This window comes from Rhinichthys klamathensis, unplaced genomic scaffold, assembly GCF_029890125.1.
Source record: "Rhinichthys klamathensis goyatoka isolate OS25496 unplaced genomic scaffold, OSU_Roscu_1.1 h1tg000050l_1, whole genome shotgun sequence".
Classification (NCBI taxonomy): domain Eukaryota; kingdom Metazoa; phylum Chordata; class Actinopteri; order Cypriniformes; family Leuciscidae; genus Rhinichthys; species Rhinichthys klamathensis.
The window spans coordinates 5,556,897-5,776,498 of NW_026606596.1; the positions used below are offsets into that span (position 1 = coordinate 5,556,897).

Here is a 219,602-nt window from a genome sequence, read left to right on the forward strand (position 1 = left end):
TTCTGTTGAAATCAATTTTCATATGACAGAATTTCAAATAGTTAACAAAGATAACTTGGAGGATATTATACAACATCTGAACACTTCGTCCTGTTGTCTTGATATCCTGCCGACAGACTTTTTTAAAAATGTTTCAAACTGTTTGGTCTTAGACCTTCTACAGATTGTAAACATGTCTCTTCAAACAGGTATCTTTCCTCAGGCCCTAAAAACCGCAGTAATCAAGCCACTTTTAAAAAAGAATAATCTAGATAAGTCAAAAATGGATAACTATAGACCGATATCAAATCTTCCATGTTTAAGTAAAATAATTGAAAAAGTGGTCTTTCAACAACTAAACCTTTTTTTGTCAACACACAATATTTTTGATGTCTTCCAGTCGGGTTTTCAACCACATTACAGCACTGAGACGCTTCTTGTTAAGGTCTTTAATGACATCCACCTAAACACAGACTATGGCAAAACTACAGTATAAGTATTGCTAGATCTCAGTGCTGCTTTTGATACGGTCGACCACGACATACTTTTAAACCGATTGGAAAACTGGATAGGCCTCTCTGGTTCAGTTTTAAAGTGGTTTGAATCCTACTTAAAAAACAGAAACTACTACGTGTCCATAGGTAATTTTACATCTGAGTATTTATGACGTGTGGAGTTCCCCAAGGCTCTATCTTGGGACCTCTGCTGTTCAATATTTACATGCTTTCTCTAGCTAAAATTATGGAGAGCAATAATATTAGCTATCACAGTTATGCGGATGACACGAAAATCTACATAACTTTGTCACGCGGAGAATATAGGCCAATACAGGAATTGGCTAGGTGCATAGAAGAAATTAATCATTGGATGTGCCAGAATTTTTTTTAATTAAATGAGGATAAAACTGAGGTGATTGTTTTTGGAGCAAAAGACGAACGCCTAAGAGTCAGCACTTATCTCCAAACAACAACAATGCTAAAAACAACTGACAAAGCGAGAAATCTTGGCGTAATTATGGATCCAGACCTGAACTTTAACAATCATGTTAAGGCTGTAACCAAGTCTGCCTACTACCATCTTAAAAATATAGCAAGGGTTAAAGGTTTTATGCGCCAACAGGATTTAGAAAAACTTGTCCATGCTTTTATTTTTAGTAGACTGGACTATTGTAATAGTGTTTTCACAGGCCTCCCGAAAAAATGTATTAGACAGTTGCAGCTGGTTCAAAATGCTGCTGCTCGGGTCCTCACAGGGACCAGGAGAATGGATCATATTAGTCCGGTTTTGAAATCCTTACACTGGCTTCCTGTGTCACAAAGAATTGATTTTAAAGTACTCCTACTGGTTTATAAATCATTAAATGGTTCAGGACCTAGTTATATTTCAGACTTGCTTGTAAGCTATGAACCATCTAGACCTTTCAGATCATCTGAGACAGGTCTGCTTGTTGTCCCCAGAATTAGATCTAAAAAGGGGGAAGCAGCGTTCAGATTTTATGTGCCACATATCTGGAATAAACTTCCTAAAAACTGTAAGTTCGCAACAACTTGCAGTTCTTTTAAATCAAGGTTGAAGACCTATTTATTTAATGTTGCTTATTTTTAACCTATTCATTTATTTACTGTACTGTATTGTAAATCTTATTTTTGATGTTGCTTTTAAATTTTATGTTTTGCACTTTGTAAAGCACCTTGAATTGCATCACTGCTGAAACGTGCTATATAAATAAAAATTGCCTTGCCTTGCGTTCTAAATAATACGGCCTTAAGTTATAAATAGAACTTTATTAGCAGGGAGGGATGGTGTTCGCGAATATGGGAGAACATGTTCGACGTATTTCCTCCTTTTGCAGCCACTCTTCGTCCACATTTCTGAACACAACTGGATTTCCATCTTCAAGGAAAACCCCGCATTTATGGGGACACCCAAACAATTCCCTCACTGCAGATTTTCGGCGGGGGATAGAGATTAGAATTCGCAGCCTCAGTCTCCGACATTTTCTCCACTGCACGCATGGGTGGAGTCTAAGCAGTCAAGTGGAAAGAAGTTGCATATGCGCAGGTGAGTTCTGGTTTAATTTTTTTTTTCAAAAACCGTGGATAAGCAAATGTTCACGATATGATAATCGTGCATGTCAATATCGTGATAAACCGTCATACCGGTATACCGTTACAATCCTACACACGTGTACCTATAGGAATATGACGCCTATTGTATTTATACACAAGTTCCTTCAGTATTATCAACAGCTATCGCGTTTCTCAGGAGCTAATTACCCTCCTCCATCCCCAGCTCCTCCTCTCGCCCAGTCAGGACTTGGCCTTCTGATTCCCCTTTGAATCAGACTAAATTCTCGAATTATGTTGTACATTAAAATCTTGAATTAATGATATCTGCAATACATTCATGTTGGTTCTGTTTACCCTAAGGGGGTTATTGCTGCTCTCCCTGCTCTTATCCATGCTAGGCTGCATGGATGCGCAGGGAGTTCTCGCCCAGAACAGAACCATACCGCCAATCCAAACTTAATGCTAATTGTCAATCGTATTTGGCGATAGTGAGTCATGAGCGACTGAGCAGCGAGCGCACACACAGAGATGAACACTAAACAGAGTTAATTTTGAGAACATCTTGAGCAGTTGTGCATCTTCGGAAGTGGAGCCAAGTAACAAAACATGCTGCGCCAGAGTGAAACCTGATCGCTGAACACGGAGGAGTGGCCGGCCTATTTTCAGCTTATCTTTTCAGCCTTTTTTCTCTTTCGGACAAAAACCGAATATGCCATTTCCGGTCGGTAATTTTCAGCGGCCAAAATTTCAGTGCATCCCTAATGCTACGTTTTGTTTCATAAATCAATTCCTGTAACGTATAGTGGCATTTACCATACCTACACTCATAAATAATCAGAGGTCATTGTTAATGCATAATTCAGGTAAGATCAATGCAGCGGTTAATGGTCAGAGCTATAAATTATTTATTTTTGTCATGGTTCATTAGCAGGCCATGTTCAACAATGTTCTACCACCAGTTAATAGTCTTATTCTCATCGAATAAAATAATTCCAAAAAAAAAAAAAAAAAGATCATTATCATTGTTAAAGTGCTAATTAACAATTTCAGCTCAGGCAAGTACATCTGATTGTTAGAAACCCTTTTGTAAAGAAATATATTAAAGGTGATTTTAATCATTAAAATGTTATGATTCTTAAGATTTAATAAGCAGATACAACCACAATAAACAGTTCACATGTTGATTCCCCTGAAATCTGTAAACACGCTTGCTTTTGTTTAACATCCCGAGATGGCCAAAATGGCTCAACCACTAGCACGAATTTAGGGCGGGGCTATCTGTTTGGCCAACCAATGGCAGACAAGGAGAGGAAACCTGTTTGTAAGCAGTCACTATTTCTAAATTCCATTTTAAAGATTTGCATGTGAGTGCATGAGAGTGGAAACACAACCACATACAAAGACATTTGGTGAGCCTAGTTTGAACAACTGAGGATCTTAACAATGTACTGACCTCTTGGAGCTAAACAAATAATTCAACCTTCAAGGATGCATTATTTGCAATGTTGCAGGTATAGGTGGAGGAGATATAGGCCTATTAAAAGGGAGCCTGTCATCATTTCCTCACTATTATTTCGTTCCAAACCCTTATTACTTTCTTCTGCAGAACAGAAAAGGCAACATTTTTGGGGGGAAAAGGTCAGTGTTTGACCCATTGACTTGCATTGTATGGACAAACACCACTGACAGACAAATTTTCAAAATGTGTGTGTGTGTGTGACAACTATGCCTTTTAGATTTGGATTATTTAATTTTGCAGTCATTTAGAATTTATTAAAAAGAGAACCCCTACAGAAACACATCTTGTCCTGTTGCCATATTCTTTGTGATGTAATTTCACATGCTCAAAGCCACATTTAACTTCACCTGGCAGGTAGAATATAAAAAAGGAAGAAAAAGGTTTTGTTGAAATTAAATACTTTTGGGAGGTGACATTTCCTGGTTTCGAATAAACCTTTCTTTAATTTACTCTACTTTTTTAATATACTTGGACACACTGTGCAGTGAGTGCTTTAATTTCATGACATCAATATTAGCTTTTTATCTTTTATTCCAATTTTCCCGGCATGAACTTCAAGCACATTTCGTATACATATGAGCCGGTTTCACATCCGATTTGCCCAAACGCATAATCTCAGTGTGTGGAAATTTCTCCAGTTTATTTGGGATTTTTAGTCATTTATTTACATGGAAAGACTTTCACAGTGGGGTAAAATTCAACACAGAGACAAAGACGTCTGGTCACAATGTGTTGATTTTCAACACGAGTCCCCTTTCCAAACGCAGAGTCTCCATGAAACATTGATGTTCCCTAATTCCTTGGCAGAAAGCTTTGAGTGGTAATAACGTGTTTCTTTCTGCTCTGCCGTGCCTGACCAGCGACAGGAAGACTGCAGGCCATAATTATCCTGTTTGTTCACAGGCCGACGCTTTTTATTATTTAAATCTCTTTGGGCGAGAAAGGGAGCTGGGAGGCGCGAGTCTCTACCATTTTCTTGTCATGTTGTGTTCGTCAGCGTTAATGTCACTTTCTGTAATTTGTCGGCGTTTTGTCCTCTTTATGCTTCTGAATGAAGGAACGCAGGCATTTCCCTGAGTGAAGGAAATGACACCGTGGTGTAAAAAAGTTGAAATTTGAGCAAATTGTAGGATTTGAGAGCAATGGAAGGCCAACAATCAGGCTGGGGGATAAAATAGAGTGTGCTTCTGAAACTATTCTGGGCCTGTTTTGCCGCACATGCCTGTACCGGAAGCTCCCATGAGGAGTAATTGTGGGAAGTCAGGCCCAATGCTCATCCATGACTTGGGTTTCATTTCACCGCGGTGTTCTGATCTCGCACAGACCGTGCCTTATATATTTTGTGCGTCATTACTTTCCTCTTGAAATGGATGACATACTTCATACACTGAACCATTTCATCATTTCTACACACCTCGTGAGGCGGTCAATAACCTCGGTGGACTAACATATCCTGCTCAGCGCGGCGATGCTGAGCAGTTTTGATCATTCTTTTGCCCAGAAAGGCTTGCTATGGTTGTAAATATATATTTATGTTGACACCTGTTGGTATGAAATGTCTGCATGTGTATAATATGCATACATATACTGTATATAATAAACTGTTGAAGTGCCAGCTAGCCTCTCCCTATGGAGGATCCCTATTTCACTATACATATAAAGCGTTGTGGAAATTAGGGTTCACGTACCAACCCAGAAGTGATAAAATAAAATGTAATTCTGTATCAATAGGCAAGACAAGTAGTTTGTTTAGGCATGGTTTGTAGGGAATTACAAACCTGCGCACATATATTCAAACGCACATAACTATAGAATCAATTCTTAATGCGCATGTGAACCCCATCAGCGTTTATCACAGGTTTGCATTTAAAGTCTGTTTAGAGAGAACGGTGTCATCTTAGCGGCCCCTAATTTAATAACAAATGATCATTTCACCGGAAGTGAATCAATCAAAACTAACTTTAGCTGGAAAATAACATTATTCAAGAACCGCTATAAAACCAAACCAATCTATGTTACTTTAAATTATATTAAGTTTATCTCTGTAAAGCTGCTTTGAAACAATCTACATTGTTAAAAGTGCTATATAAATGAGGATGACTTGACTACTATATATGTTTAAAAGCAAGTAAGCTGCTTACAGATGCACATTTTAAGAAATTCTAGCCACAATTTAGGTTACACAAAAGGTTAATTATGTTTCCTTATTATAATAAGGAAGCATAATTAAATTATATGACCAATGGGTTATGACAACATATGTTATTACATCGCTTTAACTCATCAAAATAAGTTAAGCAATTTTGTTATACAAGATTCAATTTTTTATTTTTTTAAGTCAATTTAATGTAATTTAAGTTGAAATGACAAACAGTTGAAGAACAAAGTTGACAAATGACAAAGTTGATTGTACCTAATTTAAGGCAGAAAACTTTTTTACAGTGTAGGAATGCAGGATTTTTTAGATTCAAGCTTCAAATACGTTGATATTTTAATATGTGCGACTGGATTGCGTTAGATGCACAATATATTGCTATGGTTGTACTTGTATGTGGTTATTGTCCATATTAGAGTTTTTTATTATTATTTATCAAGCGATATTGGATATTTTCAGGGAGATATATTAGCTTTGCCGTCATCTAGCACTCACTTAAAAATAACCTTTAAAACCAGTTATAATTTAAGGACAGTCTTTTTGTACTGTGCAATATCGTTCAAAAGTTTGGATTGATTGTTTTTAAAGATATGAATTGTTTTTGTCAGCAAAGACATTCATTTGATCAAAAGTGACAGTAAAGACATTTATAATGTTACAAAAGTTATATTACAAATAAATACTGAACTCTATTCATCTAAACACCCTGGGAAAAAAAAATATATCAGTTTCCACAGAAATATTAAACAGTAAAACTGTTGTCAACATCTTGAGCAACAAATCAGCATATTAGAATGATTTCTGAAGGATCATGTGACACTGAATGATGCTGAAAATTCAGCTTGGCTATTTTAGGAATAAATTACATTTTAAAATATAAAACAGTTTAAATTGCAATTATATTTAACAATATTACTGTGTGATCCAATAAATTCAGCCTGGGTGAGCATAAGAGAACTAAAACATTATAATGTTGTGATACCTAAATTTACTAAGGCTAAGTCTAATAATTGTGGCCCTTAAAACTCAAAATTACACATTTAAATGTTTTTTTTCTTGGAAAAAAAAACTCTTTTCTTTGTTTCACTGCAGTTTTAAGGAGAAAATACTCAGCAATGGTGTAGACTTAGCCTATGTATTTGCACATGGTTTGTCTTAAAGCATATAAAAAACAACACATAGAAATATAAACATTCAAAGCTTAATTTTCACCACAGGGGGACTTTAAAAGCATTTCAAATGATAATTTTAGCAGAGGGCTATTTAAAAGCATTCCAGATCAATCACTTATGGGGTATCATGATGGTTAGGATCTCCCGCCTTAGAAGTCAGCTGCCTATTTACTGACTAAGAAGCTCACTAAGTTTACACAGTTACAATATTTAAATATATAGTTGAATACAGCACCACTTAAAACCATAAAATGTGTTGTCCTAAAAAGACAGAGACTCTGTATATTGTTTACAGCTTAACAGTATGAAATTGCCTCTCTTATTTGTATTCAGAATAGCAAGATGAAAGTAGGTGTCTTTTAGGCAAAGAGAGAGGGAAAATATACTCAAATATTTACTGCACTGCGGTTGCCATCAGCGCTTGTTGCTAGGGAACTATATGAGTGTATTTTATAAAAGAAACATAGCTTTAACCAAAGCTGCTAGTATGACACCTTCGATAAATAAACGCAGTGTATTTTGTCACGCTCACACAAGCAAGCCCGGCTTAAGAATATGATAAATTATTTTGTAAAACAAACTTCTACAAGACACTCCACTTCCCAATTTCATCTCTAATATGGTGTTATTAATCTTTAATGTTCTTGTTCCTATAGCCTGCCTAGAGTTCATACGGCTATAATTCCCAGTTTACCTTTTTTTTCTCAGGTATAATGAAAATCGCTGTTAAATAAGATTAAGTGGGTCTCATTCACTAATAATTGCCTGGATTATTTCGTATTTGTACACAGAACTAATCTACGCCTTATTCACACGCACGTGAACTTGTTCTTGTTCTAACGTTAGGCTGCATCCGAAATTGCATACTTCCCAACTATATAGTAGGCGAAAAAAAAGTTTGAGACAAAATAATGACAGAATTCACAGTAGGCCTACTGATAAAAGAGTAGGCAAAAAGTACCCGGATGACCTATTTCCGGTGAGATACGATGGACACTTTACCACATTACACACTCATACTACATAAAACGTGCCTACCAGGGGCGGACTGGCCATCTGTGTGATCTGGAGTATCACAGAACGGCCGGTACTCCAGGACGGCCGGCGGGCCGGCCCGCCACCCACCACACACGCAGTCATAACCTGTTTTTTCCCCCCACTAATCTGTTTCACACTCCAGTACTGTAGGTGGCAGCAATGCACCTTTAAGTTGGATGCCAGCGCGGAGCATTATCAGCTCGGCCCAAAAACACTGCGATCGCGGCCGAAGCAGCTGTGCGGACTGATCTCGATCACGCGAACATTATTACACAGAGTTGCGCGATCCACTGAGAAGCATTTCAATTCAGCGCAGAATTCTCTATCTCTATTATAAACCCACAGATGGCTGTGATTTAAGCTAGTTAAAAGCCAGATTAAACAGCGCTGATATTCTCCACATCTTGACGCAAAAAAACAGGTGAAACATTGTTCCAAGAACAAACCAGTTAGAAGACATTTCACTCCACAACTTATGAATTAACTGTAACTTAGTAAAACAAACTTTTTTGGCAGAAATGTGCCTGTATTCATATTAAAAATGCTGTTATATTAATAGTCATGTAGGCCTATAAATGTGGGCTATTAAATGTAGCCTAATGCAGTGTTTTTGTTTAGAAGTTATGGCAGTTTATTTATTTATTTTGCATTAAATATTTATACTAAATGTTTATGCTACAATAGGTTTTTAGAGAATAATATATATATATATATATATATATATATATATAAAAAATTCACCAATTGTTGAACCAGAATATCAAGATATTTTATTATTTCGCATATGATGGTGAAAAAATAAAAAAGTTAAAGTTAAAAGTAAAGGTAAAGGTAAAGGTAAGGTAAAAAAACACCACCATGTTATATGTATAATAAATATTTTTGAGTATAGCCCTTCTAGATTATTTTATCCCTTGAGGTAGCCCTCACACACAAAAAGGTTGGAGACCCCTGGTATATAGTAACTAAATGTTTTATAATTACAAGTTTGTGTAATTAGGGTTTCTGTAGCCAGTGACATTTCATTATTTGTATTTTATTTTCAATGCAGATGTAATGGCATTGTACATTTTTTTTGTTTTTATTTGAAGACTGAGGCTTCATTAATAAACAAAACCCCAATTGTCATCATTGTTTTTGAGATATTACTTGCTGTGAATACCTTGTCTGATATAGGTTACAGTATTGTGGCATAGTATCAGGACATCCTAGTGGCTAGGGGCGAATGGCTGGATGATGGGCCTATTTGGGAGAAAGTCCAGGGCTGTTTTTTAGCCCCAGTCCGTCCCTGGTGCCTACACAAGAGTGTCTGTGATTTCGGACGCATTTCAGCGGCCGCATGCACAAGGTTAGACATTTGCATAAAATATGGCTAAACCATCTCCATATAAGTCTCAAACTCGGCTCCTGCGGGCCAATATCCAGCAGAGTTTAGCTCAACTCTCCTGCCTGGAAGTTTCTAGTAATCCTGAGGACCTTGATTAGCTGGTTAAGGTGTGTTTAATTAGGGCTGGAGCTTAACTCTGCAGGACAGTGCACATCCAGGAGCTGAGTTTGAGACCAATGATATAAGGGCTTTCCGCACAATCTTTCCTCTACAGCACTCAGTCACTCTCTTCGAACATATGCAGTTTTCTGCAGATGCTTTCTCGCCAGATCCTCGAGCAATGCCAAGTGTGTCCTTCTCAAAACCAGTTTAAACTCAATAAACACCTTTTATACAGAACCAGATCACAGACTTCTCATCATTAGCCAGCTATACGCATCTGTTATTCAAATGAACCACGCAGCTGAAGCTATAACGCAGCTTCTCTTACTCTTTCACTGTATATAATGAAATCTATTTAAAGCTTCAGTCAGTAACTGTGTTCAAATTTTACAATTAATTATATAATGAGCGAGTAACATCATGAATCAATTTTCCAAACCGTGTTTTTCCTGAATCATTTTTCGAATGTTTATATTCGGACTATTTTAGATTGATTCGGGTCGGCAGTTTAAATGAAATTGTATTATTTATTAGTTTTATAATATAATATAATCATGTTAAGGTGAGATTTAATATATATACTCCTTAATGTGATTATGAGAGCAGCACAGAGAAAATGCTCTTGGTGTATGAGTCAGTTGCTCCGTAAATGTGGAATACATTTTAGAACAAATGTTTTTGGTGAATCATTATGTTCATGTAAATATGCAGATTTCACACACAAATTTGTACATAGGCTACGCATGCTTAGTGAATGAGATCCAGTGGTTTTATTAATTTTTTTTTCCCACGAAGCACTAGGCTACAAGTATAAGCAACGTAATAGACTGCAGATGTCTGAAGTCGGTGACCTATAGTAATTTATCTAATGCTGATGGCCGTGTAAATCTTTAAGGTGACAGGTGCACCTGATGCAGTCAAAATGCCCAATGCAAATGGAAATGCAACAGAACTTCTGCCATCACAGTCAAGCCCTGCTTTTACTGCCATCAAGTGTTGAGCAATGGAACTGCAGGCATGCTTATGAAGGGGCAGTTTATGTAAAATGCCATTTAACATTTTGAATCGTGTTTATTGCATCTTATAAATCTCAAAATAGTCTACAAAATAGTCAAAAAGATTTTTATTTTTATTTTTTGCTTAAAAATGCTTTTTAAGTAGCTGAGTTAACTATTCTTCAAAGTCTAAGTCTCAGCCCTGAACATGCAGAGTCAGACGGAGCATGGCTTTATGACAGACATGGATTTAATTAGGGAGGTCATGCCAGTGTATTAAAACCTTTAATGGTCCCTGTCCTCATATTCATCTGTCAAAGATCAAGGCTTTCTCATTCTCTGTCTAAATATCACAAAGGCCTCTATTGGAATAAGACAGCATGCACGCCTCCATCCTCTTGAACACTGGAAATGTCAGAATGGTGATGCTCTGGGGTATTAGAGAAAGGGGGAAAGGTCAGCTACTGTAGTCTGCAGCTGGCATATGATATTTGGAGATGAGCAAATGCAGACGGCAGACTGGCTGTGCTGAAGGGCCTAATGAGGCTTAAGTTCTGCCATGTTCTGATTATCAAAATTATCTCAAGATGGTCACAAGATCATTTTGTGGTGATCGCTAATTGGAAGAAAACGGTTGTGTTTGATATACCGTGCCTTGTGAAAGTATTTAGAGCGAAAGCCGATAGTGTGAATAAAATTCCCAAATTATTTTCTGGAATTTTAATCTCCTTTTATAAACATACCAAGTCGGCAACATGGTATCGGCGTTCAGAAGTCGTCATAGTTGGGTAAACTTCTAAAGTGGTGATCGGGATACGACAATTAACAAATATACATTTTATATTCCCATTTTCTCCAATAGCAACGATTTTCCAAGAGAGGGAAAAATATAGAGAGATAGATTGCAGCAGTCAGACGAGAGAATGTCAAATTTGTCGTCACTCCCTCAACCGTTGTATTAGATGTTTATAAAATGAGAATAAAATTCCAGAAAATAATTTGGGAATTTTATTCTCTTTGTGATGTTATATTATAGTAGCTATTTATTAACATTTTGAATTAGCGTGTGTTTTTATATTTTTAGCCTTTATTTTAATTAGAGTTTTAGTAATTTTGTTATTTGCATTAGTTTTTTTGTTGCTCTTTTTATTGAATAATTTCAGTACTTCAACTTAAACCTATTTCAGTTAGTTGCAAAGGAAATGTTATTTACATTTTTTAACTTTTTATCTAAAATGTATCTGTGATGCGGTCACTCCTACTAGCCACCTTGGTGGGTCAAAATTGACACTTAATATGTAAGGGATAATGTATAGCGAGGCGGTTGTTATAGCGAATACAACCCCGACAGGCTGATGCGGGAGCCCGACGCGAAGCGGAGGGATCTTGAATCAGCCTGAAGGGGTTGTATTCACTATAACAACAGTCTAGCTATACATTTTCCTGCTTATTACATGGCTACATACCAAATAAATCAATAATTTGACACAAAATATTGATTTAAAAAGGAATTTATTGATTTAAAAACGATTGTATTGTTTCCGCTAAAGAAAATAGTCCGTTCCGTCTCTGGTTAGAATCCTGCTACGTCCATAGCAATGCGCTGTTTTTCATGGCAACAGTCTGTTATACTTCGCAGCGGTCTGTTATCAAGAAATAACACACCGCATTCTACACTGGAATTCAGCCAAGCCATGTAATAAATATATATATTTTTGTCAAAAGTGTTTTCAAAAATATGTATTTCTCAATCCATATCGTCATATCGATACTGAAATATCTGAAACTCTTCCGATTCTCATTTTCATCAGAATAGAAACTCTCTCATCTCTCCAACTGCAAGTTAACACAAACCTGCTTCCCCTCACTCACTTGTTGGTGTTACAGGGCTTGAATTTATGCATGGGATTGCGTGTATTGCGTATTGCCTAAAGTGCGCGCACATAAAGCCACCTCTCAGTACAAAATTGAGTTCTTTTTCGTTGCGAATTGCGCTTAAACAGTCAAATACACACAAAATAATGTCAAAATGCCGGTCTTGGGGAGTATTCACGTAAACAGTCAGTAATGTTTTAGGTGAACGTAAACAGTTGAGAAAGAAAACACATGTCTAACAGTATAATGGATTCCAGTGTCACGTCTTAAAGTGACAGCAGCCTAATTTACCCGCTGCCAAATTAAGAGAAAAAATTAAAAACATATCTAAATGACAGTTTTTCCCCATGGCATCGATGTCAAAATTGTGGCCAGTGAAAATGCAGTGTGTCTAGTAACTTTGGAAAACCACTAGCCACAGTAGCTGGTGGACAAAAAACGTTTGTGTCAAGCCCTGCTTACAACTACTAAGCAACCACCCAGAACAACAGAGAGAACTCAAAGCTGCATCTTGGCAGCCATTTGCTGTACAACAAACTAGCATTGTGGCTGCAAATTTTAAAACAGGCAATCACCTCTGCGTTGTTTTTAGAAAATGTAAAAATCTGTTTTGCAGCACTGTTACTGTTATCACTGTTATCACCAAATTCACACCCCAGTCAAGTGCCCAATATTCTGTTAAGATTTGCTCAAGGTTGTTCAGGTTTGTCAGACACTGCCTTGAATTCTCAATTGGGTTGAGATCAGAGCTTTGATTGGGTCTTGTAGCACTTTCAGCTTTTTGTTCTTCGGTGTTCGTTCCACCTTGTGTTTGGGATTTGTGTCAAAGATGACCTTCCTCCCCAGCTTAAGCTGTTTAAGCCAACAGTTTTCAGTGCAGTGCTTCCCTACAGTATATATTGGCACATCCACACTTCATTTAGTAACTTCAGAGGTATCTTAGCAACTTTACAACATTACTGAACTTTCATTTTTAATAACTAAATATAGCCTACAGTCTCACACTCACAATGTTTCAAACATTATTTTTTACAGGCCAATTATATCTGCACATGTAGCCATAGTGTTCTTTGAAAGCAGAAGTTTAGTAAATTAATAAACAGTCTACATTACACTTGGGTGTGATGTGAAGAACAAGCTTAATATCTTCAATAACTTTGCTGAGTTGCTGCTTGTAATTTGCAAATGGGTACAAAAATTGCTAAGTCCCCTCTTCCTGCTAATTCAACAAACACTGGGACTTTCAAGCACTTCGATATTGCTTTGAACCTTTTCTCTTATTCATGCATTTACTGTGCCTCAGCTTCATCGGAATGCGAATTAGTCTTCATTTTCACAGCTCTCCTTAATTCGCAACATGACTAATGAACCAATAACTCTGGGATGTTTATCCAGAAAATGTGCTAGTTATTGTAGTGATTAACAACTAGAGCCCAATTTTAAGGCTATTGCGTACTTGTTAGAGCAGTTGTGTTTAATCTGTGGAAACTTTCTTTATATAACTGAATAGCTATGCAACAAATTGTGTACTTGTTAGGACGGTTGTTTTTCCATCAGTGGAGACGTATCCTATATAATTGAATAGCAAAGCAAATCATTTTTCATATATTTTTATGCATGCAAAAAGTGTTTAATGCAGGGCTCCGTAGCGCATGACTCATATGAGCTGGTTCTTTTTAATGTGTCATGAAAATATGTACAACTAAATTTGACAAGAAATCTGAGGTATATTTTTACAGACTGCCGAAAGCTACAGAAAAGAGAAGCAAATGGATCACTGCAATTCATAGAAACAACTGGACTCCAGGCAGGAAAATGGTGGATTTGCAGTTATTTTTGTGTCAATATGCTGAATTTAGGTGCAAAATCATACCCTATATATTGTATTGACAACTTATCAATTAAAGGTGCCCTAGAATGTTTTTTTTTATTATTTTATAATGTTTCCTGGGTTACCCTTATAATGTTAGTATGTTTTTTAGATAAAAAATAATCATAATTTAGAAATAAATGGCATTTTTCCTAGCCTGCTTTTAGCCTCTGATTTGAACACTCTGTTTGAAGGGGCGTGTCTGCTGTGGGATTCAGTGTAACCGGCCACTGCTGTGATTGGCTGACATGCTTGCATATGAAATAGCTACGCATTACATGTGAAACTCTCTCCCGAATACTTTTACTACTGCTATTATACGTTTTTACTATAACAGCTATCGAGATTAACGAATCGTGAGATGTTTTTAAAGTATTTAGATCTATTCCCATCACATAAAATGTTGCCGTGATGAGCATTGAGCAGATGACAGTGTGTTGATCGCGAGAATGAAGATCTTATCATTGCAAAGCAGTTTCTGCACTCTCTCTGCTTTCACCAATGCAAACACGATGATGTAAATACAGTAAGAGCTTCGTTGTGCAGTAACGTGCGTCATTGATTTCATAACGAGTTTGGCAAGTGTCCAGATAAACTCGCGCTGTGTGGAAAGATTGTTCTTTGATCGCTTTCTGTATATAATTTGTTCACAATTTAAATACGATTATTTTCATCCTACTAAAAGAAACGATGTGAAGCTGATATTTTAGTCACTGGCTTGACTTACTGATGCATAAACAGTATTGAACGATTTTGAGAGAAAGATTACCTGTCTGAACTTGAACAATTACACATCAGAAAGTGTTGCTTGGTCGCTCGATCCGAGGCCAGCTCTGTATTGGCCCAAGTTGAGGAAACAGTCGGTGAAATGTTTGGAAATTTCCAGAGAAAATAAAATTAACCCATTGTTTCTTCAGAGGCTCAGATGAAGGAACTAAAAAATACTTTTGTGTTCATGTGTACATCCACACTGAGCAACTGCCATGCTTCCGCTGCGCAGTTCCGCCTGGCATTGAGGGCTGGCATTATGCAAATATTTGGAGGCGTACATATTAATGATCCCGACTATTGCGTCACAGTCGGTATTGTGTGGAGAACCGACCGTTTTTCAGGGATGTTTTTCATAAACGTGAATTAAATGAGAACGCGAAAACAGTCCAGTTTGAGATTCACTCTATGTCATGTCCATGCACTAAACTCTTGTTATTTGACTATACCAAGGTAAATTCAATTTTGAATTATAGGTCACCTTTAAATATTTAGCATCGTATATTCTGCATAATTGGACGATTTTAAATAAACACTGACAAAAAACTACACAAGTTTTAAGGGGGGCATATAATGGTACATGCACTTTTTCAAGTTGATTGTACTGAAATGTGTGTTGGCAGTGCCTGTACACAACCATCATATAATGATAAAAATCCATCCAGTGTTTTTGTTTTAATCTCCTTATATGTTTTCCCCTGCCTCAAATTGAGCCGTTCGATTTTCTGACGTCACACGGTCGGACGCCCCTCCCGCAATTGTTGATTGACAGTGGCGTTTCAACACAGACCCGCCCTAGCTCATGAGCGAGCTGTCAATCATAGTCTGCGCGGACCGGCGCGGTCATTGTTGATATGCTGGAGCACTGTCTATGAGCAGAATGGCGTCTAAGCGATTGTGGTGTTCTGTTCTTGGGTGTAATAACGAACACAGCAGTCATTTTAATGTTCCTAAATCCGAACCGCTGAAGACGCAGTGGCTGAGTTTGTTTTCGAAGGGAATATTCCCCACAAGCAACGTCAATGCTTTCATGTTTGCGCGAATCATTTCTCAGCAGACTGCTTTATAAACGAGGGTCAGTATAAAGCTGGTTTTGCTAAGAAGCTGCTCCTGAATAAAGGATCGGTACCAGCTATTCGTGTTCCTGCTGAACCTCTAGAACAACTGAAGTGAGTGTAACGTTTTATTAAACTTTATATTAATATTTATATCTTTGCAAATCGCTTGCACGCTTCACGATGAATGAGTCTAAGGTTTACACTCAGGGTACATTACGGCATGTTTTCTATGTAAGACGTTCTCAATATAATTCATAATCCCACGTTTATAATGAACAACGCGTTATGGTTATTGAGTTACAAACGGTGTACGCACAGAGCAGAGGGGCGGAGTGAGCAAAGCTCATTATCATTTAAAGTCATATGCACTGAAACGGCGTGCGGAAAACAGAGCTGTTTTTGACCAGGTAAAATAACTGTTTTCTTACAATACTAATGAGAATTTTTAATTAAAGTATATTACAAACTTTTAATTTAGACCCTAAAGAATCATATTTGCTTGTACAAAAATGGCATTATATGACCCCTTTAAGGCTGGAACTACAACTGCGCTAAAATCAAATGAGAAAAAGATACAAAAACACTTACTTACTGTCACCTCCTGTTGCTTGAATGCTTCTGCTATTGGTCGATCTCATGTGATTGACAGGTTGCCCCGCCCTCACGCCAGTAAACACGTCCGCAGAGAAGAGATGTCACTGCATCACAGCACTGCAACTGTTTAAAGATTATGAGAGCACATGACTTTAAAAAAATATATATGCATAAATAAATCATTTATAATAAATACAATTTAATTGTCAATTTTGATTTCATGGTGACTTACTGAACCGTGAATCTGATTTTGGTTGTATCCGATTTGAGATCAGTACTACATACTATATACTTCAGCTTCATGAGACTTACACTAGTCTAATTACTAATTGGTTGTTAATATGAATAAAATATTTAAAACAGTGTTTTGCATATTAAAAGCAAATCATGTTGCTTAGTTGGGGACACTTAATATTCAACCGCATTATTGATTATTTGACTGGACTGACGCTGCTGTATGAGAACTGAACTGAGCTGGACAATGACATCATTTTTTGCAGAACTGCTTTATAGATGTAATTAACTCATTTAATAATTGATGATCTTTACAACGGAACCGAATCAACACTGAACTAACTGACTTCAGCTGAACAACAGCCTAAATGCATCATTCTTCCGGTTATCATCACAGAAAAGCTCCTTTGAAACTATATGTATTGTATAAAGCGCTATATAAATAAAGCTGGCTTGACTTGAAAATATTCTAAAGACATCAAAAATATTTAAAAAAAATATTGGTTATTGTTTAATATGAGGTCCAATTGTAAGTTTAATCTACACACATACAATCAGGATGACTAGATTGACAGCATCGACTTAGAAGTAATATAAATATAACTAAAAAATTCCCTATTTTTAGGAATAATTTAATTATTGAAAAATAATGCACACCTAAAGTGATAACGAGACCATGGCGAGAAGCAGAGTAAACGCTCATTTTTATCCAATTGTTAGTCATATTTGTTTGCTTGGTCAGTGTCTTTATGGGGTTTGTTCATTTGCTGTTTTAGGCTGTAAGGACCTGTGAAGCGATATTGAACTGTATAGTAATGCAGTCGACAGACCTACTGGACCTATGGAACTACATAGCTGTAGATTTACTAAATAATAACTGTCAGAATCAAGCATTCAACAGCCCTGTTGTATAAATTGTCATAATCTATATACCACAACGTCCCTTCATCACAGCAATTACTGTTGTTATGTAAACAAGCTGCACTCAATAAACTGAAATGCTTTTGAACCACCATCTTTATCAATTGATTTTGTAATTTAACATCTAAAAAGTCCTTTAGCTCCTAAATGCATGCTCCCTATAGTCAAGTCAATAGTATTTTGTCTGGAGTTTCGAAACAATGTCACAACAAAAGAGTTCCAGTCCTTAGATAGACAGATATAGGTATAAAACTGTCAAATATACTTACACATACCTACTGAAATAGTGCTTGCATTGTAAATTGTCTCTCGTTATCAGAGTCTCATCAAAGACCTGTCGAGCTATATTGTTTGGTCTGATGTCATCTGGGCTAAATCATTATGGGATGTGGTTTTGTGACTGACAGTGGGTCAGTGGCCCTGACTGGACTCATAAGAGATGAGCACAATGAGCGTGGCTGTCGCCTCGACACTGAGCAGTGCTGTGCATCTCCATTTGACATTTCCAGCCGTTTGTTTCATCGTCACCCTGTGGGTGTGACGTCTTCTCTCTGACCCAGTAGCTTCAGGGCTGACACAAATGTCAATGGGCTTGCTTCCAGCCTCAAGCCAAGACTGTGGCAGAGGACCAGTACATCATGCCTGCATGGTCTTCACATCGAAATCATATAGGTTCTACTAGCCAATCAGATCTTGGAGTGGTGCCCAGATGATGTAAGGGAATCATGTTAATGTTCTGAAGCTACTGTTACTCATGAACACTTTAGCTCCTGAAATAGAAACGGACTTAATTACAACTTAATGAGCAACTGTTTACCAATTTTGCAAGTGATTCTCACAACATTTAAATGTTAACCTCGCTGATTATATCAGGGTGAGATCTCTTTACCTCCGCTTCACCTTTTATAATGAGTTTTTACAACAAATTATAGTCCTTGATCAAAGGTTTCATACAAATGTTGTTCGTTTTTTCACTTGTGTCTGCTGATTTTATTTTAATGAAATACATTAGGCTACTTTTAAAGCCAGCAAAGTTAATGCTATATGTCAGATGTTGATTCCCAAATGTTGATGTTTCATCCATCTATTAATTATTTATTATTTATTAAAAAAATCATATATTTTGAGTTTATCCTATTGAATTTATTAACCCTTTATTATGTATTGCTCAAGTCCAGCAGAGGGCACTGCTGCACAGATCATTTGAAGTGTAAACATGTATTTCTTTCCTGTATGTAAAAATACACCATTTTTTATTTTTTATTAGCTAAGTATTTGTTTGACTAGATAGATAGATAGATAGATAGATAGATAGATAGATAGATAGATAGATAGATAGATAGATAGATAGATAGATAGATAGATAGATAGATAGATAGATAGATAGATAGATAGATAGATAGATAGATAGATATTTGTTGTTCTCCCAGGCCTAAATATTAAAGAATTATTTAAATGTTAAATATTATTTGAATATACTTGTAATGATATATTATTAATGTTATTAGTAGTACTACTATTATTATTATTTAGTAAAATAAAATAAAAAACAATTGGAACTATTCAAAAGAACATTATTTAATAATATACATTTTACTTGGGGGGCCTTATTATTTTTTATTGAATTAATTTGATATTTATAAACGTCTTCAGGGAACCCTTTGTCGTGGAAGGATTAATTAAGTTCAAGATATTTTAATGAAAGGTTAGTATAGTGGCTTTATCATTAGAGCTTCTGGAAAATGCAGTGCTCTATTATATCAGAGGCAAAGGCTTTCCATTTGATTTTCACCCTAAAATGAACACAGGCACACATAAAACAAGAGTGTCACTCGTTAACTAGACTATGTTCAGCACTTCAATTGAAAATCAAAGCTTTATAGCCCTTAATAAATGTCTTTTTTATATATTCTTCATTTGAAAGAGAAATTCTGGTAAACGCATGCCAATGCTTACAGGACTGTTTGAAAATCTTTTGAAAACACTGAAAGTGTTTTATTTTGACTGAATTTGTAATTAAGGTTTTCAATAAACTGGGCAAAGCTACTTGACTAGCAATAATAAAATAAACAGCAGAAGGGGAAACGAAATTTTATGTCTGTTTAAAACAAAATTGAATGAAGACACTGAGGTTCTTTTTTCAATGAAGCCCATGTGATAGATGATTGCGGTCTGCGGGAAATGTGATCACATATTTGTGTACTTTAGTGTTTGTAAGTCTCAAAAGAGTTCATTGTGTTCTAATTAAATATAAGCAAATCTGTTAAAATCTCCCCTGTTGTGTTACAGCACTTCCCTATGTGTTACCCACAGTTCTCTAGTTAGTTAATTAGTAGGCTGTGGTACAGCTTATTATTGAAATATGAAAAGCATTCTTAAAAAAAAAAAAAAAAAGTAGTAGGCTATATGCACTTAATAAATACACTCAGTAAAAGGGGTTATATCTAAGAATTTTCATGTAGCTATTAGGCTAAATTTTTTTTTTTTTTGCCGATGTATGGAGTCCCAAGGTGGCGGAAAAAAATAGGATGGGAGATTTTTATTTTATTTTATTTTTTTAATCTTTTGCGTTCCCTTGCAAAACGTTTCCGTTCCCCCAATAAACTTTGCGTAGCTCGTTGTCTTACCGTGATTGTAAATAGGTGTCGTTTGTTTTTTAACAACGTTTAGCTCAACAATATTGATCCGGGAACTTCGATAAGCACTGACTGCAATATTTGAGTCCAAGTTCAAACACTATGAAACGCTCCATTAACGTACGGAGCTCTGAAACACTGTCAGCGGGACATTAAACAGGAAGTCTGTGTCTGTCCGAGCTCACAACAGGTTTTGCGTGGGAAGCAAATATCTTTGCGAGGGAACGCAAAAGTTGCGTGGGAACGCAAAAATTGTGCGTGGGACAAATATCTTTGCGAGGGAACGCAAAAGATTTGGAAAAAAAAATTATCCCATCATTTTTTTTTCCACCACAACGTCCCTTAGGGGCTCGAGCCAACCAATGTGTGAATCGCGTGTACGAAACTTAAAAACGAGATCCTTCCCTGTCCCTGACTTCCTATGAAAATCTGTAGATTTGTAAGTGAATGACTCGGGACGTTTTTGCCGGGGATATCAAAAGGATGTGACGCTTACGTGCGCTACTGACAGACAGATCTCTTCCGTTCAACACGTAAAATTAAACAATAGTCTCACAAAGCCTTAATTACCTCATCTGTTGACATGATGCCTGTGAATTGTAGAGATGGTGCAAACCTATTCACATCGCTATGATCAGAGGCTTTCTTAACTGCGGTTTTCTTTTCTTCCAAATTAAGCCAGCTGAAAAACATGGGGTGATGTGAATTTATACACTTTTAAAGGCCCACCTATCATCCACGTTCTAATTGAGAGGATGGTGTCGAGATGTCCGTTAATTTTTACTTCTTCCAAGCAAAGAACGAAAAGGGTCAGCAGCAGTGATCGGGGCCTTGAATCACGTTCAGTCTCTTCCACGTTACGGTGTGCACGTCACGATCTCCACGAGTGCGAGCACGAGCAGTAAGTTGCTGGCTGCAGTTCACTTAACGGGCACCGGTGTCGCCGCTAATAAGGGTTCTCTTACGAGAGTATCTCTCGTACTGCGTAATAGCTTACGCTAGGGGAAAAAACTCTTTTCCACGAGATATTGAAGCCAAAAATTATCCTTAATTTTTTTATTAATGTAAAACGCTTTGCAGCAGCAAGCAGACATAGGGGAAACAGCTCGCGCGCCTATTGGTTGCTCTGCAGCAAATGCAGCAGCCTATCGAGAGAGACTCTGCGTGACGTAATGACCAATGGGGGCAATTCGCGCCCATATCGTCACGTCCCGCCAGAAGGGGCGTGGTCTCACCCTATAAATATGCTCGTTAGGCTGGTACAAGCTGATTTTTATCTCTTCAGCGACGCACACGCATCGCTGGATCCGGAGTGAGAAGCCGCGCCGTCGAAGCAAGCCTTTCAGCGGGACGAGCTCTGGAGTCGCTGGCCTCGCCGCCTTCAACTGCCGTACCTGCTGCGCTTTCCGGCGTTCTATATCCTTTTATACTCTGTGTATTTACTCTGTTGAGAGTGTTTGCTCGCTTACTTCACGCGACTCACACTTCTCTCACAAAAGAGTAGACTTGTAGTCGAGACCGCCTAAACCGAGACCAAGACACTACCAAGACCAGATGGTATCGAGACCAAGACAAGACCAAGACCAAGACCGACCAAGTCGAGACACAGACCAAGTCGAGACTAAGACCGAGACCAAGTCGAGACCGGAGGGGAAAAAAAACATTAGTGTTGAAGCTAAGCAATAACTTGTCAAATGTTGTTTTGCATTTGCCTGCCTATCTCTGCTGATTTCGAAGTCTCCAAATGAATCCATTCTGCAACTTTTAAATACATAATTATATTTTTAAAAACGAAATTATAGGCTTAGGTGCAGGATCCGAAAGTTGGTCGTTTTTGTCGCTATGGTTACACACACACACACACACACACACCGTGGGCGGTGCGCTCAAAGTCATCTGTCAGTTGTGCAGTTACCCAAAATCTCCTGAATGAAGGTAAAACCCATCATGTCACTGATATGTGTTTTACTAAATATTAATATATCAAAAACTGTACATGATAAGCTATTAGAGTAAAACATATTGCGTTAGGCTACTTCATGAGTTAATAAGAAAAAAGATTTTACAATTCCTGCAAATGCAGTGATGAAGTTCATGTTCTCATGATTTATTTTTATGAATAAAACTTTTTCAAAACATACCCCCCTCTGTTTTTTTCACAAATCGCACCCTGATGATATGTGTTTTTTAAATCAAGTGATCAAAGTGCTCGTTGCCGCTGCGATCAGTGGCGCGGATACAGTGTTTTCTCGCGTGGCTCGCGCGCACCGCACTGTCTTCACTCGGACGCGCGCTTCAATCCGTTGCGGATATCGTCGTGGATATTGTAGTATTGTATTGCTCAATCCCCTGACCACTATGTCGGTCTGAGACAGCGAGACCTAGACAAGACCGAGAGGTCCGAGACCAAGACAAGACCGAGACCAAAGACCGTCAAGGCCGTGACAAGACCGAGACCACTTTTACGTGGCCAAGACCGGTCTCGAGACATACATCACTACAAAAAAGCTGCGTCTTTTTAAAGATGCCTTCCTGTGGCTCGTGCCGCGCCCCGCTCAGTGATGGAGACCGGCACGTCATCTGTGTTTCCTGCCTGGGTGAGGATCACGGGGCTCTCGCGCTCGCTGACGGCGGATGCCCTCATTGCGAGCTTTTGCCTATGGTGACTCTGAGGACTCGCCTGGCATCATTTTCCGAGCCTTCACCACAGCCCGCCGTGGTGCCGCGCCGCAAGAAGCGCCGCGCCCAGCGCGCTCCCGAGCTTTCTCCAACCCGCCAAAGCTTGCCGGTTCGCCCGCCAGCTTCGCCGGCTTCGCTCGAGTCGCTCACTGACGGACAACGGCCGCCGCCTGCCGCCGCGTCCGTCCACGAGTTCGACGAACCCACCGAGGCGTGTTCTCTTCTGGCATCCGATAGCGAGGATTGGGCGAGCTCCGTGGACCTCCCCTCCGCTAGCGTTTCCCGCCAGACCACTGGTAAGAGAACCGGCATTGAGACTGAGCTGATGCGTCTGCTCTCTCAGGCCGTGGGAAGCATCGGCCTCGATTGGGAGGCGCCCGCGCAACCGCCGCGCAACAGGCGAGCTCTGTGGACCTCCGCCTTCTGTCCGCGAGTCGTCAAGGAAACGGGCCAGCATCAAGACCGCGAGCCCTAAAAACCGCGGCTAGCTTTCTTTACGTTATAAGAAATCTACCCCGCCCCCCATGGGCGTGCGTCACCGGCAAATGAGAAAAGAGTGTTTCAGTCCCCGCCGAGGCCGGACTAATCTCCATTTCTCAAACATTTCTCAGCTCCTAGTTTGAGCGGCTGAAAATGTCATTATTGCAGCAATGAGCCTGTTGTATAACACGCACACCTGCATACAAACGCCGACACACACAAAACTGTGATGACACTCTCTTATCTGCTTGCGCTAGTGTAGTTCTCCCTGTGGCCCAGTGGCGGAACCTGAAGCTTTCACGCGAGAGACCCGTGTTCGATCCCGGCTCTCGCAGCAGATAAAAATTTAGTCTCGCCGCGGCCAGACTTCCACCGAAACTTTTCGCTCGTTCAGTTCCAGAAAATGCGACTGTTCCAGTGTATTTTGCAGTAAACAAGCTGGTACCACGGCCCGCTTGCCTGCACATAAAGGCCGTTTCCATGGCGACCCAGAAAAATCATGTAATCATTGTATTTCTGGTTTTCCGGCCACAGCCGATGGTGTTATAAGTGTAATAAAATGCTCACAGCCCAGTGTTCATTTCTACACACAAACACAGCCCGCCACGGTACAGGGCTCGCACAAATGAAATCGACGCATGTCAATTGTGCATTAAATGTAGTGAATGTGCCCACAACCCAGTGCCCACAAACACTACCACGGTTTCTGTAAAACGAAACCAACACAAGTCTTCCTAGCCTCCTAGGAAATCAACGGTGTTTCAGTCTCGCCGTGGCCAGACTTCCACTGAAATTTTCGCTCGTTCAGTTCCAGAAAATGTGACTGTTCCAGTGTATTTTGCAGTAAGCAAGCCAGTACCATGCCCGCTTGCCTGCACACAAATGCTGTTCCCACGGCGACCCAGATAAATCACATAAATGGTGTATTTTCTGGTATTCCGGCCACAGCCGATGGTGTTATGAGTGTATTGAAAATGCCTACAACCCAGGGCTCATTTCTACACACAAACACAGCCCGCAAAAATGCAGGGCTCGCACAAACAATCCGGCCGCGGCCGATGGTGTTATGAGTGTTGTAAGAATGCCCACCCAGTGCCCATTCCCACACCCAGACACAGCCCGCCACGGTGCAGGGCTAGCACAAATAAAATCGACTCAGGTCGATTGTGCAAACAATGTAGTAAACGCGCCCATGTCACCATGCCCGCTCACACTACATGCTGCGTGTCCCTTGGTTTCTGTAAAAACGAAACCAACACACATTCAGTCGGCCATGACCGACAATGTTTTCAGTGTAATAAATGTGCCCGCAGCCCCGCGCCCACATTTTCTCACAGACACGCCGATTCCTACGGGATCTCCCCCGCTCGCTTTTTCTGCACAATCTGCCATAAAAAAGCTGAGCGCGGCCAGGCCGCCCGCTGTGATCAGCGCGCCCCCCGCCTCGAATGCTGTAAACACCGTGTTGTGTTCCCAGTATCCCCGGGCTCTCGAGCTGCCGTTTTGTCGCGGCCGGAGCCCGGATTTCATTCTACCTCTAGCTATTCACGCAGATGCGTGGTCAAAGCTTCCCGGGGTATCAGAATGGGTGCTGAACACTATAAAGAGAGGCTATTCGCTACAATTCGCTCGACGCCCGCGGCGCGCGTCGAAACTACGGTGAAAAACGAAGTGTCTCATCTACTTCGTGCCGAGATAGCGAAACTACTGAGCAAAGGGGTTATAGAACCTTTATCTCAGGCTCAGAGCGAAGGGGGCCTATACAGCAGATATTTTCTGGTACCGAAAAAGGATGGGGGTCTCAGACCCATTTTAGATCTATGACAGCTGAACAGAGTGCTTGTGAAACGCCAGTTCAGAATGCTTACGACCAGGAAAATCCTCGCGCAAGTGCGCCACGGGGACTGGTTTATGTCGATAGATCTGAAAGACGCCTATTTCCAAATACAAATAGCGTCCCATCACAGGCGATTCTTGAGATTCGCCTTCGAGGGCCAGGCATATCAATACACAGTCCTGCCGTTCGGCCTGTCCCTAGCACCTCGTACATTTACGAAGTGCATGGACGCGGCGCTCGCACCTCTGAGACTTCAGGGCATGCGAGTCCTGAACTACTTGGACGATTGGCTGATTCTAGCTCGATCACGATCGGAGCTCATAGAACACAGGGCCGCATTACTCGAGCACCTCGAGGAGCTGGGCCTCACAGTCAATTGGGCGAAGAGCTCACTGTCTCCCAGTCAGAAAATTTCCTTTCTGGGAACCGTGTTGGACTCGCTGTCCATGACAGCACGCCTGTCACCAGAGCGCGGGCTAAATATTCAGCGCGGCGCGAAATCCTTCCGCCACGGCGCGATAGTTCCGCTCAAAAGGTTTCAGAAAATGCTGGGGCTGATGGCCTCAGCAGCCTCTGTACTCCAGTTGGGCTTGCTCCGCATGCGCCCACTGCAGATGTGGCTGAAAGCGCGGGTTCCACCCAGGGCATGGACAGCGGGTCTGTTTCGCCTCAGGGTCGACCTTCAGTGTGTTTCAGCTCTGGAACCTTGGAAAATAACCGACTGGTATCAGTCAGGTGTGAGTCTGGGGACCGCTTCGAGTGTGAAGGTGGTGTCTACGGACGCCTCCACCTCGGGGTGGGGAGCGCTGCTCGAGGGCAGACCGCTAGCTGGCCTGTGGTCAGAATGGGAAAAGCTCGTTCACATAAACTGCTTGGAGATGATAGCAGTCGACAAAGCGCTACGGCGTTTTTGTCCCCAGGTAACAGGCCACCACGTCTTGGTCCGGTCGGACAACATGTCAGTGGTGGCATACATAAATCGCCAGGGCGGCGTCAGGTCACGAAACCTTCACAGGCTGACGGAACGCCTCCTGGTCTGGGCTCAGCACAACCTGCTCTCGCTGAGAGCAGCGCACGTGCCTGGTCACCTGAATGTGGGACCAGACAGACTGTCCAGGAACAATGTTCCAGCAGGGGAATTGTCGCTGCACCCGCAGACGGTCCAGCTGCTGTGGAAAACGTTCGGCAGAGCACAGGTGGACCTATTCGCGTCCCACGAAAACGCTCATTGCCCGGAGTTTTTCTCGAAAAGCAAGGACGCGCTGGCTCATGTTTGGCCCCGCTGCCCCCTATATGCTTTTCCTCCTGTCTCGCTCCTGCCTCAGGTGTTGGAACGAATCAGGGAGAAGGGATGCCCAGTGCTGCTCGTAGCTCCGCTCTGGACAAACCAGACGTGGTTCCCTGCCCTGATGCAGCTGACCAGCACTGCCCCATGGCCTGTACCATTGAGGAGAGACCTCCTCTCTCAGGCGGAGGGCTCGATTTGGCACCCTCGCCCGGAGTTGTGGTCCCTGCACGCATGGGCCATCAACGGGTACCCGCTAGCCTCCCAGAAGGAGTGTTAAACACGATCGCGCAGGCTAGAGCTCCGTCTACCAGGCGGCTCTACTCCTCGAAATGGTCTGTTTTCTCTGCATGGTGTCAAGCCCAGAGCTTTTCACCTGTGGAATGCGGGGTTTCGGAAGTGCTTTCCTTCCTTCAAGAGCTACTGGATAAGGGCAGGACCCAATCCACGCTCAAAGTATATGTGGCGGCCATAGCAACGTTTGCAAAACCGGTGTCTGGCCAGTCGCTGGGGAAGAACGACTTAGTCGTGCGTTTCCTTAGGGGAGCTCGGAGGCTGAACCCTCCCAGGCCCCCTTCAGTCCCGACGTGGGACCTTTCCACGGTCCTGGAGGCCATGAAAGGCGCCCCGTTCGAGCCAATCCAGCTGGTGGACATGAAACACCTGTCGTTCAAAACGGTGTTTCTCATGGCTCTCGCTTCAGTGAAGCGCATAGGGGACTTACAGGCGCTTTCAGTAAGCGCGTCGTGTATGGAGTTTGGGCCTAATGACTCGAAGGTCATTCTCAAACCAAAGCACGGGTATGTCCCGAAATCCCTCAATACACCGTTCAGGGCCCAGGTAATTTCCCTGTCCGCCCTTCCGGTTCTCAGTGAGGAGGAGGATGCGAGTCTCCTTTGCCCCATCAGGGCATTGAGAGCTTATGTGTCACGCTCGTCTGTTTTCAGACAGACGGAGCAGCTTTTTGTTTTGTTTGGCGGGCGTTCCAAGGGACTCACCGCCTCAAAACAGAGCCTATCCAGATGGATAGTGGATGCCATTGCGCTCGCTTACTCTGCGTAGGGCCTACAGTGCCCCTTGGGTGTCAGAGCGCACTCCACGAGAGGCGTGGCCTCTTCGTGGGCGTGGTCGAGCGGGGTTTCCCTGCAAGATATCTGTACGGCCGCGGGCTGGGCCTCGCCGTCTACATTTAAAAAATACTATAACCTGGAGGTACCCGCCTTACAAGCTAAGCTTTTGGCGGTCTAAAATTCAGTGCTATCTGCCCCGCTGTGCGGCCCAGATGCTGAGTTTACTGCAGCCCCATGAGTGTTGACACACGTATGGCCACCCAGATCAGGCTGAAAGCTTTCACCCTGGCTGCGCGTTTTATTGTCATATGATAGCCCCGCTGGGTGCTTTTTTATAGGGAATGACGCTTCCAGCCTCTCTTCCTCCACTCTATGTGAGTTTATGGTGATTATGCACTACATGAGCCCTGGGCTTTGGCCCCCGGGACTTTGGTGTTGGATCCCTGTACTCGGTTACTAACGTAACCTCGGTTCTCTCTAGAGAGGGAACGAGTACTGCGTATCTTGCCGTGCTTGGAATACGCTCTGGTTCGCTTCAGCGATAAAAACCAGCTTGTACCAGCCTAACGAGCATATTTATAGGGTGAGACCACGCCCCTTCTGGCGGGACGTGACGATATGGGCGCGAATTGCCCCCATTGGTCATTACGTCACGCAGAGTCTCTCTCGATAGGCTGCTGCATTTGCTGCAGAGCAACCAATAGGCGCGCGAGCTGTTTCGCCTATGTCTGCTTGCTGCTGCAAAGCGTTTTACATTAATAAAAAAATTAAGGATAATTTTTGGCTTCAATATCTCGTGGAAAAGAGTTTTTTCCCCTAGCGTAAGCTATTACGCAGTACTCGTTCCCTCTCTAGAGAGAACCGAGGTTACGTTAGTAACCGAGTACGTTTCTGAGTTCTAGCCCATTTAAGCTAGACTTAAATCATTATAATTTATTAATTCATATTCCTCTTTTATTCACAGATCTGAACTGATCTTAAATATGAGTCCTGAACACAGCTCAATATTCTGCATCCTGGGGCAACTTTCTGTCATATCTTTATGGATATGATATATCTGTGTGGATATTTACTAAATAAACCTGTTACCTTTTACAAATGACTTTAAATAGTCACAGTAACATAAAGCAATAAGCCCCAATGATGGTGTGGTTTACAGTGATATTAGAACAGCTAGGGCCGTTGTTAGTTTGTATGGAAAGATTCTGTAAAATAAACACAGCAGCAAAAATGGATTCATTTATTGATAACAAATAATAATTCTTCCAGCAAGCAAAGTAGTTCTTCAGCAATGTTTAGCAGAATGGTTGCCAAGCAACACCCAGACACAGGGGCAGTAATAGTGATGGAATAAGGTTACAGGTGTGTGTTTATAGGGTATTTCACAATGGCTTTGAAGGTGCCTCAGTCAATCATAATCAAGGAGCGGGAGTATGTGTTTTATAATTTGTTAAAATACAGTCCAAAAGTCAGGATTGCCAACTCTCACGTATCTGGCGTGACACTCACGCATTTTTAGCATCAATCACACGCTCTCACGCACACGCAAGAAATGTCACGCCAAAGTCCATTTTTCTCCCCTCTCTATCCGGACTTTCCCCGGTGGGCCGGTAGTGTTTCGAGGCCACAAGGGCTCAGTCTGATAATAGTTATACATTGCAAGTTCTTAGCAACACACCATCCGGCGGCCTGGTGTGCGGCTATGAAGGTATATTTGGTGCAAAACAACTGAACGCCTGTGCCAGTGAAATTTATATTTGTAGAGAATATCCACACATGTGTATCAGTAAATTTGAAGTCACAGAGAGAAATGTGTTAAAAGTTGCAACCATGTAGACTTTTTTTTCTCTTCCACAAACACAACACAACAGTTACACCTTCTCAAATTCTTCATTGCAGGTGGACAAATCCTATTCTACAAAAAATCGTATGCTCACATTTTTGCTACAGTTGCTGCAGTGTATGGTGCAAAACGCATTTACACACTCGCATCAAAAAATGTGAAGTCACGGAGAAATGTTGTATTTTCCGCAAATTCCGCAAATCAGTATGTGAATTCATCCAATGAGAGTTGCACACTTGTAGAATATTTTCTCACAAATATATTGTACTTGTATCATATCTTGTAATATCTTGTCTAGCACAAACACAATTACATAACTACAGCTGCTTGAATCTGCTGCGACGAATCTCAAACACTGTTTTTCGCTTTCAAGTGACAAGTTTTGCGCTCTCTCCCTTTTGCACCATGATATGTGGAGCAAAAGTGAGTTGTGCGTCTGTAAAGGCAGTGGGCGGAGCCTACATGAATATTAATGAGTTCCCCGGTTAGGGTTAGGTAGGAGTAGGTAGGTTAAGAAGAGTTTCTCGGTTTATACCGTGGTAAGGTCATTAATGCTGCTTCATGTGCTATTGGAAATTTCCTAATTCCCACTTCTTAAATTGTGATTAAGCTTGTCATGTGCTTCGTTGCCTGAAAGAATAATAATCATAGGGAAATCTTATTAAAGGCAAAATATATTGCAGATATTTAATTTGGAATTAAAATTTAGCTTCCCAATCGTTGAAAACCATATCAACATTCAATGTGCTTAAGATAACTTGTTTTGTTACAGGTCTGCCAGGTTCCTGCGCTACATTTCCCATCACTCTCCTCTGTTCCCACCTGCACGTCATTAATCACACACACCTGCACCTCATCATCACCACCTCTATAAAGACTCATGCTGCGTCCCAATTCGCATACTATCTGTCCTAAATAGTATTCGAAAATAGAATTAGTAGGCCTACGTCCCAAATCGTAGTATGTTGAAGTGAGTGTCCCAAAGAGACCCGGATGGTCTAATCCGGTCAGAATCCGAAGTGCAGATCGATGCGCACTCTAACGGCTGATATTGCCCACAACCCATCGCGCATTGGACGAGGATTCGGTTAGAACTACAAACACGAGTGAAAAGTGTTCAAAAACTACAGACATGGAGGACGCGCGAGTCCGACGCTTATGTAGAGAGGTTTAGACAAAGGGGTTTGAGTGATTAATTATCAGTATCTAACCTGACGAAAATGTATTTATTCAATATTGTCCACATTATATTGCATCTGCAGCAGCATTGTGAACTTTTGCAAAGATACGTTTAGTTTAGCCATTAACTTTTAAATGCATTATTATATTCAAATTCCAAACACATGAGGAGAGTCTCGGCATGAAAGACCCATGACTGGCAAATGAACGTGCGACAATTCTCTCCGAAATGGTAAGAAGTTATATTAGATTGAATGGAGGATTTTAACTGTGATGAGATGATTTACAGGGCAGTTTACGGTGACAGGATGCACGCGACAGATCTGTCCGTTAAAGATGACGAAGTAGTATGTCCCAAAGCTTGCCTACTCTTTTGCTACACACTCAAAAGTATGTACTTTTTCTTCACAAAAAGAGTAGGGCTACGTACTCAGGGTTCTCAAGTCTCACGCATTGGCCGTGAGACACACGCAATTCAACCAGTTCACACGCTCACACGCCACACCGTGTATTTCTCACGCTGAAAAGGCAATGCCAACCAAGTTGTCTTGCAAGCTTTATATATAACGTTGTATACGAGGCGCATGCACACAAAGATAAGTTTCCTGCCGCCAGCGCGTCCGCATCTCGGCCAGATTGCGTTCGTTACTAGGCAACTTATAGACGCGCGAAGTCGCGAACACACACGGAAGTTCGGCCACCGCGACATCGCGCGAACACACGTCGTGATGGAGAAAGTAAGTTGGAAGAAAGCTCGCCTAACATTTTTAGACTAGAAGTTCTAGAACATTTAATATATAGCCCATCGTATACATTATTGATGCAGTCAAAAACTCTACAACTGCTTTGCAACCAGGCCAAAAGCTTTGGCTCAGTTTGGCTAAGGAAATGTTATTACTTAGGTAAAGTTGGTTTTATATTCGCATATTCACACATTCGCGGACTTCCGCGTTCAATAACTCGTGAACTAAACGTTGTTGCTACACACAACACCCAGGGCCGGCGCTCCGCACACGCACATCACGCGCTGCGCGTAGGGCACCAAGTGCTTGGGGGGGCACCAAAAAATCTGGGTCGTGAAAAATCATCACAATAGGCTACTAGTATAAATAACAAATAAAATATGTCTAAAGCATGTTAATATACAAAAGCAATACAAAAGTAATATAGGCCTAGACCAAATTAGTCGAGAAAAAGGTGAATCTCATTTTTCGTCTCCCTCTGGTGCCCCCCCTTCCCCACCTCCCAGTGGTCTGTTCGATTATGCCTCAATCAATGTCAAATTTGGCAGACACCGACCTCAGACATGGCCTCGGAAAGGCACCAAGAGTCGGGGGCGAAAAAAGGAAAAAGAATAGACAGCGGGATGATACTCGCGCGTCGCTTTGCAGCAGGTAAGACAATGTTTTAAATAAAAATGTTAGTTTTGTAGCGCGGGCGCCCTTGCGTCGTGTATGCATGTCCAGGGGGCGTCGCTAGTAGTAGTGCAAATGATCCGGGGCTTTTTTAGCCCTGCATGTTGATCTTTTATTTTAACGGGGGTCCGGGGCTTTCTCCCCCGGAAATTTTTTAAACTTGGGCTGTTTAAGATGCAGTTAGTTTGTTTGAGAAGAAAAGGAAGACCGCTTAGATACGTTTTTTCGTTGTTGTTTTATGCGGATAATGCGTTCATTTTCAAGAGGCCAAGGCCCAAGGGCGACATCTGTTGGTGAAACTGCAATTAGAAAAAAAAAAACCCCACAATCTCAGTGTTTGTATATTTTCATATTCACAGAGTTGTCAAATTATTAGGGCTGGGAAAAGATTAATCGCATCCAAAATAAAAGTTTGTGTCTACATGATATATGTGTGTGTACTGTGTATAATTATTTTGTATATATAAATACACACACATATGCACGTATATATTTAAGAAATATTTGCATGTATATACTGTATATATTTATATATAATTTATATTATATATAAATTTAAATATTTTATATATAAATAACAAATATTTCTTAAATACATACATGCAAATGTGTATTTATATACACTACCGTTCAAAAGTTTGGGGTCAGTGAGAATTTTATTTTTATTTTTTGGAGGAAAGAAATCAATACTTTTATTTATCAAGGAATAGTTAATTTGATTGAAAGTGACAGTAAAGACATTTATAATGTTACAAAAGTCTTTTGAACTTCCTATTCATCAAAGAATCCTAAAAAAAAAAAAAAAAAAAACTGTACAACTGACAGACCAACAACTGTTTCAAAATTTGATAATAATAATTAATGTTTCTTGAGCATCAAATCCTCATATTATACTGATTTGTGAAGGATCATTTGACACTGAAGACACTGACACTGGTGATGCTGAAAATTCAGCTTTGATCACAGGAATAAATTACACTTTACTATATATTCACACAGAAAACAGCTGATTTACACTGGAATAATATTTAATACTATAACTGATTTTTGTTGTATTTTTAATCAAATAAGCGCAGCCATGGTTAGCAGAAGAGAATTCTTTTAAAAGTATTTAAAATCGTACCGACCCCAAACTTTTGAACGGTAGTGTATATACAAAATAATTATACACAGTACACACACATATATCATTCATGTAGACACAAACTTTTATTTTGGATGCGATTAATCGCGATTAATCTTTTCCCAGCCCTACAAATTATGTACAGAATTATTATATTGTGCTTCATCAGACTAAGAAATTCTGAATGGTTGTTATTCCTTGGGTGGGTGAGGGGGTGAGTGGGGTGGGGGGGCACCACCAAGCATTTGTGCTTAGGGCACCCAAATGGCTAGCGCCGGCCCTGACAACACCTATCACATATAACTACAGATAAAACACCAGAAGCTACAACATAAATTTCCTCAAAACGATCTTTCCTTCGCACTGGACAAAATACATTGATCTCTATGCGCAGGCTGCTAAGAAGGGACCATCTGCAAAGTGCAAACCCGAAGGAAAGCTCGTTTTGAGGAGATTAAAATATTAAAACAATGTTATTTGTCATGTTCCAAAGGTTGTAGTATGTTCCTACTGACCAGACTGACTTACTACAGGTGGAATTTTGACAGTACCTCCCGTTCAGTATACAAATATTAATAAAAAAAATTACAGTAATTCCCCTAAAGTATTTTTTCCTGTTCCAAAGGCTGTAGTGCTTTCCTAGTGATCAGACTGACTTACTACAGGTGAAATTTTGACAATAACTCCCTTACTGTACAATTATCAAATATATTTATGTAATAAACATTATTACATGTGTTTATTACATATGTTTATGTAATAAACTTTAATTCACCTATAGTGTTTTTTTATATTTATATTCCAAAGGCTGTAGTGCTTTCCTAGTGATCAGACTGACTTACTTCAGGTGAAATTTTGACAATAACTCCCTTACTGTACGTACAATAAACTAATAAGTTGAAGAAAAAATTACTGTAATTCCCCTAAAGTATTTTTTCTTGTTTCAAAGGCTGTAGTGCTTTCCTAGTTATCAGACTGACTTACTACAGGTGAAATTTTGACAATAACTCCCTTACTGTACGTACAATAAACTAATAAGTTCAAGAAAAAATTACAGTAATACCCCTAAAGTATTTTTTCCTGTTCCAAAGGCTGTAGTGCTTTCCTAGTGATCAGACTGACTTACTACAGGTGAAATTTTGACAATAACTCCCTTACTGTACGTACAATAAACTAATAAGTTCAAGAAAAAATTACAGTAATACCCCTAAAGTATTTTTTCCTGTTCCAAAGGCTGTAGTGCTTTCCTAGTGATCAGACTGACTAACTACAGGTGAAATTTTGACAATAACTCCCTTACTGTACGTACAATAAACTAATAAGTTGAAGAAAAAATTACTGTAATTCCCCTAAAGTATTTTTTCCTGTTTCAAAGGCTGTAGTCCTTTCCTAGTGATCAGACTGACTTACTACAGGTGAAATTGACAATAACTCCCTTACTGTACATACAATAAACTAATAAGTTGAAGAAAAAAATACTGTAATTCCCCTAAAGTATTTTTTCTTGTTTCAAAGGCTGTAGTGCTTTCCTAGTGATCAGACTGACTTACTACAGGTGAAATTTTGACAATAACTCCCTTACTGTACGTACAATAAACTAATAAGTTCAAGAAAAAAATTACAGTAATACCCCTAAAGTATTTTTTCCTGTTCCAAAGGCTGTAGTGCTTTCCTAGTGATCAGACTGACTTACTACAGGTTAAATTTTGACAATAACTCCCTTACTGTATGTACAATAAACTAATAAGTTGAAGAAAAAATTACTGTAATTCCCCTAAAGTATTTTTTCCTGTTTCAAAGGCTGTAGTCCTTTCCTAGTGATCAGACTGACTTACTACAGGTGAAATTTTGACAATAACTCCCTTACTGTACATACAATAAACTAATAAGTTAAAGAAAAAAATACTGTAATTCCCCTAAAGTATTTTTTCCTGTTCCAAAGGCTGTAGTGCTTTCCTAGTGATCAGACTGACTTACTACAGGTGAAATTTTGACAATAACTCCCTTACTGTACAATTATCAAATATATTTATGTAATAAACATTATTACATGTGTTTATTACATATGTTTATGTAATAAACTTTAATTCACCTATAGTGTTTTTTTATATTTATATTCCAAAGGCTGTAGTGCTTTCCTAGTGATCAGACTGACTTACTACAGGTGAAATTTTGACAATAACTCCCTTACTGTACATACAATAAACTAATAAGTTGAAGAAAAAAATACAGTAATTCCCCTAAAGTATTTTTTCTTGTTTCAAAGGCTGTAGTGCTTTCCTAGTTATCAGACTGACTTACTACAGGTGAAATTTTGACAATAACTCCCTTACTGTACATACAATAAACTAATAAGTTGAAGAAAAAAATACTGTAATTCCCCTAAAGTATTTTTTCTTGTTTCAAAGGCTGTAGTGCTTTCCTAGTTATCAGACTGACTTACTACAGGTGAAATTTTGACAATAACTCCCTTACTGTACGTACAATAAACTAATAAGTTCAAGAAAAAATTACAGTAATACCCCTAAAGTATTTTTTCCTGTTCCAAAGGCTGTAGTGCTTTCCTAGTGATCAGACTGACTTACTACAGGTGAAATTTTTACAATAACTCCCTTACTGTATGTACAATAAACTAATAAGTTGAAGAAAAAATTACTGTAATTCCCCTAAAGTATTTTTTCCTGTTTCAAAGGCTGTAGTCCTTTCCTAGTGATCAGACTGACTTACTACAGGTGAAATTTTGACAATAACTCCCATACTGTACGTGCTATTGTCAAATATGTTTATGAAAAATTAACTGTAAATGACTAACTATTTTTCCACGTTCCAAATGTTGTAGTACTTTCCTAATGACCAGTGTGACTTACTACAGGTGACATTTTGACAATATCTCCCTTACTGTATGTGTACTATTGTCAATTATGTTTATGAAAAAATGACTGTAAATCACTGTAAGTATTTTTTGATGTTTCAAATGGTGTAGTACTCTCCTAGTCACCAGACTGACTTAGTTCAGGTGAAATTTTGACAATAACTGCCTTACTGTATATACTTTTATCAAATAGGTTTATGAAAAATTACTGTAATTGACTAAGTATTTTTTTAGTGTTCCAAAGGGTGTAGTGCTTTCCTAGTGACCTGACTGACTTACTACAGGGGAAATTTTGACAATACGTACCATACTGTACATACAATTATCAAATGTTTATTTAAAAAAATACTCTAATTTCCCTAAATCATTATTTTCATGTTTCAAAGGGTGTAGTGCTTTCCTAGTGACCAGACTGACTTAATACACGTGAAATTTTGACAATACTTAATAATACTGTATTACATATTAATATAATACTGTAATTCACTAAAAGGGGTTTTGTTTGTTTAAGGTTGTAGTGAATGAACCTGTTCACGTTGTTGCAGCAAATCTGACAGATAATGTACAGCAAGATCAAGAAGGCATTAAAGATACTGTACAGTGCAGAATTTTATGACCAACATGTAATTTTGCTTCTTGTACAGCAGGAATAAAAGGGTCTGATTGCACAAGTCCGAGTCCGGTATATTTTTTGTATGCAAGGTTATCCAAAATAATGGTTTGTTCAGAGGATGCTGTTGGCATCATCTTTTCTGACACTGACTCTCCTGTCAATCTGTATGTAGTGTAGTTGTCCTTCATGGTCAATATTTTCACATATTAAGTCACATGTGCTGATATAGCCACCAGCCAACAAACTTTGTTCTTACATGACATTTACTTTTATGATCTTTCTCCCCCCTCCAAATTCAACTTCAAATTCAACCAAAGTAACGTAGAAAGTCACTGTTGATGTAAACACTGTTTTATTAGGGCCCAAGCCCAAAGGGCGAAGGCCCTATTGTTTTCCTTAGGATTATTTATTATTATTATTATTATTATTATTATTATTATTATTATTATTATTATTATTATTTTTCTGCTACCTTTTGGACACTTTTGGAGGCCTTAACATGCTCAAAAACTCCTGAAACTTTGCACACATGTCAGAACCCGCGGCCATCAGGGCCGGGCTGAAGATGGTACCCGGGCGTGGCAGGGGGGCTCGACAGCGCCCCCTGGAACGGGGTCCGAAAACATGGTCCATAAATCAAACACGCTTGCATGTAATAATATGAAACTCGGTACACATGTAGATCTCCTCGTTTCATATATACTTCACACTCTTACTTTTTACCCCAGCCCAACAGGAAGTCGGCTATTTAGGGTTGTTGGTAAAACACACGCAATGGAATGTAAAATACTCCTCCTAGAGAATTCAAACAAACGGCACGAAACTCGGTCAGCATGAAGTCAAGACATTGAGGATGAAAGTTTGCGAGGGGATTTTTGATATCTCGAACGGTTTGGCCGTGGCGAGGAAACGAATTTATGGCGAGAAACAACAAACAAGAAGTGCGTTATAACTTCTGCATACATTAACTGATCTTGATGAAACTTCAGCAGTGTGATCGCTGTAAGAGGCCGATCACATGGATGTGACTATTGTGAGTCAAAGTTATAGCGCCACCAACTGGCAGCAGGAAGTGTGTCACTTTCTAAATGCTTTTGACAAAAGTGGGGGGGTTAGTTTTATCTACAGTAACAAAACTCGATATGTATATTGTACTCTTCGAGCCGGACAACTTTCTAATTTACCGTAATTAGCTACGACCAACAGGAAGTCAGATATTTTGGTTTGAATGTGGATTTCAGATTCTGAGTTTTTAGCTACTCCTCCTAAGTAGTTTATTTTATTCATGCCAAACTTTTTCAACATGATGAAAATACATTGAAGATGCTAAATTGTGAACAGATATTGAATATCTCAAACGGTTTTGCTATGGTTGAGGGATTCAAGTAATGTCAAAAAAAGAATCAGGGCATGTCTCATATCTTTCTAAAATGTAATTATACACCATTTATTTTTATATAAAATTATACAAATATTAGAACTAAACCCATTTTATTCCTTTTTTTCAATTTAAGAATTATTTTTAAGTTTAAAAACAGCCAGAATGGTTGTTTAGTCAAAAATAATAATAATCCAAATCATATATAGTGCTATACTGCCCTCTTGTGTTCAAAATCAGGTAGGCCTATTGAATTTATAAATATTTATATATTAGGGATGTTACTATGGGAATATTTTCCCACCGGTTAATCAACGTGTGATTGTGTAAACCAATTGTGTAAACCTCCCGCTGGGGGGTTTAAAAACACTAACTTGAAAGCGAAAGTATAATATGGACGTCCGCACAGACATTGAAATGGTGGCGCTCGAATGAATTCCTATGGAAGTAGAAATTAACTAAACGTTCGCTCTGTTCTGCTCGCTCGTCGCCATGGACGCGCACCATTATGAATGCCAGTGCAGCCGCATACTTTTTAGTGTCACTAAAATTAGTGCAATTTCGGGGGCCGATTGCTTGAATTGTGAGTTCAATAGTCTATTATTTTTCACGGAAAACACAACAATAAAAGAGTACAATGACAGATTCGCTTAAATAGGCGTTTTTACATAAAATAGCCTATTCCATCATCATCTTTTCAGTCAGCTCTTCACTCTCGTGATTAATGAAATTTGACTCCTGTTGCTGATATTTGCTGCAACTTTCGTTCAGCTCACAATTTAGTAAGCAAACACGTTTCAAATGTGTTTTTATTTTATTTTTGTGTATGTGTGTGTATATGTATGTATATATATAAATATAGCTTATGTTTCAAATATGAGTTAATTAACAATCGTTGGAAAGAATGATACTTTTAAACATAACACTAAACCGTCATTAGGTGTCGCCAGGCGACCGTCTTAATGAGCGAGTCATTGATTCATTCGTTTGAACGACTGAGTCATTCATGAATGAGATAGATGTTTATGGATTGATTGGTCATTGAATCTTTGAGTCAACCGATTCGTTCAAAATGCTGAATCATTCAGTAATGAGAACGCGTTGCTGTGAGATGCGCGATGGTTCTGCTGTGATCTTTGTTTAACTATTTTCGCTGCTGAAACAGAAAAAAAGTCAATATTGCATGTAAAATGTAAGTGATTTGACTTGTGTGTGTGTGTGTGTATGTGTGTGTGTGTGTGTGTGATTGTGTGTGTGATTGTGTCTGTTACAGTGATAAGAGTTTAACCCTTGTTAAACTTTAGGCCTTGTCTTTTTGGATATATATCTTTTTATATTAAAAAATAGTCATACAACCCATATATTTTAAATGTATTGTTTGCTTTAAATTACATTAAGATTGTATGTTTGGTAATTGAACCTGAATGAATTTTAAATGAATGTGCTATATTTCAGATCATATATTTGTTTTCCTTAAAATTTGAACTAACACTAACTTTATTCTCATCTGAATGATAGATTATTTATTTCTGTATAAAATAAAAACACATTTGATTTTTCTTTTTTAATCAATGTAGAATGTGTAACTGAAAAAATAAACAGATTAGGGCTCTGTTTGATGACAAGAAATGAAAACCAATGCGATATGATGAATGTCCAAAAGATGGCTCCCACAGACTGTTTTTAAATAGGATTGTTTGATATTTTTTGCTTTTAAACTGTGTGTGTGTGTGTGTGTGTGTGTAAGAGATTTTGGTTGGGTGACAGTTGTAGTTTACAGTTTGACAAGAGTTTATAGCTTGACAAAAGCACAATGTTGTGTTTTATTGCAAGTGTACACAAATATAAGTAAACACTTTGCAGTTTGAATAATGTCCTGTATGAACAAAAGGACGGAGTATGTTTTTATGTCTACATTGTTCAATTACGCCACACACACACACACACACACAAACACACACACACACACACACACACACACACACACACACACACAAACACTATTTTTCTAATCAGATCAGGCAAGTAATATTCTGTCTTGTCTCTTAAAAAAACAATATATATATATTTATGTATATATATATATATATATATGTGTGTGTGTGTGTGTGTGTGTTTGTGTGTGTATATATATAAATATAGCTGCGAGCAGCGATGAAAGGGCCAAAGCCGGCGGCACCGCCACCCCGGTTATAGCGCCACCAACTGGCAGCAGGAAGTCTGTCACTTTCAAAAAGCTTTGAAATCACCTGATTGCTTCAAACTTCACTACTATGATGTAAACACACGGCAGATGTAGACCTGGATGTAGACCTGACCTTTCAGAAGGTTGCTCTCGCATACTTTGTGGTTGATATGTGCCCTCAATGCACACTTTTGCAGAGCCCACACTGATACAAGCTCTACAGCACACTTCTTTTCGACAGTCAAAGCAGGGTTACGTTTTTGCACGTCGTGCACAATAACCCTAAAGGCACCAGGGTGGCGGTGCCACCGGCTTTATATATATATATATATATATATATATATATATAAATATAGCTGCGAGCAGCGATGAAGGGCCAAAGCCGGTGGTACCGCCACCCCGGTGCCTTTAGGTAACTAAAGGCACCGGGGTTGCGGTGCCACCGGCTTGGGCCCGTAATCGCTGCTCGCAGCTATATTTTGTATTATCTTTCTAATTGTCCATGGAATACAACTGTGATTATACATAAAAGTTGTAATTAATTCCTCATGGTTAGAGTAATATTTCAATATCACCTCTTCATAATTCTGCTGTTGTTGATCCTCTCTTGGTTTAAGTTGTTCTTATATTATCATAAACCCTTTAACTGATTGTTTTGTCACGTCATTTTTACTTTACTATATTTTATTTTAGTGAAGTGACGATAAAATAAAAATTGAATAAAAATAAATGTGTGTGTTTGAATGAAAATATTGTTTTCAGCACAGTTTTCAGCAACAGTGCAAAATATTGGTACCATGCCTTGGATTATCACCAGACAAGCTACCTGGAAAGATGCCCAATGGTTGTGCTCACCTTGTTGCAATATAGATTACCACTGTATACAGTTAAAGACCCAAGGACCAGATACGATTAATTAAAACCAGGTTGTTAGTCAGTCAATTTAAGAATCATAGTCAGAATTATAATAAATTAATGAAAGATTTACTGAAGATAGTTTGTAGTTTCATCATGCAAAAGTTAGCTTCAAGACTCACAAGGAGTTCGTAGGCCGCTCTGTTACAGTTACAAAGATCAGCAATTATACCCTTCACCAAGGTCTAAGCTAAATCAACTGATATGACAAGATATGAAGTCTCAAGATCTCAGCACGTCGTTAAACAACTCATCAAACAGCACTTTAAGGCCATTGCACACTGAGTCCGAAATTCACATCTGAAATTTCCGCACGTTAAAAAATAAATACGACCTCACGTTATGTCAATCACGCTTGCACACTGCCTCCGAAACTTTCGTCCGTCATAAAAAAAATCGGATCGGGTTTGATTTTCTGCGTTTTTCGCATCTGTAGCAAGCAGTGTGAATGGTGTTTGAATGGTGTTTTGACAATTCAGAGCCACCGAATTACGAATCCGAAAAAACGCATACGACAATTTCAGACTCAGTGTGCAATGGCTAGTCTTATTAGCACTTATTAGCACGTCTACAGAAGTTCTTAAGAGAATTAACAGAGGTTCAGAATTTGATGATTTATTGTTTCGTTTAAGGTCACCATGATGGAGATCAGCGTTTGCTTTAGTTGGGTTCCTGACCCTTGACTTTTGAAGACAAGATTTTCTCTGTCTGCTGAAACTTGTGTGTTTATAAAGCACATTTGTTATGACACGAAAGTCAAGAGAAAATGTGATCAGATGTTGATGGTTAAGTGTTGATGTCAGTCATCATGTAGTGCCCTGATTTCTTGTAAAAGGATTTCTTTCAGTGTCTAATATCTGATTAAAAAGGGTGACAAATTATAGTTTTATTCAAAACTGTGATTTTACAGCAAAGGGCCAGCAGTGTTATGACATCAGATACAATTAAGGATTTTACAAGCAGTGTTCACAAAAAGTTTTCATCTATGGCTTTACTAAAACTAACATAGACATTAAGAATCAGCATATTAATCTCAACAATGGTGACCATTAAATAACGATTCATGCTGCAATGCATGCTGGGTACTAGCATAATACAAAATGTATCCATGGCTCCCAGCATGCATTGCGGCATGAATCACTTTTTAATGGTCACCATTGTTGAGATTCATATGCTGATTTTTGATGTCTGTGTTAGTCTTAATAATGCAATAGATGAAAGCTTTTTGTGCGAAAATTGTTCGTAAAATCCTTTCTTTTATCCGATTCTGAATTTAAATAAATAGGCAAACCTAATAATACATCACTTGTTTAATCAGAGATTAGATTAGATTAAAAGTTCAGTCATCATGTCATTTAATGATGATTTTCATCATCAAAGCACAACCATTGACACCTGATTTTCTTTTGACTTTTGTGCCATAACAAATGTGTTTTATATACACATGAGTTACAGCAGCCAAAGACAAACTAATTTGCAAGGGTCAAGAGTCCAACTAAAACAACCGCTAATCTCCAATATGGTGACCTTGAACGAAACTCAATAAATCATCACCTTCTAAACCTCTGTCACTTCTTCTTGTGTCACTCCATCTATGTCTGACTCTGGTTTGACAATAAAAGGCTAAATGTTTTTTGAAATTTTCAGTGCATGTTTGTTTGAGGTAAAAGGACGGAACCTCTTGAGGCTCCGCCCCCTGTGCTGGGAGCAGCAGCTCATTTGCATTTCAAGTTTTTCTTTCCTTCAGTGATTTTGCCTGTTAACAGCAGGTGTTCATCACTAATGCTCAATCATTACTTAATTAGTCACTTAAATAATTGCTTAAAATAAAAATTAAATTAAGGTAATCGGTGTCCTCAAATGTAATGAGTTAGCTTAACTTAAAGGATTTGACTTTGTGTGTGATAGTGTGAGCTAGTAGTAACTACAAGCACTTAAAAGTTCATTTAAAGTTTGTAATTTCACTGTTTTTACTCAATATAAAATATCAAATATCAAGATATTTGAATGCAGAAGTTTAATTGTGTATTGAGAAATATCCTTGTTTTAGTGGATTTGGTTAAAATAAGTTCAGAGTACTCATAACTATTGTTTTTTAAACTTAATTGAATTGAGGTAATTGGTCTCAACTGAAATGAGTTTGCATAACGTGTTGGGTTTTACAGTGCACCTCTCAGATTTTCAATACAGAGAATACATGAAATAACATTTTAGATAATCACACTGGTCATTTTAAAACAAAGTACAATCTCATAAGCCTAGAGAAGTCATTCAACTCCTTTGATATTTAGAAGGAAAATATTGATTAATACCTTGATTAAATTAGCTCATTAGATATACATTGAAGCAGCAATGGATTCCAGATTTGAATCATTACAATAAGATTGTTGCTTATTTATAACGTTAAAAATATGATTAAGCTAAAATCTTTACAGTTTTTAATCAATGAACGAAATGTGTTGTACCAGGAACAGCAGTTCTAATACCTACTTTTACCTAATACATTTATCAAAATTAATTGAGTAGAGTGATCACTAGGAACATACTATAACCTTTGGAACATGAAGAAACACTTAAGGTGAATTACAGTAATTTTTTCATAAAAAATATGTATGTACTATACTTACAGTAAGGCAGGTATTGGCAATATTTAACCTTTAGTAAGTTAGTCTGATCACTAGGAACATTCTCCAACCTTTGAAACATGAAAATAATGCTTTAGGGGAATTACAGTAATTTTTTCTTGAACTTATTAGTTTTTTGTACGTACAGTAAGGGAGTTATTGTCAAAATTTCACCTGTAGTAAGTCAGTCTGATCAGTAGGAAAGCACTACAGCCCTTGGAACGGGAAAAAATACTTTAGGGGAATTACAGTAATTGTTTCATAAACATTTTAGTTTATTGTACGTACAGTAAGGGAGTTATTGTCAAAATTTCACCTGTAGTAAGTCACTGTGGTCACTGGGAAAGGACTACAGCCCTTGAAACGGGAAAAAATACTTTAGGGGAATTACAGTAATTTTTTCTTGAACTTATTAGTTTTTTGTACGTACAGTAAGGGAGTTATTGTCAAAATTTCACCTGTAGTAAGTCAGTCTGATCAGTAGGAAAGCACTACAGCCCTTGGAACGGGAAAAAATTCTTTAGGGGAATTACAGTAATTGTTTCATAAACATATTAGTTTATTGTACGTACAGTAAGGGAGTTATTGTCACAATTTCACCTGTAGTAAGTCAGTGTGGTCACTGGGAAAGGGCTACAGCCCTTGAAACAGGAAAAAATACTTTAGGGGAATTACAGTAATTTTTTCTTGAACTTATTAGTTTTTTGTACGTACAGTAAGGGAGTTATTGTCAAAATTTCACCTGTAGTAAGTAACACTGGTCATTAGGAAAGCACTACAGCCCTTGGAACGGGAAAAAATACTTTAGGGGAATTACAGTAATTTTTTCTTCAACTTATTAGTTTATTGTACGTACAGTAAGGGAGTTATTGTCAAAAATTTCACCTGTAGTAAGTCAGTGTGGTCACTGGGAAAGGACTACAGCCCTTGAAACGGGAAAAAATACTTTAGGGGAATTACAGTAATTTTTTCTTGAACTTAGTTTATTGTACGTACAGTAAAGCAGTTATTGTCAAAATGTCACCTTTAGTAAGTCAGCGTGGTCACTAGGAAAGCACTACAGCCTTTGGAACGGGGAAAAATACTTTAGGGGAAATACAGTTAATTTTTCATAAACATATTTGACAATAGCACGTACAGTATGCGAGTTATTGTCAAAATTTGACCTGTAGTAAGTCAGTCAGGTCACTAGGAAAGCACTACACCCTTTGAAACACGAAAAGAATACTTTAGGCCAGGGGAATTACAGACATTTTTTTAATAAACATTTGATAATTGTACGTACAGTATGGGAGTTATTATGGAAATTTCAGCTGTATTAAGTCAGTGTGGTCACTAGGAAAGCACTACAGCCTTTGAAACACGAAAAGAATACTTTATTGGAAATACAGTAATTTTTTTAATACACATTTGATAATTGTACGTACAGTAAGGGAGATATTTTCAAAACTGTACTTTGTTTAATGGTTTTAATGTTCTTTTAAAGCAAATCATTCTTCTATAAATACATCCATTAAGTAAAGAAGTTACTGTTTTCAGCCATTACAGTAATAAATACATTTAGATAATGTAATATTTTTTGATGGAAGGTGTGCCATTGAAGAACCCCATAGGACTTTTGCTAGTTTTTTAAATGTTCACCTGTTAGGGGCGCACAGTCAAAGACCCAGGACCAGATATGAAGAAATGAAGAGCAGGAGTCAGAATTATAATAAAGAAAAGATTTACTGAAGATAGTTTTCAGTTTCATCAGCAGAAGTCAGCTTCAAGACTCTCACAGGAGTTCGTAGGCAGTTACAAAGATCACAGAATCACTAAATGAGCAAGCACTGTTACTGCTTTCAGATATCAAATAAAGACATTAGAAAATAAATGAAACAAACATTTCAGTAATCATACTGGTAACTTCTAGCCTATAACTAAGTAAAATCTCACATGCCTAGATAAGTCATTCCACTCATGTAATATTTAGAAAGAAAACCTTGATTATAATCACTCATTACATATACATTGAAGCAGCAGTTTATTCCAAAATCCACACCCTTCACCCCCAAAATAAACATCATGTTTGCTGTCATGCTTTCTGGGTACTTGTCAATAATCTGATGGATTCAGTACCATGGACAGTGATATTTCTGCAGGACTGTAAACATCAATCAATGCACACGAATTGTGTTTTTGTGAGAGTTTAATGTTAATTGAAGATGCTATACAACAGGAAAACATAAAATACTGTTAGGCCATTCTTTTTATTCAGCACCTGGAGAACACTGTTACACTGTAAAGTCTTTATTACACTTAAAAACAGAAAAACCGAGGTGGATAAAACAGCAAGACGTGGGCTGTAGTGTGTTCTGTAGGGTCCAGACAAGACCATCCAACTTGCTTTGGAACAGTCGGCCCATCCTTTCAAAACCTATTGAAATAAATCATATGTCATAATTAAAACCAACACAACACTGTTCTTGTTCATTTTGATTTCAAAAATAAACATAAATATAAACAGATGTAAAATGAAGCGATTAACTATGTTCAGGAGATTACACATGATTTTCCACTTTCTACAGTCTGGATTGTTACCAGATTACAGTTCATGTTGCCTACATGTTCATTCTTTATTATTTCCTAAACACCTTTTTAAACTCCATCATTATAAGGACAATCTATTGCATTAGAACACATAATGTGAGAGATATTTGCTGGTACATCTGTAGTTGGCTAAAATGTAGTTGTCTGTTTGCACACGATGAAAAACAATATAAACTTTTTAGACGGTCCCTATCTTGGATACCACACTACATTGAATATTCAACCAAGTGTGTATGCATTAAAAATATACTTACCCATTTTGATCGATTGTAGAAAATGTTGTAGTTCACAATCTTTGTTGTCAATATTAAGTAGCTGCTTCGAATCTGAAAAAAATTTGCTTCATTGACTATTTAATTGAAAAAGTTCTTTAACGCGAATGTGCGAATATAAAACCAACTTTACCTAAGTATGTTATTGGGTATGGGAAGGAATGAAGATGTATTTCTTCAGTTTATTTTAAATTCTATATTATACTGTATTAATAGTATTTCTAGTTACATTAAGGCTAAAGCAGAGTGCTCTTGGTAATATTGTATATCCTGTCAAAACATACATTAGCCTAATCATTGCCATTGCATTTGTATTTTTCAAAGATGTCAGGGAAAAATGCAAAAATTCCACACTTTTTGTTGGGACGCAGCATCACTCTTCACCACTGTTCGGACTCGTTTGTTTGATGAAGATGACTACTTGCAATGACCTACCTGACTCCTCCAGCGATCTCTCTCTCTCCAATGTCCTCCGTGTGATTCTTCCAGTGTCTCCAGCGATCCTGTATTCCATCCTTTCCACGCCTTCATCGATCCATCAACATTCCTGTAAGAAGATACAATCCATTCACTGCCAGCATCTCACTCTCCAAATCATCATTGCACTTACTAATCACCTGCTCCCAGTTCACCTGCTCAGCTGTTGTCCAAAATAAACATCCAGTTTGCTTAATCTCTGTCTTGTGAGTCTGATTCCGTAACAGTTCTAGTCATGTGGAACCACAATAACTAAGAAACCATCCTAATTTGTATAAAAGTTGATGTACATTATTTTCAGAACAATAAATATTGTTTTAAATTGATTTATGATCTTTTCTTTCTTTGTTAACATTATCCTCATTTTTTTATATATATATTTTATAATAGATTGCAGTATAGTGTCAGACTGAATGTACTGGTCTGAAACAATGGCATAGCTTTAACATTGTTCCACACCTAGGTCTTCAGCCTTGAAATAAAAAGTAAATGAAATGCATGGTAAAATATTTTTTAAATTGTAATGTGATCTTCAATAATTGAACACCCATTATTGAAAAGTTATAAACCATTTATATTATAAATTGAAGTCTTTTATGAGATGCATTTAGGTGTAGACACCTAGTCCTCTCATTTTCCTTTCAGGACTAAATTTGGGTTACTTATCACTTCACCTTCCTCTAAAGATAGTGACAGAGGAAGGCACTTAGGTCCAGTTAAGCTGTGTCTATCGATCAGACTTGAAGTAGAAATCTATTTAATGGCCTGAAATATGATCAAACATACAAAATAGCAACAAGATCTGTAAAACATTGCCAAAAGCAGCTTTAGAGAGTGAAAACTGAGGACAAAGATTTCAGCTAAAGGTGATAAATGGTGATGTTAATGGTGCAAATCTGAGGGGGCTCAAGTCGTCAACCCCATTACATTACCAGTGCAAGGCTAACACATCGTACCAGGCATACAAATTGATTGAGTAATTTTTGTCTGTGCAAGGAATTCACCTTCAAGCAAACCTCCAGTACCCAAAAATAAACTAAAAAACTCATTTATCTTCTAACTCTCTCACGCTCCGCACGTTGATTGTGGTGAGACTTAAGACCGTTGCTCCTGCAGTTACGTTAAAGAACAGGGTGGTGAACTCATCTGGAAATGATTAATTAAGCTTGTGAAGCACCGGGGGAATAGTGTAGATAAAAGCACTTTTGTACAATCAGAAACAGAATGAGTTTAATGAGGAGCCTTACACAGATTGGACCTTTCTCCTCCATTGAGTTAATTATTCAATCAAATAAAGACACCGTCTACCACTTTCTTATACTCTTTTTCACCCTTTTTTTAAATATGCATGAAAATGACTGAGAATTACTAAGCATCTGGTTGCCACTAATTTACCACTAATTTACTCTCTGAGTGTCTACTTGAAGGAGTCATGACATGAGAAATAACGTTTTATTTGTACCATTTAAACATCCTGTGTCATAGCTTGAAATTTCCTCCTGCAAAAAAAAAAAGCATTAATAATGTACCAATTTGCGTATGACCACCTCTCCAGCAAGACATTTGCTGCGTCCCAATTCGCATACTATCCGCCCTAAATAGTATTCGAAAATAGAATTAGTACGTCCCAAATCGTAGTATGTTGAAATGAGTGTCCCAAAGAGACCCGGATGGTCTACTATATCCGGTCAGAATCCGAAGTGCTGATCGATCCGCACTCTAACGGCTGATATTGCCCACAACCCATCGCGCGTTGGACGAGGATTCGGTTAGAACTACAAACACGAGTAAAAAGTGTTAAACAACTACAGACATGGAGGATGCGCGAGTCCGGCAGTTGTGTAGAGAGGTTTAGATAAAGGGGTTTAAGTGATTAATTATCAGTATCTAACCTGACGAAAATGTATCTATTCAATGTTGGTTACATTATATTGCATCTGCAGCACATTGAACTTTTGCAAAGATACGTTTAGCCATTAACTTTTAAATGCATCATTGCATTCAAATTGCAAACACAGGAGGAGAGTCTCCACATGAAAGACCCACGACTGGCAGATGAACGTGCTACAACATTTCTCTCCGAAATGGTAACAAATTATATTAGATTCAATGGAGGATTTTAACTGTGATGAGATGATTGACAGGGCAGTTTACGGTGACAGGATGCACGCGACATATCTGTCCATTAAAGATGACGAAGTAGTATGTCCCAAAGCTTGCCTACTCTTTTGATATACACTCAAAAGTATGTACTTTTTCTTCACAAAAAGAGTACATACTTTTAGGGCGTAGTATAAGTAGGTGAATTGGGACGCAGCCATTGACTAATCACTTTACATCATCACACCATTGGCCACGCCCACTGGTGTTCATACGCTTAAAGGGGCGGTTACACTGCACTTTTCATTCCTTTGACTTCCATTCATATGCATGCGAATGTGTCAAACCGGAAACGCAAGCTCATGTGAAAAGTTTAGCATTTTGGTGCATTCCAAATTTCTAATTTGGTGAACTCTAAACCTGCAAATTCGCATCACGTGAAGACGTGTGACCAGTAGAAGATCGATACGTCACAGCGTGAACTCTTGGCTGAATTAAAAGAATTATATTTTTGCTGAAGTCGAGTAGATTGTATATTTTTTACATTTTGAGTGTGTTATTATTGGTTATATGTAAATTTCATGTTTATAAAAAAAAGACACCACAGAGCTTGACATCATATCAGCGTCCGAAATTTCGCATGCTCAAAGTCTAGTGTGACCACGGCTTAAATCCCGTTCACACTACCAGGGACACGCAGCGACAAGGTGACACGATCCCATTTGTTTCAATGAAGAACTGGCGATTTCCGGTGACATGAGCAACAGTGACCATTGGCGACAGGAAGTAAGCATATCCAGCGACCCAACAAAGCTGAGATAAGTTTAACTCATGCAAATGAAGATCGACTTTCATGAGTGACAGCTAACACCGTGTCCTAACCAGACGTAGTGCGATAAGATTCCACCGACAAATAATTTGTCTGTCCACACCAAGGGGGTAAACCATCAGCCGGAAACTGAAGCTTCCCTTGGGGGCCGCCATTGTAGCAGACCATCACCTGCTGTTAGCATTCCATTGACTTTGACGAATAACTTTACATCTGAGGCGTCCAAAGACTCCATTTGTCCATTATTTATTTCTAAAGAAACACGACAATGTATAATAGGCTCCATTACTTTGTATCTTACGTTATGGCCCTGTAGAAGCCGTTTTTGTAAAAATGGACAAACGATTGCGTCTGTCGCACAGTAGAGAAATTACTGTATAGACAGTAGAAGAAGCTCGCGGGCAATCTGGGGGACATGGAGGCATAAAGTCAAGGGAGAAGCCCATAGAGTGTCATAAAGTTTCTGCTGCTGCTGCTAGCTCATGGACGGCTCCTACTCACGCTCTCCGTCTCTGCAAGATTCGGAAGGGAATTATTCAGATTCCTCTTGGCACAGCTACTAGAAGACTTACAACTGACAGGTTGCTCACCGTCACATCTACATCGTCAAGCTCAGTTTGAGCCCGCACAGTACGCTCAGCCATCAGGAAGTGAGTGCTTCTAATTGGCTTCACTTTTCTCCGATGAAATCTATGGGGTCGCTGTGTCCATTTCTTTTACTGTTTATGGTCTACACTAGACGCGATGCGACTGCGAGATGCGTAAAAATCAATCAAAACCCACAGCCAATCAGAACAGCATGTGGGCGGCCTCTCGCGGCAAGTGCACAGCACCAAAGAGTAGCCTAATCTTGATGGCATTCGCAAGAAAATGGATAAGTAGGCTACATAATCAAATTCATAAATATTACACCATTTAAACATTATTTAAATACATAGGCTACTGAGTTATTAAAACATTCTTTGTCAAGTAATACACTTGTTTGTTCACATTTTGAATGTTCTTTTTTTCTATTTGTTTAATTTCAAGATCTGAGGTGATTTATACATTGCTTTACTTACAAAGCTGGGAGAATGAATGTCAAAGTCACATTACACGCTTTTAACATTGAATAAAGCACATAAACAGTACCTGAAATCATCATTGCCACACTTTTTGTTTGTTGTTCCAGCGCGATGTCGCAGAATAGAAACCGCTTCTAAAATAGAATCGTCGCGTGTCGCCGTCTCAGCTGGTTAGGACAATAACTCTGATTAACATGAAAAAGATACCTTTTATCGCGTGTATTTAGGACACGGTGTAATAGGAGTGAAGTCACTGGAGATCCTGTAGGGGTCGGCGGCAAAAATGGAGAAGTTAATTTTGGTGATCAGAAACCTTCTCTTTTTTGTCAATATCAATATTTTATTATAAAGTTTCAGCTGTATCAGAAACATAAATCACAGATTCAATTAACTATATATATAAACAGATGCAAAGAAAATTGACCTGTCCAAAATAAAATAATTACATAAAACAAGTACACGTAAATTAGGAAGTCAGTTTTAGTTTATCTAACAACATCATGGCAGTTATTGAGCTTTGAATAGTTCTGTCCTTGGCCTCATTGAGTTTAGCAGTGGTGCCCTCTAGAAAGGCAATGTCTCTTAAGTAAGAAAGTCAGATGGAAGCAGAAGGGGTGGATGGTTCAATATAGCTTTAAGATAGTCTTTTTGTAAGATAACAAGATCCTCTTTTGATTCATCTTTAGCTGAAGTGTAGTAATCTAACAGCACGAAGAGCAAGGGTTCCTGAGGTATTTCCAGATGTAGAATATCAGAGAGGACAGGACAGTACATACAAAGGTCCATAAAGGTACCACCTAGGGCATTCCCAAAACATATGCAAATAAGAATCTATAGCATTATTACATAGGTGACAATAAGGATCAAATCTAATCTTCATTTTATACAATAAACTAATATATGCCTTATTAATAAGTTTGTAGTGGATCATCTGATGTGCCAGATTTTTAGATGCAGTTAAACATCTGGCCCATACCACATCCAGATCAGGGTTGATTGTTAATTCTTTTTCCCAGGAATACATAGCTGGTATATGTAGGAGTACTGTTGAAACAGAATAGAGTTGTAGACCTTAGAGACTCAGCCACTTGAGGGAGTGTTAAAGTCCAGCCACTTTTACAAAGGATGTGGAAATATATTAGTAGCCCATGGAACACCATAGGCCTTCAGTGCTGACCTCAGCACTGACACCGCCAGTCCGCCCCAGCTCGAGTCTGGCCGTGCTCAGGTCTCGCTCCGGCCGCCTCTTGTTCCTCCATCTCCCGCAACTGTTCATCGCTGTATTGTGGCTCGTACAGATAGACGCGAGCATCAGATTCTCGCAACAGATCTTCGAAATCCCATTCTGCCATTTCAACTTCAAAACTACCTTCCGCCAGCGTGATTAGCCTACTATACAAACTTTCTACACAGACCAAGAGGCAAGAGCCTGTTAGCTTAGCTTCTAGAGAAAGATGGCTGACACTATCTTTACATTCTGTGAGTGAGATCCCGCCCCATATGGGCGTGGTGAAAACATGCGGAACACTGGCTGTAGTCTTTAGCCTCTGGTACAAAAATCCTCCGATGACGCAAAATGATGATTTTTGCGTCATCGGAGGATTTTTTCCAGACTAAAACTAAATTTTTCTCTCATATCAGGGGGATATGAGGGGGGGAAGCACGGTAATTCGAAAATACTACTGGTTTTCTACTGATACAAAGCTTAATGCTAAATCCTGAAGTATCCCTTTAAAGAAACATTCAGGTGGTGATAACGGCAACATATAACATTGACCCTAGGAAGGACATTCATTTTGATGGTAGCTATTCTTACATGTATAGAGCTAAACATAATGGGGACCACCTATCTAAATCTTTCCTGATCTAAAAGAATTTGATAATTATATTTAGGGATAAGGTGTATAGATGGGGGTATTGTGATACCCAAATATGTAAATTGTTTGACTATGGGGATCAAGTGGTGTAAGCTAGATTACTGTCTTGCTACATCATTAAAGGTACAATATGTAAGATTTTTGTTATAAAATATCCAAAAATTACTTGCACAGTGTGATATATTTCCTGCAGTTGTGTACTTACAATATCCCAAAAGTTCCCAAAGACTTTTAATTTCAGAGAAATTCCAATTTTAAACAAACACAAGAAGACGATAAGACATGCCAACATGGCTGGAAGTGTCAGACCAACTGTAGCAAGGAGCAATTAAAGACATTTTAAGAGGATTTTGGGCAAATGGCTGAAAAATCATATATACAGTCACTTATAACATGATTTAATGGCTTATCACTTTCGACCAATAGGTGACGCAGTTACGAAATCGATGTGATGTGGTCAGAGTGAAGTGACAATGACACATACAAAGTTTGGTGTCAATATGTCAAGGCATTGCAGATATAAAGCCTGAATAGTCATTTTGGCATCACGCCTCAAATTTGCTGCTGCGGTATACGAAAACGGTTTTGTCTACCAACACAAAATCCGTAAAGTTTACTCGGCACGGTCTGGAGATGATACGATTCGATTTTGGTGAAAATCGGACGAACGGTCTAGAAAAAGATCGAAAAAATTGGTTTTAAAAGAAAATAAAGATGTCGGACAGGAAGTTTGGCTGACTATGGAAAAAATGGTATCTATGTTTTCGGCATAACCCAAGGAATCTATTAAGACCAACGTCATTACAATAGGTAAATTTATTCAAAAGTCATTAGCATTTTGTGAAATTGAATTATAACTTTTGACCAAAAGGTGGCGCTGTCTCAAAATTTTGTGTATCTTCAGGGCATGGTGTTGATGGAACATACTGAGTTTCGTAATGTTACAACAATGCATTCGTTAAGTCAATGGCAATTTCATGTATTGTTCTATTATAGCGCCAACAAGTGGCACAATCCCACTATTTTTTGATGACTCAATGTTGGACAACATGGTTAACGACTTAGGAATGGAAACGGATATGAGTATGGAGAGTAAGACTAGTTCAAGATCTGCAGTTAGTAAAGTCATTGAACTCCAAGTTTGTGTCTGTGGCTGGAGCTAGGCGACAACGGTCAGGGGTTTGAAGGTTCATCAAGGGAAAATGAAATGCTTGAGGGAGAAGGGACAAGGGCCTCGCATTGATCAGTACTTCTTACGAAGTCAGTCAAGTCAGTCGAATGAAATCCAGCGACAGGAAGCAAACTACAGCTCGCAGGATATCAGCACCCCTGTCATTGACGAAAGGAGGGCTTGCACAGTTAGTGATGAACATATTCATACTTGTGAACCCGGTCAGGCTAACCAGCATAAGAGAGAAAAGAACCTCAACGGGCATAGGCCTGGAGTTAGATGGCCAAGAGCTTGTGAGAACACGGTAAACACAGATCTATGCTTTGCATTGGAAAGATTAACTGGTACAGTTGAAAAGAAGCTGGATAAATTTGGGGATATCATTTACGCATATGGAAGTGAGAGGTTTGGTGTGGAAAAAAGGAAGGAAAAAGTACAAACTACTCCTGGAATGTCTAGATGGCAGCAGAAAATTGAAGGGTTAGTTAAAGAAAGGAGACAGCTGAGGAAGCAATGGAAAAGAGCAGAACAAAGTCAGAAGGAGGGACTCAATCTCTTACAAAGGGCCATAAAAGATAAGCTGGCAACATTACGCAGAGCTGAGCGCCTACGGAAACGCTACAAAAAGAAGGAACATGCGAGGGCTAATTTCTATAAAGACCCATTCAAATTCGTAAAGAAGTTATTCACCAGTGAGAAGAATGGCACTTTAAAAACATCTAGGATTGAGCTAGAGAGATATCTGGAGGACACGCATACAGATGCAAAAAGGCATGAGCCTATGTCAATTCCATCAGACATTCCACCTATCAACCCACCAGAATACCAAATGGAGGTCTGTGCACCTAAGTGGAAAGAGGTAGAGCAGGCTGTGAGAAAGGCAAGGGCTTCATCATCTCCAGGGCCTAATGGAGTTTCGTACAGAATGTACAAGAGTGCTCCAGGAGTTCTGTGAATTCTGTGGAAATTGATAAGTGGCATGGGAAAAACAGGTTGTACCTAGAGCATGGCGCAGAGCAGGTGGAGTCTTTATACCTAAAGAAAAAGATGCTACAAGCATCAGTCAGTTTTGTCCTATTTCACTATTAAACGTTGAGGGTAAGATTTTCTTTAGCATTATTGCCCAAAGATTGTCCACCTACCTGTTAAAGAATGGCTTCATTGACACAAATGAAGCTTTTTGAACACACTTCATCAGTTCAAAAAGCGGGCATTCCAGGGTTCTCAGGATGCTTAGAACACATCAATGTTATCTGGCAACGAATTCAGTCAGCTAAAAAGGAGAGGAAGGAGCTCCATGTGACATTCCTGGATTTGGCTAATGCATATGGTTCAGTGCCACATGAGCGTCTTTGGGCAGCATTTGATTTTTTCAGAGTACCAATGTCAATAAATTTAGTGAAAGCCTATTTTGGAGATTTGCAATTCAGTTTCTCAACTCCAAAATTCAGCACTGCATGGCAATGCCTAGAGGTTGGAATAATGGCAGGATGCACCATTTCTCCACTGGCTTTTACCATGGCAATGGAAGTAATCATTAGGGCATCAAGATGGGTAGTAGGAGGAGAGCGCTTGGCTTCTGGGATGCGACTACCACCAATCAGAGCATACATGGATGACATGACAACCATGACTACAACAGTAGCCTGCACTAATCGGTTATTGGGGAAGTTAACAGATAATATTGAATGGGCACGAATGCAATTTAAGCCCTCTAAATCAAGGAGCATCTCGATAGTTAAAGGAAAGGTAGTAGATAAAACATTCTTCATTAATGGTGAGGCAATACCAACCGTTTCTGAGAAGCCAGTGAAGAGTCTTGGGAGATGGTACGATGGGGATCTAAAGGACACAGTTCGGGTAGGAGAAGTTATACGACAAGCAGTGGAAGGGTTGAAGAGCATAAACAGCTGTGCTCTACCTGGCAAACTAAAAATCTGGTGCTTTCAGTTTGGTCTACTGCCGAGGTTGCTGTGGCCACTGACCGTGTACGACGTTTCTTTGACAACAGTGGATAAGCTGGAAGCGTTGATAAGTTCATACATCAGGAAATGGTTGGGAGTTCCACGCTGCCTCAGCAGAGTAGGACTTTATAGTAAAGGAATATTGCAGCTGCCAGTCTCTGCTTTAACCGAGGAGTTTAAGTGTGCCAAGGTCAGACTGGAAATGCCCTTAGCAGAGTCACGCGACAAATGTGTAAGGGAGGCAGCACCTGTGTTAAAAACTGGTAGAAAGTGGTCAGCAAAGAAATCTGTTGTAGAGGCAAAGGCTGCCCTTCAAATTGGGGATATCGTGGGACAGGTACAGCATGGAAGAGGGTGTTTTGGGCTCAGTTAAGCTCCTCCTAAATGGCATAAGGCAGGCCCAGCTCAAAGGAGGAAGCTGGTAGTCAACGAGGTGCGAAAGCAGGAGGAGAGGATGAGGTGTATAAAGGCCATTTCCCAGGCCAAGCAGGGAGAGTGGATGAGATGGGAGAGTGTGGAACAACGCAAGATGGGCTGGCAAGACCTTTGGTCATTGGAAGAGAGTAGGATCAGTTTCCTTATTAGGTCAACATATGATGTTCTTCCATCACCGCAGAACCTAAACCTCTGGGTAGGAGAGGATCCCTCTTGTCCTTTGTGTTCATCACCTGCCACATTAAGGCACATTTTGACAGGATGTAAGGTGGCTCTTAGCCAGGGTCGGTTTACTTGGCGCCATGACCAAATACTGCGATGTTTAGCTTTAGCATTGGAAGGCAAGCGTAGTATGACCAATAAGTTGCCGCCTGTTCTAGCAAAACATTACACGCAAAAGACAATATTCCTCCGCCCAGGCGAGCAACCACCAAGAAAAGGTGTTAACACCAATTCTCGCCCAGGACAACTGGAAGCTGCTAGGGACTGGAAGATGCTGGCTGATCTTGATCAACGGCTTATTTTTCCACCTGAGATTGCCACCACTAACCTACGACCAGATATTGTTTTGTGGTCTGGATCAGCACGCATTGTTCAACTGATAGAGTTAACAGTGCCATGGGAGGATGCGGTAGATGAGGCATATGAGAGGAAGAAACTGCGGTACGCTCACCTGGCCACTGAAGCAGAACAGCGAGGATGGAGAGTCCAGGTTTATCCAGTGGAAGTGGGTTGTCGAGGTTTTGTGGCACACTCTACAACCCGGTTCCTCAGAGACGTCGGATTGAGCGGCCAAGAGTTGTGTCGCACAGTAAATAACTTATCTGAAGCAGCAGAAAGGTGCAGCAACTGGCTGTGGTTGAGACGGAAAGATTCTAGCTGGCTGTGTACAGGCCGCCACGCTACGGTTTCGTAGAATTCTTGAAAACTTGAAGAGTCTGTTGGTTTATTTGTATATGTTCCTGTGGATATTGCGTGAATGACGGGTGGTTGGGCAGATATTGTGTTTTGCGGTAGGTGGTATGCCATACGGAACCGTTGCCACTGAAACTGCATATTAACGCACCAGTGGGGCTCGACAGCCTTAGTCAAACGGGTTGGCGCGTATGGTTGGGTTGCGGAGAGATTGTGAGATTGTGGTTAGGTCTCAGCAGCAGGAGGGATGTAGAGGTCAGTAAGCTGGGCTGAGTTGAGTGGGGGACGGAGGGGGGTGACTCTGGGACGCCAGAGTCACTGTCGAGCCCTCTTGAGGTGTCGTGGGCTAGTCGACGAAACACTGAGGACGGAAGGTGCCCACTTGAAGACCCTAGAGATGTCCCCTACTCGGCTCAATCCAGACGGTTGTCGTGCTGGTCCTGTAGTTGCAGCCGTCGCGTGTGCTGACGCGCCAAGTACACTGCAGCCGTTAACGCCGGACAGAGGGGAGTCACAGCACCATATGGAAAGAAGCGTAAATGGATGGAGAAGCATAGTTTACTGTAAAGTTACGTCTTAGTTTTGCTTATCTTGGCGAAAGCCGAGTACAAATCAGCATGAAGTTTTAACATCTACTCTCGTGTAATGGAAATCAATTTTTTTATGTGTCCTCAGAGTGAGCCCATACATGTGTGTGTCAAATTTGGTAAAAATATCTCATTTTGTTTTGAGTTATAGACATGCATAAACACATACAAAATGACCCACACCTGACTTTGTTTGAATTTTCTTGCCACTGACTATTAATATTTTGATATTTGGACAGTAGTTAGTCACCAACGACCTATGTTTCCAAACTTCTGACGGTGGTTTCGTCTCGACCGGTCTAATGGTTTTGAAGATATTGGTAACGCTACACGGTATCGTTGGACGGATAGTAGTAACGGGTAGTTCGGTAGAATGAAATGTCCTTATTCCTTTATATCCGCTGATATCTGTCTCTCATTAGCAATCGCGACCTGCTTCATACCACACAGTCATGTTAAAAACATCAATGTATTCACTCAATGAAATGGCCTGGAAATGGAAAACCGTCTCCGAGCAACACAGTAGTAACGTTCCTAAAGGAATCTGCGTGCTTGAAGGAATGGGTTGAATGAATAATTCAGTGACTCGCTCACTTGTTTCGTTTTGAATGAATCCTTGTGTTTGAACGAATCTGACAAGAGTGAACAGGTTTGTAATGGTCTTGCTCGTATATTGTGACTAGATCGTCATTCCTGTATGATCATGAAAGCAAAATTAGCCTTTTGCAGTTTTTGACTTGTTTTTCTCAAATTAACTTTTTTGGGACATATAGCATAGGTCAGTGAGAAAATCAGGAAATCGTCAAACTAGTTATATCATATTTTAAAAACGTAAAATAATAATAAATAAATAAATAAATAAATACCCTATAGGCCTATTGAACAAACTATGAACTAAGAACCAGGCCAGCTGACAGTCTTGTCTGGGCCCGGGACAAGATAATCTTAGATGGGGCCCCCCCACGATTTTTTTTATTTTTATAAAACACCATATACTTTTACCCAAAATGAATAATAAAAACACGTTTAAATGGGTACATTTTCTATAAATTACTTCATTTTCTTTTCTGACATAGCCTACTGCAGTTCTTGTTAAAACACACTAGACATGCAAAATCTGTGCATTTTGGGCACTTTTTGTGTGAAATCATATTTATTTTTTGTCCATCAAAAGTGTGCTTTCACTATTAAGCATGAGCAGCACAGCAAAAATAGACTCGGATCTGCCCCATTATCTGTTCACCGATGATGACAGTGATGCATTTCAGCCGGCTTTTTATTTCTCATCTCCATAAATAGTAGTAAAGCTAATCCAAGGGCTAGAAATCAATGAATTCTTTGCTAATACTTCCTCGTCATCATGGAGAGCGCAGTTCGCACCGCTTTCTCCTTTCCACAAGCGTTTGCTCTCCCGTGGCGTCTGTCGTTGCTATGCAACAATGAACTTAGGCGCGCCTGTTAAAACGAGCGAGCCGCGTCGCTATTATGAGCTAATGTTCTAAATATTTCCATATGTGGCTCTTTCCTCCTTTCTTATCAACAAGTGGATTTACAGCCACCACAGCAGCAGCACCGCCGGTCGCCATGTCTCAGCGCTTTTATGAAGAGGACGCAACTAAACGCGCTTTGGGCATGCACGCGCATCCCGGGTTTGAGAAAACCTGGTACCGTGGCGTGACGTTTAAAAAGAAATTTGTACCGACTTGGTACCGAAGTGCCGGGTCTTTGACAACACTCATAAACGTTGGCTGCGCTGTTTCTTACCTTGCTCTACATTGACTTTACTAACGTTAGTTCCAGCTTCACCGTCACCACCTTTTTAAAAATATTTGTTTAGGACATCTCGAAGGCCTCTATCTTCTTCTTCTCTTTTCTTTTCTTTTCTTTTCTTTTCTGAGCACCAGACTTGTGCTGACCGGACATTTTGAGCGTAACGTTAGCCTACTGAACTTCAAATCAAATGACAACATCATTCGATCAGTGGCCAAACCATTTTTGTTTTGGGGGGGGGTGGGGGGGTTCTTGACCACTCTTTCAAGGACAATTAGGAAGAAAACGAATAAAAAGCTTTTATGTAACTCAAATATTAGATATTTTTATCAACAAATATGCCTATTTTATTTATTTTTTTAACAATTATTCCATAATTTAATGAGGGCCCAGTTCTGGGCCCCCCTCCCTACCCTGGGCCCGGGACAACAGACCCGTTTGTCCCCCCCTGTCGGCGGGCCTGCTAAGAACTATTTTCTTCACAAAAAAGATCAGCACTGTAGCACATTAAACTAAATAGCTTGTTTTTCTTTTAAACAATTCTAAAACTACAACATCATTTGAAATAGCCCGTGTGTGAATCATGGACTGTAAAAAAAGATAGAAGACGTCGACGACGCCCCTTCACTTCGCCAAAGTCCTAATATGGCGCGCTGACATCTTGCGCAGATTTGGGACCTGCTTTTTGCGCAGTAGTGAACGCGGTACCGGTAACGCGGGACCCGAGTCTGCGCAGTAGTGAGCAGGAAGTAAAGCCGCGATATCAAGGTCTCCCCCTCACTCTCGCAGAAACCGTTAGTAGCCTACAGTTTACTGCAGAACAACTCATTATGTCAGTGTGAAATAAACAGTTGGACATGTAGAAAATAGAAATTAAAGCTGAAGCTCCAATCTCGTTTAGAGAAGCTGTCAATCATGATATGACATGGTGTGAATCCAGGGATCCCAGATCATCTGACGTTGAATTTAACGAATGACTGAAAAGACAATGTGGCATGAGCTTTTCCACCGTTCATCTCTCTCTCTCTCTCTCTCTCTCTCTCTCTCTCTCTCTCTCTCTCTCTCTCTCTCTCTCTCTCTCTCTCTCTCTCGTCCCATCCTTTCTGTCACTAGAGGTCGAGCAGGATATTCTTCTGTTTTCACATAGAGCCATCAAAGATAGTAGGCTAAATGAGAGCGCGCGTGAACATCTGAGGATCCGTTCACATTCATTCATTTAGTCATCAAAACAGACAACCTGAACAACATGCAGGTAAGATGCTGTAGCTACCTGAGACGAAGGCAAAGAAAATATTTGTAGCCTATCTGTTAACAATATTTGGTCTCCAGCTGATAAAAGTTATTTTAAGTCATAGAAATAGAAATAAACGTGTTCTGGTAAACGGTTTTTGAACGTAAAGAACTTGACACTATCTATTTATCTTTCTATGCCTTTCACTTTGAAGTGTTTAGAAACTTTTATTCAATTCGTATATTTCCAAATAGAATTAGGGTGTTAAACTTTCGGTATTGTGTATATATTTAATCCATCATCTTCTTTAATGACAATGAATTTTTCTACAGTCAATTAGATTACATGTCTAATTCATTGCTTATGTAAGTGATGAATAAAGATAACATTTGTTGAAAGTTGTTTCCTATTTAACTTTCTATCAATGCCATGCTTTCTAACATGGTCTTCAATCAGACTTAGTAAGAATTTCTAAAGGCTGGTTATTCACACCAAGCAGTGGAGACTGCAGTGTGTGCCTGTGTGTGTGTGTGTGTGTGTGTGTGAAGGTTTATATTACATTGTAGGGACCAAATGTCCCCACAAGGATAGTAAAACCTGAGATCACCTACATTCGAGAGAAATCGATTAATAAACATACTAAATAATGTTCGTTTAGTACCTTTTTGTTTGTTTTTTATGTAAAAAAGGCAGAACATTTTCTGTAATGGGTAGGTTTAGGGGACAGAATATACAGTTTGTACAGTATAAAGACCATAACGCCTATGGAGAGTCCCCAACAAGATGGTAAAACCGTGTGCATGTGTTTGAAGACAATTAAATTGTCTTGAGAGGAGCCCTAAGCCATTTTCATCTACAAAGTTTGTTGGATAGAGACTTTTATAACCAGTAATCTGATTATTATGTAACACTGCCTTTTTTAGACTTTAGAACACCCTGTGTCAGGAATTTGATATCATGCCCTTCATGTCCTTTGCCTAACGTAATATAAGAGCTTTTGGATGAAACGGGGAAAGGGACAAAAATAAATATTTCAATATCTATACCAAATTTCTAATTCTAGTTTTTTAGGTCAGTCAATGACTGTAAAGGAATTCTCTGAAATGCTACCCACATTTTCTTTTAATATTTTACATTATAACACTGCATATCCCCACTACACTGGTGATATTTATAGTTACAGACTTGTCCACTTGTCCACTAGATGTGCAAGACAAGAAAAAAAAAGAAAAAAAAAAAAGATACTGATGACCTGTGACAACATCAGTGATGGCTTATGTAATCACTGGCAAAGGAACAGTGTGTTCATGACTGTTGCTTGATACTGCGATTGACACTTTGTGATAGTTTAAACTTGCCTGCACTGAAGAATTTGTTCTCCTAAAACACGCAGTAACCAGTATTTGGTGTGAGTTATCAGTGATATTTTCCTCTCTTTATTTACTGTGAAAGATGGTCGAAATGAAAAACCTGAGGTATATTTACAGGTTAAAAATATTTTTATACTGTTATTTTTTTTTTTATTATTTTTTTTTTTAAATCCAGCTGCAATTGCAACGCACAAAACATGTTTTTAAAAATGAGCCAAATTTGTTTCGACCATTAGCAGTTATTTAAAGCAAGCATTGTATTGATGGAATGTCAAAATGTGTCACTTAACACACACAACATAGAAAGTATACTTGGCTCATCTTGGTCAAGTCCATGGCATTCTCATCTCTCTGATCATAATAGGAGATTAGTTTCTTCTTGGGTTCCTAAAAAAATAAGATGCAGCTTTCACATGGGGGCCCGCCTCAGTTAGAATTGATGTAATGTTGCCTCTTCATGCTGGCAGGCAGACTGTTTTAAAATTCAAACACCATAACTCTAAGGAGTGTTTAATAATTCAGTGAACATTTTGCCAAATTCTAGACAGGAAAATCTCTGAGAATCTTTCACAAGAAAAACCCAAAGTACAGCCCAAAGGCAACATAATTGGGTGGGCAGAGAACAAGAGGACTGAATACATTTGAAACTGTTGGGATTAAGATTGTGAACATGCACATTTTATTCGTGTAATCAAGAACAATTTTGGCATTTAGAACCCCAGGGCCTATATGGTTTCTCATGCATGAATGGATTTTCTTTTTTGGAAATTCATGTGCTCAGTGTTGTTTGTTATGTTGTAGGGTTTTTTTTGTTGTTTTTTTTACCCTAAACTGAAGTTGGTGTTATTGGTGCTCTAATTATTTTCAACTCAGATAGTTTGCTAAATAGTTAACTCAGCTATAGTTTTGATCAATATCCTACAGCTGCTCTACAATCTTCTGCTCAGCTTAGCTGATAGTTGCTCTATAAACTGTTCGGATATGTGATGCTCTATAGAATAAACTTGAGCTCATAGGCAGAGCGTGTGTAAAGGCCAATTTATACTTCTGCGTCGAGTGTACGCCGTAGTGTACGGCGTAGGCTACGCACGTAGGCGACGGCGTCATGAGCATTTATACTTCTGCGTTTAGGTCTGCGTTGCTCTGCAGTACAGCGCCGAAACGCTAGTTGGCGGCGGAGGGTTTTAATGTTCCACTGTGTTTAGATTCCTCGCGGCAAGAAGAAGAAGATTCCTCGCGGCTGTTTTGAGTTTAAGTTACTACAAGCAATGGCGACTGAAAGAGAGCAGATCATGTTGGAGTTGGAGCTTATCGAGGTGGAAAAGGTACATTTTTAGTTTTTTTAACAGTTTCGCTGTACTTAGAATTTAAAAATGGCGGGCGGTGCAGAAGAACACGCCGGAAATGCATAGGAGGAAACGCGATGCTACCAAGCCGACCAATCACAGATCTTGCGGTCCGCGTCGTCGCGACGTGTAGTTACATTTTTGAGGAGGTGCGCGTCAGGTTACGGCGAAGGGTACGGCGTATGGTACGCGTCTGTGCGTATGCTACGCCGTACCTACTGCGCGCACCCGACGCAGAAGTATAAATTGGCCTTAAGGCTGAGGAAGGCTTAGCCTTTCCCTGGCCATGGGGACATGGGTCAAAAATGAACAGGGGATTGGGCCAAAAATGCACCGCACATTTAAACTAAAATCTAGTAATAAAATGAAAATAAATTAAGTGTCGACTGCTGCATTAAATTGAGATCTGCTTATGTTGCGTCATACTTTTTATGCTTTTTACAGCATTGCGCACTATAACCAATCACACATGATCTGTTGAGATGCAATGGCCAATTAGAGGTGTTAAGATTACAAACTGCTTGAACACCAGAGTTTTGTTCAGTGCGAGAGCTGAACTGAATTCTGCACTCTCGATAATACTCCCATCATAAACCGATAAACAGATTTGGTGATTATGCTCTTGAGTGCGTCGAAACTAATATAAATAGTTTTTTTTTTATTTACAACGTATTTTTGCAGCGTTGAGCTATGTAGACTGACAAACATAGCCTATCTGATGATTTATAAAAACGTATCAAGCCAAGGCACTCGAGAGTTAAAGTAAATGTATTAAAAAAAGCCTTTATTTCATTATGGCTTTAGGCAATTAAAAACAGTTTTCATATAACCGCACACCGACCCGTTGCGGCTAATGAGCCTTCATCAGGGTGTGTATCTGATGATTTCTTGAATGCAATGGCCAATCAGGGGTGTTTAAGTTAAAATCCCCTCACCACTCAAAACGCTGGATTTTTTTGTCCAGTGCTGAGATCTGCGCACTCAAATTCTCTTGTTATAATTTAACTTGTAATACAAAAGTGTAGACATTATGTAGGCTAAAATAAGATATTCATTGTACAGTCAGCTTAATCGATTAGCAGAACTTTGATTGTGATTGCGATGAATTTAAGAGGAGTGACAGCCAGTGATTTTAAGGGAGCGCTTTAATGCACGCTTGGCCAATATATAATCCATTCAGAATTTGAAGAAAACTTATGTTTTGCTGCATTGGGAAAGGCAATGGTTAGGCTATTTATTATTCGAACTGGCCGCCATGCCAGATCATGCATATGGTTAGGCTATCTGTTCAAATTGGTTTGTGAATGTAACCACTTTATTAACAAGAGCGTTTATGCTGGGATGTGTAAGGTTGTTGATAGACGACACGTAACTATTTCATGACATTCTTAAATGTGTTTTTTAAAGGGTAACTAAACCCCTGGTCAGAGCCTGACTCCACCCACTGGCAATATTTGAAAAATGCTGGAAAAGTGGGCGGAGCCCAGCGGAGATAGAGGGGATGAACGGATACTCTATCCTGATCGTTTTCAATACTCGCAATTCCAACTCCTGACTCGCTACAGTGGTTTTGACGAAACAAGATGGTTTTTATACTGCCATGGATGTGGTAGCTCGTACCAAGGGCTTGGTGAGCTGGAACCTGCTTACGTCAGCTCTCACCGCTTACGTCACGAAGCACCGCAAACATCCAATAGGAAAATTCAACTGCCGTAGCCACCGTTCAACCTGAAGAGGGCAGCACTCAGACGTTTTTACACCATATATTGTAAAATTAAAACACTTTATACCCAAATGTCAAAAAAGTTACTTGAATCAATGAACAGCACTAATAAAGCCCCAGTCTTACAGATCATTAATTTAAAAAAGTTGGTTTAGTGTTTAATTACCCTTTAAAGAGGAATCGCATCTGGCTTACCCTAGAGTTTGTTCACTCTCTGACTACGGCTGAGCTGTTGCTGCAGTTGTTTCTACTCTGTTCTGTTCTAGATCCTGTTCAGATAATGCTAAACCCTACTCAGTTAGTTATCTGCTCTGAAATCTGCTCGGCTAGTGTTGCTCTATAATCTGTTCGGTTATCTGCTCTACAATAAACCCAGATTGTTTTGCTCTGGACTGTTACGCCCCGAAATAAAGACAATGTCTAATTGTTCAGAACTCCTCCTAGGGTTGGACAAACATCTTAGTTTAAAAACTAAGACATGAACAAAGCATTAGGAAAAGACTACGGGTTAAGACTGGTAAAAATGGGTTAGGTTAGAGCCTAAAACAACATCATGCAAGCCATCTAACTACTCTCGTCTCACTTATTTTTTACTTTTCTTTCTTTACTTGGTTTCTTTTCTTTTCCGTTGAAAGTCTCGTTTTTTAAAGTTAAGTTTTGCCGCAAAGCTTCAGTCAAATATAGTCTTTGCTCGCCTAAAACTTCAGGCACGAGACTCCACTTCATTCATCCGCCAACACACCAATTGATTGGCTGCCCATGAAAAAAAGTCCTGCAGAGAATCAACTAACCTGGGAAACCCCTTTTCAGCAAGGACACAGAAGGGAATCCCAATCAGACACAAACAACAAAAGCAAGTAACACTTAAAGGACAAGTTCGGTATTTTACACTTAAAGCCCTGTTTTAAGATCGTTCCTGATGAAATACACTCACCTAAAGGATTATTAGGAACACCTGTTCAATTTCTCATTAATGCAATTATCTAATCAACCAATCACATGGCAGTTGCTTCAATGCATTTAGGGGTGTGGTCCTGGTCAAGAGAATCTCCTGAACTCCAAACTGAATGTCAGAATGGGAAAGAAAGGTGATTTAAGCAATTTTGAGCGTGGCATGGTTGTTGGTGCTAGACGGTCCGGTCTGAGTATTTCACAATCTGCTCAGTTACTGGGATTTTCACGCACAACCATTTCTAGGGTTTACAAAGAATGGTGTGAAAAGGGAAAAACATCCAGTATGCGGCAGTCCTGTGGGCGAAAATGCCTTGTTGATGCTAGAGGTCAGAGGAGAATGGGCCGACTGATTCAAGCTGATAGAAGAGCAACTTTGACTGAAATAACCACTCGTTACAACCGAGGTATGCAGCAAAGCATTTGTGAAGCCACAACACGCACAACCTTGAGGCGGATGGGCTACAACAGCAGAAGACCCCACCGGGTACCACTCATCTCCACTACAAATCGGAAAAAGAGGCTACAATTTGCAAGAGCTCACCAAAATTGGACAGTTGAAGACTGGAAAAATGTTGCCTGGTCTGATGAGTCTCGATTTCTGTTGAGACATTCAGATGGTAGAGTCAGAATTTGGCGTAAACAGAATGAGAACATGTCTCCATCATGCCTTGTTACCACTGTGCAGGCTGGTGGTGGTGGTGTAATGATGTGGGGGATGTTTTCTTGGCACACTTTAGGCCCCTTAGGGCCAATTGGTCATCGTTTAAATGCCACGGCCTACCTGAGCATTGTTTCTGACCATGTCCATCCCTTTATGGCCACCATGTACCCATCCTCTGATGGCTACTTCCAGCAGGATAATGCACCATGTCACAAAGCTGGAATCATTTCAAATTGGTTTCTTGAACATGACAATGAGTTCACTGTACTAAAATGGCCCCCACAGTCACCAGATCTCAACCCAATAGAGCATCTTTGGAATGTGGTGGAACGGGAGCTTCGTGCCCTGGATGTGCCACAAATCTCCATCAACTGCAAGATGCTATCCTATCAATATGGGCCAACATTTCTAAATAATGCTTTCAGCACCTTGTTGAATCAATGCCACGTAGAATTAAGGCAGTTCTGAAGGCGAAAGGGGGTCAAACACAGTATTAGTATGGTGTTCCTAATAATCCTTTAGGTGAGTGTAGAACGGTTAAGATTGAAATTTGGACACATGCTTCTGGCCCGAGAATTTTCGGTTTCTGTGGTTGCTTCACTGTTTGCTCACACAAAAATCGCTGCAAAAGATGCTTTCCAACAGGTTTTATCGTAGTTTTTGTCCAACTCAAGTCAATGGAGTTGGACAAAAACTACGAAAAATACCGAACTTGTCCTTTAAAGATTCGAGCCGAACTGGTGCATTGATATAAAATGTAATTACCCCACCTAAGAAATGATAGAAGGGTTAAATCAATTATTAATGGTTCGTTCAGGTCAGGTCTTATAAAGTGCATATATTGCTTGAAACTTGGGATTTCATCATTTCACTCTCTTAAAACTAATTATTTCCTCACTTTCTTTCTTTCTGCAACTTGTGTGAATGCATGTGTTATATATTAGTTTCTGTGTGTATTAGAATAGTTCAATTAAGTCTTGTTGCATTTAAAGAGAAGTGTTCTGTGCTTACGAATTTAATGTCTTAAACTGCTGATCTTGTTTCCTTGCTAATAATAGCATTAGTCCCATTGTCCCACTGCAATACCTTTATGTTGGTTCTGTTCTGTTACCCTAAGGGGGGTTATCGCTGCTCTCCCTGCTCTTATCCATGCTAGGCTGCATGGATGCGCAGGGAGTTCTTGCCCAGAACAGAACCATACCACCAATCCAAACTGTATGCTGATTGTCAGTCATCTTTGACGATAGTGATCCTTGACAGAATTAAAGGTCATAAAGTTGTTGCTAGAAAGGCAACAATAAATCTGCAACCCTTAAGCAAGAATCACCCTTACTAAAATCACTTGTAGCGTGCTGTTCTGTTTTCTCTTGTACCATTGCAGTGCCACTAATGCAGCTACTCTGGTGTTCCTGTGGGGATATCAAGAACTGTTTGTGTTGAAGGTGCCATATGAGGTTGTTTGGGACAGGTTGAGCAGTCACAGTGGTCAAGCCAGAGATTAATTGGAGCCTGCTATGCTGACATTGCTTACCATACACGTTACACTCGACTGACTCGCTACAGTCATGTCAATAATGCAGCAGGTGCCAAGGTCTCTAGGTGACAACATGACAGTTCAGCACAAATACACACATGCCCACACGACAGCGAGCATTGTTATCAACCAAATCACAGCTTTAAACACACAAATACAGTCAAGGAAGGAAACAGTCTGGCACTCTGCAATGAATTTGCCGGTGTGATTATGTAACACTCACCACTGCCTGTCAGAGCAGATGTGTAGCCAAGCAAATTAGTGCTTGTAAGTATTTACAACTTTTACAGTAAGAGCTTGAATTGTGTGTATTTGAAGAATTAAAAATGTTCTTTATAGTTCTTTCAGTGTGTTATGAATTCTCTTTCCTGGCAATATTTAAAACATGCTGGCCCTCAAAAATGATGTCCCCCAAGATGTTTTATTGATGCTGTTTTTAGGGAGCTTGAATAATTTAGCGATTCTCTAAATGTTCATAGCAAAGCTTACTGTCTTTTCATGCAAATAAGAAACAAGAAAAAAAAAGTGAGGACCCTCACAGGATTCCTAACGCCATTTTAGACAAACAGTAGTTGCACACGCAAGCGGATTCTCACTGATGTGTGCATTTTTTTTTAGGTGTGTTTAATGTTTTTCTTTAAAGCTGCTATTCCTTAGACGCTTTCATCACTCATTCGTTTATATTTTTACTTATTTTATCTCTGTATCTCTTTTATCGGACGTTGAAGGTTGTAACAACAGCACATTCAAAAAGATAGTATTCTGCGCCAACCTTCTTCACATGCTTTAAAGATCTGGGCTCTTTTAATGTGTTTTCTCATTGTCGTTGTCCTCCAGGCAGGGGGACAGAAGGGCGTCGATGGAGGTCTGCTGCCTGACGCCAACGGGCGGGATGGGGAACCCAGCAGGCAGAAGGAGAGCGACGGGAAGTGGCAGAAGCCGCGCATCTCCCGCAAGTCCCTCATGAAATGCTGTCTGGTCAAATGGATCATCGCCAGTACAACACCCCAAGGCTCAAGTATGACTCTTACAAACCCGGAAAATAACACTAGGCAATATCCAGATGGAGGAGTGGAGGGAACAAATCACAAAGGAGATGTTTAATATAGCATTCATAACATATTATACGCAGCTTTGAACCGTACCCAAGACTGCATCAAAAAGGGTGGTCTAGGGTACGTTTCATGTAAACTCCAGTACGGTTTGCTGCTGAACGCAATCGTATTAAATCATGGAAGTGAACCGCTATTGATGACCTATGATTCGACAAAACTGTGTTTGTATGCGTCTCGTTCACTTTCCTGAAAAGCATGACTGACTCACTGCAAGCAGAGTGTATAATTTCATGCTCGCCTTCAGCAGAAATGAACTCCCACGTTCTTCAGAACATTTGCAGTAGCTACAATTCGAAGCAGATAGACACAAGTGGCTCTATGTGCACTAAAATGTGTTTTAAACATAAAAAAAATAATGAAAACAACTGAAAACAAAACCAAATGTTAAAAAAACTAAATATAAAAGTGAGGTGAGCAACGCAATGCACTTTGCAGCCTTTTCCTGTGTCGTCGTTACCAAGCAACAGGGTAAACAGCTGCTCCTTTGATAATGCAAACGCACTGCGGTTCGGGCCCAAATTATATAATGTGAATACAATCCAGAAGGGGGAAGGAGGAGAAATCGAACTCTGTTTCGGATCAGGCAAAAATGTGTGAAAGCACCCTTAGAGGTATACTATAGGCCAATAGTAAATACTTGCTTCTGCCATAATTCTTTAACTGCCACGACTTAAACACATCTGAGCTTTAAGAAAATCATTTTAGGTTCCCACAGTTAAAATTACTTTGTGGTATGTATGATGTGTGTATGTGTGCTTAGCTCATATATAGCATAATTTAACCCCTTGAGCGGCATGGGATCACCGGTGACCCCAACTTTTATTGTTTACATTTATCGCGTGTTTACAATATCATTTTGTCAAGTAATAAGGTTAACCAATACATTGTTTGAAAGATACGACACTGTATATTCGTCTCGTTATAAGCATTATACAATCAAGATAACTTTGCAACCGTTTTTTGTTATTCTTTATCAACATAAACAATGTGATACAACTATGAAGAGGAGGGGGGGGGGGCTTACCTTTTTTGTGTTGTTGAAATGTAATGCTTGGCAGAATAATGATGACATCGATCTTTTTACCATGGGAAGAGTCCAGTATATGATGTACATGGTAAAAATTTGTCCAAAAATATGCAAACTGTTAAAAATATCCATAGAACTTCTATTGTTTACATCCTGAAATTTGCTAATCACGAGGGCGTTGTCCCGTTTATTCGACGAACTATCCACATCTAGCGCATTATTCAATGAAACATAACATATCAGTGTTTTTATTAGAGTGTCTGGAAATTAATGAGATCGGCCCAGAAGATGTCCGATAAAAACTGGCCATGTAATTTTAGAAAGAATTGAAGGATGTCAGACGCTTTTGGTGACGTATGATCATGCATAATGCATATATGTGTGGTAAAAAATAAACCAATAGCAATGGAAACTGTTGTGTTGTCATCCAAAGTGAAAGCCTATGCTGTCGGTACACGATCCGTTCCACCTGCACGATCCGTTCTACGCATGCGTAGTAGACGCAGTAGAAAACGCACATGCGCAAATTATAATTCTGTTTTGCGATGCTGATTTTGATTTACGACACTGCACGATCTGTTCCACGCATGCGCATATTTGTACCGCGAAACTTTCATTCACTCACAGCAAAAGAAAATGGAGTTCAGTGGAAGAAATGAGCGAAATGAGAAGTTTGCCCTTTACGCTGCCGTTAGACAATATTTGGTTGACGGGTTGGTGGATGCAGCGTTGAAGAAGAAGGTCTCACGAATGGCTGCAAATTTTGTTATAAGAGGTACGTGAGTGCATAGACATCATTATTGATAGACGCCCTATCAACCGCTAAGTTACTGCCAGTGTCCCATCTTAGACCGGTCACCCGCTGTAATCTGTTTGGCAGGTGCAATGAGCTGTCAGCGCATTAAATTAATTATACCTCACTGAATATCAAACTGATTTTCGCGCGGTTTTTTTTGCTGCAAATGTCATTCATGTAGCTATGATACAGGACACATGGTTCGGCGTATTTTAATATTCACAGTAGGCTTACAGTAATATAATATTCTGATATAAGATATACAGTGACCAGACACAATATATGATGTATGTGATGTAGGATATAAGGTATTTTATAAATCACACACTATAAATATGATAAAGAAGCAGAAACAGATAGTTGCAGTAAAGTAAGATATTTAAATAAGTTGACACAAACAAACACGAACAGACACTCTCTCACACACAAACTCACACACAAACAAACAAACCGGAACAGACACAAACATACTCCCTCTCACACACAAACACACTCTCTCACACACACAAACTCACTCTCTCACACAAACACAGACACTCTCTCACTCATACAAACAAACACGAACAGACACAAACAGACCATTCAAGTTGAATTATGATTTGTGACACACACACTCACACACAAACAAACACGAACAGACACTCTCTCACACACAAACTCACTCACTCACACACAAACAAACAGGAACAGATACAAACAGACACCCTCTCACACACAAACACACTCTCTCTCACACACAAACTCACTCGCACACTCTCTCACACAAACAGACACTCTCTCACACACAAACACACACTCTCTCACTCACACACAAACAAACAGGAACCGACACCCTCTCACAAACAAACAGACACACACACTCTCTCTCTCTCTCTCTCTCTCTCTCTCTCTCTCTCTCTCTCTCTCTCTCTCTCTCTCTCTCTCTCTCTCTCTCTCTCTCTCTCTCTCTCTCTCTCTCTCTCTCTCACACAAACACGAACAGACACACACACACACACACACTCTCTCTCTCTCTCTCTCTCTCTCTCTCTCTCTCTCTCTCTCTCTCTCTCTCTCTCTCTCTCTCTCTCTCTCTCTCAAAAAGCAAGACTATGTAAACAAAAACACAGCCACTGTACAAAAGTGGCAATTATAGAATAACGGACACAGCAATGCATCATGTTCTATAAGATCATCATGTTTTTAGCATAATCCAGGGGATTAAAACGTACAAAATATATTTCAGGCCTAGTGAAGTTGGTAACTAACTAATAATAGTAGTAATTGTGTAAAGTTGCATAAAATGGTAATACTCACTAATGCAAGAAAAAACTACCTCAAAAAACTGTTATCTGTGCTGTTGTCCAGTAACTCCAGTTGGAAACTTCACCCCAAAATGGCGGGCTACCGAAACGCCACCTAGTGGCTGTTACCAAAAAAAGCATCAGAGTTTCGCCTCTTGTTCTTCTATACTCTGGTATTTGAAAATAATATTTCGCATTGTTTTAGTTAACACGTGTGAGCATGTCAGTAACGTTCCATCTAGTCAGACATAGTAACCGCCAACATTTTTCACCACACGTGTTTGCATCCCTGAACAGACACATGTGCACATACGTGCTGTATTGTAATACCAAACAAAGCAGCAAAATCATTACGTTACAAACATTGTTTGTCTATCACAGAAAGTAAATTATTCTACATTGGCCCCAGTGCACAATTCATGAGGCTGGTTGTGCTGTCTGATGAGCAGAGGCGGGCTGTCCTGGAGGAGTGCCACAACAACCCTGGAACAGGGAACCATGGGGGCGTGAGGGCGACCATGGACAGGGTTGCTGTGGGGTACTACTGGGATAACATAAAGGCAGATGTGGCAGATTGGGTACTTTTTTGGAACTTTAATGGAATTTGACACTATGGCTCTCAGGCAATGAATTGATTTAGTGGCTTTGTTTGACTTCAGATAATTATTTTGTCTAAATAATATAATTATTTTGTCTAAATAATAAATGTATCCATCAGGTCAAAAGCTGTCACAGATGCCAAAAGAACGACCCCATAAAGACTGTGTCTCCTGCCCTTCACCCTATTAAGGTAGAGCTTACCTTGGTGTACCACTTAAAGCAACAAGTTAGGTGATGTGGTAATATTACATATCTCCACAGGTGAAAGAGCCGTGGGAGGTGGTCGGTATGGACCTCATTGGTCCACTGAAAAAAACCATGAAAGACCATCAATACGTCCTCACGGTGACAGACCTGTTCACCAAGTGGGTTATCGCTGAGCCTTTGAAGTGTGGCTCTAGCACTGAGGTGGCTGAGGCACTTGTGTCAAAGCTCTACACATTTGGTATGGTCCGGAAAATCATCACTGACAGGGGCCGTGCATTTGTTAACGAGGTATGTGTCCTTATTACCCTCTCCCTTCACACAGGGCATATGGCATCATCACAATTCATTGGTCATTTCTGAGACCAATAAATATTGAAAATAACCATGTGTGTCTGATGTACAGCTTAATGCACACATATTTGCGGCGTTGAACATCAAGCATGCCATCACAAGTGCATACCATCCCCAGTCAAACGGCCAAGTAAGTGTGCCCTCATGACATCCCGCAAAACAGTAAAGTCCATTTTAGCCAATGTACACTAAAGTGCATGTAACAATTCCTTTCTATGTTGAAGGATGAGAGAACTAATCAAAATATAAAGAGGACTCTCAGAAAATATGTTAATCAGCACCATGATGATTGGGACATCCACTTACAGGCCATAGTTTATGGAATAAACACTGCAAAACAGGTTATTATTCAAAATGACTAGATAACATATGTTGCATACATGTTTTAAGAGTTTTATTTTGTGATTTGATGCAAAACATTTTGTTTCAAATTAGAGATCCACCAAGTACAGCCCGTACTTTTTAATGTACAATAGGCACCCCCGTCTACCACAGGCATTAAATGTCTGTGAGACAGACGCTGCCTTTGAATTGGCGGACCCAGAGGAGGAGCTGGAGCTAAAACTAGCTGGAGTCAAGGCCCTCAATGAAACGGTTTGTTCAGAGTTGTGTGAATGGCATGTTCAATTTGAATAAGAATGTTCGCATAGTAATATATTCTTATCTTTAAGGTACGGAAAAACATTGAAAAGGCACAGGGGAAACAAAAAAAGGCTTTTGAGGCAAAGAAAAGGAAAGGGGTTCGCCAGTGCTCAGTTAAGGCAGGGGACGAGGTCCTAATTGGGGAGCCCAAAAAGAAGGTGAAGAAGGGAAATTGTTTACAGGATCTCCACCAAGGGCCATTCACCCTCACATCCCTGACAGAGAAGGGTGTGGCAAGTGTGGCTATGTTAGGAAAAATACAGAAAATGAATGTTGCACAGCTAAGGCCCTACTTTCGGCCACAAGGTATTGTAATAATCCTACTTGGTGACATAGCAAATATAAACATGACACTTGGCAATGCTGATTACTATTTACTTTCCTGTTGTGTAGATCATAGCCATGAATCGGAGGGCAGCCAAAACAATGCAGAAGACATTGGACTGGTGGACCACCAGTATGCCAATAAAGGTCCACTGTGGCACAAGAGGTTGTGTCCTCAACAAGAACAAGTGGTGAGTGCCAAACTAAACTGGATAGTTCACATGCACAGCTTGTTGGTGTGCTTTAAATAATAAATGCATGATTGCTTATTCCTAACAGGGATATTTTTTATTTCTAGCTGACCTATGTGCTGGATAGAACACGTCCAGCAAAAGAAATTGTTGTTCTGGATGGCCCAGTTTGTCTTCAAAGGGAAGACTTTTGGAGCCTGGGGCTAGATGAACAGGTGGAGAGCAGTGTAAGTGGATATTGCTGTAAAGAGTTTGGATGGTTCTAATGCCTTTATTGTAATTATGCAAAACATTCTGTGCTTTCAGATTGGGAATGCGTGCTTCAGGCTGGTAGAGGAGGCAGGCAGGAGACATGTATGTATTTGTATTTACCTTGATGACTTACACATAAGTTTGTGCAAAAGTGAGTGCACCTCTCACATTTTTACTACTCACTTTTGTGAGATGTATGTATATGAAATGCAGACATACAATTTTATTCAGGGAATGGATGTCCACATTGCTGACCTATTTGAAGTCCCTAAATGGAAACTAAGCGAACCTAGTTTGCCGGTAAGTTGTATAATGTGTTGATAAGTCCCGCAGATACACCTCTTTAAGTGAAGATTATGTCCAAGGAGATCTGAACATAGTTTTTTTTTCATAGGACAATGTGGAATCTAAAGATATCATCATTTTGCCAGCATGGTCTAGGGGGTCACAAACAGCAAGCCACTACATGCTTTGTGTACAGTTACATTGTTTTTTAGTTTTTCCTCTATTTTTAAACCAGTTGGTGCCCCTATAGCTGACATTAATAGGGTATGTTCTTCACAGGTGTTATTAGTTGCTAAGAAGGAGGCTATTTTTCTGGACTCATTATGTCCAAATGGGTTTGGAGATGAGAAATACCGAACCATATTTAGGTTTGAAATGCATAAGCAGAGGACATTAGCAAGGTTTGACCTGTGACCGATTAAGGCTAACAAAGAACATAAAGTGCATGTAGTTACGTGCTACTATGGGAATTAAAGTTAATACATGATAGGGGGTGTTTTCTACTTTTTTTTTCATCCAGTTAAGCCTGAACAGCACTCTGAAAATCTTCAATCTGATGACATTGTGTAACAGCCTTAACAAATACAGATCAAACTGAGTGAAATGGACTGATATCCTGTTCAGGCAAAGCCTTGTTCTCTGGCTTTAGGTTTGATTAAAAGCCTTGTTCTCTGGCTTTAGGATTGAGTAAAAGCCTTGTTCTCTGGCTTTAGGATTGAGTAAAAACCTTGTTCTCTGGCTTTAGGTTTGATTAAAAGCCTTGTTCTTTGGCTTTAGGATTGAGTAAAAGCCTTGTTCTCTGGCTTTAGGTTTGATTAAAAGCCTTGTTCTTTGGCTTTAGGATTGAGTAAAAGCCTTGTTCTCTGGCTTTAGGATTGAGTAAAAGCCTTGTTCTCTGGCTTTAGGATTGAGTAAAAGCCTTGTTCTCTGGCTTTAGGATTGAGTAAAAGCCTTGTTCTCTGGCTTTAGGATTGAGTAAAAGCCTTGTTCTCTGGCTTTAGGATTGAGTAAAAGCCTTGTTCTCTGGCTTTAGGATTGAGTAAAAACCTTGTTCTCTGGCTTTAGGATTGAGTAAAAGCCTTGTTCTCTGGCTTTAGGATTAAGGAAAAAACCTTGTTCTATGGATTCAGTTTTGCATAATGTTTTTCCAGACAACTTGCAGGAGCAGTGGCTAATGGACCGTGGGTGGAGAAGACGGGCAAAGATTTTGATGTAACTTTACTTACTATGTAAATTTGCCATTTCATTTTGCTCAGCGGACACTATATATGGTTGTCAACATTACATCTGAGTAACTGTATATTACTTTTCAGCCATTTCCAGTTCAGTCAGATGGACAGAGCTGTGGGATATTCATGCTTATGGTAAACTTATACAATTTCTACTCAATTTTTCCTGTTTGTCCTAAATCTCCATAGTAATTATTTTTCTCTTTAACAGTATGCCCTCTGCATCTGTACTGGTGCCATGTTTCACTTTTTGGATGTAAGTTGTAATTCATGGAATGTATATGTATCAAAGAATGTTAAAAAACAAACAATGCAAGACTCCAATATTACATGTGTATTACAGACTGACATACCATCTATTCGGAAGTGGTGGTGTCTCCAGATTCTGGAGAAATTCTCGATCGCAAGGTAGGGCATATATTTCAAGCAGTAAAACATTGGTCTGCTTTACAATTATGCTACATTAAAAGTACCATACTTTTGAATAGGCATGGGCAGAACTTCGGGCAGCGCTTTGCCTTCTGGACAGAGGAGGCAGAACAGCTGATGGCAGGCACCCTACCACCTATTTATAGGATTTCTCGACCCCAAATAGTCAAGGTATGGCCAAACTAACCAGACAACCATTTTCACGTACGCATTCTAAATGTTAAATTAACACCGGTAACACCGACTACCGTAGCAAGCCAAGTTACTACCCGAACCCCGAAGTTCCGTAGTGCCAGTAAAAGCGATACAGACCCCGTCAGGCAATGGCAGAAGTGCCTTTCACCCTGTTATGACTTGATGAACCACTGATAAGATTTTGGAAACATTATTTTAAGGTAAAAATGTTACATAGTGTTGCTTTAAGTATTGTGTTTACATGAGGTAAAATATAATTGCAATATTGCTAAAATCCCATTATAATCGCATTATGAGGGTGCATGTAAACGTTGTCAATCTTTCACCCTTAGTTACATTGCAGCCATCTCCAAGAGACATTTGTTAATTTTTTTGCTGAAAAGATGTCTTTAGGCCCCGTTTGAAAGACCAAAACATTTTATGTTGTAGTCTTAATTTATGGTATTTTACTTTATCATAGGAGGAACAGGTAGAAGTGGAGGAGCTGCCCCTCACATTGAAACATATGTACCAGGCAGAATACATCGTGAGGAACAGTATTGGGCTTTTCACTGGCCAGGTGCAAGAACCATCATACATGTTGATGGATCATGATGACCAAATGAAAGCGTGGAGGGTGCTGATGGAGTCGAGGAAGTGCTATGCCATGGAGCCTTTCACGTTCATTTTTGAAAACATTCAGGACATGGAAACCTTCATGATTATTTGCAAAGACACCCTCAACCTGAGAGTAAATGCTGGAGTTGGGGTGCACAGTCACCCCTATACATTTTGTTAGTGTGTGTGTGTGTGTGTGTGTGTGTGTGTGTGTGTGTGTGTTACAGCGGAAAGAGTGTTCGTTTAAATGAACAGAGCTGTTACAGCGGAAAGAGTGTTCGTCTGAAGTGGACTGAGAGCTGTTACAGCGGAAAGAGTGTTCGTCTGAAGTGACTGAGCTGTTACAGCGGAAAGAGTGTTCGTCTGTAGTGGACTGAGAGCTGTTACAGCGGAAAGAGTGTTCGTCTGAAGTGGACTGAGAGCTGTTACAGCGGAAAGAGTGTTCGTCTGAAGTGGACTGAGAGCTGTTACAGCGGAAAGAGTGTTCGTCTGAAGTGGACTGAGAGCTGTTACAGCGGAAAGAGTGTTCGTCTGAAGTGGACTGAGAGCTGTTACAGCGGAAAGAGTGTTCGTCTGAAGTGGACTGAGAGCTGTTACAGCGGAAAGAGTGTTCGTCTGAAGTGGACTGAGCTGTTACAGCGGAAAGAGTGTTCGTCTGAAGTGACTGAGCTGTTACAGCGGAAAGAGTGTTCGTCTGAAGTGGACTGAGAGCTGTTACAGCGGAAAGAGTGTTCGTCTGAAGTGGACTGAGAGCTGTTACAGCGGAAAGAGTGTTCGTCTGAAGTGGACTGAGCTGTTACAGCGGAAAGAGTGTTCGTCTGAAGTGGACTGAGCTGTTACAGCGGAAAGAGTGTTCGTCTGTAGTGACTGAGAGCTGTTACAGCGGAAAGAGTGTTCGTCTGAAGTGACTGAGAGCTGTTACAGCGGAAAGAGTGTTCGTCTGAAGTGGACTGAGAGCTGTTACAGCGGAAAGAGTGTTCGTCTGAAGTGGACTGAGCTGTTACAGCGGAAAGAGTGTTCGTCTGAAGTGGACTGAGAGCTGTTACAGCGGAAAGAGTGTTCGTCTGAAGTGGACTGAGAGCTGTTACAGCGGAAAGAGTGTTCGTCTGAAGTGGACTGAGAGCTGTTACAGCGGAAAGAGTGTTCGTCTGAAGTGGACTGAGCTGTTACAGCGGAAAGAGTGTTCGTCTGAAGTGACTGAGCTGTTACAGCGGAAAGAGTGTTCGTCTGAAGTGACTGAGCTGTTACAGCGGAAAGAGTGTTCGTCTGAAGTGGACTGAGAGCTGTTACAGCGGAAAGAGTGTTCGTCTGAAGTGACTGAGCTGTTACAGCGGAAAGAGTGTTCGTCTGAAGTGGACTGAGAGCTGTTAAAGTGTGTGTGTGTGTGTGTGTGTGTGTGTGTGTGTGTGTGTGTGTGTGTGTGTGTGTGTGTGTGTGTGTGTGTGTGTGTGTGTGTGTGTGTGTGTGTGTGTGTGTGTGTGTGTGTGTGTGTGTGTGTTTTTATAAAGATAAATAAAGATACTCAAAAAGTGTACTTTACTACTGTCCACCACTGGTCCCATGTCACTTCTGTGTGTACACATGCTTCTTTCAAGTCATTTCCATTGTCAGTTTGAAATACTCTATAACGTTTCCCCAGACTTGTTTGTAGTTCTTTTTTCACGTAAGTGCAGATAGTCTAGGCAGAAATGCATATTATGTTCCTTTATTGTCTTTGTAAACAACATTAAAGAGATTATTTTCCGCATTTAGATTATATAGATATATATTAGCCTATATAGACCCATACTAATACAAAATTACTCAACTTAAAAGGTAACTAATAGCCGATTATAAATTAATAATTTATTTAATTTAATAATTAAATTTTAATCAAAAAAAATGACACCAAACCATCTGACAATACTGACCTCAGACCAAAACACGGCAAGTTAAGTCAGTTAAGCCTAATACCATACAGCAATGAATCGCAAAGGAGAGTGGGGGAAATTGATCATGTATGTTCATAACTCACAGTCACAACTCCTTTATTATTTTGGATTGGCAACCACGTAAACACATCGTAATGCAGCGTAAGCTACATTTAAAAACATCAAAATAGACCCGCTGTGAAATGTTAAACAAAATACAACTAAAGTTACACAAACATTGAATGTCTATGTTACACAAATACCGGTATGCCGCAAGTTGTGCCGCCTGGCCGTAAAGTGTTTCATCCACGCATGCGTGGTACCGATAGTGTAGGAAAACCGTGACGTCTTCTACTACGTAATTACGCGCATGCGTAGAACGGATCGTGCAGATGGAACGGATCGTGTACCGACATATGCCATGACGAATACGCACATGTGCTGATTTGCATAATCTCGCGTTTATAACAGTGTTCCTTTGTGAGCGCAACCATTTGCTTCTCTGGAAATTTACGCACACGTGACAGTCATGACGCACAGAGGTCACCTGCTCGCGCTAGCACAGTAGCACTCGCTCTGTGTACATTAGCCTGCTGCAATGCGTTCACGGCGGGGAAAGAAGTTATTTTCTCCTGCTGCTATATTGGAGGAATTTCTGCGAAGCAGTGATGAAGAAAGCGTGGAATATTCAGAAGAGAGTGCTGTAACGTTATCCAGCGTCGACTTTGAAGAAGAGGATATGTTTTTGGAAGGTCTCGATCAGTTTCAGATCGGTAAGTGTCTAATCATTTTAGTGAGTTTGTATAATATTGCTTTTTCGTTTTGATTTTCTGCACTATTGCGGCTTATAAGTACATTGAAAAACAGTGAAAATTCGTTGTGATTCAAGCGCTGAATTAGAAGAAACCCTATACAACATTGAACATATTACTCTATGTAATGTTAGCTATAGGCTATTGTTTTGTGTGTAAGTTAGAACGCAAGACGAAGTTTACAAAACCAAACTTTTCAGAGAAGAAAATGTAATTATATGTGTGTAAGGTAATCAGTTGTGTTAGGTGTATTTCTAATCCTTTTTGTGTAATTCAACAGTGACGAAACTTCAGATGATGCGAGGGTACCAGAGGCCTCTGGACAACAAGCGTCCGTGTGTGGCTGCAGCATCTTCAGCTGCATCCAGATGTTCAAGAGGAAAGAACGGAAGAAAGAGACAGCCCAGCACTTTGTGGTAAGCAAATAACGTGAAGCAAGTAAAGTAATGTTTAGTGAGATTTAAAAAATAGCATTTGAGGGCATTATTATTGTCTGATTACAGTCTGCATTATTAGCTGGTAGTGTAAATGTGCAATCAGAGCAACAATAGTATGGAGGAGAATTGCTGTATGTGAATTATTTTTGAATATAAAATCTGTAAGCTGGTAGTGTAAATGTGCAATCAGGGCAACAATAGAGTGGGTATGGAGGAGAATTGCTGTAAGCGAATGATCTTTTGAATAAAAAAGTCTGTAAGCTGGTAGTGTAAATGTGCAATCAGGGCAACAATAGAGTGGGTATGGAGGAGAATTGCTGTAAGCGAATGATCTTTTGAATAAAAAAATCTGTAAGCTGGTAGTGTAAATGTGCAATCAGGGCAACAATAGAGTGGGTATGGAGGAGAATTGCTGTATGTGAATTATTTTTGAATATAAAATCTGTAAGCTGGTAGTGTAAATGTGCAATCAGGGCAACAATAGAGTGGGTGTAGAGGTAGATTGCTGTATGTGAATGATTGTTTGAATTTCAGATTTGAAAAGGCAATAATATTTATTTATGTGTAAGATAATCAGTTATGTTAGGTGTATTTCTAATCCTTTTTGTGTAATTCAACAGTGACGAAACTTCAGATGATGCGAGGGTACCAGAGGCCTCTGGACAACATGAAAGCGTCCGTGTGTGGCTGCAACATCTTCAGCTGCCTCCAGAAGTTCAAGAGGAAAGAACGGAAGAAAGAGACGAGAGCTGACTGGACATCCCACCAAAAGCAAGGTTTTTGACCCTCCTTCTCATACTTTTTGTGGGTGTCACAGTCCCGTGCACATCACCAACGACAGCAGGGCAGGTAGACGCAAATGTAAGGTGTGCCACTGGAATTCTCCTGTGAAGTGTCACAACTGTGATGTAGCTTTCTGCTACCTCCCTAAAAGGAACTGCTTTATGGATTATCATGCACAGAACAACCTCCTAGTGTGACTTCATATTTAGTCCAACGAATGATAGCACTTTTGCAATAGGGACTGTGAGAGTATATGTACCGGGTGGACGAGTGGGCTTGACAAACCGTCCTTACCTGTGGTAAAACTCTCCTCTATGTGTGCTGGACACTTCTAGTGTGAATGACAACCTCCTGTGACTTTTTAGTCCAGTGCAGAATGGCTAATTTGCAATAGGGATTGTGAGAGTATATGTACCAGGTGAACGAACTACCAGCTAATTGACAAACCATCAACAGAACAGCACTGCCAAACTGTGCAATACTTTGTAAATAGTACATTTGTTTTATTTATTTATTCAAAAAAAAGTTGGGGGGGCTTTTGAGAAATGTGTATCACTGTTGATTGCACTGAACTAAGAAACAGTTGTTTGTAACTATATACAGATGTATAAATAAAAAAAGTTTTATTTGCTAAATAATGTGTCATTCTTAACCATTAAATGGATGGTAGTGAACAAATAAAAGACTTTGTTATATATACTTTTTATAAGCAAGTTGCCAAATGTCACTTTAGGGTCCTTTTTGAGCCTTTTCCAAAAATGCACATAACTGCATTTTTATAAACATTTAGGATGTAAACAATACACCAGAGAAAGTATATAAGTTGTGCTTTGTCGTATTGTAATAAGAAAATATATTGAAATGATCAAAAAAACTTGTTATAGCTCATGGTAAAAGTTGGTTACCAAGTGTCCCTTTGGAGTCTCCAAGTGGCCTTTTTGGGTAGGTGCCCTGACATGCGCTGAAATAAATGCTTGTAAAAAAATCATTTTTGCTTGTATAAACTTCAAATTTGAAACATACATTGTTAAGACCTATGGCTTTAGTTTGCTTGTGTTTCCAGGCCCGTATATTTTTGCCTTAAGCATTTTTCTTTTTCATAAATATTTATTATACAAAAACAAATTCTCGTCCATTGTTTTTGAGCTTATTTATCTCTCTATTAGTAATTGCTCAGAGCAATTTTAAGTCTTTCATAGTAAACTGCCAAGTGTCAGCTTTTAAATGATACCTTGGTTTTGTGTGTAGCCAAAAGGACTAGTTAGCAACAACCATTTTATTATGGGTATGTCATTTTGCACTCGATTGCCAAAACGTGGGGCGAGTAGTAAGGGGTTAAGACATGACTTGAAGGTAGCATATTATGCTCCACTCCAGATTTTCCATTTTATGCTGCTCAGTGGTGAAAGAAATGTCACACTGTAAAACCCAACAAGTTAAGCTAACTCATTTCATTTGAGGAAACCGATTGCCTCAATTCAGTTAAGTTTAAAAAAAACGAATCGGTTACCTAACGTAACCTCGGTTCTCTCTAGATGAGGGAACGAGTATTGCGTAAGCTAGCTTACGCTACGGGAAAGATTCATCTTTTCTGAGAATTTGAAGCCAAAAAATTATCCTATAATTTTGTATCCATTGTCAACGCAGTTCAGCAGACCATGAGCGGGCTAGCTAGCAGCTCATTGGTTCGCTCACAGAGAACTGCTTAAGCCTATGAGGAGACGCGAATGAACTCTCGGCCAATGAGAGTCTGACCTGCTCTCATTGCGTCAGAGCCCGCCGAAACGGGCGTGGTCAGAGAGTATAAATTAGCGTCCCCAGGCTGTAAACTCTGGTTTTCATAGAATGAAGCGAGAACGCTAGGAGCACAAGCACGGCCAGGAACGCAATACTCGTTCCCTCATCTAGAGAGAACCGAGGTTACGTTAGGTAACCGTTTCGTTCTCTTACGAGAGGTATTCTCGTATTGCGTAAGCTAGCTTACGCTACGGGAACACCTGGTCAACGCCGTGCGTGCTAAGCATCCACTATGAGTCCCAGGGGAGACCCCGGGGAACCCTTATGAGTGGGAATAATTACATGTATCTGTGACAAAGGCCAGCAGAACGGGCCGGAGATTGTGTAGTACATAAGCACATGATAGAGAGGGACAGAGCGAAACCGGTCTGTGTGAAATGACTCCCTAAAATGCAGCTCAACCAGAAGAGCTGTAACCTACTAGACTGCTAGTAGTTTAGCCTGCAAGGTGGGAACTTCCAGATTGTAAAATCTGACAAAGGTGGAGGGGGAAGCCCATCCCGCTGCCACACAAATGTCATGAATGGAAATTCCGCTGGACCATGCCCACGATGAGGCCATGCCTCTAGTGGAATGAGCCCTGATGCCCAGGGGGCATGGCAGGTCTTTTGATGCGTATGCGGCTGCAATGGCATCAACTATCCATCTGGATAGAGTCTGTTTCGAGGCGGCCAACCCCTTGGTGCGCCAACCGAACGAAACAAAAAGCTGCTCAGATCGTCTGACCGGAGCAGTGCGAGTAATGTATAATCTCAGGGCCCTGACCGGACACAGGAGATTAGAGTCAGATTCGCTATCGGATGCAGGCAGAGCCGATAGGGAAATAACTTGTGCCTTGAACGGGGTACCAATCGCTTTTGGGACATAACCATGTCTAGGTTTGAGAACGACTAAGGATTCATTGGGCCCAAACTCGAGACAGGAAGCGCTAATGGACAGCGCGTGAAGGTCTCCAACAGAAAAACTGTTTTGAGCGAAAGGTATTTGAGGTCCACGGTGTTTAGCGGTTCGAATGGAGGGGCTTTCATAGCTTCGAGGACTATGGAAAGGTCCCAAATCGGCACCGAAGGGGGGCGTGGGGGGTTCATCCTTCTAGCTCCTCTGAGGAAGCGGATGACCAAGCCATCTTTGCCCAGTGACTGGCCGTGCCGGGGATCAACGAACGCTGCGACGGCTGCCACATACACCTTGAGAGTGGACGGGGACCTGCCCTTGTCCAACATCTCTTGGAGAAAAACTAGCAAGGAAGGAACCTCGCATAACCGTGGGTCCAAGTTTCTGTCGGTGCACCATTTAGAGAACACAGACCATTTAGACGCATAGAGCCTTCTAGTAGAAGCCGCTCTAGCCTGCATGATCGTGTTTAACACTCCCTCTGGCAAAGCAACGGGTAGTTGTTGATCACCCACGCATGTAGCGCCCAGCGCTCTGGGTGGGAATGCCAGATCGTGCCGCAAGCTTGGGAGAGGAGATCTGCTCTGATTGGAATGGGCCACGGGGCTGTCTGTGACAGCTGAGTGAGCTCCGGAAACCAAGTCTGACCCTCCCAACGCGGGGCTATGAGGAGCACCGAGTGGCGTGTTTCCCTGATTCTCTGAAGCACCTGTGGTAGCAGAGAAACCGGTGGGAATGCATAAAGCGGGCGGCTGGGCCAGGTCTGGGCTAGCGCGTCCTCGCTCTTTGAGAAAAACATTGGGCAGTGGGTGTTCTCTTCTGAGGTGAAGAGGTCCACCTCTGCTCTGCCGAATATTCGCCACAGCTTTTGGACAGTAAGAGTGTGCAGGGACCATTCCCCGGGGGGAATGGGGTTTCTGGACAGACTGTCTGGACCGTCGTTCAGATGACCCGGCACGTGCGTCTCTCTGAGCGAGAGCAGGTGACACTGAGACCAAACTAAGATGCGTTCTGTCAGCCGGAAGAGATTCCTGGATCTGACTCCGCCCTGATGGTTTAGATAGGAGACCACGGCTATATTGTCCGAACGGATCAGCACGTGGTGACCGTGAATGCGCGGAAGAAAGCGCGTGAGCGCGTTCTCGACCGCCCGCATCTTCAAACAGTTTATGTGGAGGAGGCTCTCCTGAGCTGACCAGGGGCCGAAGGCCGGTGAGCCCTCGCAGACCGCACCCCAACCCGTGTTGGATGCGTCTGTCGAGATGACTTTTCGGCGAGAAAGGGTCCCCATGGAAACGCCCCGCTGAAACCATTCTGCCACAGTCCATGGCTGCAGAGCTGTGATACAGGTCTGCGTAACTTTTATCAGCTGGCGGCCCATGGTCCACGCACGGTGAGACACACGGCTCTTCAACCAGAGCTGAAGCGGGCGCATGCGCAGTAACCCCAGCTGGAGCACCGCGGAGGCTGAGGCCATGTAACCCGACGCCTTCTGAAAAGTTTTCAGAGGTGTGAGTCTGTACATCTGAAAAGATGCGGCGAGACGCTGAACACTGGTGTTGACAGACGAGCCGTCATCGTGACCGAGTCTAGCTCTATACCCAAGAAGGAGATAGTCTGACTGGGTTGTAGTGCGCTCTTTGTCCAGTTGACAGAGAGGCCCAAAGCTTTCAGATGGTCGAGGAGAACTGTACGATGAGACAGTAGCTCTCTCTGTGATTGTGCCAAAATCAGCCAGTCGTCCAAAAGGTTCAGTATTCGCAGCCCCTGACTCCGCAGGGGGGCGAGCGCCGCATCCAAGCACTTCGTGATCGTACGGGGTGCTAGGGATAGGCTGAACGGAAGGACGGTGTATTGAAAACAACAACATTTGAACGGTAGCATGTACTATATAACCTACAACTGTATATACTGTGAACTATCTATCTGCTGAAGGCAACACTGTTCAGCAACTCTTCCTCACTAGACACTCAATCTGATGTCATATTTTCCTCGTCACAGCATCGCTCTCTCCATCCTCCTCTAATTTTGCTTTCATCTTCGTTCACTGATTCTCCCCTTCTGCCCCTCTATAAAGAATATTCTAATGTTATAGTTAATTATCTTTAAAAACTGTTGTATGTGTTATATGCAGGGTTTGTGTGGTTATTAATAGGTAACTTGTGTCAGACCGCTCAGGGATGGTATGAGGGGACAACATGTGACTGAGCTGCAACGTCCGGTGTAAATAATTGACAGAGCACCTCTGTGTGTGCAGACAGTGAGCAATGTAGCGTGAGTGTGTGCCTACATCTGCAGGACTGAGACCCCAGTTCACTTTAAACCAAACATCCCATCAGCATTTTTTAGCAGCCTGTTGTGTCGTCAAGTTTCTATTTCTATATTCAGACAATCCTTTGGTTCCTCACTTCTCTTTATCTAATTTCTGCAGTCAATCTGTGTGCAACTAAAATAAGATTTTAGTTATGTAGATTTTTTAAAGATATAAAGGCAAAGTACATTTGTATACATTTTTTGGGTGGGGCTCCCTGGACCAGTGACTAAAATATCAAACTGCTGAATCGGATGCAGAAATGTGATTCTGCTTCACCTATTGAAACAAACCATTTGGGACTCCAGTCCAGACAGCCTCCAAACTTTGTGCAAGTGAAATGAAGTTTGAGGTTGTTAAAACTACTTTCTCATTAAAGCCTCTGAAGAAGAGTATTATAATCATTAAATGTTTTTGTGAGCCAGCATTTAGGAAGGACTTACTTCCACTTACTTACTGTTAGTGAAATTAAAGGATTATGAGCAGTGAGAAGCTCTACTTCTCATTTGGTATAATCCACTAAAACCAATGAATTAAATAAGCACAATCATTTTCCATGTACATGTTATGACATGGATAATTAAAATGAACCTATTTAATTAGGAGTTGACCCTATGGTTACCCATTTAGGTTTGTTGAGCACATTTTGGGTGGATTTAATGTAAATACATTTTTGAGGAGGCTCAGTCTCTGCCTCCTCGGATGGGCCACCACTAGAAAGAATACTAACGTGTGTTTGAAGAATGTGCAAACATGAAACACTGGACCAGGAAAGAAAGAGATGCCAGAGGTGGCAAAAATTCAGAATAGATCAGAGGAAGAAACCAGAACAGAATCCCAAGTGGTCAAAGTCCAGCTGAACTCAGTTTTTTTCCTCTACTTTGTATTGTGAGCCCAACAGATGGCAGTATGGCTTTGAAGAATACAATATGTGCCTTCATGAATACGATTACATGAGGCTGTGAGTGAGTGTACTGAAATGCCATATAAACTATATAAAATCGTGTCAGGTTAGGAGTTAAACAGAGTTAGTGCCCTAACCAACTATTCAAAAAAAAATTAAAAGGAATTAATACTTTTATTTAACAAGGATGCATTCAATTGGTCATAAGCGAAATTTATAATGCTACAAAAGATTTATATTTCAAATAATTGGTGTTATATTGAACTTTTTATTTATCAAAGAATCCTGAAAAAAAAATGATCATGGTTTTCACAAAAAATATTAAGCAGCACAAGTGTTTTCAACATTGATCATAATGAGACATTATTCTTATTATAACAGCAAATTAGAATATTAGAAAGATTTCTGAAGGATCATGTGACACTGAAGACTGGAGTAATGATGCTAAAAAATCAGCTTTGCATCACAGGAATACATTTTAAAGTATATTCAAATAGAAAATATATTCAAATAATATTACTGATTTTACTGTAATTTTTGATAGATAAATAAATAAATGCAGCCCTAGTGAGATTACTTCCACAAAAAAATTTTTTGAACAGTAGCATACAGAATGTGAGTATGTATTAGTATGCAAATATGCAACTTTAGAATCCGGTCAGCAATTCTTCAACAATATCTTCAACAAGAAGATATTGACACATCGAAGTTATTCTATTCAGAACTTAATTGGACTGAATCCATACAGTCATTGAAGCTCTTTTTCACCTAGATCTGTCCTTGTTTTTAGACATATCTCATTTATATTATTTACAGTTTTCTATTAATTCCTCCGCAGCGAGATGTGCAGGTGCACCATTCCATGATGCAATATGCTGACACTTCTTATTGAATGCAGGAAATGTGATTTATTAATAGAATATTACCGGAGAACCAAAGAGAAATGCTGATGAGAATTATTGAATAATGATAAAATTCTCAAGTAATCTCGAAGTTTCTGTTGAGAAGTTTGTCGTTATTAACAACTATCCATTTCTGTTTTGCTTTGGATTTATACAAGGCATATTAATATGCATGTATGTCTCACATTTACGTATCACCTAAATCTTGAGACATACTTTTCTGGCTGCATAAATAATTGCAGGCAAAATGTTCCCCCCACCAAAACAAAACTAAGAACTCAAGACATCTATAAGTAATCCCTGTTTGATATATCATACTCATAGACCATAATGCTGTTTCAGCAACAAGGCCATTAAATTAAGAGCTGCGCTGAGTTTTAATCACTTATATGGAGACACTCCCCTGAGATAATATTCTCCCTCATGCATACTATAATGCATTGCCTATGAAAAACATGCACAGCAGTTTCCAAATGACAAAATAAGTCGTTCATGGCTGCATGTTACATTATACACTATACCGTTAAACATTTGTGGTTTGTAAGATTTCTTTAAAGAAGTAATGCTATATTCACCAAGTATTAAACGAGTATAAAGTTTAAGTCATGGTCAAAAGTGGCATTAAAGACTTTTACATTGTTGCAAAATTTCTATTTCTAAAATACTGCCACACATTTTATAATTTCCCTCCTGTCCTATGTCAGTCCTTGTTCTTGTATCTTGCATTTACACTTCACGCAGACTGAGATTTTAGAGGGAGTTTCTGGCAGGCCCCAAAGGCCATGTCCTCTCTTGATGTATTGATTTCCCCCGTCTCACTGATGCCTGTGTCCGATTTAAACTCATGCATTAATAAGTGCAAACTCATCAGCTATCATCTTTGCACTCTGGTTTATAATGGGGAACGTTTTTCATGTTATCCGTGTTTAGTGTCTTCCTTTTCAATTCTGATGCACTATTTTCACATTAGTATAAACTATAGGGCTTACATGATATTACATGATATGCTGATTAATCAATATTTTCTGAAATAAAGCCCCGAAGTTATCATTCAAAAGTAAAATAATAAATAAAAAATATAGCCGCGAGCAGAAATTTCCGGGGTTCAAGAACTTTAAGGCCTTTAAGCCAATGTGCAAAAATGTATTATGTTTTATTTAGCAAGCATGTAACCACTTTATAAAAGACCATTTACAGCCAATACAGGCAATTAATCACAGGAAATATATGGTTTCTAAAGCTTTTTAACAGTTATAGCGCCACCTATGGTCTGATCTCCATAACAGTTTGCATGCTTGTTTAGAATCATATGTCGCATGTTCTCACCTATTTTCGTGTAGTTTCGAGTTTTCGTTTAGGAATGATAGGCTTTTGGGTGGACTTGGCCATGCCTATTTTCTAAATGACCCAGCTATATCCAAAGGCCAAAGTAAAAAAAAAAAAAATGTTGATCATTATTGACCGAGAGAGTCCCGAGAATTGTGCCGCAGTGGTTTTATTGAGGTTGAGCCAAAATACTTTTGAAATAATCTCTAATATTTAACAAACGATTCGATTGACAGCGGCGATCCTAGAATCAAAGTTGCTCAGAATGAGGAGCTCCAGCATGCGGTATGAATGTCGTGGGCATGTGCCAAAAATCACATGGTATACAATTTTTTACGCGCATGAAAAACGCCCCCCGGTGGCTGATTTCTTTTGAGTTTCTCACAGGCGTCTAGGGTTGTGAGTGAAACAGGCCCAGCGAGTTTCGTTCCGATCGGCCTCCGTTAACCTTGTCTGAAAGCTGCTCAAACTTCATTGGCCGCCACCGGCCGCATTCTTCGAGATACACAAATGTCCTCAAAGGCAGTCTTGGCACCTTGGACAAAGACACCGCAGCCAATTTTCAAGTCAATCGGACTTAGGGTTGCATAGTTATAACCATAATAGCGCCACCAAGACTCCAGTCGCCGCATGCTTTTTCACATGACCACAGAATTAACTCTTACATAGGTGTGCCGAGTTTGGTGAAAAATATCTCATTCCGTTGACAAGTTATAAAGACCCTTAAAGACTGTGAATCGAAATTTCAACTTTTTGGGGATAATTATTGACAATTCAGAGAATCTTGCTGCACTTGTTTGGTTCCGATCGGGCCAAAAACCTAGGACTAGTTCGCAAAAGTAGTTTTTACAAAAAATCCAAAATACCTAAAAATGTGAGGGATGCATTTCGTTATAACACTCTTGAGCCTACGCCTAATGGTTAAAGGAGTTCAGAGCGATTTCTAACTTTTCACCGTTTTAGCGCCCCCGTCAGGCCGATCAGAGCAGGCCTTGTTGACGTTGTTTACAGTGTGAGTACTACCAGTGACAAAAATACTGTTACAAAACAGTAGCTTTAGAGCTCAATGTGTTGTTCTCTCCCCATATCATTTAATCAAAGCATTGCTGCCTTACAGTCCTCAACAGTGCATTTCACAGCCTTTCACATAGACTTCACCATCTCATGTATGAATGCCACATTTTTTATGTGCTGTGTCGACTTTAAACCATTCAATGTTCAGTCTGCACCTCAGTTTGAATGGGCACGAAGCTTCCGGTTTCATGCGTTTGTGCAGCTGAGGAGGAAAGAGAGCTGCAAACGCTACAGAAATGCACAGTCAAGATTTTCACTTCGTGTTTACCTACGGAAGAGCCATAAAATAGTCATAATGCCCTTCCGCTAATGCATAAACACTTAAGAGCATGTTGAGTGAAGCAGATTGAGGCAGTAATGTCATGATATGGTAAATATAGATCTATCAATCGATCCGTATCTATCTATCTAGTATCTATCTATCTTTCTGACTCTGTCTGTCTGTCTGTCTATCTATCTATCTCTCTATCTATCTATTTACCAGTCTGACTCTATCTATCTATCTATCTATCTATCTATCTATCTATTTATCAGTCTGACTCTGTCTGTCTGTCTATCTCTCTCTCTATCTGTTTATCAGTCTGACTCTGTCTATCTATCTATCTATCTATTTATCAGTCTGATTCTGTCTATCTATCTATCTATCTATCTATCTATTTATCAGTCTGACTCTGTCTATCTATCTATCTATTTATCAGTCTGACTCTATCTGTCTGTCTGTCTGTCTATCTATCTCTCTCTCTATTTGTCTGTCTGTCTGTTTACTTTTATTTATTTACTTACCATAATTTTAGTTTTATTTAAATCGTACTATTTTATAATTACTTTTTACTTTAGGCGTCTCCATTTTAGACAAACTTTTACAACTTCATAATAACTATCAAACATTATATGGCGCTTTGGAATACTTGATTTTGAAAGGTCATTTACTGCATTCTGTTTCTGTGGTCAGGTATTTATGTGTAATGTCCACTAAACTGTCAGTTTCTCACTAAAGAACCAATTTCCCTATATGTTTGTACTAGCATCATGTATCTCGTATTACTGTGTGGTCTCTATCTTCTCACGTGGTAAAATAAGTCCAGCTAAAATCAATATTTCATACTGCTTTATCACATTTCTTTTTATTTATTTATTTATTTGGCAAGTAGCCATGCAATAAGTGCGAGGATGTACAGTCATCCTGTCATTATCACAATACAAACCCCCCCTTTTAAACACATTTTACAAAAATAAGACACCCCTCTTGTATGCCCAGGTCTATTGTGATTCAATTCTGTATTTTTATGTCATGTAAGTGAATGAATGATTCACAAGTTCAACTGCTTGTAAACATACTCACATTATGGCTGGCTCATCATTGTGCATTATTGCTAGAGAGATGGAGAGAGAAGAGGGAGTGTCTGTGTCTAGAGATCAGACTCTTTCGGTACTCCATGAGGAGTATAATGTCCGAGGAGGACCATGACACACTAGTCCGTGGAGACCAAAGCCGCAGGAGGTTTCCATACGGTTGATGTTGTTGTGGAGGAATTTCTAACATAGTGACTTTAATCTGCTTTTATTTTAAAAGGATATCATTTGAAAGGATCCGTAGTGCAGGCATGACTGTACGGTTTGCATTTGTGGTTTGTTTACAGCTTAGTGCATCAGTGATTACCTGCGAGTCTACTGGAATTCAGAATTGTTCCGGGAATGGAGTCTTTAAGAACTTGTTGCAGCAAAGTAGTTTGAAGAAACATTGATCAAACCAGATGAGTTGCTTTTCCTAAAATCGTTCAATTGGCATCTAGCATGACCTCTTGACCTCTGTTCATTTTCTTAAAGGAATCGCATAGCTAATCGCAGTTGCAATGGTTATTCAGGGCATGGAGCTGTTTGCAGTTGCTGTAGTGCTGCTTATGTTTATAATGGTGCTCAAACAGTTCGGGGCCACGGATCCACTGCTGGATGGTAAGAACCACCGTATGGTTTTGATGTTGGCCCTAGTTCACTGAAAAAAAAAAAGGGTAAATGTGTAGTAGGAGCTATTTATACCTGACCAGAATATTTCAAATGAATTGCATTGGTGTAACAAGTGTACTCTAACATTCAAAAGTTTGGGGTTGGTAAGTTGTGTTTTTTTTTATATGATGAAAGAACTGTCTTATTCTATCCAAGGCTGCATTTATTTGATCAAAAAAACAGTAAAAGCAGTAATATTGTGAAATATTATTACAGTTTAACTCTTTTTTTTCTATTATAATATATTTTAAAATGTCATTTATTCCTGCGATGTCAAAGCTGAATTTTCAACATCATTACTCAGTGTCACATGATCCTTCAGAAATCATTCTAATATGCTGATTTGATGCGCAAGAAACGTTTCTTATGATTATCAATGTTGAAAACAGTTGTGCTGCTTCATATTCTTTGTGATTCTAATGTTATAAATATATTTACTGTCACTTTTGGTCAATTAAATGCACCCTTGCTGAATAATTTCTTTCAGGAAAAAAAATCTTAATTACACAAAAATTTTGAATGGTAGTTGTACTGTAGGTTGAAACCGTCATATTTTTGACTTGAATAATATGAAAAACACTTTTTTTGTTAACTGATAAAACTTTTCTTCTGCTCATATGTTGCTAGTCTTATCAATGTTCTATTTGCATCAGCTTTAGTCTGTAAACAACATTTCTTTGGTCAGATAACCTAAAAAATGTTATGCATGTGGACACTTCTAAATCTGAAACTGGAAAAGTCCTTTTTGACAGATTGAACAACTAACTGCACATTAACCGAGAAGAACATGACAGCTAAATTCATAGTATGAGGAAATACATTCATTTAATGTCATGCAGTTTTGGTACAATCCAACTAATGTGTTGTTTTTCCATTGCTTTCTCTTTATTTCCTCTCTAAATCTCTTCCCTATCTTCTTTGTTCTTGTCTCATAGATGGTGAGTAAATGTCAAATAGATCAGCGGTTCTCAACTGGTGGGTTGCAGATTTGTTCTAACAAAGGATGTGGGAAAACAATGCTAATGCTGAAATGCAAATGCAAAAAAAACATACTTATTTCTGCAAAAAATCATCTGTCACTTGATAAAAGCCAAATTCCAACATGTGCAGGTTGTGTTACAAGACCTCATCCTCAGACACCATGAACAAAACTAAAGATAAAAAAAGCGATATGGGTGAATCATACAACTGCGGTTATTTGTGCATTTACAAAAAAAATGTTCTTTTGTAATCTTGTGAATCTTGAGTCATGTTAATCGTTTTTATACTGTTTGGGCCTATGCAGTTCATTATTACCCTTGCGAAAAATATGTGTGCATGCAATTGTATTGGATGTGCACTTGAATGTACTTCAAATCTTAAATGTATTTTTTTTTTAAACTGTACTTGCAGATAATATAGTAATTATATAAAAGGTCTCTAAAGTGTACTTAAAGAGAGCACACTTTTATTAGTTTATTAGCACACTTGAGTACACTTTTAGGAAGTGCACTTTGTAATGTCAAATTAAAGGTTTTACCTTAAAGTGAATTTTAAATCATTATGTTTTAATAATCATTTGTCATGCTTTAAAGAAGGACACTTTACATGTGCTTTAGTATGTTAGTCAACACGTCAAAGTACTTGTTTATAATTTTAACTGTAATGTGTTATTCAATATTACACAAGTTAATGTATTTTAAATGTACTAAATTGACTTAATCATTACAAATGTGTAATTAATTATTTAAATACAATTTAAATCAAATATAATTTTCAGTAGAAATGACATTAAATCATATTTTAGTTTGCCATACATAATTGTCAGTATTTGGCAGTACTCTAACCATATTTAAAAAACAAAAGACAGTAATAGTGAAATCACAAAGAAGGATGTAAAGTACTTACTGGGTCAAGAAAAGTGCCCTAAAGTGAGCTGAACTTAAAGTTTAATGCATTTAATATAGATTCAAACTATAATCATGTTTGTTTAGTTTTATTTAGCATGCAGTTAAGTGTCGAAAACATTACACACAATGAATGTACACATAGAATATACTTAAAGGGATAGTTCACCCAAAAATGAATATTCTGTCAGTAATTACTCACCCTCATGTTGTTCCAACCCCGTAAGACTTTCGTTCATCTTCGGAACACAAATTAAGATATTTTTGATTAAATCTGAGAGCTGGATCACTCCTCCATAGGCTTCTTAAGGGATCGAAACTGGCTGGCCCAAAAGTTATGAAAGACATCGTTAAAGTAGTCCGAGTGACTACACTGGCTCAATCTTAAGTTTATCAAGCGACGAGAATACTTTTTGTGCGAAAAAAAAAAAAAAAAACTACTTTATTCAACTATTTCCTTCTCTGTGGGCCTCGACATTTCACGTAGTGAAACTACGTAAAGCTTCTAGGTTCTACGTCACGCATCACACACATGACCAGCGTCGGCCAATAGTGAGCCTACGTGTGACGTGCAACACAGAAGCTTTGCGCAATATCACTAGGTGAAATATCACGGCCCACAGGGAAGGAAATGAGTAGTTGAATAAAGTCGTTATTTTTGTTTGTTTTTTGAGCACAAAAAGTATTCTCGTCGCTTGATAAACTTAAGATTGAGCCAGTGTAGTCACTCGGACTATTTTAACAATGTCTTTCATAACTTTTGGGCCGGCCAGTTTCGATCCCTTTAGAAGCCTATGGAGGAGTGATCCAGCTCTCAGATTTAATCAAAAATATCTTAATTTGTGTTCCGAAGATGAACGAAAGTCTTACGGGGTTGGAACAACATGAGGGTGAGTAATTACTGAGAGAATTTTCATTTTTGGGTGAACTATCCCTTTAAGTGCAAACTGAATGTAAAGTATTTTTTTCCGTAATAATGTTAAAGGGTGATGCATTTCAGTGTTTCATTTTAAGGACATTTTTGTTTTAATTTGTGCTAAACAATTTTTGTTCCCCACTCGATGTCCAATTACAAATCTGGGCCCTGAAGCAAAACCAGTAGAGAATCGCTGATATTGATCCCTCCTGGTCTCCCGTTCTGCCCCGTCTGTCTCCCCAACAGCTCCTCTTCTGTGGTTTACAGTGTCTATGGCCGCATTTACACTGCAGGTATTGATGCCCAATTTCGATTTGTTGACTAAATCAGTTTTTTTTTTTTTTTTTGATGACCAGCTTGCATCTTCTTTTAAAAGTGACCCATATCCGACATCTGCATTTAACACTATACATTTGGTGAAACAACCCAAGGTAGACATACTGACCCAGAAAAACGTAGGCAGACAACGACGAAAAAAAAGGCGTGATTTGCAATGGACGCAGACGAAATGACAATACAAGCTTTTGCTTTCCGCAACATCTTTAAAGGTCAGCAAAACATTCGCCTGAGCCTTCCTCTATTGTGCCATTGAAAAGAGTCATGTGATCACGTTTAGTGTCCACCTGAGTTGACGTCATTCGCAACCGTCGCTTTATATCCAATCTGTCCGCTTACATGGCAAACACAAATGCACGTATCCGATTCATATCAGATTTATTTCCACATGTGAATGAGGCCTGAAACCGTTCTGAGAATATTGGAATCCATGTGCTTTTTTTTTCATGCTTAGACGTTCGAGGGTCATATCCAACCTATGACACATGGGAGGAAAAAATCTGAATTGAGTCACTTGAACCATGTACTGTAAATGCGGCACATTTCTGTCTTCTTCTTTTAAACCCCAAATATGTGGCTGTCCTTTCACCTGCACTCCACGCTTTACCTGTTTAGTTCTTTACTGTCCTCCCCTCAGTGCAACCCAACTGATATCAATCCCTCACCTCCTCTTCCTCATGCTCTCTCTCTGACAGACACCGTTGAAAGTGATCTGGAGTTGTCCATGGTCCGACATCAGCCAGAGGGCCTGGAGCAGCTCCAGGCTCAGACCAAGTTCACTAGGAAGGAGCTGCAGTCGCTTTACAGAGGCTTCAAAAACGTAAGACTGCTTAAGAAGCTTAAAGAGATAGTTCACCCTAAAATGAAAATTAAGTCATCATTTACTTTAAATCAAGAAATCAAGATGAACCTAAAAGCGACTTGAAATACAATGCCTAGAAATCCCCAAAAAGTATCTGTGTACTTTCTTCCCTGAGTTGAATATCTCTGGGCTGGAACTGTTTGTCTGATCAGAAGGACAGTTGACAGATGCGAACACGATAAATGTTTGTAGTGACGAACACAACGGACGGGGCATGGATTGTATTTCATGTCATTTTTTTGTTCATCTTGATTTCTTACTACTTCTGGGTAAGTTTGAGTGAACTGTGCCAACCGCCAAGGTTAGGATTTTCGTTAAATAATACATCAAATTTCGGTTTGTTTTTCAACCAAACCCTATCGTATAGCACCAGAACAAATGGTATATATGGTGCATGGGACCATTCTGTGATATTTTCGCATCTTATTATTAAAAGCTTGATGGTAATCACTGTTCATTTATATGGATGAGCGCGAGCAAAACATTTTTAATTCTCCTTTTGTGGTCCAAAAAAGAAAGAAGGGCATACTGCATTAGAACAACACCAGGGTGAGTAAATGATAACTTTATTTTCATTTCAGGGTGAACTATTCCTTTAAGTTTGTTGCAAAGTATCCTTAAATTCTTGTCATGTTTCTAAATAGGAGTGTCCCAGCGGATTGGTGGATGAGGAGACGTTTAAATCGATCTATTCCCAGTTCTTCCCTCAAGGAGGTAGGGTGATTGTTGCATTTTCAACTCTGGTTTGATTATGTGGATGTAATCTTAATAAGCAAACAAGTGAAGTAATAAGTGAATTCACCCAATATGAATATGACACAAATTTAAAAATATATCATATAAAATTGTATTAGTATTAATCAGCATTTATGTATTTATTAATTCATTAACTGATTCATTAACTTATTTTTTTAATTCAAATATATTTTACATTGTTTAAATACAATTTGATGACTGAGTGAAATAATATATATATATATATATATATATATATATATATATATATATATATATATATATATTAGTTAGTTAGTTAGAATATTAATAGAATGAATTAGCATTTTATTTATTTTAATCTATTCATTAATTATTTTTTTCAATTGTGTTTTATCAAAAATAGGTTTTAAACAGTTATATTATTAATAGTATTAATCACCATTTTTATTTATTTATTGTACATTTTTTTAATAGTTGGTGACTTTACAATTTTTCTAAAATGTGGAAAAGTTATAATAAAGAATATGTAGGTGTTGAAACTTTGTGAAGTTAAAATCCGAATATTTATGCAGAAATATAGTTAATCATTCTTTTTTTTTTCAGATGCCACCACATATGCACATTTCCTCTTCAATGCTTTTGACATGGACCGAAACGGCTCTATACGTTTTGAGGTTAGGAACATTGTTAAATGCTTAAATATTATTAAAACAAAATTATTTGTCATTTGAAAGACTTCAGCTCTGTAATACAACTGCATTCAACTTAAATGTTTCTATTCATGTACATCAGAAGATGAACAATAATATCTGCCTATATTATTATATCATTATATAATATATCAGCCTGAATTTCCCCAGTATGGGATTAATAAAGTCTACTTACTTACTTACTATATATCTTGATTAGGCCAGAGGAACAAAAAATATTAATTTCAGAATTGCTAATATCATTTTACTTATGTTCTCAACAGAACACAAGTGTTAGTCTGACAGACCAACACAACTGAGAATATTTAATTGAATTATTTTTAAACGTGTGTTTTGGCAGGACTTTGTAATCGGCCTGTCTGTTCTGCTTCGAGGTTCTGTGACAGAGAAACTGAGGTGGGCCTTTAACCTCTATGACATTAATAAAGACGGCTACATCACCAGAGAGGTATGAAAGGCAAGTGTTAACAGACTGCACATTGTTTCTTTAGTACAAATATGTGTTTGCTATTGTTACTGCACTTTCTACAGGAAATGCAGGCTATCATGAAGTCCATCTATGACATGATGGGCAGGCACACCTCTCCTAGTGTCAAAGATGATGCTGCATTTGAACACGTGGAGAAATTCTTCCAGGTACCCAACTTTTAGCAGTCCCATGGAAAGTTATTTCAGCCAGCAATGGTCATCTGCTTGACCAAACTCTCAAAACACCGTTGCTTCACAGAAAATGGACCGGAACAGAGACGGAGTTGTAACCATTGATGAGTTCATAGAGACCTGTCAGAAGGTAGGCCAGGTTTAAAAGGGGTCATATCATAAGAAATCAAACTTTTTTTTTAATCTATTGAAGTGGAAGAGTTTATTGTTTGAAAAATATACTTTAACTTGCAGAGCTTAACTTCCTCCCCAGTCCAAAAAAGGACATTTATCGAAAACCAAGCTACAAAAACAGCTAATTCGGAAACACTTATGAAATAGTTAACATAGGGATGCTCACATTTGTAAATCAGCAGTCCAAGTGTTTATGATGGATACTGGTCATGAAATACTACACTCTGAATTGTTTTGCCACAAAAATCTGGACTAACATTATACAGTAAGAGAACCTTAGAGGGAATTTAAAAATATATATATGATATGAACCCTTTAAATCATCATTTTCATGGCCTTTCTCTCTAAGTGACGCTCCTCGACATGCATAGTAATAATAATAATTGTTTTTTTTGTTTTTTTTTACAAAAGCATGCCACTTGGTTTTATATTTTGATATTATTCATCTTTGACCCTCTGCTGATCCTCGCGTGGCGGTCAAAAATGAGCAAATATTTTAATTATTATTTCAGTGAAATTAGCGTACTATATTTTAGTTCAATAATGTTTTTTATTTAATATTTTGTATTTTGTTGGGGATTTTATGGTACTAAATTATATTTATGGAGTCGTTACAATCCATATATTACCTGTTAACCACTTTTTGAGTGTAGAGCTGAAAATGAAATTTCCAACTTAAACTGTCAAAAATCTTAAAGGGGTCATCGGAAGTTGGTTTGATTCTTTAGAGTGTTCAATGAACACTCTAAAGAATCAAACTTAAACTTCTATAACTTGTATTATTATTTTTTTAAATACAACTTTTTTTCACTTATAAATAATCACGATAATCTGCCAAATGTCTTCTTTAAAAGGAGACCCAAACTTAAGTGCTCCAAAGTATTTAAAGGGGTCAACGGATGCAAAATTCACTTTTATATGTTTGCATATAAATGTGTCTTTGCAGTGATGTTATATGACTCATGTTTTCATGTCCTGTCTAGAAGTATCTGCGGTTCCTCACCATGCTTTGACTGAAGCATCAGAGTTAATGTCAGATAAATGTCAACATTAGACTGATCTATGTTGATACGGAGGCTCTCACTGACAGCCAGACGTTTTCTAAACTCTTTCTAACATGAAGCTGTCAGCAACAATCTGCGACTGAACACTGTTCATGTAAAGTTTGTAATATACTTTGGTTAAAATTCCTCAATGGTTGTGTAAAACAACACCCTTTTTACCTGTTGCATGTCTCTTTACGAATGGCTGAGGGCAGAAATATGCTAATACGGGACAGTCCCCGAGTGGTCATGGGCGGCGGAGCATTAGCATTATGACATCATAGTGCTCAGAAAATCTAAACGCCTGATTATTGAGTGTGTTTAGACTTTTTGAGGATTAAAAAAAAAGGAGTGAATGGATTTTTTTCATTGTATGGTGGTTGTGTCCACACACTGAAAACATATAAAAGTGAATTTTGCATCCGTTGACCCCTTTAAATACTTTGGAGCACTTAAGTTTGGGTCTCCTTTTAAAGAAGACATTTGGCAGATTATTGTGATTATTTATAAGTGAAAAAAAGTTGTATTTAAAAAATAATAATACAAGTTATAGAAGTTTAAGTTTATTGTTATAAAAAATGCACAAAAATAATATTTTTAATTCTTAAATGAAATATATTTTTTACAAAACACGTTTTCCTCTAAAATTGCAAGGAAAATCAAACCCATAAATCTAAACAAATCTCAAAAAATGAGCTTTCAGTAATATTTTGTTTGTTCATTACTAGATAAAATTTGTTTCCCATTCATTTCCATTGCGGTCATTTCTACCACGAGAAGTTCAAGTGACTTTTTTTGCAGTCCCAACCTTTTTGAATCATGTCCATGATTTTTTGTGTGTGTTCATGAAGCAAGTGCCAAAACATTTACCAATTTTTTTACCATTCTGATTAAGTAAAAAATGTAAATGTTTTGGTCAAAAATGACAAAAGAGCACCATATTTGATAGTTTGTTATTATATTCTTAAGGAAATTCGGCGAAAACCAAGCTACAAAAACAGCTTGTACTTTAATTTGAATTATTACCATAGGAACACCCACATTATAAATCAGCTTGGCTCATTGATATTAATTAAATTATATTCTTTTATATAATATCATTTTGCCCAATAGAAAAAATAATAATAAACAGACTGTTTAATAAGAGGATGGAAAATGGTCATGAAATACTAAATTTTGAGTTGTTCTGGCAAAACAATCAGGACTAACATTATACAGTAAGTAAAAAAAAAAAAAAAAAAAAATTTTATGACTCATGTTTTCATGTCCTGTCTAGAAGTATCTGCGGTTCCTCACCATGCTTTGACTGAAGCATCAGAGTTAATGTCAGATAAATGTCAACATTAGATCTATGTTGATACGGAGGCTCTCACTGACAGCTAGACATTTTCTAAACTCTTTCTAACATGAAGCTGTCAGCAACAATCTGCGACTGACGCTTTTTCTCCTTTGCTAGGACGAGAACATTATGAGCTCCATGCAGCTGTTTGAGAATGTCATCTAGAGCGCAGCATGAAGTGCAGAATGATCCTTGCTCTTTTTCCAGCATTGCTCCATTAGTCCTCAAGCGCTCCACGGGGACTCTCTAGAAACACTTCTGTTTTGCACCTAGGCCCTGTAGCATGTGAATGAACATTTTGACTGATTGTATTGAATGCTATCACAGGATGTGGGCCGCCTGCGAGTGTGCCATTACTGTATGTCTCAATTTAATCTGAAGTATTCAAATGCTCATTTGTATATATGTAGATATATATGTGCCCTTAAACTTGCATGTTTGCCTGCTATTTGTCTGGCCCATTGTCATTTTATACTAACACTGACTGCATGGGTCAAGTCCACCATTGCTAACAACTAACTGTTTGTTCAGCCGAGTTGGACCTTTTAATTCAAATTTAAAAAGATTCTGAAATATCTGTGGTTAAATTCAGCTTGGAACAAATAAGTGTTTCTGTCCATTCGTTTTATATGGATATAGTATTTTAAGTTTTCTTAGCCAAGGTTGCTCTTAGCCCCCAAAAAGGGGGAGTCATATCACTATTCTTTGTGTTCACAATCACAAACTTGTGATATCAGAAATCTTGCTGACCATCATCAGGGGAATTTAAAGAGACAATAAAGAGAAAAGTAAGGGATAACATACTGGTCATTATTGCAAAATAATGGGAAAAATGCATACATTTTGAGATAATGGCTGAATAATTGTACATTACCTTATTACATGGCTGTTCACACATGGACATGATATTGATTTGAGTTTAAATTCTTTAATAATAAAAAATAGTCGGTTCACATGTAAGAAAAAAACCAACAACAAACAGATGGTAGTCAGAATTTGGTGTAAACAACATAAAAGCATGGATCCATACTGCCTTGTATCAACGGTTCAGGCTGCTGGTGGTGGTGTAATGGTTTTGGAGTATTTCCTTGCACACTTGGCCCTTTAGTATCAATTGAGCATTGTTAAATGCCACAGCTGAGCCTACCTATTGTTGCGGACCATGTGCATCCCTTTATGACCACAGTGTGCCCATCTTCTGATGGCTACTTCCAGCATGATAATGCGCCATGTAACAAAGCTCAAATCATCTCAAACTGGTTTCTTGAACAAGACAGTGAGTTCACTGTTCTCAAATGGCCTTTGGGATGCGCTGGAACGGGAGATTCACAACATGGATGTACAGCCGACAAATCTGCAGCAACTGCGCGATGCTATCATGTCAATATGGGCCAAAATCTCTGAGGAATGTTTCCAGACCTTGTTGAATCTATGCCATGAAGAAGGCAAAAGGGGGTCCAACCCGGTACGGTCTACATAAAGTGGCCGGTGAGTGGGTGAAATAACAGATTATTGAAGTCTAAGATACTGACCTCAACCAATCGGTCGAGATGTTCATAAAAGGTAAACCTTAAAAACCCATAGTGTGGATTTAAGAAAAGTCCCCAGCAGAGTTTCTACGGACAATGAATGAATGACCACACCCAAAGGTCTATTAAAAATGTATTTACAGTATTTATTTATTTTTAATTAGAAAGAAAGAAAGAAATGTGACCTTTGGGGTTTGTTTGTTTATTCAGTGAGGAAAGCATCTGCTGCATGTTGAACATTTCAATCTTTTGTTTTCTTTTTTGCTAAACACAGAGAACATACATGGTTTCAGTATGTCATTAAACTACTTTTCTCTTTACCTATGATTGTAAGTGTAACAAAGTGTTTTAAAGGAAAAAAAACTTTTAAATTCCACTTTTTTACTGAAATTGTAGAGGGAAAGAAAACATGGCTGGTGAAATTAGAGCAATATTACAAATCTCCTCTAAACAAAACAGTGATTCTGCACTTAAAAGTTGTAAATGTGTATTATTCCTTTTAAATGTCATTAGATCTCTGCAGTGTAACTGATGCAATTGGAACAACTCATCTGAGAGTGATTCACCTGACACTAGTGGCTCTGATTCTGATTGGGAGTGTCATTTCATTGGGGAGTCTTCATCGATGAATGAAGCATGCAAGAGGGGAAGTTTGATAAATGCTTATTTTTAGACATCACATGCCTAACATGCAACACATCATGCATTGCAATATCTAGTGATGTATCGTGATGACATATTCGCCATGCTTTCCTTTTGTGTAATTATGTAATGTGCTTTGATGACACATTGACTTTTATGGCTGCTTTAAACTATAGCTAACTATTAATTAGAGAATTTTTCTTGTAGTGATTGAATAGTTAAACAAAAATATCTAATAAAAATGTTCACTGTCTGAAGTTGTGCTTCACTCAAAAAAGTAAAATAGCTCTTAATCAAACATAAATTTAATATTTAAATATCAATAGGAAAAATTCATTTAACACTTTATTTTAAGATGACGTAGTTACATGTTACTACGTGTACTTACTATAGCAATAACAGTAAATCATAAATAATTGCAAGTACCCTAAACCAAACACTCACCCTAACCATAATTCTATAATAAGTAAATATTTAATTAATATTACTCAGTACTTATGAGTAAGTACAATGTTACTACATCAAAGTGTCACTAAAATGAATTGTTTACATTCAATATATTCATGTAATCCTCCACGTATGGATGCTTGTGTGATTGGATTATTTTAATCATTAATTCAACAATGGAACAAAGACTGACTATTGACATGCAGCAGGTTACAGGATATCAAAATAGATGTTCCTCAAACCTATAGGCAAGGCAAGGCAAGTTTATTTATATAGCACGTTTCATACACTACGGCAATTCAAAGTGATTTACACAGAAATTAATTAAAATAATCACAAAATAAAAGCAAGGAAAATTAAAACAGTTATAAAAGGAATTAAAAGCGATATCCGATACAGTTATAAAATGATTTAAAAGAGTAAAATATGATAGATAAACTTCTCATCTGGTAAAACAGCGTTGTATCATATTTTTCGGCGCGCCTAAGAAATCTATTGGACGCCTTTTTTCTGGCTAATCAACAGGGAATTCTAGGTTGTCTATTCTGGGAACCAAAAATTGTTGGTATATGCAGTCAGAAATATGTTTTTTGCTTCACACAACTTGGAAATCCTAAAAAAAACGTATTGCTATGGGGGGAACATGGAGAAGGTGTTCTCATTGGGGACACATGTTTAAGGGAAATAATCAAGTATTAGTTATGAAAAAAAAATATTTGGGGGGCAATTAATGATTTTGATAAAGAGGAGAGAATGGAAAAAGGATCCAGAGATAATTGGTGGTGAGGATGACAACTATAACTCATCTTCATCTGATAGGGAATCATCTGACTAGTGACTCCAAGTCATCAGATGAAGAACAAGAGCATTTCAATAATTTGCAAGAACAGGAATTTAAGGGGGCCTGGGAGGTTTTTGAAAGTGGGAGTCTGGGCTTCATGTGCATTATATAAGCCATGGAAGTGGAGAAGATTTTGTATGCTCATTCACACATTTGGACAAGGTCATTGAAGATTCGGCTGACTGAAAGATATTGCAAGGTATTTGTTAACACCTGAGATTAATACTGTAAGTATTTGCTTTCTCATTGTGTAGTATTGGTTGGGTTGTGTACATATTGTGCACAGCTTAGTGATGTATTGTGAAGGCGTGGCAGTTTTCCTTTTTTATGATTTATTTGTATAATAATAACTAAATGTTTCAGTGACCAAAGTCAGTCTTGATGACACTCAAGACAATTAGATGTCTTTAAATTATTATTATTATCATTTTGTATTTAAATGATGTTTTCCTTTGATTTTGTGTTTCCTGCATTATCACTTTAAAACATTAATGCTGTTTCTGAAATTTGCAGGATCTTTCATTTGTCTGAATGTGAGCACTTCTTTCCTCTACTACAATGAAGACTATTATGTTTGCTTTGCTGGCAGTGGCTGTGGGTATGTAGATATCTCTTCTTAATTATTATTTTCAATGTTTTACACTGTCCTGCCTATCTTAAACCTTAATATAATATGTTACTGATACATACATGTTAACTGATTTTTATTAAATGGTAAAAATTACAGACACAAATATCAGAAGCATGAACCTTTTGAAAAATTACACATGTATTTTTTAAACAAATCTCTCTTTTTTTTTTCAGCTTGTTGCACAGGTATGTTGATCATTGGAGGTTATGAATGTCCACCCCACTCCCAGCCCTGGCAAGTCTACCTTACTTACGATAATGGGGGACGCTGGTGTGGAGCATCTGTGATTAATGAAAGATGGGTTGTTTCTGCTGCTCACTGCTACGTTTCGTGAGTATATCATAGGCTATATTTATGTTAAACCTCATCAATCTCCTTTTTCCCGAGCAACTTTTTAAAAAGGACTAATATCAGTTGCATGTTAACACGTGTATTGTGAATACACTGAAAATGATGATTGACAGATACAGAATTTTTAAACCAAAGGCTGTTAAAAAAGTTACACATTCAATTCTAAAATAAAGATGAGAGTACATTAACCAAACATTTGAGACTATCCATAGACATAATATGTAGGTAGGCAATATCGCTGATAAAAGTTGTATTAGAGCCCAGTAATATATGAGTTTTTTTGTCAAATAGAGCTTCTCGTCTTACTGTCCACCTGGGAAAGCACAATGTCTCCATTGAAGAAGGCACAGAGCAGCGGATCGGGGCAGAGAAAGTGATTCCTCACCCGGACTATAATGACTCTACGTTGAACAATGATTTCATGCTGATCAAGCTGAAAGAGCCTGCCATCTTCAACCAGTATGTGAAGCCAATCCCTCTGGCAACCAATTGCTCTTCTGAAGGGGATCAGTGCTTAGTTTCTGGATGGGGCAATCAGATCACCACTGGAGGTGAGATGGCTGCTGAGTAATAAAACTTTTCTTTGATAACGTTTAATAAGGTCCGTTCTTAAAGCTTCAGTAGGGAGTTTTGAGAAAACGTTGACTTAGCCTGAAAATTTGAACAAGCACAACTTACAGGTCCAACCCCCTTGCTCTCTGCTGCGCTACAGCCCTCCCTCCACAGCTCGTCCTCCACAGCGGAGCCTGTCGTGAACGCGCAGGCTAGTAAACAGGGCCACCGATAACAGCGGATAAAAAGTTATATGGCACATTCACTAATAGGGACTAAACGTCAATAATATGCTTTACATTGACTATGGCCTGCCCATACTTTGACTACAAACTTGGTCCTCAAATCATTATGTATTTTGCAATAGCCTACATGTAACTTTATAACGTTGCACTCTTTCTATAAGTTATTAGCTAGTAAGATAACGTTAATATAACGGTAACTAACGTTACACTATGTAAGTAATTATTCTAGCGATATATAATGCTAGATAAGGTGTGCTAGTACATTATTTCAGCAACATGACAAGCCAGTGAATTAGCAGGTTTCAATTGTTGCTTAGCAGAGTGCGTGACATTTTATCTACATGTTATGCGGCTAGAGTTTTGACACCGAGTCAATGGGCTCTGTGTAATTCTTTCTTTTTCGCTTGTTTATCGTCATCAGTCTTTTTCCTTTTACCTCTTTGTTTTATGAGCAGGTGTCACTCGAGAATTGGCAGTTTAGGTTGTTTCTCCGTCATAAGCACAGCTGCAGCACGCCGGCAATCTTGAGTTTGAACGACGGCTCGCGCTCGCGCTGTGCAAGAGAGGGGTGTGATCAGCGCGTACACGAGCGTGATTGACACTGCTAAGACACTCCTCCCGGCTCTGATTGGTTGTTTCTGACCGGGAGCGTGTATTTCTTGCAAATGGCAATAGGACCACTAGGAGGAGCCAGAGGAGCTTGATTTTTACACAGATTATCTGTCTCATATTCTACTGTCAGGACATAATGACAGTTTTAGCAAATACATTTTTTCAAAAGTTACCTACAGCAGCTTTAAATCATTGCATTGATGCATTCCAAAGTTTACATATGTAAAAGTTACACAGACACACACACACACATATATATATATATATATATATATATATATATATATATATATATGTACAGGCTATATGTATATTTTATACACAGCTATTTTTTTCCCCAGTTGACTATGCTTCTACGCTGCAGTGTTTGGATTTGCCTGTACTGTCAAGGGCGCAGTGTGAGGGTGCGTATGGATTGGAAATAACTGAAAATATGTTCTGTGCTGGATTCATGGAGGGAGGCAAAGACTCATGTCAGGTATGTCATTGATGTAGTCTTTATCTATATGTCTGTTATATATTTTCATAAAGACTTTCTTTTAATTTTCCCATTTTTTTCTCAGGGGGATTCTGGCAGTCCTCTGGTGTGCAATGGGGAACTGCGAGGAGTTGTTTCCTGGGGTTATCTCTGTGCTCAAAGTGGCTATCCTGGGGTTTATGCTGAGGTGTGCCGCTACACTGAATGGGTCAATTCCACCATTGCTAACAACTAACTGTTTGTTTAGCCTGGTTTACAGGAAAATTTTCCTTGTTTTATCTTGAAATATCTCAAATTAAATTCAGCTTGAAACATGCATAAGTGTCTGTGTTATATTTTTAAATGGACAGTCAACATGAAACAGAAGTCTCAAACAAAAAAATGTAGTGAGGAACTTGATTTTTTACCATAGGGAATTGATTGGATCGTCGTGGTTTACTATTGATCGATGAAATGAAGGCATCCGTGAATGACTCCATGATGTGTGAATGTCCATAGCACACTAGTGTGGGATATGTGGAATTCTGTATCTTTGAAAATGAATTAGGCCTACTGATATTTTTTCACATAACTTTTCGCCCCCCAGTGGTGAAAATCAAGTTTTCAATGTTGTTTATATGTCTATGTGGTGTGTTTAATTAACCTGGCCCTAGCCAGATTAATTTCGCTCCGCCTAGCTTCACTCACATCCATCTGGAACCTCTTCCATTGAGAGTGATTTCTCCAACCAACTTTATGGTTTAGCCAATCAGGACGCAGGGCGGGAGTTTCATAGATGTGACGTAGTGGAGAAGCGACCGTGAGACTGTTTTGATTCAGACAACAATGGCGGCTCGCATCGAGGAAACAAGCGTTAACATTGATGCTGTTAACATTGATTTCATCCGTGTTGTCCAATCTACCTAATATTGTTTCATTAAAAGAACATCAGAGAACGGCTCTTAAGGCTTTTGTTGGTGGAAACGATGTTATATAGATCAGTGCCTTCTCCCGACCGGATTCTTCAGCGTCACGGGTTGGCTTCGGTGTGAGTGGTTGAAATAGCTCGTCGATAAAGATGACAGACAAGTGGCTTATCCAATCATATGCAAGGATTTTTGATAAGGCCCAGCCTTCTGAAACGCCATTTCAATGGATCGGTTCCAGATGGATGTGAGTGAAGCTAGGCGGAGCGAAATTCATCTGGCAAGGGCCAGGTTAGTGTTAAATCATGTGCAAATTCATAAGCTGAGTATTTTGTCCTTAAAACTGCAGTGAAACAAAAACGAGGTTTGAAATCGCTGGTGTTTCTGACATCACAAACTACCTTGTAACCAATCACGTCAAGTTGCCAGCGGGCTTTAGCATATCATTAACAGCGAACTAGCAGGGGAGTCTTGAGAAATGCCAGGTTATCCAAATATATATTCATGATACTTTTCTCCAGTTGTTCAAAGCGTTCCTGATGATTGTTACTTAGATGGTAAGCGGGGACATGGTTTGTGTAACATTAGCAACACATTATAAGCTGTTTGATCATTAATCATATATATTATGTGTCCGACGTTGTAAAGAGCGATAACATTGTGTGCAGCGTTTACCTCAGAAAGTTGTGGCGTGAGTGGAGGCGGGGCTAATTAGCATATTCATGAATCCGCGTATATTGAATGAAGCAAGGGTGTAGAGAGATACATTCAAGCTATTTTAAGGCATGGCGAATTTTTTTACACAGGAAAAAACGTTTAAATATGTCATTTTGGTCATCAAAGAACAGTTTTAAGGGATACAATTATTGACTACAGGGGACTTTAATCAAAGTCAGTTATGTGAAATTTAAACAAAAAGTTCACTTTAAAAAACATACACAGCAAGGTTGTGGTAGGAATGCTTGCCGAGGACAATACTGTTCCTGGCCGTTTGTCAAGTCAAGTCAAGTCACATTTATTTATATAGCGCTTTTCACAATACAGATTGCATCAAAGCAGCTTCACAGTGATAACATGAAAGTAGTACAACACAGTTCAATACAACATTCCAGACAACACAGTTCACAGTTGTCTGGAATTAATAATAGTAATAATAATTTAAAAGAAATTAGCTCCCTAATTTCTCAATGTACTTACTATGACAGGATCAGTGGTATATAATAGCACAGTAATATGTTGAATAAAAATTAAGTAATATTTCATACAAAATTGAACGAAGAGAGACAAAAACTATATCAGAGATTTGCATTAATCCAGCACCAATCTGAACTTTTCTTATTTATTGGGTTATAAATAAATATATTTAAGAATAAATATGTATTAAATAAACCTTTTAACAAAGAGAGACAAAGACATTATCAGAGATTGTATTTGTCCTATACCGATCTGGTATGATTGATTGATTGATGCAATGTGAAAGAAATGGCCTTCCATTTAATTTCCATGGCCAGTTCAATGGTGTGGCACAGTATATTGTTATGCTGAATAAATATTCTATAATTTTAAAAAAGAGAGACAAACAAATGATCAGAAATTTGCATTCGTCCAGTACAAATCTGATCTATTAGTAGTGGCAGTCGTAGCTATCTTTATTTACTTTTTACAAAATAATGCCCCTTGGTTTGATAGTTTTTTATGAAATGAGATTTTAAATGTAGTCTCCAAATACTTTTGGTAACACTATATGAACTATCACAGAGATCCTGAATTCATTTGTATTTAGTTTAGCTTCCACAAGGTGGCAATGCTGTGCTCAAACCTGCTTGTTACCAGAGTAACGGATGAAACTCGGATCATACACAAGAGAAAGCAGCCTTTGTATCAAGTCATTGTTCCTTCTCGTGTCTGAACAATAATCTCATTATCCTCATTGATTTAGCTCACTCTGGTTTAACTGTCAAAAGTGTTCATACAATAAAATACAATTCAATGTGTTATTCACATCTCAACCTACTGAATTATAAAGTTTCCTCTTTTATGGGTCACCTGGATTCCTCAAACACAGATAAAACAATTCCGTGCCTTCTCAAAATCAAAGTATTTTAAGAAAGACTTACAGTAGGCAATTCCCATAAAAATGTGGAAAATATGACTCTTAAAATAGCAATATTTGAAATATCCTAATACAAACATGTTTACATCATGCATATTTCTGCTGCTTTTATTTATTTGGAAAAGTTTATTTCAGTTGAAGGACATTATGTGTTAACTGGTAATCATGGGACGGTGTGTTAACATCTAAATGCACAGGCCTGTTTATGTTCTCGGCCAAGCGTACTTCCTGTCTGGCCCAGCAAACCGCCCGAGCGTTGGGTTTCTGTGTTAGCAATTATCTCTGCGTGCAGAATTGTGGTCGGGGCTGTGTGTGCATATCTGTGGCACATGGGAGGAAGTCTGACCTGAGTGAAAAAAGCTGTAACTTCCTGACTGAGCGTTTGCAATGAGGAAGAGTCTTACAGGGAGGGGCAAAGGATCCTGCAGCTTGTCAACGACACGCTTTCATCCCACAGCACAGCTGTTTTCATGCTGACTTCCAAGACTTCCACACTTCCATCCACATTACCATCACTTTCTCTAATGCGAGTGCCAGAGTCTGGCTTGGTTTCACTTACTTTGCTGGATTTCCACACGTGCTGCTTGTACAGTAAGTCACCTGCTTCGGCATCTTGACCTTTACAGGTTCCTTACCAAAGATATCAGAATATGAGTTGAGATAGACTGAGATCTTGTGCTGCATTTGAACTTATGATGCATGAAATGTTGGTTTAAAACTAACTTCTGCTCTCTGTGAAAATTCTGTGAAGTTGTGATGTATAGCGATTTTGTGTGATGAAATGTGTCACAGTAAATCATGCTAAATATAATATTAGGCCTAAATGTGTTTACATCCTTATAGTTTAATAGTATGGTGTGAGATAGTTCAAATCGTCTTTTAGTGTGTGTGTGTGTTTGTGTGTAGGTAGGTTTATATTACATTGTGGGGACCAAATGTACACACGAGGATAGTAAAACCTGAGATCACCTACATTGTGGGGACCAGCCAGCGGTCCCCGCGAGGGTTAATAAACGTACTAAATTATATATTTTTGAAAATGTAAAAATGCAGAAAGCTTTGTGTGATGGGAAGGTGACAGAAAATACAGTTTGTACAGTATAAAAACCATTACATTTATGGAAAGTCCCCACAAAGATAGTGAATCTGACGTGTGTGTGTGTGTGTGTGTGTGTGTGTGTGTGTGTGTGTGTGTGTGTGTGTGTGTGTGAGAAAGAGAGAGAGAGAGAGAGAATCTTGCCTGAAGTCGTTCTGCGATTATGAGGCAGAAAGTCATAAGATTCGCTTCTGATCGCAGAGACCCTTTTCAATTCATCCCTTCATTCTTTACAGGCCTTCCTAGAGTTTCTTCACTGGCCCGACATGGACACTGTGGATTCAGACAAGATCCAGGTTGGAGAAAACAAATTCGTAAACAAGTAAGTCCATCTTGTTATGTTACTGCAAAGGTGTCTTGCTCTCGCTGTTCTCGTAAACCTAACTTCATTTTCTTTTTGTTTGCAGGAGCGTTATTCTCTCACACCTTCAAACGTATAACCTTTATTATGAAGGAGAAACTCTCCAGTTGAGGCACAGAGAGGTTAGTTGGTAAAACGTAGCCTGTTGAATGTATTGATGTCATACAGCTGATGACTAAAGTGACATGTCAATTTCACAGGAGGAAGGAGAGTTGATCATAGAGGGCTTGCTCAATGTTTTTTGGGGTGTGCGGCGGCCAATCAGACTGCAGATGCAAGATGAGAAGGAGTCAATCAGGCCACGCCCCTCACTAACATCTCTGAGCGATGAAACAGACATCAACACAGTCAAGTCAGATATTATTTATTTTATTTTTACATTATAAATCATTTTTATTATTGATCATATTATTGTTTTTGGTGCTTTCGGGTTAATGTTTTGGGATACATATGTAATTGCAACAGAAATTAATTTCATTAAAAACAATCAAAAAATGTGTTTATTGGTTTGCCTTCACAATGGATAATTATGTTTGAAGTTTAGAAAGCGGAACCAAAAAACGTAATCAAAGGCTAAAGGCTAGAGTGCTAGAAATGTATACTGACCTTGTCTACACAAACATAATTAAAAACTTTTACAGGCCTATACCTTTCAAAACTATGGGGTCAGCAAGATTTTTTTAATGTTTTTTAAATAAGTCTCTTATGCTCACTAATGCTGTATTTATTTGATCATAAATACAGTAAAAACAGTGAAAATAATATTGTGAAATTTTATTTTATTTTAATGTTATACAATGTAATTTATCCTTGTAATGGTAAAGCTGAATTTTCACCATCATTACTCCAGTCTTCAGTGTCACATGATCCTTCAGAAATCATTCTAATATGATGATTTGCTGCTCAAGGAACATTTCTTATTATCATCAATGATGAAATCAGTTGTGCTGTCATTAGAACACCGTCATTAGAACTCTTTAACCGGAAAAACGTTATTAAAATATTTTTTTCACAAACATTTTTTTCATAGAGAATGTTTAAATACTAATATCAGCTTACGAGGGAAACGGAGGCGGAGTTAGTGGTGCTTCGGAGGCTGAGTGCTGGAGATGATTCGGAGAGAAATCTTGGAGATCTCCTTAATAAACGGAGGTGTGAAATCTCTGCCCCTTTACCGATCAGAGCGCGCGCTCACACAGAGTAAAGTGCGCAAGACCGGCAAGACCCCATTTCGCTTGGCTGTGTGCATGGCTTTTTTTGTAACAGTGCGCGCGGCGCCGCGTCCGAGGATGAACGACTTCAAGCCGAATCTGCCCGAGCATGTAGGCTACTTACGTCTCACCGCACCGGCACCCAGTTTGTGCGTCTAAATTGCAAAGTTCATTGCAAAGTTTTTTTTGTTACGGTTTTGTTTACTGTGTGTGATTTATTTAATGGAAAACACATTCACTTCTAGTTGTCTTGCTGTTAATTTTAGATAAACGTAGAGCAAGTAGCTAAACAGTGTCTGCTCGTTTATTCAAACTAAGTTGTTCCAGAGAATGTCTAATATGGGTTGTTCTATAACAGATGAACGTCGCTGTGCATACGTCATCTCCTTCATCGCTCTGATTGGTTTGAGGTCTATCCAATTGCGCCCAGAGGCATTTGAGCTACATCCGTTGGTGACACCCCTTTGGAAATGATTTGTCTATGAAGCTTTGCCAGACCATAATTCAGTTACAGCTGAGAATGGTCTGGTTTTAACCAGGCTAGCGTCCTAGTGCAGTCGTTGTTTATTCTAAGCTTTTGCTTGTCTGTCACTTTAAATGCTCAAGCTCGTTACAGCAGGTAGGATTCTGATTGGCTGTCAATGTTTTTATCGTTCATTAGCTGGATAATTTTTCTGATTCTGAAAGTGATTCAAACGATGTCGTTTATTTGTGCCGTTGTTTTTTAGAACGATGTCTTTATCATTATCTTTCTTTATAGTTATCGTCCTTGGTGTGAACGGGCCTTAAGTGCGTCGGAAGGGCTGCCGCTTTTGCATTGTTTGTGCTTGCCGTTTAATAACCACTCGAAACTAGCAAACTGGCAGCTCCAGTAGTAAAGAAAAGATTCATCTTGAACTCTGTCATGAAAACTAGCATGATAAACCTTACTAAAATAATTTTATAATCAATTAAAAAGGAGTCTATACCTGTATGATAATGATGACGCTGTACCCACATTTAACCAGCGGTTTGGATAATGGATGGATATTCAGCTGCGGGCGCCCTCTTCTGGCGAGACTCATGAATTCATTCGGTATGGGTATTCCGTAGCCTTACACAGTGTACATTATTTGTACACTCGTTAATGTGGTGCATTATGGTATAACGTCCATTAGGCTATATCGAACACCACTACAAATGGCTGTCCTGAAATAGCGCCCCATTTAAGGGTATAGAAGTAAAACATGGAGAGTAGACTCCACCCACAAGTATTACATTGGTTGTGCAGAAGTTCCAAAAATAGCCCACCTCAAAAAGGAAACTTGATATATAATACACAAAACTTCCTCAAAGAGGAACTTTATAGATACAGAATTAGAATTATAGAATTATAAACACTTTCACTTAATAATTAAAGCCACAATATGTAGGGTTTTTTTCCGCCAGAAGAGGGCGCAGTTTCCAACAATAACAAAGGCGTAGGTTTATGACGCAGTGATGAGCTGAATGATGGGACTTGCTGTTAAGCTGATGGATCTAACAATGTTTATGGATGAGTGCAAACATTCATGTTTTTTAACATTAGGCCTACAGTGGTATGAAGCAGGTCGCGATTGCTAAAGAGACAGATATCACACGCGAGTCCCGCGGATATAAAGGAATAAGGACATTTAATTCTACCGAACTACCCGCAAGTGCTGGATTACTACTCACACAGGTCAGTTTATTAGACGAATTAAACTTGTGAGGTAACGCAGCGCTGCTTCACTTGGTCTAACGTTACACTATCACACTAAACGGCATTTAAATGTGTGTTGAAAGTTATAATGTTATACTACTACGTGTTAGTTCGTTTGCTATACGAAACTAGCAGTAAGCTAGATCAACATTAGAATAACATTACTGACCATATTCTAACATTTCATCATGTTGAGCTAACGTTATATAACATTGATTTGTTTTATGTACATTTGCTCACCTGTCTAATAAAGCTGTCAAGTCGTGACTCGTGAAGCTCTGTCAAGTCCAAGTTAGTTCCGGACGTGGAGCTCTCGGCATCTCAAAAACGCCACGCTGATATTGATCCTCATTTTAGTTCTCCTTGTTTGTCCCAAAGTCTGCTTGCCATGGTCTATGTTTGAAAGAAACAAGAACTGCGTGCCGCTAAACGTTACGCACTACGCAGTTGTCCACGTCTGTCGCCATGGTTACGTCATGGCTATGGCAGTATGAACGGAAACCGAGGATAGCGCGGATATTGCGTCATTGACAGGCGACATTTTTTTCCGGGACGGCCACTTATTTAAAATTGGAATTTCTCTGAAATAAAACATCTTTGGAGACTTTTGGGATATTGTAAGTACACAACTGCAGGAAATATATCACACTGTGCAAGTGATTTTTGGATATTTTATTACAAAATTCTTTAGTCTAAGCACAAAATGATGAGCACAGAACTCTTGCCCCATAGACTTACATTTTAATGGTTTTCACCAGAATGTTCTTTTAATTAGGGTTCCTGCTTTCTTGCCTTTTAGAAATGATGAAACAAATCAGCCGTGTATTTCCATTGAGGTCACTACAACAGATGACCAATCAAACGACTCCGGCGAAGAGAAGGGAGAGGCAGGTGAATACATTCTTGACTTTTTAAAAAAAAATTCAGTGTTCACTGCCTGCCTATTCGTCATATTTGAATGGCAGTGTGTGATTTGGTAAAGTCTCATCTGGCAGGTGAGGGCCAGCAGGAGTCGACACACTCGGATCGGGTCACCAGGACTAGGAGTGATGTCAGCGGGAGGAGAATCAGTGGACGTCGACTTGGCATCAGGAGAGTCAAGAGACACCGATGCTCCTTCAACGGACACTTTTATAACCACAAGGCAAGCGTCATGTTTCGTAAATTGGTTACACGTTATTAATTTCTTGCTCACATTTGATTGTTTCAAACAGACAGCGGTTTTTACGCCGGCGTTCGGCTCTGTGACGAACGTCCGCATCAACAGCTGTATGACGACGGCACAGGTAATGCGGGTGTTGCTGAGCAAGTTCAAGATTGAGAACAGCCCGGATGAGTTCAGCCTCTATCTTGTCCATACGAGTGGCGGTACGTCCTGACTCAATTCACATGTGACATGTTGTTCTTTTATTTGTGCCTGAGTTCATATTTCTAATCCTCTCCTGCATCCAGAGAGACATCAGCTGAAGCCTAGTGATCATCCTTTGGCGGTCAGAGTTTTGCAAGGACCTTGTGAACAGGTCAGCAAAATGTTCCTAATGGAGACGGACCAGGTGGAAGAGGTCACCCATGATGTAAGAGACCAAATATCTCTATCTATCGATCTATCTATCTATCTATCTATCTATCTATCTATCTATCTATCTATCTATCTGTCTATCTGGCTGGCCAAATTACTTAAAATTAAATAATTAAAATGTTTAAATCGATAAATACATAAATTAATAATAAAACATAAAATCATAATAATAATGATTAAATCCCCCAATATTGATTCATTTTACCATTATTTTGCATAAATTTGTATCATTATCTCTGAATTAAAGTTTCTTTCTTAAATGTCCAAAGATGATAATAAAATGAAGCAACGAATGCAAACTAATGGTAAAATGAAATGCAATGCATATTTATAAATTTGTTTGGTGATTTATTTAATAAGTAATTTATTAAATGTTTACATTAACATCATTCATAATGTTAATAAAAATAATGTATTTAATTAATGCTTTAATTTTGAGTAGTTGTATTTATTTATAAAAAAAATTATGCAAAACTAATATATTTTCCAGACTGATCATATAATAGATATTTTAGATATAATTAGATTTATTTCCAGTATATTTTTTTTACATCGTTATTGAACAATGCACATTGCATTGTTAGATTCAGGGGCGGATCTAGAAAAATATTTATGGGGTGGCAAGAGGGGGGCAGGAATTTTTGAGGGGTGGCAACATGGCAGACGTATATATATACTGAATTTAATCACAGTTAACACAGTTTGATGAGAAATCGTATGTATACACACTACAAAAGGGCATTATTTGTATTATTATTTGTATCTTTTTTTGTGGGGGGGGGGGGGTTGGGGGGGGGGGGGGGGGTGTACACCTGTGAGTACAGAGCTGGGCTGGGACAAAAAATCGGCCCGGGCATTTTGGCCCAGACTGGCCCACTACATATGATCATAAACACAACCGAACTTTGCACTCCCTTGAATATGTATACCAACTCCTATAAAAACCACTAATGTCATAACATAAGTGAATAGGAGTGAGTAAGAGTTAACAGATGAAATAACTACTAAGTTGAACTATAGGCCTAATCCACATTGATGAATGCTAAAACAAGCTATAAGCTGCATTGGTATAGCAATAGCGTTTTTTCCCACAGGATTTTGGGAAATCTGCGGTGAGTGCACCTCTGTCCCTCTAGGGGGGTTCGGGGGCATGCACCCCCATAAGAAAATTTTGTGCTTTTTAATGTTAAATTCATCAATCTAGTGCACTTTGAGAGTTCAAAATAAAGAGCTCCAACCCATATTCAGTGTGCAAATTGAACAAAGAAAAACTCAAAACTCTTTTTAGTTGTGATATAGTGTCTGTCTACATTACACTACTATATAATAATAGTTATAATATTATGGCCAGTCCAGCCCTGTGTGAGTATAAAGGCAGGGGCGCGTTTAACTTTTGGAGCCAAGGTGTGCCGACCTTTTTTCCCTTGTTTATATATATTATTTTGTTGAGCACCCAACTTGAGCGTTTTACTGTGGAATACTGTAGGCTACTGCATATAAACACCAGACAGATACATGATATATGAAACAGATGTGCTTTACTCATCTCACTTGCACAAAATAAATGCAGTAATATAAAGCATAGAAACGCACAGGTGAAATACACTGAAAATGATATGCATTTAAAAATGTGGTCGGGTTGAAAACTTATCTCTCTGGTAATGGAACTCGGTCGCTGTTGTCTCTTGCTCTCGCTGTCTCCTGCTCTCGCGGTCAGATCACCGGAAGTTTTCGCCGGAAGTATTTGGCCACACACTAAAGTACGACCGTCTAACGGTCGTCATATTATGCACGTAGCGAATTCACTGCAGTCGGACATGGGAGATTCGCGCTCGTAAATTGTCAAATTGGCCATAACTTTTAATTCGTTGCTGCCAACTGGGGTGGCAGGAGGGGTGGCAAGGCTTTCTTTTAGGGTGGCATTTGCCACCCTATGCCACCCCGGTAGATCCGCCCCTGGTTAGATTCAATATTCTACACAATGTGTCTGTTTGTATACTGCACATTTTGGCTGATGTAGCAGGTCATACAATGTGGATACTGTAATCTTACTATTTATTGCAGAAATAAGTGTTAATGTGGCTATTTTCAGCCAAACTACACAGTGCAAGTTTGGATATATTGTTGTAATACTTAATTGTGTCCTCAAGGTGGCACAATACATCAAGTTTGAGCTTCCTGTTTTACAAAGCTTCATTGCTAAACTTAAAGAGGAAGAAGAAAGAGAGATGCTGAAACTGAAGAAGAGGTACAGTCTATCATACATAACAAAGAAACTGATATATACATGATGAGTCTTTTGAAATCATTGTGTGACTCATTTCCTTTCTGTGTTCTTATTTCCTGTTAACTCAGGTACGCTGATTTGCGCCGTATCATCAAGAGATACATGAAGTCCTTAGCTGATAAAACTACTTGATGATGCAAGCACCGTCTTTAAAGCACCAAAATGGTGCTATCTCAGGAACAGGAACATATCCTTACTTTAGTTTGGCTTTCTATGAGCCTGCTATTGTGTTCATGTATTATATAATATCACAATACAGCAATATCCAAAAGTACCATGGCTTTCTCTAAATAAGCTTTATTGGATAAACAGATACTTGGCCTTCTTTTTCACAAAGGAAGTCAAATGGGTCAATCTCCGACTTTTATGCACAATTGTAATGAGCCATAAGAGTGTTTATTTTTCTAGTTATTAAAAATCTGATTTAACGTAAAGCCGGACTGTGTGAATAAACAGACAATGTGAAACGAAGAGAAATAATTTGTAAATCTAATCTATTTGCCTTATTTTATTGCAGACTGTTTGTAATGTTTGTTAGTATTAAAAATATTTAATATCTTTAATTTGTGAGGCGTTTTACAAGTGTACTGTATATGCACAGATTTTTGCTTTTAATAATAAAAAAAATACAGAATGTATTGTGTGAACTTGCATGCACATTTAACTCAGTGAAAGATCTCATTACATTTCAGTGATCCCTATTGTCTAATATTAATATTTTTCTCATGGGTCTGTTTAAGCAGTAGAGATAAAAAATAACAGTCCATTTACCATGAATACGTCTTACGCCACACTGCATTGCTCCACATTAGGCATGACATTTCAACATAAGGATCACTTTTCCATGTGGAATAAAGACTTAATCTCTCCTAATATATTTGATTAGTTTCTTTAACACTCCTAAGCACTGATCTCTTACTATTACAACTAAGATTTGAGAACTTAATGGTCAGAGATAATAGACACGAGGGGGAAATCGAGTGTGGGAGCAATGAGATGTAAATCTTATTAGAAATTGCTTTAAAATGAGTAAAGACCAGTCTAGTACCAAGCACTAATTCATCCTTTGTTGAGGCTTTGTTCTCAAGTGGGCGGGGCCATTGAGCATCCCTGATTGCTCATTCGCTCCTGTGTGGTTTCATAAGGTGGTTGTTTACAACACAGAGCAGCTTCTCACAGTAAGACTGGGCAGTTCAAGCGCTGAAGAGAAGACACTGATCATCACCCGGTAAGATGCTTCTGTTTATTATAACAGATGGGACTTTGTTGAGATTTGCTAAATAAGGAAGATGATAAATGATATTATTGCATGAATACTGAGGCAACACATTTAATATATCAAATCTAATGTAATGTATCCTAAAGATTTTTCATTGGTTTAACTATTTTAATTTATTTATTTTTCATATTACAGTAATAGTTTGAAATAACCGTTGTGACATCAGCATGGATGTCTATGTAATCAACACATGTATAACAATTAATATACTGTATGGCACAACAAGTGGGTCACTGTGTGTCAGCAAATCGAACGTAGCACTAATTCTAGGTGAGCTTTGACAATTGATACACCAGTCAGGGCGTGTGTCTCCCCGCACTGTAATTGTCTAAACTGACCAAGGCTGTATCTGTTTAGAATAATTCTGTTGAATAAAATATTCAACATTTTCAACATAACAACATTTTTAAAAATAAAAATGTTTATTTAATGTTATATTAAAAAAATAAACAATCATTAAATATTTTAAAATACATACTATAATATTCAATTAATAAAAACAACATTTTAAAATAAATTTTAAATAAAACTTAGCACATATTAATAAAAATAAATATATTTAGAATAACTTTGAACAGGAGCAATGTTTATCATTTTAAAAAGGAGGCTCTTTCTACTTCAAAATTTCATGTTTAATTCAATGTGTTACTTGCCCTTTTTTTGTATTTATTTGTGAAAATTGTTTCTACACCAATTTTTTTCAGTGTACACTGGTTGTAAGTAGAACCCAAAATTGTCTGAATAAATGGAGTTTATGAAACGAGATAAATAATTTGTAAATCGTATTTGCCACTATTACTATTTGTAAAAGTGTTTATATTATTAAAATATTTTATAATCTTATTTTGTTAACATTAATGTACAGTATTAACTTACATGAACCAATATATTCTTACAGCATTTATTAACTTTTGTTTATGTTAGTTAAATATGTTCATGTCCATGTAGTTCACATCCATTTACTAATGTTAACAGATAGAACTTTTGATCTTAAGAATGTTGAGATTAACCTTGACCAATATTAATAAATGCTGGAGGAGTATTTTTCACTGTTACTATAACAACTGTTAAAGTAACACTATACATTTTGTTGTTCAAAATTAAATAAAACATAAGTAAAAACATAATTAATCTTTGCAAAACATTTTTTTTTTTGTCTTACCCTGATATAGCCTATGGAAATTACGCGTGTTTGAAGTGTTTATATTTTAGACCTGACTGGATGATAGGCTACATGCACTCACCCTTCGTGTCTCGTCATATCCGTAAATAGTGAAAAGTTGCTTTTTGGAGATTGGAGAAATTGGGGATTTTAAAAGTTGTAAAGGCGATGGGGAGATGGTCTTTTATTACTCAACAGGTGTTTATTGAAGAGATAAATTTCCTCATGTATAAGCTGATTTCACGCTGCCGCCATTTTGAAATCGAAAGCGAGGCTCCGGTGGGAAGAACACCGGAAGTACAGATAGACAACAATGCTTGGACTACCAACCTGAAGCTGCTGCCGCGATTTACACTATTGGATGTTAATATCCAATGTATATAGTTCGTTCCTGCTTCTTTTTTTTCCGTTCTGAATTATATATAAAAAAATGTTTTATTTCTAAATGAATTTCACTGTATATACTCTAAAGTATGAAAGAAATGTATGTACATTTTTAGAATAACTAATTTCTACATTAAACACAACAATATGCCATCGCATTCACGACTCTCCTATGATTAAAAGCGACACTTACGGTTTTCTTCCCACCGGAGCGATTTCAAAATGGCGGCTGCGTGAAATCAGCGTATAGCTCTTTAACAGAGTTATCAATTTACAAACTCCAGTAGAGAACAATATAGGCTATGCATATGAAAGTATGTTGCAAGGAAGGAAGCTCTCTAACAGAGTTCATTAGCCGCGTTTCCACTGTCGGGCCAGAAGCTCAAAGCATTATTGTGAAGGGTCATATTCATCCGCACAGTCACGCAAAGCCGAAGCACAACCAAAACAATGTTCTTCCGCAAAATGCATGCAGCTTTGTTTTTTAATTGCTTGAGCTGGCCAAAAGCTACATAGTGTACCTTTAACAAATGAAACCTTATTTAAAGTGTTACCAATAGCATTTATTTGTAAAGTAGCCTATTTTAAAAGTCTCTAATAAAAGTGAAAGGCTAATAAAAAAAAAAACATAAGGAAACAATTATTGAAATAGCATGTCCTACCTTTTAAATCGATGTAATATAATTATAGGAACCTTTATTAAAATGTGTAACAAGATATAAATTAGTTTCCATTGTCTTTTGAAAGGACCTCTAATCACGATGGGCAATCAGAAGCTCCTGGTCATGTGGGTGTGGATGTTACTGGTGGTGTCGTTGTATCCTTTGGCCCACTGCAAACGTAGAGGTGGTTCTGGTGGCAGAGGCGGAGTGGGTAAGCTGGCCAAAGCCCCTTCCCAGAACAAGGGCCTGAAACTGGCAGGTGCCGCCGCCGCGGGGGCTCTCGGAGGAGCAGCCATCGGATACGGGCTGGGCTCTCTGGGCAGACCGAGGTACGAGTACGAAGGGGGCAGCCGGCGCTATTACCCAGATGGACCTGGAAACCACAGTCGCTCAGACAGGGAGAATTACAGGAACACTGGCAGCTCAGGGCAGGCCAGCATCCTCATAACACTAGGAACAGTGGCACACATCTTTATGTGGGGATGAATTACAAGGTTTGATGTATTTGTTTTGCTGAGAGATAATTTCATAGTGCAGAAAGGTTTAATTTTAAACAGAGGATGCTATCATTTTCTTTGATGAAGTGAAACTTATTTATTACGAGGATGAAATATGAAATGTGAGACAGTGACGACTTATGTATGTCAAGGCAAGGAGGTTGAGTTCATTTCAATTTTTACTGTTAAACATATATCTAAATGTTTTAGCCGTTGGTTGGTGTGAGGAATATTAAATTATATTTAATTTATGTTGTGCTGCTATTGCCTAAAAGTAATGCAACGTTTAACTTATGATTTTATTTATTTTGGTGCTCACATCGTCGTTACTAAAGGTTTAGTTCACCCAAAAATAAAAATTCATGTTGCTACAACCCCGTAAGACTTCCATTCATCTTTGGAAGACAAATTAAGATTTCTGTGACTGTCCCTCCATTGAAAGTTACGCAACTACCCCTTTCAAGCCCCAGAAAGGTAGTAAAGACATCATATAGCAATCCATGTGACTCCAGTGGTTTAACCTCAGTTTTATGAAGCGACACGAGTGCTTTGTTTGTGCAAAAAAGCAACAACATAATTTACAACTTTATTTACAAAGTATTAATCTCCAACGCTCCTTCACGAGAGCACCACACATTGTGTTGTGTTGGCGCGAGAGCAGGCTTTGTTACATGAACGTGCGTCAGATTAATATTTTGTAAATAAAATGGTAAATTATGGGTTTTTTTGCGCAAACAAAGTACTCGCACCGCTTCATAAAACAAGTTAAACCAACAAGCAAATGGATTACTTTAACGATGTCTTTACTACCTTACTGGGGCTTGAAAGTACAGTAGTTGCGTATAGACTGTCAATGGAGGGACAGAAAGCTCTCAGATTTCATTAAGATCTTCATTTGTGTTCTGAAGATGAAAGCAAGTCGTATTGGTTTGGAACAACATTAGGGTGAGTAATTAATGACAGAATGTTCATTTTTGGGTGAACTACCTCTTTAAAACTAAAATCGCTTTAAGGGCTAATATCTAAGTGCATTCTCTCATATGTCTGAAATCATTTAATGCAAACTTTGTGAACTGTGAAGTGTCATGTGATGGAAAAATAACAAGTTTTGCTGTTCCTTTCATTCCAGTGATGTCAGTTTCTCTTCTGTCAGTTTCAGAGTTTGATGTGTATTTTGGCAGGTCTTTTAATTTAAACCATATCACTCTTTAGTCCTTGTACTGGATTTTAAATGAATAAATAATTGACTCTGCTTATTCCCACCCACTTTGTTTGCTTTCACCTAATCATGATGTTGGTTCTCCGAATAGCCTGGTCTCCTAGCAACGTGCAGCATGTATCATGTGAAGGCCACAGTCTGTTCTGTGATGTTACCATAGCAACGGTCTTCATTTTGCTAGGGGGCTTTTAAACAGATCAGCCATTGTGTGATCTATAAAACACTGAAAACTAGTTTTTATTTTTTATACTGTAAATTTCGGTTTACACTGCACGTTCTTGAGGGAAACAACATTTAGAGTGAATTACTAAAAGATGTGAACTCTATTAAATGCCAGGGATGCATGATATATCGGCCACCGTATCGGTAGCTGCCGATATATGTTCATTTTTAAAGTTATCGCATCTGCCCGTTAAGAAAATTTGGCCGCTATATTAAAGGCTCGTCTATAGGCAACACCATCTGGATCGAGAACACTTAACAGTAATCGTACTGTCACCCTCTTCACCGTAAATACTTTATGGATACATTTTTAGTGCATCATTCTGTATCCAATCATTTGGCCGGATCCCGCAATTTCCTCAGATATAAAGCTGGATAACTCCTTCCAGTCTGAAAAGTGTTTTCGCCTGTAAAGTATATATTCCGGAAAAATATATACATTCCAAGTATATATATATATACACTCACCGGCCACTTTATTAGGTACACCTGTCCAACTGCTCGTTAACACTTAATTTCTAAGCAGCTAATCACATGGCGGCAACTCAGTGCATTTAGGCATGTAGACATGGTCAAGACAATCTCCTGCAGTTCAAACCGAGCATCAGTATGGGGAAGAAAGTTGATTTGAGTGACTTTGAACGTGGCATGATTGTTGGTGCCAGAAGGGCTGGTCTGAGTATTTCAGAAACTGCTAATCTACTGGGATTTTCACGCACAACCATCTCTAGGGTTTACAGAGAATGGTCCGAAAAAGAAAAAACATCCAGTGAGCGGCAGTTCTGTGGGCGGAAATGCCTTGTTGATGCCAGAGGTCAGAGGAGAATGGCCAGACTGGTTCGAGCTGATAGAAGGGCAACAGTGACCTAAATAACCACTCGTTACAACCGAGGTATGCAGCAAAGCATTTGTGAAGCCACAACACGCACAACCTTGAGGCGGATGGGCTACAACAACAGAAGACTCCACCGGGTACCACTCATCTCCACTACAAATAGGAAAAAGAGGCTACAATTTGCAAGAGCTCACCAAAATTGAACAGTTGAAGACTGGAATAATGTTGCCTGGTCTGATGAGTCTCGATTTCTGTTGAGACATTCAGATGTTAGAGTCAGAATTTGGCGTAAACAGAATGAGAACATGGAACCATCATGCCTTGTTACCACTGTGCAGGCTGGTGGTGGTGGTGTAATGGTGTGGGGGATGTTTTCCTGGCACACTTTAGGCCCCTTAGTGCCAATTGGGCATCGTTTAAATGCCACGGCCTACCTGAGCATTGTTTCTGACCATGTCCATCCCTTTATGGCCACCATGTACCCATCCTCTGATGGCTACTTCCACCATGTCACAAAGCTCTAATCATTTCAAATTGGTTTCTTGAACATGACAATGAGTTCACTGTACTAAAATGGCCTCCACAGTCACCAGATCTCAACCCAATAGAGCATCTTTGGGATGTGGTGGAACGGGAGATTCGCATCATGGATGTGCAGCCGACAAATCTGCGGCAACTGTGTGATGCCATCATGTCAATATGGACCAAACTCCCTGAGGAATGCTTCCAGCACCTTGTTGAATCTATGCCACGAAGAATTGAGGCAGTTCTGAAGGCAAAAGGGGTCCAACCCGTTACTAGCATGGGGTACCTAATAAAGTGGCCGGTGAGTGTATATTGTAACGTCCTAAAACAAATGGTAGCTAATGCCATGTTGTTAGATTAGCACCTGTAGAATTTTCCGGTTCAGGGCGTCCGTAGTTATCGGCTTTCAAATATAAAGAATTATCGGTATCGGACACATTTTTTATATCAGTGCATCCCTAACAAACTACTACTATGTTACGATCCTCGGTATCTGTTTTGTGTGGGTTTTTGTTTTTGCAGGGATTGGCTGCCGTCGGAGGAGCCTAATTGACGGATCTACTGAGGCGCCGCTTTAAAAGGGCAAAATTATACTTTTTGTGGAACTTAGAATTGTCTTTGGTGATCTGTTGGCTGGGGCTGGTTTCCTTTTTACCAACAGCAAAGTTCAGGTCAAGCCCGTCCTTATTGCACGGGTCGTAACAACTATTAAACAATCAAGACAAATGAATCAGTTTACATTTTATTAAAAAAGGAAATGTGTTTTTTCAGGAAAAAAAATATTACTATTATTATTATTATTATTGATGATTCCTTTGGAAATAATATAAATAGTTACTATAAATAAATAGATCTATAACATTACATTCTTATGAACAAATGCATCAGTTAACATTTTATTAAAGGAATTCAGTTTTTAATTTTCCAGGAATAATACTAAAAAAATTATAGTTTTTGTATATTATACAATGATTTTATAACAAAATGCATTCATAAAACGAATATGGCCAATATACATTATATTTGTCTGGTACTATATATTTAAATAGCAAGTGTTGGAGTCTTGTTAGAGTTTGAGTAGAAAAGAGAAACTTTCAGTCAAGACGCCTTTATATTATACACACCACATTTGAAATGTCTTTACCTTTGGTTTCCTAGATTTGCAGGGTAGAAAAGAAGGGCAACTGCATTCCTTTATAATCAACGTAGAGAGTGCTACTAAGTGCCTCTAAGAAGCATAAAGGAAGTCGTGAGAAACAGAAGAACTTCAGAGATACGGCTATGGTTACAATTATGGTTACTGGAACTTCTGAGAGCTTTTTTTTCTTGCTTTTTTTCCTTCCAACTTTCATTCTGTTTGTCCTGGAAGCTCTCAGAGTAAATCAAGTACAGCTCGACACACTTTCGAGCTATCATCTGCTCAATAAGCGCTGGATAGCCAATCTGTACGATACTCACTGTGTCCTTGTCCTCATCCTTATGAATCCCTGCATCCTTTGGATAATCAGTTGTAGGTAATATGGTATTATTCTTTGGCTCAACTTTCTCTAAGTAGTCTTCATTCATACCTGGATAATCAATCAGTGGCTCATCTCTTTGAATGTTGTTGCGAACTGCGGAATCCTCCATGTTTTGCTCTTTTAAAAGATCACTTCGCTTCATGCATGTGTTCATGAATTGGTCATATGACTGAGCCTGGGGTGGCAGCTTTGATGTGTAGCTGGTTCCTCCTTTGTTGTTTCCACCTTTAGAATGAGTGTCCGGACGATTGTACATATAGTTGTTGTAGTGGCGTTCCTCCTGGGGGCTACGAAATTGGAAGTTAGGGCGTGGAAAGTTTCCGATTCCATACCCTACAGCCATTCCTGCCATTGCACCAACACCTGCAGCTAGCATTGCCTTTTTTGCGAAGCCTTTGGATTGTACGGAAGGACCATAGCCCCTTCCTTTCACAGTTTGGGAGAAAGGAGAACCACCCGTGCCAAATCCACCACCTCCAAATGAGCCTCCATAACGTGGACTAAGAATCTTATTGTTGGGGTTCCAGTTGGGATATCCCCCTCCAGCGGAAGGGTGTCCTCCTGGGTATCCTCCAGGTTGCCCTGCAGTTCTCACTGGATAAGATCCAGCTGCTGGATACCCACCAGGGCTATACCCACTTCTACCTGGATACTGATTAGAGAAACCCCCTGCTCCAGGATTCTGGTTGGGATACCCTCCAGGGTTAACACCTCTTCCAGGATATTGATTGGGGTTGCCACCAGCTGGATAGGTACCTGCTCCAGGATTCTGGTTGGGATACCCTCCTGGGCTAACACCTCCCCTTCCCGGATATTGATTGGGGTTGCCACCAGCTGGATAAGTACCTGCTCCAGGATTCTGGTTGGGATAGCCTCCTGGATTGGAGCTGCCTTTTCCCGGATACTGATTGGGGCTGCCACCAGCCGAAGGATAGCTTCCTCCAGCTGGATAGCTACCTGCTCCAGGATTCTGGTTGGGATAGCCTCCTGGATTGGAGCTGCCTCTTCCCGGATACTGACTGGGGCTGCCACCAGCCGAAGGATAGCTTCCTCCAGCTGGATAGCTACCTCCTCCAGGATTCTGCTTGGGATAGCCTCCTGGATTGGAGCTGCCTCTTCCCGGATACTGATTGGGGCTACCACCAGCCGAAGGATAGCTTCCTCCAGCTGTATAGCTACCTGCTCCAGGATTCTGGTTGGGATAGCCTCCTGGGATGGAGCCGCCTCTACCAGGGTACTGCTGGTTAGGGTAGCTTGGGTTACCTCCTGCACCAGGATAGGAGGGTTGTCTGGGATAGTTAGGTTGGGTCTTGGTCTCTTGTGACGGCTTATTGGATGGCTTCTTGGAAGGGGTGTTCTTCCCTTTCTGAAACCCTTTAGTTCCTCCTGATGAATTGTGTAGCACTGCCATCAGAACCAAAATGAACAGTACAAGCTTGCATAACTGCCCCATTTTGGCCCTAACAAATCGAGACACATTGAGTTAGCATAAACTTGATAAACAGCAGGCAATTCAGAGTTTAAGACAAAAGAAATAAGCTTACTGGAATGCAGAAAACTTTACATATTACAAGACAAGAGCCTAATGGACGTTTTATACAAGAGAGAAAGAATGGTATTTTATAATGTTAGAAATACTTATGGAAGTGTTTGCTAAAAAAGAGATGCACTTTAGACATGTCATAATCATTAAAAATGCAGTCAGTGTTTACAGCTCTAATGGAGGACTCTTTTAGTATACAGGAATTTCACAGATGTGAAAAATAAGAGATCAATGGACAGGAAAGCATACTAGAGTAATATGGTGATACAGCACTTTCAACTGGCGTCCATAATGCACTTTAGGGAGATTGTATCATATAAAAAATTATATTGAGATGTAAGATACTTTAAAAGCCTAAAACAAGCATTTTCCTTAAGATATTATCAATCCTTTTTGGCTATTTCCAATCGAGTACTCCACTGAGAACAAAATCAACAATAACGACATAAAACATCTTGAAAATAAAGCAAGTGTTCATTTATGCCACACACCCAAAAAGCTAATTCAAAAAAGTTTCTTATTAACTTGCCATACTTAATATAAAATGACTGATTCAGTTGGAGATTATTGTTTGAGAACAAAATGTTTGTGCTGAACTCAAGATTCCTCATAGGGCATACAGCTATAATCTGTTTTAATGGACAACAATAATTAAGCAATATTGCTAAATGAATTAGCATTTCATGTTTGCAAAACTCTGGTTTTACCTCCTTCTGTTCCTAACATACATCCTAAACCTTTTTCAAACAATGTTTTCTTAAACCATTTTTTAACATCAATACTTAAGGTAAAGATTTAGATGAACGAGTAATATTTAACAGGCTAAATGTTCCTGTAGTATGACAAACAATTTTTGTCTATTTCATGTAGCCCTTTTTTAAAGACCATAAAACAGTATTCATTATAGTTACCGGTATATGAGCGCTGTGCCTCAAGTCAATGGCAACACATGACAAATCATTATAAATTTAACAAACTATATTGTTCAATTGTTTTTAGTACTTTTTGTTAGTATTTTGGATAAGGCAATATGTCTTATGTATTTATAAATACATTAAAAAATATATATATATTCAGTTTAAATGACCTTTTATACTATGTACTCATTTGTTGCATTAAATTCAAATGTCACATTACAAGTTTTCATATGTCCAGACATTTAGTAATATAAAATCATTTCTCTTACCATAAAGAGGTTGAAAACCTCTATCCAGCAGCCCTGTCTCTGCTCAATAAAAATGATGTCGACAGTCCAGACAGATATTGTTCATGTGTGTAACTTAATCTAATGTTCTCGAATGCTTTACAGGCAGACCCAGGCTTGTGAGCTGTTTTTGTGTGCATGCAGACTATTCAAAAGCTTCAAACACATCCACCAGAAGAGATTGCATCTGAATAGACTCTTTGTCTAAAAGAGTTTTAAAGTTTATTTACATATGAATGTTCATCTTCAGGCAATTAGATACACTTATAGAGGAATTATGTCTAAGCAGATTTTAAACATATTTACAAAAATACATAAACTCCAGACAAAAATAGTCTGCACCGAAACCCAAATGTTCATCTATACTGTATATATTGTCATGTTTACTCGACTGTTTTTTTTTTTTTTTTTTTTCACAAATCCCTATTTATTAAGAATAATTCATTTAACAAACTGTGATAGTGGACCATGTTGTCACACTAAATGGGGCAATGGGACAACTTTGAAAAAGCCCCAGACAAACACAGATTCTTACACTACTGTTCAAGAGTTTGGGGTCAGTAAAATGTTTTAATACTTTTGAAAAAAAGTCTCTTATGCTCACCAAGGCTGCATTTATTTGATACAAATACAGTTAAAACAGCAATATTATGAAATATTATTACAATTTAAAGAAAGCATGAAATTGAAATTTACCCTCTCTATTTTATAAATGCATGTTATTTATCTTATTGTGAACAATTCACTGCATGCGTTTAATTTAATTCAAAAGAAATGACCTTGTAATTCTTAATCAAAATGTCATAAATCAATCTTCAAGTGAAACAACATGCTTCTCATTGGTGATGTATGCCAGACTTCTCCAATCATTTAGTCTGCTTAAACCCTTTTGTTTAATCACTGCAAGCTCGCATTCAGATCTGCCTCCATCCAATCAACAACCGATATATAGAACCAAATCCTGCCCTCCATTTTTTTCTTTTTTGATAATCCATTACTCTGATGTACATCACGATTTTAATACATTTTAATATGTAATTTATTCCGGTGAAGTCAAAGCGGAATTTTCAGCATCATTACTCCAGTCTTCAGTGTCACATGATCCTTCAGAAATCATTCTAATATGATGATTTTAGCTCAAGAAACATTTATTATTATAATCAATGTTAAAAAATAGTTGTGCTGCTTAATATTTTAGTGGAAAATGTGATACTTTTTTTCAGAGTTCTTTGATGAATAGACAGTTTAAAAGAACAGCATTTATTTGAAATAGAACTCTTTTGTAATATTATTTCTTTTTACTGTCACTTTTGATCAAATTAATGCATCCTTGCTAATAAAAGTATTCATTTCTTTTAAGAAAAAAATCTTACTGACACCAAACTTTTGAACTGTACATACTGTATATAAAGGCATTAGGGTTTAGTGTATTCCTTCACTTTGTCAGGAGAAGCTTAGGTTATGGAAGAACTTTGGACGGCGAGCTGCATGTCGGTTTTCCGGCTCACTGCCTCGTCTCCTGGTTCCTTCTTTTTCTCTACGTCTGCGTGCCAGATCCTCCTCTAACACCTAAACATACGCATACAACAGTCGTTACGTCTCTGCTCAATCAAGAAGCTTTAAACCTCAAATTTTAGTCTGATACCTCTTTTCTGCATGCAAGCTTATCTCTCCATTCGTTGAGCTCCAGAGTGTGCTCGTCCTCTAGAGCTTTGATCTTTTTCTTCTCCATGTCCACAAGAACTTGAAGCTTCTCATTCTAAAATCCAAACACACAAACACTGAGAATCACCTTCCCTCAATATGAAAACACTGTAAGGCTATAGATAGACAAACTGTTGTTGATGTACCTGAAGCTGCTGTAATTCAGCTGTACTGGCATCACATTGTTCCTGCACCGCTTTTAACTGGTTCTCGTGACTTTCTTGAAGACTCTGTCTCTCTTGCTTCTGTCTGGCTTCCTCTTCTGACAAAAACTGAGGACGCAAAAGTAGAGAGGACAAACTGTATCATTTGCAACTGTTCCGTTTTAGGGCGTTTTTCCGACCTGTAGATAGTTTGCTTAGTTCTGAAACATGGATTAAAATGGTCATGATGTGGCCATTTCTTCTTGGTTCGGTTCCCTTTCACAAGGCAACATTTCTAAACAACCCAAAATTTGGTATTAAAAGTCATGTGCGAGTAAACTGTCCTCTCACTGATCAGAGTGCACCTGTTTATGTTTCAGGATTCTGCTCAAAGCGGTCATCCATCAGGATGGGGAGTCAACAGCTCCTCGGCTTACTGTGGCTTTCTTTGAAGCTGTTGTTATATTACTTTATCATTTTGAGCTTCGTCGGAACAACATTCTTACCCTGTGTAACCCATCCTACTCGACCCACTCCGAGCGGGATTCAAACCGGGGTATCCGGTGTGGGAGGCGGGCGAGCTAACAAGGACGCTAAAGACAACAGTTTCTAGCGCCTCTTGAGGCCAGGGGAGTGAGGTTTACACACACATCTCTTACTGGCCTACGTTACACTCATCCCCCTAAACCTCACTCCCATCCGGGTCATGGCACCAAATGTAACCGATACTCGACCCTTTCCGAGTGGGATTCGGTCAGGGGTCTCCGGCGTGGGAGGCGGGCACACTAACAAGGACGCTAAAGACAACAGTCTCTAGCGTCAGTCGCTAGTGCGCCTCTTGAGTGAACCAAGGGAGTGAGGTTTATGTCTGTTACACTGACTTATTTCGGAGAAGAGCAATTAGGCGGCATTTTAAAATGAAAAAGCAAACTTTGTCATTGCTCTAGGACTAGGTTGAGCCACGATTCATTTTGAGAGGCATTAGCAAAACAAACACTGCAGCTTTTCACACAACGTGCATAATTACCCATCATACACTGTGGTACAGCCTGGTTTGTCGGTCCTTTGGGTCGGATTGCTTTGCTTTCACAAGCGAACCACTCCAGAGTTTGTTTTCAAGTGGACAGAGGCCACATTTTTCAGTTGATCTCAGACTGATTGTTTTGTTATGATTCCAAACGCCATGTTCATATATGCCTAAACAAACCAAACTAAAGGAGAAAATGCGTTCCAAAACAAACGAGCCAGGTTTGAAAACGGCCTTATTCAAAATGTAGGTTTATTTTACTACATAATCTTTCAACGTTCAAAGGCTTATGAATTCAAACCTGTGTGAGACGTTGCCGCTGCTCAGGGCCGCTCAGACCTTGCTTCCTGAGCTCCATTTTGAACGGATTCAAACGGGACTTTGCTTCAGCTTTTTGGGCCTTATGTAAGGACGCTCTCTCCTGGGCCTGCAACGACTTCTGCTCTTCTAGAAAAGCCTGCTGGAACCGAGACGCTCTCTCCTTATCCTGCCATAAGAGCCAAAAAAAGACTGGTCAGGATAAGGCACAGGAAAAACAGAGAAGATAAATACAAAACAGGCTGCAGAATGCTTTTGGAGGTCACCACATGATTTACCTTGTTGTGTCTCTTGGTCAGCTGCTGTCTCTGTAGGGAGTACTGCTCCTTCACCTGCTGTTTGAATAGATGGTACTTCTCCTGTAGATGGCGCTGTTCTAACTCCCAAATTACTGCCTCACGAGCTTGAGAAAGAAGGAAACAGTGCGTATGTTTAGAAACACACACTACCAAACCTTCTCCTGTATACAGTATGTATACAATACACACTGCTCAATATTACTGTGCACAGTACAAGCATACTTCCTGCACACCTGAATGATGAGCAGCATACTTACGGAAGACTTAGAGTACCACATTAACCATAAAATAATGAATCAATTGTGAATTTTTTCATTTAAAAATGTAAATAAATCAATAGACATCTTTTTAATGGTAAAACAATCAAACAATTAAATTTTCAAGTCATGACAGCAAACTAAATTCAAAAACGTTTTAGTTAATGTTTAATAATGTAGTTGAATGAAAAGCCCGTTCACACAAAGGATGATAACTATAACGATATCTATGAATATAAAGTTTTAATAATCATTCTAATTTTATGAGAATAGGGTGATAGTGACACAGAGGAACAATATCATTGGGATCACTTTCAGAATTATTATTTTTTCAGAGTTCATCGTGATTAAAAAAGCTTGGGCATTTAAAGCGACAGATGGCGTAACTGCAGCGCGTGCTTATAATAAACAGAGCAATATCATCTGTTGATGTGGACAAAATATATAGTTATCATTATAGGGTACGTTTACACAGCAACGATGTACTAAACGGAAATGTTTTTCCTTTGCGTTTTCCATGTACAGACGACAACGTGTCGTTCACACGGATTCACAAAAACGACTAAAAAAGCTGTATTATTCATACCAGGCCAGTAGTTGGCGATGTCACTTTGTAAAGAAACACTATAAGTAATAATTAAAAAATATGTTTAACTACATTTTTAGACATGCATACATATATGGTTTTAAATAAATTATTTGTTCATTTGAAAAGTTACTTATTGACATTTTTATTTTGCAATAAAAAATGTGATTATTAATTCCTTAATTTTGTCACTTTATTTAATTTAATTTTACTGCTTAATTATCTAGTATTCCATTCTTAAATAGATTCCCTAACCTCTCCTGGGAGCAATATTTAATATTTTACTGAGAAAGAGCAAGTACAGTCATAAATAGTGATTCTTGTGCAAATTACATAACAAATAAGTTTTTGACAAGTGGCACACTTACCACGCTTGAGCTGCTGAGATTTGGCTGTGATCTCCCACTCCATGGACGCCACCTTCCTCTTATGTTCCTGAACGCCTTTCTGAAGAGCATCATTCAGCTCCTGCTGCTGCTTCTGCAGGAACCGCTGCTCCTAAAGCAGAAGTACACTGTTTTCATGCGTTTGGGCCTAGTTCTGTGTCAGTGTGGGTACATGCACCAGTCCGTACCTCTTTAGGGTCTGCTTTCAGTGCGCTGCTCTTGCGGCTCAGCTCTTTCTCCTGCTGGGCCTTGAGTCTCCGTGCGTCCTCCCTGAGCCGGGAGGTGTGCTCAGCCTCCATCTGACCGCTTTGCTGCTGGTACTGTTTCTCAAGTCTCTCCAGCTCACCATCATAGTACTGCTTCTTGCTCTGCAACAGGATAAACATATGGCTGAGACGGAGGTTATTAATGGGCAGGCATCTTTATTTCTAATGCTCATAATGATTGTTATGAATAATTACCTCACATCATGCTTATTGAGGAGACTGTGCTAATTTTTTTTTTTAAGTGATCATACAATTCAGTGTTATTATACACAGTATATACTATTATAGTATTTTTTGAACATTTTGAATTAGCTTATTTTTATTTTATTTTTATTTTTCATTTTAGTTATTTCGGTTTTAGTAATTTTTACTTTAAGGTAACATTTGTAATTTTCCTTTAAGTGTTTTAAGTTTTCATCTAATATTTATATTTTATTTTATTTTATTTCAGCTTTATTTCAATTAGAGAGAACTGTTTTTAATAGCTTTAGTTAATAATGTTTTTTTGCCGGTTGAACAATAAAAAGGAAAAAATGTTTTTTTCATTTGACATTTTTCCATTTGTGTTATACAGACAAAATAAAAAAAAAAATAAGAAAAAAAAATAATAGTAATAATTAAAAATGTAACAAACAATAAATAGTTTGTGTGTTACAGGTGAATTTAGGCATTTATATTGTATGTACAGTAATAAAAATTCTTGAAAATAGAAAATAAAAATTCTTGAAAATAGAAAATAAAAGTCCTTGCATGTCAAAGTACCATGTAAATGTTTTTGTACTTTTTTAAGAAATGAATGCAACTATTATGCACAAACACAGATTGTGCCAACATGCACTTAAGGAAAGTGATATGGTTTAGTAAAAGTAATTAATGGTTAAATATTTGCCCAAATCTATGGCTACACCTTTAATTTATTGATAGATGATGATCTACTAAATCTTAAAATAGGCAAAAAAAATAATTTTCAACATTGACTGGTATCAACAAACTAGAAAAAAGTAGATATCGGGCCAAAGAAATGGCTGCCAATGCCATTAATTTTGTTTTCTTTAACTACATCTAATGATCTGCCAGTTGTGTACTTTAGACAACAACCCGATTGGAAACATTTCTATTTAATAGCATGTCTTAAGTGGCTAACTGAGACCAGAGGGGTTTGGTGCATGTGACTTACAGTCATCTCTTGTTCTATGTGGCGGAACATCTGCTCTCGCTGCTGCTGTAGTTTCTGCTCCAGCTGCGCATGTTCTCTCTGCTCTTCTCTCTGCAAGAGCTTCAAGGCGTGCAGCTCCTGTCGTCTGCAAACACATACACATACATTCAGTATCATGTGATACTTCCGTTTTCCTATGTCCACTCTAAAGAACAAATAATTGTTACCTGTTGTGGCGCATTTGTTGTTCCTTGCTGTCTCCTTCACCAAGCACTTTGGAAGTGGTGACACTGACCTCATGACCATCCACCATAAATTTACGTGTCCTTTTAACGGTTCGCCTGCTTGGGTGCGTTTCCTGAATGGACATAAACATGTTGAATTTGTCTGGTTGGTAATGTTTTTAGCTAGTCGTTTGTTTCACACTCACCCCTTCAAGCCCAGGAGACAGCAGAGACTCGGTAGGAGAAAGAGGTGGAAATGCGTCTTCGTTTGATTCCTTAGGTGTGGATCCATTAGATTCATGTGGATGTGGTAAGTCTGAATCTTTCAAGCCATTTGCATGTGGCATTTCTTGCTCGTTTTGGTCCTCTTGAAAAGTAAACATCACTTGCTTTTTCAACTTTGCTCCAGGAACATCTGTTGTATCTTCAGAAAGATGTTTTGATTGCTCTCCTGTAACATTCTTTGTACTATTTGTATCCATTTCAAGCTCTTGCTGAGGTTCCTCTGAATCCGTCCTATCTTCTTTTTGCGTAGAACAGATTTCTGTTAGACTTGCTCTCTCTTGATCTCCAACAGCATCTCCTTCGTTACCAATGATGTTCTTTTCTCCATCAGAATTGATCACTTCTTTATTTTGACACGGCAACTCTGGCGTCTGTAAATCAATGATCTTTGTCGTCTCATTTTGGGTTGGTGTTTCCATCTCCTCAGGTTCTCTCATGTTCTCATCGTTTTTGTTTCTTGAGTCTACATCCTCATGATCAACCTGCATGGCAACTTCTTCCTTGCTGGTTGAACGTTCCTCTTCCTCTGTTTCTGGAAGGAGATCCTTGTCTTTTTCACAGCTTTCCTCTTCCTCTGTTTTTTCATTTCTTGAGTTGACATCTTCCTCAGTGGTAATATGTTCTTCGTTGACAGCTTCTTTGATATCCTCAAACTCTTCCTTCATGGTAATGCGATCTTCTCTGGTGGTGGTTATATGTTCTTCTGTCCCTCCACTAACATCCTTGTCGTTTTCACAGCTTTCCTCTTTCGTTTCATCCCCTGTTCCTCCATCTGTCTCCAGTTCTGCTGGTTTTTCTATTTCTGCCTCAGTTTTTTCTTCTACAGCGTCATTTTCTGATGGTTCAGTTGTCTGTTGTGCTTCCTTAAGGTCAGGAACTTCTTCAGGAACATTATTAGAAGGCATCTCAACAGTTAAGCTTTTGTTTATATCTACTGTGAGAGGAGAATTGAAAGTTTCCAAAGGACAGGCCAAATCAAGGTACATGTATTTATAATTTCCCTCATTCCTTTCAGTTTTTTTGGCTGGTGGTGTTTCCAAACACAAAGCTGAAACCAGTGTGCTCTGTGGATGTGTTGTGTCTTTGTCGATGACAGCAGGTTTTCTGAGGGATTTCCAAAATGTTTGGTCATCGTTTCCAGAATCAACAGACTTCACATTGCCGTTTGTTTCTTCATCAGCGTCAGTGTCCTCCTTGGCAAGTTCTAGTGTTTCCTTTTCAGAGGAATCTGTCAGTATTGGTGTTTGTTCTGGTTCGCTTGAGTGGTTTAAGTTTTGGGCGTCCTCCTTGTCAGTTTCTACTCTAGCTTCCTTGTCTTTGGTGTCAGTGACCTCATTACTTGGAGCATCAACCAAGTCAGATATTTGCTCAATCGGTTTGTCAGTGCTTTCACTTTCATTGCCATCTGAAGGGCAAGTTCCCACAGTTTTTGCTGTGCTTGAATCTTCTGAGTCTTTAGCTGCTTGAATGGGTGGATTGTCTCCCCAGAATCCAGATTTGCAACGACGGGAGCTCCCGGTCAGAAACGAGAGCAGATTTCCTGGAACGGAGAGGCGCCTTGCCCTCTTCTGAGCTTTATCTGTGGCGTGGGAAGCCCTGCGTCTTACTTTAAACTCAGGTTTTGGCTCTGAGTTGGTGGGAGACTGAGCATCTGGAACAGAGGTCTTCCGAGGGGTCTCAGGTTCTTGTGGTCCTTGTTCTTCTATGGGTTGTCCTGGTTGTGCCGCTGTTTGCTCTGACTCGGTGGCGATCGTCTCTTTCACGGAACATTGGAAATCCAACAAAGACTGCAGTTGAAAAAATGCAGAAAATGCTGTATTAAGATATGTACTGCTACACCCTTGGATTATGTTTGTTTCACAGATCCAACAACAGACGAGTCAAACACATCAAATAAGTCAACAAATATGTCAGAGAAGTTAGAAAAACATACATACATATTTTTCAAGGAAAGTTTCAATTTAATGACTCAAAAAATGTCATATGGTGTAACCATAAAAAAAGTAAAACAATATTTTCATTACACCATGAAACCATGTGAGCATTTCATATTTTGTATTTATTTGTTTATTTGAAAAGAAATCTGAATGACCCAAACTTTTCAACTTAAGTGTACTTTTTAGCAAATATCACGAATTATTAATTATTAAATTAATTTTTCAGTGTCAAACAACATGTATTTCTGTGTATTTCTGAATAAATGAATCATTCAAATTATTGATTTTATTATTTTTAAATTATATATATATATATATTATCATATATATGAATTTTATATATATATATATATATATATATATTAATATTAAATATTATTTAATTAATATTTTATAAAATTTTTAATGAACATTTCATCATGTGTTTACCTCAGCCTCTATGACCTCAGTGACCTCTGCTTTGGCCTCAGCGACGAGTTCTTTAAGGGCTCGTCCGTCTCGTCCCGCATAAGAGAAAGGGTGGGCCATGAGCTGTTGGGCACCCCAACGTGCCTCAGGGTTCTTCTGCAAGGTCCTCCGTAGAAAATCTTGGAAATGTGATGACCTGTCGAAAAAAATCAGGATAAGCCTAAAACTCTTAGCAGATCTAGAGCGGGGACGACAAAGTGAAGACCCACCAGTGGCGAGGATTGGAGAGTGTGGGTGGTGGAGACTTGGTGATCTTCAGCAGGACCCTCATAGGGTTGAGAGAATGATGAGGGGGCTCCATCTCAGCAGCCTCAATTAAAGTGATGCCCAATGACCAGATGTCAGCTTTAGAGGAGTAGGGATTGTCCTTCGACGTCTCACACATAATCACCTCAGGTGCCATCCTTAAAAGACAAAATATTTTAATCTATTTTTTTTTAGTGGCAGTTTTGTTTTCAGTAGAGGAATAATTTATCGTGTTACTTTTTATGAAGTTAAATAGTGCTCCTATTATGCTATTTCAAAAGTTCCTCATTTTGTTTTCGAGGTCTCCTACAATAGGTTTACATGCATCCAAGGTCAAAATAAAACTTGAATTTTCTCATACTATGCATTGCAGCATCACCTCTTTTTCTACAGTGTCTGAAACGGTTTGATAAAGGATTCTGTCTCACACTCAGAGTCAGATTAATTCTCTCCAAAACCACTTACAGTGCGCGTCAGAAACAAAACGCCCATTACAATATCTGAATTTCAGCTCCGGAGGTTTCATCAGCGCTTGATACACAGAGATACGAACAGCAATGATGGAGAAACCGTATCACGTCCTCATCCTTTGGAAGTGCATGCAGAGTGGTTTTGCTTTCACAGGGCAGAAAACAGCATCTTCTCGAACATGTCGACAACATGAACCAACCCCCAGGTCTCAGTTACAATGAAGCCAATGAAGTCCATATGCTGGCATTATGTCAATTTTTCACACATATGTAGGTTCGTGCAGGAAGTAAGACTGGAATTAATGACGACACGTTTCAGGCAGTTTCTTTCTTCTGGGAGACAATAACTCCATTCATTGTGCACTTTGATCTTTAAAACTCTGCAGACCTTTTACAATCACAAACAGCTATATTACACACTACATGAAAGATAATATCCGAAAAAGCATATCTTTAAAGGGATAGTGTACCCAAAATGTATAATTCTCTTTTACTCACCCTCATGTTGATCTGTATGTCTTTTTTTTTTTTATATGAAATAATACAAGGGTGAGTAAATGATGACATAAATAGCATTTGGGAGTCTCACCAGTAAGGAGTTCCAATGAAAGTTGATCGTTTTTGAAGGGTATTGTCATTTTTTGCAGACACACCAAAGTCAGCTGCATGAAAAGAGAACATAAATAAATACAGCACAGACTGTATTGAGTTCTTAGGCCTAAAAATGTGAGAGGGGAACAAAGAACGGTATATCTGTACCTAGTTTGACCTGCCCATCCGTTGTGAGCAGAATGTTGCCAGCCTTCAGGTCTCTGTGTATAATGTGATGCTGGTGCAGATAAGACAGAGCCTGTAGAGTCTGACAGCACACCTCACTGATTTGCTGCTCCGTAAGGCCGCGCTCCAGCTCTGAAACACACAGTATAAAGTACAATAATGCAATACAGATACAACCAGAAATTATTATAAATGATTATAGTGTCAAGTATGTTCCAGACTCACCCAACATGATATCATCCAGAGCTCCTCCAGGACAGTACTCAATCAGGATCTAAAAAGAGAAAGCATTCAGGGACTTCTACGGAAATAAACACTTATAGTTCAACTAAGTTACCGGTCAAAACTTTGGAAACATTACTATGTTTAATGTTTTTGAAAGAAGTCTCTTATGCTCATCAAGTCTGCATTTATTTGATTATTTGATTAAAAAATACAGAAAAAACAGTAATATTGTGAAATATTATTCCAATTTAAAATAGTTTTTTCTATTATAATATACTTTAAAATGTAATTTATTCCTGTGATGTCAAAGCTGAATTTTCAGCATCATTTCTCCAGTCTTCAGTGTCACATGATCCTTCAGAAATCATTCTAATATGCTGATTTGATGCTCCCTTATTATCAATGTTGGAATCAGTTGTGCTGCTTAATATTTTAATATAGATCTTTACTGACTCTGTTTTCTCCTTGGTATAAGTACACTAACTTTTAAAAGAAAATTATAGGCAAACAATTGTGGACATAATAAAAATGCATGATGATACACTCAAAAAAGATGAATTATGATTAGCAGTATCCTGTGGTGAAAATGACAATGATGGAAATGGCACATATTGGCTAACTACTATACATATATCCTGTGAAAAATTGTTGGTGATGATGGAACTGCATGATGATACCACAACTGAGGGAGTCATAAAAATTAGTACAAAAATATTATATTAATGATTTCACCCAATACTTTGAGGGTTATTTCATTCTTTGTTGAAATTACTATTTTCTCCAATATTGTTATGATGTATTTTCATGTTTAAACATTAAAGGTATCGGCCTTGGTCAAGGGTAACACAATGCAATCTATATGTAAAGGAAGAGAGTTTTGTACAGCATTTATAGTTATAGTATACATAGTCAATCCATATAACAAAAGATAAAAAAGAAAAATGCTACTGTTACAAAAAAGCATCCAGCTGTTAAAAAAAACAGCCATAAACAGATGTGGCTTACCCACAGCCAGCTCTCAAAGAAGATGGCTTCCAGCAAGGAGAGGATGTTTGCATGGCGACAGGCTGCTAGGATGTCTATCTCAGTCATGTAGTCGTCCAGCTGCTCTTCACTGCGCACTTCAATCACTTTAACAGCTCCTAGGACCCCTGTAGTCTGATTCTGAGCCTGAGATCAACATTACATACTGACTGTAACACTTGTCTTTGTCATTACCCAAAAAAAAGTGCATCAGAAGTTCTAAAAGCAGGGAAATACTCTTGCAGGCCATGGTGCAAGACATGCATTTATAAAAACTGAAAACTGCTCAAAGCAGTACTGCAAAGTGTGATTCATTGCAGAGAAAGATGCAGAAAGGGGGTTGATTTATATGGGGTTGAAATCACTAACAGGAAGCCATCTCTGATCTTTCACATTATGGTTTAACAGGAAGTTGCAAAACCGCAGTATAGCCCTAACCCCTCATTACCTGTCACCTTGGAAACCTACAATCCTACAAAACCCACCAGTTTTTCATCTCAAAGCAATTTTTCCTGGTGACTGCATGGTTACAAATACATTTGAAATAAACTAAAATGAAATATAATGAATTATGATTAAATAAAGTGTTTTCTAAGTCTATACAGTAAATATTGATCTGAAATTCAGATTTTCAGGCTATTTTGTCTTGTTTTTTTTTTTATAAAATAAAATATCTAAACATTAAAACAAGATGAATTTACTTGAGAAGCAATACTGCATAAAACAGTACGACTTGTTTTAGTGGCTCTTTTTGCAGGTTACATCATTACACCACTAGGCGACAGGTGAGTGCACTAATGAGTGAATCATTTAATCATTCACTCAACCGATTCATTTAGGAACAAAACATCACTACTCAGGTCAAATGCAATTCTGCTTTGACTTTCTTTGGAACCCCCACATAAGAAAAAACAATCATGCTTTAGTAATCTTAATTATTACATACCAAGTCATAATTATAAGATAGAAAGTCAAAATTGTTACATACCAAGTCAAAATTGTTATGAAAAGTCAACATCTAATTACGTGTTAGTAGGCTATCTCATAAGTGTTACTTAGTAAGTAATTTCGACTTTTTTAATGTCATAATTTTCTTTTTTAAGTCAAAATTTCAATTAAGCATGACATTCTTTCAATTTTTCCATCTCATAAATGACTTAACATGCCATAATTTTGACTTTTTATCTCATAATTATGACTTTTACCGTATGTCACAATTTTTACTTTTTAATGTCATCATTTTAACTTTTTAATTATGACTTTTTAAACAAGAAACAACTATACTAGCAAAAGTATTTGTCAGTTTAGCTGGCATGCCAGTCTAAAGTGGGAGGGATTTCCTTGAAATGGCAGATTAGATCAGACCATGTCAGTAAGGCCCAGTTTCATTATTATTATTTTATTTTTAAAACATTTAGTGCTTTTCTTGCTAACATTAAATCCAATATAGTTTGCAGTAAATGACCTGAGAGAAATATATTGTTATTTTGTATTTAACAGAGAATTGAACCTCATTATCATCATCATCATTTGAATCCCTTACCTTATACACCTTCCCAAAAGCTCCATCCCCCAGTTCTCCCTGAGTCTCCCACATCTGGTGAGGATCAACATCCCTCTTCAGGTTTTCATAGTGCCTAACTCGCTTTTTCTCCACACCCAGCCGAAAGATACGCATCAGGAGGGAGGCCATGGCTCCCTCCCTTTAAATTCACCCCAACTCCTTAAGAAATCCCAGTCCCTTCAGTCTATCGGTGGTCCTCAATGTCTCATTCAGCGATCAAAACCCCGGCCCAAACTAAAAACAAGACAAGACAACCGTCCGAGTCTCTCTATGTCAAAGATGTTTTTGGCTGTCTCCCCTCACGCGCACCTCAGAACACGACAGGAAGTTGCAAATAGCAACCGCATCCTTCAAAAATATAGGCCTCAATGTTGTGTAGGATGTGCACCTCATCTGTAGAGATGTCTTTGTGCTGTCTATTGTAGTGTATTTTTGAGCAGCCGTTGTTAGAAAACATAATGATTTAGATAAACAGTTATGAATGACTGGTTTCATAGGCTATATTGTGTTCAGCAGATTGCTTTGTGCTGTAAGCTGTTAACGCACATGTTCCATTTTTAATAATGGTTTCGAACCCTAACCTGTAACAGTGGTAAAAGTGGGTCCCCAAATACACGTGCTAGCTTAAAATCCCCCCCCCCCCCCCCCCCCCCCCAAAAAAAAAATATATATATATATATAATTTTTTTTTAATTAAAACAAAATCCATCATGGGACTAGAAACGTCATCAGTAAGATCATTTTCCACTGTTCGCTCCGTTTACTGACATAATGTAGGATGATCTGAGATATGAAGTCCTACACTTTAACCACTAGATGGTCCCACCTCCACATAATTAACCCTGTAAAAACTGACATAAAATAATAGTCAGAAAAAAATAATGTTTTAAAATGGACAAATTTATTGAAATCTAAAGAAAAAGAAACCTGCACGTTTGTTTTTGTTGAGTATGAAATTTCACACATCAGTCTTTTATGGCTCATATGCTATAGTGAGAATATGGAGAATATGGAATATATGAGAAGAGAAAAACACTATAATCAAGTAAACCTAAGTTGATTCAGTCCAGTAAGTGTTCATCTTGTACAATATTACTAACAATAAAAGTTATTCTTAGGTTTACTTTATAAAAATCTGTAAAGATTTGATCTGAAGGTGGACATTTTTAGAATAAAAGCCCTTTTACTTGTTAAACAAAGTAGGTATAAACTATCAATCAGAGACAGCAAACAGGTTGCAACAGCATTTACAGGGGCTTTTGAATGATCAATTATACAGTGGGTTACGGGTTAAAGCGGGGACAGTTGCATAAACACAGCCACTAAAACGCTTATGATCAAGTCTGACCAACTAGGCCAAGTGGTAAACCGGTTTTCATGTAACTTATGTCAAATTTAAAACAAAAAAAGTATAACTAACTTGTTAGACTGGTCTAAGCAGTTTATGCAACCAGCCACAGTAAGCAAGCACATTCTATGCAGTGACTTCAAAAATAATTTTAAAAGACATAAATGTATCTTATTGCAGAACAAATAAATACACACTTTGGCTAGTAAACATTGTTTCTAACATGGTTAATCCTGCTGCATTATTGATATCAACTTTTAAAAAAATGCTAATGTGTCAAAGTTGGAAACTTAGGACATGCAAAATAATTTGCCATCCCTTAGACTACTTCTCACTTTGGTTGAGTGCATTCAAGTCCTCATGTGAAGTTCGTATGTACGAGTTACGTAAATACGGAGCAGGCGGTGTACCTTCTCTACTTAGACCATGCAGGGATGGGCAATGTTTTGAAAAGGTCAAAGGTTATAAATATTCTACGAGCTGCCCAGTGGAAAATACCACATGAGGAGGTGTTCATGTGCATTTTCCACGTCGGCTTTTGGTATTTACCATAATTACCATAGCACGTGAACGCACCATAATTAACTACACAAAATACAGCAAGGTTTTTAAATTCTACTTCTAGAACATGAAGAACAAAGAATGTGCATCAGGTGTGTTATGTTTTACATTAATTTATGAAGCCACTGTAATACTGTCTGGGGACCTTTTTTTGTTAGCTGGCATAGCCGATGTCTCTCCTTGACACGCTCAACTTTCAACTCGGTGCATGCTAACAGAAAAGCCAGAACTTTTCACTGGTATTTTGCTATAAGCTTTTCAACTTTGTGGTGGCGTTCTTGTTGATGATCTTGTTTTGAAATGCATCCAACTCAACTATTTTTGAAACTCAAGACAAAACTATTTAAGGCATTAACTTCAGTAGGAATACAAAAAGAAAGAACAGCGACATTTTCAAATAATAGATTTATTTTGCGTACAGAAGCACGGAATAGTTGTGAGAAATTATCTTAAAAGTCAGCTTGATGTAAGAATGCTCAAATTCCAGACAGGTTTTCATGGGAGACTTCAGGAGTCTTGTGACGAGCCTCATGCAACTGTACCAGCATGAGCAGTGTAAGGCCCCGTCCACACTACTGCGTTTTCGTTTAAAAACGGAGACCTTTTGCTACGTTTGCACCTCCCGTCCACACTAAAACGGCAAAAACGGAGACCCAAAACGGAGGAGTTTAGAAACGCTGCCGACCCGTTTTTCGTTTTGAATCTCCGGAGGGCGTTTTAGTGTAGACGGGTCAAAACGGAGGACTTTAGAAACGTTGACGTAGTAGAGGCTCACGCTCGGCTCTATGATTGGGTGTCATCAGTCATGGCGTATATCTTTGCTAGCAGCTGTTGTACAAGTAAATTCTGCATTTTACAACGCTATAACTGCCTACATGCACCGGAGTCAAGCTATTATTCGAGTGATCTGTGACAATTCCCGTGTGCAGCGGCGGCGTTGACCGTACGGAGCGTCGGTTTGTGGTTAACCCAGAGCATGGTGGGATAATTTTATCAATGAAGTTGTGTTTACACCGGCACGCGCATGCCCAGTGTTGGTGAATGGTCACGTGATCCACGTTTTCAGTCGTTTTAATGTGGACGGAGATCAATTCTAATACGCAGCTAAAACGCTGGTGTGGACGGAGATCGTATTCGTTTTAATTATCCGTTTCTAAACTAAAACGCAGTAGTGTGGATGGGGCCTAAGTCCTGGCCTAATGCTCCACTGAACTAATCCAAGGAATGAGATTCCTGCTAATCAGCTTGTTTAAACGGAGTGGAACTAAAAAACAGAGAGCAGGCATCTTCGATCAACCAACCATTGACCAGGATCCCAGAGGAATCACAAGCTGTGTGTGCAGTCAAAGTGTGCTGGAGAACTGTGGCGGGGCTTGCAACTTCAATTTCCAAATTGATAAAAACACAAAATAAGTAAAATATGGGATTTTCAAACTTTTTTGATGCCAAGGACCCCCAAACAGGATGATTCCTTACAATATAAAAGGCAATTATATGGTTTTATGTATAGAATGTGAGAAAATACTGTGTGTAATATTATGATTTTATATTTTACAAAACTAAACGCTACAGAGACCGTAAACGGGTCGTGGTAATTGAAAATATTATAAAGGAAAAATGATATTCCATTGCTTTAACATTCGCTCGCAAAACTTCCTTGCGAGTGAATGCTTACGTTTTGCGTTCTCTTGCTAAAGTTCTCGAGGAAACGCAAAAGCTTTGCGAGCGAACGCAAAGTTTCTCGTTTGAACACGAACGTTTTACGAGCGAACGCAGTTTCTCAAGGAAACGCAAACCTTTTGTGTGAATGCAAATCGTGAAACGGAAACGTTTTGCAAGCAACACAAAGTTTCGAACGAGATAGTTTTTTCCCCTCCATCTCGCGTTTTTTCCAACATCTCACTCACTCTGGCTCTGTAATATGCGGGTTTGTTTTTCCATTTCTTTCTAAAAGTAGGGCCGAATGAAAGTAGTATCAAATATAGTAGCCTAGTTTTTGGTAAAGGACCTTAAAAAAAAAATTCATTAAATATATTATAAGTTTCCAATAATAGCATTAACATGCTAATGTTGATAGCCCTAAAAATGCATTTAGTAAAATCTCGATTTCCACAGACCCCCTATAGCACCCCAGTTTGAAAACCCCTGGGTAAAAAAAAAACAATCATGCATGTGGAGGTCAGTTAAGAATAATCTTTTTCTTTTTTTATATTTGAAGCTTTTTTTAATTAAATGTTTTTAAACTAAACAATAATCAATTAATTGCAAATAGGTGTGGGTTTGACCCTTTAAATTTGTCAATTTTGGAAACCAAAATGTAGCATTTGTTTAAATAACACTAAATAAACAGGTGTAATAACACTTGGATATTGAGGAGAGGTATGGGCATTGAGCACCTTTACTTCTTGACTGTACAGTGGTCAAAGATGGTAAGCAGCTTTAGGCAATGAGAGGCAGTTTAAACTCAATTTTACACAATTGCTCAACATTAAAAAAAAGAAGTGCACCGGGACAGAATGGGACAACAAATTCAGTTAGGATTACAATCAAAAGGCAGGCTATGGGATAAACAAAGCAAACATTTTAGGGGATTCAATGCTTTTTAAATGAAAACTTTACAGTATTGCCATAAAATATTGTTTTCCCTCCCTGGGTTTATCCAGTGCAACATGAATCACAATAATCCAAACAGTACATGAATCAAAAAATAAACATTTCTCTTTGGGGGAATTTTGAATATTTTTCACCATAAGCGAAACGTAAACTTATGACTCCAGTAGTCATTTGGCTTTTCCGCCAAGGAAAATGTAAATGCATGATTCGATGAGGGACACAGCATACGAATGAACAAATTAAATACACACTTTATGATAAAACCTTTTTTTTGTGCCAAACTGCAGTCTGCCATAGGCAGGCCTGGCGTAATCGCTACACCGCTAATCGCATCCCCTGAGGGAGTGAACGTAAAATTCCCTTGGAAAGGGGAATTTGAAAATTTCAAATAAAAAAAATACACTCATACTTGGCCATTTACAACTCATCTGCCAAACTAAATCCAGAATGCAAGCATGTGCATTCCTCATATTAAAATAATATGATTTCTTTCATCTGTTAGCCTATGCACATGGCACAGCCGACTCTATGAAGCAGTAGCACTTATATAATATGCAGATATTGTACAATTTATTTACACATTTACATAATGAAGTTAAGCAAAAAGAGGCAAATCTTACGAGTTCCTTATTCATTTCCTGGCTGGTACGAGTCTTGATGCTTTTTCCATTGCAAATGTACAGAATTTGTCAAATCTTCAGATGTAAACATGTCACGGATGTCAAGAAGGAGTGATGTCTAAAGTCTAACATAAACCATTTTCCTCCTTTTTGGAGGACCAGATGTCGATGGAGGATGTGATGCGGCCAGTCCATCACGTCTGTGTGAAAGGTCCTGGACTGTCAGAGAGAAGCTTACTCAGCAGAAGAGGACAAACTCGAACCTTCACCCTCTTCTCCGACAGAATAAGATGAGTGTGGAAACATGAAGCACCTCTCATATCCCATTGGCGCTCATCTTGGATTTCTGTGACAACTCTGCCTCTTTAGCCTGATGGGACAGAACAGAGAGTTGATATCCAGCAGCTTCTAGAACTTTGACCTTTCTGGTCTCATTAAACATCACTGTAGAAGCTACTTTCACACTAAATCTAAATCTAAAACAGTTAAATATGAGCTATTAAACATTTATTTATTTATATTTTTAATAACACATTCTATGGAGGTCTAAACTTGCAGGAGGAAAAAAAAAAAGATATATAACGGAATAAAACAAAAATAATTAACTTTTAACTAAATTTAATTCCTGAATTTATTTTTGTATTGCTTCAATTTTCTGTAATTTTGAAATTATGTAATTCTTTTATTTCCTGTATTTTTTTTTATTTTTTTTATATTTATTCCTTTATGGGTTAATTTTACTAAATTAACTTTTAAATGTTTATTTATTCCAACATGCATTTGTTTACATATTTATTTGTTTTTACTTTTCCATGTGCAACATGGAAATGAGAAAGGCCACGCAAAATCGCTAGCTCGGGCTACCAAAATGCATAACCGACGGGCTATATGAAATAGTGTAATAAGTGTAATATTCTGCTATATAAACAGCATAAAATAATTAGAGCACCATTTACTTGCCTCAAAAAAGTCTGGTATTATTATTATTATTATTTATTGCTACACCTCAATATGTGAATTATTCCATCAGAAAATGAACACTTTTAGCATTGTCAGGCTTTAAAACAGCGGAGCTGCGCGCTCTGGTTTATGGCTGCTATAAATTTAACCTGCCACAAAGTGACACTGTTTTCAAAACTCCAGAGAAAAGTGTCAAAGCTTAAGAGAGTCATTATTTCTCTTAAAAATTGTCTTTTTATTTGGGCTAGTAAAATTACGGGCTACCAAAATCTGAAGAGTGCCTGCCCGAAGGGCTACCAGCGATTTGGAAATTTTGCGAGCCCTGAGGCGGTAAATGGATAAATTAATTAAAGAATAAATAAATAATTAAATTTTAAAAAGAATAAAAATACATATAAACACAGAAAAAAAAAAGTAATACAACAATAAATTCAGGATTAAATTTAATCAAAGTTAGAGTTATAATTGTTTTATCATGTTATTTATGGCTTTATTTATTTTCCTAGTATTACATTTATTTATTTGTCTACACATTTATTTTAAACTTCAGGTTTGGGCCTCCATTATATTCATGCAAAAAAAAAAAATGTTAAATTGAACCTCTTACAATATTACAAAAACTGCTATATAAAATATTTTGTTTTAATAGTTGATAGAAATTCTAAATTATTTCCCAGAGGAAACCTTTTTTAAATAATTCTATAAATGAATCTTCTGATCAAACAGTTGCCTAGTAACATAAAAGCAGGACAGTCCGGTAAAATATGCATAATATTGAAAGTTATCTTGCAAAAACCAAACATTGATGACCCTTCACCAATCAATAAACACACATATTTATGTGTTCAACACAACATCTTGTTTGACACACTTACATGTATTAACTGAGCTTCGGGCGATGGCATGTCCAACCCTCTGGGTTTCTCCAACAATTCTTCTGACTACAATACAAAAGAAGTATTAAAAATATCATCAATTAAACCTATTTGTAAGCATTTCTCCTCTTGGTTATTGTTATACAATGCCTGATCGGCTTAGACGCATTTGAAGACATTGATTGATTGGTGACATAATAAGAGTCCTACCTTTCTGTCTTTGATGACAGGAGCGGAGTCCACCAGCACCTCCACTGAGGAGGACAGTGGGTTCCCTTTGGCTGCGGTTTCAGCCTCCACAGGAGGAGTGGCCTTCTGTGACACGGACAGAGAGAAGGTGGTCAATGCACATCAATCCATAACAACCATTAGCATACAATGATAACATATCAGCCGTCGCTTATGCAGCGTTGTGCCAGTCTGCATTTCCTCCTGATTAAGGTCCAAGCATCAATTGGTTAAGGTTTCAAAGGTCAAAGGTAATTCGTTGCGAGAACTGGGGGCCATTTTGTTTTTAAAGCAGATAGTGAGCAGTTGACAACATCTGGTTTAGAGATATATGTATATTGAGTGTTCACCTCCAATTTGGGCACCGGTGGGATGATTGGAGGTTTAGGAGTGAGGTCCGTCAGGTACATTGCACGGGAGAGCAGCAAGAGGGACGGTGGGACATTCTCTTTCAAGTGCAGGTCCAGCCACTGAGAGACGAAGAACGCAAAAAAAAGATCAACAAATCATCAATAATTCAAAGCAAAAAGAGAGCAGTGACAACTCAGTATTTGGATGGAAAACATCATAAATTTAGCTGTAAGCATGGATGATGCAGCATTATGATACCATGCCATCCACGGCAATAGGGTCATTCCGTGTCAAATCAACCAAATTTAGGAAACTGAGGGCCTTTAAAATGAAGATACAAAAAAAAATATTTGTTAAGAACCAGAATCTAAAAGGATATTAAGATATCTCTAATACTTCTTGAGTTACAGGCATGCAAACTTGAGGCAAAAAACACAAGAAGTGCTTTTTGCCCATTTTGTCAACTGTTACCGTTGGCATATAATGAAACAAAGATAGCTAAAGTTAACAGATTTAGCTAATAGACCTACCAATCTCTGTGCAAAAATAAAATAATGATGCTGCCATCTTTCTTAAGACATTTTTACTTCCCCTTTAATTTGGCTCCAAATCTCAGGAGAAAATTGTCATTTTGACCCCCCTCTATAAAATAGTGGATTACTCAGTAAATATACATCTGTGATATTTAATATTTTGGCTTTCATCCCCATTTATGTTTGTCTTTCTGAAGTAAAAATATTGACAAAATAAAAAAATTATGCAAGGGATCTCTGGTTGAGTTGACACGGAATGATCCATTAAGGAAATAACACATTTAAGCAGATAAATATAAGAGGATTATTTCAAAATCTGTCATACGTTTCACACTTCCAATTTGTCTACAGTCTTTAGGTGGAACACAGTCATAAATATCCTCCAGTAGGCAGTTTTACAACCTAGTCAGGCTGGTCTGTGCACACACACACACACACACACACACCTGCTGTAGCTGCTGTCGGAGCTGATCTGTGGTCAGACCCAAAGACCTCATGCCGCGACTCCTGCAGGCGGCTTGAAGCTCTGCTACATTCATTGCAGGCACACCCTCGGTGGCAATCACCTACACAGAGACACAAACAGCTGAGATCATCTCCTTAACATACTGAACCCAGAACATTTCTTTAAGGTCTAAGTGGCCATTTACACTGAACGTGTTTTTGCGTAAAAAAAAAAATGCGACAGTCAAGCAGTGGAATTGAGGTGGGGGAGGCAAAACATTAGGAGTGTAACGATACAAGTATTCGTATTGAACTGTTCGGTACGGTTTTCGTTACGCATTTTTAAACCGAACAGTTCGTTGGACCATTTTTCCTGCAGAGTGCCGACCAAAATTTCGTTATTTCAAATGTAGGCGCGTCGTGTAATGCATAATGTAAGAGACGCTGGCGTTACCACAACATTGCCCAACATCAAATGGCAAATGTAATGTAAGCGGAACGAAACCACTCGTTATTGTGTGGTTGACGGACCGTTTATCAGTTTGGACCAATGCAGCGCGAGCCGATCTTGATCAAGCAGCACTGTTACTACACAGCGAAATCCAGTAAAGAAAAAAATTGAATTCGCCACTGAAGTAATAACATCGCTTCGAGATCTAGTGAGAAACATTCACATTTCTCCGTTATTAACGGATCAAACAGCGCTGACGTGGAAACCAGGAAGAAACATTGTGCCATGAATGAACTATTCAGTGTCCACAGATCAGCAACATTCACCATGGATTTACTGTAGTAACACTACTAACTGTAACCATGGAAGTTTGGCAGGAATAGTAGGCTACAATGCTTTCAAGTAACATTACGTCGGTTTTATTTTGACATTATGAATACAATTGCTGCCCTCAAATGTTAATCTGAACTAAAATAAACCTTTGTTTATAACTACTACAATATTAAATTTCATTTTGTCCAAGGAGCTGTTTTGTTTTATATGCTCCTAAGAAAAGTCAAGTATAGCTCCATCATTGCTCAAAGTAAAAAAAATCATACTTTATGATGTTAGTTTTAATAAACTAACTGACCTCTAGGCTTGTGGGTGACTGAGCCATACGTCTTAAAGGGAAACTTGGAAAGTCAACGGCTAACGCAACTGTTTGATTACCAACATTCTTCAAAATATATTCTTTTGTGTTCAACAGAAGAAAGAAACTCATACAGGTTTGGAACAACATACGGCTGAGTACATTTTTGGGTGAACTATCCCTTTAAGACGTATGGCTCAGTCACCCACGAGCCTAGAGGTCACAGCAACATGTCGAGTCATAAATTCAGCTGTACAACCACTGTAAAGGGTCAGTCGCAGTTGTCTGCGTTTGTCTCACCTCATCGTCCGCCTTGATGGTGCGCAGCTGCATCATCAGCTGGAAACGCAGCAGGTTATTGGTGCCGATGGGCTGCAGCTCCAGGAGTTTGCACAACGCCACCAGCTGCGGCCGCTCCAGATGCTCCAGCGTCAGCTCGTCCTCAAAGAGCTTGGAGAACTTCACGATGTCTTTAGTGCTGGGCTGTTCACCCGTGTGCCGCACCTATAGCAGACGAGTTAAAGAGTCAATCGCATCCGGAACAATTTCACTACATGGGAAATGGAAAAATGGCTTCGATTATCAAACTAACCTGCTGTACGTAAGTGGAGAACTTCTGAGTCTCGTCTCCTACAGCTGCTTTATTCCTCCTGGCCATCTCAGCAATGGTCTCCTGCAAGAACTTGGCCAGCTCCAGTTTAGCAGCAAGTCCCTTCTTCTGTTTTTCCTCCTGGAAGTGCAAAAGAAATAAATTCAGCACTTCCCTTAGTCATTACTAATCAGTTGCATTTAGAATCTGCAAAAAAAAACTTCACGAAAATGGTTACTTTCATTCAATGGTTTACGAATCAATTACATCAATTTGTTCAATTTATGTTTAATGAAAGAGGCCCAATAAATCAAAATGAAGCAGTTTCATTAGTTGCTTCTCAATTTTGAAATTTGCGGATTCATTTTACACAGACTTGTTATTCTCATGTTTCATGATTGAGGTCCAATTAATCAAACTGAACAACTTTTGCTGTCATTTTAAATAATAAGACACACCTTCTTGGACTCGGTCTCAAATGTGGAAGGCAACATTTCTGGGAAGAGTTTGAGGAAAACGGGGAGCAGAAACTCCATGAACGGAACGATGATAAAGACCATGAAGGGCAAGAGCCGGAACAAGTCGGCACATGTCCGCATCAGCTGTGGAGACAATGGGACAAGTTTTATTCGACAATAGTCAAAAACAAAAGCAATATGGGTAAGAGAGACTGAGAGAAGCTCTTCTGGCCTAATCCAGCTGAGCTTTCTCTGAGGTGTAAAGCTTCTTGGTTATGCAATCCTGTGTGTCACCTTACATTATAAATCCTTGACCAAGCACTGGTTTGTTCTAACAGGATTACCAAACTTTATTACTTTGTCATAATACTCTTATAACTTATGACACACTTTCATCTGTCAAACTACTTGCATCATCTTATATAAAGAAGTTGAGACTCACCAAAGGGAATGCTAGTGTTGCGGAGCGGGCGTGTTACGGATACGTGGCGTCAATTTTTTTTGCAATCAAAAAGCATGTCTAATTAATTGAAATCATGTATTATGAATCCTTAAACTTATACAACTTTTTTTTTTTAAATATATGAAAAAAAAATTCACACTAATTCTGTGTTGTGTTTTTTCTGGTAATAAAATTAAGACATAAAACACAAATTTTATCATTTATCATCAATTTTAATCATGAAATTAAATAAACTTTTTGTCAAATAACTTGCTGCACAATGAGCTTTACTGTTAAAATTAAAACATGGATTATTCCTTAAAAATTTCAGTTTTGATGATAATTTATTTGGATTAGTGTTAGTGTATTATTACATTGGGACATATCTAAATTCTAATGTACAACAGTAATACATTTCTGTCAAGTTAAACCGAACTTTTATTTTGACGGGTTGCCGTGAAGACCTTTTGAGTTTCTGTGTGTTTATGTCATGATGATAGTTTTTCTCAAATGAAGCCGTGAAATGATCACGAAGTGACTTTCAGAGTGGATCTAGAGCCTGGAGAGGAAGTTCATGCATTTGTGTCTTCATATAGGCCAAAAAACAGCGCAAGCGTCACACGTGCTTCAGTGTGTGTGTGTGGTAAATGAAACTGCGCGTCGGCGGCACCATTCATTCACACAGAACATGCAGGATTCGTATTTAAATAGTCTTTGTGTTTTAATATTCACACACACTAGTCTACATCGCGATTTGATTTCAAGTGTACTGAACTGCTTTCTATTTTTTCCTCAAATTTACAAATTCCGTGAAATTCCGCGTTATACACTAAATTCCTTTTTTATGACTGGATTTCGTCAGCATTTTAGGGGGGGCGGGCCGCCCCCCAAAAACAATGGTAGGGGAAACACTGAAGATTTCAGATTAACATCACCATGACCAATGATAAAGGAAAAATATAAAATCTTGCATCACCATGTTTTTTGTTTTTTTTGGACATGGCAACATTGTTATACCATGATGATATTCTTTGAAGTACCATGGCATATTATGCAAATACCATGGTGTATAAATAAATATGGTAATCATGGTAACATGTTATCATTTTTGTACATGAAACATTGTTGTACCCATTATACATTGACATTCATGCATTTTGCAGACGCTTTTATCCACATTGCATTTCAAGGTACACATTTACATTCTTATCGGTTCTTGCTTTCCCTGGGAATCGAACCCATGACCTTGGCGTTGCAAGCGCCAACGCTCTACTGTTTGAGCTACAGGAAAGCCTGTATTATTCATTTCTTTATATTGAAGGGATTTATTAATTGTGAAGTTAGTAAGTGTAATATAAGATTTAGCCTAAGTACTTCCAAAAACTTGAGGCTCCAATAATATTACTTAATATGGTGACAATTTCCCACAATGACTGCATCTCTCAAATCTGGAATTTCAAAAACTATCATTTTGTTTCCAGTTCATTTTGTTAATAAACATTCTTTAAAAAGTTATCAGATATTATTCAAATTCAACTCACGCTCACATATCATGGCAGTGCAAAGAAATATGACTAATCGGACAGATTGCTATTATTTAAATTAACTTGGGAGTACCATTGAAATACATTATGGAGATATATTATTATCATATTCATATCAAATTACCATGGAATAATAGCTGATACAATCCCTCTACCGTGCTAAACCCAAAGTAAAACCATCTTAATTCTGATTCCAATATTCCGTCCCAAACATACCCTCCTCCTCTCCCTCCTGGTGAGCAGCTGCCCGTGCAGTAACCTCCAGACCATCCTGCCAGCGATTTTGGTGTCGATGCCAAGAAGGCGGAAGCCATGATAGTAATGCTTGAGCTCATCCAGAACTTTCTGTCCCAGAGACTTCCTTGGCACTGCTGGTGGTGCTGGCAGTGGTTGAGTGGCGGAGGCGGCCGGGACAGCGTCACCCTTGATGGGTTCAGAACCCCCAGCGGTGTCCTTCGCCTCTTGCAGCCACGCACAAGAGCTGTGGAGGGGACGTGCGGCTACGCAACCAGGGCGGATCAAGCTGGATGTGTAACAGGGGTACAGAGGCCTGGGACACCTGGCTGTGACGGCAGCCTGTCCGACGAACTCTGAATGATAGCGCACGCATGCAGTCGACCGGAGCGAAACACTGCCGTGTCTTTTAGAAAGCAAGTAGGATCCTCTGAAAGAAAACGAGAACGGTGAGGTCTTAAAGCAAAGAAAATAAAACATTATATTTAGAATATTTAAGGGATGTTCTATGCTCTTGATTACTACAGAAAATGATTTCAACTTGTTCCTTAGATTGTATAAACAATCAAAACTGTTACAGTAATGAACTTATCAAGGCAAGTGATGAAGCAAGGTATTATGCTGAGAAAATAATTACAGTTTCAAAAATATAGCCAGAAGATTTTAACATTGTATATGTTAACATGAAATTAGTTTTGTTAAAATTGCTTACAAGCCTTTTCTGTTCAAAGTTATATCCAATCTTTCAATCAAATCATCATATAAAGACCATAAACCTGGTAACTTTATAATTACATGCCCAAGGAAGAAAAATCCAGCTTCAGGAACAACATTAAAATCAGCCTAGAAAAGTATTCACATGCCTAAAATGACTTTGCCAACTTTACAGGTCAAATATATTTTGAATGCAATAATTAATATATATGCTTGAACAAAAATACAAGGCAAAAATAATTGTCTATGGTAACTGACAGCACTGTTTTGAGCCAGAACATTGCTTAAATCAGATGAATTAGACATGTGAAGTGATTGTATTTGGAATAGGATACAAATGTTTTGCACCAATGACATGGATGATGACCTCACCTTGATCTTGTTACAGCGAGAAGCACCTGTGAGCTGAAAACTGCCATTTTGTGACTTAAAATTGGGTGTTCTGCAGAGAGAGAGAAAAAAAGGTATTAATGTAAGCACTGTGTCAGTTATATTTTGTATTATTTCAATGCAAACACTATGGGTAAAGATTGATTGTGTCTGTCAAAATACAAAACACTTCGGTGGAATCTAGACTAGTTCAATTGTGAGATTAAAAACCAATGAAATGGTTGTCACTATAGGAGTTATTGTTGCTATATTAATAAACAAAATAGATTTACCAATAGAAAATAGCAGATTCACAAATAAATGTAAAGGCATGAATGTAATGTATACAATTAGATTTACAAATATTAAAGAGTTTTAAAATCTGATAAACAAATCCTTGAGGGACAAATCCTGTAAAACTTGGTTTTATTTTAGTTTATCTACTTCCTATTTTAATGTTCATCTTTCTGTGGTATTTAAAAAGGTTTCGTGAAATTACACTTTATTACAAATAAGTGTAAGGAGTTTCACAAAAGAGATTTAATCAGATACTATTAGGCTACTGATAAAATCTGATTGTCTGAAGTATTTATGAGGAATAGATTACCTTTAATTTTTGTGAGCTTGTTTAATTTCTGTGAAACTTATAAATTGCTATTATTTACTTGTGAATCTGTGCACATTAATTCACAAAAACTGAAAAACGTCATGCGTCACTGCTGTATCAAAGGGATAACGTTAGTTCACCCAAAAATAAGAATTTTGTCATTTACTCACCCTCAAGTTGTCCCAAATCTGTACGAGTTTCTTTCCTCTGTTGAACACAAAAGCAGATATTTTGAAGAATGTTGGTAACCAGACAGTTTATGGACCCCATTTGACTTCCATAGTAGAAGAAGAAAAACTATGGAAGATACTACCGTCAACTGTCTGGTTAGCAACATTCTTCAAAACATATTTTGTGTTCAACAGAAGAAAGAAACTCTTACAGGTTTGGAACAACATGAAAGTGAGTAAATTATGAATTTTCATTTTTGGGTGAAGTAAACTATCCCTAAAGCACGCTGTCGTGACGAAGCGGCGGTCGCGAGCACTGCACACAAATACTGACTCACGTGTTTATCTTCGTCACCTGCGTCGCTAAAACAGAACACAAACACGGAGACGGGCCAAAGTCACAAGCCATATTTAGCTCAATATAAGTAACGTTTCATTTTACAGTCTCAAATTGCAACGGATAAATTGTAACGTATTACGTAACATTTACGGCCATTATGACACAGACTCGGAAACTATTAAACTGCACTTTCAAAAAAAATCGCGAATGTCAACATTAACTACAGTCTCCACTTCCTAATATAATTACTCTAGAAATGTAACGTTTTAAACTATCCTAATTGTTATATAAAAAGTGTTGCGGTTAAGTAAAAACAATGAAGTTTTATGACAGGCGCTGAAGGCCACAGTAGCTAACGTTAGAGGCCACAGATAAACGATCACCATCTCAAAACAGTACCAGTCCAGAACCACTTTAAACTATTAACTTGCACATTCTGATCTATGGAAACAGCCGACATACACAACATCGATCAACTTCAGACAAAAGCGATCGGACAATTCTTTTGTTTTACTTTCGTTAATGTACAACTAACAGCGAGCGGTTGCTTAAAAACAAAGAGACAACGGATGGAGGCGAAAGGATAGAGATGGTCTACGTGAGATATTGAGCATTAAACAACTACTAACCTGTGAAAGAGGGTCCGCGGTGTGATGGCTGTTAGGCTGTAACCATTGAATATAGTGTCAGATCGGATGACGGGGGAGAAAAATGCTCGGCTCGACAGCGCTCCTCCTGCAGCTGAGGGTCAAATTTCCTCGGAGGCGATGGTACGGGAGAAAAACGGACCTTTTGCGGGATGTGATACTCCATTCACGACGGTATGTCACTCCTTTAAGTTTAAATCTAAATAGACTTATAAATTAATACATCCGAGCTGATGTAATGTTTTGATCGGATTTTAAAAATGGCCTGTCGGGTTGCCTCTGATGCCCCGGTGAAGCCGAACGTCCTACCGAGGAGGATCATCCGATGAGAGGAGCAGCGTGATTGACAGCCACGAGCACCAATAAACGAGCTCTACGCAATGGCAAAGCTGGCCAATCCGCTGCACGGGGCGGACAGTGGAACTTCCCATGACCTCATCCGTGATGACGAGGGCACATGAGCGTCCACACCTCCTGATCTTAGTTCAGCTATAGTTCAGAGTTGCCATGGCAACAGTCATATCTGCAGTACCTAGAACAGCGACAGAGTAGCAAGGCGTTTTTTTCACATGGTTGTTAGGTATTTGTGCAGAAGATGGCGCTACAATCCTTATGGGAAGGAAAATAAAATCCTAAATAATATTGTTTTTTTGTTCTTATTTTCAATTGTACGATCACATTACATTACACATTTAAGGTAATACAATCTGACTACTTATTGATTACTTTTTGATTACTTTAGCCCTAACTCGTTTATCACATTCATTGAATACTAATCGTATACCATATTGATCTAAAAATAGAGAAAGAAAATATATTTCATTCTTTGTTATCAACAACGTGAAGTGCATTAATTATTACATTACGTCAGGGTTTCCCAGACTGGGGGTTATTTATATATAATTACAAGTACTTAATTTCTGGAATCTGATTATGTAATCCAGAGATTACATGTAATGTGTGTGTGTGTGTGTGTGTGCAAACTGCCCAAGATTAATTAACTAAAAATCGGTTGCATTAAAAAAAAAAAATATATATATATATATATATATAAATCTGTAAAATTAAACTGGTAGTTAGATAGAAATAGTGTAGGCCTCATTTAATGAATAAAAGTCTCTTCCCTCTCTTTATCCATAAAGCATAAAATATCTTAAATGTTTAAATAAATTCACATTTTATAATAATGTCTGTGCAGTGAATTATTGTGTATGCTCTAAAATAACAAATAGTAAAATGTATTATTGTCTAAAGATAGATGGCTGATATAGCTACATAGTCTACTGTAGATAGTAAAATATATTGTCAAATAGTACCCTGCCATATAAAAAGTAAAATGATAGTAAAATTGAAAATATCAACGATATTATAGTTTTACTCTGTAATTCGTTCATTACAGCTTAATGCTTTGGTGTCAAGCAATGATAGTGTAATCATCTCACTTTAATGGTTTTATTTTATTGTTATCATAACATAAGAAGAAGAAGAAAAAACTACTCGTCCCAACATGCCCCTCACATCTTGCTGCACAGCCAATGGGGGAGATTTTATTTTGGCGCTGAGACAGAGGCCTCAAGCAGAGGGGCTTTTGTTACAGCTAGAGGGAGGGAGACGGCTATAATAAAATATATGGGAGCCAAATTTCCCTAGGTCTGCAGGAGCATCCCGCAAAAAAACGGGGCCTCTCCCGATTCCACAGCCACACATCCTATTATGGGGATCGACATACGACTGATCTAGCCCCATTTTCTTTCCAAACAACGGATTAGACAAAAAAAAACGTGGAGTCATAGGTCTTTGTGTTGATATATTTATGTTAACTGCTGCAGGAATCCAGTTTATTTGGTGTATTTGTTTAGAATGGAACACGCTGAAGGTACAGACGCTTTTATTCTACCGCTGTTTCGATGCTTCGTTTCATAATATCGCGTTGAATCCAAACAAGCGCTGCATGCATTTCTGCTTTTGGTTACAGTGAAGAAATGGTTTTCATCGCACCTTTTTCCTGATGGAAATGTAATATGGGCAATTTGATTTAAAGGGGCACGGGCAGCCATGTTGGCATGTTCGCATTCACTTCTTCAGTTTTTGAGGCTCTCCGCATGATGCAATTGACTAAGAAACATACAATTTTGCATCAAAACGAATGTTTAAAATATTCCCCAGTGATAAACCAAATATGTACGTATGTTAATGTTTTCCCCGTGTAACGTTACACACATTAGCACATCCGCTAACACCGCCTTTCATATAATGCAGCGACATTACACGGGTCCGCTTTACAATGTTGGGAAAACAGGATTTGTTTTTTTTAACTACACAATAACTTAATTTAGTTTATTCGTGGCCCATACAGCATTTACACTAAGTTTTGTGTGTTTATACATTAACAGTATGCTTATATCGGCTCTGTTTTGTTATCCAGAAAACGCTAGCAGGCTAATGTTAGCCAACTGCTGGTCATTGCAGGTTTGTTTCTTTGACATGAAACACAATTTTACAGCTTGGTTTGTTTAGAAACAGTCTTTTATTGTTATGTGGCATTGAGTGATGTGGTTTATGTGCTAAATTAAAGTATTAAGCGGGTTTTATTTCTGTTCTTACTGGACAGACAAAACAAGCCAAATAGACTAAATAAACATTGTTTTGATGGTAATTATTTTTGGCCAGCTGGCATACTGTTCTTCTAATTAAAGAGAGAGAACCTTATAAATTAATGAGAAATTCAAAAGATGATTTAATTTAATTACATTAAAATTGTTGTAATGCATTGTTTACAAATATACAGGAAGTAGAGGGAATGTAGTATGAGGAAAATGGTATTGGACATGTTTGATTTGAAGTAAATATTCCAAACAGGCTGTGTGATTTCAATCTAAACTTTCTAATTTAAGTTTCCTCTCTAAATTCTGGGAAAGTTGGCATAACTTGGAGTATACTAGAGTAAACTTTATCCCTTGGGAGGGCGATTGCAGCGTTGCAGAAGCAGCCTAGTACCCTCGTAGGCTTATTTTTCGCAAAGCATTAACCACAAATTCTTGACCCATTTTGTCTTAAAATAAACGTATTAAATAGTTTAATAAACATTATTGCCTGGAGCAATGTTTCACAGATGTGATAAGATGAGGTAAAGTTTTTTATGCGTCATAAACACATTTTGTCTGTTTCTCCTCATTATATCAGCAGGCCCTGTAAGAGAAAGGGAAACTTAAGGATGCTGGAGCAGAACAATGGATTTCTCCTTCTCTTTCATGCAAGGGATCATGGGAAACACAATTCAGCAACCCCCTCAGCTTATTGACTCCGCCAACATCAGACAGGAGGATGTCTATGAAGCCATCAGTGACCCAGGAGATGATGGAGGACAGCAAAACTTTGAGTCTCCTTTGGAGTCAGGCTTTTCTTACCCTGCTGAAGACCTCCCAGTTATTACAAACGGTTACCCAACGGGCGTAGGTACCTATGAGCAACAGGCCAAGTTTGCCTTGTACTCTCAGTTCCCCAATGGCTCAGCCAATGGCTACGGTGCCATACGAAACTATGGTGATCACGGTTTGCTGCTCGGTGAGGGCACAGTATTGAGACCCCCAGTGGTCCAGGAGAAGCCACCAACACACATCTCACCTCCGCCTCATCCCCATCATCATCACCAGCCTCATCATCCTCCTCACCATCACCACCATCAGCAGCAACATCACCCACATAACCCTCCACTGTTACCTCACCACCATCACCCGCCTCCTGTCTCTCACTTAATGCCTCACGTGTTGCCGCCCCCTCCTCCCTTGCTCTTGCCCTCTTCTCCACCCCTCCTGTCACCTCAAGAAAGCACCGTCTCCAACCCCACTGTTCAATCTACCAACACTCCAAAAAAGACCAGCTCCCCAGAGATCAAAATAAAGATCATTAAGACCTACCAGAACGGCAGGGAGCTGTTCGAGTCCTCACTGTGTGGGGACCTGCTGCAAGAGTTTCAGTCCGGCGAGGCTTCAAGGAGAAGACATGAGCAGAAGAAAGAGAAGAGGAAAAAGAGAAGCAGCAGGCATGGTGCTTGTCACGAAGAGGAGAGCCAGCAGCCATGCAAAGGCATGGAAGAACGTTCCAGTGTTGTCCACAACCCCGCACAGCCCAGCGAAGGTCATGTTGCCTTCAGAGAAGAGCAACCTTCTTCAACCCTCAAAAGCCCCAAAGCAGAACCCAAGGAACAGAAAGTAAGTTTCATATTTTTAACACGTTTATAGTTGTTTCCACTTAGGAAGATGTGGAAAAAGTCTTGTGAATCTCTGGTTTTATGAGATGCTTACTGTTCTTGTTCATCCAAGACATTCTTGTGTTCTTGTTTAGGTCGAAAAGCACTTTCCTTCGGTCATCACTAGCACTGGCTCTTGTCAAGAGTATGAGATCGGTGACTTGGTGTGGGCTAAGGTTGGGACGTATCCTTGGTGGCCGTGCATGGTGTCATCAGACCCTCAGTCAAACGTTCATATACGTCTTAATACGAGAGGTAACTTATCTACTACAAGTAGGCTACATATTGTTAAGGTATACTCTACATAAATCTATCTGAACAGATTTTAAAACACTTGGTATCATACACTTGCTGACTTTGAAAATGGTTACATAGAAAAACTGGCCATCGTAAGGCTAATTCACTCTGCACTGACAGACGCCAACTAGGCTTGCGGCGAAAGTCTGTGTTACCGGTATTTCCGGTGTTCAGCCGCAACACCATCACTTGCCCACCACGGCACCAAAAATCATTTAGTTCAGTTAGAGAACAGACACTACAATTAAAAACTGAACATGTCTGCTCAATTCAGCGTGAGCTGAACGAGAGTCGCAGCACAGATCAGCAGCAGGATTCAGATTTCACCTCACTTTGCCCATTTGACTGACAAGACAAAGGCGGAAGATTTGGTTTCAAAGCGAAATGTAAAACTGCCTGTTTAAGCGATTTTCCTCTTAAATTTGTTCTTTATTTGTCATTGTTATAAATAACATCAGAGAATCCTACAATATAAGTGCAATAAAAACTCTGTTAATATAATCAATTATACTGTTTTGTTGTGTTTTTCATTAAGAATAATAATAATGAACCCACTGTTCAAGCAACTGCACCCCCAAAATGCACAAGTGCATGTCCTCTGGCGCTGAGTTTGTGTTCGCGTTCAACTTCCATTGGAATTAATTGAAAATCATAAATAAAAAATTACCGATGTTGTCACATGTCAATTAACCTATGGGAAAATTTCCTCACCGCCACATCCCTTATGCCGACCAATGGCGGCAGTTGCGAAGACATTCCACGACCCAACACATGCAGATTGAACATGCTCAATCGGCTAAAGCAAGTCCTGACCAATGCCACCAGACTCTGACAGGGATAACACATTGATCCAACTAAACCCGACAAACGTGTCTCTTGCCGTTGTTTGGCCTATGATGGTCCAATGTGAGTTAGTCTATATACTAAATGACGGAGGATCACACACTACCAGCTTTTCAAGTCATTCCAAACATAACAAACTCATGCAAAAACGTGTGCCTCATTGCTTGGAGGTGCATGACAAAATGTAAATAATACATGTTCTAAAATCAGCCCAAAATATTGAACATGTTATGAAATCAAGAAATTGAACCTAAAAAAATCTTTGCCCATCAAACACAATTTTCTGTGAAACCTGTCAACTCTGATTGTCTCAAATCTGCAGACTGGCTCTGAATTTCGCAACTAGTGTCAACTCCTCCAGACAGTAAATCGGGAAATTTGGGAAAAGTCATGTAGGGCATTTCAGTTACTAATTCTACTGGCTTGCTTAAAATTTATGTTTCTAATATCTTGCTTCCATGGTTCCTGAAAGGTGTTAAGGAATTCCATGTGCAATTCTTTGGGAGTGTCCCTGAGAGGGCCTGGATACATGCGAAAAGAATTGTGGTGTACCAGGGTGAGAGCCAATTTGAGGAGTTGCAGGCAGAAACACTCCGGAAGACAACCAACCCAACGGAGAAACAAAAGGTATCCCATACCTCTACATTTGGTGCCTTCCTTTCTGTGGTCCTTTCCGAGTGCTCATTCTGTAAAAAAATTATTTTATAGTTGCTGAAGCCTCAGTCACAGAAGGAGCGTGCCCAGTGGCAAGTGGGTGTGGGTCACGCTGAAGCCGCACTGCAGATGACACGAGAAGAACGCAACGAGACCTACACCTTCATCTACATCGACAAGGAACCAGGTGCTGCTGGTGCTGGTGCTGCTACTGCCGCTGCTGCTGCTGCTGCTGAAACTGAAACTGAAACTGTGACCTCACCTAGGGCGACTGGTAAAAACCGGCCTGAACGCAAGCAAAGACGCTCTAAAGGCAGTGCCGGATCCAAAGAGGAGCCTGTGCCTCGTCGGCAGCAGCCACGGAGGCAGTGCAGCATCAATAGTAGTGGGGAACCATCATCTCCCAATCAGGGAGAGGATGATATGGACCAAGAGCAACCCCGTAGCCCACCAAAACCAGATCCCCACCCACAGGAACCCACCCCACCTCCAGTCAGGACACCTTGGAGGACCGCTGCAGCCCGCAAGCTCCTCCCGCTCTCCATTACCATGAAGAAACTCAACGTGGAGATCATAAAGTGCGACTGGCAACTCCCAAAGCAAAAGGTGGACTTACCTAAGACGACAGAGAGTGAGGAGAGGCCCAGCGATCAGGTTCAGTCCCCTGAGGTAAGAATGGAGAAAATGCTCGTCAACATGAAGTCTGCTACAGTAAATAATATCAAGAAAAGTGTCAATCAAACGTCGAAACGTAATTTAAAAAATGTGTAATTGAATAGCTACAATTTCTTCAGTCTGAACACTAGTTCCCCACAAGTTGCTACCACTATACAATAAAGTAAAAATATGAAATGTCTAATGAAATGTATGTTTGGTCACACTTTAGTTTAGGGTCCAATTCTCACTACTACCTATTAACTACGACTTTTGCCTCAAACTCCTAATTTCAGTTTATTAATAGTTATTAAGGTAGTTGTTAAGTTTAGGTATTGGGAAGGAGTAAGGGATGTAGAATATGGTCATCCAGAATAAAGCAGAAGCTTGGGCCCTAAACTAAAGTTCTACCGTATGTTTTTTCGCATGTAATATTTCATTTTTTCAACAGCAGATGTGTTACTGTCAACAAACTAAAACCAATCAAAAAAAATTGTTAAATAAAGCTGAAATAAAAATACATTAGATTAAGATATTTGACTTAATGAACTCAGAGATATGATATGATATAACTCTCAATAGATATGAACTAACTAAAATAAAATAAATTGAAATAAAAATAAAGCTAATCACTAACTAATCACCAGCACAACAAAATTACAAAAAATTAAAATGAAATCTGAAAATATAAAAATAAAAGGGAACAGAAAATAATAAAAAAAATACTATAGTAAAATGGATACTAAAATAACACTGGCTATTTGCATAATAACTAGTGTAACTTAGTATGCTAATTGTATAAGTTTGTTATTATGTTGGTTTTGCACGTATATTTTTGCACCCACATTTGACAATAAAAGCTAGCTTGCCCATCTGACTCATTTAAGCCAGGGTATACTAACTAGATGATAACTTTTCGGTTAGCTAGTCTAGAATAAACGTCACCATATTTGCTTTGTAACATTGCTTATTCAGTATAATGTATTAAGTCTGTTTAAATTGTTGTTAATGTACATGCAAAGCTATTATAGCCTACAATTTAGTTAATTACTAAGCTGCAACTAGCTAACCCAAAATCATGGTTCTCTGCGCTCACTCTTCATGCATGCTGCTTAAGAAGAAATTGCACCTTTTCTGACAAGCAGTCGTTGCTAGTTTAAAAAAAAAATTCAATCTAATCCACAATAGGGCTCCAGTGATAAAGCAGAAGCAGAGACGTGTTCCAGTGAAGAGGAGCGAGCTGCGTCTCCCTCAGGCTGGAGTGACCAGGAGAGCGCTGAGCACGCTTCAGCAGAGCAATCCACAGGTATTTATGAGTTACACAAACTCCCTTTGACATAAATATTCAGATGTCCTTTGCGGTATAAGTCTGATCTATGAAAACATCCTCTGTGTGTGTGATGCCAGAGAGAAAACAGCAGCGCCGGTCTGTGCGAAGCCGTTCCGAGTCAGAGAAGAGTGTGGAACCAGTGCCAAAAAAGAAAGTGAAGAAAGAACAGGTAGAGCGCATAAATGTGTACTATTAAATTATTTAAAAGCGATGAATCCAACAAACCCGCTGCATTTATTTGTTTTCACCACCTCACCTTCATCACTTTTAAAGAAAATGTCATTTTTGCAACATTTATTGCATCTGGTAAACAGCCCTGACTTTTGTTAAAAGGCAATCTGTAATTGGCTAAACTTGCAAAAAAAGGTGCTGTTTGGGCTAAAAATATACACAATTAAATGAAATGCATACAGAGCAGTGATTCTCCTTCACAGAAAGCAACTGGTCATAATACTAGCAGAAAGGTGACATAATGGTTAGTGAAATCTTATAACAAACATGCCTTTTTATGTTTTTTATTTTATTCTGCAGGCTGAAACAGCACCTCAGATGGATTTCAGAACAGGGTCGCAAAAAGGTGCTTGACCCTGCAAGACGAATTTTACATTTAAGTTTTTCTAAATTGTTTTCTTAGATTTAATGTTTTAAATGGTCAGCCTATAAATTCATTTCTATCAATACCCCCCTACTAACACTACTTCAATCCTGTAGGTGCCAGTGAGATCTCAGACTCGTGTAAACCACTGAAGAAACGCAGCAGAGCATCTACTGATGTGGAGATGGCCAGCTCACTGTACAGAGATACTTCTGATTCTGACTCCAGAGGCCTCAATGACCCACAGGTCAGACTAGACTCAAAAATACAGTCACAGTACTAGCAGGACCTGTTGATTGACACCTGAGTGATACTGTCCTTCTTGAGTTACACAATTGTTATGACAAATTTGTTCATTTGAATGTTTAGCCAAATGACATATGGGCTCTGGCTTTAAAGTCACATTTTTGCATCCATTTGCATCCCTGGTAGACCGGATTTGGGAAGCGCTCGGACAGTCCTGCTACAGTAGATGCTGACGGATCTGATGCACAGTCCGTGGACTCCAGCCTGTCCCGTCAGGGAGGACATTCCTCAAAAAAGGACACAGTCTGCCATGTGAGCACTATAAACACTTTTTATATAACTTTATATACAATGACACAATATACTGTTCAAAAGTTGGGGGTCAGCTTTAGAAATATATTGATTTTTTACATTTTTGAATGAAGTCTCTTATGCCCACCAAGGCTGCACTTATTTGACCAAAAATACCGTAAAAACAGTAATATTGTGAAATATTGTTACAATTGAATAGAGCTGTTTTCTATATTAATTTTCAGTATCATTACTCCAGTCTTCAGAGTCACATGATCTTTCAGAAATCGTTCTAATATGCTGATTTGATGCTCAAGAACCATTTCTTCTTCGTATCAATGGTGAAAACGGTTGTGCTGCTTAATATTTTTGTGGAAACTGCGATGCATTTTTTTCAGGATTATTTAAATAGAAAGTTCAAAAGAACAGCAATCATTTGAAATGTCTGAACTGTTGATCAATTTAATGCATCCTTGGCCTGCTGAATAAAATAATTAATTTCTTTAAAAAGAAATGGACTAACCCCAAACTTTTGAACAGTAGTGTGTTATATGACAGTGATATTACCTTCAATACATTACATTTTATTTTACTGTCACTGTATCGCATCTAAATTGTCTTTAGGTGATACTTTAATTGAAAGATGACTTCATTCAGTTGTTTATCGGTGCTAAAAAAAAGTTATCACTAGGTTTTGTAACAGAGCTATTTTATGTGGCTTTGGGTTATTAGAGGTCGCTGCAGATCAGCATCCTAAAAATGAAGTAATTGTGACTTCTTTTTTTTCTCACAATTTGTTAGTTTACATCTTGCAATTCATCCTGCAGTTTATCGCAGTTTGTTATTATATAAGTTCGGTCACACTTTAGATTAGGGTCCAATTCTCACTATTAACTACGACTTTCGCCTTAAAAAACCCTCCTAATTTCTGCTTATTAATAGTTAGTAAGGTAGTTAAGTATTGGGTGGGATTAAGGGATGTAGAATATGGTGATGCAGAATAAAGCATGAATATGTGCTATATAAGAACTAATAAACAGCCAACATCCTAGTAATATGCATTCTAATAAGCAACTAGTTAATAGTGAGAATTGGAATTGCAAGGGAAACGTCAGAGATGTGAAATACAAACTCTGAATTACGAAAAATAAAGTTGAGCGATATAAACTATTAGCAATTGCTTAAAAAAAATCATAATTGTTAAATTTACCAATTGCAAAATAAAGTATTTTAACTAAGTAAATTTGACAAGCTTTCATAGAAGTGTAAAATAGTAGATCAGATTTTGAATGACTCTTTCAGGTGTAATAAGAATCTGTTGTTGTGGTTCTTCTTTACAATCTCATAGGTGTGTGAATCATTCGGGGATTCTTTGGTGAGCTGTGAGGGAGACTGTAACAGGCTGTTTCATCCAGAGTGTATGGGATCTAACAGTGGAACAGAGGGTGAACTACTGTGTCCAGAGTGTAAGACAGGTGAGCAATACATCTGATTTGTGATCAGATGTTCAAAAGCTGTAATCAGTTAAACAACCCACCAATAACGTTGAAAAAAAATATCTCTGTAGCAATACAATATCTTAATGTGAATAGATTCAAAAGGTCATTATGTCATGCATTTCATTTTTTCTGAGAATTAACATTTTAGTAGAACACTGGGAAAAAAAAAGTGTTTTTGAATAATTTGCGGAGTCTAATCTGTTTGTCGCCGTCACTTTCTCCAGGTTCCCACCCTTGTTTCTCCTGCAAGGACATGGAGGGTGATGTTAAGCGGTGTTCGGTGAACGGTTGTGGCCGTTTTTACCACGATACCTGTGCCCGCAAGTTCACTGGCACCACCACCGATACTAGAGGCCTCCGCTGCCCTCAGCACAGCTGTGCCACATGCTGTCTCGACAGAGACCTTCACAAAGCTTGCAAAGGTACACCACAGATATATTGAACTTATTCACTGTATTTTACAGAAGCATTTTTCTGAAACATGGAGACACATCGACCAGCCTCTGTTTTTCTTTTTCTTTTAGGCCGTATGATGCGATGCATCCGCTGTCCGGTGGCGTATCACACAGGAGACGGCTGTGTGGCGGCTGGCAGTGTGTTGATAACACCCCACATCATCATATGTAGCAACCACTCCAGTTCCAGGAAGAACGGACACTTTTCCTCACCTGTAAACGTAGGCTGGTGTTTCATCTGCGCTCGAGGTACGTTTAGCCTGACATTCTCCAGTCCTTGCGTAATAGCTAATGTCAGAATTACTGAGTTGATTAGATTTGTGTGTTCATTGTATCACACTTTAAATGACATTTAAATGAGTTCTTGTTAAAACATATGTGCACTTAGTGAATGCAACACTTTTTAACAGTCTTCACACCACATTAGAATTTTAATGTTCTCTGGTGTCATCCTTTGCAGTGTTCAATGTTCCTTCTCTTTAAGAGTAGGACACTAATGTGACCTCTGACCTTCTCTCTTGTCATCTAATCCTTTACTGTTAGATGTACTGTGTGTTCGTGATCCATCAGATCATGTTTGTTTCCTACTAATTAGTAACATTTTAATTGTCTGTGATTCTTCTGGGGAAGGACTGAGATTGAATTCAAAATGTAATATCTAATTTTGAACTTTTAAAATGAAAAAAATAAAATAAATCATCATTAATAATTTAAGACATTCCAGTGAGCAATAATAAATGAACATCTTTTAATTTATTCGTTTTGTAAATGGTAAAATTGTAAAAAATCTCCCACTTTCAGAAAGTTATGTCTTACTAGCTTTTGCTTATGGCTATCATTTTTAGTAGGGATGCACGGATATAGAGATGATTGCCTTCATTATATATATATACACACATATACACACACACACACACACATCAAGTAAAATTAGAAATTAAATGTTTAATATCAGACCTAAAGTTATATCTGCATACTAGTTATACCAGCAGCCATATCACCCTGTAGCCCAAGACTGGGTGCCCACTGAAGCTAAGCAGGCCTGAGGCTGGTCAGTGCCTGGATGGGAGACCTCCTGGGAAAACTAGGTTGCTGCTTGAAGAGGTGTTAGTGAGGCCAGCAGGGGGTGCTCACCCTGTGGTCTGTGTGGGTCCTAACGCCCCAGCATAGTGACGGGGACACTATACTGTCAAAGAGCACCGTCCTTCGGATGAGACGTTAAACCGAGGTCCTGACTCTCTGTGGTCATTAAAAATCCCAGGATGTCATTCGGAAAAAGAGTAGGGGTGTAACCCCGGCATCCTGGCCAAATTTGCCCATTGGCCTCTGTCCATCATGGCCTCCTAATCATCCCCATATATACTGATTGGCTTCATCACTGTCTCCTCTCCACCAGTAAGCTGGTGTGTGGTGGGCTGTATATGGCTGCCGTCGCATCATCCAGGTGGATGCTGCACATTGGTGGTGGTTGAGGAGATTCCCCCTTCCATATGTAAAAGCACTTTGAGTACCTAGAAAAGCGCTATATTAATGTAACAAATTATTATTATAATTTATTATCTGGTTTAATTTAATTTAAAAATCCATTTAAAATGAATTGATAATACCGGTATTGAGTGATAACAAATCTAAGTTAATGTCAATGAGTGCGTTCAATAAAGAATCTTACAGCAGTTGTTTAATAAGTCTATAATATGCCTAGACCTTAACCCCCCAAAATAAGCAATCGATTTTCATGCGTAAATGGGTATTTTTAATGCACTGATTGTGAATAGTGTTTTGTTGCACATGTAAATGCACTCAGCGTTGGTTTCTTAGAATATACACATTAGTGAAAATCACTGATTGCATCTTCAAGTTTTGAAATGATCAGATTCAGACACCTTCCCACTTTTGTAGAAAATATCTAACACTAATTTCTCCAGGAACTAATTGGTAATGCTAAACTGAATTTGTATGTGTTGGCATGGGAGCAGCTGCATGTCATTTGATCTTTAAAACCAATATTTGTCATTATACAACCTATGTCATTAAAAGGAATTAAATCTGTCATTTACTCACCCTCATGTTGTTCCAAACTCGTTTCACTTTATTTCTGAAATGCAAAAAGAAGAATGTTATGTTTGTTGTTTTTCCCCCCCATGCAGTTGCAATTGAGGACTGAAGTTTTCAAGGTCAAATAAGAATCAATAGTACCATAAACATATGATAGTGATAGTCTCTATGGCCATGCTCACACAGAAACAAAATACAGTTGTCAGTTCTGTATAAGTCTTAATACGGTTACTTTCGCACACAATTCAGTTATTTATGGGAGTGACAAGGTCCTTCTATGAGCGAACTCACACCTGTAAATTTCAGGACTCACAACTAGGCTTGCTGTTACAATTGCTGTGTTGTTTGGCCGTACACGATTACATAACGTGGCCACCGCGGCTCCGCCCCCACTCTCATTTTGCTTTTTTATAAAAAATAAAAACCATTTGGTTCAGTTGGACAAGGAACTCAACAATTATAAACTGAAAGCATCTGCTCCATACAGCACAAGCTGCAGAGTCGCAACAGGAGTCAGATTTCACTTATCATGTGATGAGAATAAGGAGAGAGATGACTGACAGAATGATGGCAGAGGATTTGCTGGGCAATAGATCCCGAGCATCGTTGACAAATATCTTATCTTGTAGCCTAAAATGTGCGGTCAGTACCGGCGTTCCCTCTACACAGAGGACATGTTATCGCCAATTTGAAAGCTAAAGTATTAAGCGAAGCGACTGCACATTCAAAAGCGATTGCATATTGATATCGGCTCCTTGATGCCCACAAATGATGTTATAGCTGATAGTTTGAATGTTGCCTAAGTCTGCTGAAGCCATATCTGTGCGAAACTGACTAAAATGTAAGTCTTTATTCACTGAAAGATAGGTTTGGAGCAACATGAGGATGAATAAATAACTCGATTTACATATTTGATTGAATTGTTCATTTCACATTTGGCTAGCATTTGAACATTTGAAAGCAGAAAACTGCCAGAAAGAATTGTTTTTCCAGAACAAATTTTATCCAGCAAATCCCTAAAGCTCCCACTCTAACACTGCAGTATTCCTCTTTAGACTCTCCTTTTTTGTGTTCTCTTTTCAGGACTACTTATTTAATCACGTGTCATTTTTTTTCCTAATGTGTGTTTTCTGGAATCATGGGTAGTTTCATTACTCATGACTTTTCCTGTTTGTCTCGTGTAGGGCTTTTAGTGCACGACCATACTGACACCATATTAAGTTCATATACCTTTAAGTCGCACTACCTTCTGACTGAGTCAAATCGTGCTGAGTTGATGAAATTACCTATGATTCCTTCTTCTTCGTCAGCTACCAAAAAGAATATTGGGAAAGGTAAAATCATGTTTTCTTGGTTTATGTAGTTTGCCATCTGTATGCTTTCACAGCTGTCTTATTGCTACTTTTTATTTATTTGTTTATTTTTTGGGGGGCCATTTTATTGCTCTTTATTTTACACCATCACGCTGCTTCTAATGCACATAGTGGGCTTGAAATAACAGGCAGCAACAAATATCTTAAATTTTCATAGTTCTTTACTTTAAAATCAGATTGCAGCCTTTTAAATGAATTTGGATTAACATTTTTTGGGATAGAAGGCACCGTAAGTCAAATCTTTGTCTACCTACAAATGCTTCTAACAGATTCCTGGGAATTTAACTAGGTTATGATATGTCATGTAATTCATGTTATTCTGAGTCCGTAACACAGTTTTGGCTTAGCATTAATTGCTTGGCTTGTTTTGCTTGAGCACAATTATACCCTACCACCCTCTTAACATAAACATATTTTGGATGGCAATTTTAATAGAGCCAACGACAGGGTCCCGGAAGTAAAAAAAATCCCATTCATTTTGTCCATAGAGAAATAGATTTTTTAAAGAGAACTTCTACATCTTGAGCTCCAATGATGCTTCTGTTAAAGCTAGTCACTGAAATATCAGTCATATATTAAGTCATTCATTCACTCTGGTGTTGTTCTAATGCATTATGCCTTTTTTTTCTTTTTCGGACCACAAAAAGGGACATTTAAAAAACATATCTCGCTTGTGCCCATCCATATTATGGCAGTGAATAGTGACCAGCATCAAGCTTTTAAAAGAAGATGCAAAAGTATCACAAAACGTGTCGTGCAACACGTGTCTTATATCCCTCGTGTTCTGGGGGTGTGAGATAGGGTTTGCTCAAAAACAAACAGAAATGTACGGTAATGTATTATTTAACGAAATACTGACCTTGGCTGTTGGTTGTCTGTGCACGGAGCGCGTTCGTTCGTAGACTCCATTAGCGCCGCAGTTCACTCTGAAAAAGAACACAAGTTGTGAGAAATCTAGATTAATAAAAATGTGACATGAATTACAATGCCTGGAAATCACAAAAAAAGTATCTGTACTTTCTTTCCGGAGTTGAATATCTCTGGGCCGGAACTCTGTTTGTCTGATGAGAGTCAGAATGACAGTTGACAGATGTGAACATAACTTATTGTTGCGACAAACACAACAGATAAGAAGAAAGTACATGGATTGTATTTCATGTTGCATTTTTCTTAGTCTTGATTTCTCACAATCTCAAAACGTCTCATGAATGCACACAGCCGTGCACAGAAGACCAACGGCCAACGGCCAAGGTTAGGATTTTCGTTAAATACAAAATCCCTAATCGTATACCACCAGAACACATGGGATATAAGACACACACGTGTCGATGGGACCGTTCTGTTATACTTTTGTATCTCTTTTTAAAAGCTTAATGCTGGTCTCTATTCACTGCCATTGTATGGACGCGCGTGAGCATGACATGTTTTTTAATTATCTTTTTGTGGTGCGAAAAAGAAAAAATATGTTTTTTTTTTTAAAAATATATGTAATTTGTGATGATTCATGGGATGAGTTGTTCATTCCCTGATAAATTAAATACTTTTTTTAAATTTATTTTTAAATACTTTTTTTTAATTTAAAAAAAAGTAAATTTTTGCTTAAATGAATATGATGTGATTTATTTAAAGCTGGTTGGTTTGGTTCAGTAAGGTTCAGAACTCTTTATTTAAGTTTTTTTTTCAAATCCCTCTGGAGAAAATGAATCGGAAAAACTCTCCCGGAACCAAAGCGGCTGGAAAAGTGGGCACTCGCCTTCCTTTGCTGTCCATCAGCCCTATTTTTCTTGTCAGTCAAACCAAGCATTTTAAATGACACCATCCAAAATACATGCTCTGTGTCTACTAGTGTACGGCAGGTGATGTTAATGCGGACAATCAGTCAGTTTGCATCACGGCATGTTTCCCATAGTTCCCCCCCCCCACCCCCCCCCCCCCCCCCCCCCCCTCTGATCATTCACTATTGGCTGCTTATTTAATCACCTGGCACAAAAAAAGCACATTAACAATGGTGAAAGGTGTTAGTCATCAAACCCTGTCTTTTGAGCCTGTCAAATTGAACTTGAAATTGGCATTTAGAACCTAAACGTATACGTTGAAGCACTTCAGAGGCGTATGTTGATCTCAGAGGAAATATAACTGTCTGATTCTGACATGCTCATGGATGAGGTTTGTGGAATACCGCCTTATTGGGAATGGACAAGCATGTGGTGATACTGTGGGCCCGTTTATTCGATTCTGTGTTTATGTGCGTGTGTGTGCTTGTCAAAAAGGAGGAAGACTGTTGTGTTGTGAGGCCTGTCCCGCCTCATTCCACCCCGAGTGCTTGAACATGGAGATGCCAGAGGGGACGTGGCTGTGTGGGGAATGCAGAGCGGGAAAGAAGCCTCACTATAAGCAGATAGTCTGGGTCAAGCTGGGCAACTACAGGTACGTCCGTTCAACTGTTGAAAGTCTCCTACAATGTATTTTACTAAACTAAAGGCATGCTCATGGCACAAAAATATATATTTTTTAAATTGCACCAAAGATATTCACACAAAATCGGATGCAGAATAATCTAGAATATAGTAAATGCATAATATTTATATAATAAATTCATAATGAAATGTATGATTTTGTTATAATATATATATTTTGTTTTTTAAAGAATATATAAAAAATGTAATGCATAAAAAAAATCTGACTCTAAAGTAATTTCTGACTTGGGTTCACCACGATTTTATTTTTTAAAAATTGTTTTTAAAATTTAGAATTTATGTGAATAGGTCCATAAAAATGGCTTGATGATAACCATTTTCTTTTTAAACCGTTCCTGTCTTTTAAAATAACTGTGTGTCACAGCTGTGATATTGCTATTGAAATTTGCTATTGCTAGTCAGAGGCAAATAGCACAGGCAGAATTCTACAGGTGCGTCTCAGAAAATTTGATAGAAAAAATACTTGTCATCAGTTATTTAAAATAGTGAAAATGCAATATATTTTAGACTCATATCACATCAACTAAACCGCCACCGCTTTGAAGACCAAGTATTGAGTCCATAAATGAACATTGTACTTTTCAGAACTTGAACAATTTTGAACTGTATCGTAAATCCTTTTTTATTTTGAGTATTCTTTTGAGATACTGGATATTTGATTTTCATGAGCTGTAAGCCATAATCATCTAAATTAAAACAAAAAAAAGGCTTGAAATATTTCACTTTGTTTAATGTATCTAGAATATATGAAAGTTTCAATTTTTGAGTTAAATTATGAAAAAAAAATGTACTTTTCCACGATATTGACATTTTTTTTAGACGCACCTGTTGAATGGAATGTCCCTCTGCCTGTTAGGGGTGTAACAATACATCGATATGGATCGATGTATCGATCAAACGTCTAACGATACGATGCATCGATACTAGGGGTGGGAATCTTTGGTTACCTCACAATCCGATCCGATTCCGATTCTGGGAGTCACGATCCGATTCCAGAACGATTCTTTATCTACCTTTCCCCCCCTCATTAATTCATTAGTTTACTTAAGTAGGCCTAATTAAGTACTTTTTAAAAAATAATTACAATTTTTTTTTTTTTTATTAAAACAGTTGTATGTTAAGAATTTTAAACTAATATAACTAATATAACAAATAATAAAGAGGAGCATAGAAAAATATAACAAACAACAAACAAAAAGTGCTTTCAGTAGCCTATAGATTATCTGAACGTTTTCCATTCAAGAACTGTGAGTGATTTTTCTTCATCTTTACTGTTGTTTTTTACTATGACATCATAGACTGCGGGAAATCTATTAAGCTGCATTCACGCACACATCTCTTTTGAAATAAAATAAGTAATGCGCTGTGTCCTGTCCGTTTAATCCCTTAAGACATAACTGGCTGTGTTTACGTTAATTTTGCTCAAGTAGCCTACTTTAAACCACTAACGTTACACGTATCCGCACGGCCGCATGCGCGAGCAGTCTCACGATACAAACAAAGCGCGCGTCAGCATTCGAAATTGAAAGCAGCGTGAGGTTCAAATTTTAAATATATAAGTCCACTGCATTCCAAACCACATAAATGATGACTTCGTAGAGCATTTGTAAGGTAAATACCGACGGGCGAGACAGCACACACACTTCAAGTGTAACATCAAAGAAAGCGCGCGTCTCTCACAGCGTATCCTGTGCAGTGAAGTCTGTGAATGTCCTTGTAATTCGCTTCAACCTTTCCGAACTTTATGAAAGATTATTTTACGGAATGTTCGAGTGGTGTATGTGTGTGAGGAATTGTAAGCAAGCAGAATACGGGTGTTTCTAAAGTAAACTCAACGTCATCGCACATCTGGTTAAAAACTAAGCTCAGAATCGATTCTGGAATTCTCAGAATCGATCCAGAATCGTTGGAGAGAGAATCGCGATGCATCGATGGATCGATTTTTTCTCCCACCCCTAATCGATACCACACATAAAATATCGATGTACGGTACCTTTATTTTGACACACTCCACATCCTCACGTAGCTTTTCTCCGCTGAAATAGACGCCTGACAAGATTGACTGAACCCTTTGTCACAGAAGCCGGTATTTTCCACTATCATCGCGAGTTCATGTTTTACAGCAGAAACAACAAGCCCCGAAAAGTCTGTTTTAGCAAATCAGTGCGCAGTATTCAGGTCAGGTGACAAGGCTGCTTGTCACTTTGAAAATACGCGCTAGCTGAGAGGAGTTTCGTCAAGCTGACTAAAAGTGATCGAGGATGGATTTCAGCGAACTTGATGAACCCGTGATATTCGGGGCGTAAAAGTAAAATAAAAGCTGAAACTTTGTCACGGAATATTGCTAAAACAGTACGTTTAGTGGTGAGTGAAAAGCTCTCTGTATTGCGTGTACGTTAATTACAACAACAAAGTTTGACAGGCGTCAATATCAGCTGAGGAGATTAGCGTTACAAAGATTAACCAAGTGTTTTATTATGTATCATAGCAAATACTTGGCTTTGTTTAACTCTGAAACATGAAATGTGGAGTTATCTGCTTTTGCCACACAATATATATATATATATATATATATATATATATATATACATCCTTTCAATGAACTTTAATATAACAGAAGAGTTCATTTGCAAAAACAGATAACTGCGTTCTTGTTCATTTTCATAAGGCTATCATGTTTTTTTTTAACTTGTAAATGTCCCAATTGGGAGAGGGTGTGCAATTTTCAAAGAGTTTAATTAAACATTCATGTTATATATATTTGGATGTATTGTGAGTTAATAAACGTAACCGGTTGTGTACACTTAGCACATAATATCTAAATATCGATTAATCGATCGATATAGCCCTGAATTGAATCGAATCGTAATCGAATCGTAGAATTTTTTGAGGTATCAGCAAATATCATATCGCTGGCTGAGAGAATCGATATCGTATCGTATCGTGATTAACTGTCTGATTTACACCCCTACTGCCTGTACATTTGGGCAAACATTTGGATACGCCTTCGAGTGCAACATGAGTCATCAGCATTTTTGTTTTGTTTTCCAAGAAGATAATGTCTAAATTTCAACTGTGTGACCAGTGAATAAGTTGTAGACTTAATGTTGATGTTGTACCGTGTGTAGGTGGTGGCCCTCTGAGATATGCAACCCTCGCCTGGTTCCCTCCAACATCCAGAGCCTCAAGCATGACATTGGCGACTTTCCAGTCTTTTTCTTTGGATCACATGACTATTACTGGATAAACCAGGGCAGAGTTTTCCCATATGTTGAGAGTGATAAGAACTTTGCTGAGGGGCAGGTTGGCATCAATAAGACATTTAAAAAAGGTGAGATACTAGACCATTTCAGTGGAGTTTTATTATTCTTTTATATTAATTAGCCATATGATGCATGTTAAGGTGATGACTTGAATAAATGTCAAGCTAAATTGACTTCTAAATGTTTTTTTGTGTGTGTAAAGCACTTGAGGAGGCAGGAAAAAGGTTCCAGGAACTAAAAGCACAGCGAGAAACCAAGGAGGCCCTCGAACAGGAGCGCAACTCTCGCAGACCCCCACCATACAAACTTATCAAGGTACTGGATCTAGTTCAAATCCTCTATCTATGCAAAAATGTGTTGAAAAGCTTGCAGTGTCTTTCAGTAGATGTTAGTGATATCACAATATAACTATTTTGGCTGGAGAGGTCTTTTAATTTTACATAGCCATGTTGTAATATCTAATTTTTATTTTTGTTTTGATAATCAAGTGACTTATGAAAGGGATTTTTTAAAATTGTATTAAAAAAAATAATTGTAATAGTTTTTTAAACATTGTTTATACAGCACAGTATAAACTGTATTTAGCTATACAGTTCATAGTTTGCTCTGTAACACTTTACAATAAGGTTTCATTTGTTAACATTTCTTAACTACATTAGTTAACATGACCTAATAATGAAACATATTTCTAAAGGATTTCTTAATCTGTTAATGTTAATCTCAACATTAAATAATACGGGATTAAAATCAAACGTTGTATCTGTTAACATTAGTTAATGAACCTGAACTAACAATGAACAGTTGTATTTTATTAATTAGTGTTAACAAAGATGAATAAGTACTGTAACAAATGTATTGCTCATTGTTAGTTAAGGTTAGTTACCATATTAACTAATGTAACCTTATTGTAAAGTGTTACTGTTTGCTCTATAAGAAATATTGTATTTTATTTGTATTTGTATATATAATCTCTAATAAACTGACCTATTGCTTGACACATTTCTACTGGCAAATGGTACCATAATACTCCCATCCGTTTTGTATACACCTTTCATATTAATTACTCTACAATGCGACTGTACAAAAAATGCAAAAATCATATTAAAACAAACTAAAGTTCTGTATTCTTGTCCTTGTTTCTTACCTCAGTCCAATAAGCCAGTTGGGAAGGTGCAGTTGCACGTCGCTGACCTCTCAGAGATCCCACGTTGCAACTGCAAACACTCAGATGAACGTCCGTGCAGCCAGGACTCTCAATGCTTGAACCGCATGCTGCAGTACGAGTGCCACCCGCAAGTCTGTCCCGCAGGTGACCATTGCCACAACCAGTGCTTCTCCAAACGCCTCTACCCTGACACTGAGGTCATTAAGACCAGCGGCCGAGGGTGGGGCCTAAAGACCAAGCAGGACCTCAAGAAGGTGAGAGTTTGGATGTCTGAGCATAAAGTCTAATAGCACTAATGGCCTGGATCTTTAATTCAGAAAAGTTATAAGTTGGAAACGTCTGTGAAATAAATAAAATCTTAACTGTTGTAAATTCCTATAGTGACTAAATATTTCTAGGTATGCTCCAGGGTTATTCTAAACCAAAACTATTAAAATATTTGTCAATTGAAATAGTTAAAATAAAATGTTAGATAAATAAAACATTTGAAATGTCGCATTGACAACTAGATTAAAAGGATAGTTCAGGCAAATTTTTTTTTAAAATATTCTGTCGTTTACTCACACTCAAGTTGTTCCAAACCTGTATGAATTTCCAAACAGTTGATGGGCCCCATTGACTTCCATAGTATTTTTTTTCCTATACTATTGAAGTCAATGACGTCCGTCAACTGTTTGGTTACCGGATTTTTTAGAAATGCCTTCTTTTGTGTTCAATTTAAGAAAGAAATTCATACAGGTTTGGAACAATTTGAGGGTGAGTAAATTATGACAGAATTTTCATTTTAGGGTGAACTATCCCTTTAAGTTTAAGTTGAACCACTAAAATTATTAACTGGAAAGAAATGAAATTGAATAATATTAAAAAAATAATAATAATAAATAATTTAAAAAACATAACAAAGTTACTAATAACTAAACAAGTTCAAATGAAAACTAAAAAATTTTTTAAATAAAAGCTAATTCAAAATCTTAATAAATAGTACTATAGTAATAAATAATATTATATTTATATAATAAGTAATAGTGTGTAAAAATACTAAAATAACACTGTTTTGCTCAACTCAAAAATATTTAATAGGTCAGAAATTGCTGTTGGTGAGAGTAGTATCTAGTATTTTTTTAAGTAAATATAAGAAGAATACTCTCATTTTTTTTATTTATTTATTTATTTTAGAGATGGTGACCTGCTTTTCAGCACTAAAAAAAAGCTACATGAAAAAACAAACAAATTGCAATTTTATGTATACCTCCTTCACATAGCCTAATATCTGAAATATCACATATTATTATTATGAATTATTTTTGTGTCTAGTAATAAATAGATGTAATTTAATGTATGTAGAACAATTAATTCAGGTATTCTTACTTTTTTGGAATGTCTAAAATAACCAGTGTGAAATATTTGATGTGAAAAGCTTTTTGTGAATATTTTCTACTTGATCTTCATTGTGTCAGGTGTTTTTAACTGATCTTTTGGGCATTGTTTGGTTGCATTTAGGGGGATTTCGTCATGGAGTATGTTGGGGAACTGATTGACTCAGAGGAGTGCAAGCAACGAATACGAAATGCTAATGAGAATCATGTGACCAACTTTTACATGCTGACCCTCACAAAGGTACCACTGTTTCATGTCCACTTTGTGCATGTCACATTATCACGTCATCTCAGCTGTAGTAAAGTCAACCCTCCTGTGTTTCTCAGGATCGTGTGATTGATGCTGGACCCAAAGGGAATTTGTCACGCTTTATGAACCACAGCTGCAGTCCCAACTGTGAGACTCAGAAGTGGACCGTGAACGGAGATGTGCGGATAGGACTCTTCACTTTGTGTGATATCGCTGCTGGTAAGAAATATAAAAGTAATAAAAGTATTTTCTTTGAAAAAGTGACAAAATGTTTGTTTAGAAGCTAATTGACAATCATATTTTCTTCAGACACGGAATTGACCTTTAATTACAACCTGGACTGTCTGGGTAATGGGAGGACATCGTGCCACTGCGGGTCCGAGAACTGCAGTGGTTTTCTTGGAGTCAAGCCCAAGGTAAAGCCTTATTGAATTTGACAGGAACACATGAAATGCTTACCCATGATTTCCTGTTGCACCATTGACAATTCTCTGAAGTTTCCAATAGCTGAGGTGTATTTGCGCTTTATTTAACTCTAGTTTGATGTTTGTTTTTCTCTTGGTTCCTTGGTCCTTTTCTTTTTCTATCATCATCATGTCTGTCTTAAACCTTTTTTCGCTTCATGTAGAGTGCAGTGGTTATGGAGAGGGAAGAGAAGGTGCGCAATGCTAAACTCAAGCCCAAGAAGCGCAAACTGAAGGCGGAGAGCAAACAGACCCATGAGTATTACTGCTACTGCTGTGGAGAGGGAGGAGAGCTGGTCATGTGTGACAAAAAAGATTGCCCGAAGGCCTACCATCTCCTCTGCCTCAACCTGACTAAACCTCCATACGGTACGTGCTGTCCGTCACTTCAGCTCTTCTTGTCGACTGTGGGAAATTCGTCCTGAGGTGACCAATGCTGCTACATTCTGGATGGACATTACATTAAGATTTCCATACCATTAATGTCTAAAATATAGATCATTAATGCTAAAAATGTACAGCATTAAATTGACATCATATTTTTGAGTTTAACTATTTTTATTACAACAATTACCAGAGGTACATATCAGCTCAGATTTTTTAATAATGAAAACATTTTGGAGATAGAATAAAGTAAAAAAAAGTCAAGATAATACAACTGTCCTGATGTCATAATAAAGGGTAGCCTGGTTAAAACCAGACCATTCTCAGTTGTAACTGAGTTATGGTCTGGCAAAGCATCATAGACAAATCATTTCCAGAGGGGCGTCACCAACGGACGTCGCGGATAGACCTAAAACCAATCAGAGCGATGAAGGAGATGACGTATGCAGAGCGGCGGAGAAACATCTCCCGAGTGTTGTTCTTTGCTCGGTTTTTAACAAAAAGGAAACATTCAAATCGCTTAAAACAGACGCGATAGCTGATTCGAACGAGGTATGTTCGATGGCAGCATCCATCTTTGTAATGTAGGCTACAAAATCTGCTTCAAAATCCCAGCGCTCTCGTCATCGTGTAAAGCCCGCCCCAACGTTTCTGATTGGTGCCTTGATTTCGGCGGATTGGAAATGGGCTCGAATCAGCTCTTTGCCAGACTAACTTTCAGAGCAAATCCAAATTTGCCGGAAGTTGTCTGGGTTTTCCCAGGCTAAATAAAGGGGGGATCTCACTAAAAGCATGAAATTATTAAATAAAATTTGTAAGTAAAATGTTTTTATATATATATATATATATATATATGTGTGAAATTTGTAACATTTATTTATCAAAAATATTTTCTTCATTTTGATCAAAACCAATATGCAGGGGGTAAAAAACAAAACCAGAAATGATATCATAGAGCGGACCCCTGCAGACCTTCATGATCGTGTCAAGGCCAATAAGTCTCTGTCATAACAGGTCAAATTAACGGCTATTTTCAAACAAGATTAGTTCAGGTTGTAAAATGTTATGTGGTGTGACTCCCCACTTTACAACTTGATTTATGAATGAAGAATAATTAATGATATTTGTAAAAACAAAACAAAAAAAACACTGCCTGGCCAAAAAAAAGTCACAGTGTTTTCATTTAAATCGGCAAATGCTTAAGAGTCTATTATTGGATTATTATTGCTGTGATTTATGATGTTTCTAGCATTTTTGGCAACAGTTCTTCTAACCCTAATTGATGGAGAGACAATTCAATCTGAAGGAGATCTTGCCAATATTAATCTATTAAATAGAAAAGGAATTGAGTAGCAAAAGTTCTCTTGAGCTGCTTTCCTGTTGTGCGATTGATGTGTTTCTTCTGTCTTTCTCAGGGCGATGGGAATGCCCCTGGCATCAGTGCAGCGTGTGCCAGCGCGCCGCCGCCTCCTTCTGCCACTTCTGCCCCGCCTCCTTCTGCCGAGAGCATGAGAGAGGACAGCTGGCAGTGTCTGCCCTGGACAACCGGCCCTGCTGCTCCAACCACGACCCCCAGAGACCCTTAGGGCCTCAGGCTAACACTAGCCAGCTCGCTGTAAAGAAGGAACTGATGGAACCCGGAGAGGAAGGGGACGACGGCAACGAGGAGGAAGAGGACGACGACGAGGGGGGAGAGGGAGAGTGAATGGGCCAAAGCACCAAGAAAGCGTTGAAAGCCACTTCAAAGTACATGAAAGTTCAAACTACAGTAGATACATGCAGCTAGCTGGTCCACTTTTCATTTAAAGCAAGTGGACTTGACAAACTGGTTTGATTCATTCCAAATCTACAACAGCTGATATGAATTTTTCGAACATATCACTATTTACGGCCTCATGTCAAATTCATACGGGCTTATATAACAATATAAGCGACTCACTTCTTGTTTTATAAGCAAAAGCTCCCAGCTAATTCTCCCTGTTTTTTCAGACGTGCTCCGTTTCGGCAAAAAAAAACACACTCGGTTAAAGCGACGCCTTTCAGCGGCAAAGTCAGTTTCCACATCTATGGTACTTTAAAAACACGCTATAAACACTTTAAACCAAGAACTTTATTTATGTACCTCATGTAAATAGCAAAGACTGTTGTAATATGTGTCGGGCGCAACCATTCGCCCCTCTCCAGTAGGATTTCACTACGTCTGAATATGAGCCTGTCGTAACATCAAAAAAAAAAGAAAAAGAAAAAAAAAGATTGATTCAAAAGACATACGAGGTTTGTTCAACTGCCCCCCCCCCCCCCCCCCCCCTCCTCCCTCCTCCAGTGAGTTTGTGATTTGTAAGATATATAATCATTAATATATTTATGTCGATGTTTACATCCATTCACAATGTACAGTATTATTCATCTGTATTAGTCAATTTGATATCACTAATCGTGTTGTTGTATATGTGCCCTTTTTGTCAGCAAAATTACATAATTGCTTGGCCGGTACTGTATTGCCCTCATCTTTTGGTCCATTGAGTAAAAATTCAGAGTTAGAAGTGTTAGAAATAACTATCGGTCACCCGAGAAGATCAGTTCCGACGTGTCCAAACGGTAACATTTGACGGTGTAGTGTTAAGCCACATATACTCCAACACTGCCATGTGTCTTAAACAGATATTTACCATTGTGAGTATTGAACAGGTGCCAGTGTGTTATATCAAATACGAGGAACCCATATGTTTCCGAGCAGCGCTAGTTGTGAGACTGTGAGTACAATCTTTAAATAATGTGATTTATTTTATTTTTTTTATTTTTTTTTGCTTTACATTTGTTTCCGAGTGTAAATATAATCAGACTTACAGTTTTTTTATTTTCGATCGTATTTCACGCTTCGTATATTGGCGTACTCATTTCAAAGGTATCAAACCGTACCTTAACCGCACACTTTGGTTTATCTCCTTAAGCATCGTTCGTCGATTGCGTTCGGTTGTAACGACACGCGCTTCTTTGCTAAAAACCGAACCGTCGGATGTAGTGGGAGGGCTGTACGGTTTACGGCAGAGTGTAGCATATTCCTCTCTGTGACTTGTTCTTGATGTGAATCTACTTAACTCAATAGCTTTGATGCCTGTGCTGTAAAGTGGAACTGTTACTCTCTTGTTACTGGTAGCTGTGCAGTCGTGCTGTGCCACAGTTTGCACGGATGAAGACTCGATCTCGACGGCTTCGGCACATGGGCTTTGTATACTTACTCGTTAGTCATTTCACATGAACGTTTTTATAGACCACAGTACAAGTATTATACGTGATGGCACCACCAGTATGTTTGTCACTTTATGGAAAGGAGGGAAAGCGCTGCAAGTTTCATTTTACTTGAATCGTGTCCATTTTGCTTTTTGTTCATTTCTGTATTTATTGTTATTTGGTCTCGAAATGGAGCGTTGTTGGTGGATATCTGTACTGGATCCTTGCATCCGACGGCAAATTTAAGGAATTCTGACGATTTGACTGCCAAACTGAGATTTGTATGTTTATGAAAATAATGTGTGCTCTTACTTGCGCCTGCGTCGTCTTTGAAACATGGAAGGCATTTTGAGTCTCTTTTGCTTGTTTATGTTCTGATATGCGATATTTTTATAGTTTACATTTATTTTTATATAGCTTACTTTTATTTTTTAGAATTCATAGGCACTTGTTTCTGAAAATACCAATATTTGCCCTTATGTTTATGATTAAAAATATCAAGAAAATGCAGTTGGCGGGATGCAAAGCACATGTTTGTTTTGCCTGGTCATTGTTGGTACTATTTTTACTCTCATTTTAATTTTCTATATTTGGCCTTTTTTTATTTCTTTTTTTTTTACGTGTTTAAACGGATACGGATGATCACTAGAATTTGCCAGTGATATTTCGACAGTTTGTTTAAACCCTCTTTTGTTGTTTATGCAGTGGTTCAGTAACTGATCTGTAGATGATTTGTTGCTATATCGATTTTGCCGCATCAAATGTTAAAAGTGTATTACCTCCATTGATTCCAGTGTTTGGTGTCAGTGCACTGTACTTTGTGTACATTTTTTTTTATGTGTATTTGAAGGTGTCATTATCATTTTGTGCTATCCGAGCATGTTCTTTGTGTTGGTTAACTAAATTTACTAAAGGTGGTGTCCTACCAGCTTACACTTTGATTTCTGTGTACTGATTTCACATTCCTTTTAAATAGACTGTTTACTAATTCTTGCTACTGAGTTACAGAGTTTGTGTAAAGTTAAATGTTCTTGTAATATTTTTCACCATGCGCATTGAATCACATTACACACTCCAACTGAATAAAACTTATCCTAAATGATATGGCTTGGGTAGAATGTATGTCCTCTCCAAGTTTTCTAATGATGTAGAGATTTCTTTGGCTATGTTATGTAGCCTATGTCATTGCATTGTGTAAGAGAATGATGCTTGATCAATTGTACATAGTCGAAAGCGAAAAAAGAAAAACAACTCCATTGTCATTATTATTGTAGTGTCTTAAGAATGCTTGTAATAATGCTTCTGAATGTTTGTGAACGTAGAAACATTTTGTACATTTCTTTTCTTGTATTTTATTTGACCAACTTTTGAGATGTATTTCTTCAGAATTCATAATTTATTCTGAGAGTACTTTAAGCGACATTCCACAGATTTAAACGTTTTCAGACTTGCCTGGTTTGACTTCAATAAACTGTAATGAATGTTCAAGTGTTTCTTTGAATCTCCATTTGAATGAATTTGTCGTAAATATGTCTTCAAATATATGTCAGTGGCTCAGGAAATTTGCATGTGCAAAATACTGTCGAGGGTTGGGGCTTTTTAAATGCCTGTGACAATCTCTAGAGGGCGCATGATTCATAAAAATACGACTGAAATGTCAGATTCGTGCGAAGTGATTCGCTCGGACCGTTCGTGATTCACTAATACATTCGAATCATCGTGTTCATCGTTTATCTAAATATTACTTCTATCACTATTTTTTCCATTAATTTGTTTACCATATAAGTCAGTAACATTTTTGAGTTCATAGCAAAAGGCTGACTTTGATTTTGCATGATTTGAAATGTTTTCATAAATATTTTCAAAAGTTTGAGTTCAAAATATTTTAGGAGTATACAGTATAGCATAGTATTCAGCAATAGGGTGAATTCAGGGTAATTTAGGACACTTGTTGCCATTGAGATGACATGTAAAAAGTGTCCTAATCAACCCGAATTCACCCTGATCTAAGGACAGCTGGTTTTAAGTAAGTAAAGAGAAATTATGAAAGTGTAATTTTGTATTAGGAATATTCTTTGGATTATCTGATTAATTTTCACAGCGAAAATGTTATTTTAAAAACGAATGCCAAAGTCATCATAGGGCTACTAACTGTCATGTAATTCACAAAGGCTCTGCGAATCGGTTCTATCGAATCTGTAAAAAGAACCTGTTCAATCGAACGGCTCCGCGATTCGGACAGCACAGAAAGGACTGACGTGTTAATTGTCGGTGTATGTGCACTGGCTCGTCAGTCAAACCTCTTTATCGCGGAACTGTACCGCGGTCAGCTTCTGCTGCTGGACATGTCAAATATATATGACCGACAACATCGCAAAATTCTGCTCCGGTGGCTGCTCTCAACAGCCGACAAGGCGACGGTTTAAACAGAAAAGGAAAGAATCCGAAGGTCTGTATTCAGCTCCGCGCTGCAGACAAAAGACGGAGGATGCGCGATGTCGTGTTTGCGGAAATGTTCGTAAGCAAATATCACAAATGTGCCGCGCGACTGGGGTCGACTCTAGTGATGCTCAGGTTTCACTTGGACATTTCGATCCTTACTTCCGCGCTGGAAAACGCTACATCTAGCTGTGTTTTGGAACATATGGTTGCTGGTTTCTAGTTGTTCTAAACTGTAGACCATTTTAGACTAGTAACAAACCTGGCATCTTGTTTATGCTGGTTTAAACTGTGGTATCTGCCATCCATCTTGGACCATTAATAAACCAGCCACCAGCTGTTCATATACCTTCTTCTTCAGGTAGTTAAACTGGAACATGGTAGATGGTTTCTAGCTGATCTAAGGTGGTGATTGCAACCAACCAGCTGCTAGCAGGTCATAATTCAGGTTGGTTTTTGGTCAACCAGCTTGTAATGACCATCATAGACCAGTTAAAATCAAGATACCATCTTAAACTGGATGTTTTAAGCGGTGTTAGAACTGTAGGAAAAAACTGCTAAATCAAGTTGTATTTTTTAACATTGTAGCTGGTTTCTAGTTGGTCCAAGCTGACCATCTTAGACCACCAACTTGTTTATCCTAGTTAAAATAGTGATATCTTGGACCACCCACAAACCAGCTACCAGCTGTATGTATCATCTTAAGATGGTTAAACTGGTTTTTGACACATTGTAGATGGTTTCTAGTTGATCCAAGGTGGTCATTAGTTGGTGATCATCAACAATCCAGCTGCTATCTGGTGATACTTCAGGTTGACTTTTGAAACAAGTTTTGGCTTGTAATGACCACCAGTTAGAATCCAGAAACCATCTTAAACAGTTTATTTTTTCTAACAGGGTTTTGTGTCTCAGGCGTAATACATATAATATAAATCCACTTTTGAATAACTCTAATGGTTTATTTTCGAATGATGTTGGATTTAAAATACTAACCAGCTGATCACATTCCCAATCATATCTTCTCATTTCATGCCGGTGGAAGGTTGTTGGTGATGAAGTTAATCTTTAATGTTCCTGCTTGGATTCACAGATATTTAATTCAATGCATCTACTGTAAATGACTTCTTGGTTTCAGTTCAATGCAAAATCATCTTCCACTTTCTTCCAGGTTTTAGGGGAAGGTGTCTCCATATTCAATGACAAACCAAGACCAAAGATGAGGAAGAGTTTTGATAATGGCTTCATTGCTGAAGTTATTGTACGGCTGCTGCTTTTAGGTGTTTTTCTGTAAGTACACTTTATTCTTGTATTACTAACCCCAACCCTTGACCTGAACTACTTGTATGGGTTTGACGGATCTAACCGGCGGTATCCTCTTTATTCATAACCTGTTATGCCAGGTTCTCTCGCAGCTCTCCTGAGCTGTGCCTCTGTTTGTTTGTTTTGTGGAGATGAGGATTGTTCTCTCACTTTTATTATGTTCTTGTAGCGTGACTGAGGGGATTCCTCCATTCAGCCGCGAGATCCAGCCTGAGGAACTCTGGCTCTATAAGTTCCATCCCGTCAAAAAGGACCGTGTTCCTACCCGCCTTATGTTTGTAAGTGCTTACCACTCATATTCAGCCATTAAACTGTATTTGAATATGCCATGCAGGTGATTTGATTAAAGGGATATCATTACCCTTTTTTATCTGATTAAACAGTCCATCGCCCTCTTCGCTCCATTGGTGGTTATTTCTTTGTTTACCTTCTTGAAACAAGGTGGAAAGGAAGATATGAAAGAGGCATCTTTGGGTAAGGACTTAAGTGTGTGTTTTATAAATATTTACATATATAAATTAAATACAAGTAATCATGATTAAATAATTCTAAATATAATAATTTTACATAATCTTTTCTTTTTAATTATACTTTTACACTGCCAAAGGATGCCAGAAAGAAAAAATAAATGCTGCGTTAATTACGTTAAATGTTTTGAACACATTAAGCATTAATCGCATAAATTAAGTTTTCAGTTCATAATTAATTTCAGTGTGTGTTTTGGTTTGCATAAATTTATGAATTATATGGACTCATCATTCGGTTATTATTTATATGGACTCATCCTTCAGGATATATGTAAGAGAGAATGCACATCTGGTTGTTATCGCTGAATAAACACTGAAAGTCGGGTGACGGGGTCCTAATCACTCTGTCAGGGTTTATTCTGTGATGACAACCGGCTGAATGTGCATTATCCCGCTTATTACACGGCTACTTGCCACGTAAATTTCGACACAAAACTTCGTTTGTATGAAACAACAGAGCGAATCCGTGATACTGGATGGCATAATTTAATATCTGTACTCAAAATATTGATTTTTAATATTTTATTACCTCACCAAATGCAAAACTTCCACAAAGAAATACCATTCCTAACAAAAGTGTATAGCGCTGACGACTTCAGTGACCCGGATGAGGCTGTGTTATCTGTTTTCAGCGGTTGTTATCGGGGGATAACATACGGTTGGATGGCGCGATTGACCAATCAGAATCAAGTATTCCACAGAGCCGTGTAATAAATAAATTAATAAAAATGAATAATTATTAAATAAATAAATATATATATAATAGATTTTTTAATACACACATATATATTTATATAATGTATATGTGTGTGTTAAAAAATCTATTATATATAAAATATATATATGTGTTTGTGTGTTATGTTGTTGTTGAGTTCATATAAAATATACATATATTATAGAATAGTTGAATGTCTCCCAGTAATGTTTGTTTATAGTGAAATCTGTAAAAGTATCAAATGATGATCTCATAATCTTTTGTGTTATTGCCGGCTAATGGAAATCTCTGTATGTGTTTTGTATGACACAGCTGTGACTCTGACCCTGGTGTTAAATGGAGTTTTCACTAATGCAGTCAAGCTAGCCGTGGGAAGGTGAGTGAGTGAGTGACCAATCTTAGCACAATGTTAACTTTGCACCAAACTGTGTTAATGTCCATCTCAATATCCCACATCACTGCAGGACTGTAAAATTTTCTAAATTTATTCATCTCAATCCATTTTACATAACTTTGTTTTGTAAATAATTTCAGATTAATGTGGTGTTTAATTAGATTTTTTTTTTACATTTTAGATTAGATTAAGATCTCTCATTGACTTTCAGCAAAAATGAAGCATTTGTGGAAAGACTAGTAGAGAGGACTAGATACTCTCAGGCACAATTCAACTTAATGTCTCCCTCCATACCAGGCCACGACCGGATTTCTTCTACCGCTGTTTCCCGGATGGCCAAATGAACCCAGAGCTTCACTGTAGCGGTGACCCGGATATAGTAATGGAAGGCAGGAAGAGCTTTCCAAGCGGACACTCTTCCTGTAAGAGCAGCTGCTGTGTTTATTTAGTGGCATTTTTTTAAAGTCAACCTGAAACATTGTTCATGACCCATTATATTTCTGTCGATTGCTTCAGAGGGGATTTTGGTACATTTCATAAAAGATTACAACGTGCGATTTGTTTAGTTTGGAGTAAAGGGCATCACTGACTCATGCACCATAAAGCCTGGAAGATGTATTAAAAAAAATGTCAGTCAATAGGGACAATTTTGATTTCATGTTGACTTTAAATGACTTTAAACTTATTTTACACTCCAAATACACTAAAAAAAATCATAAATTAATAATAATATAGTATAAATAAATCTTTGTTTCTATACCACTGTTCAAAAGTTTGTGGTCAATAAGATTTTTTTACGTTTTTGAAAAAAGTCTCTTACTCTCACCAAGGCTGCATAAATATTAAAATTTAAGAGTACGTTTACACGACAACAATGTACCAAAAAATGGAAAAGATTTTCCTTTGCATCTTCCGTGTACAGAAGACAACGTTGTCAAAATAATCCCCATTTACATGCATTGCTGTATAAAAGATAGTTTAAAAGATCGTACTGATCTTATTTATATACATGTATATGTGTATGTGTGTAAAACAAAATATGACTTCATATTCTCTGAACATTCAGCCACCAACTTTCTAAGTTTTTTGTTGTTGTCATAGTTGCGTTTGCTGGTCTGGGCTTCACTGCCCTGTACGTGGCTGGGAAGCTGCACTGTTTTAGCCCAGCTGGCCGAGGTAAAGCCTGGAGATTGTGTGCCTTCCTCACCCCCCTCCTTTTCGCCATCATGATCGCCCTCTCCAGAACATGTGACTACAAACATCACTGGCAAGGTGAGAATTACATGCCACCATCATCACTGCTCTAGTGACATGTATGTTTCAAGGCAATGACACGGTCTCCCGTTCACTTCCAGATGTGTTGGTGGGATCTCTCCTCGGTTTGGCCTTCTCGTACTTGTGTTACCGACAGCATTACCCAGCTCTCAACGACTCGAACTGCCACAGACCCCTCCGAATGAGAGAGGCAGCGGCTCTTGCACAGGAACGCAAGCCGGCCAACCCAGGCTACCTCTTACCTTTGTAGGAACTCGAATTCTGTTACACCTGAACTCGACCAACAACCATATACTGTGTGAAAGTTTACCAAGCCAGTTGCTGCGATTATGTAATTATAATTTTTTTGTATGTGTGCCGCCTGTCAACCAGCGAGTACGTTGCCTTCCTATACCGTTTTAGACATTCACGATGAATGTTTTGTGTATTGTAGAGCTGTCTTTTTGAAAATGTCTTTAACAATTTGTAACTTATCAATCTCTTTGAAAATGTGTATGTGAACTATCCTGGTGAAAGAACTTTATGTATGTTAAAACAGCTTCTAGGTAAATTTTACAATGTGGCAGACATATTTATAGAGACCTCCAGTAGAGACTGTATGCATATGGGAAATCCCCTGATATCTTTGTCAATAAAGTTTGTGATGATTTCTAATGTATCAGCTGGAACTTGAGCAGATCATTCGACATTTCAATGTCTGTCAACACTGAAGAAGATTACTTGCTGTGAGGAGACCTTTGCTCTGTATTATCTGTTATCTGATACAGTATGGAACATCACTCTGGGAATCTTCTGGAAGTGAGTCTGTAATGTTTTGTTTTATTTCCTGAGAACTATTAGATATGTTTGATAAACTATGACCTTCACTACGAGGTCCCAGCATCTGTGGTCAACAATCCCAGCATCAACAATCATAAAAACAATGTCAGATTTCTGACATATTTGGTAAAGCTATTTTTAACTAACTCATTTTATATCAAGAACATTTCACAATTTGCATGCAACCATGTTACACAATGTTCTCTGTTATAAAAATGTAACATCCAAGAACAAGCATAATTTGGAAACTAGCTACAACATGGAAGATAAATTTCAGGTATTTTAGTTTCTCAATTTTTATACAAAGTGTAGTCATGACATTTGTCAAACTCAACGTCTGCTTAACCCTGTTACACAGAGCTATCAATGATCTAATATTTAATTTATTAGAAATTAAGTTTATTAAAGTTTATCAGTACCTACAAAACAACCTTTGGTCCCAAGCTTTATTCAGGCCACATTTGTAACATTCTTGTGTAGATTTTATTTAAATGTTTGTTTGTTTTGTTTTTTGCAAAATTACAAATTATTTTAAGCTGTATACAGTCACATTTTTTTAACAGTCAAATTACAAACCTGAATAGAAAATAAAACCACTTCAAACTGTATGACTATATATAATAGATAACTAAATATAATAAGTTTATATAAACTTTGAAGAAGCTTCAAGATTTCGGTTTGTATTTTTGGTCACTATTTAATCAGTATTCTTACATTTGTGTTTTTTATGACCATGATTCTAAACTTTATAAAACTAGTAATGAAACTTTGACGGTAGCCATTGACTTCCATAGTGTAGGGAAAAAATACTATTGAAAAGTCAATGGCTTCTCAAATATCTTATGGTCAACTCTTTAAATATATCTTATTTTGTGTTCAACAGAAGAAAGCAACTAATTTAAATGTCTGGTCAAACAGTTGTTTAAATATTTGAAAAATAAAATAGAATACAATACAAGTCCATTCTCCAATGTGGTCTTTCTAAATATAAACTCTAAAATGACACATATCTTATGCAAGACACTGACAACTAAAGAATATTAAGCATCATTTGTTATTCTGAGATCATTATGCATGAGATTATGAACACCATTTCAGATTCATTGACGCATAATAACCCATCTCACCATGGTGAAATGCAGTATCTGTTGTTGATTGATTATTTCAAAATTCCCCCTATCAGTCGACCTTTAGACTCAAAGAATACTTATAAGGTTTCAGCTCCCGGTAGATGCATTGCATTTACTTCGGACTTGACCACCATGGTGAATTACAGTGTGTGAGGTTTGCTCTCTCTGTCAGAAGTCAATTTTGTCCTAAGCGGGCATCCTTACGAGCAGCCGGTGAGTAGATTGCGATGCGATGCATTATTATGTTTTTCCCTCTTATTTGCCTTCATTTGTTGTTGTATCAGATGATAAACGTTCGTAATACTTACGACCAGTAAGTAGTCAGTCTTGACATCGTGTTTTAAAGATTTCCAAACAGTATTAGTGTCATTAAATCAATTGTCCTTGTTGTTGTGTGGGTGTTTACACTGATTACAAGGTACTAAAATATCTTAATAAATACTCATTTTATTGACACATTCTTTAAAATCGGTTTTTTAAACATTCACCCTTACTCCGGGACAGCATGGGACATAACCAAGGATTCAAAGAAAGAAAACCCAACAATTAAAGAAAGAAAACAAAACAAAATAAATCAACTATAAATAACCAAATCAATCAACAAAACAGGACAAATTAAATCAAAACCGAGGCAATCTGTTACAAACACCAAAAATAAATCAATTCACATACATCACTTAAATCAAATAATCATAATACAGAAATAATATACACATTTAAGTAAACAAACATTTCATACCTTTAAACCATCAATTTGACACTCAGGCCGCTCTGGTTACCGGGGTTCTCGGGAGTGCTTGCGGTCTACAAACACATACACTTAAATCCCATGCACACTATCCCCTTTATCACACGAAACCCCCCACAATTACTATACTACTCACCCAATTCTTTCTCAGCGCCGTGTTTGTGTGGCGTCTTCCCCGCATGAGTTTGGTGCCTCACTTAAATTAGTCCGTGCTTGTCCCCCTTAAATATATGCAGTTCCTCCCCCCACCCCGTTTAACCAGAGCTCAATGCCACATCCACCCCCCACTTGTCAAATCATCGTCCCGATGATTCACTATGTACATTTCCTGACAACATCCTCACAAATAACAACCTTAACCACCTCTCCTCACTCTTTTTAATTCATGCATCACTTGCAGCAAAAGCTCTAAGACTGTCTCCATTGCCCCAACTTCACTAGAAGGGGGTCTTAAGCCATCATTTAACCCTATGGGAATTGCTGCAGCTTCCATACCCTGCACCGATCGTGGCTCCCTAAAGGGATTACTATGCTGTCCAGCTCTGGCCCTCTGGGAGCGTCGAACAGTAGAGTCGGTCCCCGTGGTTATTGATTTCTCGTCATCTCTGGAAGCTACCTCTTCTGTACTCATTTCCCTTTCCACCCCCGAAGACAGGTGCTCTTGTACCACCAGTCGGAGCTCCTCCCAATCCTCCTCAGGCTCAGACTCTGACGGTGCCAGGCTTGTACTTGAGTCGGTCCCTTGATGCTCCCTTGACCACACAGGCTCCTTCTGCAGAGGTCCACAACGGCGTAGCTCCAAACGATGCACATTCTTTGGTGGACGCGATTGATCCACTGGAACTACCTTATACACCGCCTTGTCCGGGTCCAATCTTTCCAACACACAGTGAGGCAAATCCTCCCAAACATCCTGGATTTTATTTCTTCCTCTCACTCTGCGATTACGCAGATAAACCAAATCCCCTGGATTCAAACTGGAATCTTTGATCACCCCTTGTTGTCTTTGTCTCTGCTTGGCCATACTCCGCAACCGTCTCCGTGTCAGCCTATAAGCCTGTTGCAGTCTGTGCTGATGTTCAATCACCCAGGTCTCCACATTACCTTCTCCTTTCTTTTCCACTGTCCCACTCCTCAACCAATGGTCAATTGGTAGGTCAGGGCTCCTGCCGAACATTAAAAAGAATGGGGAAAATCCAGTCGTAGCATTTTCAGTAGTATTATATGCAAACAATACTTCATGCAAGTACTCATCCCATCTCCTTTTCTTTTCGGAAGGAAGGGCCCTGAGGAGATCATGTAAAGTTCTATTAAAACGTTCACACTGCCCGTTACCTTGGGGGTGAAATGCTGTTGTTCGGCTCTTCTGTATGCCATACATTCTACACAACTGCTGCACAACTTCAGCCTCAAAGCACCGTCCTTGGTCAGAATGAATCCGGGCTGGGACTCCGTATCGATGAATCCACTCCTTGACCAGCACCTTTGCCACTGTTATGGCCCTCTGATCAGCTGTAGGTACAGCTACTGTGAATTTAGAAAATACATCCGTTATAACAAGCACATTTTCTTTTCCACTCTGGGAACGTTCCAGCAACGTAAAATCCAATGCCACAACCTCCAAGGGTTTAGATGCTTGAATGCAATTCATCGCTGTTTTTACTTTAGGCTGAACATCCTTAGACACAATACATCGAAGACAATGTTTGCAGAACTCCTGAACATCCTGGTACATCCCGGGCCAATAAAAGCGTTGACGTACTAGCTTAAACGTTCGGTCAATCCCCTGATGACCTTGATGGTCATGCAGCTGACCCAGGACTTCCTGCTTTAAGACTTGAGGTAAGAGAAGCTGTTTTACCCAGCCCCCTCTAGCATCTGCAATGACTCTATAAAAGATGCCTTCATGAGCTTCCACTTTATCCCACTGTCTTAACAGCTCCAGTGCGTCTTTTGACTCCTCTTTTCTTTCTTTCTTACCTGGCCCTTCCCCCTTACTCCAGTAGAACTTGAACCGTGAAATAGCTGGATCCTGTCCTTGCCAGCTTTGCAGATCTTGTGTCTGAAATTCAGGGAAAACAGAAATAACATCCACTGTAGTTACAGACTGAGGCAAAATACTCCCATTGTCTCCATCCTCCAGTCCACAACCACCATTGAATGTGGGGGTCACTTCTTCTGACACGGCCAGCTGTCGTCCTCCTACCGACTTTTGTCGAGACAAGGCGTCGGCATTTCCATTCTTCTTCCCAGGACGGTACAAAATTTCAAAATCGAACATGGCCAACTGCGAAGCCCATCGCTGCTCCACAGCCCCCAATTTGGCAGTCTTCAAATGACTCAGAGGATTATTATCTGTAAACACTGTAAACTTATTACCAATTAAATAGTCCCGAAATTTCTCCGTTACTGCCCATTTAAGGGCCAGAAACTCCAGCTTCATTGTACTGTAATTATCCATATTACGCTCCGACTCCCTCAGACCTCTACTAGCATAGGCCACTGGCCTCCGCTTACCTCCCACGTCCTGGGAGAGCACCGCTCCGAGTCCTGTATGACTGGCATCTATTTCCAGAAAAAAAGGCTTAGTGAAATCAGCATAAGCTAACACAGGAGCAGATGTTAATTTCCTTTTCAGTGTTTGGAAAGCTTCTTCACATTTGTCATCCCACCTCTGTCTGAATTGTTCACTAGTGAAATATACTCTTTTCTTCTGCTTCTTACCCTTTGGTATTTCCCCAATAGCAGCCAACTGATGTAGTGGTGCTGCAATCCTGGCGAATCCTTGCACAAAACGTCTGTAATAGCTTGCAAATCCCAAAAAAGATCTAAGCTCCTTTGCGGTCTGAGGTTTCGCCCACTCTGCTACTGCTTGAATCTTCTCAGGGTCTGTTGCCACCCCCTCACTAGAAATGACATGACCCAAGTAACGTACCTCTTGTTGAAAAAAACAGCATTTACTGAGCTTAACTTTGAGACCATGATGCTGAAATCGTTGCAAGACTTTCTCCAACCTCTCCAGGTGTTGCTCCACTGTTGACGAAAACACAATCACATCATCCAAATACAAGAGCACTGACTGAAAACTTTCATCACTGAATATACGTTCCATCAGACGCTGGAAAGTACTTGGCCCATTGGACAAACCATATGGTAAACGATTATATTCAAACAGGCCAAACGGCGTACAAAAAGCAGTCTTTTGTTTATCCTTTTCTGCCACTGCCACTTGATTGTATCCGCTTGCCAGGTCCAGAGTGGAAAACCAACGCGCTCCACTCAACGCATCTAAAGATTCTTCAATTCTAGGCAGTGGATATGAATCTCTTCTGGTTTTAGCATTCAACTGCCTATAATCCACACACATCCGAATTGATCCATCCTTCTTCTTTACAATCACAATCGGTGACGAATATGGGCTGCAGCTTTCCCTAATTACATTTTGCTCTAAAAGTACTTTAATATGAGCTTTAACCTCCTCATATTGAGTAGGGGGCAACCTTCTATACCTTTGACAAACTGGAGCATCGTCTACCAATGGGATCTGATGTTCAATCAAATCAGTATACCCCACCTCCCCACTTCCTTCAACAAACACAGAGGCATATTTATTCAATAATCTCCTAGCCTTTCCTTCATGTTCCACATTCAACAGAGGAAAATTAAGGGTCCGAACTTGTTGAGCGGCTGTTACCCCTGACTGTGACACATTACTTTGCTCAATAAAAACCGTACAATTTTGTTCTTCCTGTACTGGGGTAAACTGAATATCGAGATCCCCTCCACTGACCACCACTTCAGCCCTGTGTACAGACGCTAGTCGAACATGTGGGTACAAAATAACCTCACTAGTCCCCACATTCATAATTGGGACTAGCAACTGTCCTTTTTCTGGGGACACTATTGAACCTATAATTAAAAGGTCTGCTGGTAAACTCCCCTCACTCTCTATCAGAGGCTCTAAAAGCAAAGACTCATTTGGCATGAGTCTAGTATACCCACTCGCTGCACAAACCAATTGAAGCGTACCTGCGGGCACCTTGACTGGACTTTGGGCCAACAGGTTCACAAAAGACTGATTTTGTGTATCGTACAATTGACAGATTTCCAACGCCCGTTTCAAAGAAGCCTCACATTGCTGCATCATAGAACTTTTTGAATATTGGGACCCAAATTCCTGCTTCAAAAGGTCATGACAATTTTGAATTACATTCATACCGATTAAACCAGGAACCAGTTTCTTTCTCTCCCTTGTCTCTGTGTCAAATGTGTCTTTCACCACCAACACCCCCTGTTTTGGAAGAATTTGGTCAAGGATATTAACATCTAGCTCTAGATAACCCACATATGGGATATCGAGGCCGTTTGCTGCTTTTAACACCAGCCAACCACACTCTTTCAATGCATCTACATCCTTTCCTGCAATGTGCTGTTTAAAAAAACTCTCAGTTATCATGGAAACCATAGAGCCAGTGTCAATCAAGCTATTTATTTTAACACCCCCCATCTTCACAATAGTGACTGGACATTGCCCCACCAATTGCTTGAAAATTTCGGGGCTAGTTCCTTGAACCACAGAGCCAGGTAACCCCTCGCTTACTGTGTGGCTCTCCACAGCAAGGGGTGTTAGTTTAACGGCCCAGGCCTTTGGGCTTGGGGATTGGATACGTCATCCGCAGGGTGTCTCTGCTGCCCCCATACTTGACTGGGGTTCACAATCTCACTACAATAACGCCCAATATGTCCCACTTTCTGACACTTGAAACAAATAGGCTGTCCCGAAGGATCAAAGGAATACAATCTTCGTGACACTCCCCGCTGCTGCCTATTAAAGGCTTGCCAATTGGACATTTTCTCAGTTAAATCACTTAATTGCTTTTGCTGACTTTTCACCATACCAAACAGCTCTACTAACATTGGATCTGTACTCTGTTTTGCAATCACTGCTTCACTATCTATAGTACTGAGATTCTCAGACCCAAACGATGTTTCAGAAACCCTCACCCCATCACCAGCCCACTCAACAGCTTCTTTCCGAACATCAAGGAATGTTAAGCTTGGATTCTGTCTTATCATTCTTTTTAACTCTCTACAGAGTTCTTTACTTCTCACATTCTCTGCAAACTGATCCCTAAGCATTACATCCTCTTCGGACACACCCCTTGGGTTACAACTTTTTAGTTCTTTTAACAAAGCCATTAATGCATGTGAAAACTCAATTAGGGTTTCAGTTTTTCCTTGTTGCCTTTCAAAAAACTGTCTCTGCAATGCAGTAAATGATTGAGCACTTCCAAATACTTCAAGCAAAGCCTCAAAAATCCCCTCTGGCTTGGACCGTGTTTCCTTAGATCTATACTTAATTTCTTGTTTTGCCTCCCCATCTAGATGTTCCCAAATGTAATCAACTGCCTGGTCTGATGTAAAGTTACGGGCCCTAAATACACTTTTCAGGTCCTCAATCCAATCACTCAGAGGTACACTTGAAGATTTACCAGTATAAACTTTACATCTCTTCTCTCTGGGAACATAAACCACCTCTACCTTTGTTGTGCTTCGTTCTTGCCGCACAGTCCCAGTGTCCATTACAGTACCCTTTGACAGTTTCTCGTTCTCAATAGCCAGTCTATCCTTCTCTTCTTTCTCCCGCGCTAGTCTCCTCCTTAGATCTGCCAGCTGATCCTGAAGCTCCTCCATTATGATCCTCTGTGGTCCTTGGCCCTTCTTTACCGATCGTCTCCGTCTTCACCACGGTTTTGATTCAATTTGTCCTCAAGAACAAAAAAACAAACAAACAAAAAAAACAAAGAAACAACAACAGAGAAAAAAAAAAAAATAAAAAGGAATACACCTAAATTAGGGATCCCACCTCGTCGCCATAATTCTGTTGTGTGGGTGTTTACACTGATTACAAGGTACTAAAATATCTTAATAAATACTCATTTTATTGACACATTCTTTAAAATCGGTTTTTTAAACATTCACCCTTACTCCGGGACAGCATGGGACATAACCAAGGATTCAAAGAAAGAAAACCCAACAATTAAAGAAAGAAAACAAAACAAAATAAATCAACTATAAATAACCAAATCAATCAACAAAACAGGACAAATTAAATCAAAACCGAGGCAATCTGTTACAAACACCAAAAATAAATCAATTCACATACATCACTTAAATCAAATAATCATAATACAGAAATAATATACACATTTAAGTAAACAAACATTTCATACCTTTAAACCATCAATTTGACACTCAGGCCGCTCTGGTTACCGGGGTTCTCGGGAGTGCTTGCGGTCTACAAACACATACACTTAAATCCCATGCACACTATCCCCTTTATCACACGAAACCCCCCACAATTACTATACTACTCACCCAATTCTTTCTCAGCGCCGTGTTTGTGTGGCGTCTTCCCCGCATGAGTTTGGTGCCTCACTTAAATTAGTCCGTGCTTGTCCCCCTTAAATATATGCAGTTCCTCCCCCCACCCCGTTTAACCAGAGCTCAATGCCACATTGTGATACAATTTGTTTTTTTCTATGCATTTTTTTTCTTTCATATATCGAATCGTCATTTATGTGCTAGTCTTGTATACTTAAGTTGGCACGGTCATATAAAATGCAGTTTGTATATGTTTCATTGTCCTCGCTCATTTAAATGTCGTGCCCTACTTTTGCAGTACAACGCAAACGCGGTCCGCATGACAAAAACACTTTAGTTTGGTAATTTTGTATTGTCCACAACACACTGCCAGTGAACCAACTAATTTAACTAGTCATTTGTTTTTGCTGCGCCCTCATCCAATATTACGTAAGCGGTGCCTGGGCACCATAGTGATGACGTAACCGCTCTCCTAAAATGTCAAAAGTCATTTAAAGCACAAAGCATTGAAATTGCCAAAAACGTTTTGTGTTAATAACAAAATTAAGGAAGTTTTATACAAAATACTTAAGAGAATGTATCCTGCTAAGCATGTTTTGGAAAGATTTAAGCTTATTTCATAGCTACCTGTGGATGTTGTGCACTAGAAAAAGAAACTAGCCTATGCATCTGTTGTTGTTTTTTTCACTATTTACTTAAGATTATTTTGGAAAGATATAGAAATCTTGATTAATAGAAAACTGAAGTGTATGATAGAAATTTGTGTATTTGGTGTGCTTTTTCATACTCAGAATGACTTATTTAATTTATTAGGAAAATACCATATACATTAAAAAGAAGTGGGCTCAGTGCAAACCAAATTTTATCACATTTTAAAAATGGCTAAATTATATTCAAATCTTTTGGAACAAACTAAAAACAAAAAGCGCTGAAAACATGCTTTGAAAGCACTGGATTGTTTATATTTTTAAAATATTTTTATTATTATTATTTGTTTATTTAGATTTCCTGGCAGCTAATGTTAATGTGAATCATTAATTAATTAATAAATAAAGCTCATTTAATATATATATAAAAAAGTCATATTAAAAAAATATATCTCAAGTCATATTGTGCTTTCCAATTTTCTGTGATTTTGCTTTTTTTATTATTTATTGCAAATGGACAATATTTTATGTTATGTACTTCTGTTGTTATTATATTAACAACATTTTATGTTGCTATTCTTTTTTTAAATGATGTTAAAAAGTTATCCAAATATATTGCAGAGCAATAAAACCCAAAATGTCTTGGTGGTGTAACTGGCTGGACATTTAAAAAAAGAAAAGTCTTATAAAACCCTGAAAAGAAATATAATAATTCTTTAAAAACTCAGTGAAGCAATATGAAGTATAGTAAAATATAGAAAAATAGTTTAATGTGTTTATTTATGTCAATCAACATTTATTCATTTAGCAGATGATTTTATCCAATGCGACCAATATATATATTTGTGTGTATGTGTGCGGGTTCTTGTTTAACCTACATTGAGAGGACCGTGTGTGTGTGTGTGTGTGTGTGTGTGTGTGTGTGTGTGATTTAACCTATATTTGGGAGGAGCAAATGTCCCCACAAATATAGTAAAATTAGATTTTTTGAAAATGTAAAGATGCAGAAAGTTTCCTGTGATGGGTAGGTTTAGGGGATAGAATATACAGTTTGCACAGTATTAAAATCATTATGTCAATGGAGAGTCTGTGTAAAGATATAAAAACAAGTTTGAGTGTGTTTGTGTGTGTGTACACAAATGAGGTCGCAGAGACCATTAGTGTTTTACTAAAAAAAACATGGCAACATTATATTTGCAGTCCGTTGGTCTTGGTGTGGCGTCTCTGCTCTTCTCAGCATGAATATTTCTGAGCCGTATGAACCCGTCCAGTACCACTGGTTTTTCAACAAGCAGGTGGACTCCAAGGACACCTGGCAACCCTTCAGCAGTGAAGACTCACGGCGACTGGAGGATGCTCACAGTCGAGGTCTCCCATTGTCTCCTTCTGGACACTTTAAATCCTATTCGTTGCAACTGCTGAAAGTATAGTCAGTTTATTAGCACAAGTGCATATGTATGTTTCGGCTGATAACCACGAGATCTGGTTTGTTTGCAGTGGGGAAAAGTGAAAAGGATGAAGTGGTTGTGGCTACAGATGGAAGACGGTATGACGTCAGGCTATGTGAAAGAAAGCGTTACTCCGTGTATTGGGAACAGAAGCCCACCGAGGTCAGACGATGCTCCTGGTTCCACAAAGGCAGCAAAGAAGTGATCTACACTCCCTATAGCGAGGAACTCAGTGATTTCCTAGAGGTGAGATGCACCGATTTTCTAGAATAAATTAAATTTGTATAGTTTTTAATACTTTTTCTATATCAAAAAACAGGACGCCTATATGATTGCAGTTACGCTGGACGAATGGAAGACGAATTTGGAGCTCCCTACAGGGGAAACAGTGATCCTTCACAATCCAAAGGTAGTATTTAAATGTAAAGCTCATGGAAAATGGACACTTTTCTGTTCACAAGTTACATTTTGTCTCTCTCACTGCTTTACTTCAGCTTATGACACAGTATCCCAGTGGTTGCAAGGACTTTCCCCCTTCCCCATCTGAACGAACTCAACCCGTAACTCTAAAGAGAGGAGTTGAGAATATTCCACTGGAGATACCAGAGGGTAAGTACAGCGCCCTAAAACTCTGTTTCAAATATTAGGGTGTTACTAGTTACATGTTTCTGACACAAATGCACTTCCAAATGGTATAAAATACCTAATTTTGGCCAAATTCTAAAGCAGAAATACTCATAGCCTTAATGTAGACAGTCCCAGAATGCATTGTGACAAGCTCATCCAAGATGGCTACTATGTAGAGAGAAATGTAGACAACAAATATATATCTTTCCAGTATTGAATGAAATATGTATCAAAACAGTTCAGTAACTCAAAATCGACAATTTTGCCCAATATTTCTGTGCTGTGTTTTGTTTTGTTTATTTTTTACTTTTAAAGTCACATTGTAAAAAGAAATTCTGGAATGTTGGACACTACATAAGGAAAGCAGCGACAGTTGAGTTCATGAAGAGGAAAGAGAGGGGCTATTTGACTTTGATGGTTGATGACAATATAACCTTAACCTTTATGCACTAGAGTCGACGATAGAGTATGTAGTGCATACTGGTATGTGCATTGTGTGTCATTTTGTTAGCTCAGCTTCTAACATCAAACTCTGGAGTATTTCACATAATATTTGTGTGAGCTGTGTAGTTTTATGTGTATTAAAGTATCATACTGTTAGCATAGGAACATGCTAACATCAAACTCTGCACTCAATATTTGTGTAGCCTTAGTTATGAATTTTTATGCGTATTAAAGTATCACACTGTTAGCATAGGAATATGATAATATCGAACTCTTTTGGACTATTTCACCTAATATTTCTGTAAACTGTGTAGTTTTATGCGTGTTAAAATGTGCGTTCACACCATGTCAGAATTACCATAATTACGAGATTCTGACCTCGTACAACTACGAAAATAAACCATGGTTTTATTTTATCCAAGTCCGAGAACAGAACGTTGCGTGTTGTTATCTCAAATTATGGTTATTACGACATGGCGTGAACGCTGCACAAGTATCGCATTGCTAGCTTAGCAACATGCTAACATCAAACTCATTTCATTTAAGTCTCTCCTATTCACTTTATAGGATGCTGCCTTAGATTTTTAAACAGTAAAGTTCAAGCATGGCTTATGGTTAGTGGTTTGTAATGTTTGTTAGCTAACAATATCAGTCTTTTGATATATTTTCTTGCTGTGTTTCTGTAGGAGAACCAGAGATAGTAGACCACCTGGTGTTCATGGTTCACGGTATCGGTCCGGCCTGTGACATACGTCTCCGTGGCATTGTCCAGTGTGGTGAGCCTTTATCATCTAAAACTAAAAATTAAAACTAAAACACTTCTTCCCAATATGTTGGATTGTTTAGCAACTATCGAGCAGTTCACAAGCCACGTTTGACACTCAACGCTCCATATTATTGTACCAATTTTTTTTTTTTTTTTTTTTTAAGCATTATGACATTTTTTCCCCCCATTCCCTGCTGCAGTTAATGAATTTCGAAATGCCTCCAACGGCCTCTTAAACAGCCACTTCAGGCAGAGTGAGGACTTGTGCATCATTGGAAGGGTTGAGTATCTTCCAGTCAACTGGCACAAAGTCTTACATGGAGAAACTACAGGAGTTGACAAGTAAGACGTTTGACTCTCTCTCTCTCTCTCTCTCTCTCTCTCTCTCTCTCTCTCTCTCTCTCTCTCTCTCTCTCTCTCTCTCTCTCTCTCTCTTTGTGTGTGTGTGGAGAAAACCCACATACATCTTTTACTGTTTTATTTCTATTTTAAACAGAGACATTGAGAGAATCACACTGCCTAGCATTAGCCGTCTGCGTCAGTTCAGCAACGACACCGTGCTGGACCTTTTCTTCTACAATAGTGCCACATACTGCCAGACGATTGTGGATACAGTGGCCTCTGAGATCAACCGTCTCCACAGCCTCTTCCTTCAGAGGAATCCACACTTCACAGGACACGTTTCCTTGGTTGGACACAGCCTCGGTACGAAACTGTGCATTTCAGAACAGAATTGCTGTTTTGGTTTGGTGAAATAATAATGACCTATACTTACGGACAGTACAATGTTTCTTGTTGAAAGTTTTTCCAATATTGTCTTGTTTTATACAGGCTCATTGATCCTGTTTGATCTCCTGACCAATCAAAAGACAAGTGCAGATGCCACAGCTCATGAGGTTTGCACCAGTGTTGCTATTGTTAACTGAAACTAAGATTTATTTTTGCAAATTTAAATAAAGCTTAAATATTACATAAAAAATGAGAAATGTTCCCTTGCCAACTCACTTAAATAAAATACTGAATTACTTTAATTCAGTAAAAGTGTAAAAGTACTCAAATTATTAAACTTAAAGTGAAATAAAAATAAATTAAAGGTATTTAGAAATATAAAAAAGTAATTAATGCTAATAATAGTATATAATAATGTTAAAATAACACTGGTTTGTCATAATATTAGTGCTGTCAAAACGAATTATCACGATTAATCGCATCTAACAAAAGTTTGTGTGTGTGTATATATGAAGAGTTCAGATGCAAAAGCCTCTAAAAGCCTCTAAAATTACCCATTAATTGTCATTTAAGTGAAATTACTGAATTTAAATATACGAGCTTGATAAAAATGATCATTTTAGAAGAAAATTTCAGATGGCATTTAGAGGCTTTTGCATCTGAATTCATATATATATAAATGTGTGTGTGTGTGTGTGTGTGTGTGTGTATACACACACATTATAAATGTACAAACTTGTTTTAATCACGATTAATGACATGTTAGATGCGAATAATTGCAATTAATCGATTAAATCTTTGTCATCAATAATAATAAAATGATTTAGAAATAAACATTAATGCTTCCATTTGAATGGTTATTGTCTACAGTAAACATTGTCTACAGTTTGAGAAACATAACTTCCAGTTCCAGGTTTCTGGATATTAATGGTGAATTTTAACATGTGGCTAATAAAAAGTAACTTCTTATTACTGTTAGAAATACATGTTAGATTAATCCAGCAAGTCTCTGCACACCTTTTTGACTTGTCTAATAAATAATAATTTCCTAAAAAATATATGTATTATTTTAAAATATTTGAAATTACTATTATATTTGTATTTTTTATATATGTATTAATTATTGTGCAATAAGTACATTATTTGCTATGAAACATGATTTGTTGAAAGGCACTGTACAAAACAACAACAACAATAAAATCTAACCATTTTTTTGTTCCTCAAAATGTACTGTTGCTTCTGCATCATCTAAATCTTTCTGCTTTTGCACATTACTATGCCTTTTTTTTATAGAGCAGAGTATCCTATTGCTTTTATAGATTTCAAAGAATATGAGTGTGATCAATTGAAGAATGTTTTTGTGGTCTGCATATCTCCAGGAGGACACTCACGTTGACACGGGCTGCAGTTCCTATGAGAGTCTGGAGGAGGCGCTGAAGAGCCATGGCTTGGAAGAGCACCTCAATGTACTGCAGAGAGAACAAGTGGATATGGAGTCTTTGGTCAGTTTTCTCTCCTGAAACACATATCACACATCCTAAAAACACCACATTCCAATTCTTCATTTCACCTTCCTTATTCCAATTAAACCGTTTCAGACGCTCTGCTCAGAGAAGGACCTACAAGATATCGGACTACCCCTTGGTCCTCGCAAGAAACTGATGGACTGTGTCAAAAAATGGAAGGTAATTCCTGAAATTCCTTCTAGCCTTGTTGAAGCTCAATGGCTCATGGCAGAAGTGGAAAGGTTTGCAATGTAGCTTAATTGTGTGAAGCTTCCTCTCCACACCCAGCAATGGAAGGGAAGACAGATAAGAGTCCATTGTTTTAGATCGGAATGTTTGTTTTAATACCTTTTTAGTAACTACTTCTTGAATATCCAACAGAACTCCAGAATCGGAAGTGGACATGCACCCCAAAATGAGACGCTCTCCTCAAGTCTAGGGATGAGAAAAGCTCATGAACATCAAACCCCCAACACTAGTGCATTTGATTATCAGCATTTTAATGTTGGCATTGGACAAGTAAGTATTTGTATTTTTTTTTTTTTAAGTATAAAAATAATAACTGGCTTTTATTTGAATGTATTTGAAATATATTTAAATATATATTACTTTATTCCTGTGATCAGAGCTGAATTTTCAGCATCATCACTCCAGTCTTCAGTGTCACTAATCCTTCAGAAACCAATCTAATATGCTGTATATAATATACAACTTTACTAATTTTTCTGTATGTACCTCCAAGTTAAGGCTATTTTAGTCTCTTGAATCTCCATTAATATGAGTAGAAACATCTTAAGAATTCAAATGATTTCACTGTTTAAGATACAGTTGCCAAATAACTTGTTCTTTATTCTGCAGGTATCCATTGACTATCCTCAGTTAGCCTTTCATCCTCAGGCTTTCTTTGCTGTTGGTTCTCCCATAGGAATGTTTTTAACTGTTAGAGGTCTGAAGAGGATTGATCCTAACTACAGCTTCCCTACCTGCAAAAGTTTCTACAACGTCTTCCATCCAGTAAGACACGCTCCAAAACACTGACTGAGAACCTTATATCTTCCTTAGAGCCATGTTCTTAAACCTTGAATGTAATCTATGCAGTTTGACCCAGTGGCGTATCGGATCGAGCCCATGCTTGTGCCTCAAGACGTGGACTTGCCACCAATGTTGATACCCCATCATAAAGGCAGAAAGAGGATGCACCTCGGTATTACACATCACTTTATGGAACGAAATCCATAGTTTTTATATTCAAAAATGTCTCTGGGGCTAACGAAATGTCTTTGATGCCTACAGAACTCAAAGAAGGGTTGACTCGAGTCAGTTCTGATTTACTGGGTTCCCTACGAATGGTTTGGCAGAGCATTTCTCAGGTCCCATCGCCAGCTCTTGCAGAGGGTGGACTCAGTTCCGTGACCCCTACTGATGAAGCAGAAGGTATCGAATTACACTTTTACTATTCAGATTTTTATAAAAAATCCACTTCACATTTGAATGTCCCATCTCACATTTGAATATTTGTGGTGCAGTGTCACCAATGGAGCACGAGCAGAGAAACTTCAAGGTGGGAATGTTGAATCGTGGGCGACGTATTGACTTTGTCCTTCAGGAGACACCAATTGAAAGTTTCAATGAGTACCTGTTTGCTATACAGAGCCATCTGTGCTACTGGTAAGAGAAAATCTTTCATGATACCTATGTATATATATCATTCATATGTGTATGTGCTCCGAAATAAATAATTCCCCCTGTTTTGTTTGCAGGGAGTCAGAAGATACTGCTCTTTTGGTTCTGAAAGAGATTTATGGAAATATTCCAGTTGGAGGTGCTCCTTTATAAATGTTATATACCTTTTGTATAGTAGTTACTGACAAGCTTTAATGCCAGTCCAGTCCACAGTGAGTCGATTCTCTCCACACATGTTAACCAGCCAATTAACTACCTAAAAAAAATATGGTTACTCTTTATTTTAAGGTGTCATTGTTACACTGTAATTATATATTTAAGTACTGAGTAATATTAAGCAACTACATGTACTTACTATGGGGTTAGGGTAGGATTTGATTGAGGGTTAGTTGCACGTAATTATGCACAATTTACTGTTATTACTATGGTACATGTAACATATGTAACAAGGACACTGTAAAATAAACTGTTACCAAAAATAATAAGTCCAAATTGAACTGTTGCCAGGTATTAGGATATTGTTGCAGTATTCTCAACTCAGGCTTTGAGACATTTGATCAACACAATACCCTTTTGTGCACTAATGTGCTTTGTAAAAGACTTTGTATCTAATGTATACTTATGTAGCTTGGGTCAGTGTTTTCTACTTGTTGATTAATTAATATTGTGTATTCATAATGTTATAATATTATTATTATTAAATTCCTTACCCAAAATCTTTTTTTTTTTTTTTTTTTTTTGATGCCTGTATCTGTATCTCAGATTCGATTTAGTTGTTATACATCCTTCAGATACCAGCACTGTGTCTTTAAGGCAGAATTCAGATCATAACCACCGGGAAGTTCGTTCATTTCCCATTTATCCGTCTGGAATAGTGCGCCACACATTACAAAACATCCTCTTTCCATACAGAGTCATGAACTGCCCTCCCATCCTCCGCCAAGAGGTCCACACACACAGCCAATGAACACAACAGCATTACTGCCGTCAGGATTTACGAGTCCGTCTCTTTAAATGTAGAAGTTCCGCTACTTGAGAATTTTCTAACTATTTATAAAGAAGACTTGAAAAACGAAGTTTGGATGAAGATGCCCAGCCTGTGAAAAAACATCATAAAAGGTGAGGAAACGCCACAAGAATGTTACAGATGTGTCATTTTTTTCTTATCTGGAGGGGACTTAAAACTCCTGCTTGACATGAACGCGCGCTCGAGTTTACGCACGCTGCTCACGAGTCAAAATAGTAACTTATGCCTGTCAAAACAGAATTTGCTCTCAGTCGAACAAACTCTCTCAACAGTTCCATGGCAGTCCATTAAATCAAATTGAAGAGGGTTAACCCATTAATTTTAGAATGTTCGCTTTTCAACATTTGAACGCGCTCTTTTGAGGAGAATCTTTTCATGAATCAGTTGAACCTCTGTCAAGTAGGCTATGTCTGATCGTAAGCCAGAGATAGTCAGTGACATTTGGAGCGTATTACGTTATTTTTTAAACTAGTTAATTAAAACCAACTGTTTTAAATAATCAATTCGCGGGATATGAGTCATACTTGCAATAAGTGATGAATAATGACAAATCACGGAAGCATTTTGCAATTTGTTTAGCAGGACCAGAGTATCCAAACTCGGTCCTGGAGGCAAGCTAAATAATGACAGACTTTTTATTATTATTATTATTTTTTTATCATCACCATTATTATTATATGTAGGCCTATAACATTCTATTAAACATCAATGGAATGTTTAAATAAGTATTAATTTTTCAGATAAGGAGATTCAGTTGGGTTTTCACCCGTTCAGTCACTTCGTTTAGTCTCTAACTAATTTATTCGAAGTTAATTATTCAAATGCTATTCTTATTCATTTTGTTTCTCATATAGGCCTAAACACTTTGTTCTAGACTAAATATTTTATATCAGAATTCTTCATAGACTTGGATTGGTTAAGAAAACAAATATGTTCACTATGGATGTCTTTTAGGCTAAACTTAAGTAAAAAAAAAAATCTTATCCAAACTTGGCCATATGTTGTCTCTCAAAAGGTTGCTGTTGTTTTCACAATATGCCATGGTCCCCACCTAGTTAATGCGACTTACACACATCAGTGCACAAATTTTATAATCCTACTGTAGTTGAAGTCCTGCGTTCCTTTCATAGTCACATGGTTGACCAATTCATGGAAACGTAAATACCTGCATCATCTTTGATGATCAGGGTTGGAAACTTTATATGAGCTGTGCCGAAGGAAATGGAGAGCTGAATTGTCTCATTACCAAGTCAGTCACATGTGTTAACCACATGAGAAAACTGACCTCTACATTGAAGTAGTCAGTACTGTAAGTGTGTCTCTGATTCATCCACCAAAGCAGAGGTCAGTTCACAGACTCGTACAAAGAAAGACACACAAGTCCCCAAACTGCCCACATTTGGAAAGCTTTAATCAGAGACCCTCCCGTTTGTAGAAAGACTCACACTGTTGGCAGATGTTTTTCACAATGCTGAGGCACTGAATCAAGATGTGAAAATCGGTATTTTACAAAAATATCAAATTGCTTGTGACCAGCTGGCTCAAAAGACCTTTGCATGATTGCGTCATCTTGGCTTGGTTTTCTCTTTCTTTCTGGTATTTCCAAGTTTCTTGAGGCTGAAGGGTGAGGTCACACCTAAAAAACTCTCATTGCTTGGAAATGTGGAGTCTTGTGCCCATCAGTTGAGTTAAAATGCTGGAGGGTGAAACTTCTAGGCTTCTGAATCAGTATCTATCATGTTCAGATACTTGGATCTGGACCCCTACAGTGTGCAGTGGACTATGTAATCGTCCCTTGTGGAAGAAGGATGTGGAAATATGTTGAGTCAACAATGGGAAGTTTCGCAGGCTGAGATCACTCATGGTGCTGTGCCTCTGAAAAGAGTGTAGATACAATTCACTGAGACCCGACTTAAAGAATTTCTCATGTTCCGCACGGTCTAGTTCTAGTTCTGCTTGTTGCATGGCAACTATGTAAATACATGTAAGCACATGCTAGCTGCGTCTCATTTTGGCCACATACGTCATCAAGGATGTCTCATTTCAAAAAAGAAACCATTTTAAATTTGACTTATTCCTAGTGAAGCATAAATAATTGCTGCCGACAAATGCGACCCCTGCAGCTTTAAAATGAGACACAGCAGCTGTGTCTTACATTTGAATTTTCTTCAGCATGTTGTTTGGTTATTATTTTCTGAAGAACTTTAAAAATGGTTGTCTTTATGTGGTTACAATTTAGAGTCATCTTGTGAACTAAAATTGTCTTTCCAAGTATGCTTTATGTCCATCAGCCATATGTGCTTTGAAGGATTCTCTATAATGAGGTTTTCTGGCATCATACTTCTTTGTCTATTTGCTCTCCCCCACCACAAGAGGGCAGTCTTTACTGTAATCCATCAGCCGGAAGTTGAAGCTGCCTCCGGGGGCCGCCATTGTAGCTGGCTATCACCTGCTGTTAGCATCCCATTGACTCCCATTCATTTTGGCGTCTCTTTGACAGCGAATAACTTTACATCTGAGGCGTCCAAAGACTCCATTTGTCCATTATTTATTTCTAAAGAAACACGACAATGTATAAAAGGCTCCATTACTTTGTATCTTACGTTATGGCCCCGTAGAAGCCATTCTTGTAAAAATAGGCTAACGATTGCGTCATAACCACGGGACGCTCTGTCGCACAGTAGAGAAATTACCGTATAGACAGAAGTAGAAGCTCGTCGGCAATCGTTTACTGTCTATGAGGCAATCGGGTGGACATGGAGGCATAAAGTCAAGGGAGAAGCCCATAGATAGAGAGTTCATAAAAGCAACGGGACAAAATATTTCAACAACAGATTTGTTTCAAATTTCAATTCAGATTTGTCCCGGCACAGCTACTAGAAGGTCTGAAGCTCAGTTTGAGCCTGCGCAGAACGCTTGGCTATCAGGAAGTGAGTGCCCATGCTGGGCTTCAACTCTCTCCGTTGAAATCAACGGGGTCGCTGTGTCCATTTCTTTTACTGTTTATGCTTCAGACTGACGACTGAAGGTCTGGAATTCATAGCAGCTTTCTTTGGCCAAGGCCCGCCCATAAGGCCGTTTGACCGACATGTCAAACAACCAATTACAGTTCGTTTCGTTCAGCGTCACGTTTCGGGGCGTGGAAATGTCCCCACAACAACAGACCTGCGTGCAACAAGTCAGTCAGCATAGAAAATCAAAGAAGGAGAAGAAAACTTCAAGAGTCTATGCCGTGAACCTTGCATACTTTTGAGAATCCTACGTTTAGCTGATCTTAATAAATGCTCATTGTCACTCATGTAAACACAACAGTTTTTCTTCCGCAATCACACGTCTGCGCTTTGTTTCCCGGCGGACCGAAAATAAACTCAACACTCGCGCCCCCCGGAAATCCGATAAAATTCAACCAATCAGATGACAACTTCGACATTCCTGAAGTGTTTAAGTGTACCATATGCATCAGACGTTTAGCCAACGTTCCGTGGGCGTCTGAGGCTGAGACTACCACTTTACTAAAAGCTTCTGGTAATACATCCACATCCTAATTCAGAGAGGTTCAGTCTGAGGTGTCGGTAATTATATGACATGAGTGCAAACCAAGAGCCAAATCTGTTTACCTCAACAATGTCCAAATTCGATGAATTTTGTTTTTTTAGAATTTTAATTCTTTTAAAGTCACCATGAAATCAAAATGAACATTTTTGTTTTTATGCAATATTACAGTGTTTAGTAGGCTGTTTATTAGGCTATAAATTATTTATCCATGCACATAATTTTACTTTTCCAAAGTTACTAGCGACTCAATATTTTCACTGGCTACAATTTTGACATCGATATCATGGGGAAAAACTGCCATTTAAATATTTTTTTAATATGATCTTATAATTTGGCAGCAGGTATATATTAGGCTGCTGTCACTTTAAGACAGTGACAGCAGCCTGTCACTGCGTTTTCTTTTTCAACTGTTTATGTTCACTTAAAGGTGACTTATAATACATCTTATGAAAAGGGGCATAATGGTGGATACACGGATGTAGTTGTTGTGGAGTTACATTGATTAATCTAATCGACTTGCATGTACTGTCAAGTTTAACTTTTACACAAGTTGACAATTTCCTGAGGTCTTTATAAGACAGCCGTGACATTTTTTGGTCAAATAGTGTTCTGTGCTAGTCTGTGCAGCCAACGACAGAACAGTTTGCATGCTTTGCTCCAACTTTTGCCATTGCGTTAGAATTGGTTGTGGCCTGCGAATGCGAAACCAAATGGCGGCGCCGTGGGTGGAAACCATAGACAGTAAAAGAAAAGGACACAGCGACCCCATAGATTTCATCAGAGAAAAGTGAAGTCAATTAGAAGCACTCACTTCCTGATGGCCAAGCGCACTGCGCAGGCTCAAACTGAGCTTGACGACGTAGATGTGACGTGAGCAACCGTTCTGACAGTTGTACGTCTTATAGCGGTGCCAAGAGGAATCTGAATCATTCTCTTCCGAATCTTGCAGAGCCGGAGATCGTGAGTATTATGCCGAGTTCAGACTGCACGATTTTAGCCCCGATTTTGGCTCGCCGACAGGTTTTGAGAAATCGCAGACAAATGCCCGAAATCACAGGCAAATCGGTGCTCGTTCACGCGAGTGACAATCACGCAATGTGAATGAGCAAAGACGCGATCTGAGAGAATCGCAGACGAGTCGCCGACGCCCGTGAGATATTTGGCATGCTAAATATCTGGACCTGTCGGCGATTCACAATCCTGCTGTGTGAATGTGTTCTGACTGAAAACTACATCGGCGATGACCAACAGCCAATGAGAGAGCAAGATACAGGGAGGAGGAGTTATAGACCAGAATGTCAGTATTTTAATAGATAGGCCTATATTTACAATTATATCAAACAGAAACAAAGCACAAACATTTGCATGACCAGCAGAAACAGAAGGACATTTGCAAAATGATTTATTTACCCCCAACTCTCTTTGCAAAACACAGTCCTTGCTCCCCTCGTCTTCCCAACCATTTCCTGCATAAACTGTTTTTTTTTTTCATTTTCGCTACAAATCAGTGCACAGACAATTTGTAGGCTAGGCTATCATTTTTAATAACAAATTCAGTGTCGCGCGAGAACTCCGTTCTCACGCACGCGTGATCTTCCGTTATTTCCTATCACTTCTCACGTTTGTTTGGTTGTGAAACGTAGTTGGCAGGCAGAAGTTGTCGGCGATTCTTTCTTTTGTAAAGTCATGCAGTGTGATACCTCCTGTCGCCGATCCATCGTGCAGTGTGAACACAGCAGCAACTGAATGTTACCCCAGATAGTCATGCGGTGTGAAAACAACAGTGACCCGATTATTTTGAAAATCGTGCAGTCTGAACTCGGCATTAGCTGTCCATGAGCTAGCAGCAGGAGCAACTTTATGGCTCTCTATGGGCTTCTTCCTTGACTTTATGCCTCCACGTCCCCCGATTGCCCGCGAGCTTCTACTTCTGTCTATACGGTAATTTCTCTACTGTGCGACAGAGAGTTGCGTGTTATCACGCAATCGTTAGCCCATTTTTACAAAAACTGCTTCTACGGGCCATAACATAAGATACAAGGTAATGGAGCCTTTTATACATTGTCGTGTTTCTTTAGAAATAAACAATGGACAAATGGAGTCTTTAAACGCCTCGGATGTAAAGTTATTCGCTGTCAAAGTGACGCCAAAATGAATGGGAGTCAATGGAATGGTAACAGCAGATGAAGGCTTGTTAGCCAATGGCGGCCCCCGGGGAGACTTCAGTTTCCGGCTGGTGGATTACCCCCTTGGTGGAAACCAAGCGTGCCGCACAAGCCCTGAAAAGTGAAGGCAAAACGTCTCTATCGTCCCCCCGGTGGCCGGTCCTAGTATAGGTCATAAACCCCGCCTCCCCATGTTATTCAACGGCACGTGAGACCAACTAAGCAATTAAATTACACTTCAAATATCGTTTTTCCAAAGATGATTTCTGTCATTAACGGTAGTTTTTATCACGCTGATGTAATTTCAAGAGTTTGTTTTTAAAAAATAAGTTTGTTTTTAGTTAGTTATTTGATGCGGTGGTGTGACGTCATGATTGACAGCTGTGATTGACAGGTTCTCTGAGCGAAGTAGTCACTAAAGTAACCAACATACTTTTTTTCGGGATCTTCGGAGGACTGAGGAGATTGGAGCTTTAAATTTAATATATAAATTTCTATAATTCATTTTTAAAAAAGTGCCGGAGTGTGTGCTTGCGATTGATTCTGCGAGAGTGAGGGCGGGGCCTTGATTTCGCGGCTTTACTTCCTGCTCACTACTGCGCAGACTCAAGTTCCAAGATGTCAGCGCCATATCGGGATACTGGCGGCTTCAGTTCTGACCAATGAATGAGAGCGAAGGGGCGTCGTCCATTTTTTTTTACAGTCTATGGTGGAAACGTGGAGATTAAGGGGTGGTAATATTATAATAAGATCCCCTTCTTACGTCAGAAGGGGTGCGAAATCTGATCTACTTAATTTTTGAGATGCTTGCAGAGAAAGGCTTACCAAAACAAAGTTACTGGGTTGTCACTTTTCACATTTTCAGGGTTGGTAGATGCACAGGGGACCCAATTATAGCACTTAAACACAGAAAAAGTCAGATTTTCATGATATGTCCCCTTTAAAACATAACTGACTGTGTTTACGTGAAAACTCACCAAGACCAGCATTTTGACATTATGTTACTGTTTAAGCACAATAACCAGTGAAAAAGAACTCAATTTACTACTGAGAGGCGGCTTTATGTGCCCACACTTTAGAAATCTGTAAAATGATGTGCAATACGTGCCACCCCATGCCGAAATTTAAGCCCTGTAACACCAACAATATTCCTCCAGAGCAAATTAAAGAAGTGAGTGAGGGGAGGTCGGGTTTGTGTGTCAACTCGCCGTTGGAGAGATTAGAGAGAGAGAAAGCACAGCTGGTATCGTGTATCTATTCTGTCGAAAATGAGTATTGGAAGCGTTTGGAATATTTCGGTATCTATATGTATCGAAAAATCTATATTTTTGACAACACTACATTGCACTTAGTTTATTATTTTAGATTTTTAAAAGACTACAATTGAAAATTTTATTTATTATACAATTTAACAATTTTGCTTGTAATGTCAAGCCCCACTGATGACGCTTATACTGGCGCAAGGGCGGGACAACATGTCACTCACATGAGATCGACCAATAGCAAACCACGACCATTCAACCATTCAATCAATTCCCCATGAACAAAAGTCCTGTCCTACATTTTTCTTGTTCGAGAAGCCTTTGCACTCGGATATATGAAAAGCAAAGAAGAGGAAGATTCGAAATTCGAAATCTGCATCTGAAATCGCATACTTCCCAACTATATAGTGGGCAAAAAACAGTATGTGACAAAAGAAGTATGTCTGAATTCACAGTACTTATAAAAGAGTAAGCAAAAAGTACCCTGATGACCTTCTTTTCCCGGCAAGATTCTGAAGTGTGCATACAATGGACACTTTACTATCACATGAGGCCACGGGAGAGGATTTATGAATGACAGTGAAGCGATGTAACTGACGCTGGTAGGTCACATGATAATGACAACATGGCGAATTTAGTATGTCTAGATTACATTCATACTACACAGACTCATACTATATAAAACATACATAGCAGTCATGAAGTAATAACTTATTCAAAATAAGTACCTACTCGAGAGTATGTGATTTGACACAGCCTCTGTGTGTGTGTGTGTGTGTGTGTGTGTGTGTGTGTGTGCGCGCGCCTTGGTTTAATGTTGTGGAGTGGTTAACTGCCTTCGGGAAGAGGTGTGTCTTCAGCTGCTTTTTTAATACTGAGGCATTCTATTGCTTTGAAACCAGCCAACCACACGTATCTCAGAACAACTTCAGTTCAGAAAAGTTCAGACAGTGTCAGCGTAGTGTGAGATCTACAAATGTGGGTAAAAATGTGTCAGGTATATGTGAGAGGAAAATTTTTAGTTGAACTTAAAGTGTTTAC

General features: G+C 38.6%; 11 protein-coding genes across 25 annotated transcripts; 8 read left to right on the forward strand and 3 right to left on the reverse strand.

The window, feature by feature from the left end:
• Window positions 1-10,637: 10,637 nt before the first annotated feature.
• On the reverse strand, window positions 10,638-160,066 carry letm2 (leucine zipper-EF-hand containing transmembrane protein 2). 2 transcript variants are annotated; one of them, XM_056247900.1, is made up of 12 exons: window positions 159,784-160,066; window positions 158,041-158,110; window positions 156,937-157,384; window positions 154,735-154,878; window positions 154,280-154,417; window positions 153,988-154,191; window positions 152,608-152,727; window positions 151,628-151,747; window positions 151,260-151,364; window positions 151,050-151,115; window positions 149,523-149,584; window positions 10,638-10,647 (listed from the first exon to the last, which is right to left on the reverse strand). In XM_056247900.1, exons 2-11 carry the CDS (start codon window positions 158,085-158,087, stop codon window positions 149,531-149,533), a joined length of 1,446 nt encoding a protein of 481 aa, XP_056103875.1. In that variant the 5' UTR covers window positions 158,088-158,110; window positions 159,784-160,066; the 3' UTR covers window positions 10,638-10,647; window positions 149,523-149,530. The 2 variants fall into 2 exon arrangements, with proteins under 2 accessions (XP_056103875.1, XP_056103874.1); XM_056247899.1 differs by lacking the exon at window positions 10,638-10,647 and having other exon boundaries at window positions 148,563-149,584.
• On the forward strand, window positions 61,017-102,430 carry kcnip3b (Kv channel interacting protein 3b, calsenilin). 2 transcript variants are annotated; one of them, XM_056247907.1, is made up of 9 exons: window positions 61,017-61,172; window positions 69,577-69,757; window positions 97,250-97,374; window positions 98,061-98,130; window positions 98,737-98,807; window positions 99,184-99,291; window positions 99,375-99,479; window positions 99,571-99,633; window positions 102,177-102,430. In XM_056247907.1, exons 1-9 carry the CDS (start codon window positions 61,167-61,169, stop codon window positions 102,222-102,224), a joined length of 777 nt encoding a protein of 258 aa, XP_056103882.1. In that variant the 5' UTR covers window positions 61,017-61,166; the 3' UTR covers window positions 102,225-102,430. The 2 variants fall into 2 exon arrangements, with proteins under 2 accessions (XP_056103882.1, XP_056103883.1); XM_056247908.1 differs by lacking the exons at window positions 61,017-61,172; window positions 69,577-69,757 and adding an exon at window positions 92,237-93,365.
• On the forward strand, window positions 75,401-78,448 carry LOC130082955 (uncharacterized). Of its 4 annotated transcripts, XM_056247910.1 has the most exons (9): window positions 75,407-75,502; window positions 75,582-75,629; window positions 75,759-75,827; window positions 76,964-77,024; window positions 77,126-77,176; window positions 77,253-77,297; window positions 77,385-77,449; window positions 77,530-77,641; window positions 78,126-78,448. In XM_056247910.1, exons 5-9 carry the CDS (start codon window positions 77,168-77,170, stop codon window positions 78,441-78,443), a joined length of 549 nt encoding a protein of 182 aa, XP_056103885.1. In that variant the 5' UTR covers window positions 75,407-75,502; window positions 75,582-75,629; window positions 75,759-75,827; window positions 76,964-77,024; window positions 77,126-77,167; the 3' UTR covers window positions 78,444-78,448. The 4 variants fall into 4 exon arrangements, with proteins under 4 accessions (XP_056103884.1, XP_056103885.1, XP_056103886.1 ...); XM_056247911.1 differs by lacking the exon at window positions 75,759-75,827; XM_056247912.1 differs by lacking the exon at window positions 75,407-75,502 and having other exon boundaries at window positions 75,511-75,629.
• LOC130082768 (trypsin-3-like) lies at window positions 106,077-108,645 on the forward strand. The gene is made up of 5 exons (XM_056247618.1): window positions 106,077-106,116; window positions 106,323-106,479; window positions 106,792-107,051; window positions 108,251-108,387; window positions 108,473-108,645. Exons 1-5 carry the CDS (start codon window positions 106,077-106,079, stop codon window positions 108,620-108,622), a joined length of 744 nt encoding a protein of 247 aa, XP_056103593.1. The 3' UTR covers window positions 108,623-108,645.
• Window positions 111,686-120,532, forward strand: rassf2b (Ras association domain family member 2b). The gene is made up of 10 exons (XM_056247906.1): window positions 111,686-111,996; window positions 112,738-112,823; window positions 112,909-112,984; window positions 113,063-113,214; window positions 116,593-116,684; window positions 116,789-116,937; window positions 117,008-117,161; window positions 117,246-117,367; window positions 119,523-119,620; window positions 119,728-120,532. Exons 2-10 carry the CDS (start codon window positions 112,768-112,770, stop codon window positions 119,789-119,791), a joined length of 963 nt encoding a protein of 320 aa, XP_056103881.1. The 5' UTR covers window positions 111,686-111,996; window positions 112,738-112,767; the 3' UTR covers window positions 119,792-120,532.
• sprn2 (shadow of prion protein 2) lies at window positions 120,800-123,686 on the forward strand. The gene is made up of 2 exons (XM_056247913.1): window positions 120,800-120,887; window positions 123,232-123,686. The coding sequence occupies exon 2, from the start codon at window positions 123,246-123,248 to the stop codon at window positions 123,630-123,632; it is 387 nt and encodes a 128-aa protein (XP_056103888.1). The 5' UTR covers window positions 120,800-120,887; window positions 123,232-123,245; the 3' UTR covers window positions 123,633-123,686.
• On the reverse strand, window positions 127,646-129,997 carry prnpb (prion protein b). The gene has a single exon (XM_056247898.1). The coding sequence runs from the start codon at window positions 129,415-129,417 to the stop codon at window positions 127,663-127,665; it is 1,755 nt and encodes a 584-aa protein (XP_056103873.1). The 5' UTR covers window positions 129,418-129,997; the 3' UTR covers window positions 127,646-127,662.
• Window positions 131,484-144,370, reverse strand: si:dkey-81j8.6 (STE20-like serine/threonine-protein kinase). The gene is made up of 17 exons (XM_056247892.1): window positions 144,052-144,370; window positions 142,491-142,655; window positions 141,486-141,534; window positions 141,243-141,392; window positions 141,073-141,145; window positions 139,977-140,171; window positions 139,729-139,903; window positions 137,284-139,149; window positions 137,081-137,211; window positions 136,875-136,998; window positions 135,620-135,799; window positions 135,414-135,543; window positions 134,182-134,306; window positions 133,887-134,072; window positions 132,562-132,687; window positions 132,357-132,470; window positions 131,484-132,280 (listed from the first exon to the last, which is right to left on the reverse strand). The coding sequence occupies exons 1-17, from the start codon at window positions 144,199-144,201 to the stop codon at window positions 132,155-132,157; spliced, it is 4,065 nt and encodes a 1,354-aa protein (XP_056103867.1). The 5' UTR covers window positions 144,202-144,370; the 3' UTR covers window positions 131,484-132,154.
• Window positions 160,067-161,350: 1,284 nt separating the features above from the next.
• nsd3 (nuclear receptor binding SET domain protein 3) lies at window positions 161,351-187,560 on the forward strand. 6 transcript variants are annotated; one of them, XM_056247887.1, is made up of 24 exons: window positions 161,351-161,677; window positions 162,227-162,270; window positions 162,985-164,012; window positions 164,146-164,305; window positions 165,663-165,817; window positions 165,899-166,513; window positions 167,687-167,804; window positions 167,906-167,997; window positions 168,360-168,405; window positions 168,540-168,670; window positions 168,856-168,981; window positions 170,309-170,435; window positions 170,684-170,881; window positions 170,984-171,163; window positions 174,154-174,303; window positions 176,613-176,769; window positions 179,948-180,150; window positions 180,285-180,397; window positions 181,232-181,501; window positions 182,748-182,864; window positions 182,951-183,092; window positions 183,183-183,289; window positions 183,502-183,706; window positions 185,137-187,560. In XM_056247887.1, the coding sequence occupies exons 3-24, from the start codon at window positions 163,032-163,034 to the stop codon at window positions 185,424-185,426; spliced, it is 4,683 nt and encodes a 1,560-aa protein (XP_056103862.1). In that variant the 5' UTR covers window positions 161,351-161,677; window positions 162,227-162,270; window positions 162,985-163,031; the 3' UTR covers window positions 185,427-187,560. The 6 variants fall into 6 exon arrangements, with proteins under 6 accessions (XP_056103862.1, XP_056103864.1, XP_056103863.1 ...); XM_056247889.1 differs by having other exon boundaries at window positions 162,988-164,012; XM_056247888.1 differs by lacking the exon at window positions 162,227-162,270 and having other exon boundaries at window positions 162,988-164,012.
• Window positions 187,561-189,215: 1,655 nt separating this feature from the next.
• plpp5 (phospholipid phosphatase 5) lies at window positions 189,216-193,951 on the forward strand. 4 transcript variants are annotated; one of them, XM_056247901.1, is made up of 8 exons: window positions 189,216-189,466; window positions 190,560-190,678; window positions 190,881-190,989; window positions 191,095-191,185; window positions 192,266-192,329; window positions 192,645-192,769; window positions 193,449-193,619; window positions 193,703-193,951. In XM_056247901.1, exons 1-8 carry the CDS (start codon window positions 189,311-189,313, stop codon window positions 193,870-193,872), a joined length of 1,005 nt encoding a protein of 334 aa, XP_056103876.1. In that variant the 5' UTR covers window positions 189,216-189,310; the 3' UTR covers window positions 193,873-193,951. The 4 variants fall into 4 exon arrangements, with proteins under 4 accessions (XP_056103876.1, XP_056103879.1, XP_056103877.1 ...); XM_056247904.1 differs by having other exon boundaries at window positions 189,266-189,401; XM_056247902.1 differs by having other exon boundaries at window positions 189,449-189,470.
• A 1,706-nt stretch (window positions 193,952-195,657) lies between these two features.
• On the forward strand, window positions 195,658-210,712 carry ddhd2 (DDHD domain containing 2). 2 transcript variants are annotated; one of them, XM_056247896.1, is made up of 17 exons: window positions 195,658-195,784; window positions 204,551-204,718; window positions 204,848-205,044; window positions 205,118-205,207; window positions 205,293-205,407; window positions 206,556-206,645; window positions 206,836-206,977; window positions 207,132-207,340; window positions 207,467-207,531; window positions 208,738-208,866; window positions 208,963-209,049; window positions 209,251-209,388; window positions 209,728-209,883; window positions 209,968-210,073; window positions 210,163-210,303; window positions 210,396-210,537; window positions 210,630-210,712. In XM_056247896.1, the coding sequence occupies exons 1-17, from the start codon at window positions 195,673-195,675 to the stop codon at window positions 210,703-210,705; spliced, it is 2,163 nt and encodes a 720-aa protein (XP_056103871.1). In that variant the 5' UTR covers window positions 195,658-195,672; the 3' UTR covers window positions 210,706-210,712. The 2 variants fall into 2 exon arrangements, with proteins under 2 accessions (XP_056103871.1, XP_056103872.1); XM_056247897.1 differs by having other exon boundaries at window positions 208,744-208,866.
• The last annotated feature ends 8,890 nt before the right edge of the window (window positions 210,713-219,602 follow it).

Bases quoted from the DNA above. Each gene is read 5' to 3' on its own strand.
- plpp5 (XM_056247901.1), top strand. From the start codon at position 189,311: ATGACCGACAACATCGCAAAATTCTGCTCCGGTGGCTGCTCTCAACAG. The intron at 192,330-192,644 runs GTGAGTGAGTGA...CCTCCATACCAG, and splicing joins GTCAAGCTAGCCGTGGGAAG to GCCACGACCGGATTTCTTCT. The intron at 193,620-193,702 runs GTGAGAATTACA...GTTCACTTCCAG, and splicing joins CTACAAACATCACTGGCAAG to ATGTGTTGGTGGGATCTCTC.
- prnpb (XM_056247898.1), bottom strand. From the start codon at position 129,417: ATGGGGCAGTTATGCAAGCTTGTACTGTTCATTTTGGTTCTGATGGCA.
- nsd3 (XM_056247887.1), top strand. From the start codon at position 163,032: ATGGATTTCTCCTTCTCTTTCATGCAAGGGATCATGGGAAACACAATT. The intron at 166,514-167,686 runs GTAAGAATGGAG...AATCCACAATAG, and splicing joins ATCAGGTTCAGTCCCCTGAG to GGCTCCAGTGATAAAGCAGA. The intron at 167,805-167,905 runs GTATTTATGAGT...GTGTGATGCCAG, and splicing joins TTCAGCAGAGCAATCCACAG to AGAGAAAACAGCAGCGCCGG.
- sprn2 (XM_056247913.1), top strand. From the start codon at position 123,246: ATGGGCAATCAGAAGCTCCTGGTCATGTGGGTGTGGATGTTACTGGTG.
- rassf2b (XM_056247906.1), top strand. From the start codon at position 112,768: ATGGACACTGTGGATTCAGACAAGATCCAGGTTGGAGAAAACAAATTC. The intron at 116,938-117,007 runs GCAAGCGTCATG...TGTTTCAAACAG, and splicing joins GACACTTTTATAACCACAAG to ACAGCGGTTTTTACGCCGGC. The intron at 119,621-119,727 runs GTACAGTCTATC...CTGTTAACTCAG, and splicing joins ATGCTGAAACTGAAGAAGAG to GTACGCTGATTTGCGCCGTA.
- si:dkey-81j8.6 (XM_056247892.1), bottom strand. From the start codon at position 144,201: ATGGCCTCCCTCCTGATGCGTATCTTTCGGCTGGGTGTGGAGAAAAAG. The intron at 139,904-139,976 runs GTGGGTCTTCAC...TTTTTTCGACAG, and splicing joins CTCTCCAATCCTCGCCACTG to GTCATCACATTTCCAAGATT. The intron at 139,150-139,728 runs GTAAACACATGA...TTTCAACTGCAG, and splicing joins CTGAGGTCATAGAGGCTGAG to TCTTTGTTGGATTTCCAATG.
- LOC130082955 (XM_056247909.1), top strand. From the start codon at position 75,483: ATGAACAGGTGGAGAGCAGT. The intron at 77,025-77,125 runs GTAACTTTACTT...ATTACTTTTCAG, and splicing joins AGACGGGCAAAGATTTTGAT to CCATTTCCAGTTCAGTCAGA. The intron at 77,177-77,252 runs GTAAACTTATAC...TCTCTTTAACAG, and splicing joins GTGGGATATTCATGCTTATG to TATGCCCTCTGCATCTGTAC.
- ddhd2 (XM_056247896.1), top strand. From the start codon at position 195,673: ATGCATTGCATTTACTTCGGACTTGACCACCATGGTGAATTACAGTGT. The intron at 207,532-208,737 runs GTTTGCACCAGT...TGGTCTGCATAT, and splicing joins CAGATGCCACAGCTCATGAG to CTCCAGGAGGACACTCACGT. The intron at 209,884-209,967 runs GTAAGACACGCT...TAATCTATGCAG, and splicing joins TCTACAACGTCTTCCATCCA to TTTGACCCAGTGGCGTATCG.
- letm2 (XM_056247900.1), bottom strand. From the start codon at position 158,087: ATGGCAGTTTTCAGCTCACAGGTGCTTCTCGCTGTAACAAGATCAAG. The intron at 157,385-158,040 runs GTGAGGTCATCA...GTTTTCTTTCAG, and splicing joins CTCGCTGTAACAAGATCAAG to AGGATCCTACTTGCTTTCTA. The intron at 151,748-152,607 runs GTGTGTGTGTGT...TTCGTCTCTCAG, and splicing joins TCCGACAGCAGCTACAGCAG to TGGCTGGACCTGCACTTGAA.
- kcnip3b (XM_056247907.1), top strand. The intron at 98,131-98,736 runs GTAGGGTGATTG...TTTTTTTTTCAG, and splicing joins CCAGTTCTTCCCTCAAGGAG to ATGCCACCACATATGCACAT. The intron at 99,480-99,570 runs GTACCCAACTTT...GTTGCTTCACAG, and splicing joins ACGTGGAGAAATTCTTCCAG to AAAATGGACCGGAACAGAGA.
- LOC130082768 (XM_056247618.1), top strand. From the start codon at position 106,077: ATGAAGACTATTATGTTTGCTTTGCTGGCAGTGGCTGTGG. The intron at 106,117-106,322 runs GTATGTAGATAT...TTTTTTTTTCAG, and splicing joins TTTGCTGGCAGTGGCTGTGG to CTTGTTGCACAGGTATGTTG. The intron at 106,480-106,791 runs GTGAGTATATCA...TTTGTCAAATAG, and splicing joins GCTGCTCACTGCTACGTTTC to AGCTTCTCGTCTTACTGTCC.